Genomic DNA, 262,364 nt, shown 5'->3' with positions numbered 1-262,364 from the left:
AACTCTTTTCTTCTTCCAGCGCTGGGAGAAAACAAAAAAGTTATTTTAAGCAAACATTAATCCATCTGTTTTAGTTTAGGTTAAAGCAGGGAAGTGGCGCAAAGAGAGCAGCGCGCTGGCTCCAGGGCTGCTGAAGCTGGTCTCCTACTCCAAGTGAGAGAGTTTGAATCGTGCTCCCATGAATATCACCACCTCCTTGGATCTGAAGTCACCGGGAATTTTTGTAGGGATTGCATGCGCTCTGCAAGAAGAAACTCCCCCTTGTCGGCTGTATTGTTGCTTCACTCACGGCACCGCTCGGTCCATGTGCCCACACGCACTTTCCCTTGCCAAGTTACATCATGTTCCTGTGCGTCTTTTACTGTGATTCCCTTTGAACCACACTCCTAAAAATGATCACGAATGCAGCTGCGTTAATAGTAACCTTCAATTTGAATTTGAATTGACAGGCTACTACAATATCATAAAAATGTAGAAACCAGATGTTTTTCTTTAGGACTCCACAGCACTGATTACTGGATTGTTTAAGTTAATGCAGTCTCTTCTGTGATGATTTGAATTAATTTGGCATGGGGTTTATTATTTCATCTCATTAAAGTGCCACAGCACAGTGTGATGCACTTTGAATGTTCAGTTTACAACATGTAAAACGTGCGTCCTGGCAGTGTGACTAAATGAATGAGTAAAACAAAGAATGTATGGGAAGCTCACAGTCCATACTCAGTCTCAAATCTTGGAAAACTGGTCAGGTTATGTAACAGATCCCATTCATCTCCCCCACTCACCCATGCTGCATCATCACTTTCCCTCTGACTGTCTGGAAATAACACATTTCTCTTCTCCCATAAGATCTTAAACAACCCAAAGAGAGTTGGCTCCCTCCTCTCATTCAGCCCGCAAAGATGCACGCCTGTCTCTCTCACGAGTGGTCCCCGAGCACCATTAGCCTACCACTCACCGGACTGCCATCCAAAACACACAGCAGCAGAGAGGAAGACTAGTAGTCTGCTCATTCATTCTCTTTCCCACATTAGCTCAGATACACAAAAGGGGATTTTTTTTTTACGAGAAAAACTTTAGGTTAGTGAATGAACACTTTGCAGAGAAAGAGGTGTCCTTTTTGCAGATCTCCCAGGGAACATCATGTCTGTGTAGACACTTAGGCAGAGTGCCAGTTGATTACAGCACATCTTGCAATCCAGGAGAAATCTAATTAGACAAGGAGGCTGCATTCGTCTTATGACTGTCCACCAGTCTCACTCCACCCCCAGGCATGTTGCCTGGCTGGTGTCGATGTCGTAGATCATGGCCAGTTGCCCCCCCAAGCCCTTTTTGAAGGTGACCAGGGCATGCACAGACAAATCCATGAGCGCTATCTGCTCAGTGACCTGTGTGAGCGAGCAGCTGGCTGCAGCTCAGCTGTTTCTGTACTATAGACTCAATCAGTGTCTTAATCTGTTTAACTGTATCATGTTATAAGCCATGTGTACAGCAGTGGTTCCCAGCCTTTTTTGCCAGATGTACTGCAGCAGCCCAGTCAGATGAACTCATACTTCAGCAACACCACCTGTCATCCTCCAAATGTGTTCATTTGAAATGATTTTTTGACAGCATGTTATTCAACACTATTAATTACACAAACGTTGATATTGTTGACATAATGTTTTCACACATTTTTGTCCGTGTAAAGCTCGCATTGCTTGGAGTGGCAGAAACTGGACATGTCAATTAGCCTATTTTTCCATTTTGTTTTAATTATCTACATCTGCGTTTTTATACATTAGTTTGTCTGCCTCATTTCTTTCGGTGACAGGAACAACTCATGTATAACGTGATACAGTTCAACAACAACACAAGCTGCAGCCTCCAAAATGATCTTACAGTTGAATCGGCACCTCTCTTTTAGCAGAAACTGAATGTTATTATAAGACACAGGAGGGAAGGATTTATTAAAGTGGTGTTTATCAGGCGACATTAGTTTCAGCTGTGGCAACTGGCAATAAAATGTCTTTTAATTATTTATCTATTACTTTTAGGCAGCCTATTTCAACCATTTATTCATGACTTCATTGCATATGCATAACCTTTAGCTGAGCAGACTATTTCAAGTGTTTTTCCATTACTTGCCGAGTGTTAATCCATCAGCGTTACTTTTAGATAGTATTTCAACTAGCTTCTCTATCCAATTACGTTTAGTTGTTTCAACTATTTATTCATTAGCAACCTTAAACATTGCCCATTTCAAATGTTTATCTATTACTTTTGTGTATTTCAAGTGTTTATCTACTACCTTTAGCAAAATGTTAATCCATTCATTTTAGTTAGCCCATCCATTTCAACCACGATTACAGCTATTACAGAAATAATTTAGGCTGTTTAGGCCTATTCGTTAACGTTGCTTTTACTAAGTTAACCTCTGTGCTCATTTGCTAATTAGTTTTCACACTCTCAAATGTAATACATAGTGTCCAGGTGTTACAGCTGACTTCTATATGTGAATATATTTCTAAATTGCCTAGTTTTTAACAATAAATCACATAAATAATGAGGCCTGGTCGAGCTGTTCAACAGTCTTTCACGTACCACCTGGCAACTGCAGAAGTAGCCTACCCCCTGAGGCACGAGTACCTCTGCTCGAGAGTCACTGAAGATCTGTGGAGCAGCTATCCGTGTTATGAAAGTAGGCTTTAATGTGGCCCAATTTGATACAATTTGCAGCATCTGGAGGAACTCTAGAATAAATACCAGGAGGATGTCTCTGGCTATGACCGACGCCTCTACACAAAGAGTCCTTTGAAAACTCTGGCATGACAACCAAGCCACTCCTATCATCTTTCAAATGCAGAGCAGAAATATAACTGCTTTACACTGCACAGTTTCTTACACAGCACAGGGTCATAGTAACAATAACAAAGTCTGGTAATTACACTGATGCAAACAACTTGTTTGCATGTGCGTGGTTGGCTAAGAAATCTTATGGTGGATTTGGCTTTTTCTCCAGGCTACTTAGTGGTTTAATTGCTCAATTTCCTGGATGGTTTTAGGTGTATAACTGTGAGGCAAATGTTTCGAGGCCGCTGAACGCACATTTGATGCCTCCTAATGAAGTTTCTCAATGGGAACACACTCTACCTGTCGGCATGAACATCCCGAGAGAGACACATTTGCATCCATTCAGTCGAAAGTGGCTGCCTCGTCACCGCTGAGCGAATGACGGGTCAGAGTTCAAGTGTACCCATTAGAAAGCCAAACAGTATCATTACACCCAGAATGTAGGGCTCTCATTATAAGCAAGTATCAACAGTGTATTCTTAGCCTCGCCTGCAGAATTTTAAGTGATCCATGTGAATCGGTCTCTGTGATGACTTTCAATGGGGAGCACCAACAAGGAACGTCAATCTCCTCGTCAGCTACCTTTTGCTATTTGTATCAAAGCCCTCAGTTCTCCTTCCTCTTTGCCCAGGAGCTAACATAATACCGACATTGTTCAGACTGGGCAGCAGTGAGGACCTGGGGGAAAACGTGGAAAAGGGAGGTTCATTTGGCAGAGAAGCGCTCCATAAAAACTGAAATTATGAACTTTTATTAATGTAGCTTTTTTTTTTCATTGAACATGACAGCTTTTCCTTGCAGGAATATCACAGAAGACCTACATCGCACGTCGTTGCAGGTTGAGCCGCGCGCATAAAACAGGCATTCACACAACAAGAGGAAACAGTTGAAGATAGAGCAGGATAAATGTAATGTGCTTAGGCCAAGCTCGTATGAATGAGGTGCTGTCAGCTGTGTAATAGAAGTAGGTCACATGGGCGTTATTTAAGACAGGCACTTCCACTTCACCTTTCATGATATTCATGCTTGATTTTTTTAAAATGGGTGTGTGAGAACTGTATGCGTGTGCTTCAAAGTCATACTGTACATGCGAGGCCTTGTGCGATATTGTTATATAATGCTGGAGACACAGGGAAAATCTATCATCTCCATTTCAAATAGCGGAGCGATCCAGAAACATGTTATAGTTAGACAGACTTTAGCACCATTGGCTGCGTGTCTGATGCATGTCATAGCACTGGCAACGCATCCACCCTGCATTACTTCACGGCTGAGTGATCGGCTCATTCATTTATGGGTGTGAGTTGTTAACTTAACAAAGGCTTTAAGCTGCCCGGGATGTCATTGCTATAAGAGAAATTGTCAAGAAAGCTGCAACAAAGATTAGATTAAGTACTTCCCATGTACAAATTACCCCTTTACCCCCTCTTAAAAGCCTTTAGCGGTTTTGGCTTTGATACAGAAATCATTATGCATCATATATTGCGGTAGAGTCTGTTATATGGATGGACTCACAGCAGTAGAATAACCAAGCGGGTGCCAACTGCATCGAATGATAACAAGCCTCATGTCGGAGGTCATGCTGGAGAAACAGAAGAGAGCACATTCATCTTTGTATATTCTAGGTTTTGTTGATTCACTGTATGACTTGGTGATATTATCAACCTGAGACTGTGAGGTTTAAGATGAGGTCGAATGGATAGTTTTAAGCCTGATGGGGGCTGAACTCAGAAGCTTCCTTGTTCAGGTATCAGTATTTTATACTTGAGTATTTATTTTTCGGACAACTTTTTACTTTTTACTCGTTACTTAAGTTTTAATGCATTTGAGGGGAATTATCGATTATTTGTATTTTGCGTCATCGCAGACCACCTTCCCAACATCACAAGACTGATTTCAACCTATCAGTGCATATCACAGATGTAAAGGGCGCTCCAAGATGGAAACAGACAGAGAGGGGGACTGGAAGGGGGAGAAAAGACGTGTCATGGCAAAAGCAGCGAAATGAGTGAAACTGAACCAGGTAACACTGCCGACGACGCCGGAGCAGATTCTGAGAAGCAAGACATTTCCAGCCCATGGCCTTACTGAGGCGAACTGTTGGAAGTTGCTGGCTCCAAGAAACAATACTCTTTTCTTTAATGCTTTGAGTGTACTGCAGAGCCTGTACTTTCTTACTTTTTCTTGAGTAAGGAAGTTGAATCAGTACTTCTACTTTAACCAAAGTCTTTTTTTCTGTACTTCTACATGAGTAAAGCATGTGTAGTGGACAAGGGCAAGGCAGTCACTCTAGTTATCCAGTGGCACATGAACTCCTGCATTAGACAGCGCCCTGGAAAGCTCTGCTCCCTGAATATTTGAGTGGGCACTGGTTCCTCAGATAGGAATTCTTAAGAAAAGATAGACAGAGAGGCAGATGTTGTCTTCCTGCTTCCATCTAGGGGCTAAATATGCAAAAAGGTCTATCATAGGCTATGTTGAATCAGGGTCGTTTAGCAGACAGAACCATCTCTGCTATTTGAAAGGTAATCCAGGAAGCAGCAAGAAATCTGGTTTGTTTGGGAAAGGGAGTTGGTTTCGGACAGAAACTGAGAAAGAGGAAGATTCCTGTGGATTTATTAGAATTTATGGTTCTAGTTTATCACATTAAAATTGTTTTAGCTACGGCAGCCTTGGTGGGCTTTTGAAATATGCACCGGCTAATGTTTCACCTCTGGTCAGATAGAAAATCTACTGCTCAAACAATTCTGTAAATGTTTTCTAAATCTACCACTTCAGCCTTGAATTTTGTGGTGTAGTCCTTATGTCTCTTGAAGCTTGATTTAAAAGTGTCTCCTATGAACAATACACACAGTGATGTCACACCACTACATGATAAAAGCCACTGGAGCCGAGTCAAAGGGTGGATCACGCTGGCAGCCAATTAAGTAGAATAAGAACTTGCCATAACTTTCCAGACAACATATATTTTCCAAAGATGTGGGGCCTTTAGTCATTAGCCAGATGTAGCCGAAAACGTTCTAAATCACATGAAATCAATCAAAGCATAAATCGATACTGGCAGGAAAGTCTAAATAAGTGTGGGATAGAGATTGTGCCCTCTCGACATGCATTCTTGTAAATTCTGAGTGTTTAGTCATCGTGTTTTCTTTGGCCCTTAGAAGAATTGACAAAAGAAAAAGCAGAGGGAGGGGTTAATGTCTGTAATAGATCATCCTGGCTTTTCACTCGGAGCTTTCTTCCCCCTTCTCCCCATTTTTTCTCTCCCCTCCCTTTCAATTTTCCTGGCCCCTGACGCTCGATTCAGCGTGCCTCTCGAGCTGTTGGCCCGGGCCCCATGGGCTCTCCTCCTTCGGGTCCTGCTGGCTGTGACATGGCCACAAGGCCCAGCCGGACCGGCTCAGCTGTTTTTTGTCTTGGAGGGGTGATAGATGGCCGCGCGCCCTGCCGCTTCACGTTGTTTCATGGTGTCTCCAACAACGGACCATGGAAAATCAAGGTCAAGCATTTTCCACATTAGCAGCTTTACCAGGAGGATAGAAATGGATATCTGCTCCAATTATCCTACAACTCCCCCCCCTTCCACAACAGGAGAGAAAAATGCTCGACACACTTATCTCGCAAAAGTCCCAACTGATGGCTCTATTCAACACAGTTTCATAACAGACAACATGAAGGATGCAGAGGCAATATTAGATGGGATATTTTAGAAATTGGGGCAAAGGTGAGACAGGCACCTCTAGTTCATGCCAACTGTCTGGCACCAACCTGCCAACGACTTTCCGGTAGTTAACCATCTAAATCCGCCGTGTGCAATATTCAGAAATGCAATAGAGAGCAAAGAGATTTACTGAAGCCTCTCCGGTCATAATGCAAAACACAATCCCACTTTTTCACCAAGCTGACAGGCTTCATCGCACCTATTTCCTCTTTTTTTCCCCAACTTTAATGAGTGTCATGCAGATCTTATAAAAGTGGTTTTATTTTTGAACCAGGACCTGTTAAAATACTGTTCACACTCACACAGAGAGCGTTATATTCTACTCACTTACCTCCCTAATTGCCTCCAGAGGGTCACTCATTTTTCAACACGTTTCTACCAAGAAGCTATCAACAAAACAGCCCATAATGTTGGCCGTTCACAAAGTAAAACTCATAGTTTGCCTTTTAATCTTTGTGTATTTGTAGCACAGTCTGATATAATTCATCCCCGGAGGTTTTGTGGAAGTGGAAGTTTTGTAATACTTGCTTGTCTAGACCTACAAAATTACATGAGGGTTTCTAGAACAAACAGTTGCGGCACAGAAACTGCTCTTGTCTGACACTGAAAAACACTTTTTTTTGTTTTCAATTTCACCCGTAAGCCGCCTACTCAACAGTCCGACCGCACGCAGGATAAAGGACGGATTTACCAAACTGTCAGTTGTTTTCATATTAGGCTGCAGTCTGTTGAGTAATGCAGGTTAAGGTCTGTTTACCTTTTCTGCTGGGAATGGATGATGCATAAACCACATTTGCTGGTTGACTCACTGATGACACGTGCCTTCCAGCCTCCGACTCGACAGCACATCAATTTGGTATGGCCTGGGCCAAACTAATTGCTAGCTGTGTTTTCAAGCAGCGTTCCCCTTCCCATATGTAGTGTTCAGTTTCATGTAATGTTCATATCTGAGGGCTGCTGGTCCCGCTGGACGGGCCTCATGCTTGGTTAGCTGTGAGCAGGGAATCATGTGCTTTCTCCTCAGCAACAGTTAGGTGAATGAGAAATCTTCTTCACTGCCCCCAATTAACAGTGAAGGTCGAGCGCCAGAAAGTTATGATGCGATTTAACCCCCCACATGAGCTCAATTTGACCTGAATAGCTTCCTATTAAGCATGATAAATTTGTTATTTTTCAATCCATTAAACCTTTTCCCCATAGTCCATTTAGTCAGAACAAACCGTTGGCCTGCCGTAACCTACGTTTTCGTTCACTGCGGGCGCGCTTCAAGGAAAAAGGGGATGACACGACAATTAGCTGAGATGACTTCAAAGTGTTTTCTGCCACAGGCTTTCCCTAATTATCAGTCACCAGTGTTGGGTGGGGATCCCTCCAGCGCGAGGGTCAATAGGGTAACACCAACAGCAGCATATAACAAAGACTAAACTTCAGTCTAGCCGGTGCGACGGCCATCAATGAAACCTTGTTATGACCATGGGATCCATGGGACAGGACCGAGGGGAAGAATAGGCATATGAGGCTCAGGGAGGAAGCCTCTTTGACTGCGCTGACCTGTCTGCAAGAGCCCCCCGGGCAGATAGACACAGAGGCCTCCGACAGATGTTTAGGAAGACTGCCCCATTCATCACGGCACTTTTGTGGAATCTCTTTGAACTGCTTTTTTATTTAGTGTGGAGCTCATCTTAGGCGCTAGCAAATAGAAAGATTCTAGAGTCGCAGATAGAGATAGAGACGCAGATAGACAGTTTATTCAGAATGGGATTTCCATGCCTGTTAAGTAGACCTCAGTTCCTGGATGTCTTCCGTCATTGCCCAGTTCATAAATCACGCCCCTCAGGGAGCTGTTGGGTTGGAAGTGTTATTGTGCAACACTGTCTACAAGCCCACGCCACACTCAACTTTGTCCAGCGTTCACATAAACACACACACGGACACATACACAAACATAAATTGGCATGTTCACAATGGAGTGTGAAGTCATGGCGTGGTTGCAAGGGTCTGTCAGCCCATGTGGAACTGCCTTTTTCCTCCGACTCTCCCATGCTGCTGCAGTGGGGTTTAAATCACCCGAGGCAAAGATGACAAAATGACAACGACAAAACCATAAACAAGAAACATTCAACGAACCGTGCCAATGAAACCCCCCCCCCCCATCAGCTCGCAAAATTGATTTCCGCAAAAATAAAACATGGAGGAAGAACCACAGAATTTATTCTGCGGACTGTCTTTTGTTAACATTCCAGTTCACTGTAATGTAAAAGTGTTTATATGACTCTACCCCAGCCTGCCGGTACAGCTGAGTTTTATACTCGAGCGCTCCGTAGGGAGCAGGAAGAGAGGCCCCGTGTGTCCAGAGCCCCGTCTCCTGAGCAGCACTAAGCACTCAGCAGGCTTCAAGGGCGAATGTTCATTAGGGAGCCAAGTTTTAATAAGCCCGCAGACAGACATGCTGCTAAACAGCCTCAAGTGCCAGAAGAGGTGAGTTTACTTATCCTGCTGATCCTCGTGACTTCGCATGGCATCATGAGCAACGCATCTACATAGATGACCCAGTGGTCACCTACTGCACATCATTTACCATCAGGTCAGGGAGTTTAGGATGTGAAGTTCATTACATACTTAGATTGTGGAACTGGTGTTGGACGGATGTAAGTGAGACTGATGGGTCAAGAAATGTATATAATTTTTCAACCTTTGGTTGACTGAACATGTCCTTCACACTCACACAGCTGTGCAGTCACACCAGCTCAGTGCAACCAAGGTCCAGGTTAGGGTTAATGCCTTGCCCAAGGGCACTTAAGACAGGGAAAGGTGTTAATCATTCACATGCCCATAATCATTTGCCCAACAGGTCGTGGCATTTAAACCTGCAATTAGATGATACATCTGCCATTAGGCCCTCAATTTCTCAACAGCAGTGGAAGAGGTATTCAGATCTGTTTCTTAGGTAAAAGTGGTAATACATTTAAAAAGTGAAAAATAATTAAGAATATTTAATTCACTTTAAAGGTCTGGCATTTATGATTTGACCTAAGTAAAAGTAGGAAAGTATATTAGTAAAATGTACCTACCTTCAATCTGGAACAATGCATCATGTCCTATTTTTAAGCTCTTAGGCTTTATATGTCAAAACTGAATGGAATGGTTTGGATTTAGATGAGGAGATTGATGCCACTCTCATGTTTGTTCAATACTAAGTCTATAGCTAACGCTCAGTTAGCTTAGCCTAGCACAAAGACTAGCATGGGGAACAAACTAGCCAGGTTTTGTCTGAAAGTAACAAACTCCATCTACTAACACCCCTTAATCACACTAGTTAACATGTTATATTATGTTTGGTAAATCAGTACGAATTACAACAAATACAAGTGTAAAAAGCGACAGGATGCTGTTTTATTGCAGGGCTTACGCGCTAGACTTATTTTTGGCTAGCTATCTGGCTAGACTGTTTTGAATCTTTGTAGCTACTAAGCTAAGCTAACCGGCTACTGGCTGCAGCTTCACGTTACGGACAAACATGAGAGACATCCATCATCTTATCTTATTCTCTGCAAAATAGCAGATAAACACGGCAGCACTTCCAAAAGTGCTTTGCGTTCCTTTAACCTGAAAAGTAGGGCTAACTATTAGCTTTAGCGTCAGATAAATGTAATGAAGTAAAAAGGATGTCCCTTATAAATAAGTACGGTCTTTAACATTCCACCTCTTTTCCTCATATATTCAACCTGAACTGCAACTGTCACACATTTATCAACGAACTACAAGAGCAGCTTTTTTATTTAAATAAATGATTCTCTATAATCTAAAGATAAGAACAGGGTCCCTCCCCACTGGAGATTTGGCCTGTTTTCTGTGACAAATGTTGAGATCCACGACACCAGCAATATATAATGTAACGAAACACGAAAACACAAGAGCATATCAAGGTTGTACTTTATCACTCTGTCATTATGGAGTGAATTTTAGTATGATAACTGATCCGGTGTTGTTTCTGTAATCTCAAAGTGCTCTCAACGCAGCATGAGTACCCAGCTTCCTTTCTTCATGGATCGTCTGGGCACAGTCCAGACCATTGTTTATCTAAGGAAGAAGTAATTTACTAAATGAATAAAAACAGTATGACAGCTGAGTAGAAAAATACATGATGACGGACATGACAATTATCAAGAGCTGTTAACAAAACGATAACGCCATCAAATTGTCCTTCAACTGTTTCTACTTAACTGTGCTGGCCTCCGAGATAAGATAACCTAGAGGAATCAATCACAGGGCCCATATAATAAGACAGACCTTGATATAAGGCCATTGCGTGGGATGTTTAGATAGATTTTGGAGCACATTTTGGCTTAAAATCTTGCACATTTTGTTCCGTACCAGTTTAATTGTTTGGGAAATTGCATAAGGCTGCAGGGGATTTGATGATGGGCAAATGGAGAATGGAATGGAAGGGTGTAGTTGATACTCATAAACAACCCTGTCTCTGTTTGTTGTTTGTAGATTGATCCAGAATATGTTAGGCCTCCCCCTGAAAACAAACACATTCTGTGGCATTCTAACAAATCAGCAAAGACAGATGCAGTCTGTGATACTATCCACAAAAAGGCCTGGCTAATATTAGAGTCTGGGATGGTCGAATTCCTGCTAGTCCTACTACTGTTCCCCCACCACCTTATTGTTTTCCTCTCACCAGTTGATCGTGTGTGATGAGACGTTTGGTAATCATTGGCCGTGATTGCTTACAGAGGGCCCAAGCATCTGTCCACCATTTAGCATAAAGAATGATTCCATGTTTGCGGCGAGGAGTCGGATCTACTTATTAGATCACTGCGTCATCCCTTATGATGATGGATAGTGTTGTGTAGGGTCACTCTTTTACTGGTGAAATTGATCAAAAAATTCACTCCGTGTGTATGTGTGTGTGTCTCAGGCCAAGCCACATCTGGAGGCAACCTGGGGGCTGTTAATCACAAAACTAAACAGAAAATAGCTCAATCTCCTTGTCACAAACACCCAGGAACTCCTTGAGTTGCATAACAGCCCCTATTATATTATTTTCATGCTTAGCAGAAGACAGAAAATGGAAGGTTTTCATATTTATGTGGTAATAAATACAGGGTGTCTGTGAATTTTGACAAAACTTCAGACGTACAATTTTATTTGCTTTCAAGTTTGTTTCCATGCAAAACCTTGGACGAGTCTTTCTGGGTAAATTCTTTGCTGATGTAATGTTTACTTTGCCACAAAAAACCTTGCCGTTGCATTCTCTAATGACTGCAATGAGATCGCAGATTAATTCAGCGGATGGAAAAAATCTCAACCGCACTCCGTGGACAGCGTTGGATGTCTGACAAAACTTGTATGTCCTTGTGGAGCTGTTGGCCTGTTATGCAAAGGCGTGTAGTGCTTTGAACTCGATGACGGCGGTCTGGAAAAGAACGGCGGCTTCAAAAAGTCGGGAGATTCCATCATGTCCGTGAAATATGTTGGGAAAGAAACAAAGAGTGAGTCTGGGGGCTGGGGCGGGGGCAGGGGGGGATGCAACATCTTAACAGGCAATCCGATTGATTATGATGACAGTCTAATGGCAGAAGATACAATGAATACAAATGTGCTTTTGTATGTTCACAGCCTGGACGGTGTCACCGGTGGGCCTTCTTCTTCCCCGTTTGTCCAAAATGAAGCAAAATCAAAAGGCGTGTTAGCGTGTCTCTCTCCTGTCGATCAGCCCAGAGCAGCAATACGTATTTTTCTTTGACTGACCTTGTGCTGGAGTTTACTGGCAGCAAACCCCTCTCCCATTTGGATCTCAATCACAGTCTGTTGATGTGCTGTCTGTCGAAAACTGTACAACATAAATGCATTCTTTGTCTCGTTAGCACCGCATGACTCTTATCTTTGAGCTCACAAAGACCACGAGTACCCTCTTATAGCAGAAAACACAAATGACTCTTTTCTTTGAAATTACTCAAAGAGAATGAGTCATGTTTCTCATCATGTAAACAAATCTGTGGAGTCATGTGCTCGAGAAGCAAAAGGTCTCCAAACACACATGTTTGAAGGTATAGTTAAAAATACGAGTTTGTTTACATCTTTCTCCGTGATATTCTTGGTGTAGCAGTGCGGCGACCCTTGATGGGGGTTCCTCGTTTCAACCAGTCACCATAAAAAGAAAAATATACAGGCAGATCCTCGCATAGCTCACACCCGGAGCGAAGCAAACACTCTCTGCCATGTCCGTGGCCTCTCTCATGTCCTCACTTGTTTCGGGCCTTTAATGTCCTCCCCAGAGTGTCCTGGATGGTATCCTCATCATCCCGTTGGGTGGCTAACACCCCTCGAACAGGAAGGGACTCCTGCCATGACCTGAAATGCTTACACAGAAAGCAGAGAGGAGCCCTGGATGAGTTACATCACATCCTGTTCACCTGGAACATGATAACTTTATGAGAACGGGAACCCACAGGAGAAGAGATTTCAAAGTGTGGCTACAATGAATCGGACTTTTACACGCCGCAGTGACTGTCCAGGGGAGTCATGTGAATCTGCTATTCATGAGAACATAGCTGAAATGAAATCAAGCTGAAAACACGCAGTCTCCTTTTCAAAGGGTTAAGGCGGCAGCCTGCCATTATCTAAACTGAGAGCTGGGCACGTTTTGGAAGCAGCAGCTGATAGGATGCAGTCGATCTTTCTGTCAGTCCGAAAGGAGCCTCACCCTTTTCCCTTCTCTCATCGGGGTGGTCCCTCCTCTACCGACCATCTCTTGGCAGCGGACAGGAACACGCTTCTCTCAATCAGCAGTTTCAAGCAGGTGTGCTTCGCCTCTCTTTTCTTTCATTCACATCTCTAACACACCAGCTCCTGGCAGTTCCCCTTGAGTACATTTAACAGTATATAGTGTGGCATGTGGTGTCAGCCTAACCATCTCTCAGTCGAGATAAATGTGCGAGAATACAACCATTTACGATGCTGCTGTCAAACTGTTTTTCTCTCAACAGATTCGACTTCACAGCACAGAGGTGAAGGTGATATGAGGCTCTTCACTGTAAACACACTGTAAACTGGCCATTGCTGATCTGTACACAAAAAGAGGTGGCACATGTGCAAGCCAGATGTTGCTACTACTGCTGCGTTTTCACGGTTGTGGTCATTTAAAACCTCATCCGCAAATGGGAGAAAGTATGTATGAATGAATGAATTCCCCCTGAGTTGACAAACTCTGTAATGACTCAAAAGATGACTAAAAGCTGAACATGGATGTTCATTCAGATACTGAGCCTTAGGTATAGTGGTGTGGTGCTGTGTGATACTCCAGGTGTGGCTACTTTATGGGTTCAGGAACAGCAGGAAGATAAACATCAGGCTTGTTAAGAAACTCTTTAAAATGTAAATGTTATACAAACACATAGTATTTTTAATCTAGTTTTCTGTCAAATTAGCAAAGTGTGCACAGAGACCTAGGCTCTGCCTGGTGAGGAGTTACAGGAGCAACCCAGTGGCCTGGAGCTCTACTGGCTTGAAGTGGCTGCGGTTGGAAAGAAGGCCAATGCCAGGCTCGTTACTGGCCAATGCCAACCAGAGGGTAGCAAACATCCCATCGAGTCTTGCTTATTTTTCGGTCATGTATAATGGTGGGAGTTAGGATTAATGTCAGTAACTTCGCTGATGACCTTGTGACCCTGCGACAGAGCTATGCAGCCTTTCATCCCATTGGGAGAAAGTATAGTAAACCACCCTGTTCTTCTCCACGGTTCAGGAACTATATGAAGAATTTTACATGCATGTACAGTTAAAAGGACAATTTGACATGGGGATGTTTATGAGCAGACGGGGAGATAAGACTACAGCAGTCCTCTGTGAGGCTTTACTTGGCCACAGCAATGCTTTGAGATAAAAGTTTATTATGCTAACAATTAAGAAGTATAATATCAGCCATATCTTGGTGAAATGTGTTAGCATGCTAACAATCACTAATAACACAATAACACAAAGCACATCTGAGACTGATGGAAATGTCAGGTATTTGGTCATAAATCAAAGTATTGGACAAATTATAATTTTGGCCTGATTGCAGCGCCAGATCAAATATTAAGGGATCAACAAAGTTATTACATTAATCCTGAGAGGGACTTGGATGCCTGTACCACATTTCATGGCAATCCATCTAAAAGCTGTTGACATATTTTTGCGCAAAATCTCATGGTTTTGAAGAGGAAAAGTCAGGGAAAAAGTGACTATGCTTCATCCTGACTCACATCCAACCAACCAAATGTCTGTACAAAATGCAAAATGTGGTGCTGGTCGTGCAGCAAAAGGCCCAAAGTCAGTGTGAATTATCCTCTGGGGACCATTAATGTTTGCACAAAATGTCATGGCAATCTATCCAACAGCTGTCAAGACATGTCAACAAAAAATTGCCACCCTTGAAAAAAAAAAAATCAGCGAATCATCAAAGTCACCAGGATTTCTCCCCTGTGGACCATGAATGTCCCTACCCAATGTCGTGGTAATCTCTCCAATAGATGCTGTCATATTTTGCACATAATTTCATGTCTTGCAGAGGAAGAGTCAGGAAAAAAGTGATTACGCATCATCCTGAAGAACATCCAACAATGAAAGTCTGTAATAAATGAGTTCCAGTCCATTGGATAGATGTTGAGATATTTCAAAGGAAAAGAGAAACTACCTGCTAGTAGTGCTTTAGGAAAAGGCAAAGGATCACCAAAGTCAGTAGGATGAATCCTCTGGGGACGCATTAATGATGTGCAAAATTTCATGGCAATCTAACAGTTGTCAAGACATTTCAACCAACAAGTACAAACCTTGTGGTTTAGCTGGAAAAAGAAAACCAGAGGCTCATCAAAGTCAGTGGGATTTATCCCCTGGGGACCATGTCCATCCCAAATGTCATGGCAATCCATCTAAAACTTGCTGACAAATTTTGCACAAACTCTCGTGGTTTGCAGAGAACAAGTCAGAGAAAAAATGATTGTGCTTCATCGTGAAAAACATCAAACAATGAATGTCTGCACAAATTGCAAAATGTGGTGCTGGTTGTGCTGCAAAAGTCAAGTGATGCCCAAAGTCAGTAGGCTTTATCCTCTGGGGACAATTAATGTTTCTACAAAATGTCATGGCAATCAATCTAACAGCTGTCAAGACATTTCACTAAAAACGAAAAGGCCAACCTCATGGTTAAGCTATGTATGAAAGAAATTGGCAGATCGCAAGTCATTAGGATTTATCCGTACGCCATGAATGTATGTACAAAATCTCATAGCAATCTATGAAATAGTTGTGGAGATATTTAAATCTGACATACCTACAGACTTTACTTCCATCCTTAGAGGCATGCTGCTAGCTAGCATGGCTGAAACATTTTCTGTGCACTGACTGTTTGCTGAACTTACACTGTACACTTACAGGTGGAATCAGGATGACAGAAAACAGGAGGACTTCCTGACTGTAACTGCTTGTACAATTAAAGGCTGCAAATCAATCAATTCGTGTGCTCCTTGGAAATGTGCTGCCCTTGAAATGAGAAGCACCTGATTCAGCCGCATATTGCTGGAACATGAGAACATTGTTTCACTCGAAATCAAGATGAACCTCACAGCCTATTCATACCTGCGATAGTGACAACAGTGCTGACAGTAAAGGCGGAGCGGCACGGGGGTGTTTGTCAAACAGTTGGACAGTCTACATTAGACACCTTGTCTTTCCAGAGGAAATATAAGGAGTGAAATGTTTGCCGACACACTGAATGTAATACAGCTGCACATCCCAGCAGGACAACTAACCCCATGAATCAATAGCCTCTCTCCAACATCATATATAACAGAGACAGCCATCAGCTGGGGGACACTTAATCTCCACGCTAGCAGTTTTCCAAAACCGCTCGCAGCAGTAAGCTTCTGCTCGTCTCTGACCTCAGCTGTACGCATGGACGTTTATATCATTTTCAAAACAAAACATGTGTTGCCAGTCCTGTTTCTGATAGAGGAATGTGCTTTAATGACTTCTTTTCATCTGTGTGTGGCAGCTCGTACATGTTGTTCAGTGTGGACTCGCGGCATCCCGGCTCGCGTGCTGAGAGCCAGGTCTCAGCACTTAAATCACAGGGGATTGATAGAGGCAACAGAGAATCTGTGAAATAGCCAGAGATGGGGAGAAAAAATGTCTTTAATCAGCAGCAGCATCCCATCCATACATTCCTTTGCTGCACTTCGTTGCCAGACCATTGTCATCACTGTGATGTGCGTTTCTCACAGCCGTTTTCCACATAATCCTCCACCACCACGCTGTCAGCAGTCATAAAGGGAGCCAGTTACGATCCTGATAGGGCAACTGCAGAAGACACGGATGAGGCAGAAATTCCCCCAAAACAGTCAAAGTCATTTTAGTGGTCAGCTGGCATGAGAGGAGTGAGAGAACTCTTCTTTCAAGGTCTCAGTTGTTTTGGAGGAGGACACTGCATGCTCATGCGGTTTTCAACCAACATGGTTTCGTTCCGGTTCATGTACCTAGTTCTGAACCAGCATTTCGGATTGGGAAAGTTAGTTCCCAGCTGGATCCAAAAAATGGCAGGTTTGCCTTGACCCAAAGTGCGAACAGATGTGTGCATGTCATATCCACCAGGTCATGCAGAATGCAATGCCCTCCACTGATGATGCATCCTTGATTTCAACAGTTCCTCTCTAGACTGCTGGAAAAAGCGGGCTTGTTCACTAGATTAACCTGACGCGCCAGATGGTTTGTTACACGTAACCGTCTGGTTGGTGTTGCTAGAAATCATTTGGAAAAGGGCAGACAAGAAAAATACTTGGCAGGTGATTTGACAAACCATTTATCAATCACCGTCTATCACAGCTGACTTGAACCAATCAGATCAACAGCAGAATTGGCTGGGTTTCTGGTGCGCTGCTCGGTTAGGAATCCTGTCTTTGGCTAGCTCCGGCAAAGAATGAAAAATACATGTCAGAGTAAACTATCATATCGTATCGTATCATATCGAAGGTGAGTGCTACCACCAGCGCAGCCAATTGATCAATCAACTCATACCATCGCCAGTTGGTAGAGGAGTGAAGACATGTTCTCCATTGAGTTAAGCCCTGAGTGTTGTTCTTTGCTCTCTTTTTAATGAAATGTACCCTCCAGTTCTGATATAACTGATGCTATAGTAGCATCTATGCTAACCTCCATTGTTGTTTTCAATCTAGTCACTTCTTTTGCTGGTTGTCGCATCTAAAACCACGCTTGGAACTGCCATTAGTTATCCATAGGATGCTGATTGGTTGAAGCCTGGCAAGATGAATTCACAAAATCACATGATCATGTGATCTTGCAAATCCAGCTGCTTAGCAAGGTAAGCCACAGAGACCAGATGTTTTCCAGTGTTTGGACTGAGGCCTGAATGACCTTTCGCATCTATCATGCATTCAGTACATTATGAAGTGAAAGGTACACTGAACTTCAGTCCAGGTCTGCAGTTTGAGCGAGGCTCTCCTGTCCCCCGACGACCCTGATTAAGATTGGCCCCTAAATCGGCACAATCATCACAGATGATGAATACCTGCAGCCAATCCAGTTGGCAGCTAATCAGCGGCGTCCAATCAGGTAATGAGGAGCTGCATGTTGGAATGGGAAGCAGACAACCCCACGGCTGCAGAGCAGGAAGGAGGGAGAGCAGTCATGTTCTAAAGATACTCAAGGCGTGCCACATTTGTGTTGTCTGCTCTGTGAAGATCAATGTCTGCGGACAATTATCTTTGATCAGAGAGACTGATCGACGTCTCCTCCGAGGCAGGGTGTCTGACTCAGAGATAGGAAATGAGGCACTACATTTTCGATTATTCTTTGGTTGAGGAGAACCACCCATAAATGGACTACCCTTGGAACTTGGCAACCCTGAACCCCAGAACTGAACTGCATTCAAGTCTGGAGATGTTTATAGACTCGAACATAGAAGATTTGTCAGGAAAAACATGTTTTCCCAGCGAATTAGTAGCATCACATGGATTTACAAAAATGCACAGTATTGTTGCTGAATGATCTCCCGCAGGTTCTCTTGGGAGGGACATCCGTTCCAACATGGTACATTACTCTTAGCGAGCGCCAGAGGATGACTTTCTGATTTGTGGTCCCTCTTTAGCAAGCATTCCTGGGGGAAATCTGAGAGAGACCATTATGCAAATCCACAGGTGCATGCCAAGACCAAATAACTGGACTGCTGCCTCCAAGTACTTCAAGATGCCTTTCTGCCTGCCCCTGATAGCGTTCAGACCACAGTGTGAGGAGACACGCCAGGAACATGTGGGTGTAGCATGGAGGGCCTGCATGTCCACAGCCTTCAAGCAAAGCAATTAAAAAAGGATCTTTACTCAGAAAGTCAGACGCTGTATGAGTCAGGAAGCAAACATTCAGTCATGCTAGAGTGTGTTCCTATAATGTGCTGATATGGCTGGCAGTTATGCCACCGTCTCCATATGGTGAAAGGAGAGGCAGCCTCTGTTTCCTGGTTAGGTATAACCACATTCTATACACAGCAGAGCTCCCAAAAGACTGATGTCATTACTCTTTCAGCTGATGTGAAACCAGCAGGTTTGAATGAACTGTTTATTTTAAAGTATTTGTGAGGTATCTATTATATGTGAGCGTGGGGGGGGATGAGAGGGCATTCAATTTGTCCTGCTGTCTGTGTTTAAGACTGTAAGTGTGGAGGTTCAGCTGAAGACAGGAAGGCTCCTCATCCTCCACTGCTGCTGAGCTGTCCCGGGAGATGACAGCAGAAGAAGCATGTGTCCTCTACTCATGTCACATGTAGAGCCACTGCCCCCTTGTGTCTGAAACATGCACTCTGCTGGCCAAGAAATAAACTGGACTTGATACAAATGAGAGTTTGGCGGAAGTCTTTTTATGTATCCATCTCGTTATGAAACAGTCAAATTAAATATGCAAATCAAAAAATATCTGAAAATGATTTTAGTTTCTGATTAAAGAGCGTTTAACTTCACTTTCTTCGTCCATTGCAACAAATTCCACAACTATCCAAACTTACTGAAGGAGCTAGTCTTCAGTTTACATTGACGATTACTTTTATCATTGATTAATTTGGTGATTATTTTATTAATGGAATAATTGCTTTGTCTATAAAATGTCCAAAAAAGTGTGAAAAAGAGCCAAAAGTGACAATTTACCATCATAAATGACAGAAAAGTAGCAAAGCCTTACATTTAAGAAAATGGAACAAGCTAATTTTTACTTTTTGCTTGAAAAATTACTGAAACATTTTTCTTTTCAATTATCTAAGTTGGCATGAATTTTCCTTCAATGGATGTTTTTGTTGCTATTTTTATGCATCAAACCCTCTTATGATTAAAGACCGTTCCATGTATTAAGACAACAGGGCTACCAGTGATGAGATCTTCCAAGTCATTACCTCAAGTGAAGGCAAAAACATTGTGAAGCTTATTTTCATTATATTGAGAACACTTTTGGTCTTCTTTCTCAGATGACCTCTTGGCAAATTTTGGAATCACTGGTTTGTGTGTGTGAAACCCTTCCTCAAGCCTCAAGCAAAATGTCAAATGCCAAGTTTTAAAAGTGCATTTTCTTATCTACCAAAGCTTTTCCATTTTGAGTTTATTTTTAATTGCCTTTTTCAATTTCACATTTAAAATTTAAGCTTTCAGTGTGAGCATTTTTTAATTTTAATTTGCTTTTTCCATTTTTTTTAAGTTTAATTGCAACCTGATTGTCCAAGTAGTGTAGTCAAAATGATCTATCCATTTAATTTTATCTCTTTACATTTTCTATTTGGACTTTGATTTTGACCAAAAATATCCTCCAGTTCTTCTGTACCCCGTGCCAAATGCAAATCCAGGTTTAAAGTGTAAGAAGGTTGCGTAATCACGCTGTTTCACACAATCCAAATATGATGCGCAAAAAATAAAGTGAGATAAGGTCATAAGAATTTAGTCCATCATTTTTATTCCCATAAACAAAGGGCCTGCAGTGCAGAGAATCTCAAACATTCATCAGCAAAGACTTTGCCATTAAAAAAAGAAAAGAAAAAGGGACCCCAGCTTCAAAGTCATCGGCAAATATTTCACAATATCTACAATGCTAAAAGTCACACTCATGTCATCTAACCCAGAAACAACCTAAACATAAAACAGAGTAATAGATGCTCATGAAAAGCAAAAACATTAAACAAGAACATAAAACTACAGGACAGACCTCCTTCATATTTGTTTATAATGGTCCTATCTAACGGGACAGCTAACACATGTGATGCTTAAACTACCTTTTACTTCATATAAATATGATATCAGCCATTGGTACTGGTGCTGAGAACACACCCTTCATGAAACATTTTCATAAGCACTTATAACATTTTCACTTGTCTCCTCAGCACATCAGGTCAACATTGCACAACCCAAACAAACATAAACCCTCTTATAAACCTCTTAACACTGTAAAAAGCCAGCTAAAGCACAAGCGAATACCCATCAAATCCCAAGCGGACGCTGCATTGGCTCGGGTGAACCGATGCAGTTTATCCCAACCTGCAGCAACTACAGTCAGAATGTGTCATCTTTGCCTTTGAATAAAAACAACATCGAATCTCTTAGTGGCCGAGTCAAACTTTCACTGCCGACTGTGAGAAAAATGTGAGGAGTGAAACTGCATCCAGAGTGCTCTGAGGGGAAACGTGAACATAAATACAAATATTAATGAGAAGATGAATCCATTAATGTTTTCTTTTTTGTTTCCAAGTCTAAACATGAATTTTCCTAAACACTCTGGCAGCACACACTGTTAAAAAAAACATATGACTAATGAACATGTAAACTCTGGAACAGCAAAGGAATTGCTACAGAATTATCAACAGAAAAAAAAGAGAAAAAAAACAATTGTTGGCTCAGGATATTGACAGTACGGACAGCATTGAAGATAAATAGTTTTACAATAACATAAAGGATAGAAACGCCACTGATATAATGCTTTAGTTTACTGAGGATGTGGGATAATATGGCTAAAGGTTGTATTGTCAGGACTGGAAGGAGGCAACTATGAACAAACTATGCTTTGCTATACATGTGCTTGAACAGAGGATGCAAAGGTGGCATAGGAGATTCTGAGGTAAACCCATAAAAGGCTGTGAATGTAAAAGTAAAACGCATTCAGCATATATAACAACATTTTTGTTATACATGGGCTCTCCCCAACATCCAACCAACACTCACATCCACAGTGACCCCTGCATGTACTAGAAGAAAAGTCAGAATATATGTATTACCTGTTGACTACGCACCTCTCTGGATACAATCAGAGGCAAAGGGCATGAATAAGGCAGGTTATAAAACAATAACAAAAACATTTTCCCACTCCAGACGAACATATTTTAAACAGTAGGGGTCAACACAAATGTTCTTTCAAGACACAATAAGTTAAAAACATGTATAAACAATAGAAATTACTTGGCTTTTTTAAAACCTATTAATTTCTGAATGAAAAAAAAAAAGCTTATAGAAATCATATAAACTCTCAACCCATCAAACGTGCAACAATAAAGAAATCCCTTCTCCTTTAATGTCAAATCAAAAAAAGGTAACCAGATGAATATAACCAGATGTATACACACTCCTATGTACAAGTATTGAAATAAAAGAGTGATATTATATATTTACATACACACATCAGTCCCTGATCGATTAAGGCCAAAGTGCTGGAGATGCACGCGTCACCCACGTCACAAGTAGGCTGCCGTTGCACTTAAGTGTTCCTCAGTTTGCAAAACGCAAAAAAAAGTAGTTATACAGTAATACTCAAGGCCTTTGCTCTAGTCTTTCAAACATATAAAACTAAGCTAACTTTAGCATTAAGAAATAAAACTAGCCCAAACCTCACCCTTTTCAGCAGTTCCTGGTTTCTTTTTTTTTTTGTACAAAAGCAAGATATTTATATACATACAGTAGTACAGGAGTTCACATCATTGAGTCCCGGGATCAGGTCAGCCTTCTTCCTGTAACGCCCTCTCATCCTGAGAGAGTATTTAGAGGGAGTCTGGGTGATTCTCTGCCAAGACGCCCACTGTTAAATGCAGATGAATGCAGGGAACAGGTACACTGGAACGGGCAGTGCTAGCTCCTCTTGTACAAGTGGGCCCACAGTGCCAGCGATGGGAGAGTCAGAGCATGCCGAAGCCCTCGCTGCCCTCACTGATTGCCAGCTTCAACATCTTGTGCAGCTCCTCGTAGGAGTCGTAGGTCGGGAGGCACAGCTGGTTAAAACTAGAAAGAAAAGAGGACCATACAGAGACGGCAAACATTTAGATCCCAATAAAGCATTTATTTAACTGTGATTTAACCATTTGACAATCTTGAGAATAAATGTATGGTGATTTAAATATACTGTATATATATATTTTTCTTAGTGTTAACAAATCCAATGAAAAGACAGAAACCAACAATGACTTAGTTGTAAGCATTTCCTGTCCTGACATATCTTAGTCCTCTGTACCATAGAGCTCCATTGTTGCCCAAGAGCTATTTAAAACACATCAATAAGCCACACTGTGCACTGGGTGACATGTTGCGTCATTACTAAACACACAGCAATTGTAGTTTATTTTGAGTTATTCCTACATACATTTATTAAATACTTAATAGAGGAACTCATATGTATTCATCTGCCTCTGAAAATTGATGAAGATTAATTTATTGTCAATGTACACCAGGCACAATATACCCCTTTTTTGTGTAACTTTTGCAAAAAACTACAGTGTCCAGCGGCCATACTCATAAATGTTCCAAGTAAGAATTGCTCCAAGTGACGAAATTCTAAGCAAAGTTTTAAGACTAGATCCTTGTAGTTATTCACAAAGCATCTTAGCCCTGAAGTGAGAAGGAGAACTTTTAAATGCCTTAAGAGTTTCTTAAGCAGAGGAGAAAATGGTGGAAAAACGAAGAGGGAGGAGAAATATTCTCCAAACACAGAATGACAGTGAGTTAATGAAATGTTACAGTTTAGGGATAATGTTTGCGGTCGAACTCATTAGAGATGCGCCCACATCTCTGACACGCAGTAATGCTATAAACAGCAGAAATCAAAGTGATCACAACACTGAGATATTTGGCAACTGTAAAAAAATGTTTTAAAAAAAGTAAAATATGCAACAACAACACAGTGAGGGCACACAAAGTACAGCTGAGGTTGATGGGAATTCTCAGATTCAGATTCTTATCTGATGCCTCTAACAGCCAGTATTACTGGAGAGATGATGGGAATTGAGGAGGGGAGAACAAAGGCCTCCAACCGGACTCAACCTGGAACAAATACAGTTTTGACCTAATGATTGTGCTAAAGAAAAAGCCAGTAGTTCACAAAAATCATTGGGATACATCATCTGGGAACCATGAATGTCTGTACAAAATATCTGCACCCATCCATCCAGTAGATGTTGAGATATTCCACAGGAAAAGTTAAAACTATGACCTGTTGGTGGGGCTTGGTGAAAAGTCAGTGATCACCAAGTTGGTAGAATTCATCATCTGAGGACCATGAATGCCAGTACAAAATTTTATGGCAATCCTTAAAAAATGTTTCATTGCCGTTTCAGTCTTGACCAAAGTGGTGGACCATCCGACATTGCCATCTCTAAAACCTCAAGTCTTTTGTTTTGCTTGTGTTTTCCTACTCACCACGTGTGTGCAGTGGGCAGGGTGCTGTGTGTGGGGGCAGCGATGATCTGGAAGGAGGGGCAAAGGGTGTTGAATCCTCCAGGTGGAAGCTGTGAGGAGCCGGTGGTGAACTGCAACAGACGAGCCAACTCCTCCTGGGTGAAGCTAGACACCACGGCCCAGAACCACTTCATCACCTGCGGAACAGAAATTCAACATACTCAGACATTTCTGTCACTGACCTGCTGTTAAAAGAAAATGGAAACAGAGAATTTCCATGACATACTTTCTCTCTGAAGTGCCACGATCCTCCGACAATCACAGCATGGGCCTTGAAGTCCTGCACGTTTATATCCCCGGTGCCACACATTAACAGCTGAAAAGATTAAACGGAAAAATTCATAATTAGCCAGTGGCATTTTAAAGATCAACAGGATTTCATTATAAACATCACACATACCTCCAACTCATTCTCATCAAATATGGCTAGCAGGTTTTCTGGAACCAGTTCGTTCAAACCTGCAATTAATCAGGAAATGACTCTAATTACATGAACATTACCGGAGTTCTCAAACGAGAGAAACTGGCAAAACATATCAGACTGCAGCTGTGCTGGTTTCCTCACCTTTCAGGAAGTGTTCCACCTCATCTCTCACCTGGCTGGCCAGTCTGTACTGGGCCAGCAGGTTGAGATAATGCATCTTGTTTTCATTGGTAACAGCAATCTGAGCTCCCCCTGATATCAACTCCACCACCTGCAAGAGAACATGTGGCAGGATGTTAATGTTGGCCAAATTACATAAGAAGAATGAAACAGTTTACAAATCTCTTGTTGTGTGGGTCTCAAAGACCAGTACAGGCAAGGTGGCAGAGACGGGATGAGAATATGAGTTCAGTAAGAGTTTACAAACTTTATTGACCTGTAAAATCTAATAGTACAGGTCTGACACTTCAAAACAACAACAATCCATTGATGTATCGATTCAGCATTCATAGTCTAATGTGATTGATGCCAAGTGACCTTTGATCTATATCATCATCTTAAAGACACATCTTTATTTTAAAATTCCCCTGGCACGTCCGTGTCACCTACACCATCTAAGTGCAGCTCCTTACTAAACATTCAAACAGTGTTAGCGCCGGGTAGGTAATGGCAAGTAGAAAAGAACAAGACGATGAGGATATTTAGTCCCCTCTTGTAAACAATTCATCAGTGTGAAATATTTTGGATTTCTGAGAAAAGACGGGTCAAACTCAAACAGGAGATCTCAGCATTTCGCTCTCACTAAAGCAGTATTAACTACTCTGTTTCAACAGTGTTGTCAATTCAAGTGTGGTGTGTTAAATTGTGCTCTGTCACAAGATGCAGTGACTTAAAGAAACCGTGAAAGGGTAGTATAAATAATACATGTAATTTGTGAAGCTTGAGTAAAGGAACTGTGATGAACTGGCGACTTATCCAGGGTGTACCCCGCCATCGCCCAATGTCAGCTGGGATCGGCTCCAGCCCCCCCGTGACCCTGAAAAGGATACGCGGTTTCAGATAATGGATGACTGGATGGAGTAAAGGGAGTCTGCTAACCTCAAGGCTAATTTATGCAATGTTAAATGCCAAATTGTTCCGTGGCAGACTTTGTGATACTGGAAAATACTGTATCATTGAATTTAAATAATACAATATTGTATCGTTATGAAACCTGTGATCGTGATTTACACACCTACTAACACGTGTGTGTTTGGTTGTCCTGCACTTTTATGCATTAGTAGAAATGTTTGGGCAATATGTCTCTAATTAATAACAAGTGGGTTGAACTCTGTTTCAACATGGGAAGTCACACATCCACTTATTGTGTGGTATTTTTATAACCGAGCAACAAAGTTTACAAAGGGCCAAGAATACCAAACTCTACTCATCCACCTTTATGTAAACTCAACACTCCCCCTCTTAAAGAAAAACGAGTAGCTTGCCAAACAACCAATATGGTTCCTTTTGCTTGGTTTATTGCTCCTATCTCCTGTGAAATTACATCAGGGATAAAAACAAAGGTTCCTTTCCAAAGTGTTGCCTCACCTTCTCCAGCTGTCCTGACTTGCTGTACTTCTCCTCGGCGAACACCAGGTCCATTTCGCTCACATCATTGTTTAGGATGAAGCAGACTTTAGTTTTGTAGAACTCCTGGTCGTCCGTCTCAAAGTACTGCGTGTGGAAAACAATACGAAAACATAAGAAAATGAAGTTCTTAAATAAACATGGCACTTAATCTTCTCGATGGAGGGATAAAAACATGATTGAGTCGGCTTTAGTTCTCTGCTTTGAAATCTTGGGAAGTTGGATAAATGGCAAAACATGCTGGCTTGTTCTCCACGAAATAAATAATGCCAAGAAAGACGTCAATGAGTTTCTTGGCTTTACGATGAAAGTTTCAAGTGATGAGACAGACCAGCTGACAGCAGAAGGTAAACAATCAAAACCTGTACTGTGTTCCATACCTTGTAGTTCATCCTGAGGCCAATAATCTGGGCCAAGAAGGACCGTGTAAAGCGAGCTCGGACCAGCTGTTTGTAGGCCCCACCCAGCGCCGACTCATACAGGCACTTCCCTACGATGCGACCCGCAAACTCATACATCTTTAGACGCAGGTGGGCTGGGCGTTCAGCGTTTGGGTGCACCTGGAAAATGAAGATGAATGCTCTCTTTTATTTTTTCTTAATTGCAGCCACAGGTGATTTTGAATGTGGTTTATGTGGTAATAAAGAATAACGTACGAGGCCCTGGTTGTTGTCGCTGAAGCGGGTGAACAGCTGGTTGGAGGTGTCAAAGAGCGTCTTACAAATCAACTCAAACCACTCCCTGCGAGGCCCTCCCCAGTCCAGAGCTGCAGGGAAATGTCAAAGGTTTTAGCGGTGTGGTCACCTCAATGAAAAACTGGGTCTGTAACTTTCTATTAGGAAATTTTGAGGCCTTTTTGTTTTTATGTAAAGTGCTAGCAGCAACAGAAAAAGTTTAGAAATTTTAACCTAAAATGGACAGATTGCCTCACAATTAAGATACGTATTTATCGTCTTTCCTGTGGCGCTATTCATCCATCTAGATTATTTGGTGTGAGATGCTGAGTTTTGAAGATATCTAAGTTAGAGATGTCTACTTTCTCTATAACATAATGGAACAAAGAAACACTCAACAGCAATGTCTCTCTTCAGAAATCATGACCCAGTTACTCGACATAATGCAAAGACCTTGTTCTGAGCAACAACAGGCGAGCTAACTAAGCTAACTAAGCTTCCAGAGGAGGCAGACATCTCTACAGCCTGCATCTCCAACACTCTGCAGCTCACACCAAAACAGTCTTGATGGATTAATAGTACGACAGGTAAGAGAAAAGATATGTATTTTTGATTTTTGGATGAACTGTCCCTTTAAAGGTACACTGAAGACAGCTTGTACCTCAGTTATATTCAAATGTGTCGTTTACCTTCCTCATCCTGAAACACGACCTCAAAGTTCTTACTCCAGTCTGACACAGAGAAGTTCCTCGTTGCCTTCAGGGACTGAGCAACAGCGGGAGAGACAGATAAATGAGAGAGTTCAATTCACTGGAGCCACATGACTGACTGATTACATGCACATATGTTTTATAATGCAATGCTTATGAAACAGTGTTATGAAGCAGCACTCACTGAATCTAGAATGCAGTGTCGAGTGATTTTTAGGCAGGTCTTGGTGCGAGGTCTCTTGGAGTGAATGTGCCTGAGTTCACGTTGAAAGAAGTTCACCTTGTCTTGGAAGGTTTCAGAGCCACCTATGGACAATATCATCAAATTACTGCTGCGGTCCACATCAAAGGCAGTATTCACTAAGTGCAGCTTGATGCAACAGTAGTAACATTAGACTGAGACGAACCAATGTTCTTGTGTAGGAAGCGAATGAAGGTGGCAGCCATGATGTTCCTGTCTTTGCAGCTGAGCTCCACGGGAGGCTGTATCCCATCATCCACCACGAGAGTTAGGTACTTGTGAACCGGGTCAGGACCATAATAAGTGAACTAGGAAGAGAGCAGGAGATTATGGTGAGCTTGTCAAACCAAATGCAAGTGGGCCTGTTTTATATATTTTTTTGACATCAGCACTGCTTACCTTTGTTCCTGGACATACTCGAAAGGTGAAAAGGCGCCACGGAATAATTTTCAGGTAGAACTCCTTCACGGATAGTTGCTGTTTGACATAAAAGTCCAAGTTATGTTGCATCAATGTTGAGTTCAACCCTCTCAAATACAGAATCTCTTACTTTATTACAGTGACAGAAAAATCACACTAACTAAAACTAACCTCTATATGCTGGCCACTTACCTTTGGCGATATGTAACAGTAGACCTTTTTTGGTTTCTTAACCTTCTCAGGTTGTCCCTCCACAGGAGAGTCGTGCTCATCCTCCTCTTCTCCCATGGAGGGCCTCCTCTGGGGAGCTAGCAAAGAGGAGGCTGGTAACTGCCATGAGGAACTGCTGTAGTTCCCACTGCTGTAAAGGTATGCCTCAAAGTAGATACTTATGCCTGGAGTGGAAACATTCTTCTCCACACAGGCCTTCTCATTCTCTGAAATATGTAATGAGAATATGAGTTATAGACTTTGAAAACACACGCTGAAGGAACAAAAATAAATCTCTTCAATGCACCCAAACGTTATTAGAAAAGTGCATTGCATTCCTGGAGCCTCATTACAGACATTTTTGGCTAGTCCTGTATCTTAGGCTTCAAATATAGTAAAGAAAACCCTATCTTCCTATTACTGAAGCAATTACAAAACTCAGGTTTCTATCCTATACCATCTCAGACTTCATATCTTACCTTAAACAGCCTTACATTGATGTTAGCTTATCAAACAGGATAATAACAGTGTTAGTTTCTCCAACAGTTACCGTTTCAGTAGCCTTTCAATCCAAATATGTCGGGGTGTATGTTGTTCCCCATCTTCATTATCATTGCCATACAGACATAACAACAGTGCTGCTGCAATTATTGGCAGTTCTTTTGAATCTATGCCACCTAACTTAGTTTTTGTAACTTCTTTTCAGTTAGGATGGTTCTGTTACAGCTAAAATCCTATCCTAAGATAAGGTATGTAGTTAGGAGACTTGTTTCTGTCATTCCAAAAAATCTAAATGTCATCCTAAACTCAGATAGGATATCATTTCAGACTTTGGAAGTCTCTATAATGAGGCCCCTGGGACAAATTTCTTCTATAGTAGTGTATTTTTCTTCAGAACGGAAAGAATGCTCACCATTGAGAACAATAATGTCAAATTCCCCGTTGCTGAGTGGCTGGTCTTTGTAGGAGATGCGGGCCCTGAAACAGCCCGTCCTCCTTAGGGTCAATCTCAGCATCACTTGACACTGCTGCTTGTTGAGTGAAACTGACTTACTATAGTACCCCTCCAGATTGTCATCGTCCGCTGTGCCCAGCTGGAAAAACAGGAAAACTAAAATAAATCCCAGCTTGGAACAGACTAGTAAGTATCTATTCTGTGAAGTAGGTGATTGTGCAATTGGGAAATTAAGAGTGAGGAGAAATGCTGGCTTTCATTTTTACATTTGTAATCAAGACATTAACGACAGTATAACGGATAATAGGGAAGGGGTTTGTTGCCTTACAGAGTGCACATGGACGCTGTAGTTGGCTTCATCTGTCAGAGACGTGGAGTTACTGGTTGGGTTTCCATACTCGTCCCGAGGTTCAATCTGCAAAGTGTGCTGCTGGCCATTTGTTAGCACCAGGGTGGAGAAATGGTAGGCTATCTTGGTTTTGGATGGGACAACTGTACCTGAAATGAACAAAAGAGCACAAGAATACTCAATCAACACTTGGCAAATTAGTAATTAAACATATCAAATCATGGGTTGGATCTGTAACAGATACAGTAGTAATACCTGGCTGGAATATCTTGTAATAAGGGCTGTATGCCACATTGAGGCCACCCAGCTTGACGGCAACCTCATAGCGTCCGGCCTTGCGCACTGTGAAGGCCACCTTGACTACGTTGGACTCTGGTTCTTGCAGAACCTCCTGTGTAACAGGGATGTCCAGAGCCAGTTCAATGTGAGTGATGTTGACCCTCAGTCCCACTGGCCGATGAGCCGGGAAAGGCTGGCCATTCTTGTAGAACAGCTGAGAAGACAAAAGGACAAACTGAGTATAATTCAATACAGAAAATAAAAAAATCCATTCTACATTGATGAACTTAGTTTTGCAACCCAATATACCTGGACCCTGAAACTCATAGTCTGTCCAACTTCCTGCGGCTCTTTCCAATCCCAAGACACCTTGCAGGAACGTGGGTCCAGGTAGTTGCCCCGGACATAGTCGTAGATGCTGCGGTCACCGCGTCGCCCTGGATCCTCATTCTGCAGGAAGCTGACCACCCTCGCTGCAAGCTCGCAGAGGAACTTGATGGTAAAGACAAACGCTATGATGGAAACAGTAATTCCACCTGCCACAGGAAGGGAAGAAACACAGGAGAAAGGTTGTTGGCAGGTGTTTGCAATAAACATAAGGCATTTATTAGTTTTTTTTTAAATAAGTTGATTCACTACTAAAACAGAGATTTAAGTTTGACAAAGATTTATGAGACCAAAATTTTATAACAAACCCTTCTGTACAAACACTATGAAGCACATTTGTAAAACCAGTACTACTACATCATCAGTATATGCTTGCATGAACAGTATGAATGAGCCACCTAGTAGCACCTACAGTACCACCCATATCAGTCCAAACTCCAATCACAGCAACAACACAGGACTCACCAATAACGTAAAACATGAGGTCCCTTATCAAGAAGCACAGCGCCACAGTACAGCCAAATATGAGAGCTCCCGCTGAAAAGACAAGAGGACAATGCACCAATGAATAATTAAGATGAAGACAATACACTCTTACACGCTGTCCTGTCAAATGAAGCAACAACAAACAATGTGTGATTTATGTGACCAGTTGTGAACTTTTGTAAGGAAGTCAAAAACCACACTCTGGGCAAAAATATTAATATAATAAGGGTACTATGTGTATAATAACAAGTAATATGGTTGTGCATTAGGAATGCCATTATGTTGCCCTACATTTATCCTTAATAGGACTGAACACTGTGTTTTCATGAGGGAGAAAAACACAGAAAATCAAACAGATGTTAGGCTGTACATTGAGATGAAGCAACACTAAGATTAGTGTTCTCCAACACTTCACTTGAGCTACACTCAAATGATGTGTGACTCTTGTTGCAACACCATTTATGAAAACACTTAGCAGCACGTAGCAACAGTGCAATCCATCGCATGTTTATGTCTTATATCAAAATGCCTCCTGACATTTTGCAGCTGTGGAACGTGACCCAAACTACAACAATTCGAAGGCAAGAAAATGATCTCACCAATTGACCACTTCTCATTCAGACGCCTCTCAGCAAGGCTGTGCACCAGCCGGATCTCGTAGTCCTGGTCACGACTCCCCCTGGACGTCTGGAGGATTTTGATGCCTGTAGACAACCTTATGTAGTCTTCGTAGTAGTAGCCCCAGGCAGCTAGAGACAGCTGCAGTTGACTGTCAAACTGTGACAGGTCATCCAGATTCACACAACCCAAGGTTTTCAGTCTGTGTTGGGAAACAAAAGCGAAAGTACGTGCAGTTACGTAAAGAGCAGGTGTGGCAGCAATGCTTAAATACTTTCCAAGTAAAGCCATTAGAAATACAACCCCATCATGATTGCTCAGTGTTGCCCTACACCAACTGAGCAATACTGCTGACTGAACTGCTAACAGGGTGTCCCACACACAAAACAAACACTGTCTTTTTGTGAAACTCTGCAAGAATAACCCGGATCTTATCAGCTTAACTCTTTAGTTATGTCAACAACAAGGGTGAGGTGGTGCGGCATGCAGGGTTCTCCCTCCCATTATAAGGCTTAGGTACAACATCCAAGCCGTTTTGGGCACCACCTGAGCCAAATGAATGAAACATCAATGTGGAGAGCATCAAAACAAACTAAATGACTTTTCTAATGTTTCAATGTTCATAGTACTTATATGTAGCACCATACAGAGGTCTAGATAAACGCAGCAGAGGAAAATGCTAAATAAATTGTTTCAACCAATAAACCCAAAACAGAATCTCCTATAGTAAAGCTACTATTGCAGCATTGCATCTTTGTCTGTTGACACTAGGAACAGGCTAGTGTGGAAATTAACCTTAGTGTACCGTAGTGTAATTATAATGGCCACACATTATTATTGTAATAATTACTGAAATAAGATGAAAATCTTTTAGCTGTATTAACACATACTTTAAGGGCTAAACATTCACAGAAAACTTTTTCCCCCTTAGTAACATTTAACATCAACAAAATATAAAAGTCATAGTTTATTTTTGTACAGAAAAATAAACATGCGACTTTACTAACATTTTTAAGCAAAGCTCATGTATGTGACATTGTTTCCTTTTAATGTCATGTAGAATATGAATTAACAAGCATGCTGCTGCGTACAGTTCATAGTGTGTGGTGTGTAAAGACCTGTTATGACAGTAAGTCACTGAATCAAAGCTCTCCCAGAATCTTTGAAAAAAAAGGTATACAGTCCAATGAATAAAGATGGAGGCAGCGGTAGTGTGACAGCCACGACCTTCAGAAAGATGACACTGTGCCCCCTTATCAATGTCAGATAGTTTTGCTTATTAACATGATAAACAACTATGATATGATTCTGTGTTTGAGACAGACAACTGACCTTTAGAAACATTACAATTGACTTTCCCTCCACTGAGACAGGGCAAACAGGCAACATTTTGATAAAGCAGCAACTACTTATCATAGCCGGCGGTGATTGCATCAAGCACCCAACACACATACACACAAACATCTGCATTGCTGCAGGGTCTCACGCTAACAGTCTCTAAAGAATACTTTCTACTGCAGTGACCCTCTGAAACACTGCAGCCTCCACAGCCCAGTGTCAGCAAACTCAGCTAACCATAAATGCAGAGGGTGCCCTCAAGTGGACATATACAAATATAGCTTGTGTGAACCAGCATTAAACATGACTGTAAACACATAGCCAATTCAAGACTCTACAGAAAAAAGTAACAAACTTTCCGGGAAAAATCGACATTTTATGACACGCCAACAAGAAATTATTCCTAAAACGAAAGCTGCAAATGACTGTATGTCAGATTGGTGTAGATGTTAGAGTTAAGACCTTTCATTGCTTACGTATGGTAATAATGCTCCAGGTTCTGGGAGCAAAGCCACTCCTGGAAGGCAAAATCTCGGAGCAGCTGGATGTGGGCCTCTGCAATCTCCCTCCAGCGCTGCTGTTCCTTCACCACCTCTTCCAGACGACTCAGTACACTCAGACTCAGTTCCTCCAGTGTCTGTACATCTGGATGACACATGAACAGCACAGAGAAATCCCCAATCACATAACTTTCCAACAAATCAACATTAGTACTGCTTGAGCACGGGCTTAAATACTCATCAAAGTCTATCATAATGAGCATTTAAGCCTGTGCTGATTGTCCGTGCATGCCACAGGCATCTCATAAGCCTGAATATTCAGTGTTCAAAACCAAAAAAGTGACCAGGGTCAAAGCAATAAGCAAAACGATCTCCTTGCATTAATCATAGTTCAAGTCCAGTTAAACATGACACTTATCCCTGGTATATCTGCTAAAGGTGAAAAGTGCTGGATGTAAGCTCATGTTTTGAGAAACCATCCTAACCAGAAAGTTCCAAGCAATTAGAACTTTTCTTGCAGGTCACTGAATCTACACCTGCTTACTTCACCCTGGATTAGACCATCAACCAAACTTCTATGCTGCAACGCTCATGTGAATCTCAAACGGAGATGACTGTAACCCACTGACCTTCGAATAAGTGTCCGTACTGAGAGAGGCTATGTCCTTGGAGCCATTCCTCAATCTGACTTTCTTTTCCTTTCTTCCAGCGCACTTCCCAGAAGAAGATCCACGACACAGAGCAGAGGAGGAAGGTCAGGAAGAAGCGGCGGTCCATCAGACCATCTTTCAGCCTTCACTGAGATCCCTCCGTGCTCAAAGGAAAAGTGCCTCTCACCAGGGGGCCAGTCAAGTCAAGGATCCTATGAGTGAAGAAAAAACTGCTTAGGCTCCAAACAGCTAGACCAAAATACAGGAATAAATGTTACATTTTCAGCAGATGAATTCTTCAGAGGAACAATGGTCAATTAGACTGTATATGATGAGAGCTTCACAACAACCTGCTTTGCCAAGAAAGCATGAATATTTAAGTGTCACCTTGGAGAAGTGTTGGCTGATGGGAGAATAACATTACATGTAATCTACGGCACTGAAATATGTATGAAGAACTTGGCTAAAGAATGGTCATAAAACTCTAACTAGCATCTGTTTGGCGAGGATAAGCTACCTAACTCATATAAACCAGGTCTAAATTACACTCTAAAACCCATTCAACAATACCAGTTCAGACGATGGTGGTATTGATAATGACGTGTTGTGTAGAAGTGCTAGCTCAGGTGTCAAAACGTTTCCAAATGTCATCCGCTGCCACGGTCATAAACAACCAGATGGCCAACAAAACAGGCTATCTAAACAGCCAGCTTTGGTTGAGTTTTGCCGGACAGTTGCATGAACGACGGTTCAAAAGCCAGAAAACACAGGGAGCAGAGCATTGCGTTTAACAAGCTAACTGCAATATCATCACTTCTCGCAGGTCTATTGACACCATGAGCGCAAGGTAAAGCTGGAGGCTAATGTTAACAACTGTTAGCATGGTACTGACAAACTGCCACGGTAGCATCAGTTGTACAGCGAACACCGACAGCACAATGCTACCTGCTAGCCAAGTTAGCCAACAATGTAAGCGAATTTTCACAAAGCTCGTCGCAAACCCACGTTGTTTATCAAGACGAAAGTCGCAACACGTCCACTAGACGTCTCTTGCAAATGCACGGCTACACAAAGCAAAACTGAACATGCAAAAATGTCATTAATCTCTGCCATCAAACACTGCATCTACCTTCGTCTGTCAGGCATTAGCTTAGCACCCGGAAAATGCGCAGAAAAGGTGTCGCTTTTTGATTACGTCACCTGTATGCGCATCGATACACGAGGGGAGCAAGCTCACTCAGCTGTAGTCTCAACTTTAAAATATGGTATGTAATCTCTAACTGTGTTATAGTTACACCACGGCTCTCCTTCTAATTGTTGTACCTTAAAGTGTACTGTTCTGTATATCATTAAGTAGGCGTTGACGCTTTTTTGGCAGACAAGCCACTGAGCTAAGTTAGCTAACTGTTAGCCTAGCGCATCAATGTTAAGTAAGCTAACTTGTGCCTCACGTTATAGCTGCTGAAAGCAATATTCAACTTAATATGTGATTTACATTTGTCACTCCAAAGGTTTTGGCCACAAAATGAATCAAATTCAGTCGGCAGTTGTCAACCTGAGACGTTGTGACCACAAATGTAGCCCTGTGGTTAGATTTTCAGTGTTGAGCTAATGAATTCGGTGTTTGTTTTGTAAATAACTGTATAAGTCGTATTCATATCTAAAGAACAGCTTCAATAATCAGTTTTGTTTCTCTGTTACTAAACTTTGAGCTGTTAAAGACGGTAGCTGAATACTTAATCAGTAGATTGCTGATGTTGTGCTCGAATTCTCCATTAACACTGTTTAACAGTGTCCACTCCTGCAGTAAAATAATAGATACTGTTAGTTGTGATATCTTGTTTGTAACCAATTACTCTGTGTTTCATTTGTTCGGTCTAGGGGAAGCAGAAAACAAAGAAGTTTGCTGTCATGAAGAGAATGATCAATCTGAAAGATCACAGAATGTGAGTTTAAATAATTGCTACTCACCCTTGACTTAGCCATCTTATTTGTTAGCTCTGTACAGTTTATTAATCAAGCTTATTCTCATGCACAAATGCAACAAAACAAACAGTAAAAGCAGTTTGCGGATCATAAAGGACTCCTATTCTTTATTTTTATAGAAAAGAGAAGGACCGAGCCAAAGCAACAGAGAAAAAGAAGAAAGATCCCTCCGAGCTTAAGGAAAGAGAAGTGTAAGTTGGACACACTACAGCTTGCATTAAATGATGAGTTGTGGTGGATGGCTCTTTAACTTCATTTCTTTTTGCACAGTTCAAAGCACCCATCATGCCTGTTCTTCCAGTACAACACTCAGCTTGGTCCACCATACCACATTCTTATCGACACAAATTTCATCAACTTCTCCATCAAGGCCAAATTGGACATCGTTCAGTCTATGATGGACTGCCTGTATGCAAAATGTAAGTACTGCTGCCAATTATTATTATTAATAACGATACTTAGTGAGCATGGAAATAATTTTTTCCCCCTGCAATTCTGTCCAATCCAGGCATCCCATATATCACAGACTGCGTGATGGCTGAGATTGAAAAGCTTGGAATGAAGTACAGAGTCGCACTCAGGTACAAGCTGCTGAATATAAATTAGCACAAGGGTCATCAACCTATTCTGTCTTCTTAAAAATAATTCTTCATATATGACATTTTTTGTGTGTTTTGTTTTTGCAGGATAGCCAAGGATCCGAGGTTTGAGCGCCTGCCGTGCGCACACAAGGGAACATATGCTGATGACTGTTTAGTCCAAAGGGTAACACAGGTAATTTGCTTTAAAGTACAACTGCAGCTTTACACACGTGTAATCGAATGTCAAGAGTTCACTTCATGATGAACACTACAGTATGTTGAGTAAGAGTCGTTTTCAGCTGATCATAGCAGGAAAAGCACAGTGTACTGTAATTGACTCCATTAGGTGAGCTACTTTAAGGGTCCTTGTATTGTGCTTTAAATACTATTTGCTTTAAGTATACAACATCTGTGATTTTCCTGCTATGAGCATTAAAAGTGTCTGCCGCGGAAAAGGTCTATAACATGCATGAATGGTGTGCACAGTAGCAGCAGCAGTGTGTGGAAAAATAAAGATAACATCATGATAGTTGCATTTCTAGGTCTAGAAGGCCATAAGATGTATTGAATTACTTTAGATGTACAGACCTGCATTGTACAAAACTGTCCATTTATCAATATATCCATTCATTTTACTCAGAGGTATCTTCTGAATGAGGCATACATATTTTCATATATGACCAGATGGCAATCCTAGTTGTACAGTTATTCACATTTAGGATGTTATTATAGTCGTACGTACAGAAATGTGTCAAGAAACGTGCATAAAATTATATATTTTATGCAGAAGAGTGCATCGCATTTACAAGTATTTTGACTGCTTTTTAAAGCCTGACCTGCGGCACAGATAATCTGCTTCACATCCTTTAAATCTGTTCAAATTGTCATTCTTCTGCTCTTACTGTGTGTGAAGGTGCACAACGTTGCAGCAAAGTAACTACATTTCTAATACATGCTGAAAACAGGTGTTGGCCCCTGAAGTTTTACTGTAATTGTAAAACTGATAACTGGGAAATTCAATGATAATAAAAAAAACATTATGAGATGTCATAAACAAAAGTTGGTTCACAAAGAGACTGTAAAAATCAACTGGTACAGTGTGTAGAGTAAAAGAGAAGGCAATACAACTTAAAAATCATGAATTAAGAATCACAAAGCTGCTGTAATTACAAGGGCATTTTGATAAAAGATGCTTGTCAATATTTGCTCTGTCACAGATTTGACTAAATGCTGAATGTAACGATGTCACTTAAACTGCTGTAGAACTGCTACAGAGTTGTGGTCACTACTTGCTACAGAACAAGCAATAAAATTAACTGCTGGTAGTGCAACAATCAATTCATCATTGTGGGTAAATGTATATCATATAACTCTATGTAGTTTTGGCACTTACTTACATAAAAATATTTCCACAGCACAAGTGTTACATCCTGGCTACCGTGGACAGAGATCTGAAGAGAAGGATCAGGAAGATCCCCGGGGTGCCCATCATGTACATCTCAAACCACAGGTAACACTGCTCCAAAATATAGCTTTAACTATGTGGTAACTTATGATGTGTGTGTTTTTTCTTTCATAACATGTCACACACATTTCAATCAGCCTCATTCTAGAGTAAGTTAAAGCTTCATCAGAAACACAGCTGTATTAATTTTGTTTTGTTTTTTTCATACAGGTACAACATTGAGCGGATGCCTGACGACTATGGTGCACCAAGGTTTTAATATTCCTACAACTGAACCGGACCTGTATATAGATGGAAATTTCCTGTTTGATTTTGCTTTCCTTTTTATATATATATCAAGAATATTGTGAGGTTATGAAGTTTGATTTGGTCAGGATGGGGAGTGTTTGATCTAACTGCAAATCACTTTAAGTTTTGTTGTTCTTATGAACCATTTTGTGATGAGAATAAATGAGTTGTTGAAATGCATGTTGTCTTCAGTCTGCAGTTTTTCCAACACCAAAAATGTATACAGGCATGTTGATGAGCAAAGATACAAATTTACCACGGCAAACAACCTAGGCAAATAGTTTCATGTTTTGCATAGTTGTGGCTGTCTTCTTTATTATACGATTATGTTAGTTTATTCTAGTATAAACAATAAATAAATGATGATTGAAATAATTTGTTAAATCTACTGTAACATGACCAGTGCATGTTGGAATTTAAACTGAGGGTAAAAACTATACTTTGTCACTCTTTGGCATTTCTTGTAAACAACAGGGTGTCTGCAGATCCTCAAAAGTGTTAAATATCTAAAATTCAATTAGGTCTTAAAAGTCATAAAATGATACAAATCAATAAACCTACCTCTGAACCTAATACTGGCTTTTTACTTTATACTTGCACTTACCTGTTGGTGAAATGTAAATTAACCCAACTCACTCTAATAACCATAGCCCTACATAAAACCTACCTCTGCACAAGACCGCATATAAGCTACATACTCTGTACCTTTTAAAGAGGAGAAGAAATCAGTGAGGGAATTCAGACCTGGTATTAACACCCGTCCGATCCGATTACAAGTGGACATCTTAAAGCCCGTCAGTTTACATCTGGCATTAATGTGAATCGTGTGAACACTTTTGATTGGACCTCACTTCCTCGCTCTATATGCAAATTAACACGTACAACGTTGGGACGAACAGACATGATGTTTTTTAAACAAAGAAAGAAATATCTTTGTATTACATTTACTGAATTTACAAGAAGACCCAAATAGTTAAGAATGTTGACAGTGTTTTACAAAGTTTATAAAGTTTCTCCTAACTCAACAACTCACAAAATTCAGCAGATCTTTAAGGGAGTCTGGGTATTTTCTCCAAGGCCAACAAAGTTGCTTATATTGGTTACTGCTTCCTGTATTTCTAAAATTTGACATGTTTCTGTCCATAAAATGTTTACTTTCTTTCATAAATTTAGTGTAAACTGGGAAATCAGTTGAAACAGTGTGTTCAAACAGCTGCTAAATGTTGGCAGGTTAGATGGACTGTAGACACAAAGCAGACAGGCTGGTACAGCAATGCTGTGACAAACAGACACTTTTTACAGGGAAATAAACAACTTAATGTTTTGCATTCAATTCCAAATTGAAGGCATGAATGATTTAGAATTTGCTGTAGCTGTTTCGAAAATTTTAAGTTTCTCCTCACGCAGCAATTCCTAAAATTGGGCAATTTGTAAGGGAGTCTGGGGATATTGAGGTTACTCGTCCAATTGTAAGCTGAACCACAATCAGACACGTCTGCTTCTAAAATTGGCAGGTTCAGAGAGCCCAAACGCTTAGTTTGCATTACAGTGAACTACATGAAAATCAGTGTTCAGTGTGATCAATTCTGCCTGTTGTTGTGGCTTCTTTTTTTCCAGCTGAGGATGTTATTAAAGTAGACGGTCCTTCAATGTGGCCCAAGACAAAAGAATTGTGGTCACATGCGGCCCAGACCACCTCTGACTGTGGTCTAAGCAATCAGATCTCAAATGTGTCCTCAATGCATCTTGGGGGTATTCACACCTGTACTGTACATCCGTCCACTTGTGATCAGATTACTCAAGACATATGTTGATATCAAGTGTGAACAGGGTCAGTGTGTGCTGACATGAAACCGAAAAACCACGACATGCAGTGAGAAGCATAAAGACTGCAGAAACAAAGCAGCGACTTGGAGAATAGGTGAAAACATAACTTAGAAGTGTTGTTCCTGAGACCACTGCAGCTAAATGCTCAACTATACCTTCTGTTAATTAGATTAAAAATACAAATTTCTGTTGAAAGATCTCAACTTCATAAGTAAAATCTTAAGCAAGGCTGCAGCTGTGTGGTAGGAAGGTATGTTTGTTAGTCAAACACGTGATAAAAGCACAATGAACCATAATAGCATTCCAAAGACAGGAGCCAAACAAAAAGCCTTGAACTTTGAAGCAACTAAAATCAAGATTGTGCATCCCTCTATGATAATCAGAGTAGAAGTTGGGTGTAGTGATCAGAATGACTCATCTGCATTCTCTCATGGAGAAACCTCAACCCTCAACTTCTGGTTAAGGCCATGGTCAGGTGGATGCTGGGATGCATGATGCATATGTTCGTAGAATCTGAAGTTTTTATACGAATCTTTGTAGTTGAATAATGACACATATTATATTCATGTGGTCATATTTCACAAAAATAAAAAAAATTAAGTAAAATAAATCTAATAACATTTATCATGCGCAAGTTACACTCACAAGCACGTCTGTGTTGTATGGAAGCCCTGAGGGGCAAGTGAGAATTTATTTTTTTATTTTTCTGGTGATCCATTCTCTAAATCTGATCTTAATTATTTCCTCTTTTGTGTTAATGACTTGTAATCTTGTGGGGAAAAAAAAAAAGTTTTGCCGGGATAATCTTTCTATGTTCCTTATTTATCTAAAATGTTTGTTTTTGTAATACTCATTTTAACCACAAGAGGCTGAAGTGCACAACCAACCATGTCCTAAATAGGGTGAAAAGCTTCCATGTTCTTCCAAGATGCATCTATTATGTGTTAGCGGGTTATGTAACATGACTCTCAGGTCTTTCTTTTGGCCAGGAATGTGTCATACTTAGTGCTAATCTGCGTAACGGGTGGAGTACTGTGTATTATCAGCCTTCTCATCAATGGTTCCCTGCAGTGAATAGTGAATCACGGCCACAACCAAGAGGAAGACGAAGAAAATGCATATTTCTGACACTTAAAACGAGTTTGTGTCTGAGGTGAAGGTTGGAAAACACTTGTCATTAATTCTTCCATTCACATTGTCCTGTAGCAGTATGAGGGCAGTGGAAGTCCACGCATCCATCAGCATTACGCACGAGTGCCACCGCGGTATTTCTATGTTTACAGCGATCAGACTGCAGTGGCACTATGCCACACCAGTGGGGCCCGCCCCACAGTTTTAGAACCACTGGCATATACAGTAATGCGCTTACTAGATCAAACAGCCAAATTCATAAGAAATAGTATTCCAGTATGCAAACCTCAGTTTTCAGGTTGAGTTATAACAAGGTCCTGTATCTGCAGAGAGAAAATATCTGTTCTTGTCCCTCTGCACCGAATGTTGTGGCACATTTGGAGTTGAACCTAGCCCGTTGTAAGAACTTTTAAGAATCTTGTTCTTGATTTTTGTTATGTTTTTCAGACTGGAACTAACATGGTTGACTACCTGAACAGAGCAACAACAGAGTACCCATATGTTCTTATGCTGGGGGAGGAGCATCAGTGTTCCCAAACATTTGTGGTAATAAATGGGACAGTCATTAAGCACCCATCTCTTTTGGGTCCAGTTGATGGGTGTGTCAAAGCATTTTTTGCTTGATTTCACTGACCCAAAACCATGTGTTCAGGTTTGGGAGTCATTCCCAATCCCAAATGCAATAAAGTTAATATGAGCTCAGTTAGCTGTGATGTAAGGAGGACATTCTGCTAAGGCATTGTAGGAGCAAAGCAGTCCTCCAATATTTCAAGGTGGGTTACTTACTAAGTCTTCATGATGTGAGCTAAGTAGGTTTCAAAGATTTTACGGTGCTTCACCCCAGGGCTGTGCAAGAGAAAGATGTTATATCGCTGTTGAGATTCAGATTTTAGATATGATTATATGGTAATATGTCATGAGAGTTGTCTTTTCCTGGTTTTAAAGGCTCGTTAGAGTAAAGTGATGTAATTTTCAGAACTTAGCAGACTGTTCTACTTGTTCTAATACCTGTCCTCACCCACTTAGTTATTATATCCACATCATTGATGATTATGTATAGACCTTGTACACTTCTCAAACTCAATCAAATTCCTACTAGATCATGTTGCTCTTTTTACTTGTGAAGCTCTTCAAAAACATTTTTTTCCTTTTTTTTGGTCATCTCATTAATATTTTCTACTTTCATTTTCAATTAAGAATCAAACCCATCTAAGGATCTTCAATTGAACTTTTAGGGTAAAATAAAGTTTCTTTTTTGATTCTGCAGACAGAGTTTTGGCTGATATTCCTGAAAACTTACAGAAAGCCACTCCTACTGTCTTTGGCACCTGCTGCCTATTAGTTTTACGACTGAATCCGAAACATTCTGACCCAGTTGTTTCGTACTAGAATCTGTCTCAGCTATGTTAAAGGTTTGTTCTCTGAGGCACGAGAAATAAATGTGGTCCCATAAATTCAAAATATACACTATGAATGCTTTGACATCTTCTTTGTCTCGTCTCTCTCTTGTTAAGTAAATTGCATTTCTTTGCCAAACAACAACTTGCTACACACTATGGATTCTGTCTATGAAAGCTGTATCACTGACTGAGCCAGGAAATCATTCTCGAGCTTGATTCCTCAACAGCTGCGTAAGTTATTTGTCTATATCTCCCAGCCATCTTCATCCAGCTGTTAACACTCTTTACCTGTGGGGGTTGTTGGAGTCAGTTACCTGCTAAAATTTTATTATTTCAGACATGAGCCAAACATTAAGCCCATGATTCACTCAAGTTTTGATGAAGATAGCAGATAACCCAATCCCACATTCGTGCCCTTGTCACTGCAAAGTATTTGTAGTGTAGTTCAAATGATAATCACTATAATACTCAGGCATAAACCTACGACTGTCCAACTCAAAGCACAATACAGAGAAGAAATGACATTGTTCACACTACATGTAATGCCTTCGTGGTGTCAAACAGCATCAACTTTTCCTATATCCAGTTGCAGAAAATCTTTTGCAAAATCAGTGAAAATTATGTAATTTTCCATTACATAACAAACCACTGGCCCTCATCTCATTATCAAACAAATAGTGTTTTCTGTACACGTACATGCTGCACTCCATATTCCATATTCTTTTGTTCATGTGGGAGGTGAGCGCGGAATCTGTGAGAAGAGTGACACGGTGTGGTGGAAAGTGGGACCAACCTCTACCTCCAGTCAAGCACTCAGTGCTCAATACTGAAGGGCTGGTAGGGTGTAAAGTATAAGTACTGGTCTGTTAAGGTCCCATGTACAGTAGGCTATGTGGTTTTTATATTTATATAGCCTATGTGGACTGGCATTTGATAATGGTCTGAGAATACTTTTTGCAAATGTATGTATGTTTATGTATATGTATGTATATGTATATATATAATTATTTAATTATGCAATTTAGGTGGTATATTATTCATAAATTATGAATAATCTGCAAAGTATTTCCATAGTAATACTTGCTCGTTTTATTTAAAGATTTACTTTCCTATTTAAATTCATGTGTGCATTTGCATCCGTGTAATAAGCGGTGCTGTGATCGTTAGTATTGCTGATGGATGCTGTGGCTGACCTGCTGCTCCGCTCTGAAATGCATACAAGGCAAGCCCGTGCTGGGCTGTCCAAGAAACCCCATCGACGAGACAAAACTCGAGGCGTGAACGTGGCAGCCATTTTACATCATCAAGAGTGAATGACTGAAGCCGGATCAGTGCCGGGAGTTTTACACTTTTTCTGTCTTTTAAATATCACATTTATCTTCCTAAATAATCAACACCATACACGTTGGTGGTCCAGCGGCAGGTAGGGCGAATGCTACTAATTGGTCACGTGATTGTTGCTTAATTGATGGCTAAAAAGTCTGAATCGTGTGGTGCTGTTTCAAACAATGTGGAAACTGGTGGTGGTGGTTGGGAACGAGTTCTCCAGACCGGCTTTTTGAAAATGGACTCTTCCTATATGGCGGCACGTTGACAAACCACGCATCTAGCAGGCTAAACCTTTAGCTTCCCGGGCCTCGTTTAATCTATTGCAATTTTAAAGCTATACTCGGGCATTTGGCGAAGTCCCTACCGACAAATGACGTTGTAACAATGGCCTCACTCAAATTCCGTCCGAATTAGCATGCTAGCTTATGCTAGCCTATTTTGACAGATCATGGAATTGGCATGCTCATTGTCATCGTATGCTAACAGCAGCCAGTTGTCAAAAGCCTGTTATCTTGGAAATAATTTTCGATCCCGCGCTACTGTTGTACTAAATGACATGCTCCCTGCCCACTAAAATGGTGAATGCAGATGCACTCATAGAAATGCATACTGGCGCCTCATGTTATTGTCCCGATGAAGGTCCCTGTTAGCCCGATTGCTGTAACATTAGCTGTGCAAGCTAGCCCGCTAGTTAGCTAGCCTCAACGTGTGCGAGCCAGTCCCTCCCCGCTAAATCTAACGATATCATTAACATCGGATTAAAATAATGTATTCGCGAGGATCTGTTAATGTTAGATAATCTAAATTCAATGTTGATTTGCACCGGGGGTTTACAGCTACTTTTAAGGTTGCAGAAATGTTTTTAACTACAGAGAAAGCACGTGCTTACGATGTGAGACACTACAAGATAAAGGTTGTGTGGTCTGTTTAGGGTAACAATAGCGAAGTTAATGTTAGGCCAAAACAGAAGAGTGCCGTCCACGTTTTGCTGAGCCTAGCTTTGCTGAATTCAGTGATGTGAACATACAGCCGTTAGATTGCTGCTTTACACAAGTTCATGCCTCATTTTCAGTCGATACAAACACATGGGAAGTAATGGCTGGGCTGGGCATTAACATGATAATTGGAGTATTTACCTTAGTGTCACAATATGTGCTGTCAAAGTGTCAAGAAACTAAATGCTAAAGGGTGCATACTTGGTCGGCCACCGGAAACCGGGGCTCACTCTCTGATGGAACACGTGTATCAGCTATCTAGCCTGTGCTGAAGTCAGCAGTGAGAAGGTAAGCTAACATGTAATTTAGAGACCAAAGCAGACCAGGCTTCTGCACCAGCAGCGACCAAGAGGGCTGTGATACAGGCGTTAGCAAGTGGACTCGGCTCCATTTGCACAAACTTCCCAGCCCACATCAAACCAGAATGGAAAATACTACTATATGGACACACGCACAATAGTTTTCGTTGTTTTTTACGAGATGTCATTAAATTGATTTCTGGGGGGAATTTGGTATGTGCATTGTCAGTCTTGCGTGCAATGTTGAAACATCTGTCAACTGCCTATATGCAGGTTTCTGGGCTTCTGCCTCATGCAAGCTGAGAGCTGCAAGTGTTAACTCAGGATTGTGAAAAGTCTCTAGACTGTGAGGGACCACATAATCATGAGGACTTGTTTTGACAATGGCGACATCCCATATTTATTGATAATATGCGCTTAATTCTATAAAAGTCACCTGTATCAAAGATAATTAATGTTCAAACCATTTTTTTTGTATGTTTTTCCAAATGATTTTCTTGACTCGTCTGAGACTTTGCACTCTCCTGAACACATCCCAAGTCTTGCCCTTGACCCAGGATTAATTTGGCTCATTGCATTTACACAGATTTCTGGAGACATGGCCACAGAACATATTAATGGAAATGGTCCAGAAGAACCAATGGACACCTCTGCTGCAGTTACCCATTCTGAGCACTTCCAGACTTTATTAGAAGCTGGTTTACCACAGAAAGTTGCTGAAAAACTAGATGAAATTTACATAGCAGGTAAGGCACAACGAATATACTTGCATATTCAAATATGCAATTTTCCATGTTTATCAATTTCTTGCATGTATTGTCATTTTATCACCTTTTTGAATGGGGGAATTGGGAACCTGAAGCAACTTTTTGTGGTTTTCTACCAAAATGGGTACTGCAGTGCTACAAAATAGTGAATTACACATTACAAGTGTGAAAATGTGTAAATGATTGCAGCATTTGCATTCCCAACATGGTTGCATGATCACTGGTGTCAGGGCGAATGAATAGTCCTCTCCTTAGGAGGGTCTGGTGAGCCTGTCCAGTCTCTCCATTCATTCATTTCTGTAAAGTTTCTTTGCATCCCATAAAATTAAGATTAGGTGCAAGTATGATGTCAGCTACAACTCAAGTATCTGTTGCATTGGTCAGATCTTTTCTAAGTTTATGTGGGGTGGCCTGCAGAGACAAGTGTGTGTGTGTGGGGGGGGGTCATTTTAGGACTTGTTTGGTCGGTCAGATCTAGAGAAGTAGTGGTCTGGTCTTTTCAGCCAGATGGGACCGCGGCAGAAACAATGGCAGCAGCTGTCTGGTGTGTGGCTGCCTGGGACAGGTGATGGCCCCTCCATAGAGGAGAATGCAGACCGGCTCATTAGAAACTCCCAGCCACTGTATAGAGGGGCACTGGCATATCGAGTTGCACTGTCACATCTGTTGTGATTAGTTCTGCAAAATGTGCTGGTTGGAGAGTAAAGTGCATCCCGACTCCTGAATACAGCTCCATTAGATTAGGCTGCGCCCACCCTTCACTGTAATAGCCATTATTTATCCATTTCATGATTTTAAAAGATATTTCTAATGCAAAATGTCTCATCTTAATTACTCTTTGATCTTCATACTTTAAATTTCTGGGTTAAAATAAGAAGTTAGTAATAAAAACTTTCAGACTTTCTTGTTAGTAGCTCAACATTTCTCTCCGTTGTCCCTCCTCCAGGTTTGGTGTCACACAGTGACTTAGATGATCGAGCGATTGAGGCTCTGAAAGAATTCAACGAGGAAGGTGCTCTGCAAGTCCTGTTGCAATTTAAGGACAGTGACCTCTCACATGTTCAGGTAGGTGTGCGGCACTCTTGGTGTATTGTTTAGATCACTTTGACCTTGGATTTATGATACTTTCATACAGAGTGGATGAGTATCCTCTGTGCAGTGTAATGTATAATGGCATGATGTAGTTGTGGTTGCACAATAGCTTTTAGCTATCATTGATCTCGTCTACAAGATGGACTCTCACTGACTTGTGTAACAGCTAATTCTTTCCTTGTTGCACCAGGAAGTAGAGGTTGTCTAAATGATGTTAACATGTTTTTAATTATTGTTTAATTTTTTTTAACTTTAGAACAAAAGTGCCTTTCTTTGTGGCGTGATGAAGACGTACAGACAGAGAGAGAAACAAGGGACCAAAGTGTCAGACACCAATAAAGGACCAGATGAAGCCAAAATCAAAGTGAGAACTAATCCTGTGTTCTAATATTGATTTTGTATCTGATTTAATGCTGAGGACAACATGCTTTAACAATGATGCAGTGCTTTTAAATGCAAAAATAAAGTTCACCTGTATACCAGGATGCTATTTGAACATAAGACACATTAAAATAAAATATTCTGTCTTTTTCTTCAAATGCGTTTTCCCAGCAGTTTGCTTTGAAACATATCTAGAAGCCTTTGATTTATTTTCTGTCACATTTTCTAATAATCAGGCTTTGCTGGAGAGGACTGGCTACACACTTGATGTGACAACAGGCCAGAGGAAGTATGGAGGTCCCCCACCAGAGTCTGCCCACTCAGGGGCCCAGCCAACCATCGGTACAGAGGTACAAAACTTGTCACCTCTTTGAGTTGTACTAATGCATTCTGGTTTCATACGGTGTCCACATGATGAAACTTAATGATTCTCTGTAGTAACCTTGGTTACACTGATAGTTTACCGCTAAGAACTGATTGGATACCTTTTATACCTTAATGTCATCTATGCTTGCCCTTGTCTTTACTTTACTTTAAATGAAAGAGTTGCTCTCATGAACCATATTTCCCTCTCCTCTCAACCTTGCAGATATTTGTAGGTAAAATCCCTAGAGACCTTTTTGAGGATGAGCTGGTTCCACTGTTTGAGAAAGCTGGCCCCATCTGGGACTTGCGCCTGATGATGGATCCTCTCAGTGGCCTGAACAGAGGCTACGCCTTTGTCACTTTCTGCACTAAAGAAGCTGCACAACAGGCTGTCAAATTGGTACACATACTGTTCTGGCAATAATCATAAAAAGTTGCTATAGACATTTTTTTGCCCCTCATACTTATCCTCCATGTTTTTGCAGTGCAACAACAATGAAATTCGACCGGGTAAACACATTGGTGTGTGCATCTCTGTGGCCAATAATAGACTGTTTGTTGGCTCCATCCCCAAGAGTAAAACAAAAGAGCAGATTGTTGAGGAATTTGCAAAAGTCACAGGTGAGTCAGCACCTTCCTTTGGTGTAAAATGTATTCAGTGCCTTCATCCCAACATTTTAATATTACTTCCTTTTTTCCTGACTATTTTGATGAGGTTTGCTCTGTATTAGAGATTTATTATGAAAGAATCGGTGGATGAAGCTTTTTCTGTTCGTGTCCAAATGATGACCTCATTACCAAGCTAAGTGACTTAGGTTACTAATGATGGCTTACCGCTAAGATCTGACTGGACACTAAATATAATGAAACCAATTTTCTGACTTTAGACATTGTTTGCACTCAAATTTCAGTTGTTTTTTTTTATGAGTAAAAGAAAAAAAAACAATGTGAAGTCTTAATTTGTCTTTTGATCATTCATCTTTTTGAATCGAGCTTTAAAATTGCACCTGTTTAATGACTCTAGTTAACCACCTGCTGCTTTTTCTCCACCTCTTTCCCATCTCTACAGAGGGTCTAAATGATGTCATATTGTACCACCAGCCAGACGACAAGAAGAAGAATCGGGGCTTTTGCTTCCTGGAGTATGAAGACCACAAGACGGCAGCTCAGGCCCGCCGCCGGCTGATGAGCGGCAAGGTGAAGGTGTGGGGCAATGTGGTCACCGTGGAATGGGCTGATCCCATCGAGGACCCAGATCCTGAGGTCATGGCCAAGGTAAGGCACAGGGCCACTGGTGATAAATGGCATCAAGTGTCTGTGGGACCAAAGTCTTTGTGACTGACTCATGCATTTGTATTTGTTCCCCTTTCTGCAAAAAAACCTGAACCTTGTGTTTTCATTACCAGGTCAAGGTGCTGTTTGTGAGGAACCTAGCCAGCACTGTGACGGAGGAGATACTTGAAAAGGCCTTCAGTCAGTTTGGCAAGCTGGAGCGGGTGAAGAAATTGAAAGACTATGCCTTCATCCACTTTGAGGAAAGAGATGGTGCTGTGAAGGTACGGCCTAAAAAACTCACTACAAAGACATATGACATATTTATCACAGGGCTGGTTGCTATGGCCTTCTTTAGGCTATGTCACAAGACGCTATATATCTTCGTATTTTTTAATCTTCTCAAGCACACTTAAATCTCACAGTATAACTGACCAAATACCTCTATTGTGACAAAATTGGAGGGATGGTACTTTCACAAAATATTAACACAATGACATTTGATAGAAAAGAATCATCAATGATGTGGATATAATGTCGAAGTGGGTGAAGGCAAGAATTTGAATAAGTCAAACAGTCTGCTAAGCTCAGAACATGATATCATTTAACTGTGCTGCAGTCTTTAAAAACAGAAAGACAACACTTAATGCCATTTCATGAAATAGATTTGTTGTAATTTAACTAAAAGCATGATTTCATTGTCTTGATCAATTTGTAGGCGTTGGCTGATCTCAATGGCAAAGACCTTGAGGGAGAGCACATCGAAATCGTCTTCGCCAAGCCCCCGGACCAGAAGAGGAAGGAGCGCAAAGCCCAGAGACAAGCTGCTAAAACACAAATGTAAGAAAAAACAATGAACTCAAACCTATGGCCTTTTTGGCCAAATCGTTATCAAATTTAAAATGGTGATTATAAAGCAGGATGCCATGTTTATGTTGAGTCTGCGTTGCCTCTTTCAGGTATGATGAATACTATTATTACGGGCCTCCCCACATGCCACCACCCACGAGAGGCAGGGGCCGAGGCGGGCGCGGAGGTTACTCCTACCCCCCTGACTATTATGGCTATGAAGACTATTATGATTACTACGGATACGACTACCACAACTACCGGGGCGGCTACGATGACCCGTACTATGGCTATGATGACTTCCAGGGGTCTGGGAGAGGACGAGGAGGGAGGGGAGGAGTCCGTGGTGGTGCTAGTCAGACCAGGGGCCGTGGTTCTGTCACACCAAGGGGCCGATTGGGCTTCTCCCAGCGAGGAGGCCCTGGAACGAGCAGAGGTAAATTACAATTTGTTGCCCGACACTGTTCAAAGTGGGTAAAATCAGATTAGTCGCACAGTGGTGACTAAGTTTTACTGTATTGTTCCCAATAATTACTGCTCACTAGTGAAAAAAGAGCTTGCTACGTGGCTCAGTTTATGTTGTCGGTGCTGCTTTAGAAGTCTTTCTAGAGTATTAAAGAAAAAATGACTACTTGGCTCAGTCTCAGTCTCGGCATATGTTGTGGGCCAGTTATCAAAGCAGGCAGTTCAGGGGAATGACGTGAATGGAAGAGGTGTAAGAGATGAGCAAATGAAAACAGCTGTAGTTGGGGAAATTTGAAACTTAAGTATTTGATTGTTTTAAAATGATGTCAGGAATAGTTAAAGGTTTGTCTATCATTTCATGTTATAAGGCTGCACTTACAAAAAGTTACACCTGCTTTTTGGCCTCATAAGGAACCTTTGACAGGTGTCAACTTTCAGAGTAGTCAGCTTGTTTGCCAGCAGACAAAGGTCATTAACGACATACTATATTTTTAAGAAGGCCAGCTGAGTCCCACCCTAGTGGCAAAACGGTCTCCAGCCTAAACTTTGTGAAATTTCATTAATCTGTCTCACTAAAAGGGAATATGTACAGCACGGGTGCCTGGATTGTTTCTTCCAATTTGAATTCTGTACTAATTTTGTCTTTCCTCATTGATCCAGCAGGGAAACGGGGCCGAGGGCGGTCCTGACCTGTCACAGTGGATACTGACTTGATGTGTGGGGTTACACCGTAAGCTGCAATGGATGTTAAGAAAAAAAAGCACGACAAAAAGGTCCAATGATATTCCAGCCTTACAGAAGAAGCATCTCCCCTGCCCCTATGTTTTTTATTTTCATTTGTTTCTGAAACTGCCACCTTTTTAAAAGATGATCGGAGGATTCTGAATACTCGCCACAGCCTCTTTGCCCCCAAGCCCTTGTACCCAGCCCTGATAAACAGGGCTCTATGTATTGCCCATACAATCTCCCCCTTCCCTGTCCCTGAACATGCCATTTTTTAAATAATTATTGAAGAATTTGCACTTTTTAAGTTCTTAGGTTTGAAGTGGCTCAAATGAGCTTGATGCTATTGTATATTTTTGTGCTAATCGCAATTTTTATCGTCGGAATATCCATGTTAATCTTAATCGTTTGATCTGGATGTTTGACAGAGAACATTTGCAGGTTTTTAGGGTGTACCCACCTGGCATGGATAAGTCAGGCATTCCAGGAAAGTGGTTCTTTTCAGAACTTGTCTTTAAAGGGTTGGTTGACTACCTCAGTACAGAGGACTAAACTACCCGGCCTGTACTGTAAATAGGGAAACTATATTGATGAAAGCAGGGCTTGTTTTCATACAAAATATGCACAAGAGCTGCGGCGCAAAAACGATGTACTTAATGTAATATAGTCATTTCAGCTGCAGCTCTGACACTGCAAACAGTCAAACTGGGCATGCAAAACAATCTCATATGATGAGTCTGAACAAGCCCTGCTTTTATCCTATTTTGAACTGAATTAGCCGCCTTGCTTCTTCAGAGTATGTAGTTACTGGTTGTATAGTTTTTCGGATAAAATGTTACTTTTGTAAAGGCTTCAACGTCACAGGCATCCAACTGCCTTTGATTTAAAAAAATAAAGAAAAACAAATAATGCCCTGCAGTGTCCCTTTTGTGCCACTGTATTATTCCAGTGGGTTTGTTTTTATAACAATACAGTACATTTTCAACAACAGAATAAAACAACCTAATCAAATTCTTCATCGTATAAAATAATGTTAATCTCAAATGATCCCTTCCCAGCTCCCAAAGACAGCAACTATGTAGAAGATCTTTCAAGTTAATCTTGACAGATGACTGAATTGCCATATTGCCCTGCCAGCGAGCATGTGTGCCTAATGTTAGCTGCCATGATTTGGTGAGGGATCATAGTCATAGTGGTAGAAGGGATACTGCAGTGAATGATTTCTATTTCCGGGTATAGCAAAAGGAAACTGCTCTTCAATCCCAGTTTTCTATACAGTTAACTCCCTCAATAAAATCATAACAACCACCTTTTGAAAAAAAGATGTTAGCAGTTTTAAACTATTGTTGGTGGCCAACAACGTTTTTTGCATTCCTGCAAATAAATTGTTTTATACTGTAAAATGGAGGTGAGTGTAACTTATTTTTGTAATAAAGTTTTTGATTTCTATCTGTGTCTTACTCTTTGGATAAAATCTTCATGAGATTCAACTTGGCTGGTGTTTGATTCAGTTTGGCAGCGGGTATATCATTGAAATGTGTGTGTGTGATTGTGAAACACGTCTGCTTAGTGTGAAGAAAATAGTTTACTGTTATGTCATTGGTTAAAAATAATTCACGTTGTGGATCAAGCTGCAAAGAAGAAGACTTTGTTTATGACAGGTGAAGGAATACTACTAAGTACAGTTACCATTTCAATATAAACAATGCATTTCACTATTAAATTTATAAACATGGATTCAAGCAGGTATTTGTAGTCAAAGCAGATAGGGGGGAAAAAAATCAAAATGGTGTATTTCAAGGAACCATCAAGACAGGCAAATATAGGTCAATTACTGGGATCGTGGCCCAAAATAATACAGCTTCAAATGCATTCATCTCAAAACATCCATGGAGTAGACACACTGGTGCCTTCAAGGTCCGTGGTAGATTTCATTCACTATTAACAGGCACGATTGTTCTACGTAAAAAAAAAAAAAAAGATTTCCAGTTTCCCTTTTTAGTTTTCTTGCGTAAATTGTGGGTTATTTACCACAATGCACCTCGAGCCCTTCATCTGAGACAATTAATAAATGGCGGAGGAGCGGCACTCCCACCTCGGCGTCGCCCCTTAAACCTCGTGCGATTCATTATTTATTTGAGGAAGCATGTAGCTGACATGAAGTAGCTGCGTGTCTGTCTGTCGGCGGGTGAACTACAGTACAGCAGGGCCGCCCGCTGCTGTGAGCGCGGCGGAGGTGACATCACGCGTCCCCGGCGCTGACGAGCAGGCAGCGAAACGTTACCCCCTCGATGGGGCAGAAATGACAGCATGAGCAGCCGCAGCCATTATCTGAACACTGTGGGAGTTTATTTATTTTTTTAAGGACGGCCCGCACACGCGTGATGCCGCGTAATTGCCTCTAATCCTGCTGCGGTTTACATCTGTGCGCGGCGCCTCGCTCCGTCCTCAGCTGATCCTACAAACCTGCGTGTTGATTCCGCAAAATTAACGACGCTGCCTGGACTGCGTTGAGAAATGGCCCCATGACATCCACAGTGCACTGAGCGGATAAATAAAAAAATCACTGCGAGCAGCGCAAAATGACTTTGGATTTTGTCCCGTGTCGCCTCTACACGCCTTTATTTATTTTTTTGGACAGTCGCTCCAAGATGCCTTCTTCTTCATTTGACAGTCAAATGCAATAGGCTGCATGTGAACAGGCTGACGAAGATGGGATGCATCGGGGCTTGTCTGCAGAAAATAAGACGCAGGATGAAGCTGGACCGGTTCAGAGAGCTGGGCCGACAGTACCCAGTCTTCTGCTTTCTGCTGCTGGTCCTGCTGCTGTCCACTGTGCTGTTAAACAGGCAAGTAAACAATACATGTCAACTCCATCACTGCAGCTTCATCTATGGCACCCCTCACACACATATCTAGCCCTTTTATATGCTATAAGGGACTATTATGTGTTTTTACTCGGTTAAGAGCTGCGTGTTTCTTGTGTTTTGTCAGATATATACACATTATAATGGTGTTCTGGTCCTTCCTGGCTGGAGTCGTCACTTTCTACTGCTCTTTGGGGCCAGAGTCTCTGCTTCCCAACATCTTCATCTCCATCAAACCAAAGACCAAGGTGGGTCAGAGAATCTGAATGACTGAGTTCACATTTTATTTGTGACTCAGCCTTCATCATAATAAGAATATTAATAACAATCTGACAACATTGTAGCACTTTCTAATAACCATCATTGATGAATGGTAAATGTATAGTTAGTTGAACTTTAGTTAGTAGTTATTTCACTGTAAATAAACTCTAAAAATGTATTCTGATAGTTACTAATTACCTGTAGTCAGTAACCTAATCCAAGTATCACAATATAAAGTAATGTCACTTGATTACTCTCAGTTACTTTTGGATTCCTTATATACCAAATATGTTCAAATAAAGACAGAAGAAAATAAATATTCATAGGATGACTTTTTAGGATGACTTTTTTTTATTTTTATAGTTCTCACAGAATAATACACACTTGTGTGTTCACTCGAAACCTTGATTTTAAAATTGTAATCCTGTTAGTAATTCCCTTTTTTACTAAATATATCTGTATTCTAATTAAATCTTTTTTTCTGTAACTTTACACAGGTCCCTTTTTTGATATCCTAATTATGTAATCCCGTTACATGTATTCCTTTACTCCATTAACCTGACAATAAATGTACCGCTTATAAATGATGGTTATTATGAAGTGTTACCGACATAATTTTTGCTTCCACATGATAAATCTAAGGTTCATAGTGATTTGAGCATGTTAATACTTGTGACAGAGGATGATGATGGATAGGATCCCTGTAAAAGCTGTTAATCTACAGTATGTTAACTTTCTCCGGCAGTCCTACCAACAGGAGCTGTTTCCACTGGGCCACAGCTGTGCTGTTTGTGGAAAAATCAAATGCAAAAGGCACAGGTGAGATACCTGGTTATGTTGTGGTGCAGCTGTAGGAAGTTGCTGTATTGTGACCTGATCACATGTGTCAACAATAGCTATGCTGAGAAGCTAAACTTAATGCCCGCAGACATTTACTTAGTTAAAGAAAAAAAAAAAATCAGTGATTAATTAATTACATTTTATTAATCCCATTTTTTTTGTCTAATCAAAGACAGACTATTTAAATCTGCCTTTATTTTATTGCATTTGGTTTGTCATCATGGATTAAATGTGATCATCACACACTGTTATTTATCATCAAGTTATGGAAGGTGTTACCCTGCCATCTAGTGGTCAGACTGGACTCTTGCACTTTGCGTTATGTAGAAGTGTGTGTTTTATTTATTTGTTTCTCCAATTTATTGGTAGACCGACTTTATTACTGGAAAACTATCAGCCGTGGCTTGACCTGAAAGTTCCCTCTAAGGTGGATGCGTCTCTTTCAGAGGTAAAACATGCTTCATTCTTTCACGTCATTATTACATGGATACGCCAAATTATCTGATGGTCCTTTTCTGTTTTATTTTTCTAAGATCCTGGAGCTGGTTCTGGAAAATTTTGTGTATCCTTGGTATAGGTAATCCATTTTTCTGTATTTTTTTGCATACCACGATTTAAAATAAGGTGGTGCAATAAGGCCTGTATAATATGTTATATGCCGTGACGGATGTGACCATACAGTGTTTCTTTTCAGAGACATCACTGATGATGAGGCATTTGTGGACGAACTGAGGGTGACTCTGCGCTTCTTTGCAGCTGTGTTGGTCCGCCGAACCCAGAAGGTGACAAATGAGACCGTGTGGCAGAGTTAAAACCCTTTGGATGCTGATTGACTCATCATTAGTTATTTGAATTTTTTTCTCTCTCAGGTGGATGTGGCGTCCCTCATCACACAAAAGCTTCTTAAAGTTTCCATGAAGCACATTGAAGTAATCAGCAAAGCGAGACAGAAAGGTACCGCTCACATTCAGTCTTTTCTTCGTGTGCACCATCAAAAACAAAGAAACGAACCTCTCTGCTTTCTTCTGATCTTTTGTAGTGAAGAACTCAGAGTTTCTTCAACAAGCTGCCCTGGAGGAGTACGGTCCTGACCTCCACGTAGCCCTTCGCAGTCGCAGAGATGAGCTCCTCTACCTCAGGAAGCTGACGGAGATGCTCTTCCCCTACATCCTGCCACCCAAGGCTACAGACTGCAGGTAACACAGCTCTGTTTTAGTCAAGGCGCTGCACTGCCTCTGTTTATTTGTCCGTCACGAAACATCACACTATCAGTGGCCTTCTGACAGCACTGACACCAAACAGTAGTAGATTAGGATCATTCTTTACACTCTTATTTTCTTACTTCCTGCTGCTTTATCTCTTCACTCCTCTCAGATCTCTTACTCTCCTGATAAGAGAAGTCTTGGCTGGTTCTGTCTTCCTTCCTTCAATGGACTACTTGGCTGATCCTGTGAGTGTAGACACATCAAGGGCCATTTTTCTTTACTCAAAGCCTTCTGCTAACACAGTTTGAGACTATATTTAATTTGTATTTATGTCAGTTATTTAACGTGAGATGTGTCTATTTGAACATTAAAAGTTTTTTTACTTACTGGCTGCTGTTTTTCTGTTTCAGGACACAGTGAATCATTTGCTTTTGATATTTATCGACAACTCCCCTGTAAGTACAGCTGTGAACTGATGTGCACGGGTAGCTCCATTCACATTCTGCACACATATTGCTGCAGAGTGTATATGTTTCATGGGTCGATGAGATAAACATGTTTTCTATCTACCTCTCTCCTTCCAGCCTGAAGAGGCCACAGAGCCCGCTTCAACGTTGGTTCCCTTCCTGCAAAAGTACTCTGATCTCCGCAACAAAAAGCCCTCTGTAAGTGTTCCAACAAGTACTGCCTCCCCAACAAGCCACCAGTAATATCTAGTAAATACTGCAATCACAACATGCAGACTAAGTGTGTTTTAGCCCCCGAGCTTCACATATCTTTGAACTGTTTAAAAAGCGCTGCCTTTGTTAACTGTGATTTCTGTTTGTGTTTTCACCATCTCGCTCTCAGCAGGTGCTGAAGCTGGAGCTGAAGGAAATCAGAGAACAGCAAGACCTTCTCTTCCGTTTCATGAACTTCCTGAAGCAAGAAGGGGCCGTCCATGTGCTCCAGTTCTGCCTTGCAGTCGGTAAGTGTGTCCCGAGCCTTTCAGATGTCTTCAAAAGATACTTCCGCTGCTTTTACCTGCATGAAATCAGGGTTTTAAATCATACGGTTCAAATTCCAAATGCTCTCTTTTGGTTTAATTTCTTGTAATTTTAAGAAGCTGTGATGCAATTCTTTTACTCTATAGCCTAGTCTAGCCCTTCCCTCACCTCTCAGTCTGAAACCATCAGCAAAACTCACTAGAAACTAACCATAACCTTGACACTCATGGGCACCACAGTGATGCATTCTTAAAGGTCCCGACACGCAGTGAGACTGAGGTGTGCGACTCTTTTAACTTCTCAGAGGAATTCAACGACAGGATATTGTGCCCAGAGCTGTCCGACTCGGAGAAGATGATGCTTCACGAGGAGGTGAAGAAGATCTATGAGACCTACTGTTTGGACGAGAGCGTTGACAAGATCCGCTTCGACCCCTTCATAGTGGAAGAAATACGCAACAGTATGTGACTGGGATCTTCCCAGAATCATATAATTACCTACCAGACCCACATTAGCATGTATGTGTGCTCTTAACATGTAGTCTCTGTGGTTTTTGTTCTACGTCCCAGTTGCAGAGGGCCCGTATCCAGAGGTGGTGAAGCTGCAGACCATGAGGTGTTTGTTTGAAGCCTACGAGCACGTCCTGTCCCTCCTGGAGAACGTTTTCACCCCCATGTTTTGTCACAGTGATGAGGTTAGCATCTCCATTAAGAAGTAAATCCCTTAACTCATATGTACCTGAGGCTCAACCCAATTTATGAATCCCTTCCCTTATATCTGAATTGAATCGATCTCTAAATACTGTCCTTTTAAAACGCGGCTCTTTTAGCACAAACTGAAAGTTAATTGTATATTTGTATATCTACCAAATACTGGAATTAGATTCAGTTTGGAATTTATTGACTTCCTTGCGCTATCCTCTTCCGATCTCTCAGCCACCAACCAGTATCGGCCATGTCATCAATACCAGACGCGCAACTGGCCAATGAGCCGACACTGGCATTATGCCAAGCTGCCAAACCGAATTTCACCCCTCAGAGGCTGTTTCATTGAATACAGCTGGGTGGACCATTGTCCACAGCAGGCCACTGCCCTGCATGAACAGTGGGTCTGGAAAATAATGATATTATTTGATATTTTGTTGCCGTTGCTGTTCCTGCTCCAAAATAAACAGTCCAGCTGTTTTTAAGACATAAAAAGGTCACTCGATAAGCACACTGGTAACTTTCTTTTTATATTCTGGCCCAGGATTTGCATATGCTGTGTTTGATTGACCTTTATTTGCTCCTTTTCCGTGTCTACCTTCAGTACTTCCGCCAGCTTCTAAGAGGGGCCGAGTCCCCTGCCAGGAACTCCAGGATGAGCAGGTAGGTGTTGGTTTGGCAATATTTGTTTTTGTCTGTAACAAAATAAAAGCTTGACCCACAATGTTTGCCAGTATATCGATCCATCAGTTAGTGTTTGACAGAAGGCACAGCTGACTCTTGATGATGTAGCCACAGCAAACATGTAAAACACAGAATGCCTCACTGGTAGTTTATTTGTTTTGGTAGAAAAATGATTGCTATGCCGCAAGCAACCCCACATCCTTTAGTCCAGGGTGTCTACAGGTCTTAAAGAATTCTTAAAATGTCTTAAATTCAGTTTTACAAATATGAGGCCGTAAAAGTCATTACGTTGTCTGAAATTTGTGAACATTTTATGCAATTTTTGTCTAAATGAGTCAAAGTCTTCTGAGTGACATAAACCTGTTTTTAAACCTCTTTCTAAAATACTGTCTTTTAACCTTTTACTTGCACTTACCTGTTTGCAAAATATAGATAATCCTAAATCACTGTAACAACCATATTCCTACATGAAATCACACACATACTACCTAACTTTATACTTTCTTTTAATGCTTGAATAAGAAAAAAAGATAATTTGTCCAAAATCCGTCTTAAATTTGGTTAAAAATCAGCTTGAAAAAGTTTTAAAAAGCATCATTAACGTTAAGTTGCTAATACCTGTTGACACCCTGCAATCTTTCTAAATTTCACTGATAATTTGATAGACATTTTTGAATGTTCACAACCTCCTGTATCCCAATACCCACTGCACAATGAAGGCAGAATATAGTATATAGTATATATGTGCTAGCTGCATCAAATATCTTAAATGAGCTGCAAATAAGCAATATGAAAATGAGAGTTATTCACTTTGCAGCACGATGAAACTTAAATTAGAAGTGACCTTAGCTCAGGGATCGACTGTCATGTTTCTATCACGGGGTGTGGTGTGTATGTGGCCATGGGGCCCTGCCACTAACTCCTTGTGCATATTGTTCCAGAAATAGCCTCAGTTTGGATGACATTCGGTGAGTATAAGGCATCAGTGTGCTGATCAAACCAGTGGCTGGCTGAGCAGTGCTGCTGCACGCAAGAAACAAACGACACATCATTCTTTTCCTGACTGGTCTACAGAGGAACACGTGCTGCCATTTATTTTAAAAAACAAATTCACTATGCTCTGGGCCTGCTGCAGTCAGGGCTTCATTTCAGTGAGCACGAGTTGACAATGTTATAATGAATATAATTGAATTGCTAATCTAATTTCACCCCTAAATACGTGTTTTATTTGTAAATGCAAATGAGAGAAGACTGAGAAAAGTGGCCTTAATCAGCTAATCCTGTTGATCATAGCATGAGTCATCATTAATCATATGTTAATCAAGCTGTGCTGCTGAACACATGCAATATAAAGCATTCGTTTTGGAAGGTTTAGACCAGCTGGTTCCCATCCTGATCCACACTAGGGGCCGCCAGAGCTTCATGGGTGGTCAAGTCAAAAGTCAGGTTTATTTATGTTGCGCCAAATCACAGCAAACGTTATCTCATGACACTTTTCATATAGAGAAGGTCAAGACCATACACCCAACATTCCCCCCCCCATGAGGAAAAGGGGTATAAGAAAACAACAGGTCTATCTCAGCATTTCATTCATGGCTGTAAAGAAAATTAAAATAATTTGTTATGTTAAAAGTTGAGATTATTATTTAAGAGATCAACTTACAGAAAAAATGTAGAGGATAAGCGCACAGTGAAGACCTGAACTCAAGCTAAATTCACAGAGCATTTGCTCTTTTCTTCTCCCTGAGGCTTGGCCATTGTTCCAATAACTCTTTTGTTTTGTTGTTGTTTTAATGGCATACAGTTCTAACAGAACAGGCTGTTTAGCAAACACTGAATTTGTCCAAAAGAAAAAAAGAAGCCATTTAAGTAAGTATGATTGTTAAAAAAAAAAAAAAATAATACAGACAGAGAATTGTTCTGTGCTGGTATGGTTATGCATTGTATATGATATGAAATATCAATAAAAATGACAGTTTACTGAAAGAAACAGGTTGGGAACCACTGGTTTAGACTCTATTCTTAAATTATTTTCTTGTAAAATTTTTCAAATTGAAGTCTGCTCGCTTCCAAAACTGGAGAATTAAACGTTAGGGGAACTTCAGAAAGGATGATGGTTGGTCTAATGTGGTAGTTTCTGGTTAAGAAAGCAATAAAGGCAGTTTTTAAAGCAGCATGAATAATGCCTCTCAGAAGAGATAGAACCGGCATTTTGTAAACACTCACCAACTATCTGCCTCAACTCCCTCCATGTCTGCAATTCAGTAACCCCCTCCCCCCTCCACTCTGCCCGTCTGTCCGCCCTTTACTCCATCTATGTACTGCCACCACCGTGCTGTGTCTGTGACTGTATGTCCACTCTGATTCTGTAACCACCACACTGCCTGCCCCGGTATGATCCACGGTCCTCTCCCTCGTCTTGCCCGTTGGGGACGTGACCCTGCTCTGCTTATAGTTCCTGGGACTGGAGCCCCGAGTCCCCATCCTCACTGTTCACCGCCTCTGGCAGCTCTTCACCCGCATCCTTTAACTCCCTCCATGCCCAGTCCACGTTCACAACTTTCCCATACGGCTCGCTATCCCACCGCCACTCATCACCCAAGTAAGTCAGGGTCCATCCGTGTGTCACAGGTCGCTCAGTGTGATGTCATGCTGTCCACTTCCCCCCCCTTTACGTGACCCCCCAGTCCCAGCCAGAAGCCTGCATGGTTGGGCCGATGCATGGGATCCTGTTTTTATTTGTCATGTTGTGTCCTCCCCCAACCTTTCTGTGTTGTTTAAGCTGAAGACTCGCCTGTTGTTTTTGACAATGCAGTGACTTCTCAATGTTCAGTTTCTGGTGTATTCGGTATATCACTCACTTAATCTAACAGGCACTCACGCAGAGCACCTGTGATGTTGTGTACCTGATCTGGTTGATATTAAAAAGTGTGATCCCCTTCAGATCTGAAATCACTGTTCATGAAATCACTGCTCACTGCTCTGTTTGCTGTTGGTCTTTAAACAAGAACCCAGGCATTTCATTGTGAGATGGCTGTGATGTGACATTTTGGCTTCTCGTTTGGCTACTTAAGCTTTTCCTCCCCATTGTACAGTCGCTGCACCGACGCTCAGTCCGCTGCTACTTGCTTCCCCTCCTCTCCTCTTCGGTTCCTTCCCCGCCACCTCTCTCAAGCTGCATGCGCTTTGCTGAAGCCATGCACACGACCCCCATCGCGCATTGTCTAATAACCATCCCTGTTTTGGCCTGCAGGAACACGTCGAAGAGGGGCGAGTCCTTCGGGATCAGCCGCATTGGCAGTAAGATCAAAGGAGTGTTCAAGAGCACAACCATGGAGGGAGCCATGCTGCCATCCTACGGGTTGGTGGAGGGAGAGGACGATATGGTGAGTCTGGTCTGAAAATATTAGCATTCATGTGTGTGTTCCTCATTCTTACAGATGTCTCTGATTCATGCTGCATATTAACTTTGAAGGAAAGTAATTCTACACAATCAATGTAGTTACCAGTTGGGGGTGCTGGCGAGTAAAGAAAGGAAAGCCACACTGTTCACCAAATCTGCCCCACATGTGTTAACATATCACAGGTTTTAATCTCGGATCACTGCCTACTGGCTTGAAATTCACCTAATTACACAAAGTGATTGTGCTGTTCTGAGGAACCAGCTGAACTGTAATATTCGCTCTGCTTCCCTGAATTTTGTTAACCTGTGTTGCAAGTTTGACGAAACATTTTCTGCACACTGTTCAGACAGATTTGAATAAATAAAGTATATCCAGTTGTCGGGTGCTCCATTGAAGCTTTGTCAATTATGTTTTACCAGCACATAATTAAGGTGCACCCAGTAATACATTTTAATTTGATTTCTTAACAAATTATGCAGATTATTGTAAACAGGAATAAGTGAATTCAACAAGAAATTGCAATAACCTCAATTGTTTATAAAATAAAGTTAGAAAGTGTCGACAAAGTCTTTATAGTCCTTGAGAAAACCCAATCTCAAACAAATTAATTAACCTAAAGTATTATTGGGGTGTTATAAAAACCATGAACTGAGTTAAAGTTTAAACTTAGTGTTAAAACTACATACTATAGAACTGTCTCTAAAATATGGAGGTTTGGCTGAGTATTCATTTAATCATGTTTAAACATACTATACTCAAGAGAGAGCAAGAGGTACGTACAGATGTGTGTATGTGTATGTGTAAGAATTTTATTTGAAACTATTAAAGATTTCAACAACATTCAACATGACAATTATCAACAGAATGTGCCGTTCCTATACAGAAAGTTCCTAACTGTTTGCTATTATTATACACATTTTGTGTTCAGGATGATATGTACAGTATTGGTACAGATGTAATGACCTGTCTTCCATAGCTGGTGCAGTAAAACAGGATCTGTTCGCTGAACGTCTGTGACTATTGCTCCAGCCTAATTGCCCTTCCTGAACTTAATGTAAAGGGATATTGCTGTGTTTTGTTTTGTATTTCCTTTATTTGTGTCTGAATCTCAGGCAACCTTTTTTTAAACAGTCATTTCCTTTGTAGTAATTTTTTATAGGTGGGCACTGGATGGAAAACACAGGTGACACAGATGAACAAACTTGAATTGTAGATTTAGTACCAAATTAACAGACCTTGAATTCAAAGAACAAAATAAATCCAATAGTTAAAAGACAGCTCTCCAGTCATGTTTTGCACTAATAGAGTAGCAATCTTGACCATTACCTGTTTCTTCTTAAGGCGCCAACTTTACCCGACCTTCACCTCTCTCACTTCCTTCCATTCAAGGTGGAGGAAGCCATGATGGTGCTGGAGGATGACTCCCCCATGGAGGCGGCCTCCACCCCCAGCACCCCACGAAACCTCTCAGCCTGGAACATCACCATCCCGTACATCGATTTCTATGATGACGATGTGAAGAGGGAGAGGATTCCTGTGTTCTGTATCGATGTAGAGCGCAACGACCGGAAGGCAGGTGAGGTCAGGCAGACCCGTCCTTCTGTCTCAGTTACTGTCATCTGAGAGAGGTCAGGTCTGAGAGTGAGCTGTGGTGTCCTTTTTTGTAGGATATAGCTTTTTCATCAGAGTAAGGATTTGACCAATAATGTGTGATATTAAGGTCATGATTACAGAAATGTGTAAAGACCGTATAACTTGGTTTCACATCTTTAGCATTTATATATAAACTTAACTTCAGTTACCTCCCGCTGCCTGTTGGAGTTCCGATCATGCATAGTTCCCTCAGATAGCAGCGATGCTAAGCGAGAGGAGATCTAGCTCATGAATCTTGTATGTTTGTGTTTGTCTGCAGTGGGACATGAGACTGAGCACTGGTCCGTGTACAGAAGATACCTGGAGTTCTACGTCCTTGAATCAAAGCTCACTGAGTTTCATGGTAAGTCTTCTGCACATTGGAAGAAAAAACCCATCAAAATGTTCTCACAGATTCCAGAGGATTCACAGAACATTACTTCCAAGTGAACCTTTATAAGTTTAATGGCCCTGTTGCATCATTTAGGGGCTCATATTGGAAATAAATCTGTGATATCTTACACCTCCTGTAGGCTCTTTTCCAGATGCACAGTTGCCTTCGAAGAGAATCATCGGTCCCAAGAATTATGAGTTCCTCACATCTAAGCGGGAGGAGTTCCAGGAATACCTTCAGGTACAGTAGATATCTGAGAAGATTGGACACTGAATTTTATCAGACACAGTTACCCAATATAGATAGTTTTGAGGTGACATAGGATTTAACAAGAAACCTCTGATTGTGTAATGTTTCTGTGCAGAGAGACAAACCAGCTGCTGATGTCTTCTAAAATCTGTGAAGTTGAAAGTAAGACCCTAACCCAAGTATTTTTACAAGAGGGAGACGTTGCAGTTACTTTCTGGATCAACTTACAGAGTAAAAGGGACCGATTCACTTCTGTAGATCTACCTAATTCCACTTTCTCTCAGGCCCAGAGCCCAGACACATGTTCACACACAGTGCTCCAGACAAATCTTTCCACTCAGTGCAATTGGCTGAACAGGCAGCACTCGAGTGACCAGATGTGGAGATTAAACTGTAATGGGTTCAACTGTTGAGCATTTGTTCCAGGAACAGAGTGTGTCAAGTTTCAGGAAACCTTTTAAAGGTGATCGTTATGAACGTAGGAGAACAAAGGTTACAGCATGTCAGGACCCATGACAGGTTAAAATAACCCTCCTAATGGAGACGAAATTATCTCTCTGTCTCATTTGGCTGTCGCAGATGCAACTTCTCAAAACACACTTCAGACTCTGCAGTTGTGATGAGCATCCACTTGTTTTTTTTAGCATCGCATTCAACTTTCAACTGCAGATTGTTTGTCTTCTTTTAGTTATTTCTTGAAAACAGCGCAGAAAATCTCAGATGTGTTGCAACTGAAATGTCAAGAATGCAACACCAAGGAAAGATTTTTAATGCTTCCTTCTCGAAATACCAGTAATTACAACAAGACAGAATCTACACCTGTGCTAGCAGCTCTGTGAGGCTGCACAGGGGTAGCTAACATCAGGATGCTAACATGATTATAATTATGGTGTAAGCATGCTTATTTTTGGCGAGTAATATTTACCATGTTTAGCATCTCGATTCATGTCAGGATTACCCTGTCCAATATAACTGTGAGTCACGTTGTTATCATGATAATCACCATAATATTCCTAAAACAAAAATTAATATTGCACTAAAAACATACTGGAATCACTTTAACCTTACATTTTGTTAAGAAACAAATACTTTCATTGCATCACAGATAGGACACATATCTTATTTTAGTGAAAAACAAACAAAGAGTCTTAAATAGCAAGTCTTCCTGCACAAATATCACATGTTACAGCTGTAACTAATGATGACTTTTATTATGGATTAATTGTCTAGCATGTAAAATGTCATAAAACTGTCAAAAATTCTCATCACAATTTCCCCAGAGGCCAAAGCAATGTCTTCAAATGGCTTCTTTTGTCCAACCAACAGTCCAAAACCCCAAAACTCTTCATTTACTATCATAAGTGACAGGGAAAAGCAGCAAATCCCGACAATTGAGAAGCAAATGTTAGACATTTTTGCTTGAAAAATGACTAAACGATTAAATGATTTTAAAAATAGTTGCAAACTAGCCTTCTTTCAATCGACTAATAGTTGCAGCTCTATTAAGCCAACATTTGCAATTAACACAACACAAAAAGTACAGCTGAGGCTGATGGGAATGTCATTCATAAAACAAAGTATTGCACAATTTAAAATGATGATCTGATGGTTATTAAAAGTTGAGCTGAGGCAATGTCAGTACAAAATTGAATGGCAATCCATCCAGTAGCTGTTTAAACACAGTGACATTGCCATCCTTAGAGCCATGCCGTCCATCGCTATGATAGACTCCTTTTTCAAAAAGTCACTGCATGTTGATTTTTTTTATCATTCTGAAATAAGAACAGAAAAGGCTACCTTGAAGGCTGGAAAAAAATTTAAGCAATAATATTATTTCTGTCTATAGGCTATAAAACATACAAAACCACAGGTTTAGTCCTTGAAAAACTACAGCCTGTCTTTATAAAATGAGTTAAAGAGTTTTGATTGAATAAGTGTAATATTTAAAAGCCACAGCATCGATCCAAGGTCATCCAAGTAATGTTCCACTGCAAAATAAAAGACAACATGCGTTTTCTTTGCAGAAACTTCTGCAGCACCCAGAGCTGAGCAACAGTCAGCTCCTCGCCGACTTCCTGTCCCCTCATAGTATGGAGTCTCAGTTCTTGGACAAGATGCTACCTGACGTGAACCTGGGTACAGTATGAGTGTGACTAGTGTGATGGATTATGTTTGAACAGCACAACATGTCAAACACTGTGTGAAAATGTTTGGGCAGCCTGACCTTGTGCTGCAGTGAAAAGATATCTGTGTTTCAGCCAAAGGCAAAAATGTGACAGAACCATACATCACTGAGACAAAGTATTTATGTTTCACAGGGAAAATCATTAAGTCAGTTCCCAGCAAGCTGATAAAAGAGGTAAGAAATGAACTCTTGTGTGGTGTGAATGTGTGTGGGATGGGAATTGCTCAATTTCTCTCCATCTCCTCTTTCATCAAAACAAATGTTTCCCATCACATCACTCCAATTTAAGCTTTCACTTGTGTTTTTCTTACAACCTGAGCAGGCCATTAAACATTTTATATGGCAAATACATCTGTAAGAGAAATCCTACTGTCATTGGATCTTATACAGATTGTGTCCTTTGCCTCCTCTCTCAGAAAGGGCAGCATCTGGAGCCCTTCATCCAGTCCTTCTTCAACTCCTGTGAATCTCCCAAACCCAAACCCAGCCGCCCCGAGCTCACCATCCTGAGTCCCACCTCAGAAAACGATAAAAAGGTTGGGGATTCCAAGTCTTTTTCATACTCCCTCACTTTCTTTCTGCAAGCCTAGGCCCCAGGAATGTTATCCTTTGAGTCTAGGTGGAGTGCGCTCAGAGTTAGTTTTAATGGTTGTTCACATTGGACGGTTGCCATGGATCACTTTCTGGTCAAAAACCTACAATCCAATCGAGCTTAAATGTTTTTGATGTGGTGATGTTTATTCACCTAGATTGTTTTGGTGTCGACCACCTTCTCTTGAATATAATGGAACAAGATGGCACTCACAAAAAAATAAAAAATACATTTGAAAAACACCACCTTTTAAGAAATCATAACTCATAATCCACAGAACATGTTAAGAGAAACTATTTTCTTTTATATTCAAGAGAAGGGAGACATCTCTTTGGTCGATATCTCTGCAACTCACACCATTAGAATCTAATTTTGGGGTGAACTGTCCCTTTAAAGAAGTAAAGAGAGACACTAGACAGCCAATTGTTATTTCAGTTTTCTGGTACATGGTATTCTGGGGGAAAAAAATATATTAGTGCAGTTTTTGTAACAATTTGGGTCACCATATTTTGACCCATCTATTTAAAATAGTTCACACAATTGTTATCTGCTCTGACATGCAGCGAGCCAAAAATGGCTCCAAGCCTTTAAGTTGACAACTTGCTAGAGGCTGAATCGGTGAGATCACAAAAGGTTTCACAAGCCTTGAGCTTTTTACACACAATGTCACCCTTTTCTGGCTGATTTAATATGAATGTCCACTTCACTGAAGTACTGGAATTAATGTGTCATCGCCTCCGAATGGAGCGATGAACACAATTAACCTCTTGTCATGAGGCTTAAAATGAGGAAAGACTTTTACATTTTGTTTTTAATAGAAACATATAGAAATATTCACCTCAGCAGAGTGTAAAAATGAATGTAAATCCTTCTCTCCCAGCTCTTCAATGACCTGTTCAAAAACAATGCCAACCGGTCAGAGTTGACTGAGAAGAGACACAATCAGAATTACTTCATGGAAATGATCACTGTTGAAGGGGTGTATGACTACTTAATGTTTCTGGGTAAGTAAGATGTCGTTTATCGCTATATGTTCATCCCAACCCCATTTTTTTGATCATGGTCATTTTTTATTTAATGCATTGTAACAGTCACTGAAGCTGAGTATTGGGATTTTTCAAGTGAGGGTCTGCTTTTCTTGTATGAGGGTCGGCTGTAGCTCAGGACAGCTCCCCCATAGTTGTGTATGTCGGGGGGAAAGGTCACCTTACATTGCCAGTAAATACATTATAGGTATGTATGATACCTGTAGACATCCTGCATTGATACCAGGAATAAAAGAATAAATAAAATACAGAACATAGAAGGTGTTAAAAAAAACAGCAATAAGGAATTACTGTTCGTGTTCCCTCAGGAATCACCGCCACGACCTGAAGTAGAGCCCATTATTCACTCACACTCTCTCTGTGTTCCTCTTCCTCTCCTTCATGGTTGTCAGGACGAGTCGTCTTCCACATTCCTGACTGGCTGCACCACCTGCTAATGACGGGCAGGATCCTGCTCAAGAACACACTGGAAACCTACACAGATTACTACCTTCAGTACAAACTGAACCAGGTGGTGCAGGAGCACCGGCTCGTCTCACTCATCACCCTGCTTAGAGGTACATTCAATCATCCAATGTGTGTTTTTCTAAAAAATGATGAAATATTACTTTAAACGTGCTAATTTAATAGGTGAACTGCTAAACTTGTAATCTTGACCCTCGTAGACACAGTTTTCTGTGAGAGCAGTGTACCCCGCTCGGCTCAAGACAAGCAGAGGAGGGCGAAGAAGACATTTGAGGAGATGATGACCTATATTCCAGGTACTCTTTCACTTATTACAGCTAGTGGTTTTGTGTGACTTTTCCACTTTCCATAACACTATCAGTTTTTTGTGTCAGCTTGGAAATTCATGAGCCTATCATCTTTAGATTTCCTAACGAAATGTATCGGAGAAGAGGCCAAGTACGAAGGCGTACGTCTGCTCTTTGACGGACTGCAACAGCCAGTTCTGAACAAACAGGTACAAAAGCACAAGGGCAGTCACACACACACACACACATAAACAAGACAAAAACAATCAACCTGAGAGAATATTTGACAGGTGATGTGTTAGTGAAAGTGAGATCAAGCTGTAGCAGTCCCATTGTTTGAGATTTGCTGTCTTTCTTTGTTTTGGGCTGATTTTCCAAAATCCCTCCAGACTAATTGCAGGGGATTCAGATCACCTGCAGGGTGGGGAGACTGTCTCCTGATTGAGGAGTGGAAGCAGCTTGGGGCATTTCCCTCCCAGCTAATCATGGTGTGACAAGGCCCTTTTTGTGAAGGCTTAAAAGAGGTGGGGAATGGCACCCAGGTGGCTCTCACCCTCAGTCTGAACCTGTCCCTGAGCCATTGAGAACCTCATTCCCCTTAGATTGCCAGCCAGAAACTCTGGTCTGTTTAGGCCCTATTGTGTTTTCTTGGCTGCCCACTTCTTTCTAGTGAGGAAACTGGGTTTAGTCGGGAACCCCTTGAAACCCAAGCCCCTATACACCTTCGGTTTGACATTTTATTTCCCTGGGGCTTGTAGGAGCACATTTGTTTTTTATACCCGGAAGAGGCATTTGTTTATTGATTCATTGTCCAAGTAGCGGACATTGGCCATTCCCCCCTAGATTTACATGTTTTTTGTTTATATTTTTATGTAGGTTGGGCTGGCCTGGAAGCATTTTACTGTCAGGACCGCCACAAAGCCTGTCCTGATACAATAACATGAGATGTGTCAAACAATCCAAAATATTTTGTGCAGATTGATCACAAGGTCATATTCCCCCGCAAGTCAGCATGTAGATAGTGTTATAAAATGTGTTTTGCATTTAAAAAATCCCAGGCCTTTAATTCTGTTCATCTTCTCCCCGCTCTTTGTCTTCCTCAGCTGACGTATGTGCTGTTGGACATCGCTATTCAAGAACTTTTCCCGGAGCTGAACAAGGTAAACAGATGCTAGTCTCGGTTAGCAAAGGAATACAGCTTCTGAATATCCACCCATCCATTATGACTGTATGATGCTGAAAGATCACTAAAAGTACAAAGATACCGTATCATAGCGTACATTAAATAGCGGCATATTACATTAACCTTGTTTTATATATCACATCTTCAAACCGAATGTGCTAACTCTATGTCTGTGTATCTTCAGCAGGTACAAAAGGAGGCGGCTGTGATGGCTCCATGGATGTAAAATGAACAGTTCAGTGAACATGAGCTGACATGCTTACGGCCACACTAATGCAGAGACTTTTGTCGGCCCCGTTACCTGAAACTAACGTGTAGATCGCATCAATCAACATGTGCAACAGCTGATCTGATTACCTGCCACAACAAGAAGAGGAAACATGGGGATCCTTCTGCTTTATGCATCATTCACTTTGTAAAATAAATTGTATAAATAAATGACATAAAAGCGGTCCTCGTGTATTCATATGTATAAAAGCAAACAGAGTAAAAGTGTGTTTGACTGCTGCAGCTGATTGTAGCTGTCATTAATTATTACTATTAATAATCCTTATTTATTTCACACTGTGATACCGTTGAGCACACGATAGAACTGCCACAGGTGTGAATACCTCGACTGCTGTAAGACTCGTCACCTCATATTAAAGCCTGTAACACCGTTTGAAACGTGGCCACTGTGGAATCAGATTTACATAATCGAAATGGGAAAACTCATTCCAAAAGTAATCGTTACTAATTTTTTATTTTTGAAAGGAAGAAATGAAAAATCACAATCAGCACATGCAGTTCAAGAACCTAAAGTAATAGAAAACTTGAGAAAAAGTGAAACGTGAAAGTAGAGTTTGTCTAGCAGGTTTTTAGTTTTATAAACTAGAAAAGAATTGTCTTGCACAGTACCTGAATAACTCCTACAGGGCTCCTCAACAACTGACACATAATTTTTAGGGACTTTATTTTTGTAAATTATAAATTGAAACAATCCAGAATTTAACAAGTCGTGATTAAAACTAATAAATTGAAAAGAAAATAATTTAATGCAGGACTTTTTGGTTCTATGCATGGGAAATTTATGTCACAATGTTCAAACTTCATGACTCATTTTGATTAAATGTCACGATTCCATTTATTTTTCACAACAAAAAAAAAAGGAATGTCTGAGAAAGTGCCTTCCATTTCCATTTTTGGTTTATTTTAGCAAAGCTTTTACAAGTACTTTAAACAGAGGACTTTGGAGTAAACAAAGGCAGCAAACAGATGCGATGACAAAAACAAAAGGGCGGCAGGAAGATTTGGCAGCAGATCTTGAACAAAAGTGTTTTACTCGTGTACAATGTGTTGGTGAAGCAAAACAGTTGATGTCGATGAACATGCTCAGATAAGAAGCAGAGCTTTACAAAAATTAGGCTTGTCCTTTATCTGAGTAGGTGTCAAAGGAAGTTGAGTTTGAGGTGGAAGACAGTCATATTTGTACATTCAGGGGCATAAACACTTGGAAGCTTTGGCTTGTTTTCATCCATTCCTCTTCAGTGAGGGAAGGCAGAGATGGAGCAGCCAGCCAGCTTTCCCTCTGTTCATTATCTCAGTGAAGTTGGATGCTGCCTGTAGCCTCCGTCATATTGTATACTGTAGTCATTGAGCTCTTCAGTTCCTTTAAATCCACAAGAAAAAACATTCATACTAAAAATGAATGACATGCACTTTTAGGTCACCAACATTGGTAGTACATATTAACTGTTTTCATATTCAAATTGTTCATCTTCCAAACTTGTGGATAAAATCTTATTATACAGAATCTGTGTTGTCCCCAATCCTTAATATCATCTGATCCTTGGGATAAAATAAGTTCCTGGCTGGATGTTGAATCGGACCCGAGGCTGACCCTGCAGTCCTGTTGTCTCATCCTTGAAGCTGGCGACACGGAAAGGCAGTTAACCAAGTCCCAGAGGAGCTTCCAAGCAGTCAAAGTTGCCATTCAGTTTATCACAGTTTCACAGAGTATACAAAGCCAATCAGAGGGTCAGGGAGAGACATAAACCCAGTAGCAGCAAGCCAAGGCTGTGGACTGTAAAGACACCTGAGCTCCTGAACCTGATCCGGCCCTCCACCGCAGGGTACACTCGCTTCATGTCCGAGATGTATTTGGAAAAAACAGAAATGTCCATATCACCTGTGGGGGGGGGAAAAAAAATGGTTTAGTATTTAGTTGGTATTTTATCCAAATAAAGGTGAATCTGCTTGCTGCCCATGCTCAAAATCACTTGCTCAATGTTTACAGTGTTATAAGCTCTGTGAGCCTTAGAGACAGCTGCAGAGCCATATTAAAACTATGCATCTGCTTTAGATTAATAATTGCCCCCAGAGTGAGTGCAAAAAGTACACAAACAGTATGTAGTCTTCAGGGGACCCTCTGAAATGAGTTCACAGGGACTCTTTCCTCAGACACGTGATCATCACTGATGGATAAACTGCACCCTTCTGAATCTTGCTTACGGGACAGCTTCATTCAGAATGTCCTTGGATTCATTTCAAGTGAATGTGATGATTGAAGGGAAGCCAATGCAAAAGATACTGAATTATCAGTTGTTGCACGGAAAAAACACACAAAAATAAGTCAAGAGTTGACAGCCATGTGTAGTAGAATATAACCATAGTAAGTAGTTGGTGGTAAATGACAACTGGTAATAATTGCTGTGATGTTAAAGAGAATAATCAAGTGTGAAGAAATCACAATGGATGGTTGTAACATGTATTACTCTGCACCATTTTGATTGAACATGCACCTATTGATTGAATTACTGTATTGTGATAACATAAAGTGAAATGTAACCACAGATGTAAGAATGAAATCATGTAACCAAATATACAACACTTGTTATTTTTAAAAAATGCAGTAAGAAGAGTGAAAGAATCTAATGGGATATATCAAGAGGGAAACTTGTTTTTAAAAAAAACTAAGGCCAGGTGCAGCTGTGAGGACGGGGATCTCCGAGGAAAAATACCCATGTCAGCAGAAGTTGAGGTAGAGTAAGGATTAGATCAGACCATGAGGCCATGGGAGGACAGTTTTTAGGCTTAAATGAAGACACCTGTAGAAGATCAGGTCAGTTGTTCATGGACATTGTCTGTGTATGATCTCGTGTTCTTACTGCCATCAATAAAAGCTCTACTGCACTCAGTTTTGAGGACTCCTGGTGATTTTTGACTTTTGAAACTTTGGAAAACCTCTTGAACAAACACAGAACTGAGAAGTCATTACACGACACATGCTAACATCTCCATGAGGCTATACTTAAAGGCTCAGAAGAAGGTGTACTTCAGTACTGTAATTCAGTTCTTCCACTGCTACCAGTCGGAGCAGATTTTGAACCAACAACCCTCCGGTCCCCAAGCCTAGTCCCTGCAGACTAAGCTACCACTACCCACTGCAGATAGTAACAGTTACTTATGTTGACAACCTCGTTGACGCCTGTTGCGAATGTCCCCAGACTTCCTTTAAAAAAAGCTGTATTTTGTGAGTTGTTGAGTTATGAGACCTTTATAAACTTTGCGACACGCTATCTACAACAAATTCTTAACTATTGGGCCTTCTGGGTTATTCGGCAAATGTTATTTATGAAGATATAAACATGATGTACATGTTTATTTGCATATATAGCAGGGAAGTGAGATCCAATCACAAGCTGTCACTCGAGACCCTTGTTAATACATGAAGCTGTCTACTTGTGATCACGTCACTGAGGAGAGATGTTACTTCCAGGTCTATATTCCTCCTTCGGCACAGTGTTGTTTTGAGCTAATGCTAACATCAGCACGCTTAAATGCCAACATGCTGATGTTTGATTTGAGAGTTTTCCCTCTGGAGCGAAGTGGTGAATTGTACTTGGGTGCAAGCTTCCTGCCTTTCATAATGTTTCGTGCCATGTGGCTTCCTCTCTTTCTTGTTTTCAAAACTGAGTTTGAGAAATCTGAGCACCCCCAAAAAATCAGCTTATTGGAGTAAAACAGTGTAAGATCAGAGGTTTAACAGGGCTGCTAGAGTCTGTTTTTCCATGTTTCCATGTTCCATGAAAGTTGGAAGAATTCATTCTAGATTCACGTTTCCCACTCGTGGTTAAAGGTCTTTACGTCGTCTTTTAACACACAGTGATGTTTGAAATTGATTTTTATGCTCAAAATCTAAAGGTTGCCAGTGGAAAAAAACCCCAAACATGTTCATCCTAAAAATGAATTACATGCACTTTTAGTTCACCAACATTAATAGTGCATATTTACGGTGGTCATCTTCCAAACAATCTTGTGGATAAAATCTTATTAAACAGAATTTGTGCTGTCCCCATTCCTTAATATCAACTGATCTTATAAAATAAGTTAAAACAATGGAGTCCATTCGGAGACATTTAAAGGTTGGCACTGAGCAAATAAACTAAAGACTAAATAAATGTGATTGATGAAAAACACTTTAAATGAGTCATCATTAAAAAAAAACATTAAGGCGCAGGGCTTGCTTTGAGTCGAGCCAACAGGAAAGAAAAACAAGGGAGAGTGAACTTGAGAACATTAAAGACCCAGAGTGAGCTTTTGAGTAGTCTGCCAACTCAAATAAATTATCCTTATCAGAAGATTGGCTGATAATTGCTGTCTTTGGTTAGCTCTTGGACATTTTTTTAAGCAGTGAAACACACAAGCAAATTAAACTAAGTCTTCCTTCTTGATGTCTTTATACATCAAACTAAACACATTTACCATATTGGCAAAAAAGAACATTTCATTTCAAGTAAATGCTCATCTTATCTCGCACACAATTTCTGAACCCCCTTTGTTGCCCACCTGTGTTATGCTTCAGTAGCTCCTCCTTAACCATGGTAAAGCCATCACCTCCGCCCACCATGAATGAAGGCATGACCACAGTGTACGTCTTCTCCAGGTCTAACGGTTCATACTTTGGCACACGGCACTCAGTGCAGAGCACGGACAAAGACACGACACGCTGGTTCACTGGTTTGGAGAGGTCATACTCTACATGAATGCCTAGAAATGTCCGAGAGATAACAAGGAAATGTTATGTTTGCCCAAGTGATATCCCTCGTGGACACCAGTGAAAGATGAAACAGGAAAAGTGACATTTTTGTAAAAATGAAATCTTATCCAATGAGAAGACTGATACCCCTCATGTATTTCTGTTGGAAATGAAGCCACCATCTAGTTAGCTTAGCATGAAGACAGGAAAGAGGGGGAAGCAGCTAGCCTGACTCTGTTGAAAGCTAACAAAATTGGCCTAAAGTATCGAACAGTATCTAAAGCTCGACACCACAAATAAACATTTTTACACTTTGGTTTTTGTACAGATGAACTAAAATAAGATGTAACACGTAATGTAATTAGCAGTGTTGTGCAGTGATCTAACGCATTAGAGGACAGTCTGCTGTGAGATGTGTGGTGTAAGCTTGCTGTTATTATGGATCCCACTGGGTTTCCGGCAAGACCCACCCTACTCTGCCTCTGATTGGCTTGCATCTATTGTTCTCGAAAGCCTTGATGACTTTGTGGTCCTAGTACTCCTTGCTAAATCCATCCAATAAAATAGTCGAAAAAAAATAGTAAAATCCAGTCTTTATGCTAAGCTATTGATCTTTTCAACCAACCCCTGGAAAGCAAGTGAATATGCATATTTACCTAAAGGGTAAATAAGGTAACAGTCATTATTATTCTAGGAGACCTAGGAGAGGAGCATAGGTGCCAGAAGACAGACCTGAGACTTGAAGAAATTCTCCAGACATGCCGCCATATCTGTGAATGGAGTGTTCAAAGGCTTTTTTGATGGTTGATCCTTTAATCTGGACCAAGTCAAAGGTTGCTCCAAATGGTAAGACGGTGAGAATCTCCTCCATAGTTATGGAACCTTTTAAAGTAAAGGCAAATACCATTACATTTTAAAAAAGAAGCTACAGCTGAAGCCAGTGCAAAGTGGTCTTTGTGATACTTAAAAACACTGTTTTACCATTTGTGTTGTGCTCATTTATAGGTGTCCGTATGGCTCCACTATTCAGCATACATATGCCCACATGATTCCACTGCAGATTCTCACCTGAATACTTTACATTATGATGAATCTGGCAATGCACAAGGACAAAAAAAAAATAAAATAAATGTTAACACAGCAGTCAAACTCGACTTCCTGGAAAAAGTTGCTCTCCTGTGTTTGTGAAGATTGACCTTATCACTGTAGGCTATCTAAACATCTGCTAATTGTTGTTTGTGTCAGCCTCCTCCAAACCCCTGCAGCCCTTTTAGATGTTGTGAATTCCCACGTAATGCTGAGCAATGACAGGCAAGATCTGAGGTTACAACCATTTTGAGGTTGGGCTTCACGTGTGACATAATGCAAATGTTTGTCTTTTTGTCTCATTGGTTAATAAACTGAAGAGCAGAGGGAGCAACTAAGGCTTTCTGAATGAATGAGCCAAACGTCGGCTGTTACCATAGCATCGCAGATCAGGTTGCCGAGGTTACACTCCCGAAATCGACACTCCTCAAATGTCCCATTGAGGTAGACTAAGGTTTGTCCGACGTACTGTGAGGAGTACTGAGCCAAGCCTTTCTTCCACTTCCCAACGTCAGCGAGGACTTCTGGGTCTGAGAGACAGCTTGTGTAAATACAGGCTTTATGTAAACATAAGACAAGTTTAATGTATTTTTAATGAACCCTTGAGAAAGGAAAGTGGATTTTGTTTTGATTAGAGTGCTGATATAATTTAAACTAACATGAATAAGCATGAACTAAACTCTTTCGAACATAATCTGACGTAATCCTGATGCATTTCATGAATAATGTACAAGTAGCAATCTAAGCATTTGTTTCAACAGCTGTGAGAACGTCACTTGTACCAAAATTATTCACAGATGTAGGCTACAGTAATGATTTATCGACAGACATGCTGATTCAATTCACTCAATGTCACATCAACTCGTTTTAACATCTCAAAATCCTTTCAACTACTGAAACAGCTGTAAGGTCAGACACGGGCCACCGTGTGTAATGACTGAAAATTAGGCTGTAATTGCGGCCTACCTTGAGGTATGCTGCTGTCCATCAGGATGGGGTTTCCAATGGCTTTAATCACATTCCCAGCTCCATCAAAGGTAACTTTTAAGTATCCAAGGTATTTCCCGAAAGCAAAAGCCTGGACCACCGGCACGTTTCTGCCGTCACTCGACTTCACCATATAAGGGTAGGGACCTGCCGGCACCTCGGTGGATGGGGGCTTTCCTGCAGAGAGACATTTTGAGGTTTTGTAGTCCACCCACATCCTGTTAGACCGAAGGTGAAACAGCGGGTTTGCTCTCACAGTTCTGAACTTACTTGTAGTGTGAAAGCAGAAAGACAGACTATTGCAGCTACATTTAATACAAACAACAACCGAAATGAGTGAATTTAAAAGATACAAGACAGTTGATGTTTTGGAGTTCATCTTTTGCAAACCCCTTTCCAATAGAAAAGAGCTTAAAGGATAAGTTCAACCGGAAATGAAAATTCAGTCATAATCTACTCACCGTAATGCAGATGGAAAGTCTAGTGATGTTTCTTAGTCTGCAAAACATTTCCGGACGAGCTGTATGGAGCCATTTCATGTTTTTCTTCCAGGTGTTTTTCAAAACAGATCCCCATCTTCTTCAGATGTTTGGGAAAATGCTGCAACGCCGTTTTGCTGTGTACCTCCAGAAATGTTTTGTGGACTACGAAACTTCAGCATGAGTAGATAACAACTGAATTTAAGTTTTTGGTTAAACTTGTCCTTTAATAGAATAAAATAGGACTACCAGTGTAGAGGAATGTGTTGGTGTGTCCTCCGATAACGACGTCGACCCCTTTAACACGCTTGGCGATTTGTTGATCCACGTCAAAGCCAGAGTGGCCCAGCGCGATGATCTTATTATAGCCCAAGGTTTCCAGTTTATTGACCTGAACCTGAAGTGCCTCCACCTCATCCTCAAACTTCAGGTGTTGGCCTGACAGGCAGGGGAAAAAAATGGGTTAATTTGCATGGTCACAAAGCATTTATGCTTTCATACAGGTGAATAAAACATCAGGTTAAGATGAGATGACATGATGGTGTAAATCAATTTAACAGTAAATGAAACCACACTGGAGAAAGCTCTAGAGAGTGTTTGAATGCAGCAATGTGCCAATGAATACATTAAAAGCTTCATCAATCAAGCAGCATGTTATGCTTTTACCTGGCATGGATAAGAAGGGGGTCTCTGCGGTGGTGTAGCCCACCACAGCCACTTTGTCTGAGCCCACATGTATGACTGTGTAGGGCTTGTAGTAGCCACTGAGCTTTGCAGCCAGAGTCTGGTCAGGTTGTATGTTGGCGCTCACCACAGAGCAGTTTACACTCTGGAGGAAAGGCTGGATCAGACCCTCCACTCCATTGTCAAACTCATGGTTTCCCAAAGCCTTAAACGTAAAGGAATGGGTTTTATTGACTGGGCTCCAGTAAAAAACAACAACTCTTTATTATATTATAGAAATTTCTATTAAAAAACAAAACAAAAAGACAACCATGTTCAGGTGTGAGGTCGCACAATAAAAAAAGAGAACAATTTCAAGGATATTTACCATGGCATCATAACCAAGTTTGTTCATGAAGTGCGCCGCTTCAGCGCCTTTATAGTAGTTGAACCAGACAGTTCCCTGAAACTGGTCACCTGCATCCAAAAACAAGACGTTCTTCTCCTTTCTCCGGATCTCCGACACTTTCGTGAACCTCCTGGCGACCCCGGCGAAGCAAGGACCCCCGACTGAACACTTCCCCGAGTCCTCGCTGGTCTCCTCGATCCGTGCGTGGTTGTCGTTGGTGTGGAGCACAGTCACCTCGAAAGCCGACACAGTCCCCGAGCAGTTTAAAAGCAGAAAGAGACAGAGCGAGGTCAAGAGAGCGCACATAGACGTCCGGAGGCTCATCGTGTCGCTGTGCGTAAAAACGCATGAGTGACCAAGGATGTACAGTGAGCTACATGAAGAAGGCGTGGGCTTTTCTGGCAGGATGTTTTAAACCACAGATACTTACTTAGAGCACAGTGTATAAATAGTTTATATTAGCTGTAATATATTATATTTATTAGTTTATACACAGCTGTAAATAACCAGTTTATAAATGGTAAATAAATAACATTCCTAAATGTACTAATGCTTCGTGAGTGTTTTAAGCAGTTTATAAGAATAACTTTTGGGTTTGACTGGTTGGACACTGACCTTCTGGAAAACTGCTGCAGGAGGATCACGACCAAATTTTATGTATCAATACAATATGAAGTTTCAAAAGAAACATGATCAACATATTAGCAGAGAATTAAACTCTCCTGAGACCCTTCTTTTTCATAGTTTGAAAAAACGATTCCGCACCAAGAGTAAATGGGGTCTATTCTGAGCTGAGACCCATCCTCCATCCAAGTTTCGTGGAAATCCGTTCAGTAGTTTTTGAACTCCACCCTGATTTCATTACTCCTGTGTTAATAGGACAATCACATCTCTATCTCATGCATTTAACTTTACAATCGATGTATTGTGACGGCTACTGAAATACTGAGAACATGACACATTCTTTACAGAGATGACTAACCATAAACATCCATCGACTGACACTCCATCTCAAACTGACTTTACTCTTACTGGCCACTTAAAAAATAAGCCCTGAAAAAGACATATGATTATTGTTCCCTATGTAATTTCACTGGTCATCTCAACATTAATTTGGATATCAGAAAGAAAACATGGGAGTCACTTTAAATCACATGTAGTAGGTTGTGTATTGAATTCTGTAGTCTAAAAGGACTTGAGATGAAATATAGATCTGGTACACCAGTGTCTGTTCTCTTTGATTCTGGTGAATGTTTTTCCAAAGTCCCTGAAAAATAAAGTTAATTAATTCAAATTTAATTTCATTGACTAAAATCTTGATTTGGTGTTTCATAATTTGAAATTATTATTAACTTCCTATATCAATTTTTACTTATCATGTGATCATTCTTACATAGCAGCTCATAATTTAGACATTTATCATGTGTATTTTCTTTTTTAACTTTTTAATATTTGTATTTTTTCCTGGAATATGTTTCCAGTTGGAAGACCTCTTCTTTCCAGAGAAAAGGTGTTTTCAGAGAAAATCAATACACATACTTTCCACAAATAATAATAATAATAATAATAATAATAATAATAATAATAATAATAAAAACCTCCAGCTGTAGATTCTCCTTTTTTCATGAATGAATGAATCACCACACTTTTATCTGTGTGGAGTAAAATGGGCTGCACTGATCTGTCTGTTTTATTAAATACAGTCCCCTTCACACAGCAGCACCCCTTAGTGGAAGAACTAGGACTCAGACACTACAAGGTTATTCAAAGGTTACTCAAAGAGAAGCACTGTGGCTCCTAAATAGAAAAAAGGATTTAATGTCACTGGAGAAATCAACATTATTAGTATTACTTTTTTTCAAAAATAGGTGAGATTGTCCTTTAAAAGACCCTTTTTTTCATTTGTGACAGCCTGATGATAGTCAGCAGAGAGGACGCCTGACAAAGTTCCACAAAGTTCTGTCTTCTGTCGCATTTAAACTGTTGTTTCATTTCTGTTTCCCTCACACTGCTGTGCACAGGTGCATTGAACCGGAGAAAAGAGGGGACTGATTACAAAAAAAAATGTTTTCCCTGTTAAAAGGCTTTCTTTCAATATGGAAAGTTTTTCCTCACTTGAATCAAAGTTCTAAGCACAGACGATGTTTTTCACTGTGCAGATTGTAACGCCCACTGAGGCAATGTGATTGTGTTTTTGGGCTATATCAATAAAATTGATTTGACTGGATGAATAGCCCATAGGTGTCTCTCAGAAGAAGTGTCTTGTAAAGGAGATGCTGATGAAAATATCATGTGTGTTAATAAAATTACAGAGTGAGAAACAAAAAGGCATCTCAGTGGCCATGGAGTGAACTCAGCATCAATAGCACTTGATGAAACAAACCAGCATGAAACAACCTAATGAACGATGAAAACTGCAAAAAGCTCACTGATGTGTTTTTAACAGAATAAGTGGGTTTTTGCATATGTATGTGTAAATTGCACTTACACTGGCAATAGACAACTTTTTGCCTTTAACTTATCATTCTAGAGTAAATACTGAGAGAAATGACACCATCCACGTATAGATATACGTTCTGCCACCCAACTGGATGTTTGCCACGGCACAAAACAGGAAGAGGCATTGTTTACCCGGGTCACTATCCCTAGGTAAAGAAAAAGAACCCCGCTGACGGAGGAGGCAAAGAGGTTGAATAGGGAGAGTGATAGAAACCGAATCAAAACAAGAGTGAACGGACGGGCATTAATTCAGTGGAGAGCGTCGGTGTTGTGTAAAAGTCTGTTCCCTCGCTGACATGTTTTTCCTCTTGCTACCAGGACTCAAGACGATTCAAAACCTGCATGTGACAAAATCTGCCCACTTATTAATACAACGAGGGTTATCATAGCACTGAGATCAGGGTTTCTACGTCAAATTGTGATTCTTACGGTTGTTTTGGTTACTTTGTACAGCATCCAGGCCGTCAGCAGTAGCCATGCTGCTAACGCTGTCTTTTGCGACAAATAAATAGCACACGGAAACACTAGGAGGGGGGTGGATTTGAAAAGTTGTCTGTGCTTCAGTAAATCTACTTTGTTACTTTATGCCATTTTCTGAGAGCAGGTCAACCAGATCAAACACAGACAGGGATCTCCACAGCGCTAAATGCAGTTTGGTTTGTGCCACCACCATGAAGCAGCAGCTCACTAAGTGGGTATCCTTGACGTGCAACTGCTCGAAATCTTTGGTGAATAAGAGCCCGCAAAACTGCTAAAGGTTGCATCTGGTGCAGCGTGACACAGGAGTTGACACACTTAGACAGATGGCCTTGTACTTGTGAAGCTGTAGCGTAAACACCCTTCAGACACACACAGTTACGTTGGGATTCTCCACTGTCTCCACTCTGCTTCGCCCTGTTTAGTAATGTTATCTCTTATGTCGAGGAAACTCGGAGCATATTCTTCAAAATTTCACATTTCTGCTATCATTAATAGAAGCTAGCCTCTGTGGGCAGTGAGGTGAGGAGTGTTTATGCAATAAATCACCTGCTCTCGTGCACTCTTGCATGCAGCTCCTCTGGAATGAAGCAGGAGCTGCGACTTTGAACCTACATTTCTAACATTTACATCACATACATAACCATATAATGTTTCTCCAGGATTATCCACAGCCTTGATTTCCAGATATTGCTGACAGGGTGATAAATATAGTGATGCATGTTCCTTACATCAACCCCGTGCCTGCTCAGTAACCTCTCCTTTTCACACTCCATGAGCCGTCACCCTCACCAGCACTGATGTGTGCTATTAGCACTTGTCTGCCCACTGAAGATTACTCCTCTTTCTATCGCCCTCTCTCTCCTTCCAGAACCTCACACATACAAAGTGAACACAATCAGACAGCTTATACCTCCAGCAGGCAGTAAATCGAGTGTCATTCTCACATCACGGAGCAGCATGTCGGTTACAATGTTTGCAATCTATACCGCTGGGTAATCTTGCTTTAATTGTTAAAATGAGGCCATCTGTGATGCTGTAGTTGCATGCTGTGAATATTTACAGACTGATCTGCATTATGCAACTAAACCTCAGTGACTGACACAATGGTATCGCTGCAGCATCATCAGCCTGGGCTTAATAAATCAATTCTACGCTTGCTTTTTCCTCCTCAAACTGTGGACCAGTTCCAGCATTAAAGTGCTGATAGGACTCATAACAGCCTGCAGTCAGTTTCCCATCTGACCATTCAGACTCTGAATGGAGCCGGCCACTTCCACTTAAAGCGAAAGGAGTCTGACCGGCGGCTGCACTAACACAGGGCCTGTTATCAATCAGCAGCCATCATCACCACTTAGCTCCTTTCCTGTCACATGTTTTCCTGGGAATAAAAGTCTGCCCTGTACACTTCCACCACCTCCTCTCTCCTTCCTTGTAGCCATGTGCTAAAATGCCTCACAACCGAGCAGATATCCACAGCTAGGAGGGTCTCCAAGAATTTGGGGCACAAAACATCCAAAAAGTGGCACAGTCCCCTAAATGGTGGCGCCAGCTCCTTTCGATCATAAGGACCCCAAAAAGCATCCAGTTGTAAATAGAAGCCCAAATCTCTCCCGATACATTTTTAGCTGGAGGCCTTTGAGAGCTGACTGGCGGAGCAGAAGGCACCATATGCCGTCAGACTGCAGGGGGACAGGCTCTCAACATGTGTCCTATATTTGATTCTTTTATTGTGCTTTAATGCATCCTTCAGATTAGACACAGTGGTGGAGAGAGCGTTCAGATCCTGTGCTGGAGTGAAAGTTGCAGTATCACACTAGACTGTAAAAGCAGCCTATCACTGCATTATGGCCCTGACACACAAATGTTTGGGCCGCCGAACGAAATCAGTACATGAGGGGAGGAAAAAGACAGGGCAAATCTGAGCCTGTTGCTGTGGAATCCATGATTTCACCCAATTATCGCGGTTTCTCCCCTTTTTTTTGTCCTTCACCTCCTCGCCAGTTCATATGCGACTTTTAATCAGGCATATTCTTGATTATAAGTGATGCATTCAGACTACTACCTGGTGGTATTTCCCCTTACGCCGTTGGCCTTTGTCTTGCGTCTTTGCAGTGAGTTCAAGTGCAGCTTTTTGGCCTAGAAGCAGCTAATGTAGCATGGAGATGAGTTGAGATATATGTTTTGGATGTATTTACATGATTATACAACAAATAAATAGTATGAATAAGTTCAGTATAGTTTGAGTTGCAAGTGATCTCAAACTAAATGCAATTGACCTGTTTGACATGACGTCAGCGATGTGAGAAAACAGTTTTAATATGCAGTCTTCAGGTGCCGGTCAGCTCACAGTATGAAACTGACATAACTGTGTATACAAACTCAATATTGAAATGCAGACCTCCTGCAGCCTACACAGCTGCACGCATGAGGATCCAAACATGGGTGACCTAGCTGCTCAGCTTGGTCATTCCTCCCATGTCTCATCTCATATACACTTGGATAAGATGGAGTTTGGGGTAGTTGGAGAGGGAGGGTTTAATCTCATAACAACAAGGGATCTGCCCTGATTTGGGGTTGCCCCATTTGGTCCCAGTCTATACAGCTGCCAGTTATCAAGGACAGAAATAGATGACCACAATAACAAAAAGGCCACCCCAAAAACATTTTTTTAAAGTGGTTTTAATGAAGTTGAGTCAACATCTGTAAGTGTGACACTCGATATTATGAAGGAGACCTCGGGACAATTCCCAGCAAGTTTGCGGTGACAAAAAAAAAAAATGGTTAGCTCAACAGGGCGAGCTAAAATGCATGTAAGCTGCATAAAACTCTACTTTTTATTCCTAATTTATGTGAAGCTACTCATAGAAGTTTCTGTGAAAATACAATTTAGGAAGATATGTTTGAAATTTTTAATTTGTCACTGAACAATCTGGGGAGCTGTTTGGTTACCTGTTTATTTTAATATTCATATAACATTCCTCACATTGTGAAGAAAAACCCACATCTTCCTGTGCTTGTATGTGGTATAATGTATCGACTTTAAGGCTTGGTTGGATACCTTATTACCGGACTAAAAATAGCCGGTGTGAGATTGGATGTTGCCAGGTACTGTGCTGAGCTGCAGTGTGTTTAGAGATGAGGAGAGATAACAGAACGGAGTCACAGAAATTGCCCCATGCCGCTGCTGTTGCCACTGAACTGGGTCACTAACACCAAAACTACAGATAGGAAATAAAACACAAGTATCACACTGGGATAACAGAATTGGATTCAACATTTCATGATACGCAAAGTATGTGTGTGTTTCCTCTAATCTAGCTTTCAATTTCTTTTAGTTTGCACGTTTGCCTGCATCTCTCAAAGTTTGCAACCAGGGCCCGAATAACACACTGAATCCAGAGCGGAGTAGCCCTCACCTCTGCTTGTTTGTTTGTGAGCCAACGAGAGAGTGTGAAAACAGGGGGGAAAAAAAAGCATGTGTTTTTGTGTTTACAGAGGTAATGGTGGCTGTATTGTGCCCAGCGTTCGTGCATTAGCAGCGCCTGGCAGTCACGGTCAGTCAAGGGGTGCAATCATGGACTCACAGGAAGGTCTGTGTCAGCGAGCCCTGCCTGACTTTACGCTCTGCTGAGCTCGGATACAGAGGAATGACGTTTGTCGCTGGCTGCTGGGGGAATTCAGGCATAAAACAACAGTCACAGAAGTCACTGGAGACATAAAGTTACATTGTCAACGTATAAGCTGACTTTGACAGTTTAGGACGTCCAACAGGAGGAAATTGTATAACCCAGGTTGAAATCCCCGGAAAGAATTCATTAACACCAAAAGCAGCTACACTGAAAGACTGGAGACTGCTAATGTTATTTCAAAAGGTATTTACGTATGCCTCATGGTTTGTTTTAGTGTCTGAGTAAATAAGAGACATCACCCCAAAAAAGAAACTTTACATCTCTCGCTCATTAAGATGTGGAAGGCTTTGTTCACCTTGTAAATATCTTCCTTTACACACAAATGCATCTACTCAAGCCCATGAATGACTGAATTTTAATCTTTGGGTGGATTTCTCCTTTAATGCACTGACACACGCACTAACCAAAAATTCAGTCAGTGTTCAATGACATAAAAAACCTTTGACACTGTTATTCTCAGGGGGACTGCAGCTACATTTACTCTCTGTGGAAACATTCCACCAAGTAGAACTTACTTTTCCTGCCATAGTTTATTTGTTTAAGCTCTAGTGATGAATGCATCGTTAATTAGCGAGATACCTTCATGCTACATCAAACTCTTAATGATGCTCATGACCGTGACTTTCTCCTTACATTTATGATGAAACAAACTTGGTGGATGTTTTATAAGGACAATTCCACTATTTTTAGACTTTGTGTATCAAATAAAAAGATTCAGTGTTTCCTCACTAGAATTACATTTCTGGACGTGTATAAAGCTTGAAAAACCCATCTCAATGTTAATGTTGAAAATAGAAGTATAAATTAAGACAGAATAAATACTTTGTTTGGTGTCCTGTGGTGGACCTCAGCACGGGTATGAGCCTCCTAAAGTGCCAAATAAAAAAAAAAACAAGCAGTGTTTTGTCTTTTAAAAAGTGCATCATCATCATCACAAGATGACCATCATGTTTTTGTTTTGTGTGCACTACACATGTGATGAGCATGACCTATTGACCCCAGCAAAGCCTAAAGACCAAATGATTGGTGGAAAAACCTTCTCTTTGCTCAAATACGTTCACATGACTACACCAGACTCATAAGGCTATGACGTATGATAGTACCAGACATCTTTATGTCTGGTATTGATGAATGTGAATACAAGTTATCTAAACCTTGTGATGCAAGAACTATGTGTGTATTTTATCCAAAATAAGCTATTATGATAGACACCATCAATGAAGGTGTTTTTTTTTTTTATTGTAAAAAGCCAAATACGCTGATGTTGTTCATCAAGATCCATGCATTAATCCCTCAGAAACAAACGAAAAAAGGTTGGAAGAAGACATTCCTGGATCTGTCCCATTATCCAGATCTGCACCCAGAGTTAATGGAGTCTATTATGGGCCGAGACCCATCCTCCATTCAAGTTTCGTGGAAAACTGTTCAGTAGTTTTTGTGTAATTGTCTTGTAAAATATAAAAATAATACTATCGTGATGGGAGTACGGTGTTACATTCAGAACACAGGTGAAGGAGAAGGGTGGGAGCTGTCCATGGTCCTGATTCAGCAGGAGTTGTTGTCCTTACAAACTGTATGCTGCTGAAAGGTGCCAAACTGTCAATGTGTGTATTGTAAGAACTCAAACTCATCACCTTCTGGGGTAGGGTGCTGTGAAGGAAGTACTGAGTTGCTGGAGACGCAGGAAAGACACACTTCAGTCGATAATTATTTTTATTCCCTGCCTCCCAGCTTTAACACAGTCCAGTGTGGTAATAAATATTTTTTTAAATCAGAAGTATATCTTAATTATAACTTTGTTCCATTAAATCATGGTCACATATCTTGTTTATGGGTAAAATTTGTTGGAATCCTTACATTGAACTAGAACATCACCAGAAAGTTTTTGACAACGTATGTTTCGACAAACCACAGATATGTTGAAACCTTAAATTTCTTTGTAAAACTCTACATTTCATCATGTCTTGGCTTAAAATATCTGTCGCTGTCGAAACACGGCTGGAGATGTCTCGAGGTCTCCTTAAAAATATCGAGTGGTGTCATGCTTACAAATGTTGAAACTCAGTCTTGAACTGTGGTCACTGGTTTGGCGGCCTGTAACTCCACCACCATCCTCTCCACCTCCTGATAAGAATGTTTGGCACGTACATATTTGCAGATAACAACATTGCCAACATTTTATCCTGACGACTGAACTGTGAATTACAAACTTTAAAACTAATAATATCACTTTATATCTTTCATTAGACAGAGTTTTACAAGTGGGCGGTCAAGGCTTACAACTAATAAAAGAAAATGTGCGAATATCAGCTGTTAACAAAACCAGCAGAGCACCACAGATGTACACAATAAATTGTGATTCTAAGGAATATTGAGTGCAATTTAAATGACAAGTCAATTTCAATTAAAAGTTTCTGATGAGGAAATGAATAAAAGTAGAAGGGAGATAGAATTGCTGCAGCCGCTTGAGATGAGAGAAGAATATATAACAGCAGATTCATTACTCAGAGTCATTTCGGTTCCTCAGTTTGGAAAATGGACAGTGTGTGTGTGTGTGTGTGTGTGTGTGTGTGTGTGTGTGTGTGTGTGAGACAGTGTGTGCGATTCAGAGTCTGATTGCATAATTTATATATTTCCTGACCAGACTAAAAATTCATTTTACAAATATCATCAGGCACTTGAATGGATGATTGGCCCGATGCAGCCTCAGTGAAGGCCATGAGTGAACTTGAGAAGTGACATCATTCACAACCTACACTACTACTCCGCTGTTTTCACACATCTGATGTGCCATAAATGGCTGGATTCAATGCGTGTGAACTCCTATGTCAACTCCTTTGCTATAATGATGAAGTGAGGTATAGTGGCACCACTTTCTGTCACAATTTTGGGTTTTAGTTCTGTGTTTCCTGTTTGATTTGTAGGTTTTATCCGTGTGTGACATTTTTTGTTTAACACTTCCTGTTTTTGTCTTTTTCCTGCCTTTTTTTCCCTCTTCACCTGTGTTTTATTAGTTAATTAGTCCTTGTGGATCTAGTCCATGTGTGTTCCTTCACTTGTTATCAGTTCCTCTGTTTTTCCCCATGTTTCTGATAATACACCAATCAAGTGACGCTGGAATGAGTCCTAAAAACGTAAATACGTTAGCATTTTGGCTCTTCTGGTTCCCTCATCTCGAGGTCAATGGGTTTTCAGTTGAATTAAAAAGCGTTTACCTGTCTTAAAAATGTCCATTGCTAACAAGTAGCTAAATGACACTACAGAGGTCGTTGGGGACATTAAATGTCATTAAAATAAACACGGAGACTCATCTACTCACTTGCCTGTCTTTGTAGACAGAATCTAATTGCAAACTATTACTCTAATTTTACAACTTGCAGATTGATCAGTTTATAGCAGTGTTTAAAAAAAAAAAAAGGGAACCAGGGTGATGCTAACTTCTGCGTTGGCCTAAACAAATGTCACCCCTGCCTTTTATTACCTATAAAAGGTTTATAAGTTCTAAGTAATGGCTTTATTAATCATTCACAAATGTTTTATAGTGCAGATATTAACCATTAACAGAACAACGTTTGGGTTGCCAGGTTCATTGATTGAGCTTTTTATTCCATCTGTGGACAATCTGATCTTCTGAAAAAGAGCTGCAGGGAATGGACCAAAATGATTTCTTGTACAGTGAGAGAGCCTTTTACAATTGCTTACAACTTACTTTCATGTGCTGTTGGCTCATTAAAAAGGGAAACATTTCACCCTTTTATTAATGCTTTCATTAACATTTGTACATGCAAGCCTTGGGCTGCAGTGCAACCAGACCCAACAATGATGACTGTTCATTCCCGATGGCACCACAACAACAACAACAACAACAACAACTTAAATCACCACTGGACACACTAGATTAACGCTTCATCAACTTAATGACCTGTCAGGTGAGCTCTATGTTGAAGGAGCTTTGAAGGACAAACTTGAGATAAAGTTCATATCAGTTCAAATGAAAAGTCTCAGAAAGCTTTAATGAGATTGATCTAGACTTGTTTTTTCTAAGTTATTTAACTTTAAACTTGACGTTTTCTTTAGATTTCTTCTTGTTTCAGCTTTAGGACTCTTGACTATGTTGAACTGGCAATAGTAAATGTTGATGGCACAATGTGATGGATATAGAAAAAGGAGACCATCCACGTTTTCATTGGTTCCCTATAAACCTCGCTAACACTACATAGTTTTGTCTGCCACCGGGCATGTGATCACCCGGGAAATGATGGGCTAGCTAGCGATCCATTTATTATAGACTAAATGATTGAACAAACTCAGGTTTTATCCCGTGTTGTTGTTATTTGCATCTCTGAGGCAAATAGTAACAATCCAGTTGTCTTTGCAACAGTGGCACCTGCAATAATACCACTTGGGTAATTTTTTTTCCTTTTACCACTTTAAGTGTGTTTTCTTGTGGGTTCGTCATGTTCTGTTGGCCGGACTTTAATTTATGTAAAACTGAAGAATACAGCTGTGCAAACTGTGTGAGTTCAGTTAAAATACGACACTTTACGTCAATTAATTTAGCATGCATAAGCAGCACTTGTAATAAATGGTTTATAACACACTATCATGTAGTTGTAAGCATATCAATGTTACTACAGCTCCTCCTGTGGACATTCATAAGTGAAAGCTGCTATAGAAACAGGTAATGAATGACAATAGTAATAGCCGAACAGCTATGACGTGTTGTGAATTGGAAAAGGAGGTTATTGTGATGTGTACTTTGTCCGCCTTGACCTTTTTGGAGTATGACCTGATTTGACTTGGTTGTTTATTATCCTTTACTAATGCCTCATTCACATTTATAACAGCAGTCTTGACTGTTTAATAGAAAGGTAGAAACTTTTGAGGCTTTAATATCTTATCAATGACTTGAGAACCAGTTAGATTTTTCACAACCTGGCAACCAAAAAGTTGTTCTTCCCAATGGTTTATAATGGATCCATAAGAAAAAACATTGGCACCATTAATAAAGCTATTAGTTTCAGCTTATAAACCCTTTATAAAAGATGACTTAATACCAGTATGGTAAAACCAGCAACAGTAGAAGATTTAAAATTCTGTGATATATTTTAAATAAGGCTCTTTAAGGTGCATGACATATGATAAATGAGAAACACTGGGCACTATGACCCAGCAGATAGCCTACTCTTCATCCAGAGAGAGAAAGAGAGAGAGAGAGAACAAGGCTGTGATCGGTGGTGCTTGTTTGATGTCAGAGGCTGTATAAAACTGAGTCTTTGGGTTGGCTCTCCCATTCAACCACAGGGGGCCCGAGGAGACACAGCTCTGGAGAACTTCTGCCCTACATGCGGATTATCTGTGACATCTTCCCAGATGTTGGGCCATCAGGACGCGCTGCTCATCATTTACGCACAAACCTTCTCTGTGCACAACAGTTAAGAAGTGTTCTTTTATGGCTACAAAAGGGAGAAGTTTGAACAGCGGGGAATGGATATTTGTTATCTGCACATTAAAAACTGATGTAAGAGAAGAAAATGAGGAGGGGAGGAATCCTTTTTTATTTCCAGACTGACTGTGCCACTTTTCTGACCGTGTGGCACGGATAAGGCCACGTTCATGAAGACATAAAATATGACAAAAAGTGACTAAAAGTTATGGAGGGCTCCGTTCAAGTCGAGCCAACTCAGCCGGTGAACACCACAAACGACAGTTTTATCACAGATTCACCCACTGAGGATGTGAGCGCGGAGACTCTCGCCTATCAAATTAGTCTGGCGGTGATCCTCTCTGCGATCACGCTCGCCACCACTTTATCCAACGCGTTCGTCATCGCAACAATCTCTCAGTCGAAGAAGCTGCAAACTCCTGCGAACTTTCTGATCGCCTCCCTGGCCGTCACCGACCTGCTGGTGTCCATTCTGGTGATGCCCATCTGCGTCCTGTACACGGTCATCCACACCTGGACGCTGGGGCAGATCGTGTGCGACATCTGGCTCTCCTCGGACATAACGTGCTGCACGGCGTCCATCCTCCACCTGTGCGTAATCGCTTTGGATAGGTACTGGGCCATCACGGATGCGGTGGAGTACTCCAAAAAGCGCACGCCGGGACGCGCGGCCGGGATGGTGGCCATAGCCTGGGTCATCGCCATCTCCATCTCCCTGCCGCCTCTCTTCTGGAGGCAGGTGAAGGCGGAGGAGCTGACCAGCTGCAGCGTCAACACGGATCATATTTTCTACACCATCTACTCCACCTTTGGGGCTTTCTACATCCCCACCATGCTGCTCATTGTCCTCTACGGACGGATATACGTCGAGGCTCGGAAACGGATCCTGAAGCAGTCCCCAAAGAAGGTGGGGAAGAGACTCACCTCCGCGCACCTGGTCACCAACTCCCCTGGATCCGTGGCGTCCACGTCCTCTCTGCATTGCGGGAGGCACGACACTCCGTCCAGCGATACCGGCTCCTCAACAAGCGAGAACCAGGTGAAGGTGACGGTGTCGGATGCGCTTTTGGAGAAAAAGCGCATTTCAGCAGCCAGAGAGAGAAAAGCGACAAAGACTTTGGGGATAATCCTCGGCGCTTACATCGTTTGCTGGCTGCCGTTTTTCATTTACACATTGCTGGTGGCCACATGCGACTCGTGCTTTAACCCCGAGTTATTTGACTTCTTCACCTGGCTGGGATATCTGAACTCCCTCATCAACCCGATCATATACACCATGTCCAACGAGGACTTCAAGAAAGCTTTCCATAAACTCATGCGCTTCAGATGCTGCAGGTCGTGAACGAATGTCTCATCGGTCTCCAATGAGATTTATTTATGTATTTATTTTTGGATATCGAGTTCTAAAAAAAAAAAAAAATTATGAGATTATATGATAGTAAGAATGTCAGAAAAAAATATAATGCCTGGGACATTTTAAGTTGCGCATGCGAAAAACAAAACAAACAAACAATCTTTATTTATTCGAGCCAGATTTAAAAGCTCCAGTTAGAGAAAGCCTGGCGTGAAACTGCTCAGCATCATTTCTAAATCTGGAAAAGCTTGTTTTCACCCAAAAACGAACGATGGAGAACTTTACGCACAACGCAAAACCACTCAAACGTGTTATTTCAGCTCTTCTTGATGGTCAAATTTGTTTTGCTGTCGGGAAAATTTAGTGACGGGTTATTAGTATTCTTTATGGATTTATGAGTGGTGCTGAAGTCTATTATAGAGCAATGTAGCGCGTTGTTCCCATGCGACGACTGAACCATTATGCGATAAGCAGCAGCAATCACGCACATCTCGTGTTATAAGTCAGAAATATGAACATCCTTTTTGCATTACGTGTACAAAAAGTAGTTTTATTTTTAAAAAAAGCAGAGATCTATGTGTGCTAAGGTGCGATAAACAGTGGTATATATTTTTTATTATGGTCATGGACTGCTTGCTGCTGGCCTGTATGGTTATCTCTTTTATTTAGAAAGGCACACTCATGGCTCTGAGAAAAGAAAAGATTCATATCAGCGTCAAACAAAGAAACTGTAGCTGATATTTACCCAGCAGAGCTGAAAGCTGATCATAAGTTCAATTTTGCAGAACAAACACCACCGCCGTGCTCTGCTGTGTGCCTGCGGGTCTGTTTGCTGCTACATTCAGTCTGTATCTGCAGTATGTGATGTTGATGTGTGAAACGGTTTGACATCTTATGGCTAAAGAGACTAGTAGAGTCTATAAAAAAAAAAGAAAAAAAAAGAATGAATGCTGGGGTTTTATTTCAGCATTATGTGAGATACAGGTATGATGTTCTGTTCCCATCCAGAGATGCTGTGCAATAAAGGCTTTAAAGTATTTTTTGGGCATTTGAGTGAGCGTTTTAATGCAGTTTTAAATTAAGATTTTGGTCAAAACTTCTTCAAAATCAGAGGTAAATACATTTATTTTTATCCTGATTATTGCAACAATGAAAGCAGCACACATACTCTGACAGAGGACTTGTTTTATCATCGTCTTAAAAAGGTAACTCCACCAGTTTTACACTTTATTAAAGTTTGCTTTTTGAGGCTCCAGAGAAAGCTGCATGTAATCTTTTAAATTGCCTCCAGTGATGTCATTCAGTGGTTAAGTTGCATTGTGGGTCATGTAGGCTCCAGGTTTTAAAAAGGATGACGCATGTGTGGAATAAAAAGGGTGATATCTCATCTCATATTTTTGATCATTTGGTTTTAACTGTCCATAATGAGTCCAACAGTGTTACGGGAGTTAAATGCGAAACCAGTGAACGTTTCAAAAACCAGGTGCTGTTACGGGTTAACAAAAATGCAAGACAAACAGGGCAGGCAGGTTGAAAACAAAAAGCGAGCATTAAAATAAAGCTGAAAACCAAAGTCCAAAATCGAGAAATACAAAATGCAAATATAAAAACAGACAAAAACAGGAGCCAAAAAAGCGCTGGGAACACAGGCAGCGCCATGAGGAACTCAGGAGACACTGGACTGACCTGGGGAAGCAGAACAAACTAACTGACAAAGGGTAAGAGAAAAACACAGGCTTAAATAGACAGCCACAAATTAACAGGAAGGGGAAGTGACAAGCAAAACATGATACATGAAGAGAGAACTTACTAAATTAAAAACAGGAAATGACTAAACCAAAAACCCAAACCATGACGGGTGCCTACATGACTCCCAATGCAACTTAGCCACTGAGCAACATCACTGTAGCAAATGTATCAGATGGGTTGGGTTAGGGTTAGGGCATGCAGCTTCTCCTGGAGCCACATACGGCTTTACATTACTTTTTTAACATATGCAGTAGTACTCCCCAAAACCTGTAAACACACTTTAATGTGTGAAATTGGTGGAGTTACCCTTTAAGGTGCTTACAAGCACAGCAGAGCATTGAATAATACTACAGATCAATTTAAATGAAAGTGTAGCATTTCACAATAGGGCTGGGCGACGTATCTTGTTATCATGATATGACAAATGCATCATCATTTTATCTTGATATGGCATCAGTCATCTATTTCCTGGTTTTAAAGGCTATTTTACAGAAAAGTGACATCATTTTCTGAAATTACCAGACTCTTACTTGCTCTAATGCTCGCCTTTATCCACTTACTCATTATATCCACATTACTGATGATTATTTATCAAAAATCTCATTGTGTAGCCTACCATCACTACAACATTTTCACAATACATCGATAGAGATATTCAGTCATTTGATTTTGTCGCCCAGTCCTTGCATTTATGAAGTGCTTTTGAGGAGAATTCAAAATTCTGTATCGCGATTTAGCATAAAAATATCAGTTTTATTTTAAGGCCATATTGCCCAGCCCTATTTCACACCAGTTCATCGTGATGTTTCCCTCTACTGACAGATAAGAGTCTGTTGTGGCTGACACTCTCACTAGTGCTTGAACTCACCACCATCTTCCTGCCCTCTTCGTCACTGTGCTGTAGAGGAAACGACATTGCGTGATTCAATAAGTCATGAGGCTGACAGTGGGCGATGCTCTTCTAGTGTACTTAACACATACTTTCTGCAGGGCCATTCATATCATGTCAGGACACACACACACACACACACACACACCCTTTGGCTCTCCATATATGAATTTTCATATGGCTCATCATGCATGAAAGATGAGAACACCTGAGCAGGCGGACATTCAAAGCTCTGCATATCCAGGATTTTCTGCAGCAGTTACACTTGAAAGACGGAAGTGACAGCATGTTCATCTTATGATATAGAGTGTACACACTGTATATTTTCTTGGACATAAAAAACAAAGAGCCTCTGTTGTGCAAAGACCAATAGCCAGGCCTTGTGCTCACTCATAGATACCAGCTACCTAAATACACGATCTCTCAATGTTTAAGAAGGTATGAAAAAAATTCCTGGATCTGTCCCTTTATCAGGATCGGCACCAAAAGTTAATAGGGTCTATTCCTGGCTGAGACCCGTCCTCCATCCAAGTTTCGTGGAAATCCGTGAAGTGGTTTTTGTGCAATTCTGCTGAAAACCCAACAACCAACAAACAATTGGCATTGGTGACATATTCACCAAAACTAGATGGCATTTCACTATCTTTACAGCAAACTAACATTCTTGACTGAAAGGATCTTTTAAATTGACAAACATATGTGTATTGCATGACACAATTCAAAGGGGATGAAAAAATGAAGTCTCTCACCATTAAACACCAGACATTTTCTCAGAAATAAGAACGCAATTGCCAGAATAAATGTTTGCAGTGTATTTTTCCTGCAAAATGTGCATGTAGAAACTTTACATCTTTTCCTTTGGTTTGATTTTCAATTTGACCTTCTGACAATGATGAGCTTATGGTCTGCTTGGGTTTTGGCACATAAAACACTTGGTTAGGTTTAGAGAAAGTTCATGTTTTGGCTTAAAATACCACTTTTGGTCGCCACAAACACGGCTGGAATTGGTCCCGCGCTCTCCTTAAAAATATCCAGTGGTGTCAGGCTTCTAAATGTTGAAACACGGTGTTGAACTGCGGTCAGTGGCTTGGCAGCTTTATCCCCTGTAACATCACCGTCCCCTCCACCTTACACATACAGAAGAGTACATACTGTAGATGTAACACTGTCTTTCTGAATCTATGATATAGAGCAGAGTTGATCCATAATGGAGCAAATTAATATTTCATGGAGAGTGTTGATGTTGAGCAAACAGGGTTTATGTATCTGAAGAAGTGCTGCGTGGATCACGTGGGTAACATCACTGTTCCTTCCAGCTATAGAGGAGCACTCATTATCTTTTTGTTGACACGGGATGATTGTAGCATGCAAACAATAACACGCTTCTTTTCCCTGTAGCTGAATATGCTGCGTTACTGGTTTGGCACAGGTCTGCTGTGGAGTGAAGGACATTCCTGATATTACAGTTAGTGAGGTTGAACACATGGATAATTAACCTATAAAATATTCTTCTGCTGAATGCTGTTTGGGTTCACAGCTTTATTGTTTCACCCTTTCTGGTCCGAGAAGGTTCACAGCATTCATTGCCTGAAAAAAACGGAGGCACGCGTACCCATCTAGTATTGATAAATTACCTGACGAAGGTGATAACAATTGACCTTGACAGGAGGAAAAACGAGTCAGCAAGTCATCTATTAGGCAACATGGGAGTGGTTAGGAGATTGAAGGTGAATAACAATTAGAGGCTGGTTCTGATATAAGTTTTCTGACGTCAGCAGTTTGAAAATCCTGTCACAGCACACAGGCTACCGGTGACAAAATGTGTTTTACCATTTTCATCTATTTTCTACAGTTTGTTGGTATGAAAACAGACTAGTATGGTTTAAACTGACCTGATTCATCTGCTTACATATTGTTTTGCATATTATGTGTGTTTTTAAAATCTTGACCACTGAATCACTATAGGTGCAATTTGTAAGATTGAGTTTTAGATAGAATCCAGAATTTTATTAGCAGGGTGTGAAGAAACAACAGTGTCGACTGTTGTTGACTGTTAGCCCTCCTCATTTCAGTCAGCTGGCAGATATGCCAGCTCATCAGGCTCCCAAATCTAGTCGAGCTGTGCCCAGTCGCCCATAGTGACTCCCTGATCTAATTAGCTAGTTAGCTAACGACAGCTAGCTACAGCCAAGGATAGCCTCCAAAGATTAGCAGTTGTTGGTAACTTTGGTGATATGCTGTCCCCTGTGTTTTTCTGAGCTACCTTCAATTCCTGGCCATATTCTATAAATGACACCTTCAAGGTCTTTCCTGTATACTTAAACCCATTCCCTTGTATAGGCATGTTAATTGCATTGACATAAAGGCCTTTACAGTGTGGAAAATCATCATGTAAAAGCAATTGCAATCAATACTTATAGGCAGAGCCATAAATCTGTGTTCTACTCTCATTAACACCCGGTGATAACAAGATGATACGGTGAGAGATGGACTCATTGGAGGGGCAATTCGCTGCCTTATTTGTGCCCACAGAACATCGCACACACCTTGGCTCGCATGTGGATGACGGTTACACACTATATTGTGGATATGTGTGCATTAAATCATGCGTGCTCTGTCCGTGCTTCACAGCAGATCGGTTGCCACAAGCAGTTTCTCTGCCTCTCAACAAAAGAGGCTCACAGCACCTCACCTGCATGTCTAATAATAAGTTTCCCCATACTGCATCATGAAATGGGATTCTCCTGCGGACAAAATCAGAAGACACCATGCATCGGGCTACCTTTAGCCAGAAAACGGCAATAATTGCCTAAAATCTCGCCATGCTGGTGATAGACTGTGGCTGTGTTTACTCATGTGGGAGAGCGTCACTAGTGGAGCTTGGTGAATCTATCACACTTAACATCCACTTTGGCCTGACAAGCAATATTTCACCAAATTAGGCAGTTATATAGTGGTGCTACAGGAGCTGTGCATACTGCTGAGGATTCAGTTGTTATATGATATATATGCGCATATATGTGTTCTGGTAATAGGAGTTCAATTACCAGCAAGAGAAAGAAGGGTGTCCTCTGCTTACCTGCATTCTGATCATGCAAAAACCTCATAACTCTGATTAGTGTGTCTTTTTTGTGTGTTTGTGTTTAATCATGAGCCGACAGATTAAATGGTCCTCTGTGGGCAGAGGAAATTGGTTCACTTGAATTTGTTAAACTTAATTTAAACTGATCTGGCATTTCTCTAAAAAGCTAACATTTTGAAGATAGAAAGTTTTCACTTGGCAGATATTAGTTGGTTTAATTTAGCCTGTGTCAGAAGTGTCAGAAATTCTATGTCAGCTATAGGAAATAGATTTTATATAAATATTAAATATCTATATAAAAATATTTAAATTTTATGGTGGCGAAGCTGAGAGCTATCGTGCAGAATATACTGTATACCATGGCAAATTATACACACACACACACACACACGCATATTGTATGTTTGTCCTTTCTGTGTAATTAAAAATAACTAATATTAAAATGCAGATATTAATGAGTGCTTTCAGTGAACATTTAAAGGAACAGTTTGGCATTTTAACAAAGACACTGCGGTGTCAGTGTCTTTGTTAATTAGCTCCAAAAATGGACAAAGAGGTGGAGTGAGGGCAAAGCTGACGGCAGCCAAATGAAGACTGGCTGCTGACAGTCAGCCAGATAGCTAGCAGCTAGCTGTCACTCAAAGCATGCACTCTTTGAATTATGCATAGCATTAAACCTTAAAGGGATATTAAGTTATTTTTAAATCTTATTATTTTACAAAATGTCTGTCTCCACGGGAATTGTATCCGTTATGTTGTCAGTGGCAAAAACAAGCACGTAACTGTTTTCGTGGACGTAATTTTGACTCTCGGAGTTGCCCCATAGGCTGAGGTGATGTACTAGGACCTATTCCAAATGTTTTGGTAAGTATGAATGATTTACACACCCAAACATGTAAATAAAGGGCACAAATGCAAAAAATTTGAGAAACTGCATTTTTTGGCACTTCTGCGTTCACTCTTTCAGAGAGTTAAATGATAAGATCGATACCACTTTCATGTCCCTGCACATCGCTGGAAGTGGGAGGTGATTAGCATAGCTTAGCATTAAGTCTGGAAACAGAAGGAAACAACCAGCCTAGCCATTTATAGCCAGCTTAATATTTCATGGACAGATGTGCTGAGATGTGAGATTACTTCCTTTTTGCCAATAGATCCCACTAAATCCTTCACACTGGACCTTTAAGTGACAAATATATTCCATAAAGAGACAAAACATCCCCAAATTAAGCAATTTAACCTGCACATTAATACATAACACTTAATTTGCAATCTTAACAAATATTCTGCTGATACTTGTGCTGGTGAATCTCTCTTCTACTGTGACTTTCAAAGCAAACAGAGAGAAAGTAAGTAAGTAAGAGAGAAAAGTAAATTGTTGTCTCATAAGGAGGAAAAGGATGTCTTGTTCTAAGCTGACATGCTGAACTTGAGATGCCCCTGCTCAGAGGTCAAGCACACTACACTTTATTCAGTCCTCGTTTAAAGGCAGAGTGCAGACACCGCTACAACTGAGAAGATGGCAGATCAACGCAAGAGGTCATTTTATTTCTCTGTCTCTCTCTCCTGTTGCAAATACATTAGTCTGTATGAAAGGAGTAATCATTGCAAACATTTAAACTCCTGGCATACAGTCACACAAATATTTTTTTGGGGGGTTAAAGCTATTAGGCTGCACCAATGGGCTATTTTGTCAGATGTGCAATCCCTTCAATAACAAAACACATTAGCGAATCAAAATATCACACAAAGATGGATTTCTGTTTCATCAGGAGCCTTGAAGAATATAAATGAGGGTTTTCACTCACCTCAGGGATAATTTACATATTGTCTATTAACCTTTTCACATTAAGAATGAGGAGGTGCATTGAGATGGAAACTTGACTAGCATGTTTGTAATTTCCCATTTTCACAAGCAACAACAACACAAAATGTCACAGAAGCTATTAGCATGAAATTTGCCCGACACAACCTAATTCAGCACCTTTTCCCTTTCGTCTTCAAACCCCCAAGCTTCTTGTCACTCTAATAGGGGACTTTCTCCTCACATACCCCTCGCCCACTACCCTGAACTTGCTTTTAAACAAGCTTCCTGCTCTTGTCACACAGTTTAACAAAGCTTTTTACCTTAACCTTAGATATCCACCACCGGCAAACCTTTCAGTCTCTGTCTCAAGGACGGGATGGGACAGAGAGGTCTTCTGCTCTGAAGCCGACATACAACTCATTAGATGGAAGAGTGACATAATTTTTATGTGCCCATACTTTTATCTACATATATAAGCCACAACTCTGACAAATCAACCGTACTGCCCTGCAAAACCAAAATGCATTTAATAATTGGTTGACATTTAGTTCTCCATATACCTTTTTCTCGAAGATTTCTAAGAAATCCAGTTAACGCTAGCTAGAGATAGCCACAGCTAGCCTTGACTAAAGCTAAATTTCTGACTTATCACTCTGAATTGTATCCTGAAATTGAAATACATACATTTTGGGGGATCTTGATAATTTAGTTTTTCATTCAACATACAACAAGGCGGGAGCTAAATCCAGTCACAAAAATAAAAAACAGTCAATTAGCTGTCATTTCAGCTCATCCATTCGGTGTGATTACGCTAGGCTGCTTTTAATTTACACATGAATACATTTCAATATATTCAAATGTAAATTACTTTTTCAAGGTGGGCTGATAATTACAAAACCGAAAGCACATTTTGTTGTTTCCATTCTCTTATTCTGTGAAGTTTTTCCAAAGGTCTTTATCTTTTTGTTGTTGTAAAATAATAAAGAAAGAAAAGACATAAATGAAGGAATTACATCCTGTTACAGTTTACCACATTAAACTGACAACTTTGAATTTTGTTTTCTCAACATCACCTTTCTTCTGTCTGTCTTTGTAGGGCTGAATAAATTGAGCTGTCCTCAAACTGTCCTTCTGACAAACTCTTTTGACACATTTTTTGCTATGTCTGTAGGCTTCAATCAAATCATATGAATTAAGTTTACTGGTTTACTGCTGTAAAAGCAATACTCACGCTTGCGATATCATTAAATGAAGCATCAATTATTTGTCAGTGTGAGATCATATGGAAAATACTGAGTCTGATCATGTGAGTGCATCTGTGTGGACTCACAGCCCCGTTAAATCTTGAGTTCAGTCAGAGGTGACTGTGGCTGAACCCTCCATCCCCTCTAGCTTTTGAAAGGTGTAGATAATATGCTATCTGGCTAATTTGCCATCCATCCATCCATTCATTCATCTGCAGATGTTTATCCAGGTCACCTTCCTCGAGGTCCACATGCTTATCATTACTTGATGCCAAGCCATTTTTCTATTGCATGTCTCAGTTTGGAGGTGCAAGTCCTCCCTGATTAAAGTGTGTCCAGCTCACCCTGCAGAGAAAACTCATATCAGCCCAGTTTACCTGCAGGGGTGGTGTCCTGGGGGGTAGGAGATATTCCCAGCCTCACTGGAATCTTAGTTGGCAAACCCTGGGGCAAGGGTCCAGCTGCAGCCTTGCAGAGTATTCAGACCACGACTCCTCCAACATACGCCCACTTGAACACGAGGCTGCAGTGGCTGAGGAAGACAATAGACCAATTTTTCTTGTCGTCACAATGCTGCGCTAATGCTCTAGTTAGGATTAGGCACAAAAACCCCCGGGCTTCCATGAGACAACAGCTAAGGTTAGCACTCAACTACATTTAGATAACATTACTGTTTTATACTGTACTGTTTTGATACGATACGATCAGGAAAGGCAGAAATTAAATCAGAAATATCAGCACACATCTTTGAGACAATGTGTAAGATTACCTACATTTATAGGACTTGGAACACAGCAGCATTACATCATCCCGCCATTGAAGCTTCCCACCCTGAGCTTGACGTTGGATGATAATGGCCCCCGTGTGATTGAGGTCAATTGTGAAAGGTACAAGAACAGAATGAATCATGTAAGCAGAATAAAAGTGTGCTGTCTCGGTTGACTATGGAGCCTTGTATTATTATTTTAGTATCTTCATAAGTAAGGCGCAACTTATAGACCTCGGCTACAATATTTATGAACATGGACATGTAGTTTTTGGCCTCTTCTGTGACCCAACAGCCTGTGAACACTGCACCAACCATTACGGGAAGTTGCCCTGCTGCTCCTTCAAAAACACATTATCTGGCTTTGACTGGTAACTGATTGCTGTTGCCAACATAAGGGGGGACATGTAGACCAATGAGAAAAGAGAAAAGTTGGAGGTGAACATGTGTGACTGAGTGGCTCTCATCATTATCCAAACCTCATGACTGCCAGTTCAGGATTTTTACATACTGCTAGATTGACAAGTAAAACCAACAGCTTTGACAACCAAGATCAAAAGATCAATGCAGTCCAAAGCTAATTTTAAAAAGCTCTCTGTCACAAAGCTTGTGTCTCCTTGTGGATAATCATTATGCTGCTAAATGCTGTAAATGTTCAGTGAGAGGTTAAAATAAGGCACCTTTATTTTTGTATTCTGACAGGTGTGTGTTTTCTTTCTTATCTGAGAATATCCATAAAATGAGGCCATGACCATGAACATGACCATGTTTCACCATTCAGAGTTCAAATGCTGCGAGAAAGGTGAGCATCTTCAGACAAAGCGAGGACAGCCGCGTTGACATGATTAAAAACGTCTGATCCACTTACCCTCAAAGTCAAGACACAAACAGGGAAATGTGCACATGAACAAGAGAGCGGATAACCTTCACGGCATTCTTAGAGGCGACGTTTTCTCCTGCTTTGCCTGGCATAACATCTGTCTCTAAATTCGCCAAATGTTTATGACTTTTCGTGTTTCAAGCTTGTCAGAAACCACACAGCACACCACAGCAATGCATGTGTTGCTCTGTAGCTGATGCAGTTTTGACAGGTTTATATTCTGTGGTGGATATAGTCATGGTTTCTGTGCTGGCTCTGTCATGCTGCAGCGGGTTGTGAGCAGGTGTGGATTAATACACCAGGACAGAAATGCTTCCCTGATGGGCTGTCAATTGACTTGACCTCCTTCTCTGCTTTTCACCCTTCTCTTCTTTGTTCGCCTGCCATACATTGCCGTTTCTCCAGCTCCATCCCACTATATCTTCCATCTCCTCCTCCCTCTTCTTCCCTCTTCCCTCTGTCTTCAATTTCTCCATTCCCCATTTTCCGTTCAGTTTCTTTATATCATCTGCCTCCCCATGCCTCGCTCCGCATAAACCCTCTATCACTGTCGTTCCTGCTGCTTTACTCCCTTCCTTCAACAGAAAATGAAGCCTCCCCATGGGGAACATGATAAACAGGCTCCATTTTGCGGGATACCTGGAGTCACGTTTCCATCTTCGTCGAAGCAGCCGGGGAACGCCGCCTTTTAACTCCTTTTCAGCTCGGACAGCTGGAGGGAACCCTCCTGGGCCTCTACATTGGCACCTCTTACAGAGAACAAAGACACGAGCGATTAATCTCTACACTTCCACCTGTCAACTGGAGACAACTTTGGATATAATTCCTCTCAAAGCCATGAGCCTTTTTCAAGCTCTCATTGCATGTGTTATCTTTAATAGGTCATTTAAAAGAGATCTGAAAGCCGCCTCAATCTTATATTCTGTTATATGTTTCATATGCGGATGACTCAATGGTTTTCTGCTCAGGAGAGAGGATGTCATCATTTGTTTTAAAGTGTGTCTCCCCATTTGACTTGTCCTTGTGCAGCATCACCACATGAGCGCTTGTCTCATGTTGCTTTGAACAGGTTGTATAAGGCTAACACTGTGTTTTGATGAAAGTCTGATGGCCTATAACTGAGTGTGGGGACAACCTGTCATGTGTAATGTGTTAGATGCACATGCATCTTTGTGCATGGGTTAGTGAGACAAATCCGAACTGACCTGGAAACTGGGATAAGAACAGCATTTGGCCAGGCTGATGAAGTTAATTATCCATTTTAACTGCTTTCTCTTTTCCTCCTTACTGTATTGTGTTGCTCCCTAAATAAATCCTTTATCTCACCACTGTGTTGATTTGTCAGTAGGGCAGAAAAAATCTGTGTGGAAACCTACAAAATCAGAACTTGTGGTGGTACTGGCAGTAAAATGCTTCCAGGCCAGCCCAACCTACATAAAAATATAAACAAAAAACATGTAAATCTAGGGGGAATGCCCAATATCTGCTACTTGGACAATAAATAATGTGGGCAGCAAAGAAAACACAATAGGGCCTAAACAGACCAGCGTTTCTGGCTGGCACTCTAAGGGGAATAAAGTTCTCAGTGAGTCAGGGACAGATTCAGAATGAGTGTGAGAGCCACCTGGGTGCCATTCCCCACCTCTTTTAAGCCTTCACAAAAAGGGCCTTGTCACACCATGATTGGCTGGGAGGGAAATGCCCCAAGCTGCTTCCACTCCTCAATCAGGAGTCAGTCTCCCCACCCTGCACACAGGTGATCTGAATCCCCTGCAATTAGTCTGGAGGGATTTTGGAACACAGCAAGTCTCAAACAAAGGGACTGCTACAGTCAGGTTCAGTATATTTAGATTTTAACCTTTGTGGGATTTTTTGGGGGATTTGCTAAACTATACATTTTTGGAAAGGCTATTGTATAAGGAGTCAGAAAATCAATGTTTGTAATGTCTCGGCTTCTGAATAAGCTAGAATGTTGATTTTTACTGCTAAACCCACACTGTAAGGGTCAAGGAATCCAATGGTGCTAGTTACACTTTACCATATTAACCCTTCGATGCATGAGTAGGTAAAAAATGACCCGGTGTGGTTGTTTTCTTGCAATATCTTTGTAATGAAAATAGTCAGGTTCACTATATAATTTTGTGGGATTTTTTTGAGGATTTGCTAAGCTATACATTTTTGGAAAGGTTATTGTATAAGGAGTCAGAAAATCAATGTTTGCATTTGCCCAGATGTCTATGTGGCGGCCATATTGAATTTTTAAAAATGGCCACCGTAAAACTTTAATTTGTAATACCTCGGCTTCTGAATGAGCTGGAATGTTGATTTTAACTGCTAAACCCACATTTTCAGGGTCAGGGAATCCAATGGTGCTAGGTACAAAGCTACAAATATTTACCACATTAACCCATAGATGCATAAGTGGGTCAAAAATGACCCGGTGTGGTTGTTTTCTTGCAATATGATTGTAATGAAAAGTTGTTGGCATTTAATATTCCATGTTCCTCAAAAAACACGTTTTTTTTTATCATCCCACTGAAATACATCCACAATATGGGTAAAAAAACTACACATCACAAGCAGTTGGTCAGATAACTCAGAGTTCCTTTTATTGAAGAGTTTTTTCTTTGAGTTTAAAATTAGCTAATGTAAAACTTGGATGTTCTGGAACTATCCACATGCACATTTAGACCACAGTATGATTAAGCAACCTTTTTAATTAGACAGTTTCTACACATCATCATAATCATCATCGCTTTCATGCATCACGGCTTGGGAATAGTCATCGTTCTGGCACTGGCTGCTGCACTGACACATGTCAGTACAGGCTAAGTCCTTAGCTATGCAGGAGCACCTTTAAGAAGAGCAGTCAGATTTACACTTGCATTGGACCAACTCAAGGATGGCCTTTTGGGCTGGGAGGACCTCTGTGGTCACTGGTTTGAGCATGCCATCCGAGTGTTTGAAGTATCCGTTTTGCAGAGGATCCAGCTGTGGATCCTGCAGAGCAATGGCTGCCTGTGCCCATACACATGGACTCTCAAGATGTGCTGCTTCAGAGCTCCAAGTGTTAGAGGGAGCTTGTCACCTGGGTTATTGAAAAAAAGCTCCCAGGTCATTTGAGCCATCGACTCCAAATCAATGCCGACATGTCTTGTTATACTGGTAGAATGAGACACAGCAGTTTTTATTGGTATTGTAGTGGAATTTGTATTTTTCATGAATATTTGAATGAAAAATCACCATTTTTGGCGAATACACCACCTGATTTTTTCAATAGCTCCCAGGTCATTTGAGCCAACGACTCCAAACCAATGCCGACATGTCTTGTTATACTGGTAGAATGAGACACAGCAGTTTTTATTGGATTTTAGTGGAATTTCTATTTTTTATGAATATTTGAATGAAAAATCACCATTTTTGGCGAATACACCGCCCAATTTTTTCAATAGCTCCCAGGTCATTTGAGCCATCGACTCCAAATCAATGCCGACATGTCTTGATATACTGGTAGAATGAGACACAGCAGTTTTTATTGGATTTTAGTGGAATTTGTATTTTTCATGAATATTTTAATGAAAAATCACCATTTTTGGTGAATACACCGCCCGATTTTTTCAATAGCTCCCAGGTCATTTGAGCCATCGACTCCAAATCAATGCCGACATGTCTTGTTATACTGGTAGAATGAGACACAGCAGTTTTTATTGGATTTTAGTGGAATTTGTATTTTTCATGAATATTTGAATGAAAAATCACCATTTTTGGTGAATACACCGCCCGATTTTTTCAATAGCTCCCAGGTCATTTGAGCCATCGACTCCAAATCAATGCCGACATGTCTTGTTATACTGGTAGAATGAGACACAGCAGTTTTTATTGGAATTTAGTGGAATTTCTATTTTTCATGAATATTTGAATGAAAAATCACCATTTTTGGCGAATACACCGCCCGATTTTTTCAATAGCTCCCAGGTCATTTGAGCAATCGACTCCAAATCAATGCCGACATGTCTTGTTATACTGGTAGAATGAGACACAGCAGTTTTTATTGGTATTGTAGTTGAATTTTTATTTTTCATGAATATTTTAATGAAAAATCACCATTTTTGGCGAATACACCGCCCGATTTTTTCAATAGCTCCCAGATCATTTGAGCCATCGACTCCAAATCAATGCCGACATGTCTTGTTATACTGGTAGAATGAGACACAGCAGTTTTTATTGGATTTGATTGGAATTTCTATTTTTCATGAATATTTTAATGAAAAATCACCATTTTTGGCGAATGCACCGCCCGATTTTTTCAATAGCTCCCAGGTCATTTGAGCCATCTACTCGAAATCAATGCCGACATGTCTTGTTATACTGGTAGAATGAGACACAGCAGTTTTTATTGGTATTGTGGGGGAATTTGTATTTTTCATGAATATTTGAATGAAAAATCACCATTTTTGGCGAATACACCGCCCGATTTTTTCAATAGCTCCCAGGTCATTTGAGCCATCGACTCCAAACCAATGCCGACATGTCTTGTTATACTGGTAGAATGAGACACAGCAGTTTTTATTGGAATTTAGTGGAATTTGTATTTTTCATGAATATTTGAATGAAAAATCACCATTTTTGGCAAATACACCGCCCGATTTTTTCAATAGCTCCCAGGTCATTTGAGCCATCGACTCCAAATCAATGCCGACATGTCTTGTTATACTGGTAGAATGAGACACAGCAGTTTTTATTGGATTTTAGTGGAATTTGTATTTTTCATGAATATTTTAATGAAAAATCACCATTTTTGGCGAATACACCGCCCGATTTTTTCAATAGCTCCCAGGTCATTTGAGCCATCGACTCCAAATCAATGCCGACATGTCTTGTTATACTGGTAGAATGAGACACAGCAGTTTTTATTGGATTTTAGTGGAATTTCTATTTTTCATGAATATTTTAATGAAAAATCACCATTTTTGGCGAATGCACCGCCCGATTTTTTCAATAGCTCCCAGGTCATTTGAGCCATCGACTCGAAATCAATGCCGACATGTCTTGTTATACTGGTAGAATGAGACACAGCAGTTTTTATTGGTATTGTGGGGGAATTTGTATTTTTCATGAATATTTGAATGAAAAATCACCATTTTTGGCGAATACACCGCCCGATTTTTTCAATAGCTCCCAGGTCATTTGAGCCATCGACTCCAAATCAATGCCGACATGTCTTGTTATACTGGTAGAATGAGACACAGCAGTTTTTATTGGAATTTAGTGGAATTTCTATTTTTCATGAATATTTGAATGAAAAATCACCATTTTTGGCGAATACACCGCCCGATTTTTTCAATAGCTCCCAGGTCATTTGAGCCATCGACTCCAAATCAATGCCAACATGTCTTGTTATACTGGTAGAATGAGACACAGCAGTTTTTATTGGATTTTAATGGAATTTGTATTTTTCATGAATATTTTAATGAAAAATCTCCATTTTTGGCGAATACACCGCCCGATTTTTTCAATAGCTCCCAGGTCATTTGAGCCATTGACTCCAAATCAATGCCGACATGTCTTGTTATACTGGCAGAATGAGACACAGCAGTTGTTTATTGGAATTTAGTAGAATTTCTATTTTTCATGAATATTTGAATGAAAAATCACCATTTTTGGCGAATACACCGCCCGATTTTTTCAATAGCTCCCAGGTCATTTGAGCCATCAACTCCAAATCAATGCCGACATGTCTTGTTATACTGGTAGAATGAGACACAGCAGTTTTTAATGGATTTCAGTGGAATTTGTATTTTTCATGAATATTTGAATGAAAAATCACCATTTTTGGCGAATACACCGCCCGATTTTTTCAATAGCTCCCAGGTCATTTGAGCCATTGACTCCAAATCAATGCCGACATGTCTTGTTATACTGGTAGAATGAGACACAGCAGTTTTTATTGGTATTGTGGGGGAATTTGTATTTTTCATGAATATTTGAATGAAAAATCACCATTTTTGGCGAATACACCGCCCGATTTTTTCAATAGCTCCCAGGTCATTTGAGCCATCGACTCCAAATCAATGCCGACATGTCTTGTTATACTGGTAGAATGAGACACAGCAGTTTTTATTGGATTTTAGTGGAATTTGTATTTTTCATGAATATTTGAATGAAAAATCTCCATTTTTGGCGAATACACCGCCCGATTTTTTCAATAGCTCCCAGGTCATTTGAGCCATCGACTCCAAATCAATGCCGACATGTCTTGTTATACTGGTAGAATGAGACACAGCAGTTTTTATTGGAATTTAGTGGAATTTCTATTTTTCATGAATATTTTAATGAAAAATCACCATTTTTAGCGAATACACCGCCCGATTTTTTCAATAGCTCCCAGGTCATTTGAGCCATCGACTCCAAATCAATGCCGACATGTCTTGTTATACTGGCAGAATGAGACACAGCAGTTTTTATTGGATTTTAGTCGAATTTGTATTTTTCATGAATATTTGAATGAAAAATCACCATTTTTGGCGAATACACCGCCCGATTTTTTCAATAGCTCCCAGGTCATTTGAGCCATCGACTCCAAATCAATGCCGACATGTCTTGTTATACTGGTAGAATGAGACACAGCAGTTTTTATTGGAATTTAGTGGAATTTCTATTTTTCATGAATATTTGAATGAAAAATCACCATTTTTGGCGAATACACCGCCCGATTTTTTCAATAGCTCCCAGGTCATTTGAGCAATCGACTCCAAATCAATGCCGACATGTCTTGTTATACTGGTAGAATGAGACACAGCAGTTTTTATTGGTATTGTAGTTGAATTTTTATTTTTCATGAATATTTTAATGAAAAATCACCATTTTTGGCGAATACACCGCCCGATTTTTTCAATAGCTCCCAGGTCATTTGAGCCATCGACTCCAAACCAATGCCGACATGTCTTGTTATACTGGTAGAATGAGACACAGCAGTTTTTATTGGAATTTAGTGGAATTTGTATTTTTCATGAATATTTGAATGAAAAATCACCATTTTTGGCGAATACACCGCCCGATTTTTTCAATAGCTCCCAGGTCATTTGAGCCATCGACTCCAAATCAATGCCGACATGTCTTGTTATACTGGTAGAATGAGACACAGCAGTTTTTATTGGATTTTAGTGGAATTTCTATTTTTCATGAATATTTGAATGAAAAATCACCATTTTTGGCGAATACACCGCCCGATTTTTTCAATAGCTCCCAGGTCATTTGAGCCATCGACTCCAAATCAATGCCGACATGTCTTGTTATACTGGTAGAATGAGACACAGCAGTTTTTATTGGATTTTAGTGGAATTTCTATTTTTCATGAATATTTTAATGAAAAATCACCATTTTTGGCGAATGCACCGCCCGATTTTTTCAATAGCTCCCAGGTCATTTGAGCCATCGACTCGAAATCAATGCCGACATGTCTTGTTATACTGGTAGAATGAGACACAGCAGTTTTTATTGGTATTGTGGGGGAATTTGTATTTTTCATGAATATTTGAATGAAAAATCACCATTTTTGGCGAATACACCGCCCGATTTTTTCAATAGCTCCCAGGTCATTTGAGCCATCGACTCCAAATCAATGCCGACATGTCTTGTTATACTGGTAGAATGAGACACAGCAGTTTTTATTGGAATTTAGTGGAATTTCTATTTTTCATGAATATTTGAATGAAAAATCACCATTTTTGGCGAATACACCGCCCGATTTTTTCAATAGCTCCCAGGTCATTTGAGCCATCGACTCCAAATCAATGCCAACATGTCTTGTTATACTGGTAGAATGAGACACAGCAGTTTTTATTGGATTTTAATGGAATTTGTATTTTTCATGAATATTTTAATGAAAAATCTCCATTTTTGGCGAATACACCGCCCGATTTTTTCAATAGCTCCCAGGTCATTTGAGCCATTGACTCCAAATCAATGCCGACATGTCTTGTTATACTGGCAGAATGAGACACAGCAGTTGTTATTGGAATTTAGTAGAATTTCTATTTTTCATGAATATTTGAATGAAAAATCCCCATTTTTGGCGAATACACCGCCCGATTTTTTCAATAGCTCCCAGGTCATTTGAGCCATCAACTCCAAATCAATGCCGACATGTCTTGTTATACTGGTAGAATGAGACACAGCAGTTTTTAATGGATTTCAGTGGAATTTGTATTTTTCATGAATATTTGAATGAAAAATCACCATTTTTGGCGAATGCACTGCCCGATTTTTTCAATAGCTCCCAGGTCATTTGAGCCATCGACTCCAAATCAATGCCGACATGTCTTGTTATACTGGTAGAATGAGACACAGCAGTTTTTATTGGATTTTAGTGGAATTTGTATTTTTCATGAATATTTTAATGAAAAATCACCATTTTTGGCGAATACACCGCCCGATTTTTTTCAATAGCTCCCAGGTCATTTGAGCCATCTACTCGAAATCAATGCCGACATGTCTTGTTATACTGGTAGAATGAGACACAGCAGTTTTTATTGGTATTGTGGGGGAATTTGTATTTTTCATGAATATTTGAATGAAAAATCACCATTTTTGGCGAATACACCGCCCGATTTGTTCAATAGCTCCCAGGTCATTTGAGCCATCGACTCCAAATCAATGCCGACATGTCTTGTTATACTGGTAGAATGAGACACAGCAGTTTTTATTGGAATTTAGTGGAATTTCTATTTTTCATGAATATTTGAATGAAAAATCACCATTTTTGGTGAATACACCGCCCGATTTTTTCAATAGCTCCCAGGTCATTTGAGCCATTGACTCCAAATCAATGCCGACATGTCTTGTTTTACTGGTAGAATGAGACACAGCAGTTTTTATTGGATTTTAGTGGAATTTGTATTTTTCATGAATATTTTAATGAAAAATCTCCATTTTTGGCGAATACACCGCCCGATTTTTTCAATAGCTCCCAGGTCATTTGAGCCATCGACTCCAAATCAATGCCGACATGTCTTGTTATACTGGTAGAATGAGACACAGCAGTTTTTATTGGAATTTAGTGGAATTTCTATTTTTCATGAATATTTTAATGAAAAATCACCATTTTTAGCGAATACACCGCCCGATTTTTTCAATAGCTCCCAGGTCATTTGAGCCATCGACTCCAAATCAATGCCGACATGTCTTGTTATACTGGCAGAATGAGACACAGCAGTTTTTATTGGATTTTAGTCGAATTTGTATTTTTCATGAATATTTGAATGAAAAATCACCATTTTTGGCGAATACACCGCCCGATTTTTTCAATAGCTCCCAGGTCATTTGAGCCATCGACTCCAAATCAATGCCGACATGTCTTGTTATACTGGTAGAATGAGACACAGCAGTTTTTATTGGATTTTAGTGGAATTTGTATTTTTCATGAATATTTGAATGAAAAATCACCATTTTTGGCGAATACACCGCCCGATTTTTTCAATAGCTCCCAGGTCATTTGAGCCATCGACTCCAAATCAATGCCGACATGTCTTGTTATACTGGCAGAATGAGACACAGCAGTTGTTATTGGAATTTAGTAGAATTTCTATTTTTCATGAATATTTGAATGAAAAATCACCATTTTTGGCGAATACACCGCCCGATTTTTTCAATAGCTCCCAGGTCATTTGAGCCATCAACTCCAAATCAATGCCGACATGTCTTGTTATACTGGTAGAATGAGACACAGCAGTTTTTAATGGATTTCAGTGGAATTTGTATTTTTCATGAATATTTTAATGAAAAATCACCATTTTTGGCGAATGCACCGCCCGATTTTTTCAATAGCTCCCAGGTCATTTGAGCCATCGACTCGAAATCAATGCCGACATGTCTTGTTATACTGGTAGAATGAGACACAGCAGTTTTTATTGGATTTTAGTGGAATTTGTATTTTTCATGAATATTTTAATGAAAAATCTCCATTTTTGGCGAATACACCGCCCGATTTTTTCAATAGCTCCCAGGTCATTTTAGCCATCGACTCCAAATCAATGCCGACATGTCTTGTTATACTGGCAGAATGAGACACAGCAGTTTTTATTGGAATTTAGTGGAATTTGTATTTTTCATGAATATTTGAATGAAAAATCACCATTTTTGGCGAATACACCGCCCGATTTTTTCAATAGCTCCCAGGTCATTTGAGCCATTGACTCCAAATCAATGCCGACATGTCTTGTTATACTGGCAGAATGAGACACAGCAGTTGTTATTGGAATTTAGTAGAATTTCTATTTTTCATGAATATTTGAATGAAAAATCACCATTTTTGGCGAATACACCGCCCGATTTTTTCAATAGCTCCCAGGTCATTTGAGCCATCAACTCCAAATCAATGCCGACATGTCTTGTTATACTGGTAGAATGAGACACAGCAGTTTTTAATGGATTTCAGTGGAATTTGTATTTTTCATGAATATTTGAATGAAAAATCACCATTTTTGGCGAATACACCGCCCGATTTTTTCAATAGCTCCCAGGTCATTTGAGCCATCGACTCCAAATCAATGCCGACATGTCTTGTTATACTGGTAGAATGAGACACAGCAGTTTTTATTGGATTTTAGTGGAATTTGTATTTTTCATGAATATTTTAATGAAAAATCACCATTTTTGGCGAATACACCGCCCGATTTAATTCAAAAGCTCCCAGGTCATTTGAGCCATCTACTCGAAATCAATGCCGACATGTCTTGTTATACTGGTAGAATGAGACACAGCAGTTTTTATTGGTATTGTGGGGGAATTTGTATTTTTCATGAATATTTGAATGAAAAATCACCATTTTTGGCGAATACACCGCCCGATTTTTTCAATAGCTCCCAGGTCATTTGAGCCATCGACTCCAAATCAATGCCGACATGTCTTGTTATACTGGTAGAATGAGACACAGCAGTTTTTATTGGAATTTAGTGGAATTTGTATTTTTCATGAATATTTGAATGAAAAATCACCATTTTTGGCGAATACACCGCCCGATTTTTTCAATAGCTCCCAGGTCATTTGAGCCATCGACTCCAAATCAATGCCGACATGTCTTGTTATACTGGCAGAATGAGACACAGCAGTTTTTATTGGATTTTAGTGGAATTTGTATTTTTCATGAATATTTGAATGAAAAATCAGCATTTTTGGCGAATACACCGCCCAATTTTTTCAATAGCTCCCAGGTCATTTGAGCCATCGACTCCAAATCAATGCCAGCATGTCTTGTTATACTGGTAGAATGAGACACAGCAGTTTTTATTGGAATTTAGTGGAATTTATATTTTTCATGAATATTTTCATTAAAAATCACCATTTTTGGCGAATACACCGCCCGATTTTTTCAATAGCTCCCAGGTCATTTGAGCCATCGACTCCAAATCAATGCCGACATGTCTTGTTATACTGGTAGAATGAGACACAGCAGTTTTTATTGGATTTTAGTGGAATTTGTATTTTTCATGAATATTTTAATGAAAAATCACCATTTTTGGCGAATGCACCGCCCGATTTTTTCAATAGCTCCCAGGTCATTTGAGCCATCGACTCGAAATCAATGCCAACATGTCTTGTTATACTGGTAGAATGAGACACAGCAGTTTTTATTGGTATTGTGGGGGAATTTGTATTTTTCATGAATATTTGAATGAAAAATCACCATTTTTGGCGAATACACCGCCCGATTTTTTCAATAGCTCCCAGGTCATTTGAGCCATCGACTCCAAATCAATGCCGACATGTCTTGTTATACTGGTAGAATGAGACACAGCAGTTTTTATTGGATTTTAGTGGAATTTGTATTTTTCATGAATATTTGAATGAAAAATCACCATTTTTGGCGAATACACCGCCCGATTTTTTCAATAGCTCCCAGGTCATTTGAGCCATCGACTCCAAATCAATGCCGACATGTCTTGTAATACTGGTAGAATGAGACACAGCAGTTTTTATTGGTATTGTAGTTGAATTTCTATTTTTCATGAATATTTTAATGAAAAATCACCATTTTTGGCGAATACACCGCCCGATTTTTTCAATAGCTCCCAGGTCATTTGAGCCATCGACTCCAAATCAATGCCGACATGTCTTGTTATACTGGCAGAATGAGACACAGCAGTTTTTATTGGATTTTAGTGGAATTTGTATTTTTCATGAATATTTTCATGAAAAATCAGCATTTTTGGCGAATACACCGCCCGATTTTTTCAATAGCTCCCAGGTCATTTGAGCCATCGACTCCAAATCAATGCCGACATGTCTTGTTATACTGGTAGAATGAGACACAGCAGTTTTTATTGGAATTTAGTGGAATTTCTATTTTTCATGAATATTTTAATGAAAAATCACCATTTTTAGCGAATACACCGCCCGATTTTTTCAATAGCTCCCAGGTCATTTGAGCCATCGACTCCAAATCAATGCCGACATGTCTTGTTATACTGGCAGAATGAGACACAGCAGTTTTTATTGGATTTTAGTCGAATTTGTATTTTTCATGAATATTTGAATGAAAAATCACCATTTTTGGCGAATACACCGCCCGATTTTTTCAATAGCTCCCAGGTCATTTGAGCCATCGACTCCAAATCAATGCCGACATGTCTTGTTATACTGGTAGAATGAGACACAGCAGTTTTTATTGGATTTTAGTGGAATTTGTATTTTTCATGAATATTTGAATGAAAAATCACCATTTTTGGCGAATACACCGCCCGATTTTTTCAATAGCTCCCAGGTCATTTGAGCCATCGACTCCAAATCAATGCCGACATGTCTTGTTATACTGGCAGAATGAGACACAGCAGTTGTTATTGGAATTTAGTAGAATTTCTATTTTTCATGAATATTTGAATGAAAAATCACCATTTTTGGCGAATACACCGCCCGATTTTTTCAATAGCTCCCAGGTCATTTGAGCCATCAACTCCAAATCAATGCCGACATGTCTTGTTATACTGGTAGAATGAGACACAGCAGTTTTTAATGGATTTCAGTGGAATTTGTATTTTTCATGAATATTTTAATGAAAAATCACCATTTTTGGCGAATGCACCGCCCGATTTTTTCAATAGCTCCCAGGTCATTTGAGCCATCGACTCGAAATCAATGCCGACATGTCTTGTTATACTGGTAGAATGAGACACAGCAGTTTTTATTGGATTTTAGTGGAATTTGTATTTTTCATGAATATTTTAATGAAAAATCTCCATTTTTGGCGAATACACCGCCCGATTTTTTCAATAGCTCCCAGGTCATTTTAGCCATCGACTCCAAATCAATGCCGACATGTCTTGTTATACTGGCAGAATGAGACACAGCAGTTTTTATTGGAATTTAGTGGAATTTGTATTTTTCATGAATATTTGAATGAAAAATCACCATTTTTGGCGAATACACCGCCCGATTTTTTCAATAGCTCCCAGGTCATTTGAGCCATTGACTCCAAATCAATGCCGACATGTCTTGTTATACTGGCAGAATGAGACACAGCAGTTGTTATTGGAATTTAGTAGAATTTCTATTTTTCATGAATATTTGAATGAAAAATCACCATTTTTGGCGAATACACCGCCCGATTTTTTCAATAGCTCCCAGGTCATTTGAGCCATCAACTCCAAATCAATGCCGACATGTCTTGTTATACTGGTAGAATGAGACACAGCAGTTTTTAATGGATTTCAGTGGAATTTGTATTTTTCATGAATATTTGAATGAAAAATCACCATTTTTGGCGAATACACCGCCCGATTTTTTCAATAGCTCCCAGGTCATTTGAGCCATCGACTCCAAATCAATGCCGACATGTCTTGTTATACTGGTAGAATGAGACACAGCAGTTTTTATTGGATTTTAGTGGAATTTGTATTTTTCATGAATATTTTAATGAAAAATCACCATTTTTGGCGAATACACCGCCCGATTTAATTCAAAAGCTCCCAGGTCATTTGAGCCATCTACTCGAAATCAATGCCGACATGTCTTGTTATACTGGTAGAATGAGACACAGCAGTTTTTATTGGTATTGTGGGGGAATTTGTATTTTTCATGAATATTTGAATGAAAAATCACCATTTTTGGCGAATACACCGCCCGATTTTTTCAATAGCTCCCAGGTCATTTGAGCCATTGACTCCAAATCAATGCCGACATGTCTTGTTATACTGGCAGAATGAGACACAGCAGTTGTTATTGGAATTTAGTAGAATTTGTATTTTTCATGAATATTTTAATGAAAAATCACCATTTTTGGCGAATACACCGCCCGATTTTTTTCAATAGCTCCCAGGTCATTTGAGCCATCTACTCGAAATCAATGCCGACATGTCTTGTTATACTGGTAGAATGAGACACAGCAGTTTTTATTGGTATTGTGGGGGAATTTGTATTTTTCATGAATATTTGAATGAAAAATCACCATTTTTGGCGAATACACCGCCCGATTTTTTCAATAGCTCCCAGGTCATTTGAGCCATCGACTCCAAATCAATGCCGACATGTCTTGTTATACTGGTAGAATGAGACACAGCAGTTTTTATTGGATTTTAGTGGAATTTGTATTTTTCATGAATATTTTAATGAAAAATCTCCATTTTTGGCGAATACACCGCCCGATTTTTTCAATAGCTCCCAGGTCATTTGAGTCATCGACTCCAAATCAATGCCGACATGTCTTGTTATACTGGTAGAATGAGACACAGCAGTTTTTATTGGAATTTAGTGGAATTTCTATTTTTCATGAATATTTTAATGAAAAATCACCATTTTTAGCGAATACACCGCCCGATTTTTTCAATAGCTCCCAGGTCATTTGAGCCATCGACTCCAAATCAATGCCGACATGTCTTGTTATACTGGCAGAATGAGACACAGCAGTTTTTATTGGATTTTAGTCGAATTTGTATTTTTCATGAATATTTGAATGAAAAATCACCATTTTTGGCGAATACACCGCCCGATTTTTTCAATAGCTCCCAGGTCATTTGAGCCATCGACTCCAAATCAATGCCGACATGTCTTGTTATACTGGTAGAATGAGACACAGCAGTTTTTATTGGATTTTAGTGGAATTTGTATTTTGCATGAATATTTGAATGAAAAATCACCATTTTTGGCGAATACACTGTCTGATTTTTTCAATAGCTCCCAGGTCATTTGAGCCATCGACTCCAAATCAATGCCGACATGTCTTGTTATACTGGTAGAATGAGACACAGCAGTTTTTATTGGATTTTAGTGGAATTTCTATTTTTCATGAATATTTTAATGAAAAATCACCATTTTTGGCGAATGCACCGCCCGATTTTTTCAATAGCTCACAGGTCATTTGAGCCATCGACTCGAAATCAATGCCGACATGTCTTGTTATACTGGTAGAATGAGACACAGCACTTTTTATTGGATTTTAGTGTAATTTGTATTTTTCATGAATATTTTAATGAAAAATCTCCATTTTTGGCGAATACACCGCCCGATTTTTTCAATAGCTCCCAGGTCATTTTAGCCATCGACTCCAAATCAATGCCGACATGTCTTGTTATACTGGTAGAATGAGACACAGCAGTTTTTAATGGATTTCAGTGGAATTTGTATTTTTCATGAATATTTGAATGAAAAATCACCATTTTTGGCGAATACACCGCCCGATTTTTTCAATAGCTCCCAGGTCATTTGAGCCATCGACTCCAAATCAATGCCGACATGTCTTGTTATACTGGTAGAATGAGACACAGCAGTTTTTATTGGATTTTAGTGGAATTTGTATTTTTCATGAATATTTTAATGAAAAATCTCCATTTTTGGCGAATGCACCGCCCGATTTTTTCAATAGCTCCCAGGTCATTTGAGCCATCGACTCGAAATCAATGCCGACATGTCTTGTTATACTGGTAGAATGAGACACAGCAGTTTTTATTGGTATTGTGGGGGAATTTGTATTTTTCATGAATATTTGAATGAAAAATCACCATTTTTGGCGAATACACCGCCCGATTTTTTCAATAGCTCCCAGGTCATTTGAGCCATCGACTCCAAATCAATGCCGACATGTCTTGTTATACTGGTAGAATGAGACACAGCAGTTTTTATTGGAATTTAGTGGAATTTCTATTTTTCATGAATATTTGAATGAAAAATCACCATTTTTGGCGAATACACCGCCCGATTTTTTCAATAGCTCCCAGGTCATTTGAGCCATCGACTCCAAATCAATGCCAACATGTCTTGTTATACTGGTAGAATGAGACACAGCAGTTTTTATTGGATTTTAGTGGAATTTGTATTTTTCATGAATATTTTAATGAAAAATCTCCATTTTTGGCGAATACACCGCCCGATTTTTTCAATAGCTCCCAGGTCATTTGAGCCATTGACTCCAAATCAATGCCGACATGTCTTGTTATACTGGCAGAATGAGACACAGCAGTTGTTATTGGAATTTAGTAGAATTTGTATTTTTCATGAATATTTTAATGAAAAATCACCATTTTTGGCGAATACACCGCCCGATTTTTTTCAATAGCTCCCAGGTCATTTGAGCCATCTACTCGAAATCAATGCCGACATGTCTTGTTATACTGGTAGAATGAGACACAGCAGTTTTTATTGGTATTGTGGGGGAATTTGTATTTTTCATGAATATTTGAATGAAAAATCACCATTTTTGGCGAATACACCGCCCGATTTTTTCAATAGCTCCCAGGTCATTTGAGCCATCGACTCCAAATCAATGCCGACATGTCTTGTTATACTGGTAGAATGAGACACAGCAGTTTTTATTGGATTTTAGTGGAATTTGTATTTTTCATGAATATTTTAATGAAAAATCTCCATTTTTGGCGAATACACCGCCCGATTTTTTCAATAGCTCCCAGGTCATTTGAGTCATCGACTCCAAATCAATGCCGACATGTCTTGTTATACTGGTAGAATGAGACACAGCAGTTTTTATTGGAATTTAGTGGAATTTCTATTTTTCATGAATATTTTAATGAAAAATCACCATTTTTAGCGAATACACCGCCCGATTTTTTCAATAGCTCCCAGGTCATTTGAGCCATCGACTCCAAATCAATGCCGACATGTCTTGTTATACTGGCAGAATGAGACACAGCAGTTTTTATTGGATTTTAGTCGAATTTGTATTTTTCATGAATATTTGAATGAAAAATCACCATTTTTGGCGAATACACCGCCCGATTTTTTCAATAGCTCCCAGGTCATTTGAGCCATCGACTCCAAATCAATGCCGACATGTCTTGTTATACTGGTAGAATGAGACACAGCAGTTTTTATTGGATTTTAGTGGAATTTGTATTTTTCATGAATATTTGAATGAAAAATCACCATTTTTGGCGAATACACTGTCTGATTTTTTCAATAGCTCCCAGGTCATTTGAGCCATCGACTCCAAATCAATGCCGACATGTCTTGTTATACTGGTAGAATGAGACACAGCAGTTTTTATTGGATTTTAGTGGAATTTCTATTTTTCATGAATATTTTAATGAAAAATCACCATTTTTGGCGAATGCACCGCCCGATTTTTTCAATAGCTCACAGGTCATTTGAGCCATCGACTCGAAATCAATGCCGACATGTCTTGTTATACTGGTAGAATGAGACACAGCACTTTTTATTGGATTTTAGTGGAATTTGTATTTTTCATGAATATTTTAATGAAAAATCTCCATTTTTGGCGAATACACCGCCCGATTTTTTCAATAGCTCCCAGGTCATTTTAGCCATCGACTCCAAATCAATGCCGACATGTCTTGTTATACTGGTAGAATGAGACACAGCAGTTTTTAATGGATTTCAGTGGAATTTGTATTTTTCATGAATATTTGAATGAAAAATCACCATTTTTGGCGAATACACCGCCCGATTTTTTCAATAGCTCCCAGGTCATTTGAGCCATCGACTCCAAATCAATGCCGACATGTCTTGTTATACTGGTAGAATGAGACACAGCAGTTTTTATTGGATTTTAGTGGAATTTCTATTTTTCATGAATATTTTAATGAAAAATCACCATTTTTGGCGAATGCACCGCCCGATTTTTTCAATAGCTCCCAGGTCATTTGAGCCATCGACTCGAAATCAATGCCGACATGTCTTGTTATACTGGTAGAATGAGACACAGCAGTTTTTATTGGTATTGTGGGGGAATTTGTATTTTTCATGAATATTTGAATGAAAAATCACCATTTTTGGCGAATACACTGCCCGATTTTTTCAATAGCTCCCAGGTCATTTGAGCCATCGACTCCAAATCAATGCCGACATGTCTTGTTATACTGGTAGAATGAGACACAGCAGTTTTTAATGGATTTCAGTGGAATTTGTATTTTTCATGAATATTTGAATGAAAAATCACCATTTTTGGCGAATACACCGCCCGATTTTTTCAATAGCTCCCAGGTCATTTGAGCCATCGACTCCAAATCAATGCCGACATGTCTTGTTATACTGGTAGAATGAGACACAGCAGTTTTTATTGGATTTTAGTGGAATTTCTATTTTTCATGAATATTTTAATGAAAAATCACCATTTTTGGCGAATGCACCGCCCGATTTTTTCAATAGCTCCCAGGTCATTTGAGCCATCGACTCCAAATCAATGCCGACATGTCTTGTTATACTGGTAGAATGAGACACAGCAGTTTTTATTGGATTTTAGTGGAATTTGTATTTTTCATGAATATTTGAATGAAAAATCACCATTTTTGGCGAATACACCGCCCGATTTTTTTCAATAGCTCCCAGGTCATTTGAGCCATCTACTCGAAATCAATGCCGACATGTCTTGTTATACTGGTAGAATGAGACACAGCAGTTTTTATTGGTATTGTGGGGGAATTTGTATTTTTCATGAATATTTGAATGAAAAATCACCATTTTTGGCGAATACACCGCCCGATTTTTTCAATAGCTCCCAGGTCATTTGAGCCATCGACTCCAAATCAATGCCGACATGTCTTGTTATACTGGTAGAATGAGACACAGCAGTTTTTATTGGAATTTAGTGGAATTTCTATTTTTCATGAATATTTGAATGAAAAATCACCATTTTTGGCGAATACACCGCCCGATTTTTTCAATAGCTCCCAGGTCATTTGAGCCATCGACTCCAAATCAATGCCGACATGTCTTGTTTTACTGGTAGAATGAGACACAGCAGTTTTTATTGGATTTTAGTGGAATTTGTATTTTTCATGAATATTTTAATGAAAAATCTCCATTTTTGGCGAATACACCGCCCGATTTTTTCAATAGCTCCCAGGTCATTTGAGCCATCGACTCCAAATCAATGCCGACATGTCTTGTTATACTGGTAGAATGAGACACAGCAGTTTTTATTGGATTTTAGTCGAATTTGTATTTTTCATGAATATTTGAATGAAAAATCACCATTTTTGGCGAATACACCGCCCGATTTTTTCAATAGCTCCCAGGTCATTTGAGCCATCGACTCGAAATCAATGCCGACATGTCTTGTTATACTGGTAGAATGAGACACAGCAGTTTTTATTGGAATTTAGTGGAATTTGTATTTTTCATGAATATTTGAATGAAAATTCACCATTTTTGGCGAATACACCGCCCGATTTTTTCAATAGCTCCCAGGTCATTTGAGCCATCGACTCCAAATCAATGCCGACATGTCTTGTTATACTGGTAGAATGAGACACAGCAGTTTTTATTGGATTTTAGTGGAATTTGTATTTTGCATGAATATTTGAATGAAAAATCACCATTTTTGGCGAATACACTGTCTGATTTTTTCAATAGCTCCCAGGTCATTTGAGCCATCGACTCCAAATCAATGCCGACATGTCTTGTTATACTGGTAGAATGAGACACAGCAGTTTTTATTGGATTTTAGTGGAATTTCTATTTTTCATGAATATTTTAATGAAAAATCACCATTTTTGGCGAATGCACCGCCCGATTTTTTCAATAGCTCACAGGTCATTTGAGCCATCGACTCGAAATCAATGCCGACATGTCTTGTTATACTGGTAGAATGAGACACAGCACTTTTTATTGGATTTTAGTGGAATTTGTATTTTTCATGAATATTTTAATGAAAAATCTCCATTTTTGGCGAATACACCGCCCGATTTTTTCAATAGCTCCCAGGTCATTTTAGCCATCGACTCCAAATCAATGCCGACATGTCTTGTTATACTGGTAGAATGAGACACAGCAGTTTTTAATGGATTTCAGTGGAATTTGTATTTTTCATGAATATTTGAATGAAAAATCACCATTTTTGGCGAATACACCGCCCGATTTTTTCAATAGCTCCCAGGTCATTTGAGCCATCGACTCCAAATCAATGCCGACATGTCTTGTTATACTGGTAGAATGAGACACAGCAGTTTTTATTGGATTTTAGTGGAATTTGTATTTTTCATGAATATTTTAATGAAAAATCTCCATTTTTGGCGAATGCACCGCCCGATTTTTTCAATAGCTCCCAGGTCATTTGAGCCATCGACTCGAAATCAATGCCGACATGTCTTGTTATACTGGTAGAATGAGACACAGCAGTTTTTATTGGTATTGTGGGGGAATTTGTATTTTTCATGAATATTTGAATGAAAAATCACCATTTTTGGCGAATACACCGCCCGATTTTTTCAATAGCTCCCAGGTCATTTGAGCCATCGACTCCAAATCAATGCCGACATGTCTTGTTATACTGGTAGAATGAGACACAGCAGTTTTTATTGGAATTTAGTGGAATTTCTATTTTTCATGAATATTTGAATGAAAAATCACCATTTTTGGCGAATACACCGCCCGATTTTTTCAATAGCTCCCAGGTCATTTGAGCCATCGACTCCAAATCAATGCCAACATGTCTTGTTATACTGGTAGAATGAGACACAGCAGTTTTTATTGGATTTTAGTGGAATTTGTATTTTTCATGAATATTTTAATGAAAAATCTCCATTTTTGGCGAATACACCGCCCGATTTTTTCAATAGCTCCCAGGTCATTTGAGCCATTGACTCCAAATCAATGCCGACATGTCTTGTTATACTGGCAGAATGAGACACAGCAGTTGTTATTGGAATTTAGTAGAATTTGTATTTTTCATGAATATTTTAATGAAAAATCACCATTTTTGGCGAATACACCGCCCGATTTTTTTCAATAGCTCCCAGGTCATTTGAGCCATCTACTCGAAATCAATGCCGACATGTCTTGTTATACTGGTAGAATGAGACACAGCAGTTTTTATTGGTATTGTGGGGGAATTTGTATTTTTCATGAATATTTGAATGAAAAATCACCATTTTTGGCGAATACACCGCCCGATTTTTTCAATAGCTCCCAGGTCATTTGAGCCATCGACTCCAAATCAATGCCGACATGTCTTGTTATACTGGTAGAATGAGACACAGCAGTTTTTATTGGATTTTAGTGGAATTTGTATTTTTCATGAATATTTTAATGAAAAATCTCCATTTTTGGCGAATACACCGCCCGATTTTTTCAATAGCTCCCAGGTCATTTGAGTCATCGACTCCAAATCAATGCCGACATGTCTTGTTATACTGGTAGAATGAGACACAGCAGTTTTTATTGGAATTTAGTGGAATTTCTATTTTTCATGAATATTTTAATGAAAAATCACCATTTTTAGCGAATACACCGCCCGATTTTTTCAATAGCTCCCAGGTCATTTGAGCCATCGACTCCAAATCAATGCCGACATGTCTTGTTATACTGGCAGAATGAGACACAGCAGTTTTTATTGGATTTTAGTCGAATTTGTATTTTTCATGAATATTTGAATGAAAAATCACCATTTTTGGCGAATACACCGCCCGATTTTTTCAATAGCTCCCAGGTCATTTGAGCCATCGACTCCAAATCAATGCCGACATGTCTTGTTATACTGGTAGAATGAGACACAGCAGTTTTTATTGGATTTTAGTGGAATTTGTATTTTTCATGAATATTTGAATGAAAAATCACCATTTTTGGCGAATACACTGTCTGATTTTTTCAATAGCTCCCAGGTCATTTGAGCCATCGACTCCAAATCAATGCCGACATGTCTTGTTATACTGGTAGAATGAGACACAGCAGTTTTTATTGGATTTTAGTGGAATTTCTATTTTTCATGAATATTTTAATGAAAAATCACCATTTTTGGCGAATGCACCGCCCGATTTTTTCAATAGCTCACAGGTCATTTGAGCCATCGACTCGAAATCAATGCCGACATGTCTTGTTATACTGGTAGAATGAGACACAGCACTTTTTATTGGATTTTAGTGGAATTTGTATTTTTCATGAATATTTTAATGAAAAATCTCCATTTTTGGCGAATACACCGCCCGATTTTTTCAATAGCTCCCAGGTCATTTTAGCCATCGACTCCAAATCAATGCCGACATGTCTTGTTATACTGGTAGAATGAGACACAGCAGTTTTTAATGGATTTCAGTGGAATTTGTATTTTTCATGAATATTTGAATGAAAAATCACCATTTTTGGCGAATACACCGCCCGATTTTTTCAATAGCTCCCAGGTCATTTGAGCCATCGACTCCAAATCAATGCCGACATGTCTTGTTATACTGGTAGAATGAGACACAGCAGTTTTTATTGGATTTTAGTGGAATTTCTATTTTTCATGAATATTTTAATGAAAAATCACCATTTTTGGCGAATGCACCGCCCGATTTTTTCAATAGCTCCCAGGTCATTTGAGCCATCGACTCGAAATCAATGCCGACATGTCTTGTTATACTGGTAGAATGAGACACAGCAGTTTTTATTGGTATTGTGGGGGAATTTGTATTTTTCATGAATATTTGAATGAAAAATCACCATTTTTGGCGAATACACCGCCCGATTTTTTCAATAGCTCCCAGGTCATTTGAGCCATCGACTCCAAATCAATGCCGACATGTCTTGTTATACTGGTAGAATGAGACACAGCAGTTTTTAATGGATTTCAGTGGAATTTGTATTTTTCATGAATATTTGAATGAAAAATCACCATTTTTGGCGAATACACCGCCCGATTTTTTCAATAGCTCCCAGGTCATTTGAGCCATCGACTCCAAATCAATGCCGACATGTCTTGTTATACTGGTAGAATGAGACACAGCAGTTTTTATTGGATTTTAGTGGAATTTCTATTTTTCATGAATATTTTAATGAAAAATCACCATTTTTGGCGAATGCACCGCCCGATTTTTTCAATAGCTCCCAGGTCATTTGAGCCATCGACTCCAAATCAATGCCGACATGTCTTGTTATACTGGTAGAATGAGACACAGCAGTTTTTATTGGATTTTAGTGGAATTTGTATTTTTCATGAATATTTGAATGAAAAATCACCATTTTTGGCGAATACACCGCCCGATTTTTTTCAATAGCTCCCAGGTCATTTGAGCCATCTACTCGAAATCAATGCCGACATGTCTTGTTATACTGGTAGAATGAGACACAGCAGTTTTTATTGGTATTGTGGGGGAATTTGTATTTTTCATGAATATTTTAATGAAAAATCACCATTTTTGGCGAATACACCGCCCGATTTTTTCAATAGCTCCCAGGTCATTTGAGCCATCGACTCCAAATCAATGCCGACATGTCTTGTTATACTGGTAGAATGAGACACAGCAGTTTTTATTGGAATTTAGTGGAATTTCTATTTTTCATGAATATTTGAATGAAAAATCACCATTTTTGGCGAATACACCGCCCGATTTTTTCAATAGCTCCCAGGTCATTTGAGCCATCGACTCCAAATCAATGCCGACATGTCTTGTTTTACTGGTAGAATGAGACACAGCAGTTTTTATTGGATTTTAGTGGAATTTGTATTTTTCATGAATATTTTAATGAAAAATCTCCATTTTTGGCGAATACACCGCCCGATTTTTTCAATAGCTCCCAGGTCATTTGAGCCATCGACTCCAAATCAATGCCGACATGTCTTGTTATACTGGTAGAATGAGACACAGCAGTTTTTATTGGATTTTAGTCGAATTTGTATTTTTCATGAATATTTGAATGAAAAATCACCATTTTTGGCGAATACACCGCCCGATTTTTTCAATAGCTCCCAGGTCATTTGAGCCATCGACTCGAAATCAATGCCGACATGTCTTGTTATACTGGTAGAATGAGACACAGCAGTTTTTATTGGAATTTAGTGGAATTTGTATTTTTCATGAATATTTGAATGAAAATTCACCATTTTTGGCGAATACACCGCCCGATTTTTTCAATAGCTCCCAGGTCATTTGAGCCATCGACTCCAAATCAATGCCGACATGTCTTGTTATACTGGTAGAATGAGACACAGCAGTTTTTATTGGATTTTAGTGGAATTTGTATTTTTCATGAATATTTGAATGAAAAATCACCATTTTTGGCGAATACACCGCCCGATTTTTTCAATAGCTCCCAGGTCATTTGAGCCATCGACTCCAAATCAATGCCGACATGTCTTGTTATACTGGTAGAATGAGACACAGCAGTTTTTATTGGAATTTAGTGGAATTTGTATTTTTCATGAATATTTGAATGAAAAATCACCATTTTTGGCGAATACACCGCCCGATTTTTTCAATAGCTCCCAGGTCATTTGAGCCATCGACTCCAAATCAATGCCGACATGTCTTGTTATACTGGTAGAATGAGACACAGCAGTTTTTATTGGTATTGTAGTTGAATTTCTATTTTTCATGAATATTTTAATGAAAAATCACCATTTTTGGCGAATACACTGCCCGATTTTTTCAATAGCTCCCAGGTCATTTGAGCCATCGACTCCAAATCAATGCCGACATGTCTTGTTATACTGGCAGAATGAGACACAGCAGTTTTTATTGGATTTTAGTGGAATTTGTATTTTTCATGAATATTTTAATGAAAAATCACCATTTTTGGCGAATACACCGCCCGATTTTTTCAATAGCTCCCAGGTCATTTGAGCCATCGACTCCAAATCAATGCCGACATGTCTTGTTATACTGGCAGAATGAGACACAGCAGTTTTTATTGGATTTTAGTGGAATTTGTATTTTTCATGAATATTTTAATGAAAAATCACCATTTTTCGCGAATACACCGCCCGACTTTTTTCAATAGCTCCCAGGTCATTTGAGCCATCGACTCCAAATCAATGCCGACATGTCTTGTTATACTGGTAGAATGAGACACAGCAGTTTTTATTGGAATTTAGTGGAATTTCTATTTTTCATGAATATTTTAATGAAAAATCACCATTTTTGGCGAATACACCGCCCGATTTTTTCAATAGCTCCCAGGTCATTTGAGCCATCGACTCCAAATCAATGCCGACATGTCTTGTTATACTGGTAGAATGAGACACAGCAGTTTTTATTGGTCTTGTAGTTGAATTTCTATTTTTCATGAATATTTTAATGAAAAATCACCATTTTTGGCGAATACACCGCACAATTTTTTCAATAGCTCCCAGGTCATTTGAGCCATCGACTCCAAATCAATGCCGACATGTCTTGTTATACTGGTAGAATGAGACACAGCAGTTTTTATAGGATTTTAGTGGAATTTGTATTTTTCATGAATATTTTAATGAAAAATCTCCATTTTTGGCGAATACACCGCCCGATTTTTTCAATAGCTCCCAGGTCATTTGAGCCATCGACTCCAAATCAATGCCGACATGTCTTGTTATACTGGCAGAATGAGACACAGCAGTTTTTATTGGAATTTAGTGGAATTTCTATTTTTCATGAATATTTTAATGAAAAATCACCATTTTTGGCGAATACACCGCCCGATTTTTTCAATAGCTCCCAGGTCATTTGAGCCATCGACTCCAAATCAATGCCGACATGTCTTGTTATACTGGTAGAATGAGACACAGCAGTTTTTATTGGTATTGTAGTTGAATTTCTATTTTTCATGAATATTTTAATGAAAAATCACCATTTTTGGCGAATACACCGCACAATTTTTTCAATAGCTCCCAGGTCATTTGAGCCATCGACTCCAAATCAATGCCGACATGTCTTGTTATACTGGTAGAATGAGACACAGCAGTTTTTATTGGATTTTAGTGGAATTTGTATTTTTCATGAATATTTTAATGAAAAATCTCCATTTTTGGCGAATACACTGCCCGATTTTTTCAATAGCTCCCAGGTCATTTGAGCCATCGACTCCAAATCAATGCCGACATGTCTTGTTATACTGGCAGAATGAGACACAGCAGTTTTTATTGGATTTTAGTGGAATTTGTATTTTTCATGAATATTTTAATGTAAAATCACCATTTTTGGCGAATACACCGCCCGATTTTTTCAATAGCTCCCAGGTCATTTGAGCCATCGACTCCAAATCAATGCCGACATGTCTTGTTATACTGGCAGAATGAGACACAGCAGTTTTTATTGGATTTTAGTGGAATTTGTATTTTTCATGAATATTTTAATGAAAAATCACCATTTTTCGCGAATACACCGCCCGACTTTTTTCAATAGCTCCCAGGTCATTTGAGCCATCGACTCCAAATCAATGCCGACATGTCTTGTTATACTGGTAGAATGAGACACAGCAGTTTTTATTGGTATTGTAGTTGAATTTCTATTTTTCATGAATATTTTAATGAAAAATCACCATTTTTGGCGAATACACCGCCCGATTTTTTCAATAGCTCCCAGGTCATTTGAGCCATCGACTCCAAATCAATGCCGACATGTCTTGTTATACTGGCAGAATGAGACACAGCAGTTTTTATTGGAATTTAGTGGAATTTCTATTTTTCATGAATATTTTAATGAAAAATCACCATTTTTGGCGAATACACCGCCCGATTTTTTCAATAGCTCCCAGGTCATTTGAGCCATCGACTCCAAATCAATGCCGACATGTCTTGTTATACTGGTAGAATGAGACACAGCAGTTTTTATTGGTCTTGTAGTTGAATTTCTATTTTTCATGAATATTTTAATGAAAAATCACCATTTTTGGCGAATACACCGCACAATTTTTTCAATAGCTCCCAGGTCATTTGAGCCATCGACTCCAAATCAATGCCGACATGTCTTGTTATACTGGTAGAATGAGACACAGCAGTTTTTATTGGATTTTAGTGGAATTTGTATTTTTCATGAATATTTTAATGAAAAATCTCCATTTTTGGCGAATACACCGCCCGATTTTTTCAATAGCTCCCAGGTCATTTGAGCCATCGACTCCAAATCAATGCCGACATGTCTTGTTATACTGGCAGAATGAGACACAGCAGTTTTTATTGGATTTTAGTGGAATTTCTATTTTTCATGAATATTTGAATGAAAAATCACCATTTTTGGCGAATACACCGCCCGATTTTTTCAATAGCTCCCAGGTCATTTGAGCCATCGACTCCAAATCAATGCCGACATGTCTTGTTATACTGGTAGAATGAGACACAGCAGTTTTTATTGGAATTTAGTGGAATTTGTATTTTTCATGAATATTTTAATGAAAAATCACCATTTTTGGCGAATACACCGCCCGATTTTTTCAATAGCTCCCAGGTCATTTGAGCCATCGACTCCAAATCAATGCCAACATGTCTTGTTATACTGGTAGAATGAGACACAGCAGTTTTTATTGGAATTTAGTGGAATTTGTATTTTTCATGAATATTTTAATGAAAAATCACCATTTTTGGCGAATACACCGCCCGATTTTTTCAATAGCTCCCAGGTCATTTGAGCCATCGACTCCAAATCAATGCCGACATGTCTTGTTATACTGGTAGAATGAGACACAGCAGTTTTTATTGGATTTTAGTGGAATTTCTATTTTTCATGAATATTTTAATGAAAAATCACCATTTTTGGCGAATACACCGCCCGATTTTTTCAATAGCTCCCAGGTCATTTGAGCCATCGACTCCAAATCAATGCCGACATGTCTTGTTATACTGGTAGAATGAGACACAGCAGTTTTTATTGGTCTTGTAGTTGAATTTCTATTTTTCATGAATATTTTAATGAAAAATCACCATTTTTGGCGAATACACCGCACAATTTTTTCAATAGCTCCCAGGTCATTTGAGCCATCGACTCCAAATCAATGCCGACATGTCTTGTTATACTGGTAGAATGAGACACAGCAGTTTTTATTGGATTTTAGTGGAATTTGTATTTTTCATGAATATTTTAATGAAAAATCTCCATTTTTGGCGAATACACCGCCCGATTTTTTCAATAGCTCCCAGGTCATTTGAGCCATCGACTCCAAATCAATGCCGACATGTCTTGTTATACTGGCAGAATGAGACACAGCAGTTTTTATTGGATTTTAGTGGAATTTCTATTTTTCATGAATATTTGAATGAAAAATCACCATTTTTGGCGAATACACCGCCCGATTTTTTCAATAGCTCCCAGGTCATTTGAGCCATCGACTCCAAATCAATGCCGACATGTCTTGTTATACTGGTAGAATGAGACACAGCAGTTTTTATTGGAATTTAGTGGAATTTGTATTTTTCATGAATATTTTAATGAAAAATCACCATTTTTGGCGAATACACCGCCCGATTTTTTCAATAGCTCCCAGGTCATTTGAGCCATCGACTCCAAATCAATGCCAACATGTCTTGTTATACTGGTAGAATGAGACACAGCAGTTTTTATTGGAATTTAGTGGAATTTGTATTTTTCATGAATATTTTAATGAAAAATCACCATTTTTGGCGAATACACCGCCCGATTTTTTCAATAGCTCCCAGGTCATTTGAGCCATCGACTCCAAATCAATGCCGACATGTCTTGTTATACTGGTAGAATGAGACACAGCAGTTTTTATTGGATTTTAGTGGAATTTCTATTTTTCATGAATATTTTAATGAAAAATCACCATTTTTGGCGAATGCACCGCCCGATTTTTTCAATAGCTCCCAGGTCATTTGAGCCATCGACTCGAAATCAATGCCGACATGTCTTGTTATACTGGTAGAATGAGACACAGCAGTTTTTATTGGTATTGTGGGGGAATTTGTATTTTTCATGAATATTTGAATGAAAAATCACCATTTTTGGCGAATACACCGCCCGATTTTTTCAATAGCTCCCAGGTCATTTGAGCCATCGACTCCAAATCAATGCCGACATGTCTTGTTATACTGGTAGAATGAGACACAGCAGTTTTTATTGGAATTTAGTGGAATTTGTATTTTTCATGAATATTTGAATGAAAAATCACCATTTTTGGCGAATACACCGCCCGATTTTTTCAATAGCTCCCAGGTCATTTGAGCCATCAACTCCAAATCAATGCCGACATGTCTTGTTATACTGGTAGAATGAGACACAGCAGTTTTTAATGGATTTCAGTGGAATTTGTATTTTTCATGAATATTTGAATGAAAAATCACCATTTTTGGCGAATACACCGCCCGATTTTTTCAATAGCTCCCAGGTCATTTGAGCCATCGACTCCAAATCAATGCCGACATGTCTTGTTATACTGGTAGAATGAGACACAGCAGTTTTTATTGGAATTTAGTGGAATTTCTATTTTTCATGAATATTTGAATGAAAAATCACCATTTTTGGCGAATACACCGCCCGATTTTTTCAATAGCTCCCAGGTCATTTGAGCCATCGACTCCAAATCAATGCCGACATGTCTTGTTATACTGGTAGAATGAGACACAGCAGTTTTTATTGGATTTTAGTGGAATTTGTATTTTTCATGAATATTTTAATGAAAAATCTCCATTTTTGGCGAATACACCGCCCGATTTTTTCAATAGCTCCCAGGTCATTTGAGCCATCGACTCCAAATCAATGCCGACATGTCTTGTTATACTGGTAGAATGAGACACAGCAGTTTTTATTGGAATTTAGTGGAATTTCTATTTTTCATGAATATTTTAATGAAAAATCACCATTTTTAGCGAATACACCGCCCGATTTTTTCAATAGCTCCCAGGTCATTTGAGCCATCGACTCCAAATCAATGCCGACATGTCTTGTTATACTGGTAGAATGAGACACAGCAGTTTTTATTGGTATTGTAGTTGAATTTCTATTTTTCATGAATATTTGAATGAAAAATCACCATTTTTGGCGAATACACCGCCCGATTTTTTCAATAGCTCCCAGGTCATTTGAGCCATCGACTCCAAATCAATGCCGACATGTCTTGTTATACTGGCAGAATGAGACACAGCAGTTTTTATTGGAATTTAGTGGAATTTCTATTTTTCATGAATATTTTAATGAAAAATCACCATTTTTGGCGAATACACCGCCCGATTTTTTCAATAGCTCCCAGGTCATTTGAGCCATCGACTCCAAATCAATGCCGACATGTCTTGTTATACTGGTAGAATGAGACACAGCAGTTTTTATTGGTATTGTAGTTGAATTTCTATTTTTCATGAATATTTGAATGAAAAATCACCATTTTTGGCGAATACACCGCCCGATTTTTTCAATAGCTCCCAGGTCATTTGAGCCATCGACTCCAAATCAATGCCGACATGTCTTGTTATACTGGTAGAATGAGACACAGCAGTTTTTATTGGAATTTAGTGGAATTTGTATTTTTCATGAATATTTTAATGAAAAATCACCATTTTTGGCGAATACACCGCCCGATTTTTTCAATAGCTCCCAGGTCATTTGAGCCATCGACTCCAAATCAATGCCAACATGTCTTGTTATACTGGTAGAATGAGACACAGCAGTTTTTATTGGAATTTAGTGGAATTTGTATTTTTCATGAATATTTTAATGAAAAATCACCATTTTTGGCGAATACACCGCCCGATTTTTTCAATAGCTCCCAGGTCATTTGAGCCATCGACTCGAAATCAATGCCGACATGTCTTGTTATACTGGTAGAATGAGACACAGCAGTTTTTATTGGTATTGTGGGGGAATTTGTATTTTTCATGAATATTTGAATGAAAAATCACCATTTTTGGCGAATACACCGCCCGATTTTTTCAATAGCTCCCAGGTCATTTGAGCCATCGACTCCAAATCAATGCCGACATGTCTTGTTATACTGGTAGAATGAGACACAGCAGTTTTTATTGGAATTTAGTGGAATTTGTATTTTTCATGAATATTTGAATGAAAAATCACCATTTTTGGCGAATACACCGCCCGATTTTTTCAATAGCTCCCAGGTCATTTGAGCCATCAACTCCAAATCAATGCCGACATGTCTTGTTATACTGGTAGAATGAGACACAGCAGTTTTTAATGGATTTCAGTGGAATTTGTATTTTTCATGAATATTTGAATGAAAAATCACCATTTTTGGCGAATACACCGCCCGATTTTTTCAATAGCTCCCAGGTCATTTGAGCCATCGACTCCAAATCAATGCCGACATGTCTTGTTATACTGGTAGAATGAGACACAGCAGTTTTTATTGGAATTTAGTGGAATTTCTATTTTTCATGAATATTTGAATGAAAAATCACCATTTTTGGCGAATACACCGCCCGATTTTTTCAATAGCTCCCAGGTCATTTGAGCCATCGACTCCAAATCAATGCCGACATGTCTTGTTATACTGGTAGAATGAGACACAGCAGTTTTTATTGGATTTTAGTGGAATTTGTATTTTTCATGAATATTTTAATGAAAAATCTCCATTTTTGGCGAATACACCGCCCGATTTTTTCAATAGCTCCCAGGTCATTTGAGCCATCGACTCCAAATCAATGCCGACATGTCTTGTTATACTGGTAGAATGAGACACAGCAGTTTTTATTGGAATTTAGTGGAATTTCTATTTTTCATGAATATTTTAATGAAAAATCACCATTTTTAGCGAATACACCGCCCGATTTTTTCAATAGCTCCCAGGTCATTTGAGCCATCGACTCCAAATCAATGCCGACATGTCTTGTTATACTGGTAGAATGAGACACAGCAGTTTTTATTGGTATTGTAGTTGAATTTCTATTTTTCATGAATATTTGAATGAAAAATCACCATTTTTGGCGAATACACCGCCCGATTTTTTCAATAGCTCCCAGGTCATTTGAGCCATCGACTCCAAATCAATGCCGACATGTCTTGTTATACTGGCAGAATGAGACACAGCAGTTTTTATTGGAATTTAGTGGAATTTCTATTTTTCATGAATATTTTAATGAAAAATCACCATTTTTGGCGAATACACCGCCCGATTTTTTCAATAGCTCCCAGGTCATTTGAGCCATCGACTCCAAATCAATGCCGACATGTCTTGTTATACTGGTAGAATGAGACACAGCAGTTTTTATTGGTCTTGTAGTTGAATTTCTATTTTTCATGAATATTTTAATGAAAAATCACCATTTTTGGCGAATACACCGCACAATTTTTTCAATAGCTCCCAGGTCATTTGAGCCATCGACTCCAAATCAATGCCGACATGTCTTGTTATACTGGTAGAATGAGACACAGCAGTTTTTATTGGATTTTAGTGGAATTTGTATTTTTCATGAATATTTTAATGAAAAATCTCCATTTTTGGCGAATACACCGCCCGATTTTTTCAATAGCTCCCAGGTCATTTGAGCCATCGACTCCAAATCAATGCCGACATGTCTTGTTATACTGGCAGAATGAGACACAGCAGTTTTTATTGGATTTTAGTGGAATTTCTATTTTTCATGAATATTTGAATGAAAAATCACCATTTTTGGCGAATACACCGCCCGATTTTTTCAATAGCTCCCAGGTCATTTGAGCCATCGACTCCAAATCAATGCCGACATGTCTTGTTATACTGGTAGAATGAGACACAGCAGTTTTTATTGGAATTTAGTGGAATTTGTATTTTTCATGAATATTTTAATGAAAAATCACCATTTTTGGCGAATACACCGCCCGATTTTTTCAATAGCTCCCAGGTCATTTGAGCCATCGACTCCAAATCAATGCCAACATGTCTTGTTATACTGGTAGAATGAGACACAGCAGTTTTTATTGGAATTTAGTGGAATTTGTATTTTTCATGAATATTTTAATGAAAAATCACCATTTTTGGCGAATACACCGCCCGATTTTTTCAATAGCTCCCAGGTCATTTGAGCCATCGACTCCAAATCAATGCCGACATGTCTTGTTATACTGGTAGAATGAGACACAGCAGTTTTTATTGGATTTTAGTGGAATTTCTATTTTTCATGAATATTTTAATGAAAAATCACCATTTTTGGCGAATGCACCGCCCGATTTTTTCAATAGCTCCCAGGTCATTTGAGCCATCGACTCGAAATCAATGCCGACATGTCTTGTTATACTGGTAGAATGAGACACAGCAGTTTTTATTGGTATTGTGGGGGAATTTGTATTTTTCATGAATATTTGAATGAAAAATCACCATTTTTGGCGAATACACCGCCCGATTTTTTCAATAGCTCCCAGGTCATTTGAGCCATCGACTCCAAATCAATGCCGACATGTCTTGTTATACTGGTAGAATGAGACACAGCAGTTTTTATTGGAATTTAGTGGAATTTGTATTTTTCATGAATATTTGAATGAAAAATCACCATTTTTGGCGAATACACCGCCCGATTTTTTTCAATAGCTCCCAGGTCATTTGAGCCATCAACTCCAAATCAATGCCGACATGTCTTGTTATACTGGTAGAATGAGACACAGCAGTTTTTAATGGATTTCAGTGGAATTTGTATTTTTCATGAATATTTGAATGAAAAATCACCATTTTTGGCGAATACACCGCCCGATTTTTTCAATAGCTCCCAGGTCATTTGAGCCATCGACTCCAAATCAATGCCGACATGTCTTGTTATACTGGTAGAATGAGACACAGCAGTTTTTATTGGTATTGTAGTTGAATTTCTATTTTTCATGAATATTTGAATGAAAAATCACCATTTTTGGCGAATACACCGCCCGATTTTTTCAATAGCTCCCAGGTCATTTGAGCCATCGACTCCAAATCAATGCCGACATGTCTTGTTATACTGGTAGAATGAGACACAGCAGTTTTTATTGGAATTTAGTGGAATTTGTATTTTTCATGAATATTTGAATGAAAAATCACCATTTTTGGCGAATACACCGCCCGATTTTTTCAATAGCTCCCAGGTCATTTGAGCCATCAACTCCAAATCAATGCCGACATGTCTTGTTATACTGGTAGAATGAGACACAGCAGTTTTTAATGGATTTCAGTGGAATTTGTATTTTTCATGAATATTTGAATGAAAAATCACCATTTTTGGCGAATACACCGCCCGATTTTTTCAATAGCTCCCAGGTCATTTGAGCCATCGACTCCAAATCAATGCCGACATGTCTTGTTATACTGGTAGAATGAGACACAGCAGTTTTTATTGGATTTTAGTGGAATTTGTATTTTTCATGAATATTTTAATGAAAAATCTCCATTTTTGGCGAATACACCGCCCGATTTTTTCAATAGCTCCCAGGTCATTTGAGCCATCGACTCCAAATCAATGCCGACATGTCTTGTTATACTGGTAGAATGAGACACAGCAGTTTTTATTGGAATTTAGTGGAATTTCTATTTTTCATGAATATTTTAATGAAAAATCACCATTTTTAGCGAATACACCGCCCGATTTTTTCAATAGCTCCCAGGTCATTTGAGCCATCGACTCCAAATCAATGCCGACATGTCTTGTTATACTGGCAGAATGAGACACAGCAGTTTTTATTGGATTTTAGTGGAATTTGTATTTTTCATGAATATTTGAATGAAAAATCACCATTTTTGGCGAATACACCGCCCGATTTTTTCAATAGCTCCCAGGTCATTTGAGCCATCGACTCCAAATCAATGCCGACATGTCTTGTTATACTGGTAGAATGAGACACAGCAGTTTTTATTGGATTTTAGTGGAATTTCTATTTTTCATGAATATTTTAATGAAAAATTACCATTTTTGGCGAATGCACCGCCCGATTTTTTCAATAGCTCCCAGGTCATTTGAGCCATCTACTCGAAATCAATGCCGACATGTCTTGTTATACTGGTAGAATGAGACACAGCAGTTTTTATTGGATTTTAGTGGAATTTGTATTTTTCATGAATATTTTAATGAAAAATCTCCATTTTTGGCGAATACACCGCCCGATTTTTTCAATAGCTCCCAGGTCATTTTAGCCATCGACTCCAAATCAATGCCGACATGTCTTGTTATACTGGCAGAATGAGACACAGCAGTTTTTATTGGAATTTAGTGGAATTTGTATTTTTCATGAATATTTGAATGAAAAATCACCATTTTTGGCGAATACACCGCCCGATTTTTTCAATAGCTCCCAGGTCATTTGAGCCATTGACTCCAAATCAATGCCGACATGTCTTGTTATACTGGCAGAATGAGACACAGCAGTTGTTATTGGAATTTAGTAGAATTTCTATTTTTCATGAATATTTGAATGAAAAATCACCATTTTTGGCGAATACACCGCCCGATTTTTTCAATAGCTCCCAGGTCATTTGAGCCATCGACTCCAAATCAATGCCGACATGTCTTGTTATACTGGTAGAATGAGACACAGCAGTTTTTATTGGATTTTAGTGGAATTTCTATTTTTCATGAATATTTTAATGAAAAATCACCATTTTTGGCGAATGCACCGCCCGATTTTTTCAATAGCTCCCAGGTCATTTGAGCCATCGACTCCAAATCAATGCCGACATGTCTTGTTATACTGGTAGAATGAGACACAGCAGTTTTTATTGGATTTTAGTGGAATTTGTATTTTTCATGAATATTTTAATGAAAAATCACCATTTTTGGCGAATACACCGCCCGATTTAATTCAAAAGCTCCCAGGTCATTTGAGCCATCTACTCGAAATCAATGCCGACATGTCTTGTTATACTGGTAGAATGAGACACAGCAGTTTTTATTGGTATTGTGGGGGAATTTGTATTTTTCATGAATATTTGAATGAAAAATCACCATTTTTGGCGAATACACCGCCCGATTTTTTCAATAGCTCCCAGGTCATTTGAGCCATCGACTCCAAATCAATGCCGACATGTCTTGTTATACTGGTAGAATGAGACACAGCAGTTTTTAATGGATTTCAGTGGAATTTGTATTTTTCATGAATATTTGAATGAAAAATCACCATTTTTGGCGAATACACCGCCCGATTTTTTCAATAGCTCCCAGGTCATTTGAGCCATCGACTCCAAATCAATGCCGACATGTCTTGTTATACTGGTAGAATGAGACACAGCAGTTTTTATTGGATTTTAGTGGAATTTGTATTTTTCATGAATATTTTAATGAAAAATCACCATTTTTGGCGAATGCACCGCCCGATTTTTTCAATAGCTCCCAGGTCATTTGAGCCATCGACTCCAAATCAATGCCGACATGTCTTGTTATACTGGTAGAATGAGACACAGCAGTTTTTATTGGTATTGTGGGGAAATTTGTATTTTTCATGAATATTTGAATGAAAAATCACCATTTTTGGCGAATACACCGCCCGATTTTTTCAATAGCTCCCAGGTCATTTGAGCCATCGACTCCAAATCAATGCCGACATGTCTTGTTATACTGGTAGAATGAGACACAGCAGTTTTTATTGGAATTTAGTGGAATTTCTATTTTTCATGAATATTTGAATGAAAAATCACCATTTTTGGCGAATACACCGCCCGATTTTTTCAATAGCTCCCAGGTCATTTGAGCCATCGACTCCAAATCAATGCCGACATGTCTTGTTTTACTGGTAGAATGAGACACAGCAGTTTTTATTGGATTTTAGTGGAATTTGTATTTTTCATGAATATTTTAATGAAAAATCTCCATTTTTGGCGAATACACCGCCCGATTTTTTCAATAGCTCCCAGGTCATTTGAGCCATCGACTCCAAATCAATGCCGACATGTCTTGTTATACTGGTAGAATGAGACACAGCAGTTTTTATTGGATTTTAGTCGAATTTGTATTTTTCATGAATATTTGAATGAAAAATCACCATTTTTGGCGAATACACCGCCCGATTTTTTCAATAGCTCCCAGGTCATTTGAGCCATCGACTCGAAATCAATGCCGACATGTCTTGTTATACTGGTAGAATGAGACACAGCAGTTTTTATTGGAATTTAGTGGAATTTGTATTTTTCATGAATATTTGAATGAAAATTCACCATTTTTGGCGAATACACCGCCCGATTTTTTCAATAGCTCCCAGGTCATTTGAGCCATCGACTCCAAATCAATGCCGACATGTCTTGTTATACTGGTAGAATGAGACACAGCAGTTTTTATTGGATTTTAGTGGAATTTGTATTTTTCATGAATATTTGAATGAAAAATCACCATTTTTGGCGAATACACCGCCCGATTTTTTCAATAGCTCCCAGGTCATTTGAGCCATCGACTCCAAATCAATGCCGACATGTCTTGTTATACTGGTAGAATGAGACACAGCAGTTTTTATTGGAATTTAGTGGAATTTGTATTTTTCATGAATATTTGAATGAAAAATCACCATTTTTGGCGAATACACCGCCCGATTTTTTCAATAGCTCCCAGGTCATTTGAGCCATCGACTCCAAATCAATGCCGACATGTCTTGTTATACTGGTAGAATGAGACACAGCAGTTTTTATTGGTATTGTAGTTGAATTTCTATTTTTCATGAATATTTTAATGAAAAATCACCATTTTTGGCGAATACACTGCCCGATTTTTTCAATAGCTCCCAGGTCATTTGAGCCATCGACTCCAAATCAATGCCGACATGTCTTGTTATACTGGCAGAATGAGACACAGCAGTTTTTATTGGATTTTAGTGGAATTTGTATTTTTCATGAATATTTTAATGAAAAATCACCATTTTTGGCGAATACACCGCCCGATTTTTTCAATAGCTCCCAGGTCATTTGAGCCATCGACTCCAAATCAATGCCGACATGTCTTGTTATACTGGCAGAATGAGACACAGCAGTTTTTATTGGATTTTAGTGGAATTTGTATTTTTCATGAATATTTTAATGAAAAATCACCATTTTTCGCGAATACACCGCCCGACTTTTTTCAATAGCTCCCAGGTCATTTGAGCCATCGACTCCAAATCAATGCCGACATGTCTTGTTATACTGGTAGAATGAGACACAGCAGTTTTTATTGGTATTGTAGTTGAATTTCTATTTTTCATGAATATTTTAATGAAAAATCACCATTTTTGGCGAATACACCGCCCGATTTTTTCAATAGCTCCCAGGTCATTTGAGCCATCGACTCCAAATCAATGCCGACATGTCTTGTTATACTGGCAGAATGAGACACAGCAGTTTTTATTGGAATTTAGTGGAATTTCTATTTTTCATGAATATTTTAATGAAAAATCACCATTTTTGGCGAATACACCGCCCGATTTTTTCAATAGCTCCCAGGTCATTTGAGCCATCGACTCCAAATCAATGCCGACATGTCTTGTTATACTGGTAGAATGAGACACAGCAGTTTTTATTGGTCTTGTAGTTGATTTTCTATTTTTCATGAATATTTTAATGAAAAATCACCATTTTTGGCGAATACACCGCACAATTTTTTCAATAGCTCCCAGGTCATTTGAGCCATCGACTCCAAATCAATGCCGACATGTCTTGTTATACTGGTAGAATGAGACACAGCAGTTTTTATTGGATTTTAGTGGAATTTGTATTTTTCATGAATATTTTAATGAAAAATCTCCATTTTTGGCGAATACACCGCCCGATTTTTTCAATAGCTCCCAGGTCATTTGAGCCATCGACTCCAAATCAATGCCGACATGTCTTGTTATACTGGCAGAATGAGACACAGCAGTTTTTATTGGATTTTAGTGGAATTTCTATTTTTCATGAATATTTGAATGAAAAATCACCATTTTTGGCGAATACACCGCCCGATTTTTTCAATAGCTCCCAGGTCATTTGAGCCATCGACTCCAAATCAATGCCGACATGTCTTGTTATACTGGTAGAATGAGACACAGCAGTTTTTATTGGCATTGTAGTTGAATTTGTATTTTTCATGAATATTTGAATGAAAAATCACCATTTTTGGCGAATACACCGCCCGATTTTTTCAATAGCTCCCAGGTCATTTGAGCCATCGACTCCAAATCAATGCCGACATGTCTTGTTATACTGGCAGAATGAGACACAGCAGTTTTTATTGGAATTTAGTGGAATTTCTATTTTTCATGAATATTTTAATGAAAAATCACCATTTTTGGCGAATACACCGCCCGATTTTTTCAATAGCTCCCAGGTCATTTGAGCCATCGACTCCAAATCAATGCCGACATGTCTTGTTATACTGGTAGAATGAGACACAGCAGTTTTTATTGGTCTTGTAGTTGATTTTCTATTTTTCATGAATATTTTAATGAAAAATCACCATTTTTGGCGAATACACCGCACAATTTTTTCAATAGCTCCCAGGTCATTTGAGCCATCGACTCCAAATCAATGCCGACATGTCTTGTTATACTGGTAGAATGAGACACAGCAGTTTTTATTGGATTTTAGTGGAATTTGTATTTTTCATGAATATTTTAATGAAAAATCTCCATTTTTGGCGAATACACCGCCCGATTTTTTCAATAGCTCCCAGGTCATTTGAGCCATCGACTCCAAATCAATGCCGACATGTCTTGTTATACTGGCAGAATGAGACACAGCAGTTTTTATTGGATTTTAGTGGAATTTCTATTTTTCATGAATATTTGAATGAAAAATCACCATTTTTGGCGAATACACCGCCCGATTTTTTCAATAGCTCCCAGGTCATTTGAGCCATCGACTCCAAATCAATGCCGACATGTCTTGTTATACTGGTAGAATGAGACACAGCAGTTTTTATTGGCATTGTAGTTGAATTTGTATTTTTCATGAATATTTGAATGAAAAATCACCATTTTTGGCGAATACACCGCCCGATTTTTTCAATAGCTCCCAGGTCATTTGAGCCATCGACTCCAAATCAATGCCGACATGTCTTGTTATACTGGTAGAATGAGACACAGCAGTTTTTATTGGTATTGTAGTTGAATTTGTATTTTTCATGAATATTTGAATGAAAAATCACCATTTTTGGCGAATACACCGCCCGATTTTTTCAATAGCTCCCAGGTCATTTGAGCCATCGACTCCAAATCAGTGCTGACATGTCTTGTTATACTGGCAGAATGAGACACAGCAGTTTTTATTGGAATTTAGTAGAATTTCTTTTTTCATGAATATTTGAATGAAAAATCACCATTTTTGGCGAATACACCGCCCAATTTTTTCAATAGCTCCCAGGTCATTTGAGCCATCAACTCCAAATCAATGCCGACATGTCTTGTTATACTGGCAGAATGAGACACAGCAGTTTTTATTGGATTTTAGTGGAATTTGTATTTTTCATGAATATTTGAATGAAAAATCACCATTTTTGGCGAATACACCGCCCAATTTTTTCAATAGCTCCCAGGTCATTTGAGCCATCGACTCCAAATCAATGCCGACATGTCTTGTTATACTGGTAGAATGAGACACAGCAGTTTGTATTGGTATTGTAGTTGAATTTCTATTTTTCATGAATATTTTAATGAAACATCACCATTTTTGGCGAATACACCGCCCGATTTTTTCAATAGCTCCCAGGTCATTTGAGCCATCGACTCCAAATCAATGCCGACATGTCTTGTTATACTGGTAGAATGAGACACAGCAGTTTTTATTGGAATTTAGTGGAATTTGTATTTTTCATGAATATTTGAATGAAAAATCACCATTTTTGGCGAATACACCGCCCGATTTTTTCAATAGCTCCCAGGTTATTTGAGCCATCGACTCCAAATCAATGCCGACATGTCTTGTTATACTGGTAGAATGAGACACAGCAGTTTTTATTGGAATTTAGTGGAATTTGTATTTTTCATGAATATTTGAATGAAAAATCACCATTTTTGGCGAATACACCGGCCGATTTTTTTCAATAGCTCCCAGGTCATTTGAGCCATCGACTCCAAATCAATGCCGACATGTCTTGTTATACTGGTAGAATGAGACACAGCAGTTTTTATTGGATTTTAGTGGAATTTGTATTTTTCATGAATATTTGAATGAAAAATCACCATTTTTGGCGAATACACCGCCCGATTTTTTTCAATAGCTCCCAGGTCATTTGAGCCATCGACTCCAAATCAATGCCGACATGTCTTGTTATACTGGTAGAATGAGACACAGCAGTTTTTATTGGATTTTAGTGGAATTTCTATTTTTCATGAATATTTGAATGAAAAATCACCATTTTGGCGAATACACCGCCCGATTTTTTCAATAGCTCCCAGGTCATTTGAGCAATCGACTCCAAATCAATGCCGACATGTCTTGTTATACTGGTAGAATGAGACACAGCAGTTTTTATTGGTATTGTAGTGGAATTTGTATTTTTCATGAATATTTTGATGAAAAATCACCATTTTTGGCGAATACACCGCCCGATTTTTTCAATAGCTCCCAGGTCATTTGAGCCATCGACTCCAAATCAATGCCGACATGTCTTGTTATACTGGTAGAATGAGACACCGCAGTTTTTATTGGAATTTAGTGGAGATTCTATTTTTCATGAATATTTGAATGAAAAATCACCATTTTGGCGAATACACCGCCCGATTTTTTCAATAGCTCCCAGGTCATTTGAGCCATCGACTCCAAATCAATGCCGACATGTCTTGTTATACTGGTAGAATGAGACACAGCAGTTTTTATTGGATTTTAGTGGAATTTGTATTTTTCATGAATATTTTAATGAAAAATTACCATTTTTGGCGAATACACCGCCCGATTTTTTCAATAACTCCCAGGTCATTTGAGCCATCGACTCCAAATCAATGCCGACATGTCTTGTTATACTGGTAGAATGAGACACAGCAGTTTTTATTGGATTTTAGTGGAATTTGTATTTTTCATGAATATTTGAATGAAAAATCACCATTTTTGGCGAATACACCGCACGATTTTTTCAATAGCTCCCAGGTCATTTGAGCCATCGACTCCAAATCAATGCCGACATGTCTTGTTATACTGGTAGAATGAGACACAGCAGTTTTTATTGGAATTTAGTGGAATTTGTATTTTTCATGAATATTTGAATGAAAAATCACCATTTTTGGCGAATACACCGTCCGATTTTTTCAATAGCTCCCAGGTCATTTGAGCAATCGACTCCAAATCAATGCCGACATGTCTTGTTATACTGGTAGAATGAGACACAGCAGTTTTTATTGGTATTGTAGTTGAATTTCTATTTTTCATGAATATTTGAATGAAAAATCACCATTTTGGGCGAATACACCGCCCGATTTTTTCAATAGCTCCCAGGTCATTTGAGCCATCGACTCCAAATCAATGCCGACATGTCTTGTTATACTGGTAGAATGAGACACAGCAGTTTTTATTGGATTTTAGTGGAATTTGTATTTTTCATGAATATTTGAATGAAAAATCACCATTTTTGGCGAATACACCGCCCGATTTTTTCAATAGCTCCCAGGTCATTTGAGCCATCGACTCCAAATCAATGCCGACATGTCTTGTTATACTGGTAGAATGAGACACCGCAGTTTTTATTGGAATTTAGTGGAGATTCTATTTTTCATGAATATTTGAATGAAAAATCACCATTTTTGGCGAATACACCGCCCGATTTTTTCAATAGCTCCCAGGTCATTTGAGCCATCGACTCCAAATCAATGCCGACATGTCTTGTTATACTGGCAGAATGAGACACAGCAGTTTTTATTGGATTTTAATGGAATTTGTATTTTTCATGAATATTTTAATGAAAAATCACCATTTTTGGCGAATACACCGCCCGATTTTTTCAATAGCTCCCAGGTCATTTGAGCCATCGACTCCAAATCAATGCCGACATGTCTTGTTATACTGGTAGAATGAGACACAGCAGTTTTTATTGGTATTGTAGTTGAATTTGTATTTTTCATGAATATTTGAATGAAAAATCACCATTTTTGGCGAATACACCGCCCGATTTTTTCAATAGCTCCCAGGTCATTTGAGCCATCGACTCCAAATCAATGCCGACATGTCTTGTTATACTGGTAGAATGAGACACAGCAGTTTTTATTGGATTTTAGTGGAATTTGTATTTTTCATGAATATTTGAATGAAAAATCACCATTTTTGGCGAATACACCGCCCGATTTTTTCAATAGCTCCCAGGTCATTTGAGCCATCGACTCCAAATCAATGCCGACATGTCTTGTTATACTGGTAGAATGAGACACAGCAGTTTTTATTGGTATTGTAGTTGAATTTCTATTTTTCATGAATATTTTAATGAAAAATCACCATTTTTGGCGAATACACCGCCCGATTTTTTTCAATAGCTCCCAGGTCATTTGAGCCATCGACTCCAAATCAATGCCGTCATGTCTTGTTATGCTGGTAGAATGAGACACAGCAGTTTTTATTGGATTTTAGTGGAATTTGTATTTTTCATGAATATTTGAATGAAAAATCACCATTTTTGGCGAATACACCACCCGATTTTTTCAATAGCTCCCAGGTCATTTGAGCCATCGACTCCAAATCAATGCCGACATGTCTTGTTATACTGGTAGAATGAGACACAGCAGTTTTTATTGGATTTTAGTGGAATTTCTATTTTTCATGAATATTTGAATGAAAAATCACCATTTTTGGCGAATACACCGCCCGATTTTTTCAATAGCTCCCAGGTCATTTGAGCCATCGACTCCAAATCAATGCCGACATGTCTTGTTATACTGGTAGAATGAGACACAGCAGTTTTTATTGGAATTTAGTGGAATTTGTATTTTTCATGAATATTTGAATGAAAAATCACCATTTTTGGCGAATACACCGCCCGATTTTTTCAATAGCTCCCAGGTCATTTGAGCCATCGACTCCAAATCAATGCCGACATGTCTTGTTATACTGGTAGAATGAGACACAGCAGTTTTTATTGGAATTTAGTGGAATTTGTATTTTTCATGAATATTTTAATGAAAAATCACCATTTTTGGCGAATACACCGCCGGATTTTTTCAATAGCTCCCAGGTCATTTGAGCCATCGACTCCAAATCAATGCCGACATGTCTTGTTATACTGGTAGAATGAGACACAGCAGTTTTTATTGGAATTTAGTGGAGATTCTATTTTTCATGAATATTTGAATGAAAAATCACCATTTTTGGCGAATACACCGCCCGATTTTTTCAATAGCTGCCAGGTCATTTGAGCCATCGACTCCAAATCAATGCCGACATGTCTTGTTATACTGGTAGAATGAGACACAGCAGTTTTTATTGGATTTTAATGGAATTTGTATTTTTCATGAATATTTTAATGAAAAATCACCATTTTTGGCGAATACACCGCCCGATTTTTTCAATAGCTCCCAGGTCATTTGAGCCATCGACTCCAAATCAATGCCGACATGTCTTGTTATACTGGTAGAATGAGACACAGCAGTTTTTATTGGTATTGTAGTTGAATTTCTATTTTTCATGAATATTTTAATGAAAAATCACCATTTTTGGCGAATACACCGCCCGATTTTTTCAATAGCTCCCAGGTCATTTGAGCCATCGACTCCAAATCAATGCCGACATGTCTTGTTATACTGGTAGAATGAGACACAGCAGTTTTTATTGGATTTTAGTGGAATTTGTATTTTTCATGAATATTTGAATGAAAAATCACCATTTTTGGCGAATACACCACCCGATTTTTTCAATAGCTCCCAGGTCATTTGAGCCATCGACTCCAAATCAATGCCGACATGTCTTGTTATACTGGTAGAATGAGACACAGCAGTTTTTATTGGAATTTAGTGGAGATTCTATTTTTCATGAATATTTGAATGAAAAATCACCATTTTTGGCGAATACACCGCCCGATTTTTTCAATAGCTCCCAGGTCATTTGAGCCATCGACTCCAAATCAATGCCGACATGTCTTGTTATACTGGTAGAATGAGACACAGCAGTTTTTATTGGATTTTAGTGGAATTTCTATTTTTCATGAATATTTGAATGAAAAATCTCCATTTTTGGCGAATACACCGCCCGATTTTTTCAATAGCTCCCAGGTCATTTGAGCCATCGACTCCAAATCAATGCCGACATGTCTTGTTATACTGGTAGAATGAGACACAGCAGTTTTTATTGGAATTTAGTGGAATTTGTATTTTTCATGAATATTTGAATGAAAAATCACCATTTTTGGCGAATACACCGCCCGATTTTTTCAATAGCTCCCAGGTCATTTGAGCCATCGACTCCAAATCAATGCCGACATGTCTTGTTATACTGGTAGAATGAGACACAGCAGTTTTTATTGGAATTTAGTGGAATTTGTATTTTTCATGAATATTTTAATGAAAAATCACCATTTTTGGCGAATACACCGCCTGATTTTTTTCAATAGCTCCCAGGTCATTTGAGCCATCGACTCCAAATCAATGCCGACATGTCTTGTTATACTGGTAGAATGAGACACAGCAGTTTTTATTGGAATTTAGTGGAGATTCTATTTTTCATGAATATTTGAATGAAAAATCACCATTTTTGGCGAATACACCGCCCGATTTTTTCAATAGCTGCCAGGTCATTTGAGCCATCGACTCCAAATCAATGCCGACATGTCTTGTTATACTGGTAGAATGAGACACAGCAGTTTTTATTGGATTTTAATGGAATTTGTATTTTTCATGAATATTTTAATGAAAAATCACCATTTTTGGCGAATACACCGCCCGATTTTTTCAATAGCTCCCAGGTCATTTGAGCCATCGACTCCAAATCAATGCCGACATGTCTTGTTATACTGGCAGAATGAGACACAGCAGTTTTTATTGGATTTTAGTGGAATTTGTATTTTTCATGAATATTTGAATGAAAAATCACCATTTTTGGCGAATACACCACCCGATTTTTTCAATAGCTCCCAGGTCATTTGAGCCATCGACTCCAAATCAATGCCGACATGTCTTGTTATACTGGTAGAATGAGACACAGCAGTTTTTATTGGAATTTAGTGGAGATTCTATTTTTCATGAATATTTGAATGAAAAATCACCATTTTTGGCGAATACACCGCCCGATTTTTTCAATAGCTCCCAGGTCATTTGAGCCATCGACTCCAAATCAATGCCGACATGTCTTGTTATACTGGTAGAATGAGACACAGCAGTTTTTATTGGATTTTAGTGGAATTTCTATTTTTCATGAATATTTGAATGAAAAATCACCATTTTTGGCGAATACACCGCCCGATTTTTTCAATAGCTCCCAGGTCATTTGAGCCATCGACTCCAAATCAATGCCGACATGTCTTGTTATACTGGTAGAATGAGACACAGCAGTTTTTATTGGAATTTAGTGGAATTTGTATTTTTCATTAATATTTGAATGAACAATCACCATTTTTGGCGAATACACCGCCCGATTTTTTCAATAGCTCCCAGGTCATTTGAGCCATCGACTCCAAATCAATGCCGACATGTCTTGTTATACTGGTAGAATGAGACACAGCAGTTTTTATTGGAATTTAGTGGAATTTGTATTTTTCATGAATATTTGAATGAAAAATCACCATTTTTGGCGAATACACCGCCCGATTTTTTCAATAGCTCCCAGGTCATTTGAGCCATCGACTCCAAATCAATGCCGACATGTCTTGTTATACTGGTAGAATGAGACACAGCAGTTTTTATTGGAATTTAGTGGAATTTGTATTTTTCATGAATATTTGAATGAAAAATCACCATTTTTGGCGAATACACCGCCTGATTTTTTTCAATAGCTCCCAGGTCATTTGAGCCATCGACTCCAAATCAATGCCGACATGTCTTGTTATACTGGTAGAATGAGACACAGCAATTTTTATTGGATTTTAGTGGAATTTGTATTTTTCATGAATATTTTAATGAAAAATCACCATTTTTGGCGAATACACCGCCCGATTTTTTTCAATAGCTCCCAGGTCATTTGAGCCATCGACTCCAAATCAATGCCGACATGTCTTGTTATACTGGTAGAATGAGACACAGCAGTTTTTATTGGAATTGTAGTTGAATTTCTATTTTTCATGAATATTTTAATGAAAAATCACCATTTTTGGCGAATACACCGCCCGATTTTTTCAATAGCTCCCAGGTCATTTGAGCCATCGACTCCAAATCAATGCCGACATGTCTTGTTATACTGGTAGAATGAGACACAGCAGTTTTTATTGGATTTTAGTGGAATTTGCATTTTTCATGAATATTTGAATGAAAAATCACCATTTTTGGCGAATACACCACCCGATTTTTTCAATAGCTCCCAGGTCATTTGAGCCATCGACTCCAAATCAATGCCGACATGTCTTGTTATACTGGTAGAATGAGACACAGCAGTTTTTATTGGAATTTAGTGGAGATTCTATTTTTCATGAATATTTGAATGAAAAATCACCATTTTTGGCGAATACACCGCCCGATTTTTTCAATAGCTGCCAGGTCATTTGAGCCATCGACTCCAAATCAATGCCGACATGTCTTGTTATACTGGTAGAATGAGACACAGCAGTTTTTATTGGATTTTAGTGGAATTTGTATTTTTCATGAATATTTGAATGAAAAATCACCATTTTTGGCGAATACACCGCCCAATTTTTTCAATAGCTCCCAGGTCATTTGAGCCATCAACTCCAAATCAATGCCGACATGTCTTGTTATACTGGCAGAATGAGACACAGCAGTTTTTATTGGATTTTAGTGGAATTTGTATTTTTCATGAATATTTTAATGAAAAATCACCATTTTTGGCGAATACACCGCCCGATTTTTTCAATAGCTCCCAGGTCATTTGAGCCATCGACTCCAAATCAATGCCGACATGTCTTGTTATACTGGTAGAATGAGACACAGCAGTTTGTATTGGTATTGTAGTTGAATTTCTATTTTTCATGAATATTTTAATGAAACATCACCATTTTTGGCGAATACACCGCCCGATTTTTTCAATAGCTCCCAGGTCATTTGAGCCATCGACTCCAAATCAATGCCGACATGTCTTGTTATACTGGTAGAATGAGACACAGCAGTTTTTATTGGAATTTAGTGGAATTTGTATTTTTCATGAATATTTTAATGAAAAATCACCATTTTTGGCGAATACACCGCCCGATTTTTTCAATAGCTCCCAGGTTATTTGAGCCATCGACTCCAAATCAATGCCGACATGTCTTGTTATACTGGTAGAATGAGACACAGCAGTTTTTATTGGAATTTAGTGGAATTTGTATTTTTCATGAATATTTGAATGAAAAATCACCATTTTTGGCGAATACACCGCCCGATTTTTTTCAATAGCTCCCAGGTCATTTGAGCCATCGACTCCAAATCAATGCCGACATGTCTTGTTATACTGGTAGAATGAGACACAGCAGTTTTTATTGGATTTTAGTGGAATTTGTATTTTTCATGAATATTTGAATGAAAAATCACCATTTTTGGCGAATACACCGCCCGATTTTTTTCAATAGCTCCCAGGTCATTTGAGCCATCGACTCCAAATCAATGCCGACATGTCTTGTTATACTGGTAGAATGAGACACAGCAGTTTTTATTGGATTTTAGTGGAATTTCTATTTTTCATGAATATTTGAATGAAAAATCACCATTTTTGGCGAATACACCGCCCGATTTTTTCAATAGCTCCCAGGTCATTTGAGCAATCGACTCCAAATCAATGCCGACATGTCTTGTTATACTGGTAGAATGAGACACATCAGTTTTTATTGGATTTTAGTGGAATTTGTATTTTTCATGAATATTTTAATGAAAAATCACCATTTTTGGCGAATACACCGCCCGATTTTTTCAATAGCTCCCAGGTCATTTGAGCCATCGACTCCAAATCAATGCCGACATGTCTTGTTATACTGGTAGAATGAGACACCGCAGTTTTTATTGGAATTTAGTGGAGATTCTATTTTTCATGAATATTTGAATGAAAAATCACCATTTTTGGCGAATACACCGCCCGATTTTTTCAATAGCTCCCAGGTCATTTGAGCCATCGACTCCAAATCAATGCCGACATGTCTTGTTATACTGGTAGAATGAGACACAGCAGTTTTTATTGTAATTTAGTGGAGATTCTATTTTTCATGAATATTTGCATGAAAAATCACCATTTTTGGCGAATACACCGCCCGATTTTTTCAATAGCTCCCAGGTCATTTGAGCCATCGACTCCAAATCAATGCCGACATGTCTTGTTATACTGGTAGAATGAGACACAGCAGTTTTTATTGGATTTTTGTGGAATTTGTATTTTTCATGAATATTTTAATGAAAAATTACCATTTTTGGCGAATACACCGCCCGATTTTTTCAATAGCTCCCAGGTCATTTGAGCCATCGACTCCAAATCAATGCCGACATGTCTTGTTATACTGGTAGAATGAGACACAGCAGTTTTTATTGGATTTTAGTGGAATTTGTATTTTTCATGAATATTTGAATGAAAAATCACCATTTTTGGCGAATACACCGCACGATTTTTTCAATAGCTCCCAGGTCATTTGAGCCATCGACTCCAAATCAATGCCGACATGTCTTGTTATACTGGTAGAATGAGACACAGCAGTTTTTATTGGAATTTAGTGGAATTTGTATTTTTCATGAATATTTGAATGAAAAATCACCATTTTTGGCGAATACACCGTCCGATTTTTTCAATAGCTCCCAGGTCATTTGAGCAATCGACTCCAAATCAATGCCGACATGTCTTGTTATACTGGTAGAATGAGACACAGCAGTTTTTATTGGTATTGTAGTTGAATTTCTATTTTTCATGAATATTTGAATGAAAAATCACCATTTTGGGCGAATACACCGCCCGATTTTTTCAATAGCTCCCAGGTCATTTGAGCCATCGACTCCAAATCAATGCCGACATGTCTTGTTATACTGGTAGAATGAGACACCGCAGTTTTTATTGGAATTTAGTGGAGATTCTATTTTTCATGAATATTTGAATGAAAAATCACCATTTTTGGCGAATACACCGCCCGATTTTTTCAATAGCTCCCAGGTCATTTGAGCCATCGACTCCAAATCAATGCCGACATGTCTTGTTATACTGGCAGAATGAGACACAGCAGTTTTTATTGGATTTTAATGGAATTTGTATTTTTCATGAATATTTTAAAGAAAAATCACCATTTTTGGCGAATACACCGCCCGATTTTTTCAATAGCTCCCAGGTCATTTGAGCCATCGACTCCAAATCAATGCCGACATGTCTTGTTATACTGGTAGAATGAGACACAGCAGTTTTTATTGGTATTGTAGTTGAATTTGTATTTTTCATGAATATTTGAATGAAAAATCACCATTTTTGGTGAATACACCGCCCGATTTTTTCAATAGCTCCCAGGTCATTTGAGCCATCGACTCCAAATCAATGCCAACATGTCTTGTTATACTGGTAGAATGAGACACAGCAGTTTTTATTGGATTTTAGTGGAATTTGTATTTTTCATGAATATTTGAATGAAAAATCACCATTTTTGGCGAATACACCGCCCGATTTTTTCAATAGCTCCCAGGTCATTTGAGCCATCGACTCCAAATCAATGCCGACATGTCTTGTTATACTGGTAGAATGAGACACAGCAGTTTTTATTGGTATTGTAGTTTAATTTCTATTTTTCATGAATATTTTAATGAAAAATCACCATTTTTGGCGAATACACCGCCCGATTTTTTCAATAGCTCCCAGGTCATTTGAGCCATCGACTCCAAATCAATGCCGACATGTCTTGTTATACTGGTAGAATGAGACACAGCAGTTTTTATTGGATTTTAGTGGAATTTTTATTTTTCATGAATATTTGAATGAAAAATCACCATTTTTGGCGAATACACCACCCGATTTTTTCAATAGCTCCCAGGTCATTTGAGCCATCGACTCAAATCAATGCCGACATGTCTTGTTATACTGGTAGAATGAGACACAGCAGTTTTTATTGGATTTTAGTGGAATTTGTATTTTTCATGAATATTTGAATGAAAAATCACCATTTTTGGCGAATACACCGCCCAATTTTTTCAATAGCTCCCAGGTCATTTTAGCCATCGACTCCAAATCAATGCCGACATGTCTTGTTATACTGGTAGAATGAGACACAGCAGTTTTTATTGGATTTTAGTGGAATTTGTATTTTTCATGAATATTTGAATGAAAAATCACCATTTTTGGCGAATACACCGCCCAATTTTTTCAATAGCTCCCAGGTCATTTGAGCCATCGACTCCAAATCAATGCCGACATGTCTTGTTATACTGGTAGAATGAGACACAGCAGTTTTTATTGGAATTTAGTGGAATTTGTATTTTTCATGAATATTTGAATGAAAAATCACCATTTTTGGCGAATACACCGCCCGATTTTTTCAATAGCTCCCAGGTCATTTGAGCCATCGACTCCAAATCAATGCCGACATGTCTTGTTATACTGGCAGAATGAGACACAGCAGTTTTTATTGGATTTTAGTGGAATTTGTATTTTTCATGAATATTTTAATGAAAAATCACCATTTTTGGCGAATACACCGCCCGATTTTTTCAATAGCTCCCAGGTCATTTGAGCAATCGACTCCAAATCAATGCCGACATGTCTTGTTATACTGGTAGAATGAGACACCGCAGTTTTTATTGGAATTTAGTGGAGATTCTATTTTTCATGAATATTTGAATGAAAAATCACCATTTTTGGCGAATACACCGCCCAATTTTTTCAATAGCTCCCAGGTCATTTGAGCCATCGACTCCAAATCAATGCCGACATGTCTTGTTATACTGGTAGAATGAGACACAGCAGTTTTTATTGGATTTTAGTGGAATTTGTATTTTTCATGAATATTTTAATGAAAAATCACCATTTTTGGCGAATACACCGCCCGATTTTTTCAATAGCTCCCAGGTCATTTGAGCCATCGACTCCAAATCAATGCCGACATGTCTTGTTATACTGGTAGAATGAGACACAGCAGTTTTTATTGTAATTTAGTGGAATTTTTATTTTTCATGAATATTTGAATGAAAAATCACCATTTTTGGCGAATACACCACCCGATTTTTTCAATAGCTCCCAGGTCATTTGAGCCATCGACTCAAATCAATGCCGACATGTCTTGTTATACTGGCAGAATGAGACACAGCAGTTTTTATTGGATTTTAGTGGAATTTGTATTTTTCATGAATATTTTAATGAAAAATCACCATTTTTGGCGAATACACCGCCCGATTTTTTCAATAGCTCCCAGGTCATTTGAGCCATCGACTCCAAATCAATGCCGACATGTCTTGTTATACTGGTAGAATGAGACACAGCAGTTTTTATTGGTATTGTAGTTTAATTTCTATTTTTCATGAATATTTTAATGAAAAATCACCATTTTTGGCGAATACACCGCCCGATTTTTTCAATAGCTCCCAGGTCATTTGAGCCATCGACTCCAAATCAATGCCGACATGTCTTGTTATACTGGTAGAATGAGACACAGCAGTTTTTATTGGATTTTAGTGGAATTTGTATTTTTCATGAATATTTTAATGAAAAATCACCATTTTTGGCGAATACACCGCCCGATTTTTTCAATAGCTCCCAGGTCATTTTAGCCATCAACTCCAAATCAATGCCGACATGTCTTGTTATACTGGTAGAATGAGACACAGCAGTTTTTATTGGATTTTAGTGGAATTTGTATTTTTCATGAATATTTGAATGAAAAATCACCATTTTTGGCGAATACACCGCCCAATTTTTTCAATAGCTCCCAGGTCATTTTAGCCATCGACTCCAAATCAATGCCGACATGTCTTGTTATACTGGTAGAATGAGACACAGCAGTTTTTATTGGATTTTAGTGGAATTTGTATTTTTCATGAATATTTGAATGAAAAATCACCATTTTTGGCGAATACACCGCCCAATTTTTTCAATAGCTCCCAGGTCATTTGAGCCATCGACTCCAAATCAATGCCGACATGTCTTGTTATACTGGTAGAATGAGACACAGCAGTTTTTATTGGAATTTAGTGGAATTTGTATTTTTCATGAATATTTGAATGAAAAATCACCATTTTTGGCGAATACACCGCCCGATTTTTTCAATAGCTCCCAGGTCATTTGAGCCATCGACTCCAAATCAATGCCGACATGTCTTGTTATACTGGCAGAATGAGACACAGAAGTTTTTATTGGATTTTAGTGGAATTTGTATTTTTCATGAATATTTTAATGAAAAATCACCATTTTTGGCGAATACACCGCCCGATTTTTTCAATAGCTCCCAGGTCATTTGAGCCATCGACTCTAAATCAATGCCGACATGTCTTGTTATACTGGTAGAATGAGACACAGCAGTTTTTATTGGATTTTAGTGGAATTTGTATTTTTCATGAATATTTGAATGAAAAATTACCATTTTTGGCGAATACACCGCCCGATTTTTTCAATAGGTCCCAGGTCATTTGAGCCATCGACTCCAAATCAATGCCGACATGTCTTGTTATACTGGTAGAATGAGACACAGCAGTTTTTATTGTAATTTAGTGGAGATTCTATTTTTCATGAATATTTGAATGAAAAATCACCATTTTTGGCGAATACACCGCCCGATTTTTTCAATAGCTCCCAGGTCATTTGAGCCATCGACTCCAAATCAATGCCGACATGTCTTGTTATACTGGTAGAATGAGACACAGCAGTTTTTATTGTAATTTAGTGGAGATTCTATTTTTCATGAATATTTGCATGAAAAATCACCATTTTTGGCGAATACACCGCCCGATTTTTTCAATAGCTCCCAGGTCATTTGAGCCATCGACTCCAAATCAATGCCGACATGTCTTGTTATACTGGTAGAATGAGACACAGCAGTTTTTATTGGATTTTAGTGGAATTTGTATTTTTCATGAATATTTTAATGAAAAATTACCATTTTTGGCGAATACACCGCCCGATTTTTTCAATAGCTCCCAGGTCATTTGAGCCATCGACTCCAAATCAATGCCGACATGTCTTGTTATACTGGTAGAATGAGACACAGCAGTTTTTATTGGATTTTAGTGGAATTTGTATTTTTCATGAATATTTGAATGAAAAATCACCATTTTTGGCGAATACACCGCACGATTTTTTCAATAGCTCCCAGGTCATTTGAGCCATCGACTCCAAATCAATGCCGACATGTCTTGTTATACTGGTAGAATGAGACACAGCAGTTTTTATTGGATTTTAGTGGAATTTGTATTTTTCATGAATATTTGAATGAAAAATCACCATTTTTGGCGAATACACCGCACGATTTTTTCAATAGCTCCCAGGTCATTTGAGCCATCGACTCCAAATCAATGCCGACATGTCTTGTTATACTGGTAGAATGAGACACAGCAGTTTTTATTGGAATTTAGTGGAATTTGTATTTTTCATGAATATTTGAATGAAAAATCACCATTTTTGGCGAATACACCGTCCGATTTTTTCAATAGCTCCCAGGTCATTTGAGCAATCGACTCCAAATCAATGCCGACATGTCTTGTTATACTGGTAGAATGAGACACAGCAGTTTTTATTGGTATTGTAGTTGAATTTCTATTTTTCATGAATATTTGAATGAAAAATCACCATTTTGGGCGAATACACCGCCCGATTTTTTCAATAGCTCCCAGGTCATTTGAGCCATCGACTCCAAATCAATGCCGACATGTCTTGTTATACTGGTAGAATGAGACACAGCAGTTTTTATTGGATTTTAGTGGAATTTGTATTTTTCATGAATATTTTAATGAAAAATCACCATTTTTGGCGAATACACCGCCCAATTTTTTCAATAGCTCCCAGGTCATTTGAGCCATCGACTCCAAATCAATGCCGACATGTCTTGTTATACTGGTAGAATGAGACACCGCAGTTTTTATTGGAATTTAGTGGAGATTCTATTTTTCATGAATATTTGAATGAAAAATCACCATTTTTGGCGAATACACCGCCCGATTTTTTCAATAGCTCCCAGGTCATTTGAGCCATCGACTCCAAATCAATGCCGACATGTCTTGTTATACTGGTAGAATGAGACACAGCAGTTTTTATTGGATTTTAGTGGAATTTGTATTTTTCATGAATATTTTAATGAAAAATCACCATTTTTGGCGAATACACCGCCCGATTTTTTCAATAGCTCCCAGGTCATTTGAGCCATCGACTCCAAATCAATGCCGACATGTCTTGTTATACTGGTAGAATGAGACACAGCAGTTTTTATTGGAATTTAGTGGAGATTCTATTTTTCATGAATATTTGAATGAAAAATCACCATTTTTGGCGAATACACCGCCCGATTTTTTCAATAGCTCCCAGGTCATTTGAGCCATCGACTCCAAATCAATGCCGACATGTCTTGTTATACTGGTAGAATGAGACACAGCAGTTTTTATTGGATTTTAGTGGAATTTGTATTTTTCATGAATATTTTAATGAAAAATCACCATTTTTGGCGAATACACCGCCCGATTTTTTCAATAGCTCCCAGGTCATTTGAGCCATCGACTCCAAATCAATGCCGACATGTCTTGTTATACTGGTAGAATGAGACACAGCAGTTTTTATTGTAATTTAGTGGAGATTCTATTTTTCATGAATATTTGCATGAAAAATCACCATTTTTGGCGAATACACCGCCCGATTTTTTCAATAGCTCCCAGGTCATTTGAGCCATCGACTCCAAATCAATGCCGACATGTCTTGTTATACTGGTAGAATGAGACACAGCAGTTTTTATTGGATTTTAGTGGAATTTGTATTTTTCATGAATATTTTAATGAAAAATTACCATTTTTGGCGAATACACCGCCCGATTTTTTCAATAGCTCCCAGGTCATTTGAGCCATCGACTCCAAATCAATGCCGACATGTCTTGTTATACTGGTAGAATGAGACACAGCAGTTTTTATTGGATTTTAGTGGAATTTGTATTTTTCATGAATATTTGAATGAAAAATCACCATTTTTGGCGAATACACCGCACGATTTTTTCAATAGCTCCCAGGTCATTTGAGCCATCGACTCCAAATCAATGCCGACATGTCTTGTTATACTGGTAGAATGAGACACAGCAGTTTTTATTGGAATTTAGTGGAATTTGTATTTTTCATGAATATTTGAATGAAAAATCACCATTTTTGGCGAATACACCGTCCGATTTTTTCAATAGCTCCCAGGTCATTTGAGCCATCGACTCCAAATCAATGCCGACATGTCTTGTTATACTGGTAGAATGAGACACAGCAGTTTTTATTGGTATTGTAGTTGAATTTCTATTTTTCATGAATATTTGAATGAAAAATCACCATTTTGGGCGAATACACCGCCCGATTTTTTCAATAGCTCCCAGGTCATTTGAGCCATCGACTCCAAATCAATGCCGACATGTCTTGTTATACTGGTAGAATGAGACACAGCAGTTTTTATTGGATTTTAGTGGAATTTGTATTTTTCATGAATATTTGAATGAAAAATCACCATTTTTGGCGAATACACCGCCCGATTTTTTCAATAGCTCCCAGGTCATTTGAGCCATCGACTCCAAATCAATGCCGACATGTCTTGTTATACTGGTAGAATGAGACACCGCAGTTTTTATTGGAATTTAGTGGAGATTCTATTTTTCATGAATATTTGAATGAAAAATCACCATTTTTGGCGAATACACCGCCCGATTTTTTCAATAGCTCCCAGGTCATTTGAGCCATCGACTCCAAATCAATGCCGACATGTCTTGTTATACTGGTAGAATGAGACACAGCAGTTTTTATTGGTATTGTAGTTGAATTTCTATTTTTCATGAATATTTGAATGAAAAATCACCATTTTTGGCGAATACACCGCCCGATTTTTTCAATAGCTCCCAGGTCATTTGAGCCATCGACTCCAAATCAATGCCGACATGTCTTGTTATACTGGTAGAATGAGACACAGCAGTTTTTATTGGAATTTAGTGGAGATTCTATTTTTCATGAATATTTGAATGAAAAATCACCATTTTTGGCGAATACACCGCCCGATTTTTTCAATAGCTCCCAGGTCATTTGAGCCATCGACTCCAAATCAATGCCGACATGTCTTGTTATACTGGTAGAATGAGACACAGCAGTTTTTATTGGATTTTAGTGGAATTTGTATTTTTCATGAATATTTGAATGAAAAATCACCATTTTTGGCGAATACACCACACGATTTTTTCAATAGCTCCCAGGTCATTTGAGCAATCGACTCCAAATCAATGCCGACATGTCTTGTTATACTGGTAGAATGAGACACAGCAGTTTTTATTGGATTTTAGTGGAATTTCTATTTTTCATGAATATTTGAATGAAAAATCACCATTTTTGGCGAATACACCGCCCGATTTTTTCAATAGCTCCCAGGTCATTTGAGCCATCGACTCCAAATCAATGCCGACATGTCTTGTTATATTGGTAGAATGAGACACAGCAGTTTTTATTGGAATTTAGTGGAGATTCTATTTTTCATGAATATTTGAATGAAAAATCACCATTTTTGGCGAATACACCGCCCGATTTTTTCAATAGCTCCCAGGTCATTTGAGCCATCGACTCCAAATCAATGCCGACATGTCTTGTTATACTGGTAGAATGAGACACAGCAGTTTTTATTGGATTTTAGTGGAATTTGTATTTTTCATGACTATTTGAATGAAAAATCACCATTTTTGGCGAATACACCGCCCGATTTTTTCAATAGCTCCCAGGTCATTTGAGCCATCGACTCCAAATCAATGCCGACATGTCTTGTTATACTGGTAGAATGAGACACAGCAGTTTTTATTGGAATTTAGTTGAATTTGTATTTTTCATGAATATTTTAAAGAAAAATCACCATTTTTGGCGAATACACCGCCCGATTTTTTCAATAGCTCCCAGGTCATTTGAGCCATCGACTCCAAATCAATGCCGACATGTCTTGTTATACTGGTAGAATGAGACACAGCAGTTTTTATTGGAATTTAGTGGAGATTCTATTTTTCATGAATATTTGAATGAAAAATCACCATTTTTGGCGAATACACCGCCCGATTTTTTCAATAGCTCCCAGGTCATTTGAGCCATCGACTCCAAATCAATGCCGACATGTCTTGTTATACTGGTAGAATGAGACACAGCAGTTTTTATTGGAATTTAGTGGAATTTCTATTTTTCATGAATATTTGAATGAAAAATCACCATTTTTGGCGAATACACCGCCCGATTTTTTCAATAGCTCCCAGGTCATTTGAGCAATCGACTCCAAATCAATGCCGACATGTCTTGTTATACTGGTAGAATGAGACACAGCAGTTTTTATTGGTATTGTAGTTGAATTTCTATTTTTCATGAATATTTGAATGAAAAATCACCATTTTTGGCGAATACACCGCCCGACTTTTTTCAATAGCTCCCAGGTCATTTGAGCCATCGACTCCAAATCAATGCCGACATGTCTTGTTATACTGGTAGAATGAGACACAGCAGTTTTTTTTGTAATTTAGTGGAGATTCTATTTTTCATGAATATTTGCATGAAAAATCACCATTTTTGGCGAATACACCACCCGATTTTTTCAATAGCTCCCAGGTCATTTGAGCCATCGACTCCAAATCAATGCCGACATGTCTTGTTATACTGGTAGAATGAGACACAGCAGTTTTTATTGGAATTTAGTGGAGATTCTATTTTTCATGAATATTTGAATGAAAAATCACCATTTTGGGCGAATACACCGCCCGATTTTTTCAATAGCTCCCAGGTCATTTGAGCCATCGACTCCAAATCAATGCCGACATGTCTTGTTATACTGGTAGAATGAGACACAGCAGTTTTTATTGGAATTTAGTGGAATTTCTATTTTTCATGAATATTTGAATGAAAAATCACTATTTTTGGCGAATACACCGCCCGATTTTTTCAATAGCTCCCAGGTCATTTGAGCAATCGACTCCAAATCAATGCCGACATGTCTTGTTATACTGGTAGAATGAGACACCGCAGTTTTTATTGGAATTTAGTGGAGATTCTATTTTTCATGAATATTTGAATGAAAAATCACCATTTTTGGCGAATACACCGCCCGATTTTTTCAATAGCTCCCAGGTCATTTGAGCCATCGACTCCAAATCAATGCCGACATGTCTTGTTATACTGGTAGAATGAGACACAGCAGTTTTTATTGGATTTTAGTGGAATTTCTATTTTTCATGAATATTTGAATGAAAAATCACCATTTTTGGCGAATACACCGCCCGATTTTTTCAATAGCTCCCAGGTCATTTGAGCAATCGACTCCAAATCAATGCCGACATGTCTTGTTATACTGGTAGAATGAGACACAGCAGTTTTTATTGGATTTTAGTGGAATTTCTATTTTTCATGAATATTTGAATGAAAAATCACCATTTTTGGCGAATACACCGCCCGATTTTTTCAATAGCTCCCAGGTCATTTGAGCAATCGACTCCAAATCAATGCCGACATGTCTTGTTATACTGGTAGAATGAGACACAGCAGTTTTTATTGGTATTGTAGTTGAATTTCTATTTTTCATGAATATTTGAATGAAAAATCACCATTTTTGGCGAATACACCGCCCGATTTTTTCAATAGCTCCCAGGTCATTTGAGCCATCGACTCCAAATCAATGCCGACATGTCTTGTTATACTGGTAGAATGAGACACAGCAGTTTTTATTGGATTTTAGTGGAATTTGTATTTTTCATGAATATTTTAATGAAAAATCACCATTTTTGGCGAATACACCGCCCGATTTTTTCAATAGCTCCCAGGTCATTTGAGCCATCGACTCCAAATCAATGCCGACATGTCTTGTTATACTGGTAGAATGAGACACAGCAGTTTTTATTGGATTTTAGTGGAATTTGTATTTTTCATGAATATTTTAATGAAAAATCACCATTTTTGGCGAATACACCGCCCGATTTTTTCAATAGCTCCCAGGTCATTTGAGCCATCGACTCCAAATCAATGCCGACATGTCTTGTTATACTGGTAGAATGAGACACAGCAGTTTTTATTGTAATTTAGTGGAGATTCTATTTTTCATGAATATTTGCATGAAAAATCACCATTTTTGGCGAATACACCGCCCGATTTTTTCAATAGCTCCCAGGTCATTTGAGCCATCGACTCCAAATCAATGCCGACATGTCTTGTTATACTGGTAGAATGAGACACAGCAGTTTTTATTGGATTTTAGTGGAATTTGTATTTTTCATGAATATTTTAATGAAAAATTACCATTTTTGGCGAATACCGCGCCCGATTTTTTCAATAGCTCCCAGGTCATTTGAGCCATCGACTCCAAATCAATGCCGACATGTCTTGTTATACTGGTAGAATGAGACACAGCAGTTTTTATTGGATTTTAGTGGAATTTGTATTTTTCATGAATATTTGAATGAAAAATCACCATTTTTGGCGAATACACCGCACGATTTTTTCAATAGCTCCCAGGTCATTTGAGCCATCGACTCCAAATCAATGCCGACATGTCTTGTTATACTGGTAGAATGAGACACAGCAGTTTTTATTGGAATTTAGTGGAATTTGTATTTTTCATGAATATTTGAATGAAAAATCACCATTTTTGGCGAATACACCGTCCGATTTTTTCAATAACTCCCAGGTCATTTGAGCAATCGACTCCAAATCAATGCCGACATGTCTTGTTATACTGGTAGAATGAGACACAGCAGTTTTTATTGGTATTGTAGTTGAATTTCTATTTTTCATGAATATTTGAATGAAAAATCACCATTTTGGGCGAATACACCGCCCGATTTTTTCAATAGCTCCCAGGTCATTTGAGCCATCGACTCCAAATCAATGCCGACATGTCTTGTTATACTGGTAGAATGAGACACAGCAGTTTTTATTGGATTTTAGTGGAATTTGTATTTTTCATGAATATTTGAATGAAAAATCACCATTTTTGGCGAATACACCGCCCGATTTTTTCAATAGCTCCCAGGTCATTTGAGCCATCGACTCCAAATCAATGCCGACATGTCTTGTTATACTGGTAGAATGAGACACAGCAGTTTTTAATGGAATTTAGTGGAATTTCTATTTTTCATGAATATTTTAATGAAAAATCACCATTTTTGGCGAATACACCGCCCGATTTTTTCAATAGCTCCCAGGTCATTTGAGCCATCGACTCCAAATCAATGCCGACATGTCTTGTTATACTGGTAGAATGAGACACAGCAGTTTTTAATGGAATTTAGGGGAATTTCTATTTTTCATGAATATTTGAATGAAAAATCACCATTTTTGGCGAATACACCGCCCGATTTTTTCAATAGCTCCCAGGTCATTTGAGCCATCGACTCCAAATCAATGCCGACATGTCTTGTTATACTGGTAGAATGAGACACAGCAGTTTTTATTGGTATTGTAGTGGAATTTCTATTTTTCATGAATATTTTCATGAAAAATCACCATTTTTGGCGAATACACCGCCCGATTTTTTCAATAGCTCCCAGGTCATTTGAGCCATCGACTCCAAATCAATGCCGACATGTCTTATTATACTGCTAGAATGAGACACAGCAGTTTTTATTGGAATTTAGTGGAATTTGTATTTTTCATGAATATTTGAATGAAAAATCACCATTTTTGGCGAATACACCGCCCGATTTTTTCAATAGCTCCCAGGTCATTTGAGCCATCGACTCCAAATCAATGCCGACATGTCTTGTTATACTGGTAGAATGAGACACAGCGGTTTTTATTGGATTTTAGTGGAATTTGTATTTTTCATGAATATTTTAATGAAAAATCACCATTTTTGGCGAATACACCACCCAATTTTTTCAATAGCTCCCAGGTCATTTGAGCCATTGACTCGAAATCAATGCCAACATGTCTTGTAATACTGGTAGAATGAGACACAGCAGTTTTTATTGGTATTGTAGTGGAATTTCTATTTTTCATGAATATTTTAAAAAGGGCAGGTTTCAGCATGTTTACTACAAATTAAAAAGTATTTTACACATCCCAGATAATGTTTTGCTTCCTTTATATTTATGTGGGTTCTGAGAATCAGTGATTAGGCTTCAATGTTGCACACTTGTAAATCCATCACAATCGCCATCATGCCAGCATTTCTTGTCACAGTCGTGCTATCATTCCAGATTTACTTGAAAAGTCCACACTGCATTGCATTGCCTGCCGAACGATAACATAACATAGATTATTCACTTGAAATATAGCATTTCTCAGGTCTCAAACAGTTGGTTTTCAACACTAAAGTGTGTCTTGAATCAGACTGAATCATCAAACATCTACCTTTTACCAATATCTGTGATCAGAACAGAGTGGATGCATTCTTAGGCATCCTGGTGGCCAAGGTGTTAAAGGTGCTAAATGAGTCCAGATGTGGGACCTCTGTTGCCTTTAATTCCCCCACTGTCTCTACCTTCATTTTCTGTCAGCTTTCTATCATAAACTGTCTCAAAGAATAAGAAAAAAAGGACTGATGCAGTTCATTTTTCCTACCCCACACACACACACACACACACACACACACACACACACACACACACACACACACACACACACACACACACACAGTCATGTGTGCATCATGAATCACCAGATTTCCAAAGGCTATTTACTGTATAGCGGGAGGGAAAGACTGAAATGCATTCTCTAGGTTCCTTCTTCACCCTTCACATAAATCATCCACAGAAAATTTGTGAATTCATTTTGTTCAACAGAAATAACTGATTTCCACATTTTCCTAAAATAGGCCTATATGTCCCACATCGAGTGTTTAGAAAAGAGTGGGTCAGGTTTTAGGTAAACGTAGCTCCGGCAATAAGAGGTTTATTTCTGAATGAATTACGTGTGTGTCTGCAGAGCCTGAACATGCCTCTCCTCCTCACTTGAAACAGTTGTGGTGTTGCCTCTGACCAGGACAGTTCGTCACGCTGCCCTCTGTTGGTGTGTTTTGCAAACTGGTGCACAACGTCATGAATGGAAACGGTTAAACCCTGTGTGATACACTTTAATACTGGATATCTGGAGAGCAGTACTGACTTGACTGGCTCAATCTCTTAGCAGGAGCAGGGCTAATGAGCTGATGAATCCTGTCACCCAAATGCACCCTTAATTATTTTTGATGTTTCCTATTTTTATTTATTCAGTTAATTGGAAAAGAAATGTATTGCACAATATGAAGGTCTAAATGTTGTTTCACACCCTTCTTTCAACTGCCAAAAAAAATATTCTGAACAGTCTTTCTGTCGAACCCTAATGCATTGAACAGTGTGATAACCAAAACACCGAACTCATGACCTGAGTGTTCTTCAATGGCAGCTACAACCCAGAACATTTGGATCTAAATATGAGACTGATGTGTCAACAAACACCTGTAGTTCATTGAATCCACTTGCTCTGCTTAGCCTGACCTTCCTGGACGCACGATCGGGAAATTTGTCCGACAGGCCTCAAACACATCTTTTGAGCCCTTTAATGAAGGGAAAAAATAGTATCCAAGCTTCCAACATCTGGGTCCAAGAGTGTCACGAGTTGAGCGGCGTCTCAAGCCTCCCTATAAACAGAGCTACTATGAACAAATCTTCAACACAGATTATAAAAGACTAAGAACATCCTCACGTATAAACTCTAGTAGCAGGTCACAGAGTTGATATTGGCACAACTTCACACTGGCAATGCCACTTTGACTGCAGCACTTTCACTAGTAGAGTGGATCACACTGATAATCAGCCCAGAGTGGATTTTCCCGAAGAGGAGCGTTACATGACTATTATTAGACTGTAGCCCTCAGACACTCCTTTCTCTCTGTCAGCTCTCCAAAGGAAGGTTAAAAGCTGAGACATCACTAGATATGAATCAAGTTTTTAAATATGTTGGAATCTTTTGAGGTTTTGTTGTGCTTTCTACGAAGGAAGAGCATTAAAGCAGTTCAAAATCTCATCTAATGTGCAGACATAAAATACCTCAACATTACCAAGTTTGCAGGCCAGCGTGCACATATTACGCACAGTAATACGCACCATTTGACAGTAATGACTCTAAAAATGTGAGATACTTTTTGTCTGCCCTTTTCTTTTCTATCGTCCTGCGCCCATGTCAGGTGACTGCCAAGTTTCTTTCTGTGAAATAAAAAATGAGGGACCTTTGTTTTATTCTCAGTGTACAACATTTAATGAGTATGATTCTGATTATGTGGACATAGTACGAAATATGATGAAGGTTAGGTTTTTTGCGTATATTTTAACTTTATTGAAAACATTTCTTTACCACACATTTTGTCATCATACAGGCCAGATGCATTTTAACTATTCTCTATAAATCTTCGTAATAACTAACAAACTAAAGGTCATACACATACACTAAACGAAGATTATGAAAATTAAACACACAGTTCTCACAAGAAATATGTCAAAATGCATTTTAATAGAGAAATTATCTAAAAATATTGCATTTTCCACTGAGAATAAAAAGTGTCTGCCATTTCTTGGTTTCACAGACAGACACTTGACGGTCATGTGAGATGGACTCTGAACAATGGAAAAGAACAGGCAGAAATAAAGTAAGTAACTCACAATTTTATAGCCATTACTGTGAAACTAATACTTCTTGTGCTGTGGACCAATACTAGCTATTACACATTTTGAAGTGAGACTGGGTTGGTGTAACAAATGTAATAAAAAAAATCATTTGTCTCTCACCATTAACTACTGTACAACATTTGTCAAACCATATTTATTTATTTTTCCACAGTGAGGTCCCATGGTGGTCCCCCAGTCGCAGAGGGACTTCACCTCTCTGCAGCTACGTATGATGACTGTAACAGCACAGGCATCCTATGCTGTGCCAGACCCTGGCAGCCAGAGACACCCTGTTTCTGTCCCTAATGAAATAACCCCATCTGACAGATGGCAAGTACCACTTTCCCTCTGTTGTATAATTTAACCTGACCCCTCTAATTTGACAATGATTCAAGTCATCAGCCGGTGGGAGAAGGTCAGGCTTGTCGGAATGGAATCCTGGATGGGGCAGACGAGGATTTGTTTATCTTTGGAGAAAAAGCAAAGTGACTCATGAATATACAGTAAAACTAAAAAAATCCATTATTAATCTACAAGACTCCATGAGATTAGGCTGCTTTTATGCATAAATGATGCTAAAATTGAGCAATGATGTTGCATTAGTGTCAGCTTATTTTAGACTTGATAATGATGCTTAGGGCTGAATGCCAAATGTATTCTTAATCCTCACTCTGAAACAGCAAATCTTTGACTTATATGCTTGACCACAAAACCTTATCTAAGACCTTGACCCTAATCCTGAAGGATTTGTGTCAGGGTCAAATACTGGAGTGGTCAGGTTTGATTATACAACATATGCAAAATGTGCAAGTTGAATTGCATGTTTTAGTTTAATTTACCTTTGGAGGTTAGGTTGAGGAGGTCATGTATGTAAAAAAAAAAAAGGCAACATGAAAAAGTAGAAATCAACAGACAACTCAGTGATGTGCCATCCTCTGTAGAGGGGAATTCATTCAAGTTCCTCTGACCCCCCAAACTCTTCACAACAAAGTTTAATACGGCAAAAGATTTGATTGTTGGATTGTGGTCACTTCTCTCCATTTCAAGTGAAATTCACGCTTTTGGTTCACTCATACTGCACTCATCAGCGTCCTTTACCGGGTGCCATGCCATTGTTTTGATCCCATTGAAACGTAAACCCAAAAAATTGCTCCAAAGCCGCATCGCTCCAAAAAAATCTTTCTGGGGGCTTGTGTGTCTGCAGCAGGAGACGTCTCTTATTACTTTCAAGAACATAAACGTTATCCGTCCTGGATGGCAGCTTGCGTTCTGTTTGTCATATCGTATTTTTTTTTCACTTTTTTCTTTATTTTCATACTTGTTTTTAATTCTAATTAATCAAAGTAGGAAGCTGTGTTACCTTCTGGAGCAGGACAATGTGGCTCTGTTTTGTTTTTTCTTGCTTCTGTTTTTTTCAAGAATTTCCTTCAGGATTAATAAAGTTCTGTTTTATTTTAACACGGCGAGTGAGCAGCTTTTTTGTCTGATACGAATGTTCTTGCAATGTATTTAATACTCAACAACAAACCCGTAAGGCTGGGTACAGCAAGCATGAACGAGTCCTGGAAACAAATCACATCAAATGCACGTACAAGTTTCTTTAAGCAGGTGGACTTAACCCTTTTTGTAACACTTATCCCTGCAGTGTTAAACTATCATTTGCAACACAGCCATGTTGGCATTTTGCCTGGAATGTTACTGAGGTCTTGGGGTTTCCCTGATTATAGATCCCTGGAACCCATTCACACATGATCCCATACAGGAAATGTTCCTGAACATTTCAGGGATTGATTGCATGTGTGAAAGGGGTTTGTATTCACTGTCAATCTGGAATAAATGAGCAAGAAAAGGAGACACCTGAGGAAGAGAATTTTAAATGTCTTCCATCTCGCAGGTAACAGTGCAGATAATGGAGGAGTAGGACCAAACGGTGGCCTGAACTTGGCTGTGTAGCCAGAGTAAGAATGACACATAATTTGACCTGTAGCAGCGAGTATAGTCAAACAAAACTGCAATCCTGACCTCACTTGGCACCCAGAATTGCTGGCCTGAGAGGCGGGCACTTTCTAAGAGAGAAAAGGGGAAGAGTTTGGCAGTCTAACAATGACATGTGAATGTGGACACACAAAGAGGCAGGGTGTTAGTGATCAAACTTGGGGCAACTGTGTGGGGAGTAGATATCTGGTCTCGGCTGATTGCTAGATCCCCAAGTTTGTTCAGCTGACAGATGAGGGTCCAGAAGGTGGCTAACAGGATGAGGCCGGGCAGCCACGTGGCTCTGTGGGGATTAAAGGCAGCAAGAAGAAGGTAAAGAGATTAGACTGAAAACGGAGCCTGCTTTTTTAACCTCGTCACTGTTGTCACACTGACAGCGCAGAAGGAAACTCCCGAGCCACAATTACATCAGTTCACCGTCCCTCTTTGCTCCTTCCTCCACCGTCCCTGGCTCCCTCTGCTCATCCATCCATGCAGCCACCTCTGCTGTCTCCAGGGACCCAACAACACCCAGGAACTCACTCGCTCCTGAACAACTGAGCTGCAGAGTGAATTGGAGTGGACCAGACTCCTTCTTAACAAGCTGAGGACCTTGTCAGCACCAATGAGGAGACTTTTGCATGCTCTGCTAATGGACTCAAGATAAACAGATTCTGGATTTGATTGTTGTTTGCAGCAGTCTCTTTACAAATGACAACTTCGGGCTTGAAAACCACATAAATTAGCACATCATGCTTTTGAAGTCGGGACTATTCCTCACTTTGTGTCTGTTTACCCTCCAAGCAAGTCGAATCAAAGGTAAGAATCCTGTAGGGAGGCTGGCCTGTTAGCTTTTCTGAGATGTTTCATGTAGTTATTGCCTTTGTAGTGTGATTGGAGAAGTAAATGCTGTTTGTGTCAGTAGGTGAATGTTCTCTTTCAGTTTCTTTACAACAATCTAACTCTTTCAGACTGAAATGTGGAGAATGAAAGAAGAAAAGCCTCTGTTCACATCACTTTAAGTTAAGTTAATGACAAATGATGCTTTGATCTAAAGATCTTTCTTCAAGTCTTCAATCCACTGCATGACAGGAGACTTAAAGATCCACTTCAAGGGCAACAGGGTTTCCCAGTTGGAGATGTGTGTGCATGTGTGTGTGTGTGTGTGTGACTATTTAAAGGACTATCTCTGCAAACTAAAATATGCCTGCTCATCCTCAAACATTTGATTTTTGATTTGAAATGTCAAGCTGCCACTTTGAAGGTCATGAATATTCACTCTGAATTAAACGTGCAGAGACATTTAATAGCTGTTCACTGGGAAAGATAGCATCACTTCACCAGTGATAACATTTGCGTCCGCATTGGTTGTCTTGTTCAGTGTGATGTGCCCGGGCGAGCTCATTATCCTGAAGGAAACAAAAGCCATTCTGTTCCCAGCGTCGCAGGACGCTAATCTTTTCTGGCTTGTAATTCTGCTGTGAGGCCTTTTTGCGGCTGCACCGGGCATTAAGGCCCGCTCAAACGCTCCCTCCTCCTGCTCAGGCCCTCGTGTTCCCGCATGTGTGAGTCAGGCTTCGAGCTTACCGATTCCCCAAAACCCATTCAAATGTTGTCTCGGTGGCGTGACTATCAATGAAAACACACATGATTTGGCTAAATTTCAAGCCAAGCGGAAGGCTTGTTGGGTGAATGGCGCTGCCTGACAGACATTAAGCTAGGGGATATTTGCCCATAAGACTAATGTCAATACCCACACATTCTTTGCATGTTCTTGGTGTTTAGCCAAATTTGGATTTGAGGAAAACAACATTGTTCATTGTAGAGGTCATTAGGTATGTGTAACGCAATGATTAACACAGTTTTTTTTTTTCTTGCTCGAAGATTTATGTCAAGCAAAATATCTGAAAAAGCCAGTGTTTCGGGCCTTTATTGTACTCACATTTTAATTTTAATTAGTTTAATTCTAATTCCTAAACAATGGCTAGTTGTGCAGCAGAAATGCACATTCCTACTTCAAGTATGCCAACATATAGGAGGTGGACACAATATCAACGACACACATGTGTGTGTATATATATATATATATATATATATATATCTACATAATGCAATGCAACAACCGTTACAAACTAAGTTTACTTCTAAACAAAACATCACATCACAAGCTTCACATAGGTAGTTTATTTTTTAATTAGCAATCACAGCTATCCCCTCCATCGCATAACATATTCTGTCCATATGCAAGGCCGTGTAAGAACATGACATTGTGTCATCTTGTGCAGTTGTGATTAGGGATCAACTGATACATTTATTTATGGGCTGATACTGATAGCGATTGTTAGTAATCAAGCAGACAGATAACCGATATTTGGAACCAAAGTACATTTGCAGTAAAAATTAAAAAGAATCAAAATTTAGTAAAATTTTGAGGTATTTTATTCCAGTGTTTCCATTTTCTGCTACTTTATACTTCCACTCCATTAACTTTCTTTGTTAACCTTGGTCACTAGCTACTTTGCAGATTCAGATTATTCTGTGTTGATAGGCTTACTTGCGATGTGCAACCAGTCAGATTGTGTTGGGCTTGACATTGAGTGAGACCACAGAGAGTAATTCATTTTAGTCGATCGATCGATCATCGTTCGGACACAGAAAAACACAGATGCTGATAATCAGACAAATGCTGAATATCGCCCCTGATCATCGTCCAAGCAGATAATCGGTCTATACCTCGTTGTGATGCTATCGCAAAGTACTCAATACTTATTCTGTAGGTGTCTCCAGGACCACATGATGACACACACACAGACTCACAAGGTGAAAACATTAACAGCGGACACTGTCGGGCCTGGTGATAATTCAATATGTATTTGTCACAGGACTCATGATATTGAGTCCCCTCATGCAAATGCATACACTTGCAGCTTGCAACATGCTCTCGCTTGACACTCTCTGAAATCGTCCTGTGTTATTCTGTTATAGAGATGTAGTATTAATGCACAAAAAGTTCTGTCTTGTCTTATTTGTCTTGACAAAAATGCAGCATCTTAGCTTAAAGCTCTGCATCTAATGCCAGTGTGATCATGACTATATTATTTACACTCACTAACTTTTTTTTTTATTCATCTATAAACTTTGTTCTGATCCCTAATCCAGAGGAGGCACAGTTTGTTGTTTTGGATTCGATGACCTGGAGTCTGTGTTTTGAGGCTCATAAATCCTGGCTTAATGTCTTAAAAAGTCCCCCGAGGTTTGCCACCTGGCATCACAATGAGTGCCTTTCTTCTTAAATAGCTTTATTGAATGGGGATACTGTGTTAGAGAGTGTTGACTGGCACAATAACTCGTGCAAGTGTGGCTGAGCTTGTTTTCTTTACTAAGGTGATCAGAAAATTAGGGCAGTTCTCCTCATTATGTGTGCAGCATGTCAGTGATGATAATACTTTATGGAAATATGCCCGGTCTGTGTTATTGCTTGAATGTTTTGGTTTGGCTGGATTGTCTTTGTAAAATCAGATGAGTATCTACCCGTGCCTGATTTTAATCCCTTTAAGGGTTGGCCTGTGCACGCACATCCTTTTTCAGCTGTAATCCACATGCATGCAGTTCTGCACATCCACACCTGTACGCTCGCCAGTACAAACTCATCCTTGCACTGTTGAGCGGCTTCAGAGATGCAGTGTGGGTCAAGTCGCCCACGGGCATCTCAGCAGCCGTTCCTTAGGGAGAAGGGAGTGTTACTCATTCACTCTCTCTTTACACACCTCTGCACTTTCCCAGCATTCAAAATGATATCCTTCCAGTCACAAAAAGGCACCTCAAAGCTTCAGGCCCTGGACATTTTCTACTCTACGGTAAATTTAAAGGCTCAAGTAACTCATGGCACCTTAAAGAGATATAACATTATGTGTACAGAGGATTTCTTTCCCTAGTTTGTCCCAAAATAGACTCCTACAATATACATCTCACTTTTATATCTGTCTCAATCATCACTCGTGACCCACTAGAAGTGTGTGGTGGTGTCTGTATCTGCAGAGACCCAGCAATCTGTCTGTATTTTCTTAGTATCGACATATCTGTGTGTCAGCCTGTGGGCAGTGGTGTGTAGCCCCTGACCGAGAACAGCGTGCAGGTTGTGAGGTTGGGACTCAGCTTACATCGCTCTCGTCTCTCTCTTCTGCTCTGTTCGTGGTATAAAGAGCTGCAGATCTGTGTTTCTGTTTGTCCGAGGGTGGGGTGAGCTAAATACATACAGGCAGAGCAGAGACGGAAACGGGATGAAACAAGCATTTCAGCTGCACACAAAATCAGGAGGGTCATATTGTATTTCTCTGTTTTGCTGCCTTATTTTGCAAAATTTGTTGCTGAGTCGTGCTCCTGCTGACAAATGGATCTTTTTGTCTGAAATTGGTGGAGTGTGCCTTTAAAATAACACGCAAATAGCCTTCTATTTGTAGTTATGGTTTTGCTTTTATCCATAAGGGCAAAGGCAACATAAGCAGGATTTTTGCAACAATCCAGCAATAATATTTTTCATCCTAATATAAGCAATAATACCCAAATCCTCCTGAAAATGGAATGGATTTTTGTACGCAATGATAAAACGTAATGTAATGTAAATTGACCTGAAAAATGTACTGATCTAAACTGACTACGGCTTAATGCTGGAGTTAATTTTCTTGTGATGCCTTTATGTGCCTCCTGCACATAAATTTGGATGCCTGGAAAGAAAAGGACTGAGCTGGCAATTTCCACCAAGATAATAATGACAAACTTTTTTCAGTCAGTTTAGAAAGCTGCTCCCAGACTGGTTTCTATTGTATAACTCTGCTAGCTCTTGGTGATCTTGATTTGGGGGGCTGTTGCACGTAGGCCTAATTGTGAACACACCTCCAGCACATCTTGTAATTGCGGGCTGCATTTAAGCACTGTGTCACTGTGGTTGTGTCATAAGAAAGGTCAACCTTTTTTTAAATAAATGAATGCAAAGGTGCTGGAATGACAATTTCTCACTGGAACTGATGCTGTAAAACTCATTATTTCCTCTCAAACTAATAACTTCACTGACTGCCCTTGCAGATTTTCATGAACACAGTTTGTCTGGGCTCAGGGATGTGAAGTACAGACACTTTCTAGAAGCGCCCAGACTGATCAGACACGCCACAAATGTCAGAGCGGAGCAGGACAGACATCGGACGAAGAGGTCGGCGCTCTTCAACACGGGTGTCAAAGTGTGTCCCCAGGAGACGATGAAAGCAGTCATCGGCAGCCATCGGTCATATTACAAACTCAGAGGTAAAAGGAAATCTCGACTGTTCGACTCTGATGTGAGCAAAATTTTGAACTTCTTACAGCGAAATGAATACTCCTTTCCTACAACATTGACTGTAAGGATAAAAATGATATTTTAAATCTTTCACATGTGTATGATTCTTTAAATCTGATCAATTAATGTACATACACGTGCAGGTAGCCTTATATAGACATTTGTTGTTTGTCTTAATTGTTAAGAGCCTGTTGAAGATGTGATGGTGCCAGTGAATGACGCACCTAAGCCGTTTTACTGACTTTCGGGGATACACATAGTGAAGCACTTGATATAATCAAGTTCTATGCAAATGAACTTTGTCAAGAGAGACATACTGTGGATGATTTAAGAGGCAAAGACTGCCACCATGGCTTTGACAATCGCTTAGTAATTCAAAATGTTCCACGACAGCTGCTGTGGCATATGATTTTAAAATGAGGCGGATTAATTTGGTGTATTGGAGGTAATTGCGTCGCTCCAGAAATGAGTTTGTCACAGAATAAATTTCCCACAGGCATCAAGTTATTGGACAATGGTGGAGCATGTTTCCCCCACAGAGGCAGATAAAACATACTGTAGCTTCAGGGGGTCTTTGTGCTCCTGATTTTAATACTCTCAAAAATGCCACAGACATGCAACCACTTAAATATAGTTTGACATTTACTGAAACTGGCATTTCTGCCTTTTTTTTTGGTTGTCCCAATCACATCATGTTTAATATGTTTGTGATTTATTGTTGCATTGTGACATTATAGACTGCTCTGTGCTGTGTGCTCATATGTGAAGCTGCACGGAGCTGTTTCTGAGGGGAATAATGAGCTAATCTTACAGATGAATAGCTAAATCACAACAACCACCCAACAGGAAGGGAAGCCAAGATCAATACTAACCATCCTAGTTCCCCTCAGTTATTTGATTTCTCCATTCTTTCATTTCCATCCAGTCAGCCATCGTAGCAAATATATGAAAAGTCATGTCTTGTCATCCTTTTATATGTGTTTGTTTTGTAAGATGAGATGGTTTATTTCCTGAGAAGAGTCAAAAGTAACCATCCACAAAATTATGTGACGTCTCTTCAGTTTGTCAGGAAGCGATATGGGAGGCGTTTCGCATCTTCTTGGACAGAGTCCCGAACTCAGAGGAGTACAGTGCCTGGGTTTACACCTGCCAGCATGAAAACCTCTGCATGGACGACCTGGCCCAAAACTTCAGCAGCTCACAGGAGCATCTGGACATGGTGGCCAGAGTGAGTCCGGCACCAACACCACAGAAATTCTCTCGTCACCCCGTACAGTTTGCTTCTTTCATTTAAACATTTTCCGTTTCCTGAAAATTGAACACCGGCGGAGTATGAAATAAAAGGACTGATCTCAGGATGTTATATAGATTCTGTTAAACTCGTCCATTTACAATCTGGGAGAGAAAATCAACTTTTCCATCACAAACCGACAACCTTTCCCTGACATGTCCACTTTTATGACAGCGTGTTTTATAGCCAATCTTCAGTGTGACTCTGTGATAGTTGATATCTTTTTATTTTTGTTATTTTCAGAGAGTAGCCGAGCAAGCTGAAGCTGACGGTGAAGGGTATGTGCAAACCTCCTTTTAAGTTTAGTGTTAAATTTGATTTTCCTGTGTGTCTGCTGTCATTTCTTTGAGAATAAACCAAAATGTAATCATATGAAAACATGCCAGTTTTTAAAGGTGCAAAAGGTATTTATGAATAAAGATGGGTGACTGTCGAGTCTCATTTCCAGGTTGTCGAACAAACATCTTAAAAATTGCGCCTTGAACAGTGCGATGGTGTGAATAATTGGCCACAAAAGCATCAGAGGAGCTACAGTATGAGCACCCCTGCTCACTATGTTCACACCCAGCTAAACCTGGCAGAAAAATTTTAATATTCTGGCAATTAGACTACCATGAATATTGCTGCAAAGGTTCATTGTCTTCAAAACAGACTGACAAATATATTTTTCTATTTCCAGAGTTATCGCTGAAACCACAGAGCCAGGAAGGGATTGTGAGTTAAACCCTAATGCATCAGTACTGTTTAATAAAAGCCATTGATTTACTTTACAGCTTTGAAGGAGACCTATTATGCTTTTTTCCCCCTTTCCTTCAGTGTGTTATATAGGTTCTTGTGCATGTAAAAGATCTTAAAAGTTAAAAAAGTCGAAGTCCGCACTGACAGAAGCTCAGAGTGGTTCAGAGAGAGGGGGAATACAGTGCTGCAGCAGTGGACAGCATGAGAATACTGAAAACCTTTTTGAGGATTGTAGCATGGAAACCTATTCTAGTAGTAACCCAAAATAAAATTATGAACCTGAAAATGAACATAATAAGTCTCCTTTATCAGCTGTCAATACATTTTCATAATGACATCATAAATGAACCGGCGAGCTGCTGTTTTGTCTCAGGCACCTGGACTCCCCCACTGATTCTGCTGCCAACAGAGGCCGACGGGGTAAGTCAACCCACTGAGTTTCAGATCACGATGGACTTTTTTTTTTAAAAAAGCATTAAACAACGTCATTTGGCGTTTCTTTGCCAGATTGAGGAAGACCCCAACCTGATAAAAGAAAACTACGAGGAGTACATTGTTGAGTTCAGCGTCACCATCGTGGACCCGACGTACAGCAAGCTGCTCAGTGACCCCGAGGCTTCACTCCACACTGACGTCGCACGAGAGCTCAGAGAGAAGGTGAGAGCCGGGTGTGAGTTTACAGACCGACAGCAAAGGTTTGCAGTCCCCTGAGCTGTCTGCTGTACCTCTGAGAGGAAGCCCCTTGGTAGCATATCTGAGATCTAAAAACTTTTGAAAATCTTTGACTGAGGGTAATAAAACCCTGAAACACCACAGGTCAAAATATTTTTCAGCAGTGTTGTGTCCACATGCACGGTGTCTTACAATGAGATCAACATGATTGCCAGTTTCTATGGCATTTTATTGTTAAGTGTAAAACTCATCCTGGTTGATTTAACAGCTTTAAGGCTGCCACCGAGGGACTTAAGGTAAGACTCCTAAATGAAAACAAGCCTGAAATAGTAAGATCTAATCATATAGATTATCTCCAACTAAGAAGGCATTGACTCAGATTCTAACCACAGCTCTCAAGATCCACTTGGACTGGTGTGAAACCATTATTTAATTATTTAACCATCATTTCAGTGTGGTCACAGTATAGTCCCGCTGGATTAAGAAACCTGCATCTTGGCTACATATTTCTAGTACTGCTTGCATCGTCTAACCTGTTTGCCAGCCACTAATTCTTACCGTCATTTCAGAGCCTACCCACCCCTGCCTGCTCTGCAAAAGTCCCCATCCAAATCTAGACCTTTTCCCAAACTCCGTGGCACACATACGAGCCACTCCTCCTCACTTTCTTTCTGTTCCCCACGATTTTGTCTCAACGTGTAGCCTTTTGTTACCTTCTTTTGCCTGCTTGTTCTGACCACATCTTCTTTTTTTTTAGACCTTTGCCTGCCTAACACGCACTTCCCTTTTTGCTTGTTTTTCCTTTTTGGATTAATGACCTTTTGGCAAACCCTTTTATTGAATTTTGGACTCAGTAATCCTTTTAATATAGCCTGTCTGCTTCTAAGTCATGTGTTTAGGTCCATTACCTGCAACACTGAGTCTTTACAGTGGCATGTGTACAGCAACTAACAATTCGGACCAACCAAGGAGGTTTTGTTTTCACCAAGCTCGTTTGGTGGTTGGTTGGTTGGTTTGTCAGCAGGATTACACAAAAATGACTGAAGGGATTTCCTCAAAACTTGAATGGGAGGGTTGGTCTCAGCCAGAATAGACCCCATTAACTTCTTCTTTACTTCACGTCTTTAACATTGTAAGATAGGGTGTATTTCGATATTAACATTTTAGAGAGTTTTACAGGCCTATGATTCAAGAATGATGTAGAATTTCCTGAACCCATAAAGCGGGATTAGTCCATCAGTTTTATATAATAATATATTTCATTTCATTCTTACCCTTGTTTGTCTTTTTTTTTAGATGCGTCATGTGTTTGAAAAAGTTCCAGGATTCAAAGAGATTCGTGTTCTGGGATTTCGGTGAGTTGACTCAAGTTTTATTTTTATAATGGTTTGGCATGATGATTGTGCTTTGTAACAATAATTCATTTTGACAAAACAACACGGTAAACAAGATAAGAGACTAAAAAACATAAATTTGTCATACCTTTTCCCCAGAAGCGGCTTTTACTGAAGTGTTTTATTGCCCAGGTCTCAAGAGAAACTATAACATCCCCCAAAATATCCTCTTTTGGGATACGACTCTAAGAAAATGCCTTAGCAGACATCCATTACCGGTGAGGGTTTCTGACATGATTTGTTGATTTCAGCTCAGAGGATGTGTCTGTGCGGTACGCTGTGGTCTTTAATGGAGAAACAGAGCTCAATGATGACCCTGAGGGTCTTGAGGAGCCCGACACGGAGACAAACGAGGACGTAAACGCTCCTAAACTGAAATACATCATCAAAAAGGCCTTAAAACAGGAACCGTCGCTGCCGCTGGACATACAGACACTCAGCTTTGAGGCTGGTAAGCATAATATCACATTTAACTGAATAAAATATAAGATTAGTGCTCCAAGTAGGAATTTAAAGCTGTATAAATATTTGAACTCATCCTTTTCAGTAACCACAGTTTATCCAGTCGCGGAACTCGGCATGAACCCTGTTGAAAGCGTTGTATCTGAGGACGACACCACGCAGGCACCCTCAGAGGTCAACACTCACACCCAAAGTTTCTTCCCCACTGTGGCAGTGATAGAAAACTCTTTGGAAGCTTTCACAATCAGACCAGAAACACACACCTTTGTGCCTTTCATCCCAAACATCCTCCCAGAAGCCGCGTCTGCCGTCACACATGAGACTCCTTTAATGGCAGGAGTAGAGGAGGAATCCACAGAGGCTGCTGCTGATCAGCCTGGTGACATTATAACACCAGACACAACATTGGATACTATCACAGAGCACGAAGAGGAAGCAGAGCCAGAGGTGCAGGAGATACCACCAACTGAGCCCGATGACAGAGGCGAGGCCGAACCTGAAGAGCAGGTGACGGACGGTAAGACACTTGAAGTTCAAGAACTCAAAGCTTTACTGATCGAACAACATTAGATAGCGGTGTGGATACATTTTGTGCTATTGACAGAAAACAGGAAGGACCTCAGAAACCAGACCATGATGGAAAAGTGTGAGTTAAGTTGTGGTTCGATCCTAAGTCTTGATTATGCTGATGGTGGGAAATCGGCTCATTGCTGTTCTGGGAAGTACAGGAACAAGTGAAGAACACATCCCCACGCTAGAAAAGTAAGAAGGAGAAGTACTTCAGTGGCTGATACCAAACCGAACAAAGAAAATACAAAATATCTAAAAGTAATTGGTCAAAGGCAGAAAATAGAAAAGAGCCAGATAACAACTTCAACTTCGCCCTAACTTTGGACAGTCCAAATAAACACTGACCTATTTTTTTCCCTTATACTCACACATGTCTGCACTGACTAATCACCTCTGATACAGCAGGAAATGGAAATGGCAGCACAATTTGACTTGGTGGTTGGGTTTCGCCTATGAGGATTCCCCCCCCCTGCTGAGGCAATACATCATATTAAAAACCATTAACAAGCAGCGGCCTGCTGATGGTCGAGTCATCACAACCTCCTGCTGTGCAGGGAAATATTGTTCAAACCTGCAGAACTTCATTTTGAATTCTAGTGGAGTTTCCAAAGTTGCCAGTTGTCAGGTTTGTCCAGCTGGATTTTGAGAGACATCTGCAATGTTTTGATTTGATGGACCAGTGCAGCCATAGAAAATATGGATGTCTGCATTCAGATATTTCACTCAAACAGCCTTAAATGAAAAGAGGAGAACAACAACAAGAGGATAATTAAATTATTTAGCTGTCAGTGTGCTATGACAAGAAGATTAAAGCTATACTTAAAGGAATAGTTTGACATTTTTTGAAATACGCTCTCTCTCTGAAGAGTTGAGAATATTTTAACTCCTTAAAAGATGATTTGCAGAGCAAGAGAGGAATGCACACCAGACCTGCTATTCCATAGGATGGTTTTGTTGGCGACTTGCTTCTAGCAAAGCGCGTCATGTGATCGGCCGCAAACTCTACTTGGCTGTTGTCGGCAAAGAAATACAGCATGTGACTTCCCCCAAACCATACATTTTCTGTAATCCAAAGAACAAAACTGGCAGCCAAGGCAACAAAAACAGAAGGAGCAGCAAGAAGCAAACAGGGACAAATCTGAGAACCAATGAAGTACAAAAATACAAAACCAAAACACAATAGCGCAAACCAATGAAGCACTAGGAACACAGGCAGGAAGGCACAGAAAATGCAGGAAACACAGAAGAACCAACAAAGAGTGAGTGGAAAAAACAGGCTCGAATACACATTGAACCAATGAAACACAGAAAAAGGGCAGGAAAAAGACAAAGGCAGGAAGTGGAAAGTCACAACATGACACATAAGGATGAATTCTACAAAATAAAACAGGAAATCACAAAACTAGAAAACCTAAAACCATGACAGTGGATTAAACGAACAAGGTTAAATCATTCTTGTTATTGAGCTTTAGAGGTGCTGATGAGAATTTTGCGAAAGAGTTTGCTTTGGGCAACAGCAACCTTGAAAAAAAACTGCTGAAAAGCACAACACGATGCATGAATGTCCTCTCACATGATTATACCTGTATATACCAATTACTGTACCTGTATACTGCTATCGTGATTAAAACACCAATTTTCTGATTTATTTTTCCCTCCCTTGGCAACTCCAGACTCCCAACCAGAGGAAGAAATGACTGACACACCTGCTGAAGTTTACCATGATCTGCCCGAATCTGCAGACCGCACAGTTACTGCGATGTCTATCACAGAAGAGGCAGTGTCAGTCTCCTCACCATCATCTCATGAAGACGCTGTCCAAGGCATCGAACCAGACGCAGACGTGGAGCCTCTGCCATCCCCTGTGGAGAGCGGCGAAGCCCCAGAAGAGAATGATGAAGCCAGTGGAGGGCAAAGTAGAGCAACCCCAGTTTTAACAGAGCTGCCTCCTGAGAGCTCAAACATTCAAGAGGATGCATGGTCAAGTCTGAACGGGACAGGTGTGGAGCTGACCGAACCCCTGGAGGAAGAAAGCGGTAGTGGATTCCCCTCAGAGTCTGACGAGCGTCCGTATGAATCCACGGCTACGCCGGCCATGAGACAAGCCAGCACCCCTCTGATGAGCGTAGTGAATAAGAACAAAGAGTTAGTGGTTTTCTTTAGCTTGAGGGTCACTAACATTATGTTTTCTGATGACCTGTTCAACAAGAGCTCCCCAGAGTATAAGTCACTGGAGAATACCTTTCTTGAGCTGGTAGGTACACAAGCTTTTGTGCTGGACATCATGTTGTTGCATGCTACATTCTCGTATTTTCTTTTTTCATAGTCCAAGTTGAAATGTACAGTATATAGTGTTAAACTGTTGCAGATGACATTTGATAAGTTAGTTGTTTAGTTTGGTGATTTGTCTAAATCTTGCACGGGTGAGGATGCACTTTGCAGTAAGCCTTATTCTCACTGCTGCTTTTTTAAATCCTGAAATTAACTTTAAATTATAAAAAATGACATATATTTTTTTATTTTTTAAAAATGTAATGAAGTGTGATGAGGCTGTAAAAAGCAATCGCCAAATGTTTGAGCAAATCTGCAGTATGCTAATGCTTTAATTTCAGAGGGGCCATTGTGTTGACAGTTTAAAGAAATGTCCTGTTTCACTCAGACACAGCACTCTGGGTCCAGAAACTCGCCAAACCCTGGAGCTTCCAGTAAATCTGGGCTTAGGAGACAGACAACTTTAGCCTCCATACCGGTATCTTTTTTCTTCCATATTGGAACTACATCTCCAATGCCTCAGAGAAAGCATGACCTTTCTCTTTCTTAACTAACCTTTCCGAAATGCAGTATCTAACAATCTGAAAGCACCTAACATTTCACAAGTACTCAGCTTTAGTTTAAAGCTTTGCTTTTTTTTTCTCCTTTCATTAGACTTTAGGCCTTTCTGTGTAGCTGCATGCTCATGTCTGTTGGTTTAATCTGGTTCTAATATTGTTCGTTATTGTGTGTTTTGCCTTAATTTTTTGGAATTGTGCTTAGGTTTTGGGTTTTTCAGGGACTGTTTATATTCCCGTTGTCTCATATTTCAGCATGTCATTTAAAAAAAAAAATGTTTCCACAGAGGATTTGTACAAAGTTCTGGGCTATAAAATGAAAACAGATTTCTGAAACAAAGTGAAAGGTTTTAAGAACCAACAACGTTAAGGATGCAAAATAGTCAAAATTAATAGTTCAGCATTTTGGGAAATATCCTTATTCGCTTTGAGTTAAACTGTCTACAGACAGTCTAGTTGTATGTTTGGAGATGTGTCGCTAGACTGCAGATCAATTAAATTAGCATTGGATTCATCTGGGATAAGTGCAAATCAGGTCTTTCCATCAACTTTATATGCAATTATATGTTTACAATTTGTGTTCTGTGTGGATGCACATTTAGATGACAACATTGGTACCACTCTCATATCTATCCATTCCATATGTAGCTGGAGCCAGTAGCCGGTTAGCTTAGTTTACCTTAGCTTGAAAAAGCTAGTGTGGGTCCGTCCGCAGGTCATAAAATCAGCCTACCAGCACCTCTACAGCTCTTTGCTCATGCGCATACATGCAATTTAATTGTATTTTTGTATGTTATTTAGTGTAAGCATCTAATTTATCTAAAATGCATGTTTGATGCGTTCATACCTGATTAATAACACCACTTTCACTAATGTTGGGGACCTATGTTACCCTGAAGAAAATGACATCTTGAGTTTACAGAAAACTAACAGTTAGCTTGTCAGAGCTGTGTCTGTTGGGTAAATATCAAAGATGCTCGCAAAGCAACACAGTACACTGTAAAAGTGACTTTACTTTAAAAAAAAAAATCAAGGAAACCTATTACCTCAAAATTACCAAGTAAAGTGGACTAATAATTTTATGCTGTTGAAAGTTTTTAGCTCATACAACCTAATAGTCTACTTTACTTGGTAATTCTGAGGTAATTGGTTTCCTGAGTTTTTTAAAGTAAAGTCAACTTTTAAAATTTACAGTGCGCGTCAAATAAGCACAGTAGAAACGTCAAGATAGGTTGGATCATCGTTTAACTTTATATCTGTAAGTGCTACAGTTACAGCTGAAAACATCAACAGAATTAAACAACTTTGCTGTTTAACTTTCACATATCTTTGCAATGCAAGCCGGATTTTGTTACCTTTGGACAGAGCCTGGGGAGCAGTTTCCCCATTTTTTTTCAGTCTTTATGCTAAGCTTAGCTAACTGGCTACAGGATGTAGCCTTATATCAAGTGGATAAGAAAGCAATCAACCATATTTGTCAAAATGTGAATCTATTCCTTTAAAGAACAAAATTGTTAGCGATGCATCCACTGTCATTTCTTTGTACAGGCGAGCACTCAGCTGTGAGAGGCTGTTTGTCGAAGGTGCTTTGTATCATTGTGTAGCACTAACTGATTATTACTTGTTGTGGGACTATACGTTTGTGTTAATGTGTACACTGTACAGTTAGACTAGTAAGTTTCTCACCAACAAAATCCAGAATTTATTTTTGTACATTTGTTGCTCATATGTGTGTTACAGCATTGAGCGGTGTGTTTGTGCGTGTTGGCAGCCTTGAAGATAACCGTGCAGAGGAGAATCATTGAATAAATGACTCGCTATGGAGCAGAACAATGTGATAATAGGCTTAGAAAACCTAACAGGAAAGTCATGCAAGCTTTGTGAATTTTGTGTTGCTAAAACTGTATCACTTTGTACATGGTGGAGTGCAAACTAGCCCTGGGGTAGTCTGAATCATGAGACCTGGGTCGGCCCTAGTCATTGTAGGACTCAGGTTTGTGACTTGTGGGTAAGAAGCTTTACGTAATTCTGGTCAGTTCCAGCACCACACACATTGGGCTATTAATGGTTCCAATCTGCTTAGCGCGACATCAGTCAGGTTTGTGTGGACATCTGTATGCATGTTCAGTACTGTATCTGCTCTTATAGACGTACTATCTGTACAAAATAAAATAGATCACAGATCGGTCGAGGTCACCTCGTTTTGGAGCATTTGTGTGCTAGTAATCAATGCTGGAGTGTCTCCTTTTTGTAGTCTACGCTGCTATTTTTCTGTAAGTAAGAGTTTCAAATTTGCATTAGCTGCTGGCAACCAGGTGAAGACTTTGTCTCTTTAAACCTGCGCTTATTAGAGAACATCAAAGCAAGAAGCATCGCTTGGCATCCCTTGTTCGGTTTCACGGCTTACCCCGAGGTTGACGGAGGGGACATATTTTTAGGCTCGCTCAGAGGTGCCCTGTGCTGTGTGTTACATAAGGGCCTCAGCCTCAAACTGAGGAGGTCCACGGATACAAATTGGATTGTGTGTTTGCTGCAGTGCCAAGGAGCAGAGGGAATGTGAGCTACTGGGGCATGTGGGCTCAGAGTGGGTTAAGATAAATGGTTGATAATTTGTTATATTTTAATAATTCTTTCACTAATTCATTATTGTATAGAAGTTTTGTTTTCTTATTCTGAAACAGAATTATTCCAATTGCATTTTAGACTATTTTCATGGCAGATATAGAAATATTAAATATCTGCACTGGGTATGAATCATTTAGCATTAAGTAGTAGGCATACATCGATGCAAATTTCATGCACAAAAATCCTAATAAATAATGCTAATATCACTCCATCTCCAATCTTTAATGGTTGCCCAAACCGTGGTTTCTGCAGTTCTCCTCATTAATCGATGTACTTAGCTTCCTGGCAAAACTAATGTGGTCAGACGTTTGAACTGGTGAGTATTTACCATCTACTGTCTATTCTAACTACTCCATTAGGAATAGTCAACATGTCTTCCTTTAAATGGGCTATATAGGTATAGAGGAGAACAAATATTTCAATAATGGTCCAAGCTGGTTTATGAATCACTGGAAAATGGCAATGAAGAAATGTCAAGTACATTCTGCAGCCCATTTAAATGGACCTAATGTAGTGTTTTGCTGGATATTGAATCCCCATTTGTGGTAATGTACATTCACCGTCCTTCATATATATTTATACATATATATGACCTATTAGCCTCCAGTGGCTTGCAGTACCCCCTGTTTACGTTTGCCTCACACCCCCATTACTCTTGTACCTACTGGTTTGTGAAGCAACCAATAAAATTGGATATGGAGGTTGGAATGACTTTTTATGGTAGCGTAATATTCCCCCGTGACTTTTCTTTTTACGACATCAGAGAAGGGATTTTTCATCAGGTTTTCTCAAACAAGAACCAGTAGATACATGTGTAACCTCAGAGAAGCATATGTGACTGTGTCCAAGACTGAAATTATGGCTGTGTTTGTGACTTTCCGTCTGCATTTCTTTTGTAAAGGTTTAGTGAATAGAGGCCGGAAATAAATCTACAGTATGTGTTGTTCCTTTGTCCACAGTACGGACTGCACTGAGGATTGTTGTGGAAGAACTCGGCTTTGACCTTGTGTGGAAGGCAATAGAGCTACAGATTGGTATCTAATCTACGGTGTAGATGTAATGCTTGACATTCTGCATTGAGACAAATGGAGGACCAAACAGCGAGCTGTGCGTCCGGTCATACTGAAGGCTGTTGCCCATTTGTTCGGGACGTTGGACCCTCTCGTTCCCCTCCTCTTTTCTATTAGCTATAGGGAACTAGCCCTCAGTAAACTGTCTGCCAGTGATAAGTGAAGTAACCCGATCAGAGCAGAGCTCCTTAAGGCCTCTTATCTCCCCGCTCGACAGCCAGGCCAGCTAAAGCATCGTAATCTCTCCCTCTCACACTGTGGCTGTTCGATGTTTGCCTCGTCGCTGGTGAACATGAAGTGGCCGGGAGGAGAGCGGTGCAGATCGATGCTCCATTACGTGAACTGGTTGACTTCCTGCTCGCCCCAAATACCACCACCGTCATCAGTCCGAGCCAAATAATCTTGATAGTTTCTCAGTTATGTGAGTCTGCTGGGATATTTTTTTTAAAAAATGCATGAACGTGGAAGATTGTATTGTATGAGTTAAATGTGGATGCACAGATTTATTTTTAGTGCACAGATGTTGGTGATGCTGTATAGGCTCATTTGCTAAGAAGCTCCTTTGTAGGGCAGTTTAGAGTAGGTGGGATAATGCAGAAATGCTTGAACCAACAATGTAGCATGCATACGTCACTGTTAGGCACTTCACATAAAAGCATTCGCCAAACAGCATATATTATAGATTTCTTTTAGACTCGAGAGAGCTTTGATGTCGTTTGAAAGTTTGAGCTTTTCATCATGCGTTCCCGGGCTCTTCGTCAGTGATATGAATTAGCACGTTCTGTGTTCTCCTAATTTTGTTCTGGATCTAATTACAAAGTCAGCGCAGTAATGGCAGGATTTCATGCTTGCATCAAAATTTAATTATGAACTATTCATAGCATTCACGCAGTTAAAATGTGACCTGAATAATTCAAAATCAGCCGTGCTACGACAACCTCGGTCTTGTCGTTGTGGAAGCGAAACCACAGGTGGATGTGGACTTCCTCTCCGGAGGACACGGGTCTTTCCTGGCGCTTGACATTTACATCATTTCATTAACTTAAACATCCGAGTGGAAATCTCTGTGCTTCTTGGTTAAGAATGATTCAGTGTTTTTCCCCCCGTAACATGAAATTATTCTTACTTGAGGGTTGCTTTCCAGGAACAAGTAGTTTTCCTCACTGATCACTAGCTGAACAGAAAACTAATCTTTTCAAAAGACATTCAGTACATCTTCTGAGTGAATGCTGAATACACTGATTAAATAATAATAATAATAATCTCCCTTCCCCACAGCTTCTGCCATATCTACAGTCCAATTTGACTGGATTCAAGCAGCTGGAAATTCTCAACTTCAGGAACGGCAGTGTTGTGGTAAACAGCAGGATGAAACTGGACAAGCCGGTACCTTACAACGTCACGGAAGCTGTACACTGCGTGCTAGAGGACTTCTGCAGCGCGGCGTCTAAACGGCTTGACATCGAGATTGACAGTCGCTCCCTGGAAGTAGAACCAGGTGAATGTATGTACAGTATAGTCACTGTTGTGTCCTAACTTACTCATGAATAACTCATGTCCATGTCATGCACCCTCACTCTGCTGTCTTTTACCGTCAGCGTGTTAGGTGCAGTGTAAATCTGATGCATCTTTTTGCTCGACAGAGTTCACAACCTCATTAAACACGCCCTATTGAAACCTTCAATTCCTCCTCTGAATCTGTAGACAGGTGGACACTGCATTAATGTTAATGAGGTTTCACCTTTCTAGTCTTTTTTTCTTCTTCGGTTTCAGCTGACCAAGCAGACCCCTGTAAGTTCCTGGCCTGCAATGAGTTTTCACGCTGCGTGGTGAACCGTTGGACCGATGAGGCCGAGTGTCTGTGCGATCCTGGATACAGCACGGTGGACGGCCTGCCGTGTCAGAGCACCTGCGCCGTGCAGCCAAACTACTGCCTGAATGGAGGCCAGTGTGAAATAATCCCAGGGCATGGAGCCACCTGCAGGTACACAAACGCTGACAAATGAGAGAGAAATGCATGACCTCAGCTTGTTTAAAGGTTTTAGCATTTTAAACTCAAGAGGAGGTGTAATTACTGCACATTTCTGCTAACTATGACAAAAGCTGACAAATTCCTTTCTGACTTGCAGTCATCACTGTGCATCCTTTTTACTAAGTCAAGTGGAGGCTAGTTTTTATTAAGGTCAAAATCACAAATCACATTGCCTCAGTGGGCTTTTCAATCCGTACAGCGCACAACACCCCCTGTCCTTAGACTCTCGACTTGAGTAAGGAAGAAACGGAAGACACCTCAGAGCCAGAGAGAGCTGCAGAGGAGGGATCCATGCAATAACTTTGGCTCGGACAGAACAGACCAACAAAATCACAGTGTAGAAATTACAAAGACAAATGGACTTGCATTTCTGGAGCGCTTTTCCAGTCTACTGACCACTCAAAGCGCTTTTCAACACTTGTCACATTCACCCAATCACACACTGATGGCAGAGGCTGCCATGCAAGGTGCCAACTGCTCATCAGGAGCAATTTGGGGTTCAGTATCTATTTCAAGGACACTTCGACATGCAGATTGGGGAGCCAGGGATTTGAACCAGCGACCTTCTGGTTACTAGACAAAACGCTCTACCTCCTGAGCTACAGCTGCAAATAACTAATACAAGTAGGTTATAACATATATGAGGAGATTGTGGATCCAGGAGGACGACTGGGCACACCAAGGTGTCACCAAGTGACGTCTGAGCCCGCGACCTCCTCTCCAGTTTTCAATTTTATTGACAATGTTGTGTTTATGCTCTGGTTAGGTTTAGGTACAAAAAACACTTGGTCAGGGTTGGGAAAACATCATGTTTCGGCTTAAAATACCTGTTTTGGTTGCCGCAAACTTGGCTGGAAATTGTCCTGAAGTCGCCTTATAAATATCCAAAGGCGTCACGCTTACAAATGTTGAAACGGTCTTGAACTGTGGTCACTGGCCAACCTTCTCGCTTGCATCTCCACTACGATCCCACCCCCGTCTCGATATGAAAATCAAAATCATTCTTTTTTAATCTTTCGCTATCTTGTGTGATAAAGTTGCAAGCACAAGCAGAAACTCTGATGAGTTGGCTGGGTGGTGCATTCAAGGACATTCAGGATTTCAGAGATGATGTCTGACTTTTCTTGAATACACCAATAAGAAAACAGTGAGATCGGCTGACTAGTCCGGCAAACGTAGTGACTCAGCCCACAGCCCTGATCACGACAAAATCGGAATTTACCTAATCTACAAGGCTTCTTATATGCTGCATGTGTTTTTCATATCCAGTTTGCTCGGAAGGCGACAGACACTGTTTGGAAACCAGTCAAAACTCTAGTACTGTCTGATTAGTCTGCATTATTCACACTAGTTTGCATCTTGTGATCATCTTGCTTTCCTCAGTTATTATGTGCAAACAGGAAGCTGTGGCAAGACTTCAGTCATTTAATTAGAAAAGTTGTAATTTTATATTGTACTTATGGTGAAATAGTGAAGTATTTATCAAAGTGGCATTATTCTCTAGAAGTTAAAAGTAATATGTTCGATAGTGCCTGGCTATCAGAGTTAAAAAAGTGTCTTCTCTCTAACCTGTATATTTTTTCTCACGTCTTTCAGATGCCCTGTAGGTAAATACTGGCACTACCACGGAGAACACTGCAGCGAGCTGGTGTCCATGCCAGTAGACCCTTCGCTAATCGTAACCTGCCTTGTGGGAAGCCTCTGCCTTGTTTGTGCCATCATCGGCATTTTGATTTTCATTAACAAGAAATGCATAAATACCAGAAAGGCTGTAACTTTGGTGTAAGTACGAGCCCTTTTATTGCTTATATTTCGAAACCTTTGTGTTGCTTTTGCAGTGACTCGTGATGTTTCGTGTTGTGTTTTCTTCACCTTTACATTGTAGGCACACCCTTGCTCCCTATGCCTTTGAGAATACTTTGAGGGAGAATCCAGTATTTGAGAATGACGATGGTGTCTTAACTCAAGTGTCCACATTGCCTTATGCTTCGAGTTCGGCTTCCTCCCAATCCCAACAGTCTGAACAAGAACATTTTGCCTCAATCGAAAATATACATCTGAGTATTGAGGTACACTGTGCTGCACTGCACAAAAGACTAAACTACTAACCTCAAACCTTAAAGGGACAGTTCACTCAAAAATTTAAAATACGTTTTTCCTCTTACCTGTAGTGCTATTTATCGATCTAGATTGTTTTCTTGTGAGTTGCTGAGTTCTGTAGATATCATCTGTGGAGATGTATGCTTTCTCTCTGATATAATGGAACTAGATATCACATGGCTTGTGCTGCTCAAAGCGCCAAAGCAATACATTAAAAACACTAAAAATCCAGTCATTCAATATAATCCACAGACCTTGCAGTGAGCAGTTTCATGACAGAACTATTTTCTTCCTACCGAACTACACCCACCATCCCGTATCAAAAGGCAGAATCAATCATGCATGTGGCCATGGACGAGAGTCTCGCCATCGTGACAGCGCAGGATGTCAACATTAATGGCGTCCTCCTCGGCTGAGCTGTAACATTAGCTTAGATGCTTCCATCTGCGCTGTGATACAGAAAAAAAATACTTCCTACATGAAACTGCTCACAACAAACTGTGGATTATTTTGATTTTGGGGTGTACTGTCCCTTTTAGACTGCAGTAATATCAACTAATACGCTCTAAAAACTCTCAGAAAATAATTGTTTCTTTTTGCTGCTTTCATCCTTCATACGTTTCATCTTCGTTTTGTATTTAGAGCTTTATATTCACCATCAAAGTGGAGAAACTCGCTGATGTCATAAAGTCACATCCTTTGGACTGTCACAAAAAATCTGAACTGAGTACTTCACAAATAAATCCACGGTCCAACAGCATTAAACAACTTAAACAACTCGGCCACAGGCTTGTATAGGCCACCAAGAGAGACGGGGAAGGTCTCGTTTTTCATGTCATGTTACAATCTGCTCACGTATGGCCAATAAAAAAGTGATTAACACATGTAAATTGCTCAAAATTGTTACACAGAGCTCCTTTAAACAATGTGTGAAACTCTTTCGAGGGACTTCAATGGCGAATAAATCAAGATCACGGTCCTCGGTACCTTCAGTAGTCGCTCAGCCGCTTTCATCTGCTAAATCCATTCATGGTACACACCGCCACAACTGTGAAGAAGCTTTGTGCCAAATCCGACAAAGGTGTATAACAGTTTTAACGCTGAACTCTGCAGTAGCAGCTGTAGGTATAATCTCCTGTAGTGGATCTTTCTTTCTGGCGGATCCCCGTGTTGGATGCTTTTATTCATCTTGTATTTGCTTATCTCCTTGAAGTGCCTCTGGTTCTAAGATGTATTAATGAAACACACTGTCTATACTCTGTCTCCACAGATCCCCAGACAACTCTACACAACCAGATCAGAAAAGTTAGTCTCAGAAATGGCCGACTTCCATCATTGTATACCACAGAATGAGGTGAGGACAACAGAGTAAAATGTCATTTTTGATTTTGCAGATTTAAAGATACACAAACCCCAAAACATCCTACCAGAAAAGTTGAAGGGAGATCATTTGAGGACTTTTTGGGTGCTATAATGAAACATATTCAAGTGATATTTAATAACCTTTACATCAAATATTTTACAGCTCTATGATGCGTGCAAAGGTAAAACATCTGAGCATGTAGCCCTCGCTGATTTCTCAATAACAAACCGAATCACTGCTGATTTCTGAGCATTTAAACAGTAGCTTTAACTTGAATCAAAAATATATTTTTGGAAAAAATGATCAAACATTAACCTTTAAATGATCAGTGTTGAAAAATATAGTCCCTTATAGTTTGATTGATTTATACAAACCAAATATCTTGTAGATAGAGCTACAAGGTTGTCCTGTCAGTAAATGTATGATCCCACCTGAAATGAACTATTTTTCATTCTCCCCCTTGTCTCTTTCCAGACGTGGCGACGGCCAAATGAATACAGAACACGCTGCGTTTTAAGGGCATCAGATAACGAGTGTTTCGAAGTAACAGTTCTTTGATGGCTCCTTCAAAGACTGAGGTTTGCTGTTTAACTGTGTGTGGGGTGCAAAGGTACAGTAGACCAGTCAGAAACGGTGTTAAAGTGTTGTGATTTATCGTTCATAGTGATTGTGTCTCGTTAGACAGAGAGCTATGGATATTAAGGTGGACTTAGGTTGTCTTAAAGTGGAACCTAATATTTATTTTACATATTGAATGGTAGGAACATTTCCTGTATACCCTTGGCAAAGGTTGTTGTTTCCTCACAATGAGGTATTTATTATTTACAAACTGATACACATGGTGGTATCTTGAGCTTATACAGTAAAATGTTATTATTTTAATGCTATTCTGAACTATTGTTGTGTCCCAAAAAGAGAATGAATGTATAAGCTGTTGACTTGGGTCATGACATATTGGTTATAGAAAATATCGTCTGTCCTATTCAAAACAACTCTTCCCACTAATCATTTGTCTTATGAGATTTGGACGTTTTTTTACGCACATTTTGCATTTAACAGCAAAGAATAAAATGTCTTTTTTGCATTAAAATTGTGATGTTTTGTTTGTTTTTGACAGCGTAAAGATTGTTTGGTTGTGTGACAAATTAAAACATATTTATTAATGATTTAAAGGGGCTATATGTAACAATTTATAGCAACTTACATGTATTAATAGCTGTTATCACTGTAAGACATGTTTACAGTCAATCTTAACCTGTCATTTACTTCTGTTAAATGGGGTTAATTACTTCAAAGTAGAAAAACCTAAAATATCCACACAACAGAAGCTTACGTCTGTTTTAATCCAGTTGATCACCTAATGGGAGTGAGCCTCAGCTCAGCGATGACATCAGCAGTACATTAGCCTTTGTTGTTTAATTAATCTTCACTTTAATCTTGTTAGCTGCTGTTACCGGATGTAAGAGCACTGACCACTAACAGCCATCTTACTAAGTTTTTTTTAATTAACTCAGTTGTTCTCTAGTCACTTGGCAAACAGATGCAATAAAGAACATGGGGGTGAACATTTATTTTCTACCGTATTCCAGTTCAAAGGCCAACATACAATCAGGTCCAAGAGGGAGTTACAGTTACTGTAATTAAAGGTATTGCATGATTGTCCAATGAGATGACTGACACGTTCCTGGCCTAACCAAAAGAGGAGTCAAGTAATCAGCTTAATAAAATATTACATTAACAAAGACACACACACACGCACAACCCACACAGAAATTACATAATGGTCTGTAAAACAACCCCAAACCCAAAAAACTGCAAACACAAAAACACACTTCTACATTTCCCTCTTGCATAACAAATGAATACAAAACAAAAAGTTTCCTTTTTTAAGGATTTCAACAGTGGACAGAGTTGTGTGTATGTATATGCAGCAAGGAAATAATGGTTTGAAAAAAAAGATGAAACATCTAAGATGCTAATAAACCCAGCAATTATTCAAAATAATTAATTTTGTTAGAAAGTGAGTCTGTGAGCAAAAATACATTCTTCTAAAACTGCATGGACTTCAGAGAGTTAGGAAGATTTAGTGTCAAACTTGTAGTAGATGGAGGATTGAAATATAATAACTTTTATATTGAACTTATTATGAAATACATTATAATATGATATACATATGTATATAAATATTCTATTATATTTTAAAACAATAATATTATGTTCTATTTCCTGATTAAAATCATGAAAAAGTGTTTGCTTATCATCTTTTTTAATCTGCATATGTGTGAAAAAGTCTTACCAGTTAAATCAGGTGATTGGGTATTGAGCAGTAATTAGAGCCTTGATATTCAGAAGAGCATAAAGCATGACTTGAAAGATATGACTATCAAAAGCACCTCTACATATTTTCTCTAAAAGTCTAATTTACCGTCCTTACTGCAGCTCATTAAGGTTTCAGGTTAACATCTACAGAGGCTGTGCCACCTTGTAAGACTTTCTCGGTGTAGTGCAGTCATATTGCAATTTAAGGCCTCACAGTGGGGTTTTTCCATTCAAGCACAGATTGAGAAGAAGACTGGACACAAATGTTACACAGCAAAATAAAGATATAAAAAGTGAAAATAAACAACATTCAAGTTTTTAAAAAGGAGATGATTTAGTGAATGAAGCACTGAGTGCCTACGGTGAAACTGTGGTTTCTTCTTTTCATCCCACAAACCACACACACACTGTGCCGTCTTGTGATGTTTGCGAGTCTGTGTATCAGTTTCATGTTTCAGGACTGAATTCTTATCTTGTTGCTCTGGTTTCACTTGAGGAGACTCTGAAGCATGGCGGTGGCGTGTGTGGGGCGGGCCTGCTTGTTCTCGATGGCTTTCTTGAGGTACTGAATTCCATCGCAACGTTCCCAGATTTCTTCGAACTGCCTGGGTAGGATCTCAGCACCCCTCTTCCTTGTCAGACCTGTCTCCTCCAGACTCAGCTCACACATCTCCATGTCGTCTTTCCCTGAGAGGCGGATGAATAAGGACAGAGGTGTACTGAAAGGCTGTTTACTTGTGTGTCGTAATCACATCTTAAACCAGAATAATCCAGTTTACTGTACCTTTACTCACCACAAACAACTATTTCATTTACATGATCTCAAATGTAAGGATTTTGCCACTGTCCTTAGATTTATATATCTTTACTAATGTATGTAAATTTGTGTAAAATCATTTCTCTTGTGAAAGACTAAATACTTTTATGGTCCAGGTATCCAAAAACCCTTAAAATCAGACCATCTGAGGATTTAAAGAAACTTAAAAGGTTTCAACCTAGGGATCAGGGTCTAAACATAAATCTGATGGATAACAATTACATGAAGGGGAAAGCAAAGATGAAAATATTTATTTTACACAAATATGTTTTATGTGCATTCATTTTTATGACTTGTCTCTCATTTTTGCATTTTTCTGGTGAAATACTAGATAATTCAATGATCCAGGCCTTCAAAAACTCTTATAGACTCATATTTATCAATCTGAAAATGAAAAATCTGTATTTTGTTCACAACTATTGTCCTAACTCATTCTATGCCCTAAGATGAAGTCACAAGAAGATATTGCTTCATTTTAAGGGGTAACAATCCAAGAGGGCTGGGAACCACTGGACTAAATGATTAATTGAATAATGGAGATTTGAATCAATGAGAAAAATAATGGTAATATAAAGCAATGCATGTAAAATGACAAAGAGTGAAATCTGATGCCTCACCTGCAACCAATACAATAGGTCGTTTGTCTGGGTGAAGCTCCATCTGTCTGGCTATCCAGGGCCCATCGAAGTGGGCGTACCACCAGCCCTTCTTTTTATTCTGGGGGTCTTTGTACTGGTCGGCAGGCCGGATGAAAGGAATGCGGAAATATCGCTGCTGCCGGTTCATGGCCACCTCCTGATGCTGGGCCGTCATTGGAGGAGCTGGGTTCTGCTCAGCTGCAGGGTGATCATTAAAACATTAGATTGATATTAAACACGGAGTAGTATTATATGAAGTACTCTCAACAAAGCATCTGTCATTTGGTCTTAAAAGCGTGATTTGTGATAAATGGCTGGAATACGAATTTGTTTAATGCTGCTTACTATACTGGACTTGCTATTGTTTGCTGGATCTATCTTTGGGTGGAGCGACTAGCTGCCTTTAGCAAGTAGTTCAGTTAGCCAAGGAGCTAAGTGGACCTATTTGCTGACAGAAGTCATTGATAGGGAGAGTCACTGCTGGCAATGGGGCTCAGCCACTACGACTGAACACAGCCTCTGAGACTGACGGATGCCAGTTTAAAGAGCGGGGATATGATACAGAGGTGATTTACAGCAGATCTGACCAGGACTATGACTCCGGGATGAGAAGATAAGGATGAATATTTTTCACATTTTCCTCTGTGGATTGAGGCAGTTAAGCTCAGTTTAGTTTGGTAAAAGAGATAAACATGAAATCAGATGGTGTACGGTTGTATTTTTCTGTTTAGAAAGGAAAATAGGTGTAAAAATATCTCTTTTCTTGACATTTTGTGAGTTGATTTTGGTGAGTTATTAGACTAAGTAGCAAACTCAACAAAAATTCTGGCCATATCATACAAATAACCCCTTTAAATAGATACAACCTTACAATACCTTTGCATGTTTGTCTTAGAGAAAACACTGAGTGGGGCAGAAAATAGTAAACAGAAACAGTATAAAGCTTTCAAAACACACAAGATCAAAGAGGACCCTGGAAATACCCAGGTAAATATCACATGAAAAACCCCGGTAAAGTAGCTTTTAGCCTCTTATGAAATGGCCTTGATAAGACCCCTGCTGCATCAGCAGAGGCCAAGAACATGGATCCAAATATAAGGCAAACAAAGCGGAGCCAGTTCGGCTTTCAGGAGCTATCATATCAAAAGAGAAATGAGGGTAAATATAGTGAATCTAATGTTCCCATTCCCCATCAAATTTAATATTTGTTCATAAGATGAAAAAGAAGGGAAATGGCAAGCTTTCAAGCAGCTAAATAACGTGTGTGTGTGTGTGTGTGTGTGTGTGTGTGTGTGTGTGTGTGTGTGTGTGTGTGTGTGTGTGTGTGTGTGTGTGTGTGTGTGTGTGTGTGTGTGTGTGTGTGTGTGTGTGTGTGTGTGTGTGTGTGTGTGTGTGTTTGTGTTTGTGGCACCGAGATGCTTGGTTGACTTGAGAATGAACTGAGCAAAGCAGCGGGCTGTCATACTAGCAGCTACTGAACTGACAAGGCATGGCTGGCAGTTATTTGCTAATTAGAACGAATATTTCTGACAGAAGGCGGCTGCATTTTTAGGCCCCTGTGTTTCGTCGGCTAATTGAATGTTAGGAAACACGCTCAGGTTATTTGTGTGCAGGTAATTCATTCCTGCCAATGACAGCGAGAGGCCAACGTGGAGAAACTAAACACTTGTCACCTGCAACCTAATGTGCCTGGGGTGATGTGTGCATGTGTGAAATGAACACTGTTTATGCGCTGTATTTGTGCAGGTGAAGCTATAAATGAAAGTCATATAGAGCAAGGGCAAAAGACAGGGAATAATTCTTCTACTAACCATAGTCAGTGATAGATTTAGGAGCCCTCTGATCACTTCCATCATCGTTACGCTTCTTGTTCTTGGATTTCCATGCATGATAAACCTTCAGACGACGGTGGAACTCCTCTCTGCAGGCGGCCAGCAGCTCAATGTCTGTCCACAAAACATGACACCAGTGAGCACTTCAATGAAAGCCACAAGCAAAGGCTGATGGGAACATGGATAGACATGGAACATACAAGTATGACTTCCAACCAGAGATTTCAGTTTCCCACACCAGTTAGTAAGTAAAAATGTGATATTATGAGCTTGAATTGAACAACTCCATACACATCCAAAGAAATGTAATTGTTTTTAAATACGTTGAAGGGGTAATTTACTAAAAAAATAGTAATAGTAGTAATTTAATAAAAAAAGAGAAAAAAAGATGGTCCGAATTGAAGCATCGCGGGCTGAAATAGCTTAACTTTTAGTTTCTAGTATGTTAAACTTCAAAAACCCTGGCTCCTACATTTCCCATAATACTCGATTGCATCTTTCAATAGACACTTCTTGCTTCCTAAACACCCATCCTGATGACTTTACAAATCTTGACAGAAGATATTATAGTAGTAGGGCTGCAATGAACATTTATTTTCAATGTCTATGAATCATTTTTTTATTAACTGATTAGGTGTTTGGTCTAATGCAAATACCAAGATGACACCATCAAAGGTCTTGTTTTGTCCACAACCCAAAGATATTAAGGTCAACTGCAGATAGAAATAACTTGGAGCTATCCATAAGTGTTAACAAATGAGGAGATTTGAGCATACTGAGTGTGAAACATTAGGTCGAACAGAACAATTTGGTGTATACTGAATCACCCATTTGCCCATTGATGGGTCAAAGTAAGACATACGCTTCTTCACTGTCTTGCTCACAGTTTAATCTATCTGTAAGGATTAAACAAGATATAATGTGTCAATCAAACAGAGCCAGGCTAGGTGTTTCCCCTTGTTTCCAGTTGTTGTGCTAAGCTAAGCAAACTGGCTGCTGGCTTTAGGTTTATATTGAATTAATATTACATATAATATTTGTTGCTGGAGTGACTTGGAAGGCATGTGGCTAAATAAATTGGAAACAACCTTACATACCACGCTGATGAAGGCATAATAGTCTTTACTTTAAGAGTAAGTTCATCCAGAATTGAAAATTCAATCATTATCTACTCACCCTTACGCTGATGGGGAGTGGGGTGAACTTTTTAAGTTTAAAATGTAACACGGTATAATGTTATTCTTTTAGATGATGGAATACAAAGAAAACATTCATCACATACAGTGCTTTTAGCGAACATACGGCTATAATCAGTCTGACTTCAAACACAGCTCTTTGGTATCACCACCAGCACCACCCAAGCAAATGGGTTCCACAAATTAGCCAGATGTCCTTGGAATCCCACAGGGGATATCAGAGTCCCTGACACTGATCAGAGTACTGTATACAGTGGCAGTTATAAAGGCATCGACAAGTGTGCCAGCAGAAAGGCATCTGCTATTCATGCTGACTGAGGAGAGGGTTGGCTGGGAATGACTAGGAAGGACAGAAGTCTGCCATCCCCCATATAATGGTGATAATTTCCTCTCTCCAATGCTAAAACGCATGTTGATGAGCCGTAGCAGCTGTGGGAACATCCTCAGATCGGCCTTTTCAGGCATCTTGTGTCCACACTCCGTACAGCTGCAGTCTCAGCTATTTAACAGTTACTTTGGATACTCCAAAAATTACTGAGAGAGGGAGGACACAGAGTGAGGATGAAAAGCTTGTATGGAAATGGTGAAGCACGTTTTCGGGTATCAAAACATGCGCTACTGCTGAATTATTAACTTTGTGGGCTGACACTTGTAAATGATTTTCAAATGAAGGACAGAAAAGAGTTGTGCCATGCATTTCAATAAGAGGTCTACCACCTTCATGTGTTTGTAAAGGCTGAATCAGTTCACGCACTGACTCGAACTTGGGCGTGTTCGAGATTTCTCACCACAGGAAGTGTTGATGACATCTCGCAGCTCGGCGTACTTCCACTTGCTGAGGTCGTACTTTTTCACACCAGCAGCAGCTTTGGTCGCCTGCACCTGAGGACCCCTGTGATGTGAAACAGATGAAACGTGGGTGAAAGAAAAAGAAGGTCTGTGCAGACAGGTAAGGGGTGTGACATGGCGGGAGTAGGAGGGCTTTAACGCTGAATATTTTCACAATCAGGGAGGTGTTAATTTATGAAAGAACAGCAGAAACAGCTCCTCATAGATACAATAATAAAATTTTAGCAAAATCCAGAACAACCGACAGTAAAGCAACTTTGATGTCTTATTACACTGGATCTAAGTGTAGTGTGACGTGGAATGACAGACTAAGTACATAAATATTAAAAGGAAAACAGGAATTATTAAGTACACTGCCCTCAGTGAGAAATGAAAACGGATGCCAGAGTTCTTTCAAACCCTCCTCATTGTCTCAGCCGATTAAATTCACATTAGAGGCCGGTCAGCAGGGGAGCTGAAGAGCAGAGTGTGTCCACACCCTCACAGACCTTCTGTTTCAACTTCATTTAAAATGACGCAAAGCTCTTCTGATGTTACAACCTGCCAGATGCCCTTTTATATCTGCTGGGTTTTGTTAAAGGCTTATTTTGAGAAATAACTGAAAAATAAAGGTGAAATGATGCAGCACTTAAAAACATGAATCAAACTGACGGTGCAGAGTTTCAGCGACTTAACTGACTGCTGCGGGAAGTCTGAGCTCATGTCAGCCGTGTCTTCAGCCTCCCCGCTGAGTTGAGGCTGCTAATTCAATAATACGAAGGATTTAACTCCTCTATTTACAGTCGGCATAGCTGCTAATGTCTCAGAGCAGAGGATTACTGATTCACGTATCATTAGCCAGATTACCATTACCATTTATAATTCATACTGACTGGAAAGATGAAACTGATTCAGGATCATCGTTATTCCGGCTGAGACGAGTGCCAGTGTGTGGTGGAGATGAATCAGGGCAAGTGGAAGTGAAGCAAAGGCCAGGGCTTTGCTGAACAGGAAATGGATGCTTTTAGAAAGAGGGAGGTGGTCCTCTGGCTGGTATGCCAGCAATGCCAGCCAGTGTGTATACTTCTGCTGCACGCACGCTTTCAATGGCTTAAGCTCTGTGGTGTGCACATGTAAGACACATGGCCTTTGGAGCGTCTTTCTTGGCAAAAGGGATGGCAGGAGACGTGCAACGTGGGCCCTGGATGCAGGAGCCAACACTGACAAGATTACAGGCTATTGGATCAAATGTAATTTTGTGCTCACCGGACCTACAGATAAGGCCCAGGAAGGCGGTGAGAGAACTTCTGGTGGTGTTAAACACAGAGCAGGGTTATGGAAATTCAGTCACACTTTCACAGTGGAGTTCAAATAAGGCAAAGGTTTAGGAGTATGCTATGATATACTGTGTTTTGCTGATAATACAGCTGAAGTGGTTCCACTCAAAAGTTTAAACAAAATATCCATATTATGGTGTTTCTTTATTCTGGTGCTAACGTTTGCTTTATTCTTGGAAAATTCTTGCACCTTCTCAAGCCTATAAAAGTCCTATAAGTGACACAATTTGTCAAGGAAAATTCAGTCTTTGGTTGAACTGCTCACAACTCATGTGCAACTTGCGATGAGGGACAGTGTTTCACACAGAAGGGCAGTTAACCTGTGGCGACAGGGAAGCACAAAGCCTTGATGTACACACACTAGCTTGCCTTGCCTTTCTGTTTCTCTCTATGTGTCTGTTGTGTCTTTATGGCTCTGCTGGCCGGTAATATGAATGCCCTGGTCAAGTCTATGTGTGGGAATAACTGGGGGGACAAAAGTGGATATCACAAGCCAGAATGGTTGAGGAACCACTGGATTAAACTGACTACAAAAAATGATTACAATTTGAATCACAGCTTTTCTTTTACCTGTGGCAAGTGATTATTGTATGAACTTAATACTACACTTTGACGTGTCCGGATATATATAAAAAAAACAACCTATTTTTGTCTCTGTATTGTATATTGCATATTTTATCACAGTGGTAATACAATTTGTCAGGTAATAAATATTTACTAACAGCTATCTTCACTAATAACTAAGACTCTAAATAGGTGATCATTAAAATCCACTGATATTATAAATGAGATTTAAGCTACACTTACAGAAGCGTGAGTGAGTTAAGACCTTCATCAACATTTCTTATGCAATTATCAGAGTTAAAAAGCACCAGCACTGCAAAAGACACAGACTAGCTTTAACAGACACATGCAGAGCCAATTAAGAAACAAAACAAAAAGATCACATTCTGATCCACCTCTCATTTTTGATTCGGCATGCTATCTTCATTTCTGAGAAACCAATGATCACATATAATTATCCTCCAAATGGCTTTTCTTATGATTCATGCCACATAAAATAATACACATCATACATCTAAATTTGACTGTTGATTTCTTAAAATCAAAGGACTTCCATGTTGGCTTTGCATTGCTGGTATAATCCTGCATCTATTTTAAGGATCAGAGACATTTAGGATTACGACAGAGAGGGTGAGAAGGGTGAGTGATTATTGTTGGTGTTAGGTACACTTGGACACGGGCAATAACAGAAACCTGTGCTGACATCTTACATGGCTCTGGCTGAGGATGAAGAGATAGGAAGACCTGAAAGAGACTCATCACTGGGAGAAAACACAGCAACAGGAAAAATGCAGTTACACACGCATGCTGAGGTCAAAATGATATTGTCTTAAAGGCATACTATGCAGGATTTGTTTTTTTGCTGTTTGTAAACACACCAATACAGTTGGCCCCTTCTCCCTGGCTCATAAACAGGACAGCACTAGAGGTCTAGCGAGCTAGACAGTGAATAAAGAAAGGATGCTCACTGACATTGATGAGATTAACTTAATAATTTCTTATCGAATGACAACACATTTTCGGTACTCGATGGTATCTAGGCAATTTGGTCAGTGCTATAAAATTATCGAAGTTTCATACCCAGCCCTAAGTGAGAGTGATATTTTATGAGTTTATACATTGCTTTTAGGGCAAACCCAGCATAGTATACCTTTAGCGTGGAGGTTACTGTTACACTGCTTGTTTATTGTGCATGGTTTTTTAATCTGCATTGTACTGTTCACATGTACTCTACCTGCGCAGGCCTGCGTCCATCTGCCCCTCCTCAGTGATGAGCTCCGCCTCACTCTGAGCGATTCTCATGGCTAACTCCCTGTCTCTTCTCTCCTGCTCCAGTATGGTGGTGCGCTGGACCTGCTCCTCCCGCTCCAGAGCCAGTTGAATCTCCAACTCCGCCTTCAAAAACACAAAACACCTCTGATTTTAATTTGACTTCATAAAATCTACATAAACCAAGATCCTGTCTGCCAGATCCTTCATAACAATTGGAGCTCTGCTGTGTGCCCAAGCCTTATTAGACTCATTTATCCAGGTTGTAGGGCTGCTAATAAAGCTTTACTGGTCATTCGTCTAGACACAACAGCAGGGACATTTTTTAAGGGTTTGACCCAGATTCAAACTCCAGCTTTGTTATTTTGCACTTTAAAGAACAATATCTGTTCATAGCACAGAGCATACGAGCATACCTGAAATCAATTAATAAAACAAAGCAATAAATATATGTCTGTATATGTCCATCTCCTATCTCCTTATAGAAACCCACTAATGAAGTCCACAATGGATTCTTTTCTCTGAGGAGTTTTAAATATGAATGCCTCTCCAGTCCAGGATATATTATTCATACTGTATGGATGGTCCAATCAGCAGCTGTGATATGTGACCAGAGTAAAGCATGAGAACCAAATCGAAATTTTGATGGCTTGCTGCTTTGTATCTAGTGCAGACACCCATGTATCATGCTCAGAATAGATTTATAACACAGATTTACCTTTAGTTCTGAAGAAGATATTTTGTCTCAAACCCAAAATCCTGCTTGGCAGACTCCAACTGAATTTGATCAACTTTTTAATAAAAATAAAAATAATTGTTTTGTTTCTTGCATAAGGCACTCCCTGCACTCATATTTCACAAGAGGAAGCTGTAAAAAAAAGACATAAAACAGCTCTAGAAGTTGCTGAAGTTGTTCATGTTAACAAATATTCTCTGTACTACTGAAGATAACACACTGGAAGTCTTCAATAGAGGGGCGTTCCCCTTTAAGAAAATAAATACTGCAGACTTAAAGACTCGATGTTGTGCAATACATAAGGGCAGGTTGAAAGACATCATGATATATAGTTTGAAAGAAGCTGAAGATACAGTGCTAGACTAACCTTTGACACAGCAGAAAATAGCAAAGAACACAGAAAATCGAAGTCACAGCAGACACCCTTACAAAGTTTACTGCTGCAGCTCTCAGCTTTATAGTTGCTGATAAACAAACTTTGCAAAGAGTCTCCTGAGACATCCGGCTTATGACAGCCTAGTGTCAACTGTCTCGTTACTAGAAAAAAAGAGGACAGTATGCAAATGTCCAACTGGCGGTGGGTGAATAAAAAGGGTTTTAAATGTGCAAAAGGTGTGATACACATGTAACAGATGGACGGTGAGACCAAACGACAAAATTGAGGAGGAGCAGGTGCATGCAGTGATAAGGAAACATTAAAAGAAGAAACAGCTATAAAACAAAGAAGATGACAAATTACAAGTAAAAACAGGCAGAGACAGATAAAGGTGACAGAGTGTAGATGATTATTAAACGCAGTATAGCGTGGGGGGAATAAAGAAGTTTAGTTAGGAGAAACTTGGCAGGAAGTGGAATCATCAATCAAGACCCTGTGGGCAACCCTTCGGGAATCTGACCAATGTCATGACCCAGCTGTTGCCTTGGGAGACCAAAGAGCTAACGAATGTTTCACTCATAGGGGTGAGCAGTCGGGGTCGGCCACTGGGAGGAAAGATTCGAACCATACCAGAGGTTTTGTATGACACTTATTCCTGCCCATTAACTACAAAACAAACATGCTTCATACCACCTACTGGGTAGCCATGGGGTGCATTGGTAAGGTCAGAGTATGGGTTTAAAAATGGTATAAAATCGACCCCAAGAGACACATAGAAAATAAGTTATGTCATTGGTATACTGCTGCAAGAAGGGACTGTTCTGAAAATGTTCTTGGTGTGTTGAAATGCCTTTATGGAAACCTTACAGTCCATGTTTGCTCAATGTTTGACTTCCAAGGTACATACTGTATTGCAGCTCCGAAATGCAATCTTTTACGGATATTGGCGCTTCCTTTAACTGAAATGTTCATGATGATTATGACTTAAATTCTCAGTTACTATGTCGATTATTTTCTTCTATATCAATTAACCTTTGGATCTCAAAGGAAAACTGTGAAAACACATCAAAAGTTTGATGAGTCCAAGGTGCCATCTTCTAAATTTGCTTGTTTTGTTGGACATACAGTACCGTTTGAAACATAAAGAGCTGTTAAGAGAGAACAAGCAAATGTTTCAGGCACTGAAACAAGTGAATTTTTGGCATTTTTGCTTGAAAAATTTAAACCATGAATTCTATCATCAGAGGTGAATATTCTGTTGATATATGAAACCTTTAATTGATGGCTGTTTTAGCTCTATTTCCAAACACACATACTACTTTGAAATGCAAAATTCATTAATTGATATATCTGCTCATTTCAAACCGAATCTCTGTGCATTTAAATTGGGCTCCTGTAATAAACCCAGTACATGGCTCAGTTGATTCTATATCTAACCTAGAAATAGTAGGAGAAACCATTAAAATTCAGGTTCACATTTCCAAAAATCAAAACTGAACATTATAGTTTAAATCAAAAGATTTTTGATTTGATATTATACTTTATGATTAAGTCTTGGAAACCATCTTGCAGCTAGGAAGAATCTGCAGGGAGCCATGAAAACCTAGAAAATACATATGATATTCAAACAGGAGATGGAAGAATATAACTTTTGAGCAAACCTGGATCACTTTCTCTTCCTCCTCCCTTTTTTTCCTATCCTCCTCATCCTGCTTCCTCTTCAGCTCCATCTCTGCTTTCCTAAAATGTTTGGAGAAAAGAAATCTTTACTGAGACCGACAGACAACTTTTAGTTTCAAACTTTCTACATTAACTGATTATCTCCCCCGCCAACCATCACTTACAGTCTTCTTTCCTCCTCCTCCTGTTTACGTCGCTGCTCCTCCTTCTCCCTCGTCTTCTTCTCTTTCTCCATCTCCTCCTCGATTTTTTTCAGCCTCTCGCTCTCTTCCTCCTCCTGCTTCTTCTTCTGCATTGAGGAGAGCAGCTGCTCCGAGCGCTTAACCAACCCCTGGTACTCTGTGTCAATCTCCTTCCAGGTCATTGTCACTGTGGCCTTTGGGGTCAAGAGAATGAATCAGGTAAGCAGATCATGGTCACAAAATGACAGAATAATTCATTTTTATTTTATCAAACTGGTCAATCAATTCTCAGAGTTAGTTCTCAGTGGAGTTCAAAGTTATGAGTTACAACAAGGTGTTTATCAATAAGAAAAACTGACGAGATGGATAACATCCAACCTTCTATCAGAGTATTTTCTAGAAAAGACACACCATGACTCAGCACACCGTCCTTTTTTACAATGGCACAACCTTCCCATGTGGCAACAAGGCAAGACACTGACTGACACTGCCACAATGCTCAATTCCCCTCTATACTTGTCTGACAATCAGCCGGTGGAGGAGAGGTCACCGTATTGTGAAGATTCATTAGAGGGAGTCTCTAACTGTGACACAGGAGGGGAAGATGACAAGATCTTGTCCCTGACGTATAGAGGTCTGAATGACAGCCATTGGCATCTCATGCATTATTCACTCAGAGACGCCATGCCAGGAGCAATGTCTGAGCACTCAGGATGCCATAAGTGTCAACAGTGGGGCTGCTAATAGGCTAACAGAGGAAGATAGGGGAGGTAAAGAGGCTGATTGGGGTAGAGGAGAGAGACGGTCACAGGTATTTCAGAGTTAATCAGGATTAGATACCTGAAGGAACCTATGGGCACTCTAAACATACATGTAGCAGAGTATAATATGTGAAAAAAAAATCAACAGTATCGGGGAATACAGTGCCTGGATATCATATGGATGTGTTTGTGTTGATTTGCTGTACCTACAGGGTCCAATAAAATGGGTTCTTATTGCACAGGGAGAGCTGGGATTTCACTAAGCAAGTTTGATAATTTAGCGAAACAGCCTCCCTAAATTATATTATTGGAGAGGGGAGGATTTCTTCTTCACCTATCTCCTCTTTTCATCCTGGGGTGATTGAAAATATTGATTCTGAGAGAAAGAATGAGAAAAGGGCACAGCGCACTTAGGAAAGGGCATGGATGTGGATGTGGCAGTCATGCTTCAGGATGTGAAAAATCTTCCCAGGGTGAACACATATAAAGAAGAGCAAAATGTTTCATGTACACCCCATTGCTCACACTGTATTATGCTCAAAGCACCTGAAAAACAGCTGACATGCGCAGCTTACAAGACAAAAAAATCTTCCCATAAAAGAAGCGAAGACAGTCAGGCCTGCTCACAGAAATCATAACTCACCTTTATCTTTGCCAACAGAGCGTCGATGGCGGCGGCCAGCTCCTTAACCTGTTTGGCCATCTCCTGCTTGCCCTCCTTCAGCCCGTTCACCACCTTATTGAACCGCTCCATGTGTTTCTTCAGGTTTTTGACCTTCACCATACCATTAATGCTATAAGAGAAGGGAAAAAGGCAAACAAACACGATACTCAAATACACTTTACATGATACTTTTTGCAGTGAATTTGTCATAAACAAATTAGAGCATATGGAGTGATAGACATGACAAACTTAAAACAAAAGTGAAATATAAACATAAAACATGAAGAACAATCTCAAGTTTACCTCATTTTTTTATTGTTGGGGCAATTTAAATGTTTTAATTAACCTTATTTCACTTCCAGCGGTTCTTGTTTAAAGCAACATTATGTAACTTTTTACCTTAATGTAACAGCTTCAAAATCCTTTTGATGGTACAGTGTCTTGTAATAGGATGAATCGTGTCTGTCTCAGCCCCCCTATCACTTGTTTCTGCACCATGTAACTTCAGTGAGAGGGTAGGATCACAGCGTTAACATGAATTATTCCAATTAAATGTGATTTGGGACGAATAACTGGCACCAACCATCATACAATATCACACCTTGACTGTTAGCTTGTCTGCCACAGTAGCGAGCAGAGCAATATCATGGGTAAAAAGTGTGTATTTGGATCTAAGTTTACAAAAAAGGAAATTTTTTCCCAGAAGAGTCAGGGTTCAAACTGTATTTGCCAACCCATCCCCTCTTTTACAGTAAGTGATGTAATTCCCCTTGGAAACTTCATCTTGACCACATATTTGGTTTCACTCATTGCATTACACTGGGGTTTCTCTATGGCTTTAAAGGCAAAAAAAGGAACAAAAAACTTTTGCCTCAGACTTATATATAACTATATATTTTATCAAAAAACGTAAATTAATACTAAAACTACTAATAATAATAGACATTAATGTTAGGAATGACACCCTTCATATTGTGTGTATGCTGGTATAAAACATTTCCTCATGCATCCATGCACATCCTGCCACTCACTGTCAAAGTCTTATTCTGAAAAACTATCTGAAAACCCATCATCCGGATGGCTGCTCTTACCACAGCCATTTCTCCAAATGCATCCCCATATGGAAAGACATGCGGTATTTCCCAAAGCAGTACAGTGAGACATCATTTCTCCACAGATGACTTCCTAGATTGATTTGAACTCTTATAAATGCACAATGTGAGGAAGCCATCAAAACCCACCAAGCGTGAATCAGTTTAAATAAAAAGCACACAGTACAGAACAGGGCGAAAGAGAAAAAATGAGAGAGCAAAGGGTGCAGGGAGACAGAAAGACAGTAAAAACTATGCATGTGTGCGAGTCTGTGTGTGTGAGCGTGAGTGTGTGTGTCTTGGGTACAAGAACCAGGAGGAGACTCACCGTGGCTTATGCTTCCTCTTACACAACCACATGCGGACAGTCTTCTGTATCTTGATGCAGGCCTGCGCTCTGTAACTCATCTTGTTCCGTACTGTTAAAAGATGTAGAGAAGAGGATTCACACAAATACATATGATGATACTGTTGATGGACAAGGGCTTGGGGTGCTGAGCATGAACTGCAACATCCCCAATTTGCTGTTACGAATCTTTGTTGTGTGTCACTTCCCATCTCTCTCTCCCCTCATTTCCTTTCATCTCTCTATTACGTTTCTCCAATAAAAACATACAAAATTCCCCCAAAAATACTAAAAGGAGACATACATGCATCTGCATAACTTCTAGACTTGAAATCTGTTTTTTGGCCGATTACAGTTTCCAACTTTTAAAAAGTCTGACGTGCCAATTGTGATTTTGGCGAATTTTCTTCCTTTGTAAGAACTACAACTGGCTCAGTTATGGTAATGTGGTGTGGAGATGAAGACCCTTTTAAACCCAGCACAGGGATGTATGACGGTGGTACGCCAGACAGTTTTCTCTGCTAGGTGAGACAGTGGTGACTACAGTGCTGTGCTAATGAGCAACACCCACTGTTTTGATGTTCTACTGTGGATGCATCATATTTCAATTCAGTAGACATCGGCAACTCTAATTGACGGCATACACAAACATTTCTGTAACCTTTTTTTAATGTAAAATTCAATTGTATGTCCATAAAAATGCAACTTTGATATTTTCGCTCAAACTGCACCAGGTTACCTTATTCTCTCATTTTCACTGAAACACATCTCACTATAAAGGGTTCTGCTACTGGACCGCATGTGAGTAAATTTGACCTGCACAGAATGAGATACTGTATGTCTGACACTGATCAGCCGGTCACACGCCATAGTCGATCGTGCTGAAAACTGGCTGATTCCGGTCTCTAGCTGATCGATTGGTGCATCTCTAGTTCTGGAAATAGATAGGCAATGCCCTCTCTAGATTAAAGAAAACAACTAAATAAAACTTTGTAATAAAAACTTCATTTAAAAAAATAAATATCATAAAGGCATGATAAATTACCTAATTACTATTGATCGGGCATGCACAAAAACATGTATACACTTATATGCACTCATAGTCACACACACGCACACAAATGAAACTGCGATAATGAGGTGAGGTGTTGAAGGAAATAAATGATCAGGACCAGGGACATAAATTTCCTCAGGTCACTTATGCAAGAAATGTGTGGTCAAGCAGAGGCTGTGTTCTGTTAGGACTCTAATGTAATTTCATTTGATGTTTTTACACAAATAAGCAGAAGCCAGCCTACACTTTGTTATATGGTGGAAATCAATAACAGCAGAGTGCAGTGGTTCAAGGAACTGCTTTTAAAGTACATTCCATACTGCTAGAGGCGGCTGCTTTCGATATTCAGAATGAATGTGTGAAATATGATTTAGTATAGCTATCAGAGCTGTATAATAAACTGTATAGAAATAAGAAAGCACTTTATAGTCATCCATTGGAAAGTGAATAAGCAAAACTCACAAAAATAAGTTGTGCTACTGGCCGTACTCGTATTCTTTTCTTTTAAAATTCAATTCCACTTTTTGTGTAGAAGCCTTCTGTGATGGGGCTGATTTTACAATATAGAGCCATATTGAAAACTTTAACTTTGACTCCAATATAGGGAGTTCTTTCAGAGATTTTATTAATAGTGTCACCTCTCTATTAGAAACGACTGACTCTGACCAAGTGGCATATCGCACCATGAAAACAGACATTAAAATAGTGCATCGGGCTGTACATCAACAAATCTAAAAAAATGGAAGATAAATCATGGCCTTTTGGTAAATGATCTCAATCATAAAAAATGTGGTTATGTAGCACCAATTTCAAAAAATGTTTCAGTTTTTCTATTGCATAGACAGCCCAGTTTTATGCAAGGGCCATCTTATCAGTGAAATACTTAAAAAAATAATCCCCATGAGAGAAATGATGATCTAAATCAATGCTAATCTACACTGCAGATACTTGTATTGAGACTGCCTGACTCGCACAACAAAACTTTTGCTGTTCAGTGGATTTAACCTACGTTTGATGACAGACAAGCTGCACCACTGGACCTTTTTCCAGCGGCTGCACACCAACCACTGGTTGACTTTCTTCAGCAGCTCTGCAAGGTGATCTGGATCTGACTTCATGATCTGGTCAAACTCAGCAAACTGGTGCAGGCACACAAACACAATACACAAATTAGGCTGTGATCCTTGAACAGTAATGAAGGAATATTTGTGTTCTGCGTAATGAACAGCAACATTGATACGTAATCTGTTGACTTCTCTTTACCTTTCCAGGGCGGAAGAAAACTCTGGTCAATCCAAACTTGAAGTCATTGTCATTTAGACCCAGAGCTTTGAACAAAGCCTACAGAGGAGCAAATTTACATTCAGTGACCCGGCAACTTCATACATGTGGTACAAACAAATGGCACACATTAACCAGTCTGGCTATAGGCTGTTTTTTACATGACTAATTAGGCTTTATTTAAAACAAATTAGCTAATTATTTAAACCCAACAGGACACTTTATATTTGTCCAGTTAATTTATGCGATCCCACCTTGCAGAAGAGTCGTGGATTCAGGCGTGTTAGCTTATCAGGCATATACTGTTTGTACATGTTGTAGAGCTCATGGAAGGGGGCTCTGGAGGGGAAGCCTCCCTGCATCAGGTCCAACACTGACACCATACCTAATCAAGAGAAACACACAAACAAAGAAAAGATGATTAAAGAGAAACGGGATTGCCCGAGGAATTACAGTACATTGTAAAATATGCAATACTGACAGTTTATCAAAGGAACATTCTGAGCTTCAATGCAAGCAGGCTGAAATCTGTCGTTACATATCTCTTACAAATCTTTAAATCCCATAGGCTTTTTGTTGAGGGATCCAGGGCGATGCTAACTTCTGGGTGAGCCTATAAAAATACATCATCGCTGCAGCATTCTGGACTTCATGAGGTATTGGATATGCATATTCATATATTAGACATTATTATAAGATGTTTCAATATTGTTCTCCATCTCCTGTGTCCACTAACTGTACAGCTACATTGGATGAAATTATCCTTAGTATATTAACTTATCATGAAAATTAGAATTGTGAGTATAAAAACTTTTATTTTATTTCAGTACATAAATTACATAGTGTTTTGGTCCTACCTGAGCACTGCAGCTGTGAGAGAATCAGAGCTCCTTCAAATTGGTGGCTGACCATCTTCAGGTTGGGTTTTACACAGCGGATGAAACTTGAGCCCTACGCACAGAAAGATTAACCTGTCTCAGCACAATACATCTTGGTCTGTGCCTGCCATCTTAATGTAATCGTATTACGTATTATGTCATAGTTGTGCTGTAATAAGTTAATACCTTCCAGTATGCACAGTATATTAAAGGGTAATTCATTAAACATTGATTTTTAACAGGGCAGCAAAAAAGTTTTCTCGAAAATAGATAATGAAACTGACATATTACTCACAGTACTGCGAAGCTTTTCCAGCAGCAGGTTCAGCTGGGTCTGTGTGTGCAAGCAGACAAAAGGAAATGTTTAATGATTTGTTTTTGGTGTACGTGATGAAGTTAGTGACACACATCCTCTGCGCAGGTTAAGGAGGGGAGTGACCAGAGTACAGTCATGCAAGGACAAAGGCGGGGTACATTTATTTGCATAGCACCTGTCAAGAATAAGGCAATTCAAAGTGCATTACAGAAGACATACAAGGCATTAAGACAAGACATAAAAGAAACAGAAGACAATATATAATACAATATAAAAAGACATACATGAATAGCCCTGATTTAAAATAAGTTGGAGCCGACTTCAAGGTTTCTGTGAGTTTGTTCCAGATATGTGGTGCATAATAACTGAATGCTGCTTCTCCATGTTTTGTTTTGACTCTGGGGACATTCAGCAGAACTGTCCCAGACGATCAGAGAGGTCTGGACGGTTCATAGCTGAGCAGCAGACAAGAAATGCATTCTGGCCCTAAAGCTTTTAGTGCTTTAGAAACCAAAAGTAGAATTTCAAATCCACTGGAATGATCTAAGGAGTGCGGCTGTAGCTGTCTTGTCATATTTTTTGGAGACTTGTAAAGACAACATTACAGTAGTCATACAAAGTCATACAAAACTGACTTGGTTTGAATTGGTAGATGCAAGGACAATACAGACCCTATACATGATATGAAAGAACTCAAAGCTTGTCTAATTTTCTGAAATATGTCATTCGGCAAATTCATTACATGACTTAGTGAATAAAAGTTCAGATCAGTGGCATCAATACCATTTATAATTGTAGAACTGAATTTATCTACAAGATCATTGCCTTGAGATCCAAGTGGGGGTAGGGCGTGGAAGAGAAAACCTGAATGAATCACCTCAAATAAAACACAGGATTTGTGAGAAAGAAAAAAGAAAAAACACCACAACCTTGAAATGTTAAAACTCTTGGAGATGATTTACACAACAGTATGGTTTTATTGTGTGAGGGCTCTGTTGAGTCAATCGACTTATCTTAAGATGTTTATAAAATAAAATAAAGTTGCTAGCAAGTTGTGTGCACTACTGACACTTTTGTGAGATCAATTGAGTGCTTCATTCTTTTTCTTGCTTTTTCCACTCCGCCTGTTTTCTAACTCATCTCCTTATACCTCAAGCTGACTTTATCCAGCTTTATCCACCAAAGAAGGTTTTCTCAGAAGAAAAGAGGTGGGAGACTGGAGGAAATAAAGGACAGGGGAACCCTAAGGAGGAGAAAGAGGGATGGGAAGAAGAGCAGAAAGGTTACAGAACAGATAAAGAGATTAGAGTTGGAAAAGTCTGAAACGAAGATAAAAAAAGATGATGGAATGGTGTGAATTATTCTTTAGTATTATTAAACTGGTAAACAGGACATTTAATTATTGCTTTTTATTATTTGCGATAGTGAAATTGAAAAGTATTATCATAAACTAAAACGAGAATGTTTTATTCAGTTGTATTCGTGTTCAGCGACTTCTGTCTGAAGATAAAATATGACAAACTCTTAACAGCCACTCTGACCTTGAACTTGTTGCCGACGCTGATGAAGCTCAGTTTGCCCGCCTTCTGTTTGGAGTCCTTGGCGGTGTTGGAGTTCTCAAACAACGCTCGCACAAATTTGTCTTTCGATTCACACACTAAGCTCTCCAAAGACATGTGGAGGGCATCATTATTCTTCTCCACAAATCGAGCCTGTGGACACACGAAGATGCATACATTTATATAGAGGCAGACGTCTATACATATGTACACAATGTAAAAACAAATGTAGAGTGCCTTGATCCCTTTAGTTTTTCATGAGTCCTTCACAAAGAAATCCACATGCCCAAAGGCCTAAAAGACAACACCCACCCTGGCCACAATCTCTTTAAACTGTATCCATTGCCTTTCTCCAGCCTTTGAGACTCTTCAATTCATCGTTCAACTCTCCAATTCGCTCACTCATTTTTCTTTTTTTTTGTGTTTTTGTTTTGTATCGTTTTCCCCTATGTAGCACAAAGGAGCTTAAACTAAATTTTGCATTACAGCCAGTTTTGTAAAATGATACACAAATTAACCTTGTAACATTGTTATGTGATTTGCTTTATTGAATATTGAGCTTTATTAAGCTTTAACTTCACAAAGGTTAGAGGTGTTTTTTGAAAATATTCAAATGCTGGATTTCATGAATATCTCCCCACCCCAACCACTCTATGAAATAAGATCTGTGGTAAGAATTACCGTTTCATAGCAGACTGCTCCAGCAAAGTGCCTGATGATAAAGCCTTCATCATCCCGCAGATTCCTGTGAACAGTCAACTTCGACTTCCTGGGAACCTAAGTGGGAGAGGAAGAAAGCAAATCAAATTTATTGACAGTGCTAAAACACATATATATTGATTTTACACAAATTGTATCCATCACCATCTCTACAGCAGAATCTTGTTTATCCACACCACTATTGAGTAAGGAGAACTGGTTTGGAGAATGAAACACTTGGATCAATAAAGTGCAGCGAAATCCAGCGAAAAAGGTAAAAAATGTCATAAATATAGGCATTTTTTCACAAACTGTGTACATGGTAATTTGTAGTTATTTTAATTTCTTATTTACATGGATAGACAAGGAAATAACAACTGCACATAGTTGAGATATGAGCCACATTCATCTTATCTGGCTCAAGCATTATAAAGGACCCCAAAAATCCACTGCCAACAGTATTCTTTAGGATTAAGTATAAAATGCAGCACCGAGTATTTTAAGCTTCATTAGCTTCAAGTGAAGACAATAATTTAATAATAAATAATTTAATGTCTTTTAGCCTATTAAATGTATAGACTAATCTTTATTTGAGTAATAACTCTCCCTCCTGTTGAGTGTAGCTGCAGCCAGCCACCTCTAATCTTAAGCTTGAGTTGGTGTCAAGGCTGCACTTCTAAAAGGATTTCATGCTTGCAGAGATACAGGCAGAGTGACAAACAATAGCAACAATGACAAGAGACCGAAGCAGAGACCGTCATTAAAAAAAACTGCTGTTACAAAACAGAGTAAAAATGATCACAATGACAAAACCAGTGTGCAGTAGCATCTCTGCTTGGTCTCACAAAAGAACTTAGAACACAAAGAAAGAGAATAATAGCAGAAAAGTAGCGTGAAAGCAAAGGAAGGAGGAGAGCGTGAATGAGGAACTTAGTCAAAGAAGAGAGAGGGAGGGAGATGAAAAGAGAGAACAGCTATAGAGGTCTGACCGTCAGTCTGAAGTGGTCTTTATGCTTGCTGTGAACCGCCAGTGCAAAGTGCTGGTCACTGGGTTGTGGGAGACGATTCTCTTCATCCAAGATGTCAAGGACTCCCACTAGCTTTGCTTCCACTAGGTCTGGAAAAGATAGTTATATGTGTATCAGCAACAGTATTAAAATTCATGTTTAAGTCCAATTACAATGAACAGTAAAGAAACAGAAAGAAAAGTAACATCCTTATGCCTTTCAAGCCATGTTAGTTGAAAAAACCTGAAATAAAGTTACATATTTTAGTTAATGTACCAGCTCAGATGAGGAGGATGCAATTAATAATGTTTACATCTCACCCTCTCACACACACAAGCATCTCGTGCATGAAAGGATGCCCACTCTTTCAGCACAGTGATACAATAAATCTATCTACTGCTCATGTCTTTGAAAAATTTTGTAACTCACACCAAAACCATCTACATGGAATATAGCACTTTGGGTTAGAAAAATGTGTTAACTGTTGTTATAATAAAGCGGCGCACCACTCTTGCTAATATAGTCACTTCTAATCAAGAATATGTCTATAATAAAAAATTGTAATTGGCACTGGCGAAAAGGTGGGGGCGAAAAAATAAGTAGATACTCCAGCAGTAGCCTCAGAAGGCTTCCCTTTCTTTTTTGTGTTTCTCTTCTTGCGCACTGATTCGCTTAGCCGAACAGCAAATCAGAGTGATTTCTCAAACTGACAGGCTCCACTGCTGATTCTTCATGCCCAAAAGCCGCCGATAAGGGCTGACTAGTGCCAACGGTGTGAGATAGTCTGCAACAACGAGGGCGACAGACGCTCACTGACGGCCCTGACATTGTCTGACGGTGGAGAGTCAGGGCTCTTAATTGTGGCTGTATAGGTCTGTAACAGTTTGTCAGACATAATGCAGGTGCTAACTACAAACAAAACCATTACATCATAACTATGAGGTGTCTTGAAATGTTGTATTTTGAAGTAAACATGTATGTAACACTGTGATCCTACCCTCTCACTGAAGTTACAGAGTGGCTGAGACGGAGACACCATTAACCCTATGACTCAAAATGATTTTGAAGCTGTTATTTTAAGGAAAAAGTTACATAATGTTGCTTTAACATCTACAAACTGACAATATTTCTAATCTGCAATTTTCATCTAATGCTAATAGACATTTTCAGCCATAACTACAAAACACACAAATCCCTACTGAGTATTTAGGAAGGCATGAGGAGGAAATCATAGGGGTCATTATGATACAGAAGTTATAACCATTCAGTTTCTGAATTTGACATTTATTGGAAATTTCCACTGTTTACCATTTCTGGATGTGAATATTCAAAACACAAAACATGTTCATCAGGATGCTCGTGTAGCCATATACCTGAATTATTCATACGCCTTGCTGTGTTCGGAATATAATCTAATAGCCAAGGACCTCGAAAAGAAATTTGCATGAACAAGCACCTGTGCATAAATCCTGGAGATTGATGAGTGAATTAATGGCCAACCCAAACGGTCATTTGCAAGTCATAAATGTTATTCACGGCTGTCAGTTAACCTCGCACCTGAATAATCACGGCCTTTGAAATACAAATCAAACTGCTTCACCTTGATACGCTGACTACTTCATCCCATTCATTCGAGGATTCATTTGAGGACAGAGAAAACAAAAACGAGGGGGCATTATTTCTCCGGCTTCTCATTGCACCAAAGGAGGCCATAAAACCCACAAATACTCATTACACTCGCTCCCCACAGACGCAAGGATATGCTCAGCTTCTTGGATAATGAGAAGTCGGTATTTTTGTCCCCCTGACAGGTGTATTTTCGCCCGCTCTGACGAGTAGCCCAGAGCACAAGGGATGGCCCAAATGAATGGCATGCGGGTGAGCTGATGTTACACTTCTACCAACCTCCGTACATTTGCAGTGTGTGAGTTCAACAGACAGCCGCATTTCTGTCAGTTATTTTATGTTTTGCAGCACAAACCCTCAAAGACTTTGTCTTAATGATGTCCCTGGGTGTCACTCGATGGTCCTATTTTCGCTTCCGAAGATCAACCAGGGTACAGATGATTGTAGATATCAATACACACACTCCTACACATGTTTGATTCCTCAAGCTTAAGGCAGACATCTTATCAGGTTCAGAAGGAGATCCTGCTTTATATTTTTTACTTTTTTTGTAGAATGCAATACAGTGACATTTTTGCAGGGAAGTAGTGATCTTTAGAGAACTTAATCTTTTTTTTAAACTGCAGACTTTGACGATAAAAAATGTGCTCGAAGGGAAGCTGACACACTTACCTATGCAGTCCTGGTTGTCAACATAATGCACCTCATTCACTCCCAGCCCTTCCTTTTGATACAGCTCTTGCTCCTGCACAGACATGTCCAAACGTCAAAAATCAGACCTGAAACAGTATTCTGAAGATGTCCTGATAGAAAATTAGTTTACACTTTTTCTAAGTGAATTCTTCCACCTCAAAAAACAAACAAAAAAACCCATCAACACACAATTCAGATAATGAGAAAAAGGCCTAAACCAGAATTGTGTCGCCTTAATTGGAGACCTTGGAAGAGAATAACGTTAAGAGATCACACGAGAGAAACAAGCCTCATCATGTCCCTTGAGAAATTAGCATTCTAATGAGAGCGCGCAGGAAAGACAGAGGGAAAATGTAAGTGAGACAAACAGAGAAGAAAAAGACAGAGAAGCTTAGCGTGCCAACCACTTTCTCCTGGCTCATGAAAGAGTCACTAAGTTTGGCTTGTGAATGACATGACATGGCAGGTTTCCCAGGATAAAGAAGTAAAACCACACAAAATCACCTTAATCTGCTCACCCACCTCTTTCAGAATACGCTCGTTGAAGAACTGCTGCAGCTTCTCGTTGCAGTAGTTGATACAGAACTGCTCAAAGCTGTTATGTTCAAAATACTCTAAGAGGAGGAAAAAAAACAGAAGAAGCAGAAAAAAACATGTATTTCAATTAATTTTCCAAAATGAAATATTTTGCAAAGCCTGTGTTAATTATGGCAGTTGGGGGAAATTAATTCTCAAGCATGAGCTGTGGTAATGAAGTGTGTGTGTGCATTTGGGTGCTTATATTAAGAAACAAGCTGCACAGGGAAGTGTCTCTTTAGTTAATCTTTATAAACAACTATCTGCATATGAATGCAGAATCTGTGGGCAAGCGACAAGAATTTTGGTATTAGAAGCATTCTGGTTTCTGTTGTAATCAGAATAGCATTCACTAATCATGTTTCAGAAGCTTTGGTTACATGCACGTACAGTCCAGGTGGAGAGTTATCGTTGGCAAACGAATTCACAATAACGATATCTTTGCAATATTGAAATTTGAGGTAAAAAATGCTTTGTTTTTTCTCTTTTTATGGCAAATGAATTACCCCATAAAACAAGGGTAGGGGGGTGGTGGTGAGAGAGTCTGTACCATGACCATAACTGTAAAAAGTGTACAAAAACAACAATTGCACTCAATGACTTGATTAACTCATAAACAAAACAAACACAAGATCTAACATGTTTGCTGGATTGTTCACATAATATGATCATACTTGTATTGTTAACATGATATCAATATTACATTTCTGAAATCACTGCTGCACGCTTAATGGAAAGCAAAAGAAGCGAAATGCATTGGAGAAAAACTTCAACATTTTGTCAAAAATTACCAAATCCAGCGATGTCCAACACCCCGATGAAGTTGGAGGACGTCTCAAAGGGGAAACACTGGTTTACTCGTTTGACCACATGATCAAAGAGGCGACTGTACACTGCCTTGGCCAGGGCATCCCGGGCATTGTTTGCTTGTTCCACCTTTAGAGGCACCCTGGAGGGAAACACAAAGTGGGGCAGTGAGAGAAAGTCCGAAACTGGGACATGCTGTATTATTTTTTTTCCCCTAATCAACCCAATTTTCATGTGGCAGCAAAACTTTAGCTGTGTTGGGGTGATACTTTTTGCTTCATTTCCCTTCTGATCTCCACAGTCAAGCTAGGCAATAGTTTGAGGAATAGGGTTTCTGAGCCAAAGAAGATGTGTTAAAATTTAAATTTGAACTTTGAACTCTACTAGACTCTCTAATGGCTCCTTAACACAATTTATTTTTAAATTATTTAGAGGGGTTGACTGTATGGACAAAGTGCAGTTCCACAGAGACCCAGAGTTCAACTCAGCTGTCCCAACTGGGAAGAAGGTGAATTTGAAATTAAAATGTCTGTCTTTAACCACCATAGAACCACTTTTTTCTTTTGATATTCCACCCACCCAGTCCTCAAAAGAAAAAAGTAAAACCCCTCATCTATTTCAAACAGGAATAGACCTCCTAAGCTAAGGCTAAGGTAGTCTATTCAGCCAGAAAATAGCTTGAAGTCTTAGAAAACACAAGAGAACCTTACAATTCATCTCAGTGACAGGCATTTTTATCCATTGCAATGTTCCATATACACAGTAGTTAGCAACTCAGTCATCCCCGATACCCTCACATCCACCACCCCTTCTGTAACCCTCACCTCCCAGGGGTAGGGTGGATCTGTCTGGGGCTTAATGACAATGCCAGGCCCCCTTGGCTCCACCTGCTCCCCAGACACCGAGCCTTTACTGTACTGCAGCCATGCTCGCCTGCCTCTTCAGATACAGGCTGCATTATTCATGTGGAGAAAACACTTCCAGGCCAGGCCAGCATCTGGCCCTCTTGAAATATTAATCTATCAAACCTGGCCCCATCACTCAAACACCCCATCACCACCAAAGGAGCAGTGTCAATACTGCTATGCATTCAATCATGTAGAAATACAGCAAAATAATAATTAAAAAAAACCTTCTACAATTGTGCGACTGTGTTCCTCTTTCACTGGTGATTGGTGTGAGTGATTTAACAGAGTCACAGAGCACTTCTCTGTAAGCAACAATAAGATGCTCTTTATAATAAGACCATAAAATAAAAGGCTTAATTCAGTGTCAGGATTTAATCTCATTGTCTTGCACAACAAAGACATCTCAATAATCAGAGTTCAGTTGTCAGTAAATGATGACAACGAGTTTCAAAGAGCCACTCAGTAGCTTTTGTTCTTACTTGATAACTGTTCCTTTGGCGCCCCCTGCTGTAGTGAGCATGACCCTGGTTGTGAGGCTGACACGCAAATCATCCTGGTCCAAACCGAGCAGGTCAGCACAGTACTCCAGAGTCTGTCCTGACTGATTCTTCAGCACACAGCCACCTGAAACAGACACACAAGCCTTCAAAAATCAACCTACTACAACCTGAAAGAAGATAACTTATTTCCCTTTGTATCAGTATTATACAATTATGATACAAAAATGATCATTTCCACTAATCATGAATCATGATTGAATCATTACGTAATTAAAATATCTGTCAAAATATGAAGATCAATATGATTTTCTATTGTGCGGCCCTAGAAAAACTAATACAAACTTGCTTTGTTAATTTCAAAGGGCTGCATATTCGGTACACAAAATATTTTACAATTAATGTTTTTGAAGTAGGACCTTTACTTTTACAAAAAGTAATTATTTATTAGAAAAGCTGGAAAAATAGAAGACCTTGGTGGTTTATCCTTGAACAGTGATATTCACTAACCACGAAACAAACGAAACCAAAATATTGAGAATCTTACAGATTACTCTAAAAATGCTGTAATGTAATTAGAGCATCCATCTAACCTGATGAGCTCCCCGTTTCTTCAAAGTCAATGTTGCCCAAATGCAGAACTCCAGCAACCACCCTGAACAGGTCCAGCTTCTCAGTGTCGTCCAGACCGATCTTCTTCATGGCCCCGCACATCCTGTTGAAGTCACCCTGGTCGTCAAGAAGAGGGTCCTTCAGAGCACCGACCTTCAGATGCTGCGAAACAAATGCGAGTGAGTCAGAAAGAGTCGAAATCAGAAGAGAAACAGAAAATGAGCGAGAATTCAATTCAAATCATGATTTACTCAAACAAGATGGAATCAGCAAATGGGGATCTATGTTCTATATTTTAGCTATTTCATTAAATGTTGTTCAATATTGAGTAAATCTGATTCTAAATTGAATTGGAAGAGATCTGGCAACAGCCCACACTAAACTATAGAAACGAGATGCTAACTGTAACATGCACTTTGAATAAAACAAACAGAAATATTATAAATATGTTAAAAGAGCCTCCACTAGCAGCACACAGCGAGCATCCCATCCTATGCACTGTGAACTCTGCTACAGTAGTCTTGTCTTCAAATGTCTTGACAAGTTGTATAGGCGTACGATTTAAAAGGAAAAAAAGAGCAAAAGTAATATCTAGCAATATCTCAAGGGCGATGAAAGCTGAAAAAACAAGCATGCCGAGTAAAATGGCCCTGGGACATTATTTGTGGTCAAGATAATGGATAAACCATACAGTAATAATCAACAAGGGCCTATACTCCTAATTATACTGTAAGATAAGAGACCATTCATACCTGTTGTATCGAGGGAACAAAATGCTTTAATTGTCACCTTATTCATATTTTAATCTCAAAAACAGCAGCCATTCAAAATAAAATCTATCTTTAACAAATATTGATTTTAAACTATGGAAAATATACAATAACTATGCAGCCCCGCATTGTATGAAAAAGCTGAATAAGCAAACACCCTTTGTATTTTTCTATCAAAGCAACACCCAGCCCTAACCGAACCTGGCAGACACATGCAGAGGAAGAGGAAGCATGCACGCTTATTTCCTGTTTGCACTACAAACCAGCGAGTCTCAGTGTTTACTTGAGGAAAACACAGGATAAAGAGCAGGGAGCACAAAGCCCTGATAAGAAAGGAAAGATCACCTTATTGTCCTTTACAACACAGACACGTGGAAGGACAGACAGATATACAATGACTGAATTAGTAACATATTAATGACACAGAATGTACTTACAATCATGTGGCTTACAGTGCTTCATTAAGGCATCGTTAAATCACTGTTATTGATTTTGGAAGAACATAGTAAGAATGTTAACTAAAGAGCCTTCGACAAATGGAAAAATGGGAAATGAGCACAGAACAGACTTTAATTTTCTTTTAAAATTCAATATTTCAAGAGAAAAATACAAATTACAATGAGACTGAAGCACTACTAATTTAACACCAGTTGACTCTGAACTTCTAGAAAAAAAAATCAGTCTGATTTCATTATAATGATTGTAATATTTTAGTATAAAAGATTGATAATTGACATAAAAAACTAAATATAGTGGTCTCTGAGGTTAATACAAGTTCCAATTATTGCACCTCTCTTACAAACTAGGCTAAATAAAACCATTTTGAGCAAATTTATGAAGAGAATTGAAAGCAACTCCTTTGTTTACCACTTCTCACCCGATTTTCCCTAAACTTTGATTAACATAATAGAAGACATTATTCCATCATAGAAAACAGGAAGTGAAATGCATGTGCATGTATAATTAGTCCCTGAGAGAGCAGCATGTCACACTCATTCTTCTAATTGTTTCATGATATTAATTACATATCTCCTGCAGGCTTTAGTGTGCAAACCCAAGAAGGCACTTGTTCTTTTTCATGTCATACATAATTAATCTAATACACAGACCTGAACTAATTCTGGTCATGAAATATTCTTAGTGACCAGTTCCTGCGTATCACTTCACATTTGCAGCTGATTTCCTGTAATGTGGTCAGGGATTTGCTTTCAGTTTAGTGCTTACTCATCACTGTTGGGAAAAGAATAATGTACATCTACCTAAAAGTGTTGCATTATGAAACATTCTTTGCCTTTTTCTCCTTAACATTAAAATATGTTGCAATACAACAATCATGTATTAAATGATTAAGCCAGAACAGACTGTGACATTACCTCAGGACTCTTGCGGTTCTGCATGATTTGTTTATCAGAGTCCTTACTGGCAAAGTATCTGGTGCATCCTCGGTTCAGGTACTGCAACAGAGAAAAATCAGCTTTGAATCATTAAAACACAATTAGTTCTTTGATAAATTAAATCCAGACACAATATAAATGTATTTCACTCGTGGTGGAAAACCTGCTGGGGAGATTTGTATTGATTTTCATCATCTAAAAGATTTACTTTGCTGTCTTCCAATATTGCTCCACAGCTGACTAGTAGTGAATCACACGCAGTAATTGCCTCTGTTGATTTGGGCGTCACCTCAGGGACCTGATATAATGACACTATGATAAACATTGAGAGGAACAGCTTGAGCTGCTTGTTGTTCCGGTAAGTGTTGTTCTGTAGAGCATGTAGGAAAAAATAAAGGCTGGGGTAAACACCTTTATGCTTTCTGAGTTTGCCCCTGCTGAGCTGGTGATTGCATCCAAGAGGGAAAGAATTCAATTGTGAAATATTTTGTTACTGAGGGGATTTTGATTTCACTCAGGATGACCCCTTGACGTCACTAAAAATAAGTTCAGGTGACATCTAGTGGTTTACCAAAGTACTGCCAACCAATTCTTCTTCTGAGACTGGTGTCTGTCTAAGCCCACTGACCCTGAAGCTGTCGGGAGAGTCCAGGTGCAGTTTCTTCTTTATGTCCTCGGACGCCCCAGCACACAGCCGGTAGAAGATGTGGTAGTTCCTCTCGTCGTTACTTTGCATGCAAATCCTCGACTTCTCTAGCAAGTAATGGGAGACGAATCCACCTACAACTGCATTCTGGTGACACGAGACAAGAATCAAATCTTAAAAACAGATTTCAAAATACATGGTCCACACACAGCAAATTATAGTCCAACCTAGAACATAATTAGTAACCTTTCTGTGATATTTTTTACCTTCTCATTAAAGTGGATTTCCACAAACTTTCCAAAGCGACTACTGTTATTATTCCGGACTGTCTTTGCGTTTCCAAAGGCCTCAAGAAGGGGATTTGCTGAGATTTGAAATGGGAAAAACAGAATCATGATCACACTGCCTCATACAGTACAAGCAGTATTAAACGTTTTTAGATATTGTATTACCTTCTACAATTCTCTCGTCAATATCTTGACCACTTCCATATGTTGTAGTGAGGTATCTGCAGGATGGGGATGAAATTCAAAAATGATTTGTATGCATAGTTAATCACCAAAAGATAAATGCTGTTTAAAAAAGAAAAAGACACTCAAGAGCCAGTCCATAGTTTACACAGTTCAAAGATTTTTCCAATAGCTTTTTTTTAGCACATATATAACAGTGAAGAAGTACTTATTGCCTTTTTTAAGCAATTCTAGCTCTTGACTGTTCCCTTCATTTCTGTATTGTTTGGAATTGCTCAGGTAGTTAAAAAATAAACAAAACTCCTCTATAAAACTCCCTTGCAACTTGTATAACAGCCGACAACAAGGGTGTGTAAGGCCATTGTTTTTACCAGTTAAACTGCCAGTTGCATCCATTTTAATGTTGTTTGTCCACCTTTTTTTTACTGTTTGTCTACTTCTTACGAGGTATTTGCGAGGTATTATCAGTAACTCTTGATGCAGTGTAGTCAAAACACAGTGGTGTAATACCTTGGTTTGGAAAGAGAAGGGAAGGAAACATTACTTTATATCCCCCGTCAGAAGGGAGGAGACTAAAGGTGAGTGTGAGGGAAGATGAAGCTAGGATGCAGGACGATTAATGTGAGCTCATACCTGAGAACAAACTTAGTGTTTTCAGTCTTTCCGGCACCAGATTCACCAGAAACTATGATGGACTGGCTCATCTTGAGAACCTTCATGTCCCTGTAGGCTTTGTCGGCTAAAAAATAGCAAAAATAAAAACAAAACAGTTAACTTTCAAGCATAATAATAAAGGATCAATTTATTGATAATGCATGACGCGTGTAGCTGTTAAGTTGTGTTAAAGAATAAAAATGTGACACATTTTGAGGAGGTTGCTTCTAAAAAATGAGAAAATCACTGTAAATTTCACAAAAATTTGTAGTACCATTTTATTTCCACCTGGCCAAATTAATTTCCTCTTTTGAATAATTCACAAAGCAAAACTTTCACACACCTGTGGTTTGATGGGTGCTTAGCAGAAAAATCTGAATAAAAAACTCCTGCGCACTGTCCACTTCACTTGCAATCAAGAAAAAATTACCAACGTTTCAGTACAAAGACCTTCATCAGGTTTTTTTATTTTGGATAATAAAGTTAATTTTGAAGCGGAACGCCAGGCACCAAAATAATCTATAACTTAAAGACACATTTCCTTTAACAATCTCAAAAAATGACAAAAACATTCTATTTAATTGTGATAAAGATTAACAAAGGGAAAAGTAGTGTTATAGTATCTCGATATCTTTTATTCAAGCAACATCAATTCACCTTGTAGTCATATACATTACCCCCACGTACTAAACAGTACTTAACAGTACTTAACAGCTCTCACCTATAGCATAGACGTGAGGTGGCAGAGTTCCCAGTGACTTCCCCCGGTATGACTTGATGGAGTCAGGGCCATACAGTTTGGGGATGTCATAATAAGGATTCACAGCTATCAAGATATTGGCCACATAGGTCTGGAAGAGATATGAATACAGGTATGATTAGAGTCACTGCATTCAGAGAAAGTTAATAAAAAGCTAAAACACGTATAAATAATTGAATAATGAGAAACAACAGAGGTGAAAACGAGCCCAGCGAAGGCTGCTGAGACACACCTTAACCTGTCTCCTTGTCCTGCTTTTCCCATCTACCAGCTGTGCCTCATTTCCTAAGTGAGTGACTGGGATAAGGATTGGGTTTGCCAGTCTGACTTTATGACCCTTTTCTAGCTTTCCTTCCCTCTTTACCACCTGGTGCTTCTCCCCCAGGGAAAATAAGGATAGGGATCTCTCTCTCCTTCTGCCCTCCAACCTGTTACTGTATCTCCTTATGATGCAGATGGATAGTGATGACTATAAGCCATTGTAAGAGCTCACATATGAAGGATTTATATACATATACTTGTGCAAATGCAGTATAGAAGGAGAAGAAAACATACATAGATGTGGTCTTTATTGTACCGCACTCTGACATTGTTGAGAAGAGTTGCTTCATTCAAGTACATAAGGGTACCTAAGAGAACAGGAAAAAAACAAAACAAAACATAATTTCTTGGATAATTGACCTTAAAGGATAGGTAAAGGATAAAAACCATAAAAAAACGACAATGTGTGTTGACTTACAGTTGTCATCTACATGTTTGTTGACATCATCCTCTGCAGGGAAGACTTGGCTCATAGGAGCAAGAAATGTCTGCAACACAAGCAGATTTTCTTACTGTAACATCACATTATATAATTTCCTGGATAGACAGACATGCTACAAGTGGCTCTACTTATCCTTGCCAACTTTATGTACAAGATTATTCATTGTTTACGTCTTTTTCTTTGAAAAGGTTTCGACACAAAACAGCTGTTTGTGAGCATCAAAAACAAGGGAGACATATTAGACATCATAAAAAGCTAAGCGAGCATGCACAAACATGAATCATTTATCGTGCTTAAAGATCACAGTAATGATGTTTGGTGCGACATGTTCCCAGGCTAAATTAGTTACTGATATTCTCACTCTATTGTTTAAGAGTCTGAGTTAATGGAAATAAACTCAATGGAACAAGCCGGCTGTGAGAGAAACAAGGGGAGACATGGCAGGGTAATGAATAATTTGGTGGGAGAGCAACCAGATCTGAACACCTGAGTGAGTGAGTGAGTGATTGTATGCAGTGTGTGTGTGTGTGTGTGTGTGTGTGTGTGTGTGTGTGTGTGTGTGTGTGTGTGTGGTGGAGAAGAGACGATGGTGGTGCTCTGGGCTGATCTTGTAGGAACCAATCAAGTCAATCAGACCGTGTGACATTATTAAAGCAGAACAATGATTGCATCTGAATATTCCTTGTAATAAAACACTCCTTTACTCCATCTTCACTGCACTCCCTGTATTAATACCACTGCTTGTGTGTGTGTGTGTGTTTGTGTGTAACCCAGTCTGTTCTATGATGCATGGTTTATTATAACAAACAGGCTGTAAGCATAAACAGAATCTGCTTTGTGTGCCTGCGACAGTGCCTTGGCTCAATCTGGACATGCCACATTCACAATAATACCCATGTGAGAAATGTCTGACCAATAAAAACTGACAAAGAGGAAGAGGCAGTCAGGCTGAGGGTTGTATACTGAGCTGAGACACTAATGAGCTCCACAGTGTAGTAAAAAGGATAATCAATGGGCCTTTCATTCCCTTGCTGAATGAGACAGAGTTTATGCCTCGCAGTGTTTGATCATGAGCGTCCAAAGTTCAGAGCTATTCAAACTTCAAACACCATCTCCATGTAGAACAACTAACTAAAATGCATCTTCAAGGGTCATTTAGTGTGGTGCGGAGTCTTGGGTTATAAGTAATTACAACCTTGATTCTAAAAAAAGTTAGGACTGTGTATAAAACATGAATAAAACCAGACTCATTTGAGAACAAACTATGCCTAGCCTTTCGAGGATTCCCCTTTCATACCCAATTATGATATTATCACCTGTTACCAATTAACCTGCTGCTGTGAAATGTTCCAACAGGTGTTTCCAGGGAGCATTCCACAACTTTCCCAGTCTTTTGTCACCCTTCTCCCAACTTGTCTGAAATATGTTGCTTGCATCAAATTTAGAGTAAGTATAAATTTACAAAAATCAATGCAGTTGATGGGGTAAAACATTTAATATATTGTCTTTGTAATGCTTTAAATTGAGTATATGTCAAAAAGGATTAGCAATTCATTCTGTTGTGCTTATTTATGTATTCAAATTTGCAGTCCAATATGTAAATAATTTTCAAATGTTGAGTTTGTTTCTTAACTTGTTCCAACTGGTTTATATTTGTTCTCTTGTTCATATCTTGCTTTTTTACTTATTTATTATAACGGTTTTTATTGATGCTTCTCTATTGTTGTTATCCCCTTTGTAATAATGCATATTTCCCTGTTTTGGAACTAATAAAGGATTATCTTAATTTATCTTATTTATGTTTTCCTCGATGTCCCAATTTTTTGGAATTGGGGTTGTATTATGCACTTATCTGTCAGTTGGGACTATATTGCAGTGCAAACACAGGGTTTTCTGACTACATTGTTATTTAAAAAGGGTAGATATTGTGGCAGTGAACAAATGTATTTTTTATGAGCATGACCCATTTTAACCAGAGACATACTGTATAAGGCTCCTCTGAATAAAAGATCAAGAGAAATGTAAAGCCATAACACTTAGTAATAGACCACTCTAATGGTGGACATTTTGACTGGTCAAAAACAGGTGAAAACAATAAAATGGATAATGGCTTAATACCATTTAGCTGCTTCAGTTTCAGGGTCCCAAAACTTCACAAAGTAGGAAAAGCACAGGTTTTACCAACAACGTTAACAATGGCTCCATTCTATTAAGTGTCCCAGAAAGCCATGTCGGTGAATGAGCATGCACAACAACAGAGCCCGGGAACTAGCTCACCCTAATTACATGCAGCAGTCATCAATAGTATAAATTCCACCTGTGCTTTCCCTGCTTTGAGAAGTCAAAATGTCTGCCATGAAAAGGGTCTATTGCGAATGCTAGCTCACTGTCATGACTCGCTGTGACACTTTAACAGAGCTGAGCCATGGTTAATGTTATTAGTAACACTTGAGCCTCTGCTGAAAAACCAAAATGTATATACATTAGCTGTGAGAACACTTCCAACAAACAAATGCAGGGGCAACTGTTGGAGTACATGTCTGTTGTAAACACCAGAGGCCTGCTTGCTGGGGACATGTGACGGCTCAGATGTAACAGGTGGCCTTTACCTCCTAATGAGCAGCTCTCCCTCTAGGCAACACTATCAGCGCACCTGCTGCTGCTCTCTTTATTTATTCATGTCTCTGTACATGTGGTCTCTCATGTTTCTAGCATTTTACACATTGTTGTGCCAACGCCTTTCTACCTGAAATCGCGCTTTAGACAAGACTGCTACAGGATTACAGAAAATGTCAGTTTTTAAATATTATTCTTGTACTTGTACTTCTGAATGAATGTAACTGTGTATGCTGTGGGCACCCTCCTGGGATTAAGGTAAACAACACCCAATTTATGCACTCATTGAATGAGCAATTTTCACAACAAATTGCAGTGCCACTTGAAGGGAAAACATTTTCCCAGTAGGTCTTACTTTGCCTGTGAATGGAAAGCTGTACTATGCTGTGTGCATGTGCCTGTGAGTGTGCTTGTGTGTGGTGACCCACCTTGCCCCTCTGGTTCAGTGGTTCTATGGTGAGCGCGTCGGCTCCTATGTCAACGATCATGCCCAGCTGGAACCCGTCGGTGGGGTGGGGCGCCCACACTGGCTTCCCATCCTCCATGGCTTGCCTCCAGTCAGCACGACCACAAAACTGGACGGGGGGGGAACATGAATAAACAAAAGCACATATGTGGCTTGAAATGCAAAGTATAGTACACACATTTGCATTTTTACTGAAGGATTTCAAACAAACTGAATTTGCCTCAAAGCCAGTCCCATTGCTGGCTCCCCAAGGCTTGCATAGCTACACAATAAGTATTTCACATTTTCTTTATAGCTGACAAATACAAGTTGGTGTCAGCGCTAGTGATTTAACACCTGAGCAAACATAAATCCACTGTGAGGGTAACTTCTCTCTGTCACTGTTTTTTTTTTTGTTAAGCACCTGTCTGATATGCATGGCAGCATTTACTGCATCGTCACTTAACTAAACCTAACAAATCATGAAATCCTTTAAACACAATATTTTGTCTGTAAATGTCGTCTCTTACTTGACATGGAGACTAATATCAAAAAAGTAAAACATGGGAATGATTTTACCATCAAACTGATCTCTAGAGGCATTCCTCAGTCATTTGCATTATGTGATTCAGATCTGACCCACTGCTGCTGTCTGCTTCATTTTTCATTAACCTGCTATTCCTACACTGATCTTGTAAGAGAGGATTTTCTTCTGGCACGCGACTGGGGTTGTCTCTCTTGTGAGGACAACACTACCTGAAGTGACCTGACATGGTGAACTGCCCAGCCAAAACAATTCAGTCTGCAGCATCTCATTTCTTTCACAGTGTTTTTGGCCTGCATAGAGACCAAGCTAACACAATTAAACTATGACATTTTTTTCAGGTGCACTTGCTGAGTGTATATTATGTAAGTCAACAGCCATTTGGGCATCATTTGGAAGTCTAATGCTGCCTTACACATAACGTTGAAGGTCGGAATTCCCTAGTTGAAACTTCCTCAAAGTGTTCCTGGTGCAAGACGCCAAAAATTATGTGTACACACAACTGACCCCCTCAGCAGTGCTGCCTCCATGCATTATAAACAAAATAACAATGCCAAATGAGGTAACAAACACCATTTTATATTTTGTTTTACAGCACTTTCATACTTGGCAACATATCTGAACATTGTATTTGCCTAGCCTTACACAAATTATACAGTACTGTAGTCTACAAATATACCCTACCCCCTTCCCATGGGTGCTGCCATTGATGTGTGATGACCTATTTTGGGGTAGATGAATGTGCCCAGAGTTTACAAGTAGAAAGTCTGACTTTGACTGTCTTTCCATTGTACTTTTCCTAGTTGGAGGTTCGAGTTCTGAGTTGTCTGGAATGCAGCATTAGACAAGAAGAGCATATAGCTGGCTGGCTATCTTAAGCGCTGTTGTCTGCGACAAAATGTACACCTTTAATCATTTGGCTGTATATTAAAATTGGAAGACAGTACTCTGTATTTGATAACAGCACTTGGACCCATGCAGATGCAGACTACAACCAAGTGGATCGCCTCAGCCTGAATTTCGTGTTGACAATCTGTATTTTCGTATGCATGTCATCAACGCTTCTTGACAGTTAATCCTACAACCACAGCAAAGCAAAAGTGCTGACGCTATGCTTGACTATCCTATTAGCTGCAGGGATTGACGTCAAACGCCATAGAGGGTGGCTGGTGGAAACTGCTGATGCATCCACTCAAAGTTCAACAGGTACATCAACTCAGCATAATGGTGAATCCACCCTTGAGAGAGACTGGAGACAGTAACCTGTAGTGACTATCTCCATTATGTCTTTTGGACCTAGATGAGGCAAGAAAACAATGACCTTGCATCTTTCACATATTTTGTTACATTACTGACATTACTTCTACAGCTCAGTTGACAAGAAATAGGAAACTTAAAGATGATTTTTTGAATAGTTGATTCCATTGTGTTAGATAAAAACCAGTTGACCATTTCTTTCTTACTCATCAAAAGAGAGCTCCTTGCATGTTATTGGTCACAGTAATTAGCTAAAAGCAGAGCAGGCATCCTTTTACTGCTTCATGATCAAACCCATGTCATTTCTGGTCAGTCGACCTATATCTAGCTAATTTCCAGTCACTCATTCAGTCAGGACTTTGTAACACAAGGCTCGAACAATAAAATGGAGATAAAAAGTACAATTACAAGCTGACATGCTGTTATCTCAGTTTATCGTTATGTAGCACATCTATTATTGGAGAAAAAATCTTTGTTTACAATAGATGTCTGTGCTCAATGTGGGTTAACGGCCAAGAGAGATGATGATTTCACACATCAAAGGACCGACCTACCATCAAGGCCCAAACTAGCAGAAAAGATTAGGCGATTTACAACTGGCAAGTAGAGTGAGAGAGTATATTTTACTGTAATGCTGAGAAATATAGTTGGAAATTTGGTGTGACTTCCTCTATATTTTGATTTATGTGGATCGTAGCCTACCCTTGTGACAAATGAACAGTAAGAAGAATTCTACTACTGTGATTGATGCGTAAAAAATTGTGTTCAGCTGAGTGAAAAAATGAGTAGATGGTGGACCAACATGGTTGTTTTACCATTGGTGTTGCCACCAAGCCGACTTAAAGTCCATATAATGTGGTTATTGAAAGAAGTAACTCTCTCTGTTATTGAACAGAGAGAGTTCATAATTTTGTTGCCGAGTTGATGTCATATGATGCTGAAGAATGGTGGACGAAAGTAAACATTGGGTTGACGGTAAGAAACTTTCACCAAATCTATGTATTGTATGGTCACTGTATCGTTTCCTTTGCTCTTCCTTGTCACTCAAATACTGGAAACAGCTGTCAAGCTGTTGTTTAAACACTGAGCGATAAAATGCAATACAACTTCTTTTTGGCATTCATGTTGCTCCCTCATTCCGACATGACGCACATGAACACACCGAAGGCGGAAGATTGACTTCCCAACTCAGGAAATGGGACCATCCGGGGAGCATGTGAATGCAGCATTAGATACTGAAAGCTTTTTAACCTTTGGTTGTAGAAAGCAGAGAATTAATTGTTTTCACACTGGCTGTCACTCAAAAAACCAACAAAAAAAACCAACAAAATCTGATTCTACAACATTCACTAGTGCAGGCAAAGTGAAACAAGCATATCTGTAACTCACACAAGCTGTGTGTACACTACATAGATGGCATATGCAAATTTGCACTGGTGTTCATTTAACTATCAAACTGTAGGGAGGGATGTTTATAGTGAATTGACACAACATACTCCAGTATTTAAACCACATTCAAACATAATCAGGAGTTTAAGAAAAGCACCAGAAGGAGAGAGGACAAGATTACTTTCCCAGTTTGTTATCTTCAACCTTCAAGTGTAAGATCAAGGCTGGGGAGGGGGGGATCCTAAAGCCTGTCTTAGTTAGATCACTGATAACCACAAAGCTTTTCCACAGTTTCCTACTTCAATCCAAGTTTAATTACAGCATGACTACACAGGAAATACACTCAAGTTCAAAACAAATTCTAAATGACCACACATCATGTAATATTAAAAACAATTACATCTATTCTATATTATCTGGCTTTTTTTAATGTACCGAGAGCTTTGGGATTCTCATGCAACTTTCAAAGAAAACCCCCAAACAATCTGGTATATCACTCAGGGAGACGGCCTGTGGCCTAAACGTGAACATCACAAAGCAAAGGCATCACTGACAAAACACAAACCAGTCCCTCATGAGTAACTGACTCTGCAGCCCTAAATCCTCTTAGTGTTTGACCTTAATCCAGACGGGGAGGTGAGACGCTTCTACTGAGATCCGAGCCTGACAAATAAAAGTCAGTGATCAATTGCAAAATGGTGCAAATCAGAGCACAGAGACACATACACTGCACAGAGAGGAAAACACACATGCATGAAGGGACACTGGCTCAAAGTTGAAGCGGGACACAAAAACACACACACACGCCTCTTGTTTCCTGCCTCTTGTTTCCTGTTCTCTACCAGGCGAAAAGGGGACATGGAAAACACTTTGGATACTAACAACAGGCCAACAGGATGAAGAGAGATGTAGATGGAGAGGGCACACTATTTTTTTAAAAAAATGGTATGGTAGATTTCTGGGTTAAGAGGTGTTGACTTGGCTGTGATGTGGGACAGTCAATTAATAATTTTAAAAAAATGAATAAACCTTATGCAACCATGTTCATCAGGTTATATAGTCTTGGGATACTATGAATATAGCAAAACTATTAGTTTCTATTGAGACAACAGTTATAGGCTACTTTTGTGATGCAATGCAGGTGAGAATGGGTGGAATATGTCCTTTGTTACAGTGACTTTTAAAGAAAACCTCATAATTAAATGTCTCTAAACTAAGACTAACGGTACTAAGTCCCTTATAAATAAACCTCTGTTGGAGAAAACTTAAACTAGACTAATGCAAGCAAGTGTTATTTATTTATTTATTTATTTAGATGATTAGCATACGCAGTAGCTGCTCTCGCTCCATCCATTTTACTGTAAAGATAATTCAAAGTACCTCGAGCTGTGTCCGACTAGCTACTCGTTAACGAAAATGTCAAAGTTAGACAAAAGACACTTACGACTCGTTTCCTTCAGACAGTCAAATGTTCGTAACGGGCGAAAATGACGACTTTTAAGCCCCTCATACGGATGTGTAGTTGCAGTAGTCCAACTTCAGCCGCTGTCTGTCGCCGGGGCAGGAGAGCAGGACGGAGCCGCGCGCTGTATGGGTGACAGGCGGTGCAGGTGACGTCACGCAGACTGTACACAAGTGAAGGTGCGTTGAAGTGCTGCTCGTAAGGTCCCGTGTCAGGTAGATTTTTGTTTTGTTTTTTATTACTGCTGGTTGTGTTCTTTGTGCAGTAGAGGGGGGGGAAAGCATTTGGAAAGTAATGTTTGGTTTTTGTTTTAATTATTTAAATTACTTAAAAAAGATCTAATATCTAAAATGTGTCTTTATTCCCGTCACAGCAACAGAGAACACACTGCTGTGACATTTGAAAGCACCTTACAGGTAGGCATGTTACTCTTGTTGTAACGTCCAGTTTTAAAGGTGCACTGTGCAGTTTTGGGGAAGAACATTTAATCAGAAGATGAGAAAGACTCTTCCTTTTCCTCTGGTTTATTCAGTTATGGGGAACATAAATATTTCTGAGTCTGTATTATTACCAATTCTGAGTATGAATTCCTTCTCCAAAACTACATGGTGCCCCTTTAAATATAGGGTGACATAGAGTAAAAAAACAAACAAACAAAAGATATCAAATATCTCTCTGGTAACAGTTTGGACCCATGTATTACACTTTAAATGCATTTTTCTGTATGCCACTGTGAGGAATATTTCATTTCACTATTCATGGACCATGCAGCATGTTTGTTTAATCATAAAAATGTAGTCAGAGGATAAACTGAACACACAACTGCTCTACTGGCTACAATGACGCGACAGCAAATGCTGCCTTGAGAGTCATGAATATTTAAGAGGCAGGTAATCTAAAACTTTTGGGGGGATTTTTGAAGGAGACACCTAATCCACCACTGAAAGCCACCATTGGGTTTGTAAATCTAATTAGGATATCTGATACTCCTGTATTGGACTGTATCTGATTACTGAGTCTAGATGACAGCATGTAAACATCAGCATGACATTCTTTGTCCACAAGTTGAAAGTCATCCCAAATAATATGCAACAAAGACAAGCAACAATTGACTACATCAAATGGTGACATATCTTATTTGGGGATCATATGATACATCAATAACTATAGTACAATTATGAAAGGAAATGTTTGTTTATTCCTTCTGATTCTAGTCAGTATAAATAAACAGAGGAATTATGTCTGTTTAAAGCTTGAAAAAATATTTTGTGTTTGTTATTCTGATCATGTGTTATACAAGCCACAGTAATTCTGACTGTTGTACTGTAACAAAAAAAACAGTTGAGAAATAAATTGAAGATCCAGACCAAGTAGTTCATGTGGAGGGCCACCAGTGTATAGTTGCATGGACAGTGGCTCCCTCAGGTGGCCACAAATAGGACAGGCAGCTCTGTATATCTGAAGCCAAATCCCAAACCAACTTGCTTACAGGACTGTAGAGAAGAGAAAAAAAGAACAGGAGCGACACACTGGAGAGCTGATCATCACACGGAACCAGCACGCTCTGGGGAAATACTACACAAGCAAAGTAAGGATACACTCTTGGACACACAATTATGTAACACTTGCAGTCATGGCTTAGACAATATGATGATGATAGATGCAACACCTGTGGCATATTACAGAAGAAAAAAATATAAATGTGAGAAATGTGCATTTATGTTCAAGGTAGAAGCAAGAGTAGTGCTGTGTGTGTCGCATTTATTGTTCCTGAAGGACACACTCATCAGACTGCAACTAAGGAATTATAATTATAATAGTATAAATAAAAGTAAAAATATATAATGAATTTGACTTCTTGAGAAGAACAATTATCATATTCCACTGTTAACCTTGGCAAAGTTAAAACTTGTGCTTTTATGTATATATTTAGATTTATATTATTGAATTGTTTCTGTTGTATCCATTCAGGCATTGTCATAAAAAAGTAGCCAAATTTAAGATATCGAGTTAAAATATTACTTTAGTAAAAGTAAAAGTGATCCATATTGGATATTAACAGTACCAAAGTTATATTCATTGTCAGAAAATTACTTTTGATGCTTAAGTAAAAGTAAATTAAACGTATATTAACATGATTGTTCATAAAGGTCAACAAACTAATATTCAGCGTTTTTCTGATTATATGACTATATATGATTATATGAAATTATATGACTTTTAATCTGATTGCTGATAAAATAAATCAATTTAAAACTGTACTACTCAGGCACTGACGCAGCATGCAACCTGTAAAGTAACTAGTAACTAATGTTGTAAAATAAATGTAGTGGAGTAAAAAAGTACATTTGCCTCCAAAATGTAGTGATGAGAGAGTATAAAAGAGCAGAAAATGGAAATACTCAAAGTACCTCAAAATTGTACCTATACAGTAATTGAGTAAAAGTACTTAGTTACATTCCATCACTGCATTTTTAATTTGAAATAATCACATAACCTGACAAATATTGCAGTTACTTTTTGCAACTTTTTAAAGCATCATGCAAAGCAAATTGTTTGTAATCAGATTACTCAGACTATAGAAAGCTGGCACACTCACATTGTTTAGCATCTATGTTGAAATGCATTAGCCATTGTAACACAAATCATTATCATATATTATAAATAAAATAATACAATAATAAGAAAAAGAAAACACAGGTAGTGAAGCATAGGAGGCTATGTGACTTGTTTATATGAATGTGAATAATAAATGCAATAAAATGGAATGATGTTTGAATGTTTTGAAATTATTTCAGTGTTGTTTTTTGGAGATTAACCTGCCTTCCAAATATCTGATAAGGTTTGAAGATGAGTCAGCGTATTCATCGGCCCCTCCGCTGTCAATCACTCGACTACTTTCCCAGCCAATTATCTGTCGGGCCCCAGCTGCTTTGGACTTTATCTGTGAACTGTTTATGAAAGTCCTATCACACACACATTCTGCGGTGCCTGCGGAGGAACATGAAATGCTTCTGTAGGACCACCAGTGTTCAAAGCTCCTGCAAGTCTTTGCAAGCTGGCAATACCTCTCTACTTCTGTCTGGAAATAGCTCTACAGGTAGGCCATCCACATTTTAAATTGCACTATACTGTTAAACGCACAATAACTTTTTCTTTATCAGGGGTTGAAATTGATTCTTGTATAGGTGTTGCCAAGTTTATAACAAAAAAGACAAATATGACTGCATGTGTTTTTGTTTTTCTATCCTTAGCTATTTATCTCAAGAATGAATTCATCTAGAAAATATATATCAACTGGTTTAAAACAGTTACTTTCTTTCTTAAACTTGCATCTGTGTTATTAAATGTGTGGTGTGCGTTTTTGCAACTACCAAGAAAAAAAATGTGTATTTTGAAAAGCTCATTTTGCGTATATGTGTGTGAAACAAATGTTACATGTGTTCTCATTAAAATGGGATGTTTGCTTATCGCAGTAGGGTGTGCTCTCTCAGGAATTCAGTCGCTTGCAAACTGAAAGTAATGCTGGGTTTATGGCGGTGCATGTGTTTTACTGCTGAAACAAACGTTTACTTCTGAGTCGTCTGTTTCTGTTGTGAAATATAGTGTTATCCTGAAGATCTCCACAGCCATTCTCTAGATATTTTGTTAAATGATTTGTATGCTTTTACTCTCTGTTTGTATCTACCAGTGTAGCCCACCGACCAGCCCATGTAAAGGATGATAGGAGAGAAGCTGTTGCTGTCCATGATACTAATGTCTGTGCTGAGTTTACTGACACTACAGACATCATATGGAGAGCACTTGGCAGAGGAGTCGTGCACCGTTCAGATCCTGGTCCCTGGACTCAAAGGCATGCTATTCTACTTAGTTTCTGACACATAGACCATGCAAAGAAAAACAAAATAGAATCTGAATAATGTTTTCCTCTTTTTCTTCTTCGGCAAAAGGAGAACCAGGAGAGAAGGGACAAAAAGGCACACCAGGGAGACCAGGAAGACTTGGCCCTCCTGGAGAGATTGGTATAATGTTATTGCACTTGCAACAGCAGAATATTTTTGTTTCCCAATGCGAGTAAAAAACTGATGCATCTCCTCCTCATTTTTAAGTTGAAAAAAAAAAGAAGTGGGTTAAAGGTCACATTGCTGGGGCTGATAATGTGCTGTTACATCACTGCCAGGCCGTCCAGAGATGGCCAAGTGTTTACATTTGGGTGAGAGGTTGGAGGAGAACTGATTTGAAGAATCCACTGCTGTGGACAAGTGTTTACTGAAGACCTTAATGAGCAGTGAAGGGTGCTTACATACTTTTTTAACGGAGATTACACAGACTCAGCATTTTAATTAATGTGAAAATAGAGGATAATTTAATTTTAATTGACTTTAAGGTGCAAAAAAATGGTCTTACAAGAGAGTCAACAGCTTTTTTAAGTAGACCGCATTGTACTAAAATATTTTTCTTTTCAGGTCAACCTGGGCTTAAAGGCCAGAAAGGCATAATGGGACGTTATGGAAAAGTGGGCCCAAGTGGAATGAAAGGTAATTAAAAAAAACTTCACATGTAGCTGTGCATGAATGAATTAAGTAAAGTATATTTCATGTCTTATGAATAATTACATTTCAAATCACAGGGGTAAAAGGAGACATGGGGGATCCCGGTCCAAGGGGCCCTAATGGAGATCCAGGTGAGATATTAAACCATGTTATTGAGTTTGTCAAACAGATTACCGCAGGATTAGACGGACACATTTGGCGAAATTGGAGAACTAATTAAGACAGCCGTGAGGTAATCCCCCACATTTTTGCCTTATCAGGTGTTCCATGTGAGTGCACACCAATTAGGAAGATGATTGGAGAAATGGACATTCTTGTGGCGCAGCTCTCCTCTGAGCTGAAGTTCATTAAAAATGGTATGATCTTAGAGCATTCTTTATTCATTCTACTTGTGTGTTTCACAGCCCAGTTGGCAGAATGAAATGTTGGCATTTTACGTTTCGGCAAACCATGGAAACGTTAAATTTGTTCCATGCATCCCATATCACGCTCAGATTACATGTATATAAGCCAATTTTCACGTCAGGAGGTGCCTACACAGCATGGCAAGACTACTGCCAAGTGAGAGACCACTAATTGAATTGGACCACTATATCTGTGATAGGCCAGTATCGGCTGATAAGATCGCTAACCTGCGACATTCATCAGGCTCTAGTTACTTTACTGAACATAAAGAAATGTAGGTTTCAGCATCTCAAACATAAAGTTTCAACATATCCATGCTTTGCAGAAACATACATTGCCAACATTTAATTCCCTTATCATCAGTTCTTGTATCTGTGCTATTGCTTCACCTGTTATCCTTATAGAGCTGCAAATGCTGGGCACGTCAATGTGAAATTTATAGAAATACAAGTGCTCATTTTTCAGCACTGCCCTCCCCTGCAGCTGTTGCTGGCATAAAAGAGACAGACAGTAAGGTCTATCTGTTGGTGAAGGAGGAGAAGCGCTACACCGATGCGGAGGCATACTGTCAGACGAGGGGAGGGCACCTGGCCATGCCCAAGGATGAGGGAGCCAACGCGGCCATCGCAGGGTACATAACCGAAGCAGGCCTCAACCGAGTCTACATCGGCATTCATGACCTGCAACGTGAGGGCGTGTTCACCTACGTGGATCTCTCTCCCATGACCACTTTCAGCAAGTGGAGAAAAGGGGAGCCCAACAACGCCTATGATGACGAGGACTGTGCTGAGATGATGGCCTCTGGGGAGTGGACAGATGTGGCGTGCCACCCCACCATGTATTTTGTTTGTGAATTTGACAAAGACAGTGTCTGAGTTCAGCCTCTGCAAAAGAGACTGCTTCAAGAATGTATAGCTATAATGGAACACAAGTTAGATGTGTTGTTTGTGCTTTATCCTCTATCTGTAAATAGGATGACAAAAGGACATGCAAGTTGTGCAAACTAGTATATTTTCTACGTTCTCTTTATCCTATAAGCTCATAAGCTATTTATTTTCTTAACTCACAAAGCATTCAGACTTGTTGTCCTTTAGTGAGGTTTTTACTTATTTTAAGTACACCCTTGATCTCATACTCTGCGATTACTTTCAAACAGCATGCCAGGCAATGTAGTGACTTTTTATGTTACGTTATGCAAACTATCCACTGAGCAATATCTGCAACAGTGCCATCAACAAACAAGACAAACAAGCCAAATATGGAAGGCTGTAGTACGTGCATGAAATATAAAATTAAAGGAAGATTTTGGTTCCAGTTGGGTGCTTTTAATCAGAGAAACTGAATACAATATTCATCCTGTATTCATACTCATGTTATAAGTTATGTGGCGGTTGTTGTAAAATAAATTTCCACTGATTATTTAAAAAAGAGAGATAGTGTCTGTGCATTATTTTCTGCCCCTGAGCTGATATAGTGCAGCAGATGAATCAAATACAGCAGACAGTCTCCACCCAGCGGATGAAAGTTGTACTGCACTGTAACATTCTGACCTGTCATAGAAGGAAATGCAGTTATTAACATTGATGTCTCTGCTCTATTTAACTGTAAGGTATGTGACAGTGAGGCACTATGCACAATATCAGGAGCCTGACATTGAAGCAGCCATCACTGAATGTAAACATAACTTTCGTTTGTTTACAATAAAACTCCAGATGGACCCTTTAACCACCAGAGCACAATGATTAATGTGATTATGTGACAAAGGAAACTTGCACACTGCTTCTTTCTGATTCTGTTCTTGACACAGACAAAGTCTCTTTGGGTAATCTCATTCAACATCACAAACATTACCAAGAAACTTTAACTTGTGTTTTTAAAAGAACATTTATTTTGACTTGACTGTGGGGCATGTATCTGTAGTATTATTAGCTTTGGGAAAATGTTGAAATCTATCTTAAGAAATAAATGAAACCCGATTATTGCGGACTAAACACACTGGCATGAAATGCTCAGCTAAATTAACACTGACAGTTTAGCTGTGACATGACTATTATTTAAAAATAATGTAATGTCTAAACACCAGAGAATTTAAAAATAATAATAAATTAATTACACTTGGTGACAATGTGACAGCATGATGTTTGCCGCATGACAAAAAGAAGACATTGCACACACTTTAGGTCAATATGACATTTTCATCTTGTAAATCCTCTGTGGTTTAATTGTGTGATTAATAGAAGTTGTCTTACAGCCCTGGCTGCTATTGTTTTTTTAGGATGGGCATCCCAGCTGAGATGATATGCTATCGAGTCCCTCTAAGAAGAGGAAATTTGAATATGCATGATGCAGTTCCTCTAATAAAGCCCAGCACCAGTCCCTTAAGAAATGAATAATTAATGCTGGGATGAATTATGCATTTAATTGACCAGGAGTTGTCTGGCATAAACCAATTAGGTGCCATTGTTGTTGCAATCTCTGGTTACCTTTGTGGTAAACAACTTGGACAGCTCTGTCTAACAGTGGACAGGCTGATAGTCTGTGGTAAAAAAAAACGGCCTGCAAATGAGAGATATGGCTACAGTATATGGACTTTAGAAAAAAATAACTGGACTTTGGTTTAGCCTGTCTTTCAGTAAACAGAAAAAAAATTGAGGGGGAAGCTACAAGAATCGTCTCAGTAAAGAATAAAGGAGTGGTGAGGGATATATAAAACGCATCTAAAATGATATGTATAAAACATAAAGATCTGTGAAAATAAATGGATGCACTTCTTTGTCTCTCTCCACAGAGTTTTATACCCCTGTTTCACAGATATACGTTCTAGACTCTACAGGAGAAGATGGGCAAAGACGCTGGGGGACGGTGATGTAGCCATAATGACACCTCGTTAAATTGGCTTGTCACACAAACCAACTCAGTATGCTTTGTCAGTCCATATGGTTCTCTACCAGTAGTTCTCATCAACATCCACATATCAGTAGACACCCTCCAGAGAAAAAGGACTAAATTCTAATTGGATAAAAAGACCTATGCACTGTATGAATGTCTAAGGAGTTGAGGGCCTTACCACCTGGATTGCGACAGGATGTCCCTTACTTTGTTTTGATTTTTGGGTTTGAAGCTAACACTGTAATAATAATTATTGTCTCAAATGACATCAGGGCATTGATGCATCATTTTCAACATCATAATCTCCTCTTAATATCAGCACATATCAGGAAACATATACAACAATACCTTTATATCTGCTACAGACTAATATCGGCCAATATAAGACTCTAATATCAAGGCTTGTTCCTGCAAATCTTTCTGCTCCCAAATAGTCAAAATGATGTTATATGTACTGCAACTTTTATGCAACCATAAGGATTTATTTCAATGCAAAACTCACCCCATGCAAAAGTCAGTAAAAACGCAGATCATGACGGACTGCTGCTGAATCTGCTTCATTTAATGGTTTAAAGACGTATTCCAGACATAATATAATCCCCCAAGCAACCTGTTAAAATATAAATAAATAAAAATGACCTCTGATTCTGATAAATGCTGATTGCTTTGGAAAGTTTTGGACCCAAATGCTAAATTAGCGTTAGCTAGCTCCAAACAAAAGGAAGAAAAAAAATAACTAGCAAACAACAACACAGACGGTGTATAGGTTTCTTGACGCTTCACCTCTCAAGTGGGAGAATTGGTTTCCATATCAGATGCTATCTCCAGTTACGTCTCTAGAGGCTCAACACAGCCGCCAGTGACACATTTACTTTTGACACCGAGCGCCATTATTGTTTAACCCGCTAACCTACTGTTTGCCAGCTAACATTAAGTATGCCTGGCCCTACAGGGAGCGGTGACCTGCCTCCAACTAAAACAATAATTGTCTACAGGAACGGAGACGCCTTCTTTCCCGGAAAGAAAATAGTTGTGAATCCACGACAGGTGACAACCTTTGATTATTTTTTGGCCTCTTTGACCAAAGGGATGGAGGCTCCGTTTGGTGCCATCAGGAAGCTGTACACTCACAGAAAGGGCCACAGGGTTCAGCGTTTGGACGACTTGACGCATGGCAGTGTGTATGTTGCAGCTGGAAATGAGCAGTTCAAGAAGCTGGAGTAGGTACCATGCTGTGAGGTGTGTCTGGGTGTGTGCATTATAACTCGGTAATGAAATGGAGGTCAGGTCAGTTTAAAGGTGCTATTTGTAAGAAAAGTTGATTTTTGAGTCTGATTCCCAACTTGTTGATGACACTTCGGGATGGTGGTCGACCCATCCTACAATCCCAAAGCCCCAGTTTTTGACGAGTAACGAATGAGAAAAAATCTTTCTTTTCTTACAACTAGCACCTTTAACCGAGGATGAGCTCCACCCTTGGCCCGAAAGAAAAGCATTTCGGCCTGTCCCGTTAAGCTACCTTAGCTATGTAACATTAAGCTAAGTGGGATGAATCTTGGTAATGTTTCCTTTTTTCGTTGGGTGAGCTTTTGACTGGATTGCTACTCCATCCTTAAATATGTATCAGTTCCATTAGCCTAACTACTTAAGGGTTTGAACAACCTTTATTTATATACACAGTATCTTAAATACAATCTAAATTGTTGTTTAATGTGCTCTCTTGTGGACCACTGTACTTAAAGTCTAGTTTGCTTAATCTTTAAAGCACTTTTTATGTAGATCTTAAGCTGTAAAACTATTATACAATTGGGATTATCAGGTGTAAAGATGTCCTCTGTCTATCTTTATAGTCTATTAGTAACTGTATAGGTTTCACACGTTGCACCTGAAGGTCATTTACATGATTTTTTAATGCCTTCCAGCTATTGTGCGATAACAACCAAGAAGCCACAGAATAAGAAAAAAGAACAGGTAAGATCACTGTTGGATTGGTTACTAATAATGATTAACTTAACCTATATTTGAGGTGCTGTATTACTGTTTGTGTGACCATACTGTATGATATAGAGAGCGTTCTTATCCTTGAGTGGGAGGTTGCAGGTTACTTAAGCCTGTGGTAGTGTTAGGCGTTCACAGTGGTCTGAATGATAGTAATCAGAGCAAACAGTGTTAGTAATGACGTCCTGTAATCACACATAACATCAGCTCCATATTCATTTTCAGATCCAACCTGTTGTTCACAGCAAAATAATAGTTTCTGCTCGCTGGAGGAAAGCTATTGATGAGTCCTGCACAATAAAGTAAGTGTTGATTTTAGTCTGGACACAAATGTATCCTGAATGTAAAAAAGGAGAATTTTCTTTGCTGTGTCGTCTAGTAAGGAAATAATGTTTTATTTATGTTTCCCTTTCAACAATCGAATGACTACCTCTTTCTGTTTAATTTCTTTTGTTGTGTCTTACAGTGTCTTTACCAACGGAGAGATCTTGGTTCCTCCGGCTCGAATCCGGATCCCAAAGTACACTCTTCGAAGCTGGGAAAACGTTTTAACCATGGTGACAGAGAAAGTGCATCTTCGCACTGGTGCTGTGTACAGGTAATGTCAGACATCACTTCATTATAAACTCTCATACTGTAGTTATGAATAAATGATGTACAAGTGAGGGCGGAGACACAAGAATGGAGTCGGAGTCGAGATACGTCACCTACGACTGGATTGTTTTAACAGTTTTAACAAAAGCTCAGTTGTCATCAGATGATAGCAGATTAGTTCCAGGATTCTATTTTGCCCAATGAGAGAGTTATATGCAACACCCTCTGTCAAAATTTGATGGATGGTGACCTTTGACCCCTACCCCACTAAGGATGACCTTTGATGCCCAACACCCAGCTAGCAAGGGTGGGGTTAGTGTGAACCAATGACTTTGCCCTGACCAAAATAAATGGAACGTTTTCTTGGATAAGTCTGAAAAAAAAAACCCAAGAAACATGGCCAAGAGAACCGCCGACTGGCACCGCCTATGACGAGCTATTTGTGCCGGATCCAGACACCTCCGCCCAACACGCTTCAGGAGTAACAGACTTTAGAGGATAGAGGCGTGTGGTGTCTTTAACTAAAGCGCGAGTGAAGTTTGTTTTTATCAGGGGAAACTCTGGGACCCCTATCTGTAAAAGCAACGCTAAAATAAAATAATATCAACATCATATGAGGCGCCAAAGACGCCACCACCATACTGTCTGTTCTTCACAAATGTTCAAAGATTGTTACAACTTGTAAAAGATATAAAGACTGCTCTGGAAACGATTACATTTGCTTTGATTTAATATTTATTTATTTATGAATTGGGGAAAAGTCTATCTAGTGAGGGGCTAAGGGTGTCTGCTTCTGTCTTTTTCTGGCTCCTACCAACACACCCGCTGGTGTGACCGTTGGTGTGGGCAACCCATATTCAACATCAGCTTCATCCCTTCATGTGGTTTTCCCGCTTGGAGTCGCCGATATTTCTTGCGAGCTCAATGATTACCCTAAAGGGATGTTGGGGATTTCTTTTTTTATATACATACTATGTATATCAAATTCTGACAGAAGGTGTTGCATATACAGTAACTCTCTCCGATGTGTTCAGACTGTTTATCTGCATGCAACCAAAGCCCGCTCAAACACGATTTGGTCAATATTACTCGGACTACAAACAGAAAACAGGACATTTCTGAAAGCTAAAATCTTGTGCCTTGCCTAAAATGTACGCATTCATATGCAGACATCTGTTTATTGAGATTAGGTTGTGATGTGCCCACAGTAGTTAATTCACAACTGCTTGTCAGACAAACACTGCTTTGATGGATTTCTAGAAATTAGCCAAACATTAAATATTACCACTCAAACAGTCTTTCAGACATTTTTTGTGTCTTCAGTATCCAAAACACTGATATTTATCGTAGTTAAAACAGTCACAAAATATTGCTTCAATTTGCAGTATGTCTTTATTTGTGTTCCCAGGCTTTACACACTAGAAGGACGTCCTGTCTACGGTCCCACTGAACTGGAGAACAACCAGCACTATGTCGCAGTTGGTGCAGGAAAGTTTAAAGCTCTCCCATATGAGCACTGCGTCCCCTGCAGGGATTTAACCAGGGAAAACAACATGTTGGAAGGGTATGACACTCACAAGTTTTTCTTTTATCTATGTATTTTAAATAAACACTGGATCTACATTTTCTTTTGAAAAGGAAAGAGAAAAATATGTTGTTTTCCCCTTTTTGTCCCTGCAGCCAAGACATCCTGCCTGCCATCCGAAAGACAAGACGAGCAAATGATGTGGTAAGTGGTGCCGCTTCAGAGTTGGGTGCAGTCTGCCATCTGGTCGCTGACTTTCCCGCAACATGCTAAATTCCCTCCAGTTTATTGCTGTAACACCTTGGTAGCATCACAGTTGAAAAGCGTATCTTTGCACACACAGCATTTCAATTAACATTTCCCATGTGCGAGACTTGTTGTGGGGGTGCAATTCGTTATGAAACAGCGCTATCATCAATCACTGTCTGCGGGAGGCATTGAGTTACCTTTGCTTTCCACTTTGATGGGTAATCCCCACAGAGACGGGCTGGCCCACTTGATCAAGCGCAGTGAGCCTCATAGACGGATCATATGCACTGGGGGGACTTCAGCGTCTGAAAACAAGAAGAAAAAAAAATCTCTTATTCAAACCAGAACCGGGACAATTTGTATTGTGATTAAGTAGACAGTGAAGTGCTTTGAATCCATATGAGGATTGCGCTGCTGAGGGCCCGAGATGAACACCAAATCACTTGGTGACGATGAGAACATGCCCAGTCAGCAGGTTGAGGTGGAGATGGGGGGGTGGTGGGCCCCCTGTGAGAGAGATGTGTCTGACACCTGATTTTTCTAACCATGAAAGATGACAATGCCGTGGCAGATGCCAATTTTTTTCGGATGGAGAAAAATGCCCGATGCCTCACATTGAACTGTATCTGTGGGTGACTATCGGAAATACGATGATTCTTTATTCGTAATATATTCAAAACAGTCTCAATGCTGGGACTAATTTGTAAGATTCCTTCATCTTATTAAAAACTACCCTAGCATAAAGCAATATATGAACAACACTGTTATCAGACTTTGCTTAATTGAGGCTCATTCCTCAGGTAGGAACATCTGAATCAACACTGCTAAGACAGCAGCCTTTGCCATTTCACTCAGTACCATGAGGTGGAGACAGAGACGGAGCTATGGCTGTGTTTTGCATCCACCAGCTCATTGTAGTATTAGTCATTCAGTGGACATGATGCTGCTGCATTTTACTCCCTTTGCCTCTATGTCTGATCCTCATGAATTTGTAAACATGATTTGACCAGTTAATAAGAACCTTTCAGAGGGGAAAGATACACGTGAGCAAAATTGCCCGCTCCGTCTTGATCCGCTGAGCTGTTTAGCTTACTGATTACACATACATTTATAGGGTCATGTCCGTCATTAATTTCAGTTTGACCTCACAAAACAACAGCAGTCTGCTTTGAAATGCCTGTAAAAAGATCCTTTAAACATGCCCACTCAGGGTGTGTAAAATGTAACCTTGCTCTGGCTACGTCTTTGCATGGGGGAACGGTGTCTGTCTTGTCCTGTCTGCGCCGGCGTTGGAGCGTTTCTGCGCCTCCGAATGGGACATCTGGTCTGGAGCAACCACTGGAGTCTAAACTGACGGCTCTGCAGAGTGCAATATTGAAGCTCTCCAGCACACCATGTTCCCATTGGGCGCAGGCGTATGTGCTGAGTTAGGTGTTCGCAGACATGATGAGGGAGAAACTTCTGAGGTAGACATGGCATAAAGAGAAGATTAATAGAGGGGAGAGAATTGCAAAGAGACAGAGGGAAAAAAGAGAATGATGATGTGCATCAAAGCAAAGCACTTTCACATCATAGTAATAATAATGAGCGGTGCAATTGTGCTTCACATGGACTCCACACAAACAGCCCAGAAAGGCTGACTAAAGCTTTTAATAGCTGCTCTCCCTGACATCAGCGATGACTCGCTGCTGCTCCCCATTTCTCTGCTGTTTCTGGATGATCTCATTGGTGAGGGGAAGTAGCAATGCCCCGTGGAAAACTATACCCCCTCACTGCTGCCAGCATGTCTGCTCACAGAGGACCCGGCCCTGGGAGTGGCTCCTGCTGATACCACAGTCGGTATGGCTGGAAGCTGGTCGGTCCAATTGGTTGGGACCCCTGTTTTCCCTCCGGCTATCATATCGCTGTGTCCTCTTGTTGACTCCTGTTCTCTGCCACTTGAGAGGGCCACAGATTAGTTGCCGTTTGGTCCCCCTGAGCCCCCTTCACACTAACTCTTTCTCTCTCTCTCTTGGTCTCTCTCTCTCTGGGGCCTCCTGATACACACAGTTGTCTGCTCCCACAGGACACAGTACTGTAGATATGTAGCGCAGAGCGAGAGGCGAGATGACCTCAGCTTTTCCACTGCATGTATTTCCAGTCGTACTGTACTCTCCTGGCTCCGAGGCGCCCCTCGTCCTCTGCTTTCCCCTCCCCGAGTGAGAGAGTCTTGATTTAACTCTGTTGATTTAAATAAGATCTATTTACATCTCACCACCAGGCTGTAAACACGCAAAACAAGCTGTTCAATTTTTGATTGCCCAGATGTGTTTTGACTCTGAACTCTATCTCGAAGTTGTTACACATCAGTCACAGACGAATCGGGGGTTACGAAGCAGAATTAGCGGCACACCGCTGCGACAGTGCCACACTGCTCCTCTGTCTTTGATCTCACGTGGTTATGTGGACACTACAGCGCCGGAGTGTGAACTCTGTTTCAACTCCCCCTCGCTGCACATAGCAGGCAAACTTCACTCCTCTTTTGTTGTTTTATTTCTCTCCCTCGGCCCACCAACGGCTGCAGAAATTCAAAAGAATATCAACAGACTTTGCCTCTGCATTAAAGAAAGCAAACAAGTGAAGAAACAACGCCGCTATTCCCCGGAGTCCATGTTAGTGAGCTTGCAAACACCATTGCCAGAAGTGTATTCTGGTGGAAGCCTGAGATCACTACACTATCCCCCGAGCCAGCCCAGGGATCCAGCCAGGCAGCTGCAGTAAAGAGCACTGTAGCTGAAAAGAAACATTAAGTCTGCTCTCCTCAGCTCTCTGTGTCTCTCATTCTCTGTAAGGGAGACGTACCTCACCTTGCTACCTACAGAGCGGATGAGGAGCCTGCGAGGAGAAAATTGCCTTTTGTGGAAGCATTAATTCAGATGTGTACCCTGCTGTCTGAACATCACTCTGAACTCTCCCCACTGCTCCCTCTCTTTTTCTCTCTCCTCCTCTCTCGCTCCTCCACTCTCCCACTATGCAACCAAGTCCCAAGAAGCCTCTTTTTTTTTTTTCTCCCCTCCCCTCTCCATCAATAACCTTCTGCTGTCTACTGCTGAAGAATAAGTTATTCCCTACGACTCCCTCCCTTTCCCTTTAAGCTTGTTTGGATTTTCATTGTTTGATCTGGCTTGATAAATAAGACAAATGCAGTTAGAAATTCATGGCTGCCCCATTTCATCAATAAATGATTAGTTTGCCACGCTCCCCAGTGATTGATAGGTTGTGCACGGGATGTATTGGAACCAGATGAATTCAATACAGTAGGAGTCGCGGGGGAGCTACAAAGCATATCAGCTCATGAAAAATTGAGGTCAACGGAAAATGTAAAAAAGAAAAAGAAAAAAAAACGTTGAAAAAAGAGGAGAACCAAGTTGTGCCCTGATGTGTTTTGTCTTTTTTTTCTTCTCCCTCTTTACAAAACAACAGCAAAAAGTCGATGATGAATCACACAGAAATCGGAGGAAATATGCCTTAATCTGTGCCCCCGTTTCCCCCTCTCTTTGGTCTCTTCATGTAGTTTGCTCGTACAGGCTTTAGAGAGGACCTTGAGCACACAGCCAGGGGCCAGATGAAGAAACACACAGCCAAGCTGGAGAGAACCAAACAACAGAGGCAGGTGTCCAGAAACCCAGTTCTCTTCTCAACAGGGGGTAAGCAGAGCAATTCTGCAGGAATATCTCTCTCCCTGTCTCTCTCTCCAGCCCTCCTGTCCTCAAAGTGTTTTTTTCCCCTCCATTCTCACTGCGAGGCTGTGAAGAAACCTGTTGGCTTCTGAATACAAATTTATATGTATATGCACATCTCGGGTACAGTGTGTGTGGCGATGTGTGGGGCTATGTTTGGGCTAGGGCGGCAAACGAAAATGATCTTACCTTTTAACAATATCTGTCCGTTACTTTCTCAATTTGTCGATTAGTTGTTTGATTTATAAAATATCAGATAACGGTACAAAAAAAATTTCAATCTCATTCATTGTTTCCCAAAGCCCAAAGCCCTAAAATGATGTCCTCAAATGTCTTGTGTATCACAAAGATATTCAGTTTACTGTCAAAGAAGGGTAAAGAAACCAGAAAATATTCATTTTTAAGAAGCTGGAATCAGAAAAATCTGAATTAATCTTAATCTCAATCATGATTAACGACCTAAATTGCAATCTTTTTTCTAATAGCTCTGTATACTATAGCCAGACTTCAAATAGCCGACAAATTTCTCAAATTTGCACCATCAAAATGCAATATTATAAGATTGTTCCTTCCTTTGTGGCATCAACTCCCACCATGTTGTTAGCTGTAACCCGAGGAATGGCCACGTGAAGAATTTTTGTGTAGTCGATGAGGCCATTAAATACCACCGCCTCGCCAGAAAGTTAGCTTGTTGGCGCCTTCATGATCGATCGCAATCTAAAATCGTCAGATCGCCCAACCATAGCTAGAGCTAGAGTAGGTGTAGATTTAAACTAACATTTATTTTGCAGGTGAAGAGGCTCTGTTTGGATTCCCAGCCTGTTCTTTTAAGTCCAAACAGAACACGGCTCCCTGCTCTTTGAAAGAAGCACCAGTCTATTCTGTGAATATTAAACAGAACAAGACTTCAAACACCGTCAAGGGGGCTTAAATCATAGATGTGTTCAATCAGGCCATTTAGTTGAATATGTATCCAGAAAGCTTTGTTAACTGTGTGTGTGGGGGGGAAACAAAATGCTCCAATTTTTTCCTGATGTGGTGATAAAAATGGTAATCAGTTGTTAATCACAAAAGACGTTGACAAAAGATCATAAAAGTGACAAAACAGTTCTTTAAAGGGATGGGTTTGAACACTGATGCTCTGCCTATTATTAATACACAGTGAATGTTCGTCCGCTTCCCTTTATCCACTCATTCAATAGTTTGTTTTACCATCTGCTGCGCTGTGCACAGTAATCCACAACTTGTCAGACACATCCTCACATGATACGCTAAAAGGGTGGGAGATCTGATTTTAGATCCTGGTAAGAGTTAAAGGCATTTAAAGCCCACGTTTTTTAGGCGAATCCTGGAGATTGTGATATTTAATGTCCTTTTAGTTCACCTTACCTAATAAACTAGCATATTTGCACATCAACAAATCAATAGAGTGATGAAGCCAACAAGATAGCTATGCTTCCTTGGGTGATGTAGCGTAAGTCTAGAAAGAGATCCAAAAGCAATTGCCTCTTTCAGCTGAACCTGTTAACCACATACATTTTTCTATACATTGTCCCTTTGTTCATCACTAATTAATCTACCATGCTTTGTTATTTATTATTTAAATGAAATTACTTGAGGCTATTGAAGTAGATTCAAGCTCAATAGTGTGTTTAATTATTCACATTCCTCCCCGTGTCTGATCCGGCGCAGCCACGGACCAAAAGGAGTTTGTTTACAAGCAAAAAAAAGAATGTGACGTTGCCGTATAAGCTATTCCCCACATGCATCAAGAGCAACCTGTCACTGTCAGGGGCTAACCCTGGACTCAAAGTTCACGCTGGCTGGCCATATTTGTGGCAGGGCAGCTGTGGCCCCTTTCGTCTGCGGGACCGCTCTAAATAAATAAATGGCTTGACAGCAACATTGATCTCCGGCGAAGTTGAACAGGAAAAGCAAAGGGAGAGGACAGGAGGGCAGTGAGGGATGGAGGGGTCTAGAGACAGAGAGAGAGAGGGGGAGAGAATGAGTGTGCAGAAGAATGAGACGGCGACTGCCAGCAGAAGAGGTAATTGTGATTAATCACTTTTTTCGCAGAGGGCAGCGTGTTCAATGCACAAAACAGCAGAAGCGAGATGGCAGGAGCAGCGGAGGTGCAGGAGGACCGCAAGCTCAAGGTGGACCTGCCGATTGATCAGGTGAAGCACGACCCCACCACATAGCACTGCGGCTTTCAACCGTTTGGTCCTGTTTATCTAACAGGAAGTAAGAATTGATTCCAGTCTAAGAACACTATTATCAACATCACCATAGGTAAACACAGGCCACCTGGGCAGGTGCTGATTTAATTTATCTTAAAAATATGAAACTCCTCTAGTAGCTCTCATAGTTTTAAAGCTTTCTGTCAGTGAAAACAAGCAGAAACACGAAAGCGGAGGAACATCATGACAAGCTGTTAAAGGTCCCTTGTTGTAGAAAGTGACATTTACATGTCTTTTTGATTACAGCATAGGTTTACATGCCTTATAATCACTATGGAAGCAAGGTGGGCGTTATGTTCTCAGGCCTGTTATAGCTGACCAATCAGGGGTGGCTTTAAAGAGACAGGCACCAAAATGGATGATTCAGACAGTGGGTGAATAGAGGTGCTGCAGCTGCAGTATGAGAAAATAATGTGTTTTTGTAACGTTAAAGCATGCAAACATTTTCTCATAGACACCCAAAATAAAACTATTAACCTGGAACCTGGGAGCATAATATGGGTGCTTTAAAATAAATGCTTTGCCACTATAACATCCTCTACCCATTTTTTACCCCATTAAGCTTTACCTTTCTGTGTGCTTTTCAGCTTCAGAAAGAAAAGAGAATACACTTTTTGTGCAGTATAACATCATGTTCTGCTCAGAATAAGGCTCATGAATGCTGTGTAGAGCAAGCTACATAAATATATAAATATTTAGCAAAATCAATACAGCAGTACAGTACAGTGTAAGCCAAGGGGGATCTTGTTTTCTCCCTCCCTGCAGGTTGAGGCCAAGATAGTTGACGAGGATGAGAGTTGTTGTGCGAGTCCCTGCAAGGCCTCCCTCCATGATTCAGACAGCTCGAGTCTGCAGAGGTCTTTGTCTTCAGGTTCCAGGAAGGATGCAAGTACCCTTATTATGAGTTCTACGTAGTAACTATTTCATGTTTAGTTCATTTTTAGTTTATTATTACGGCCAATTTTTTAATTTGCTTTCCGATTAGGTCACATGAAAATGGTCTAACCAGCAATTATGGTAATCACCATTTCCATAATTGCAAGAGCATCACGCAGACCTGCTTGCAGCAACTGTACTTTTATCTAATGTGTGTGTAGCCTGTTTTTTTCCTGTCTCCATGGTTCTCTCTGTGTATTGTGTACCGTGTATTTACCAGCGCAGCCTTTCATTAGGGCAGGGAGAGCCAGTGAAAGGTTTGGGGCACCGTACTGGTAGAGGATTACAGACACCTGAGCCCCATTTACAACTCTATAGAGCTTAGCTGTATGTATGTATGTACGTATCACAGCACCAAGCTTACAAAATACATATGTGTGAGCATTTGTGATTGGAGTGGAGCTCGTAACAGTATGTGGTTGTATTGGTTTGTCCTTTACTCTGGTTGTTGTGTGCTCTCACAGTGATGAAGTGGGGCTGAGATGTGTCTACAGATGTTTCTGCATGGATCTGTGGTTCCTAGAAATTACACTCATTTAAATACACTTATTTTTGCTCTAATAATCCTCGAGGGACGGCAATATGAAGCAGTGTAACCGTGATGAATGCACACAATAGTTGGGTGATATTACTATTCCAAGCAATTTCATTCGGCTTTGAAATGAGAAGATATTGAGTCTTATTTAAGCAATCAATAACCTTGAACATTTTGTTTTAATGAAAACTATAATTTCAAGCAGTGGCAATTACACCATAGGGGAATGTTTTGGTGGGGTGATGATTTTGCTGGCGTATGCACTTTTGCAATAAAGATATTCTTATCGGGGTAATTATTGACTTCTGGGGGCCAGTTATGACCCTGGCTAAAGACCACATCAATAGCTTAATTCATTACTTATCGCTTTTAGTCATACAAGAATGTTGCTGATTCAGATTGGCTATGGATTGCAGGGGAAAGACCATTAGATAATGGAAAATAATAATAATAATAATAATAATAATATTCCCGAGTACAGACTCAGCGACTTTATGCAATAACCATCCCACCAAATAATTTTTTGATTTGTCAGCTAGTGAAGACTGACACAAGGATGAGGCAGGGTTGTTTTTGTTGCAGCCTTTCCAATTGAAAACATCATGCCAGAACACAACTGTCCAAATTGTACCTCACCAGCAATTTGCTTTGCTGCAATTTTGCTGTGTGCTCATTCATGTTTTATCCGGCGTTTTGGCATATTTTTAAAAGTTGCCGCCATCAGACTGAGATAATGATGCTGCAGGTGAAACTTCCCTTACTTAAAGTCCAATCATCGCTCATACAAACTCTCCTCTTTTCCCTTTGAGGCCAAACAGGCTGTCGCTGTCTGGTTGTCGGCAACCTCATCATTTAAAGGGCTGTGAATAGTAATGAGGGATAACTGCACTGCTATGACTCATACTTTGAGCGCGGTTCGGACAGATTTCCTCCCACTCCTGTGCTCACATGTGCTCGTGAAATACCCCGGCGCACTCCGTATACGCGCACATAGAGTATATAGTAGATATTGATGACCAAATTCAATTACATGATTACATTTTCAGCCGAAGCTTTACATGATTTATTGCATTGAATTTAAATAGTGAATACATTTACAGACAGTACACCGGTGAGGCTGTTGCGTGTGCGCGATATTGACCTGTGTGGTCCAGGCCAAATAAAGAATAACGAGATTCAGCATCTCTGCCAAGTGGAGATGTCCGCTGGGAGTGAAGGCAGGCTATCTCAGTGGAAGAGAGCGCAGGACGGCGGGCTAGAGCCTGATGCACATTTATCAAAGCTTTTCTTATAATCACTTGACTGACTTTTGTTGGGCTTTCTGAAGGTTGGGTTTTCCTTTAGAGTGCACTCTGTTAAGGAGTTGATTGATTTCATGAGGTGGGGGGGAGGCTCTGTCTATGTTGCAGATGTCATACACTTTGAGGAAACGTGGACAAGGGTAGATTTGTACTCACTGGTGTGGTATTGTGTTTACAACTATCATTTGTTTTGATTTAACAATATCGGCTGATTTATCAACCAGTCAGCTAAGCATTTTTTCTTAATTAATATTGTTAGAAATGCCAATACGACTAGGGATGGTTGATCAATTGTCTTCCTCTTCGTAAGAATTTTGTGATAAAAAATCGAATCAATATTGACCGCCGCATTGATCCATCCCTTTCCTATTCCAATGCAAGTCCATTTCATTTGTCTTTCCAGTTGTTTTTCCTGTGCTCCTATTCCCCGAAGCTTAGGCTAGCCATTTCAAAGGCCTTATTCTCCCCATGCAAGGTCAACTATAATCAACTCGAGACAATGTCACCGCCTTGCATTTCCAGCGAGCTAGGCAGAGGAAGACGACTCCTCTGGGCTTTTAAGGACCTACTGCATTATACCATTCAATTACTGTTCATTAGACAGTGTACAGCCATTAATCAGACGGAGATGTTCTGCTAGTCCTCAGCGGGGACAATGAACTGAGGAAATTTATTCTGGCTTCCTGTGCTGGGCCGCTGTTTAGTCGTAAGCAGAGAGATGACAGTTCGGAATGCACTGAGGCTTTCAGTGCAAGAGACATCCTAAACTGAACTGCTACTCCACTCTCGGTATCTGTTTTCAAGTGAAGTTCTCTGCCTCGACGCGGCCCCCCGTCTTTGAATTTTAAGAAACATAGGCTTTGTCAGAGATTTACTGCATATGTGGGAGAGTATTACGAATCTGATATATCACTAAAAGGTGAGAAAGCTGACAGATTTACCGATTAGAGCTGCATATGCATTGGATATGACTAGATGATGATATGAGAAACTGATTTATGTTTTCCAGGAGGCTAAAGAGAGGGAGGTGTGTTCCAGGCTTTGCAGGATACGGTCACGGATGTCCCGGTTTTTCAAGGGTAGGTTCATCAAAGCATAAAGCCCTGGTAGTAGCTCACTGGCAGCAGTGGCGGCGGCCCCCGCGTTCCCCTCCACAGCACCTAATGCACCCATAAAGAGACCACTAATACACTCTGCATTACCAGTTCCTCCCTCACATTGCATGTCACCGGATCCGCAACCACCTCTCAACATCTGGGAGAGCTTTACGCCATGCTTTATGGAGACCATCTGGTTGAGTGGGTTTTTTTGCCTCCCCAATCTCGGATGACTTATTCTAGTATTAAAGGCACCTGCACATCAAGGTGTGCCATGCTGAGAGCCTGGGATTATTCACCGCTCTTTATATTTCCCATGTCGTTTGCAATTTGGAACCACTCAGACAGAATGAGAGGGATATGTAGCTTGTTACTATGAAAATCTTTTTTTTTTTTTGCCCTCCATGATTTCTTATTCTAAGTAGAATGGCATGGTCTGACTTTTATTTGATTGATCGAGAGAAAAACACATCTGAAAAAACAAAATAACTGCTATACACGTTTGATTACGGAGGGAGAAAAAAATAACATAGTGTTAAAACACAAACCAAAGCAATGATGTAAACCCGACATTCTCCTTTGTTGGGGGAATGTGCCTTTCAGCTGGTTCAGGCAATTTCATTCTAATTGCCTACAAAACATAGGCTTTGGTAGTGAGGCCCATTCAGTGGTTTGCCAGCATCTTCAATTGTTCCTTGTGAAAATTCCAAAGGTGACTAAATGGGAACGGGGTGTGAATCCCTGCACATGGTTATCACTGTCTGCCCTTCAATCTGAGGCTCGCCCTGCCAGTGTGACACCAGGAAAATCACTGCATCCTGTGCTAACAGCAGGCACCCTACCTCACTCACGTGTCATCCGTGCTTCCGTACGAGTCCACAATTACACGTACATGTACGCGCACATATGCACAGAGAGAATCTTAACAGACAGCACTTGTTTTTCTCCTGCACATGTGCATGATTTGTACGTACATACACGCATTCTCTTTCAATTATCCTCATATTGGCAGTACTTGAGGTCGAGGTGCAGCCTTGTACACTCTAGTACTCACTATGATTTCCCTGCAGAATATCAATGGACACTGCAGGGGGCATTTGAAATAAATCACAGCACATTATTGCTTGCAGACTCCAGACCCACATACTCATTTTTCTGTCCCTATCACATTATATTGTTGTTGCTGTTCATGAATGGTTCTGCATCATTCATGCATCATATTCCCCGGCTGTCACAGTGGATCTGCAGATGACACAGATGCAAAGCTTAACAGGAGACTCGGAGCTGTATAGTGGAGGCAAGCGGGATGTGAAAGGAAATGCAAGTGATCTCTAACAGAATCAAACCAGCCTGCCAACTGCTTTGCATCAAAATGTCAATATCTGGGCCAGTTTTTATCCTTGAAAGGATCAGCTGAGGGAAAAAGGAGACCTTCTTCTAAAAGCAAATCTACCATCAAAGCACATGCTCTGCCTCCTTCATATACTTTATTCCATCTTGACTTCTATGTATAAAAGCAAGAGATACCACTTGGTTCAGTTTGGCTGAGGTTCTCCTTCAAAAGTTATTGGCACCGTGTACAATGGCCTTGTAATTTATGAGAACTGTTAGGGCCTCTGACAGAAGTTGTAAAGCATCCTGACTGATTGGGTAGATATGAGATGTGTGCAGTCATGGCATATTGTCGCCTGTATGTGCGCGCGACATGGAGAGAGTTGCATGGCTCGCTCTGTCACAGATAAATTACTCCACACAGTCAAATTAAGTTGTTGTAAATCACCTCGCGGACCCGAGACTAGTCCTGAGTGACGACCTTTACGCCTATTTGACTTTAAGTCTTATTTATGTTAATCACATCTGTATTATACTGACAGTAAAATTGTGTCATATCCCAAAAGGTCATTGTTTTGCAGTGCAGCACGTGGCAGGGACAGAAAAACACACTGGTTTTGTTTATTCCAAAAGTGTAAGAAGTCTTAAGAGGAAGGTTTGACTCATGATTAATATTGATTTTATCTTGTCTTTTTTTTTTTTTACAGAAAAATATAAACAATAACATTCATTGCTTTGACCTGCATGACATTCATTTAAAAGGTATGTACTGTACAAATAATACAATTAAATGTCTCATTGATTCAACTCTCATATACATAAAACATAATGCAGAGTGTAGCAGCGCAGCATGCTTCGTCAACCATATGGGGATACAGCATGTTCCATGTTACTGTAACAAATTCAACAACTTGTGAGCATTACATATGCTTGGTGTGGATATCAAATGCTCATGAAATCCCTCCACAAAGGGCTTTGTGATATTTACCACACTAAAGTTATCACGTGTTCTATTGATGTTAGTCCACTGCAATACATATATAATACAGAATATATATTGGAGTTTTTTATTCAGGCGAAGAGATATCCTCAGGGATGGCTTCCACTGAGGGAGACTGAGAGCCTTTGTTAACTACGGCAAAGTTGGAGGCAAATGTATGCTTTTCTTCTCCTTCATCATATACATGTCATGAAAGGCCTTCAAAAAGGCAGCCGCTCCCAACAGCCATAAGTTTCTACATTTACATGGCGAAAAATAATAAGTTCCAAAGACGGCGTGTCGAAAATCAGCCATTGTGATGTGTGAGAGGCGCCTGCGTGTGATCTCCCCTGCACTCGAGACGACAGGCTCTGTGAAGTGCACCACTGCCCAGTTACACATTAGCTTTGATTGCCAGTTTGTTCTGCGTGTAGCCCGTAGCTTTGAACTGCGTCTGCAGATGAAAGCCAACCTTGTCCACAGTGTGGCCACTGTAGACCGCTGCTGTTGCTTATTTACTTCAGGCACCATCAAGGGTTTTGGGGCTATTTTTTTTCCTATAGTTCTGTACCATGCTGTATTGAGCATTATGTATAATTTATCATACAATACATCCCGAGACAGCACCCCGTCTCGCCTCCATTTTAACATAATGCCTCTCATTCTTTCTGCATGTTGTGTTGAGTGCGGCCAATGTATGATACCACTAAGGTATGTCTTTGTTGTGTCCAGCAGATATACTTTGATATTAGTGGTTCCCATGGTGAGGGCATCGCCACTCAGTGCTTATCTCTTCCCTTCTCTCCCCCTTCCCTCCCGCCCTCTCTCCTTCTCTTTCCTCTAAGAGTGGGAACCATAGAACACAGTGTCAGACTGCTAAGGACCAGACGTCCTCGCTCTCCTCTGTCTCTAGCAGCCAGCTGCTCATGTATAAGATGAAACAGTGTTATAAACCAAATAAAAATGTCTTGCCTCTTGACAGCCCCACCGTGAATATATGGCCTCTTATTTCAGTGAATATATTGCATAATTATGTATGGTTATGAATATTACATGGAGCCTCACACTGAGTGCATGGTAAGATGCCTAATTGCGGAGTTTAATTATTAAGAAGCAAAGGTCCTGAGCGGGTTTTGTGAGAAGCACTTTTGATAAATTATTTTTTGCAGTTTTCTGATGAATTATTTTGGGGCCTTGTGTCTAATCAGCCCTGCGTAGTGGACGGCGTAACTGCTCTTGAGAGAGACTTATCTTCCCACGGAGAGGAATTACTATGCTGATTAAATCCAGTGAAATCAACTAATAACTTAATGATATTGGAGTGGATCAAAAGAATGAATCACTGCCTCTCATAGTGGTGGCTATGAAAAACACAAGGGCACAGTGATGGGTAGAGTGAGGGCTGTTGCCGTTGACCTCGGGGCACAGCTTTAATATTTCTGTGTGACATGAGGGAGAGGAACCGAAAAAGACAGAGCGTGTGATGGTATGTGCTAAAGCAAACCAAAGCACCTCGTATTAAACAAAGTGTAGAAGTGCTTTACTTTATACTTCATATGAAGCACTTCAAGGAAAAAGTCCAGAGAGGCCGACTAAACAAGGAATAATAAACTAGATCTCCCTCAAGTACTGCCAAAGCCACTAGACACAGCTGCTTGTATAACTACAGTACCATTGCTTTCTCTTCCTCTGCAGCTTGTACCATAACTGAGGCGCCCACACAAAAAATTTTCCTCCACAGTTATGTATTCAGTTCAAGTGCACTTAGTATGCAGGAAAGTTTAAGGCTTGACCTCGGATTTGTGTCGAAAAGAAATTTTCAAATGAATAAAACAGGCTTCTCTGCATGTTGCTTCAAATATAGAACTGGCGCACATGATGTATTCTTCCATAAAAGCTAATGGCTGTAATGCAGACAATAAGAACCATTGACCCACTTAATCGCAGTTCTATGTCACGCTGTCACAGAGGCAAAGTTAGCTCACCACAACTGTAGGATCAAACGTGGGGTAATAGCTGGGCTCCCTCCATTCCCCTCCTGCAAAATGCATGTCGGTCTAGCACTCATGAAATGCAGTCAAGCTGCTTTTTTCACGAGCCAGCACAAATATGTGAATAATTGATTGATATTGACGTGAGGATCACCTTGGTGTATCCAGTAGTTGTTTGGTTTAGAAGTCTCCCGTGGAGAAAGGCAGGGGTCCGGCCATCTGTCAATAACACGTCAGTCGTCTCACATGGCGGGCACTCTGACCAGCTCAGACGCTTCAGTAAGCAGCTCAACACTTGTTCTCGATGTGATGTTAAATCAGCTGTTCTGCTCAGAGAGGAGGCTTGCAGCTACACTGCTGCAGGTCTGCTTCACAAAGTTGTCTGGAAATAATGGGCATAATTCTGTTCTCTTGCTGTGATATAATTGCAGTCATTATAAATGATAGATTACGGTGCAGAGTGCAGTTTACTCTGTGGAACTCAAAATAACAGCTGATGCATAATATATACATACTGCAGTACACATTCCCTTTATGACCTTTACCTGGGTAAATTAAACACAAACACCTCTTCACAGCACATGTCTGGGAAACATTCTTTAGATCAGATGTACTCAGTATCAAATCCAGTTGGACCACATCATACAACAAGGAAATGAAGATGGGCCAGACATTTTCAGCAGCCTATTTAACTGGCATTACATCTCCCTGCTTCCATTACATTCACATTACAACACCACTGTTGTTCAAATCATATGCATGATTGTTATGTTTGTTGCACTAGCAAGCCTTGCTAACACTAGCTGGCTATGTTATGTTAACGGTGCTTACATTAAAATGTATTTATGGGTCAATATGACCTTTAATTACTTTTATCAGACTGTTATTTTCATCAGATTGACGATAAAATAAATGAATGTTAAAATGTGCTACACTGAGTCTGATGCAGCATGTAATCTGCAAAGTAACTAGTAACTAAAGTTATCAAATAAATATAGTGAGTAAAAGTACAATATTTGCATCCAAATGTTGTGGATTGGAAATACTAAGTAGCAGAAAATAAAGTGCAGGCACCTGAAAATATTAAGGGCACTACTTGAGTGAATATGTGTAGTTACATTCCACCACTGGCTCAAGAGCACATACTGGCTGTTGTTGTTGTGTAAGTTTTATAGGACACTCCAGCCAAAGGAGGCATAGGACAAAAGAGTCCATGAACTTCTACATGTTGTGTAAGTGGAGTGAAAATTGTCGAAGGTCATTTTATTCAGAGGCTCCACATGCCTTGAGAGCTGTATTGAGCCTCCTCGCGGACAAGATGGACAGGTGGTGTTATAAAAAGACCTTTTTCGCCACCAACATCATCCAGAGCCACCAGCAGGCTACTCCCACCCGCCTCTCTCTCTCTCTCTCTCTCTCTCTCCCTGTCCCTCTCTCTCTCTCTCTCTTCCTCTATCTCTCTGCCTCTCTCTCTCCCCCTCCCTCTCTCCAGCCTGGTAGCTACCCACTGTCTGAAGCTAATGGCTGGGAGCACAGCTAAAAGCTCTCAGTGTGATAAGGTAATATGGAGTCATAGAGTGAGCGAGACAGCGA

At 39.6% G+C, this 262,364-nt stretch overlaps 10 protein-coding genes across 17 annotated transcripts; 7 read left to right on the top strand and 3 right to left on the bottom strand.

Annotated features, from left to right (window-relative positions):
* Nucleotides 1–22,502: 22,502 nt before the first annotated feature.
* On the bottom strand, nt 22,503–35,346 carry arel1 (apoptosis resistant E3 ubiquitin protein ligase 1). The gene is made up of 22 exons (XM_073483382.1): nt 35,294–35,346; nt 34,144–34,376; nt 33,491–33,659; nt 31,658–31,878; nt 31,038–31,109; nt 30,495–30,721; nt 30,162–30,399; nt 29,886–30,055; nt 29,516–29,696; nt 28,585–28,829; nt 28,372–28,449; nt 28,139–28,280; nt 27,916–28,037; nt 27,711–27,786; nt 27,004–27,113; nt 26,728–26,907; nt 26,309–26,434; nt 24,863–24,992; nt 24,698–24,756; nt 24,524–24,613; nt 24,259–24,434; nt 22,503–22,848 (listed from the first exon to the last, which is right to left on the bottom strand). Exons 2-22 carry the CDS (start codon nt 34,289–34,291, stop codon nt 22,746–22,748), a joined length of 3,063 nt encoding a protein of 1,020 aa, XP_073339483.1. The 5' UTR covers nt 34,292–34,376; nt 35,294–35,346; the 3' UTR covers nt 22,503–22,745.
* Nucleotides 35,346–38,664, top strand: fcf1 (FCF1 rRNA-processing protein). The gene is made up of 8 exons (XM_073483383.1): nt 35,346–35,429; nt 36,046–36,110; nt 36,270–36,341; nt 36,421–36,569; nt 36,659–36,731; nt 36,837–36,924; nt 38,147–38,241; nt 38,407–38,664. The coding sequence occupies exons 1-8, from the start codon at nt 35,427–35,429 to the stop codon at nt 38,453–38,455; spliced, it is 594 nt and encodes a 197-aa protein (XP_073339484.1). The 5' UTR covers nt 35,346–35,426; the 3' UTR covers nt 38,456–38,664.
* A 5,449-nt stretch (nt 38,665–44,113) lies between these two features.
* LOC141010796 (heterogeneous nuclear ribonucleoprotein Q-like) lies at nt 44,114–52,829 on the top strand. 2 transcript variants are annotated; one of them, XM_073483900.1, is made up of 12 exons: nt 44,114–44,265; nt 46,052–46,211; nt 47,179–47,297; nt 47,581–47,688; nt 47,942–48,055; nt 48,295–48,471; nt 48,557–48,692; nt 49,141–49,346; nt 49,478–49,627; nt 50,062–50,183; nt 50,303–50,628; nt 51,318–52,829. In XM_073483900.1, the coding sequence occupies exons 2-12, from the start codon at nt 46,064–46,066 to the stop codon at nt 51,344–51,346; spliced, it is 1,635 nt and encodes a 544-aa protein (XP_073340001.1). In that variant the 5' UTR covers nt 44,114–44,265; nt 46,052–46,063; the 3' UTR covers nt 51,347–52,829. The 2 variants fall into 2 exon arrangements, with proteins under 2 accessions (XP_073340001.1, XP_073340002.1); XM_073483901.1 differs by lacking the exon at nt 46,052–46,211 and having other exon boundaries at nt 44,115–44,265.
* An 805-nt stretch (nt 52,830–53,634) lies between these two features.
* Nucleotides 53,635–70,815, top strand: LOC141010795 (sorting nexin-14-like). Of its 5 annotated transcripts, none has more exons than XM_073483893.1 (30): nt 53,635–54,229; nt 54,375–54,495; nt 55,254–55,327; nt 55,718–55,796; nt 55,882–55,925; nt 56,043–56,130; nt 56,218–56,302; nt 56,388–56,544; nt 56,723–56,798; nt 56,964–57,008; nt 57,138–57,218; nt 57,406–57,520; nt 57,844–57,999; nt 58,109–58,233; nt 58,848–58,906; nt 59,869–59,895; nt 61,383–61,529; nt 62,181–62,313; nt 63,721–63,907; nt 64,244–64,327; nt 64,497–64,597; nt 66,631–66,742; nt 66,925–66,965; nt 67,208–67,327; nt 68,264–68,387; nt 68,822–68,986; nt 69,095–69,190; nt 69,299–69,390; nt 70,285–70,341; nt 70,549–70,815. In XM_073483893.1, exons 1-30 carry the CDS (start codon nt 54,093–54,095, stop codon nt 70,588–70,590), a joined length of 2,970 nt encoding a protein of 989 aa, XP_073339994.1. In that variant the 5' UTR covers nt 53,635–54,092; the 3' UTR covers nt 70,591–70,815. The 5 variants fall into 5 exon arrangements, with proteins under 5 accessions (XP_073339994.1, XP_073339993.1, XP_073339998.1 ...); XM_073483892.1 differs by having other exon boundaries at nt 57,403–57,520; XM_073483897.1 differs by lacking the exon at nt 59,869–59,895 and having other exon boundaries at nt 57,403–57,520.
* Nucleotides 70,816–71,628: 813 nt separating this feature from the next.
* On the bottom strand, nt 71,629–79,329 carry LOC141010316 (snake venom 5'-nucleotidase-like). The gene is made up of 9 exons (XM_073483198.1): nt 78,985–79,329; nt 78,600–78,822; nt 78,183–78,371; nt 77,434–77,631; nt 76,843–76,997; nt 76,363–76,474; nt 76,114–76,263; nt 75,192–75,392; nt 71,629–72,531 (listed from the first exon to the last, which is right to left on the bottom strand). Exons 1-9 carry the CDS (start codon nt 79,327–79,329, stop codon nt 72,374–72,376), a joined length of 1,731 nt encoding a protein of 576 aa, XP_073339299.1. The 3' UTR covers nt 71,629–72,373.
* Nucleotides 79,330–91,327: 11,998 nt separating this feature from the next.
* htr1b (5-hydroxytryptamine (serotonin) receptor 1B) lies at nt 91,328–92,461 on the top strand. Its single transcript, XM_073484151.1, has one exon. The coding sequence runs from the start codon at nt 91,328–91,330 to the stop codon at nt 92,459–92,461; it is 1,134 nt and encodes a 377-aa protein (XP_073340252.1).
* A 12,036-nt stretch (nt 92,462–104,497) lies between these two features.
* impg1b (interphotoreceptor matrix proteoglycan 1b) lies at nt 104,498–193,167 on the top strand. Its single transcript, XM_073483197.1, has 19 exons — nt 104,498–104,503; nt 104,671–104,725; nt 174,718–174,933; nt 176,026–176,192; nt 176,499–176,533; nt 176,935–176,969; nt 177,367–177,413; nt 177,501–177,650; nt 178,962–179,020; nt 179,311–179,510; nt 179,607–180,038; nt 181,765–182,345; nt 182,751–182,840; nt 187,893–188,112; nt 188,388–188,598; nt 190,243–190,428; nt 190,532–190,715; nt 192,017–192,114; nt 192,610–193,167. The coding sequence occupies exons 1-19, from the start codon at nt 104,498–104,500 to the stop codon at nt 192,665–192,667; spliced, it is 3,030 nt and encodes a 1,009-aa protein (XP_073339298.1). The 3' UTR covers nt 192,668–193,167.
* Nucleotides 193,168–193,433: 266 nt separating this feature from the next.
* Nucleotides 193,434–234,494, bottom strand: myo6b (myosin VIb). 2 transcript variants are annotated; one of them, XM_073483711.1, is made up of 33 exons: nt 234,411–234,494; nt 229,760–229,906; nt 226,692–226,761; nt 226,508–226,581; nt 225,914–226,043; nt 225,172–225,277; nt 224,521–224,576; nt 224,335–224,432; nt 224,051–224,215; nt 223,402–223,482; nt 221,240–221,420; nt 220,629–220,773; nt 219,226–219,383; nt 218,381–218,472; nt 217,838–217,910; nt 215,522–215,649; nt 214,515–214,610; nt 213,816–213,986; nt 212,254–212,292; nt 211,938–212,031; nt 211,335–211,465; nt 211,063–211,140; nt 210,809–210,938; nt 208,728–208,818; nt 207,288–207,438; nt 205,866–206,077; nt 205,683–205,761; nt 202,875–203,035; nt 202,351–202,401; nt 199,700–199,803; nt 197,695–197,829; nt 195,863–196,081; nt 193,434–195,115 (listed from the first exon to the last, which is right to left on the bottom strand). In XM_073483711.1, the coding sequence occupies exons 2-33, from the start codon at nt 229,874–229,876 to the stop codon at nt 194,916–194,918; spliced, it is 3,816 nt and encodes a 1,271-aa protein (XP_073339812.1). In that variant the 5' UTR covers nt 229,877–229,906; nt 234,411–234,494; the 3' UTR covers nt 193,434–194,915. The 2 variants fall into 2 exon arrangements, with proteins under 2 accessions (XP_073339812.1, XP_073339813.1); XM_073483712.1 differs by lacking the exon at nt 202,351–202,401.
* A 2,905-nt stretch (nt 234,495–237,399) lies between these two features.
* Nucleotides 237,400–240,818, top strand: colec11 (collectin sub-family member 11). 2 transcript variants are annotated; one of them, XM_073484213.1, is made up of 7 exons: nt 237,400–237,528; nt 238,120–238,281; nt 238,379–238,450; nt 238,895–238,966; nt 239,059–239,112; nt 239,242–239,337; nt 239,870–240,818. In XM_073484213.1, exons 2-7 carry the CDS (start codon nt 238,149–238,151, stop codon nt 240,259–240,261), a joined length of 819 nt encoding a protein of 272 aa, XP_073340314.1. In that variant the 5' UTR covers nt 237,400–237,528; nt 238,120–238,148; the 3' UTR covers nt 240,262–240,818. The 2 variants fall into 2 exon arrangements, with proteins under 2 accessions (XP_073340314.1, XP_073340313.1); XM_073484212.1 differs by having other exon boundaries at nt 237,401–237,528; nt 239,852–240,818.
* Nucleotides 240,819–243,211: 2,393 nt separating this feature from the next.
* On the top strand, nt 243,212–254,017 carry LOC141010314 (doublecortin domain-containing protein 2). Its single transcript, XM_073483196.1, has 10 exons — nt 243,212–243,495; nt 244,198–244,246; nt 244,499–244,575; nt 244,740–244,871; nt 246,276–246,431; nt 246,548–246,596; nt 250,195–250,327; nt 252,437–252,537; nt 253,366–253,489; nt 254,001–254,017. The coding sequence occupies exons 1-10, from the start codon at nt 243,212–243,214 to the stop codon at nt 254,015–254,017; spliced, it is 1,122 nt and encodes a 373-aa protein (XP_073339297.1).
* The last annotated feature ends 8,347 nt before the right edge of the window (nt 254,018–262,364 follow it).

This window comes from Pagrus major, chromosome 16, assembly GCF_040436345.1.
Source record: "Pagrus major chromosome 16, Pma_NU_1.0".
NCBI lineage: Eukaryota > Metazoa > Chordata > Actinopteri > Spariformes > Sparidae > Pagrus > Pagrus major.
This window is presented reverse-complemented; position numbering and strand designations above follow the sequence as displayed.

Coding starts and splice junctions, on each gene's coding strand:
- arel1 (XM_073483382.1), bottom strand. CDS start 34,291: ATGGACCGCCGCTTCTTCCTGACCTTCCTCCTCTGCTCTGTGTCGTGG. Junction 30,056..30,161: donor TTACAAGATATTCCAGCCAG/GTATTACTACTG, acceptor TGTTCATTTCAG/GTACAGTTGTCCCATCCAAA. Junction 26,908..27,003: donor GCGACAACAACCAGGGCCTC/GTACGTTATTCT, acceptor TTCATTTTCCAG/GTGCACCCAAACGCTGAACG.
- fcf1 (XM_073483383.1), top strand. Junction 36,732..36,836: donor AAGTACAGAGTCGCACTCAG/GTACAAGCTGCT, acceptor TTGTTTTTGCAG/GATAGCCAAGGATCCGAGGT. Junction 38,242..38,406: donor ATGTACATCTCAAACCACAG/GTAACACTGCTC, acceptor TTTTTCATACAG/GTACAACATTGAGCGGATGC.
- LOC141010796 (XM_073483900.1), top strand. CDS start 46,064: ATGGCCACAGAACATATTAATGGAAATGGTCCAGAAGAACCAATGGAC. Junction 47,689..47,941: donor CAGATGAAGCCAAAATCAAA/GTGAGAACTAAT, acceptor TCTAATAATCAG/GCTTTGCTGGAGAGGACTGG. Junction 50,184..50,302: donor CAAGCTGCTAAAACACAAAT/GTAAGAAAAAAC, acceptor TGCCTCTTTCAG/GTATGATGAATACTATTATT.
- LOC141010795 (XM_073483892.1), top strand. CDS start 54,093: ATGGGATGCATCGGGGCTTGTCTGCAGAAAATAAGACGCAGGATGAAG. Junction 62,314..63,720: donor TGGAGGGAGAGGACGATATG/GTGAGTCTGGTC, acceptor CTTCCATTCAAG/GTGGAGGAAGCCATGATGGT. Junction 67,328..68,263: donor CCTCAGAAAACGATAAAAAG/GTTGGGGATTCC, acceptor CTTCTCTCCCAG/CTCTTCAATGACCTGTTCAA.
- LOC141010316 (XM_073483198.1), bottom strand. CDS start 79,329: ATGAGCCTCCGGACGTCTATGTGCGCTCTCTTGACCTCGCTCTGTCTC. Junction 75,393..76,113: donor AGAATTTCTTCAAGTCTCAG/GTCTGTCTTCTG, acceptor GGACATTTCTAG/GCATTCATGTAGAGTATGAC. Junction 72,532..75,191: donor GCTACTGAAGCATAACACAG/GTGGGCAACAAA, acceptor CCCCCCCCACAG/GTGATATGGACATTTCTGTT.
- htr1b (XM_073484151.1), top strand. CDS start 91,328: ATGGAGGGCTCCGTTCAAGTCGAGCCAACTCAGCCGGTGAACACCACA.
- impg1b (XM_073483197.1), top strand. Junction 104,726..174,717: donor AAAGGGACTGCTACAGTCAG/GTTCAGTATATT, acceptor CTGCCCTTGCAG/ATTTTCATGAACACAGTTTG. Junction 188,599..190,242: donor GGGCATGGAGCCACCTGCAG/GTACACAAACGC, acceptor CACGTCTTTCAG/ATGCCCTGTAGGTAAATACT.
- myo6b (XM_073483711.1), bottom strand. CDS start 229,876: ATGGAGGATGGGAAGCCAGTGTGGGCGCCCCACCCCACCGACGGGTTC. Junction 226,762..229,759: donor CACTGAACCAGAGGGGCAAG/GTGGGTCACCAC, acceptor CTTGTGTTGCAG/ACATTTCTTGCTCCTATGAG. Junction 195,116..195,862: donor ACCTATTGTATTGGTTGCAG/GTGAGGCATCAG, acceptor TCCGCCTCTCAG/GGAAAGACGACATGGAGATG.
- colec11 (XM_073484212.1), top strand. CDS start 238,149: ATGATAGGAGAGAAGCTGTTGCTGTCCATGATACTAATGTCTGTGCTG. Junction 238,967..239,058: donor GGGCCCAAGTGGAATGAAAG/GTAATTAAAAAA, acceptor TTCAAATCACAG/GGGTAAAAGGAGACATGGGG. Junction 239,113..239,241: donor GGGCCCTAATGGAGATCCAG/GTGAGATATTAA, acceptor TTGCCTTATCAG/GTGTTCCATGTGAGTGCACA.
- LOC141010314 (XM_073483196.1), top strand. CDS start 243,212: ATGCCTGGCCCTACAGGGAGCGGTGACCTGCCTCCAACTAAAACAATA. Junction 243,496..244,197: donor GAGCAGTTCAAGAAGCTGGA/GTAGGTACCATG, acceptor AATGCCTTCCAG/CTATTGTGCGATAACAACCA. Junction 244,247..244,498: donor AGAATAAGAAAAAAGAACAG/GTAAGATCACTG, acceptor ATTCATTTTCAG/ATCCAACCTGTTGTTCACAG.